This window comes from Globicephala melas, chromosome 13 (genome assembly GCF_963455315.2).
Source record: "Globicephala melas chromosome 13, mGloMel1.2, whole genome shotgun sequence".
Lineage (NCBI taxonomy): Eukaryota > Metazoa > Chordata > Mammalia > Artiodactyla > Delphinidae > Globicephala > Globicephala melas.
The window spans coordinates 35,865,637-36,153,994 of NC_083326.1; positions in this window are offsets into that span (position 1 = coordinate 35,865,637).

Consider the following 288,358-nt stretch of genomic DNA (forward strand, 5'->3'; position numbering starts at 1 on the left):
TGGTAAAAGCTCTACATTTTTATCTTCTCTGTTCAAAATAGAGTCACATGAAGATGAGTCTCACAGAACAATTTCAAATTCTCTTAGAAGAGAGTGATTACATTAGCTGTAGACAGATGTTCATTCCTGAGCCAATCAATCATATCCATGGGAATAAATTCATAAGTTATAAAGAGAGCCACAAAGAGTTCTTCTTCCGTTAACTATGTGGATTGAGGTTGATAAATGAAGTCCCAAGAAAATAAAGCCTGTGAAAACAAATATTCTCTTGTGAAATTAACTTACACAAGGTTAACAAAATACAGACCCTTCCCTACTGCATTCGCTGTTTACCTACCTCACCCCTCCTGTGTTCTAGCAAAATAAGACAGTAATTGGGAACGTCATGAAGCCAGAGTGTGAGGGGTGAATTAAAACCTCCAGACTCTGCCTAGGAATGAGGCTAACTCTTACACCTACCTATGACTAGAAACTGCAGCTAACTGCATTCTAGAACAGTGATTCTGAACTTGAGTCCCAGGACAGGCAGCAACATCTTGTATCATCTACAATGTAAATTCTCAGACCCTAACCTCAAGTTACTGAATGAGAACTTCTGGGTCTTGGCCCAGCAAACTGTACTTTAACAAGACCTCAGGAGATTCTAATGTATGCCAAACTTTGTTCACCACTCTTCTAGACTCTAGGATCTAGAATGCTGTTTGGTCCTGAAAAGCAAGTCAACTAAAGAAATTTTAATATTTTCAAGAAAATAACAGGATTAAGTGGACGTCCTGAACTTGTTGAAAGAGGGTAACTTTCATCACAGTACATTTGCAAATGCATTATTCTTTACTGGTGTAAGAAAAATTTTCAAATAATACTGAATTTCATCATTTCTTTATGAAAATTTTGGTTCTACTGCACACCAGGAGCTCAGAGTGGCTGAAGCTACAGAGATGAAATGTTGAGCCTTAGCCTCAAATAACTCTTAGCTTGGTGTTGTGAGACAAAATACTGGAGAAAGGAGGTAACAAACATATAGAATATTGATTAAATTACAGCATAATGTCATCAATAATAGAAATGTGTATATAGGATTGTGGGGAACAGTTCAAAGAGGCTTCCCAGACATGTTGGCATCTGTGCAGCAGAGAACAGTGAGTAGAAGTCAAACTGATTCAAGGGGAGGGCTTCATTTCAGGAAGCAGGAACAGGGTGAGTAAAGGAATACAATTTTTAAATGGCATTTGAGAGCTAGGGTAATGTTTCTAGAGAGGAAGTTGCTAACAACATTCATGGGCTCAAATGACAAAGGTCTTGCCCGTCTTTCTTAGAAGATTCTGCTAAACACACTTTTTACTTTTCAACAGGATGCCCTGCTGTCCATACTCTTGTCCTGGTTATACTTCCTAACACTCAAAACTACCCTTACCAGAGATTAGTTGTGCAGCTGTAGGTGTAGGGGCTGTTCTTGGCCTTGAGGATCTTCAGGGTCTTTAGAACTCAATGAAACTGAAGAGTGAATGGGTGCTTCTACTTAGCATCAGCTCAGTAACTTCTGTTCCCTTGGATTAATCTTGATTTAAGAGACACTAAGCAAGGGCTTAACTCTATTTTCCATATTTTTGGAAACTCCTTCTATAGGGATCCCCTACAGGCAGTATTGTGGATAGAGTCTGAAAGTGGAGGTGAACTCAAGGCAACCTTAACCTTGTCTTTATAGAGAGAGATGAGTGAAGAAAAGATAGATATAGGGGTAAAAATCTGAACCGTCACCATGGGCTAATAGAGTGTGTGTGTGTGTGTGTGTGTGTGTGTGTGTTTTCCTTCAGGTAGCTAGCTTTCCAATTTTACTTTTGGCATAATACCAAATCACAACCTTGAGGAAAGGTAACAGAATATTTCACAAATTAGATTCCCTCAAACTACCAAAGCAGACAAAGAAGAAATGACATGAAAATGATACATAGTATCAATAAGAATTGATGGGGAAAAATTGAATGGAGAAAAGAGAGAACATTGTTCTCTTTCTCTCTCTTTCTCTCTCTCTCTCTCTCTGTCTCTGTCTCACACACACACACACACACACACACACACCCCTCATACATACTTGAAAGTATATAGTTAAAAATAAATGCAGGACTTCCCTGGTGGCACAATGGTTAAGAATCTGCCTGCCAGTGCAGGGGATACTGGTTCGACCCCTGGTCCGGGAAGATCCCACATGTCATGGAGCAACTAAGCCCGTGCACCACAACTACTGAGCCTACACTCTAGAGCCCATGAGCCACAACTACTGAGCCCATGTGCCACAACTACTGAAGCCCATGCACCTAGAGCCCGTGCTCTTCAACAAGAGAAGCCTCCACTCCCTGCAACTAGAGAAAGCCCACACATAGCAATGAAGACACAATGAAGTCAAAAAGAAATAAATAAATTTTAAAAATAAATAAATACATGCAAGTTAACCTAGAGAGAAAAATGAACTTGCTACATAAAAGTAATTGACTTAACTTTTATTTCTCTATTAAAATATTCATTAATAGCAATTGCAGACAATTGATTTATTGCTTTGCATACACAATTATCTGATCACCCATATAAATTAATTTTAATTGTGAATTTCACAATTCTCCCCTTTATAAGATACTGTGGGCCCCCATGGTATCATTGTGTATGTACTCACAGTGCATTTCTCCACTCTTATCCACTTCCAGCTAAAGATTGAAAAAAAGAAGGGGAGAGTGGGCTCTATAAAAGGTCCTGGAAGAATAGAAACTATCCTGCCCTTTCCCTGACCTTGGAGAGAAAAATCTGGATTTATAGCAAACTTAGGGTTACTCCTCCCTCCCTCCTTGTGCCCCCGCATCCACCCCAGAAGGGCAATTCAGTTTACTTACTTTCTGAGATTTAACAACGCCTGGTGAGGTTCAAAATGTTTATGCTCCAAGCGAGATAACCTTTTTCATTGTTTGCCAATCTATGTCAGATTTAATCTAGGTCTGTAAACACCAGTACATTTTCGATTCTGATGCACTTTCCTTAAATTTACCCTACTGAGGAGGCAATTTTTTCTTTTTTTTGATGTCGTTGTTTTCTCTCTTTCCTTTTTTTTTCTTTTTGGTAATCTAAGAGTAAAAAAAAAAAATCCCTGAACCAATTGGTCAATTGATTAACAAATTAACTGCTAAAAAATGGATTGGGCTCTGTCGACACAGTGATAAGATGCCCAGAATAAAATGTGTCTCTACAATTCTTCTTTGAACACGTGCCTAACAAAGCAACACTTGCTTTTCCTAACTAGTTTACACAAATACTTAGAAACCAAACAGAATAAACATGGGCTGATAATATTTTATCATTCATACAAGCTGAACAGAAATGGGCATTACATTGAGAAATGAACAAAACTCGTTTTCTTTCGAATTAAATTTTAATGTAGCAGAACTTTACATGATCCTTTGAACATAAATAAATGCAGGAATACAAAAAAATATTTTCCACTGCTAATTATACCATTTTTACTGCTAATTTACACCATTTTCCATGGTGTAAAAGTACACAAGAAATAATGTTACTAAGTAGACAAAAAATTAGAGTGAAAGGGATTGGAGAAGGGAGGGGAGGACAACAGATCCATATAATGAAGTTTGTGTTATGTAAGAATTATCCTCCACAATGTTTCAAGTCTTGGTTATTAAAGGCTTTTAGTCTGGAATAATGATGATATGAATAATCATCAGAATCCAAGGCTGTAGCTTAGAAACCCAGTCAGAAAGGATGTAATATGGAAAAAAGAAGGAGCTGGCTATTAAAAGGAGGACATTTAGGACTGTTCTTTACTGATAATATTCACACAAGCTCTGCAGAGAACATCACAGAGAAGAATAGCACTCTCTGGCCCAACCCACATTCGCCATTCATTTGGGGTTGTTCAGACTGATGGTTTTGAGGGATGCCTATGGATTTAGGTTGGAAGAAATTTTCAAATCACCAGTTGGACAGTTTCCTTAAACTCTGGATTTTCAAGCAGTGTTCACACAATACAAAAATCAGTTGACTATTGGAGAATTAGGTTGTGAAGCAGATGCTTGGCTTGAATAACCAGAAATAACCTTAAAAATATTCCCCTCTTTATTAAGTTTGACCCATTTTTATTCAATAAGGATTATTGATAGTCTATGCACAGCTTGGAGCTCTGCTTCTGTCTTTGGGACTGTGGGGAGGAGTTTGGGTGTGGCCCAAGAGAATAAGGCTTACATCACCCATAGAAGCACAAGGAATATATTGGGAGATAAGATAAATAGATATAAAATAATGAGAAAAAATATCAACCAGAATATGATAGGAATTTGATTTTGGTATTGATTTTATCTTGGTTGTTATAGGGTAGAAAGTGAACAAGTTTTGGAATGAACTGACTTAGAATTAAATATTAGTTCTTAAAAACTATTCTTCCATTGAGAATACTAGATTGCCTTAACAACATTTCTTTAGTGCACTCAAAAGTACAGGGGTGCTAATAAGAAATTGCAGAATTACCAGTCAGAATCTAGGGGAGGGCTGAATCTGGCATTTAGGGTCTCGCTTCCATTAAAGGCATTTACCAGGTCCCGAAGGAATGACTAAAATGTTTGGAGGTGGAGCTAAACTTTTGACAGCCCCTCAGGACAGCAAAAAGCAGTGTGTGTATGTGTGTGTGTGTGTGTATGTGTGTGTGTGTGTGTTAGAGACAAAACTAACAGAGCAATCAATAAATACCTTGAGAATCTGATCAAAATAAAAAGAGAGAAGACACCAATAATCAATATCAGGAATAAGAGAACATCAATACAGATTCCAGAAACATTAAAATAATCATATGAAAATATTCCAAGTACGTTTATGCCAATACATTTTAAAATTTAGATAAAATGGAAAATATCATTGAAAAACACCACTCATCCAAATGGACACAAGAAGTATTTTAAGAAACCTCAAAACCCAGATGGTTTCATGACTTAATTCTATCAAACAGTTAATGAAGAAATAATGTCTGAATTCTTAATGGGAGTCAAAAAACACTACTCTAGAGGAAAAAATTGATAAATTTGACCAAATAACATTATTAGAAGATTTAAAAAAGCAAGCCACTGCACGGAAGATGACAGTTGAAGAAGATCTTGATTTTAGAATATATTTAAAAATCCAGAGTTTATTTTACAAATCAATAAGAACGATACTAACCATCGAAAAGAAAGGTTAGCTAAGGATTTAAATTGGTATTTTAGAAAAGATAATGTAGAAGGTAGGAAAAAAAGTGTTCAACATCACTACTTTCAGGGAAGGATGAAAGTTAAAATCAAAATGAGATATTACTATGCTCTTATGTAATACATAAAATTGAAAATAATAAAAATATTAGCAAGGATCTGTTGCATTAGGAACTCTTCTACAGTGCTAGCGGGAGTGTAAATTAGTGCAAATTTTTTGTCAAACTGTTTGGCATCATCTAGTAAAATTGGAAATACATATTCCCTTTATCTTGCCAACTCCACTGCTAAGCATACACCCAGCAGAAATCACTGCATATTTGCATCAAAACACATGTACCAAAAATGTTTGGAGCAACATTTTCACCATAGTTGAAAACAGGAAAAAAATCCAAACATCCTTTAATGGTAGAATGGAATAATACCTTGTGATAAAGTCACACAAAGGAGTAACAGGAAGCACAGAAAATAAATGAACTACAATTATGTCTAAGAACATGGATGAACCTCACAAACAAAATGTTAAGGCAAAGACGCCAGACACAAAATAGTTCATGTTGCAAGATATGATCCATGTAAATGTCAAAGCATATAGCTCTTAACTGTAATGTTTACTGATCTATGCTTACATGATAAAATGATAAAGAAAAATAAAGTAACTTTGTAACATTTGGCTAATGACAACCTTGGAAGAGGAAAAGTGCAGTAACTGAAAGGGATATAAGGGCTTTTAGGGTATGAGTACTGTTCTATTTCTTGACTTGACCTTTGTAGTGGTTACATAGGTGTTTACACTGTGATACATCTATCAAGTTTTGATAAAATTATCCATGTTTTGTAATGGCTTTCTGCATGCATTATAATTCACACATACACACACAACATTTAAAGCAAATATTTTTTAAAAAGCTCTATATGGTGGATGACTCTATAAGCCTTGGATTCTTCCTATATAATAGGGTGATAATAAGGTCTACCACTAAATGCTTCTAGGACATGTAAATGAGATAACTACCTGACACAGACCAAACACTCAAATGCTTATAAAAGTAGGTCTTCGTAAAAGTGAAGAATTCTTCATATTTGTGAAAATCAAAGGGGAGAAGAAGTGAGTTAGGTTACATGATAAAAGATAGATAAGACCTAGTTTTTTTCTGTTCAATTTTAAAATCTGGTTAATTCAGTCAAGCACATGTTTGGATGAACATCTATCAAGAGTGTGTGAGTGAGAATTCCTGTGTTGGGTAGAAATATATCCAAAAGATTATCAAAATATTTCACAAGAAAACTAATGCTCACATGGAACATGAACAGTTATCTGCATGTCAGTTCTAATACAACTGCCTAAAAGGACAAAGCTTTGATGCAAATTCTTTATTATTTAGCAATTGGGTCATCAAAAAAAAAAAAAAAGGCAAAATTTTGGAGTTATCCAATTACCCTTGTCTTCATTCTTTATCTCACATCCCACATCCAATCTATCAGAAAATCCTTTGACATTACCTTTAAAATATATCAAGGATTCAGCCATTCTCCCTACCTCCACCCTTCCCCAATACCAATATTTTATTTTAATCCTTTCTGTAATTGCTCTCTGCATGTTTTTCCTTTTGCTCCTACAGTCCAATCTTTACACAATAGGCAAAGTGATCCTTCAAAAATAAAACTCAGAACCGAGGGCTTCCCTGGTGGCACAGTGGTTGAGAGTTTGCCTGCCGATGCAGGGGACACGGGTTCGTGCCCCGATCCGGGAAGATCCCACATGCCGCAGAGCGGGTGGCCCCGTGAGCCATGGCCGCTGAGCCTGCGTGTCCGGAGCCTGTGCTCCGCAACGGGAGAGGCCACAACAGTGAGAGGCCCGCGTAACCCCCCCCCCCACAAAAAAAAACACCTCAGAACCGTGTCCATTCTCCTCTTAAAACTGTCTATAAGGACAATGCCAAGGTCCTTCCAGAGGCCTAGAAGTACCTGGGTGATCCCTCCCACAGCCTTTCAGCCTCCCATCTTTCTCTACCACAGGCTGGGCCTTTTTGCTCTTCCTTGAAGAGCCTAACCCGCTTTTCCCTTAGGTCCTTCTCGTTTACTGCTTTCCCTCCTGGATTTTGTTCCTCCAATATCTGTATCACACGTTCCCTCACTTTCTTTGGTCTCTGGTCAAATTTTCCTTTATCTGAGATGCTTATCCTGACAACCCTGTCTAAAGTACCTGAGTCACCTTTGTCTCATCCTCTCTCCCTTGCCCCAACATGTTCTAACCACCAGGAACTTTCTGCATTTATTTGCTCAACTGTTTATTTTCTGCCTCTAAGACATCAGGGATTTATTTTTTTTTCTCTTTTGTCCTCTGCATGATTGTGCCAATGCCTAAAACAATAACTGGAATGTGCTGTGTGTCCCCCAAAATGTGTTGAATGGATGAATACGTAGTGGACTTCAAGTTCTGCACAAGAGCCCTATTAACGATTCATTTGAAAACCCATCTTACTCTCAATTCAAACTCTTCTACATTATTACATCAGATGGATTATTCCAGATTTGTTTAATTTAGTTCAAGTCACCCCATGTCAACTCTCTACACTCAAACACAGACACAGACAGGCACACAGGAACAACCTGCCTTTACCTAACCATGATGCAGATTTCTACTCAAAAGCAATAAACACCTAGGTAAGGTCTCAAAATGTTAATAGCTGTTCAAGCAGATATTGCTGTCTTAAGGAGTGACCACTTAATGAATCACCACTACCAAAGAGGTCATGAGTCCAGTCCCAGATGTGCCATGTTTTTTCAAACTCATCTGCAAAGGAGCATATTAATATTAACTGGCAGATTGCACACTTTTATATTTATGTAAAACTGTCTTGGGGAAACTACACGACAGGGAGGTGTTATGAAAGTTTCTACAGTCTGGCCTCCTGCAAACCAAGCCATTTTGGGGTCATTACTTACATGGTATTAGAGAATCTGATTTTCAACTTTTCTCTCTCCAATATTTCTTTTTATAATAAAATAATATTGTTGTTAAGCTTCAGAAAATTTAGTTGATAAGCAGCTACCAGGCCTAATTCAAAATCATTTCAGTAAACGGAAGGGATGTTTCTAGGAAACAATCATTCCAGTCACTAAATCTTTGGTGTTTCTTAAACTTTGCCTTGTCTAGAATTAGAAGATATTGTATTTCTTGATTGGAGTGGTTCTTATGGAGACATCTTAGCATGCCTATTCAATAAAAATTATGAAAAATTGTGTTGACAACTTCACAGCTTAGAACATGAAGAGTCCTCTGACTCCATATTCTGATTCTCATCCATGAAGCTCCCCTCGCTTTTGCCAAAAATGACTTGTTCCTTTCCTTTCCCAAACAGATGTGTTTCCAAATGCATTGTAGCACCAGGATCAGAAGAGTTCCTCTTTGAATGAGTCTGCCTATCTATTTCTTCTTGACACTTGCCTTCTAGCTTTCCTATCTTCCTTTTCTCTCTCCTCCTTTCTCCCCATTTCAATACATCTTTTCTCCCCTTCATTCATTGCCCTTACACCTTTCTCTTTTTCCTTTTCTCTCCCATATTTTCCACTAAGGCAATAAAGAAATATGTAGTAAAATGTACATTTGAAATAGTAATACACTATATTACCAATAAAAAAAAAAATCAGCCTCCAGGAAAGAGAAAAGACAAGATATGAAACCAAACTTATCTATATAGTGGTCATGACCAAGGTCAAATTTGACTTTGAGATATCTTAGAACTAAGGTAAATATATTTTTTTAAAAAAATTGATCATCATCTTAACATCAATGAAACACATTTAAATATATAAGTATATGTTTTTCAAGTATATATTACTTAACTATGTATAGTAGACAGTATAATAGCTAAAGATATACATAATGTTTTGTAACCTAGATTTGAATTTTAAAGAATTTTCACTGTGGCTTTATGGAGTGAAGTGACAGATAATGTCAAAGGCAACAAATTTTTGAAGAATTGAGTCATGTTAATCATCTTTTCTTTATGGAACAATAAAAGACCCAGAATTGCTAGAGCAATCCTGAGGGGGAAAAAAAACAAAACAAAATAGGAGGCATAACTCCCCCAGACTTCAGATAATACTACAAAGCTACAGTAATCAAACAGTGTGGTATTTGTACAAAAACAGGTATACAGATCAATGGAACAGAATAGAGAGCCCAGAAAGAAACCCACACACCTATAGTCAATTAATCTTTGACAAAGGAGGCAAGAATATAAAATGGGAAAAAGATAGTCTCTTCAGCAAGTGGTGCTGGGAAAGTTAGACAACTGTATGTAAATCAATGAAGTTAGAACACACCCTCACATCATGCACAAAAGTAAATTCAAAATAGCTTAAAGACTTAAACATAAGACATGATGCCATAAAACTCCTAGAAGAGATCATAGGCAAAACATTCTCTGACAAAAATTGTACCAATGTTTTCTTAGGTCAGTCTCCCAAGGCAATAGAAATAAAAAAACAAAAATAAACAAATGGGACCTAATCAAACTTACAAGCTTTTGCACAGCAAAGGAAACCAAAAACAAAAACAAAAAGACAGCCTACGCAATGGGAGAAAATATTTGCAAATTATGCAACAGACAAGGGCTTAATCTCCAAAATATACACACAGCTCATACAACTCAACAACAACAACAGAAAACAACCCAATTGAAAAATGGGTAGAAGACCTTAATAGACATTTCTCCAGAGAAGACATATGGATGGTCAGTAGACACATGAAAAGATGCTCAACATCACTAATTATTAGCAAAACGCAAATCTTAACTACAATGAGGTAACACCTCACACTGATCAGAATGGCCATCATTAAAAAGTTTACAAATAACAAATGCTGGAGAGGGTGTGTAGTAAAGGGAACACTCCTACACTGTTGGTGGGAAGGTAAGTGGGTACAGCCACTATGGAAAATAGTATGAAGGTTCCTCAGAAAACTAAAAATAGAATTACCATATGATCCAGCAATCTAACTCCTGGGCATATATCTGGTCAAAAGTGTAATTCAAAAGGATACATGCACCCCTATGTTCAAAGCAGCACTGTTCACAATAGCCAAAACATGGAAACAACCTAAATGTCCATTGACAGATGAATGGATAAAGAAGAAGTGGTACATATATACAATGGAATACTACTCAGCCATAAAAAGAATGAAATAATGTCATTTACAGCAACATGGGTGCAACTAGAGATTATCATACTAAGTGAAGTAAGTCAGAAAGAGAAGACAAATACCATATAAAATCACTTATATGTGGAATCTAAAATATGGCCCAAATGAACCTATCTACAAAAGAGAAACAGACTCAGACATAGAGAACAGAGTTGTGGTTGCCAAGGGGGAGGAGCAGAAGGAAATGTGTGAACTGGGAGTTTGGGGTTTGTGGATGCAAACTACTACTTTTAGAGTGGATAAACAACAAAGCCCTAATGTATAAAACAGGGAACTATATTCAATATCTTGTGATAAACCAAGAAAAACGAATATAAAAAAAGAGTATATATATGTGTAAAAAAAAAGAAATACAACAGATATTTTTCATTAAAAAAATCATCTTTCCTTTAGGGCTTGTATTCTCATCTGGGGAACTCAAAAGAATTGCATGGGGAAATCTTTATAAACAGATTTCAGGCTCCAATTTAGACTTTACTGAATCACAACCTTCAGGTAGGTCATGTGTAAGCAGTTTCAAATATCTTTCTGGAGGCTTTTGAAGATCCCCTCTCCAATAGGGTAGTTATAAAAAGACATATTTCTCTCCAGCTGCCTTAGAGTTTGAGCATATAAAAGACCCATCACATTTATGTTAAGTTATGTGATATTCTATTTATTTATCAAAGGCCTTGGTCTCCAACAGTTTTGTGGGCACCCCTTTCAAAAAAAAACAACTTGGCGTGCATGACCCTATTATATGTATGCCACAGCCTCAGTGGCCCTCTCTTAATGTGGCAATGATGGTATGTGTGGAGAGGGAGACATACATGATCCCTGACCCAATCTCTGTCATGAACTGTGTTTGCTCTGAGAAGCATCCTATCCTCACCCCTAACTCTCATTTCACAATTGAGAAAACTCGGCTCCTAGATAGACCATGACATGGCCAAAGGCAAAAGATTCAATAGTAGCAGAGACAGGACGAAACCCCAGGAAATCAAATTCTCAGAACAGCATCCTTGGCACTGCTCCACACTGTGCCTATGAGCACCAGAGCACCCTTCCTATACCCAGGGCCTTTTTCTCAGGTTTCACCAGGAGTTCCGCTGGCTCTGCAAGTGCAGTGTTAGCTGTTTTCTGTGACCATCTCCCTGTGTTTCTTTTATTCTCCTGCTCTCTGAACACCCTGAAAGAAAATATGTATTTGTTCTCCTCATTTTGCATTTGTTTCTTGACTTCCTTCAACTCTGCCAATGTGATTCCTGCTGCCATCTGTAAGGGGTCTTCTTCTTCCCAACATTTACAATATCTTTGTGAAACTCAGAGATCCATGTAAAATATGTCTACTGAAATTCAAAACCCAACCAGGCTGACCTCATTTCAAAATAAGACCAAATCTCAAGCTATGGAGGAGCTTTTATTCAAACCATCATTTTACATATTTTTATTTATTTATATGAAAATAGTTTTTCCTGTGGACATTTTGTAGCTGCATGAGAGATTTTAGAGTGTTCATGAGAAAGGGGCTTGGAAATGCCCTATATTTGCACATACACTTATGCATATGCAAATTCACACACACTCACAGTAAGTATTTACAATGAAACGCAGACACCCAGTATAACATTATGAATCTTGGGCTGATCACATATCCAGCTAGCTTTCCATGACTCTCAGTCCACCTAAGGAATTCACCAAGTATTACCTTGGTGTTAAGTCCAAGCAGGAGAAAAGTTAATGGCAGAATAACATGGTAAGGAGTATTAGATTTTAAGCTGCCTGTTCTAACAGAATTCTAATGCTATATTTACCCACCATTTCCTCAAACGATGAAGGGGAAAGAAACCTCATTCTCCTTCCAGGAACATATTCTGACTTGTCCACCAATCATGGTGTTTGGCATAGTAACTGGCATTTTCATATCCGTGGTTGTGTTAAAAATGTGCTTCGGGGGCTTCCCTGGTGGCGCAGTGGTTGAGAGTCCGCCTGCCGATGCAGGGGACACAGGTTCGTGCCCCAGTCCGGGAGGATCCCACGTGCCGCAGAACGGCTGGGCCCGTGAGCCATGGCCGCTGAGCCTGCGCATCCGGAGCCTGTGCTCCGCGATGGGAGAGGCCACAGCAGTGAGAGGCCCGCGTACCGCAAAAAAAAAAAAAAAAAAAAAAAAAAAAATGTGCTTCGGACCCACCTCAGGTCAATGAGACATGAGAGGAAATCTGGTGGGCTGTTTTTGGGAAAGCTGTCCTTGTCCCTAAAAATGTTACACAAATGAGATGATCTCTCACTTTCTGGTTGTTGGTTTTAGATGTAAAGCTTGGAATAGATTAAGTCATTTTGCTACTTGCCTGAAGGCACAGGTAATCTGCCACTAGTCTTTCTGTAACTTTCAGTCCAAGCACCTAATTTATTGGTGTTAATTCTTCCACTCTTTTCAGGGAGAATTCCTGTCCAGAGTTCTCCTGCCATCATGATCTGTGGTCGATATATATGTTTATATATATATATATATATATCAGTGTCAATATCTATATTTATATATGTATATCATCATACTTGGGGCCCATGAACAGAATTTTAAAAAAAATTGTGCTTTTGCAATCAAATGTCCCGACAGGAATTTAGAATTGGGAAAATCAGCATGCTTATTTCTGAGATGCAGCTGAAATGTTATGTAAATTTGGGGCTAGGAGATCCAAGATAGACTGTCCCTGTTCATACTAGAGCTATGTAAAATTGCAGCCTTCAAAAAATCAATGATGACAGGTCAGAAGAGAAAGAAAGAGAAATGGCAGAGCTAGTGCACAGGGAAAGAAACATAAGAGATAGAGAAATTGCCTGGCACATAGTAGGTACTCGATAAATATGTTGATTTTTAATAGTAAATGACAGTTGTTTATTCCTTTTTCACAGTGTGTTTTATGTATACTGGATCCTAAGACAGCTCTTTCAAAACTGTGTTTCCTACTTTGCTTTACTAAATATTTCTAAAGGTGTTCTCTAGATTAACAAGATTTCTTCCTGATCCTGATGGCCAGGATCAAGCTGAGTGGGCGAGCTGAAGGGCTGTGTTTCTGTCCACCCAGGCTCTACTTCAGGGAACACACAAACAATTCTGGAAAGCCAGTCATTATACATTATTTTTTAAAGTATACTGAAAGAACATAATAAAAAATGTATTCTCACAATACAAAAAAATAGACTAAAAATGAATTTTATATACAGGCAATGACTATCAAAAATATATGGTGACTAAAGATAGATTATAAAATAGCATCAAATGAAGACATAAATGGGGTATTTTGTGATAATATCAGACTTGTTAAGGAGGAAATATCACACTCATTATAAAATAGATTAAAACATTGGAATATAAAGTAAAAATTGTATCTGAAATTCCAAGTTGATGTGTATTTTGGGTTTAAATTACTCCACTATCTGTATGAAAGCATTACCTCTGTCCCTACATATGCAGCAATAATTATATCTTTATATTGCTCTTAAAGGGTATCAGAAGCAAGGACAAATAGAAAAAGAGCTATAAAAATAGCATGACAATGTCTTTTTAAATTATGTAAACCTCGTTCATGTAATAGTGTCACTGAACAAATAATCGGTTGAGGATGATTAGTGGCTGTAATTATTTATTCATTTTAATATTTGTTATTAAGCCTTCCTTTTGCTATTTGTGGTCATTATATGATGAAAGATCAATACAAAGAAGATGAGAAAGTATGGAGATGATGGTTAATTATCAGAAAAGAGAAAGTTAGGCAGATGCCTGGCTTCCTGCCGATAATCCTGCTCTTCATCTCACAAATGTTGCTCTAGTTAACATTTTCCTTGGCTTGAAACAATACAGAAAGATAAGCAGCTGTCCCGTTCCCTTCCCTGTTGACCGAGCATCATTCTTACCACCAGAGTGGGGTTTATGAGGCCGTCTGTCTGTCCTGTTTCCTGCTGTACTCCAAAGCACAGAGTGGCACCTAACATGAAATAGGCACACAACAATATTTGCTGAATGAATAATAAATGAACAAGAAGCACATTGGGAAGAGTCATATCCCATCTAACAAACATGAAATCACATTAGCCTTTTAAATGCACTGAGAAGAGCTGCAGTAAAGAAGCCTGCTTAGTTTGTCTAAACTTGATATCACCAAGTGATTTTTTCCTGCTGTTTATTGGTTGCACTTCAGGGAAGCATATTGGTAAATACTTTTGAGACTATTTTTCCAGTTGTGGTATGATATTATCATTTTAAAGAAATGTGTTATAATCAGTTGGAAATATATACATATATATTTTTTCCCCCAATAAGAGAAATTACAGTCGAAACTAGTATGTTTAGGATATCACCAGTCATCTGGCTGCTGATGCTACAAAATTAGGCCTTTTCCAAGGGCTTTAGATGTTGCCTTCACTACTCATATGACTTCTTCCCTCTATTGACACTAGAACAGTTCTTGGTACAGCCTTGTTCCTAGAAAAGGGTATACCTGGGGGACAGGTTTTCAAAGTTTGAAATTGTCTTTGCATGCATGTGCACACGCACATGCATGCATGGATGCACATACAAACAAAAACAAAAAAGAAACTAACTTACCTTTCTTTACAGTCAATTGAAATACAATGCTTGTATCAACCATAAAGTCAAAGTGTTTATTCTACTCATAGGTGTTTATTCATGTAGCTCTTGTATCAGACCCAGGTGTCTCTTTCTGAAAGTATTCGCCTTATCCATCCTTGTTGCCTACAACTCAATACGGATTATCTCCGCACATCTGGTTTATGGAGGAAGTTTATTTTCTTTTACATGTTTTTGCTCTGTGCTCCACAGTTAGCATTCACTGTTTTAAATCATTAAAAAAGAAATGAATATTTTATATCTTTATCTATATAATAAATTAAAGCTGTAGATTTAGGGTTGTCTATACCCACACACATTATACAGGACTAAAGAGGGCAGAATGACCTCATCCTAGAAGGAGGGTGCTTCATGTTTTTTTCCTGCTCTTTCCATTTATCCCTCCTGAATAACCCTGCTCAAAATCTCTAACACTAATATAAAGAGAAACTAGCACATTTTGAAACTGATTGCTCCTTCAGGAAAAAACTGGTTGGAGCTTCTCAAGTTCTGGGGAAAAACGTTTTGAAGAACTTTAAAAATCATGTGTCAATTTTAAAAATTGTTATCTTTAAAAAGGATTTAAATTATTTTAAAATGTCTCAATAAGTATTTTGGCAGCCTTGAGGGCCTAGATGAGGTTCTGTAACCACACATTTGTAGTGTTCTCAAACTGCTTTGATGTGTGATGATTTTACTCAACAGCATCAGCTGCCTCAGGATTAAGGAAGAGAAACAAGGCATCCGTCGTGAGCAAGGTCCAAAGACGTAACCTTAGGAAAAAGCAAAATAACATTTCCATCTTAATGATCTTCTCTTAAACAATGGAATTCAAAACGGTGCATTCAATTAGACAACAAAATGAGTAAACCTATTATACATACTATGGCTGTGATCTTGATGAGTCACTAAAAGTTTCCGGAACCCAGTTTCCTCATCTATGATATGGGAATAATAATGCCCATCCCATATAATTTTTGTGAGTATTAGATAATATAATCTATGACAAGGACTTAATGCAGTATCTGTCACATTAAAATATTTATATACAGATCACTGGTCATTTTATATATCAGTGATATGATTATTATAAAACTAGTTAAATACTAAGAGATGAGAGTGTCAGTCTAAATAATTGGTCAGAACCTTGTTCAAAATACTCATTTCATTGTAGTAGGAATAAAAAGATTAAATATCTGATGTACTGATTTGTAACATTTGTTTTCTTGCTGGACTCAGTTCAGTCAGTCTTTTAAGTTTCCATTTCATATTTCACTCTAACTGTATAGTGACATCACTTTGACCATCTCTTACTTTATCTAATAAGCCTTACTGCCTAATACACCCCAGTTAGTTTTTAGAGTACATATGCATTTTGTTTCTTGTGTTTTGTAATGTGTGTTTTGATTTGAAAAATGGGACTAAACTTTTATTTGGAGTTTTCTCCTTACACTTTTGGGGTATCCTACTGGAACTCCTCACTGTATAGATCTCTGATACAGATGAACCAATGTGATGTAACCCCCAAGACTTCCTTTTCCCCAGGCCCTGTGGGTCTGCTGACAGCATTTTGCTGTTGGAATCCCCTTGGCCAATGGTCTGCTGTTTTGGGTCATGTACTGGCAAGATGGCTTAAACATGATTACCTTTTATACATCCACTTTAGCCAACGGAAACTCATACATTTTTGCCAAGCCAAATAGTAAGACTAGCAGCTGTTCACTGAGACCCCTTCTTTCCATTCTGTCCTCTCCAATTTTATTTTTCCCTGTATAAATAGTCAAAGAAGACCCAGCTCACACTTATGTCTAACAATGTAAAAAGAAAAAGAAAGTATCCTTTTCTTGTTTATGTGTTGTTGTAAGCAATTTCCTTTGACCCTTTGAGCACCATATTAGTTTCAGTGGGGTAGATGCATGCCATCCCCTTTCTCTTGACCTAAAATAGAGACAGAAAGATCACTGTACTCTCTTCCTTACTCACATGGTAGACAATCCACATGTCCTCCCTTGCTCATAGGCTTGAGCAAGGAGAGGTGAGGAAGTGTGATGGGGTTAGTTGACCTGGTTTCATATATAAATAAGACCTAGGGAAGTTTCCAAATTCTTAATTGTTACATGATAATTCTTTCAGTCCTTTTAAAGCCACTAGCCAATTCCAGGACAATGAAAGAAAGTCCCACTCAACGTGTTGATGATAACTAACTAAATAAACAGCAGACACAACATTCTATATAACAATAGACATATATAAGTATACCTATATGTATGTGTATGTATATATACATTTATTTTTTACAGAGGAGAGTTCTCTTTTGAACCCTTATAACTGTTGAACTCTCCTTATACTTTTCAAATGGAAGAGTGAAGAAAATCAAAAGCATAGGTTAGTATTTAACATTTATATAACATTTGTATTTGCAAAGTACTTTAGAATAATTCAATCCTTAATTCCCATAACAGCCCTAGGAGGGAGGCCCAGTTATCATCCCCTTCATAAATGAGGAAACAGAGACCTGGAAAGGTTGCATGACACATTATGCAGCTGATCAGTGGCTGCCACTGATTAAAGCACAAGGGTCTTGTCTTGAAGGGATGTTGTTCATCCTTTGGGTCCTAAAGAATAAGATTTCTTAATAAACCTGTGAGAGAAGGCTCAGACTGACTGTGATTTTACTAGGTTGTTTTCACTGCATCTCATTGATGGCGTAAATCATCTTAGTGCCACTGAACCCTTTTCAGCAATAAAATAAAAACTGTATTAAGTGTTAAATTCTGCCCAGAACTGGTACTTCTCATTGACTGAAAGTTTATGGAAGTTGTCAACTTCAGAGACCAACTCATATGAAAGCAATCCAGCCTCTGTAAGTAGATGAATTGATGTAGTCAGAAATGATGAGGGTAAAATTAACAAATTTACCAATCTTTTGGAGCTGAGGCTACATTTGCCAGTTTTATACGTCAGCACCATCTCCCTACAAAACTCCAGAGTTAAAGCATTTATCATTCTCACCTTCAGACACTGTTACCTAGAAACCTCAGTTTTAGTTACAAGCTTGAGATCACCATAGAAACCAATTAGTATATATGTTGCTAAGACAGGATGCAGAGAAAGGGGAAAGCAGGATGTGCTTACTCATTTTTATGTGATTGCAGTGGAGAAAGGGTAAAATGCTGAGTCCAGTGTCCAAATTCCCATCAACTTCTCTCATTCTAATTTATATTCACATTCATCTTTTCCATGAGTAAACCACTTGATAGCAAATCACTTGCAGTGATTTGCTAATAGTGCCCCCAAAAAAGTGAGAAGAAGGAGTGAAATAATTATATTTTCTGGCATTCTGACCTGTTATAAGATCTGGGTTTCAAAATCTATTCCTTCAACTCACACTTTCTCAAGCTCTTCAGCATCAAATCACATACCTTCCTCTTGCTCTTTAAAAGACCATAAGCAGTTCCATGAGCTATTGTTATTTGTATTTTGGTTGCTTTTTAACCTCCTTACTTTACTTGTAAGGAATCTGAGAAACATAGGAAGGGTATGAGTCAGGTAGGTCCAAACGTCAGCTCCAATACTAACTAGTAAAGGAGCCTCATGCAAGTTGCTACCCTCCCTGACTCAGTCTCTAAAACAAGTTAGTATTTTGGGATCAAGACAGGGTAAGTGCTCATTTATACTTAGATCTCTTTTGCCAACTCCTTTAAAAGCACATAGAGTCATTTCAAATAAAGTATCTTTTATATATATATATGTGTGTGTGTGTGTGTGTGTGTGTGTGTGTGTGTGTTCTACACTGATTACTTTGTTTTATTTCAAAACTCTAATTCTTGGAAAACTTTCCATACTAAAGGAATATCTAAACCCTTCTTAGCATGACTACATGTAACAAAGACACTAGAGCCCTTGCCACTAAGCACCTTGGATTGCATGGTCGTGTGGATATCTGTAATATCACTGATCACCAGTGTGGTTTGGCCCTTCTTGTGCATGTTGTTTACAAGAACAACAGAAAATCCCCATTAGCAGCACAACTTCTCCCCAGGTTCATCCTGAAATAGTTCAGTACCCTTTGGCATTAATGAAATAGACTAAGAAACTATTACTCTGAAAAGCTTAGTGTCTATGTAGCTTGGATAAATTGGGTAAAGAGCTAAAATTCCCCTTCTGTCCAATTTGTTGTAGATGGTTTTAATGACAAAGAAATGGTAAAAGTTTGGTTCATAGACCATATAGGAGATGGAGCAAATTTTTGGTCTGGTATGTTTGATTTTAGTCTCTTGACAAATCAAGTAAGAGAATTAGTCAAACAAGTTGATGAATTATTTAAATGAAGCTCAGTTCATGCCCTAGCTGTTCCAAGTAGACATTCCCAACAAATCATCTCTCGCGTGATCCCCACCAGCACTGTCTCTTTGTCAATCAAGAGCATACGTGGCTCTGTCTCCAAAGTCCCATCCTCAGTTTGACTGTAAACTCGGAGGTCAGCTCCATGTTCCATGCCTCTTACCTCCACTCTCTGCCCTGCTTCACCTCACTGTCTATAATAGGATTATTATAGATATCGACAAAGGGGAATATTTGTTAAATGATTGCCAATGCCAAACAATACCAGTAATAAAAATAATCAAATAAAACTAGCTTATTTGAGCTTAACTGATAGAGATAAGCAGTCTGCCCTGTTATTTTGCTGGACAATTTCTTTCTCTGTTTTTCTTCTTTATATAGACAAAGCCTCAAGACTTAACCATTCAATACATGAACACAATGATGTGTTTTTTTCTCCAGAATAGTTGATTTCAAAAGTGAAATTGTGGACAAAGCACAGATACTTACTTCTGCCAACAACTTTATATGAGTTTCTAAAAGGCTTCAAAATTACTGTTCTTAACATTATCTTAGACTATTTTAGATTAAAAAAAATAAAGATACTTAAATGTTAGATTTTTCTGAGGGTATTTTTTCTTTTAGTAATAAGTTATCTATATTAAATAGTGCATTCCTCTTCTAAAGGCCAACTCGTTTGATTCTACAACAATTCACTCCCTATAAATCTCCAGTGGGAAAAACGTGATGGAATTGTGTAATTTTACTCACAGAAAAATGGAAGGCATTACCTGCCGATGAAAATCCTCCAAGACCTATTATACAGTCAAATCTAGGTGAATTAATTAAATCAAAAATAACAAATACATATTTTAGTGCCTACAACGTGCAGCATTATGCACTGTAAAATATGAATATAACACAGTCCCTTCCCTTGGGAAAGAATAAATCATTTGGGAGAGAAGACCTAAATAGGTGAACAGTTAAGAGTACTAAGAGATTAAAATACTTATAAAAGAAATATTATAAAGCTCCATTTGACTCTAAGGCTTAAAGAGCAAGACACTATGGGCATTAAATTCATACAAGTTCAGAGGTGGGAAAAATCATTTCCGATGGAGAGTGTTCAATTCATCCACCCTTTACAAGTGTCTCTGAAAATTGTACCACATACTCTCTTGGGGAGAACTTTGTGGAAGACAGAGGATTAGTGCCCAGCTTACTGGAGCATGTACTGTACACACCACTAACTTGAAATTTATCATAGAATATCTTGTACTACTGCTTATATTTTTAGAAGTATAGATAATACAACAATGCCAATAATATTAGCTACAGTTTTCAAAAGCCAAATGTTATGCAAAAAGGGTTCTATATACATCATCTCATTTAATTTTTGTATCAACAATTTGTGGTTAGTATTGCTAAATCCTGTTTAAGTAAGAGGAATTTTGACTTAATACAAAAAGAAATGGTGTCAACATAGCTTGCTGGTAATAGGTCCATGAGCTGAAAGCATGCATGTGTTATGTCAAAGTCTGTGCTCTTAACTACCGAGCTCTGGAGTTCCAGAGCTAGATTATGAATTCTATGATGGCAGAGGCAATACCTCTTGTGTCCTGGTAAGCATCAGAGTGACTGAGTTTGAATATGACAGTTGAGTCTTATACTGAGTAACTCTATCATTAGTCCACCCAGAAATAATTGGGACTTTAAGAAACCACACTTCAAACATATCTGAGTTTGGTTAGTGGCTTCTCAAATTAAAGATATTCTTTTAGAAGAATGAATTAGAGTTTTCTGGCTCTAGAAACTGACAACCTGAGTCCTGACCCAAGTTCTAACCTATCTTTTTTATGAGACTTTGGGAAAGGGATTTACATGCTCCATGTCTTAGGTTTTCATCTGTATAATGAAGGGGATAATAATACCTGCCAGTTGTTTATATTGTTGTGAGAATTAAATGAGAAAATCTATGTCAGGCAGCTAGAACTGTGCCTGACGAGTAAGTGATCAAAATATTAACCATCATCATTATTCCCTGGACTTTGGAGACATTCACGTAATTTCTGCAATGGATGAACTTAATAGTCAGTCATCACTAAGTGTTTTATGTAAAAGAAATGTCCTGAAGTGGCAAGGCAGCATTTGATGAAGAACCCAGGAGTGAAATTGTCAGACAGCAAACAAAACAGCATTTACAAAACAGTGCTGAACTACACCTCAGAGCGTATGCCTGGGGTCAGCTCCCACTCTTAGTGAATCTGACATAAAGACTGGAGATGAAAATGGATCTTCCCTTTTGTTGAACTTCCCCAAAGCATTTGAGATTGGAGTGCATTTTAAAGTTTTTTGTATAAGTTTTAGAAAGGATATGTATGTGTATATACGTGTGTATGTATTCATGTGTATTTAGCATTCCTTTTCCTTCCTAAAATCTTAAAAATTTGCTTAGAGTGTTTTCTCCCTTTTTGTCTTACTTGTTTTGAATTGTTTCTGAATCATTCTGTGCTACTCAATATGCAATGGGAGGAAGTCTGAGTTGGCTTCTGTTTCAGTGGCCTTGTCATTCAATCTGCAGACAGAGACATGTTTGATGTGGAAATCTCCAAATGAAAATCAAGATCTATTCAGCCTTCCTTATTTACCAAGACTATATTTTTTTACCCATCCCAAAAGTGCAGTTTACTGAAAGTACTAAAATAAATCATCAAACTGCTTTGATACTAAATAACCAATGAAAATAGCAGGTTGAGAAAAATTATCATTTTTTTCAGTCCATAGAAATACAGATTCACTTCTGTCTCTAAATCAACCAATCAATCATATGTCAAAATGTTTTATTGACTGAATATTAGATTCTTAAGCTCGAGCTTTGCTTTGTGAGGTGAAGAGTGAGAGGAAAGAAGCTAACCATTATTGATTATCTGTGCCAGAAAAGTGACTTATGGATCACTGTGCTCCATGGGTCATTCTAGAAGAGGGTTAAGATAAGGCCATGACAACAAGAATCAATTTTCTATGGCTCTGCCTCAATGCACAATTAGAAGAACTTCAAATATTCTCCCTTAAATCCACACCAGTTGTTTTTGTGAATTCCTGGTGAGTGACCAACGTGTGCTGGCCTGCCCTGTCTTCTGGACGAGAATTTTGACCTTCACCCATCATCCCACTTTGCATCCTCAGGCTCTGCTGGAGAGGGTCACAGCTTCTGTCTTCTCAGTTTCCTTCTCTGCTTCTGACAACCTCTTCACAACAAGACTTCTGATTATTTTAAGCCCTTTATCTCCACCAGGCCTACAATCTCCCTTTTATCATTACTTTCCCTCCTGATCTGGTTATTCCATCATCCCACCTCTTATTTTCTCAGTATCCTTATCTAAGAGGTTGATTCCAATTTTCAGCCTCTTCTTTGACTCCTAGCTTTCCCTCATACCCTACATCCAACTAATCAACTAATCTTACCAATGGTGACTTTAAATACATCCATATCACAATTATTCCCCTAAACCATCTTCACCACGATTCTAACCCAAGTTACCATTTTCTGTTTCCAGCCACCACAATAGCCTCTTAAATGGACATCTCTCAATTTGATGACTGAAACAGTCCCCAATGTATAGTTTTCTAATCTATTTTACCTACATGGCATTGATGTTATTTTTTTAAAATGCAAATGTGATTATGCCATGCTTTCTCTTAAAGCCTTTTAGTGATGCCCTGTTTTACTGAGGATAGAGTTTAAATGTTTTTCCCCTTTCCTTCCAGCCTTGTCTCTCATCATGCCCTCATCACACAGATCACTCATTAACCGTACTAAACTTTCTTATGTTGCCTACAGATACTATGTTCTCTCTTCATTTTGTACCAGTGTACATTTTCTTTCTCCTTCTAGAATACCCTTCACTGTAGATTGTCTCCTACCATCCTTAGATTTCACCTTAAACTAAGTTACTCAGGAAAGTGTCCCACCCTCACTGTTCACCCACAAACCTGCATTAGATGTGCTTCCTATATATCCCCACGGCACCCTGTACATCCATTACTATTATCTACATGGCACTATTCTCAAATGTTTATGTGGCTCTTGCCTACATTACCCCAATACCATAAAATAATGAAGCAGGGGTAATCAACAATATCTTTCAAATACCTGGACTAGGAAGGATGCTTAGTTGATATCAGAAGAATAAGTGAGCAATGGAAAGTGATGGCATCTGTTGCTCAGGCTGCCAATACCTCTATCAATGGCAATGATGCTCCGTGTAGGATGATGATGCCACCGATGTCAGCACTGGGGTCACAGATGCCCAGGGCTGAATGTGAAACACCTGCAGAGTAGCTGGTGCCCCTAACAATTGCAATGGACCCTGATCTGGGAATCTGCTCATGTTGTCTGGTACACGCAAGACCCTCTTCAGAAGACTTTAGTTAAACAGAACTTTTAAGTTTTATCCCCCAGTTTGCCTATCTCTGTATAATTCAGACATAAGCCAATGGGACCTGGAATAGAGAACAGCAGTTGGCAGATGCAAAATAATTAATTTACAGATTGCTTCTCCTCTTGGTGATCCTTGTACCTCTCTTGAAGCCCCCATGTTTGTTTTCTTAAAGTGAGTCTTTACTAGGATGATACCAGGTCTCAAATGGAAATAAATTCTGACTCCTTTTTAAGCAGCTATGTCCCTCTCTAATCCTCTAGAAAAATCTAAGGATGAACATAGATTAGCTCAAACTAAGCTTGTGGTATATACATTACAAATCTTATGAGCCATGTACTATAGTCTACTTCTCACAGACAGGGATAATGAAGTCTCTGAATGTAGCTCCATACCTTAAGATCATTCCTATACTTCATACTGCCTTCCTTCTAAAGTTAAACAGAAAAGGTTCAGGATACAAACGAATATTTTTCAGTAGAAAGTACCCACTAGGGAAGGTTTTGGGGTACCTGTGTATTAGTTTCCTATCTGCCCCTAACTAGCTCTGTGGCATTCAGCAAAGAAAACACTTCAGTGATCCTGTGTTCGTCATTTGTAAAACACTCTGTTTCTATTATATGATTGCTGAATTCCCTTTATTATTTTGTAAAATCCCATGAATTAATGATCTCTCTCCTCAAAGATGTAATGATGTACTGAGAGAGGTAAGGCTTAGCAAAAAAACAATAACAGTATATCATATAATTAAGGGCTGATAACAGCTCATAAATTAACCTACAAATAAATCTAAGATAAGTGGAGTTATTAGAAAAATAAAAATTAGGACAGATGAGTCTTGAGTCAGCCTCAAATGAAAGCTAAAATAGAAAGGGACAAAACCTGCAGTTATTTAGTAAATGTCTACAACAAAGCTACATATTAGCCATTGGGGTCTAATTTGGCCCGGTCCCAAAGAAAACTGATTAACATAAATACCAATGAAGTAGTCTTGCAATCTATTAAAAGATTCAGTTTAAAGATCTAATAGAAAGTCTCAGTCCTTAGATTGGCAAGCCTTCATTTATCAGGAAACTCAGCTATACAGAATGACTTACATCTGTGGACTTTGAATAGTGACAACTTTACTGTAATAATAATAACCACAGTGCAGGCAAAGGAAAAGACAGATGGACCCAACACCTAGGCCTTACCATCACTCCTCCTGATTACTCGTGCTTATTTTGAGCATCGACAAAACTGTGTGGCTGTTATCATAGATCTTTGCATAGCATTGATTCAAGCGTGTGTTGAAACAAGACCGCTCCTGTGTAATTCATTTATATCACTGGCTCATACCTGCCTTTTCTTCTCTTCCTTCGATCTTGCATATCTCCAAGATGAGCATTTATCTTACTTTGCTCTCCTGTCCTTCTTCTGTTGTCAGTCTAGCAGGTGTTCTTTTCAGATTGCTTTCATTCTTCATTATTCATTTTGGGTCCTTTCTACTTTTCTGTCCATTTTTATCCTTCTCTTCACTTTTTATACATCTCAGGTGCCGGAGCCATCCATTTGTCAGAAATGTTTGCTGTTATTTGTTTGTGGTTATTTCCCTCTTAAACTAGGGCTTAGCAAATCCACCTGGTGAGCTGTTTCTTCTTTCAAAGGGAAGAAAGGCTCTCTAAGCTTAAGAGAAGTTAGAAATCAGGCCTGTCATTTTTCTTCACACCTGCTCCAAGCCTGATCCATCCATTCTTCTTCAGGGGTTCTGTTTGGTTCTGAATAACATCATCATTTATTTTTTCCAGCAATAAATTTAGTTGACCCCAGTTTACCTGTTCCCAAAGTTCATAGGTTTAGATCACTGCAGGCTTATTGAGCATCTGGCAACTTGTTAGCATTAAGAATTGCAGAAAAGTATTTAAATATGTGTGCAAATACATTTCTTTATGCATTTTCCAGGGCTACTCATGGAGAGACTGTCCCAGAGAATCACCCCTAACCTTTCCCCTTTCAAAGTGATTCAGAGCCCACAGATGGCTCTGGCTTATTAGATGATCTCACAAAGCATGCTGTTTCAGCATCTTTGGCAGGAAGACATGTCCTGTCAGCATCGGAGAGTGATCAGTGACAGCATCCAGGCATGATGGGGGTACAAAATCTTCAGAATCAGGAAAGAGCTTCTGATTCAACTCTCATCAATATAATAAAAAACATATCATCCACATTTTAGGGACTGCTGATATATCATACTGCCAAGGAGATGTAGAAAGTCCTATTTAAGAAAAATAAAAGGGTACATATAGGCATATATATATATATATATATTCTTATTTATAAGAATGTGTGTGTATATGTGTGTGTGTATGATTTGTATATATTTCAAAATAGCCAAAAAATTATTTTACATGCCATGGAATTTAGAAGAACCAAAACTCTGTAATAAGAAACAGAAAGTGTGTCAGTAAATATTCATTCGTATTGGAGCTGCACAGGGAGCCTTAAAATAGTGACAGCCTGGACCAAGGACTAATAATGGTCTGTATGCTGAAGCATTTCTGAAATCTGTCCTTACATCAAATTCTAATTGAGCACTTTATTTTTCAGTTTAGTCAAATACTGTAAAAGTGTTCCCATCTCGTAGACATTTTTTGCCTCCTGATCTGGATATGTGCTGCAGCATGAACTGACTGACAACAAAATTCTTTCCATTTGAAAGTAAAGGCTTCCAATTTATTTTCTTCTGTAGTTGTAAGTAAACATTCTGAGGGGATAAAAAGATTTTATACGTTGTCTTATTCAGAACTTGGCTTTTTATTATTCAGGGATTTCTGGAGGGTCCTTATAATGTTATCTACCACTCTGGACACTTTTCATTTCTTCATACTTCTGTTAACAATCAATTCTGTATATTTAAAAAAAAAAGTGTTCAAAAGACATCACTTCATCCTATACAATATTTCTGTAGTTTCAACTTCACTATCCTGTACTATGTTTTTATTTTCTGTCTTCTTCTTTAAAGCAACAGCTTCAGTCTGGATACTTTGCTTTTTAACTTTTCTGAAATTCTTTGAAAAGGCATCTAATGATATCATGAGGAAGTATATGTAAACAGTTTTTTTTTTTGGAATAGCACAAAGATATTTATCTAATACTGTCTAAAAGATTTCTCTCATGCTTCTTTCACTGAGTTAGTCAAAAAAAACAACTGTTTTATCACCATCACTAGTCAATAAAACATCAGATATTTTTGCAAAACTACATCAGATATTTGAAAAAAATTTTATTCAAACATTATGTATAAATGATTAATTTTGCTGTACAGCAGAAACTAACACATGGTAAAGCAAGTATACTCAAATAAAAATTAATTAAAAATATAGAATGTTCATCCTCTCCTGAGCTAATTTTTCTGTTACAATTTTGTGGGGTGTTTATCCGAGTTTTTATTTATTTTTTCTGCACATTTGTCCATCCATCTTTAAAGACTGTAGAACATAGCACTTCACTGAGTTTCTTTCCCCAGATTCCTTTATTGATTCATATTTTGTATCTAAAAAAGCATGACCTACAGAATGCTTGCTGGAAAATGATAAGAAAGTTTGTAGTGTTGTAGAAACATCTGTTTAGTTTATATTTCAGTTATTAATAATGACGTTCCCAAACCTATAATGCTGCAAGAGCTAGATGAGATTTTTTTTTTCCATTTCATCTTCAGGTGTCATATTTTCCACATGCAAAAATAATGAGAGATCCTCCAACAGTGAACTGGATAATATCTGAGAATTGAAGAGTTTAATGAGATGGATATATGGACTGCTACACTTACAAAAGCAGCTCTAGGAGGAGGCATTTGGATCTAAGAACAGTAGAGTTAGTTACTTGGATATTTTTCACAGTAGTTTGTGCATCCCTGAAAAAAGAAACTTTAATAGTAGATTTTTAATTATAAATACAAGATGGACTCAATAAAGCAGTCAAAGAATAGAGAAACACAGAAATCTCCATTGACACTTTTTTTGAAGGGACAGGTACTAGGAGTACCTTCTATGGTTTTTCAGGTATGTTTATTCACTTATGCTCTTCTAAAATGAATAGTTCATATTATTCATACTGTTAAGAAAATTGTCTTTTCAATTTTCAGAATTATCAGAATGTAATGAAAATCTTTCACTACAACACACAGAATTCTCCTTTTGGTAAATGGCTCCAGACCATCTCCGGTGGTGATGTGCTATAATGCAGGTTTCCTTTCCAATATTGATGGCCACGTAGGTTGTCTCCAATTGTGCTGTTTCAAAGAGTGCAGAATCGAACACTTCTGCCCATTTGTGTAGATATTTATATATGGTAGATATCTAAAAGTAGCATTATATGACAAATTTTCACCTATAAATTTAAGATTTTTATAGACACTACCAATCATTTTCCAAAAAAGATGATAATTTACAGGCCTGCCAGTAATGTAGAAGATGTGTATTTGATAAAGTTCAATATTGTTGTTCTTTTAATTTTTGGCAGCCTATAAAGTGTTATGATGTTTGTTTTGTATCTTAGACATATATTTAATGCACATTAGTATTTATTTTTCTTTGAAATACCCGCTTTATATTATTTGTTGTTATCCCTTGAGCTTTTCTATTTGGAAGTTATTTGTGTAAGCTCTTTGCATATCATGGATATTTATTGTTTGCCTATTAAAACTATTGTATGCATTTCCTCGAAATATGTCATTTGTCCTTGAACTTTGAAGTAATCTTCGGATTAGATTAAAATATATATTTTAACATACAGAATTATGAAAACTGTTTTTTTTTTCTTTCACAATAACTTGAAGTCTGTAAGAACGTATTTCTATTCACTAAAAATTGAAAATAGTTTGTAACTGAAACCTTGCTTGACACAGCAACAAGTCCTCTATTTTGCTGACAGGAGGTGGGGCAGGGGGAGAGAAATATCATTTAGTGACTGACTTGAATATAAATATTAAGCAACAGGATAAAGGCGTATAGTGACATCCTCCCCTCAGGGTTAATTGTGCACAACACTGCATCCAGGCAGGCAACTGATTTTGTCACAAAATCTTACATTAGTAGGAATTCAATTATAGTTTACAAAGTTTATATGAATAAAATGTGAATGTAGCTAAATTGTTTTATATCCTCAATTCAGATAAATATAAATGTAACAAGGGGCCCAATAACCTTACAACCAAGAAGTGTGCATTTTGACATCTATTTGTGAATATCAAAGTCATAGGGCCATGAGGAAGTGGCACCAAATTGCTCTTCAAATTCTGAATTGTTGAGTCTTATTCACTTTTAGTCCTCAATTATTAGGTAAGTAGGTCAATACTCCTTCTTGTTTTATTTCTTTTTTGTTTTCTTCTTTCCCGGTTCTGTGGGTTGTCTTTTTTTTTTTTTCTAACAGTTTTATTGGAGTATAATTGCTTTACAATGTTGTGATAGTTTCTGCTGTATAACAAAGTAAATCAGCTATACATATACATATATCCCCATATACCCTCCCTCTTGCGTCTCCCTCCCATTCTCCATATCCCACACCTCTAGGTGGTCACAAAGCACATACATGATCTCCCTGTGCTATGCGGCTTATTCCCAATAGCTATCTATTTTACATTTGGTAGTGTATATATGTCAATGCAACTCTCTCACTTCGTCTTGCACTTACCCCTCTCTGTGTCCTCAAGTACATTCTCTATGTCTGTGTCTTTATTCCTGTCCTGCCCTATGTTCATCAGAACCATTTCTTTTTTTAGATTCCATATATATATGTGTTAGCATGTAATATTTCTTTTTTTATTTCTAACTTACTTCACTTGTATGACAGACTCTAAATCCATCCACCTCACTACAAAAAACCTAATTTTAATTCCTGTTATGGCTGAGTAATATTCCATTGTATATATGTACCACATCTTCTTTATCCATTCTTCTGTTGAAGTACACTTACATTGCTTCCATGTCATGGCTACTGTAAAGAGTGCTGAAATAAACATTGTGGTACAGTTCTCTTTTGGGTTATGATTTTCTCAGGGAATATGCCCAGTATTGGGATTGCTGGGTCATAGGGTAGTTATATTTTTTAGTTTTATAAGGACCCTCCATACTGTCCTCCATAGTGGCTGTATCAAATTATGTTCCCACCAACAGTGCAAGAGGGTTCCCCTTTATCCACACCCTCTCCAGCACTTATTGTCTGTAGATTTTTGATGATGGCCATTCTAACTGGTGTGAGGTGATACCTCATGGTAGTTTTGATTTACATTATCTAATGTTTAGTGTTGTTGAGCATCCTTTCATGTGTTTGATGGCAATCTGTATATCTTCTTTGAAAAAAATGTCTTTTTAGGTCTTCTGCCCATTTTTGGATTGGGTTCTTTGTTTTTTTGATATTGACCTTCATGAGCTGCTTGTATATTTTGGAGATTAATCCTTTGTCAGTTGTTTTGTTTGCAAATATTTTCTCCCATTCTGAGGGGTGTCTTTTTGTCTTGTTTATGGTTTCCTTTGCTGTTCAAAAGCTTTTAAGTTTCATTAGGTCCCATTAGTTTATTTTTGCTTTCATTTCCATCTCTCAAGGAGGTGGGTCAAAAATTATCTTGCTGTGATTTATGTCATAGAGTGTTCTTCCTATGTTTTCCTCTAAGAATGTTACAGTGTCCAGTCTTACACTTAGGCCGTTAATCCATTTTGAGTGTTTGTTTTTATTTTTGTATGGTGTTAGGTGGTGTTCTAATTGCATTCTTTTACAGGTAGCTGTGCAGTTTTCCCAGCAACACTTATTGAAGGGGCTGTCTTTTCTCCATTGTATATTCTTGCCTCCTTTAGCAAAGAAAAGGTGACCGTATGTGCATGGATTTATCTCTGGGCTTTCTATCCTGTTCCATTGATCTATATTATGTTTTTGTGCCAGTACCATACTGTCTTGATTACTGTAGCTATGCAGCAGAGTCTGAAGTCCGGGCGCCTGATTCCTCCATCTCCGTTTTTCTTTCTCAGGATTGCTTTGGCTGTTTGGGTTCTTTTGTGTTTCCATACAAAATGTGAAATTGTTTGTTCTAATTCTGTGAAAAATGCCATTGGTAGTTTGATGGGGATTGCATTGAATCTGTAGATTGATTTGGGTAGTAGAGTTATTTTCATAGTGTTGATTCTTCCAATCCAATAACAAGGTATATCTCTACAAATGTTTGTATCATATTTAGTTTCTTTCATCAGTGTCTTATAGTTTTCTGCATACAAGTTTTTTTGTCTCCTCAGGTAGGTTTATTCTTAGGTATTTTATTCTTTTTGTTGCAATGGTAATGGGAGTGTTTCCTTAATATCACTTTCAGAATTTTCATCATTAGCATATAGGAATGCAATAGATTTGTGTGCATTAATTTTATATCCTGCTACTTTACCAAATTCATTAATTAGATCTAGTAGTTTTCTGGAAGCATCTTTAGGATTCTCTATGTATAGTATCACGTCACCCGCAAACCGTGACAGTTTCACTTCTTCTTTTCCAATTTCCATTCCATTTATTTCTTTTTCTTCTCTGATGGCTGTGGCAAAAACTTCCAAAATTATGTTGAATTATAGTGGTGAGAGTGGATAAACTTGTCTTGTTCCTGTTCATAAAGGAAATGGTTTCAGTTTTTCCCCATTGAGATTGATGTTTGCTGTCAGTTTGTCATATATTGCCTTAATTATGTTGAGTTAACTTCCCTCTATGCTTAGCTTCTGGAAAATTTTTATCATAGATGGGTGTTGAAATTTGTCAAAAGATTTTTCTGCATCTATTGACATGATCATATGGTTTTTCGCCTTCAATTCGTTAATATGGTGTATTACATTGATTGATTTACATATGTTGAAGCATCCATGCATTCCTGGGTTAAACCTAACTTGACCACGGTGTATCATCCTTTTAATGTGCTGTTGGATTCTGCTGGCTAGTATCTTGTTGAGGAAATTTGCATCTATGTTCCTCAGAGATATTGCCCTATAGTTTTCTTTTTTTGTGACATCTTTGTCTCAATTTGGTATCAGGGTGATGGTGGACTCGTAGAATGAGTTTGGAAGTGTTCCTCCCTTTGCTATATTTTGGAAGAGTTTGAGAAGGATAGGTGTAATTTCTTCTCTAAATGTTTGATAGAATTCGCCTGTGAAGCCATCTGGTCCTGAGCTTTTGTTCATTGGAAGTATTTTTTTTTTTTTTACATCTTTATTGGAGTATAATTGCTTTACAATGCTGTGTTAGATTCTGCTTTACAACAAAATGAATCAGTTTTATATATATATATAATACTGTTTTATATATATAAATATATATATATTTATATATATATAAACTGTTATATATATATATAAAATATATATATATATAAACTGTTTTATATATATATATAAAACTTCCCTCTTGCATCTCCCTCCCTCCCACCCTCCCTATCCCACCCCTCCAGGCAGTCACAAAGCACCAAGCTGATCTCCCTGTGCTACGTGGCTGCTTCGCAGTAGCTATCTACCTTACGTTTGGTAGTTTATATACGTCCATTCCTCTCTCTCGCTTTGTCACAGCTTACTCTTCCCCCTCTCCATATCCTCAAGTCCATTCTCTAGTAGGTCTGTGTCTTTATTCCTGTTTTCCCCTAGGTTCTTCATGACATTTTTTTTTCTTATATTCCATATATATGTGTTAGCAAACGGTATTTGTCTTTCTCTTTCTGACTTACTTCACTCTGTATGACAGACTCTAGGTCTATTCACCTCATTACAAAAAGTTCAATTTTGTTTCTTTCTTTGGCTGAGTAATATTCTATTGTATATATGTGCCACATCTTCTTTATCCATTCATCTGATGATGGACACTGAGGTTGTTTCCATCTCTGGGCTATTTTAAATATAGCTGCAATGAATACTCTGGCACATGACTCTTTTTGAATTATGGTTTTTTCAGGGTATGTGCCCAGTAGTGGGATTGCTGGATCATATGGTAGTTCTATTTGTAGTTTTTTTAAGGAACCGTCATACTGTTCTCCACAGTGGCTGTATCAATTCACATTCCCACCAACAGTGCAAGAGGGTTCCCTTTTCTCCACACCCTCTACAGAATTTATTGTTTCTAGATTTTTTGATGATGGCCATTCTGACTGGTGTGAGATGATATCTCATTGTAGTTTTGATTTTCATTTCTCTAATGAAAAGTGATGTTGAGCATTCTTTCATGTGTTTGTTGGGAGTCTGTATATCTTCTTTGGAGAAATGTCTATTTAGGTCGTCTGCCCACTTTTGGATTGGGTTGTTTGTTTTTTTGTTGTTAAGCTGCATGAGCTGCTTGTAAATTTTGGAGATTAATCCTTTGTCGGTTGCTTCATTTGCAAATATTTTCTCCCATTCTGAGGGGTGTCTTTTGGTCTTGTTTATGATTTCCCTTGCTGCGAAAAAGCTTTGAAGTTTCATTAGGTCCAATTTGTTTATTTTTGTTTTTATTTCCATTTCTCTAGGAGGTGGGTCAAAAAGGATCTTGCTGTGATTTATGTCATAGAGTGTCCTGCCTATGTTTTCCTGTAAGAGTTTTATAGTTTCTGGCCTTACATTTAGGTCTTTAATCCATTTTGAGCTTATTTTTGTGTATGGTGTTAGGGAGTGATCTAATCTCATACTTTTACATGTACCTGTCCAGTTTTCCCAGCACCACTTATTGAAGAGGCTGTCCTTTCTCCACTGTACATTCCTGCCTCCTTTATCAAAGATAAGGTGACCATATGTGCGTGGGTTTATCTCTGGGCTTTCTATCCTGTTCCATTGATCTATCTTTCCATTTTTGTGCCAATACCATAATGTCCTGATTACTGTAGCTTTGTAATATAGTCGAAGTCAGGGAGCCTGATTACTCCAGCTCCGTTTTTCCTTCTCAAGATTGCTTTGGCTATAAGGGGTCTTTTGTGTTTCCATACAAATTGTGCAATTTTTTGTTCTAGTTCTGTGAAAAATGCCAGTGGTAGTTTGATAGGGATTGCATTGAATCTGTAGATTGCTTTGGGTAGTAGAGTCATTTTCACAATGTTGATTCTTCCAATCCAAGAACATGGTATACCTCTCTATCTATTTATATCATCTTTAATTTCTTTCATCAGTGTCTTATAATTTTCTGCATACAGATCTTTGGTCTCCTTAGGTAGGCTTATTCCAAGATATTTTATTCCTTTTGTTGCAATGGTAAATGGGAGTGTTTTCTTGATTTCACTTTCAGATATTTTATCATTAGTGTATAGGAATGTCAGAGATTTCTGTGCATTAATTTTGTATCCTTCTACTTTACCAAATTCATTGATTAGCTCTAGTAGTTTTCTGGTAGCATCTTTAGGATTCTCTATGTATAGTATCATGTCATCTGCAAATAGTGACACCTTTACTTCTTCTTTTCTGATTTGGATTCCTTTTATTTCCTTTTCTTCTCTGATTGCTGTGGCTAAATCATCCAAAACTATGTTGTATAAGAGTGGTGAGAGTGGGCAACCTTGTATTGTTCCTGATTTTAGTGGAAATGCTTTCAGTTTTTCACCATTGAGGATGATGTTGGCTGTGCTTTTGTCATATATGGGATTTATTATGTTGAGGAAAGTTCCCTGTATGCCTACATTCTGCAGGGTTTTTATCATAAATGGGTGTTGAATTTTGTTGAAAGCTTTTTCTGCATCTATTGAGATGATCATATTTTTTTCTCCTTCAATTTGTTAATATGGTGTGTCACATTGATTGATTTGCATATATTGAAGAATCCTTGCATTCCTGGAATAAACCTCACTTGATCATGGTGTCTGATCCGTTTAATGTGCTGTTGGATTCTGTTTGCTAGTATTTTGTTGAGGATTTTTGCATCTATGTTCATCAGTGATATTGGCCAGTAGTTTTCTTTCTTTGTGACATCCTTGTCTGGTTTTGGTATCACGGTGATTGTGGCCTCGTAGAATAAGTTTGGGAGTGTTCCTCCCTCTGCTATATTTTAGAAGATTTTGAGAAGGATAGGTGTTAGCTCTTCTCTAAATGTTTGATAGAATTCGCCTGTGAAGGCTTCAGGTCCTGGGCTTTTGTTTGTTGGAAGATTTTTAATCACAGTTTCAATTTCAGTGCTTGTGATTGGTCTGTTCATATTTTCTATTTCTTCCTGATTCAGTTTTGGCAGGTTGTGCCTTTCTAAGAATTTGTTCATTTCTTCCAGGTTGTCCATTTTATTGGCATAGAGTTGCTTGTGGTAATCTCTCATGATCTTTTGTATTTCTGCAGTGTCAGTTGTTACTTCTTTTTCATTTCTAATTCTATTGATTTGAGTCTTCTCCCTTTTTGTCTTGATGAGTCTGGTTAATGGTTTATCAATTTTGTTTATTGTCTCAGACAACCAGCTTTTAGTTTTTGTTATCGTTTCCTTCATTTCTTTTTCATTTATTTCTGATCTGATTTTTATGATTCTTTCCTTCTGATATCTTTGGGGTTTTTTTTTTGTTCTTCTTTCTCTAATTACGTTAGGTGCAAGGTTAGGTTGTTTATTCGAGATGTTTCCTGTTTTTAAAGGTAGGATTTATTGCTATAAAATTCCCTCTTAAAACTGCTTTTGCTGCATCCCATAGATTTCGGGTTCTCGTGTCTCCATTGTCATTTGTTTCTAGGTATTTTTTTACTTCTTCTTTGATTTCTTCAGTGATCACTTCGTTATTAATTAGTGTATTTTTTATCCACCATATGTTTGTATTTTTTTACAGATCTTTTCCTGTAATTGATATCTAGTGTCATAGCATTGTGGTCGGAAAAGATACTTGATACAATTTCAATTTTCTTAAATTTACCAAGGCTTGATTTGTGACCCAAGATATGATCTATCCTGGAGAATGTTCTATGAACACTAGAGAAAAATGTGTATTCTGTTGTTTTTGGATGGAGGGTCCTATAAATATCAATTAAGTCCATCTTGTTTAATGTATCATTTAAAGCTTGTGTTTCCTTATTTATTTTCATTTTGGATGATCTGTCCATTTGTGAAAGTGGGGTGTTAAAGTCCCCTAGTATGAATGTGTTACTGTCGATTTCCCCTTTTATGGCTGTTAATCTTTGCCTTATGTATTGAGGTGCTCCTATGTTGGGTGCATAAATATTTACAATTGTTATATATTCTTCTTGGATTGATCCCTTGACCATTATGTAGTGTCTTTCTTTGTCTCTTCTAATAGTCTTTATTTTAAGGTCTATTTTGTCTGATATGAGAATTGCTACTCCAGCTTTCTTTTGGTTTCCATTTGCATGAAATATCATTTTCCATCCCCTTACTTTCAGTCTGTATGTGTCTCTAGGTCTGAAGTGGGTCTCTTGTAGACAGCACATATATGGGTCTTGTTTTTGTATCCATTCAGCCAATCTGTGTCTTTTGGTGGGAGCATTTAGTCCATTTACATTTAAGGTAATTATTGATATGTATGTTCCTATTCCCATATTCTTAACTGTTTTGGTTTCGTTATTGTACGTCTTTTCCTTCTCTTGTGTTTCTTGCCTAGAGAAGTTCATTTAGCAGTTGTTGTAGAGCTCGTTTTGTGGTGCTGAACTCTCTCAGCTTTTGCTTATCTGTAAAACTTTTAATTTCTCCATCAAATCTGAATGAGATCCCTGCTGTGTAGAGTAATTTTGGTTGCAGGTTTTTCTCCTTCATCACTTTAAATATGACTTGCCAGTCCCTGCTGGCTTGCAGAGTTTCTGCTGAAAGATCAGCTGTTAACCTTATGGGGATTCTTTTGTGTGTTATTTGTTGTTTTTCCCTTGCTGCTTTTAATATGTTTCCTTTGTATTTAATTTTTGACAGTTTGATTAATATGTGTCTTGGCATACTTCCCCTTGGATTTATCCTGTATGGAACTCTCTGTGCTTCCTGGACTTGATTAACTATTTCCTTTCCCATATTAGGGAAGTTTTCAACTATAACATCTTCAAATATTTTCTCAGTCCCTTTCTTTTTCTCTTCTTCTTCTGGAACCCCTATAATTCGAATGTTCGTGCATTTAATGTTGTCCCAGAGGTCTCTGAGACTGTCCTCATTTCTTTTCATTCTTTTTTCTTTATTCTGCTCTGCAATAGTTATTTCCACTATTTTATCTTCCAGATCACTTATCCATTCTTCTGCCTCAGTTTTTCTGCTATTGATCCCATCTAGAGTATTTTTCATTTCATTTATTGTGTTGTTCATCATTGTTTGTTTCATCTTGAGTTCTTCTAGGTCCTTGTTAAATGTTTCTTGCATTTTGGCTATTCTATTTCCAAGATTTTGGATCATCTTTACTATCATTATTCTGAATTATTGTTCAGGTAGACTGCCTATTTCCTCTTCATTTGTTAGGTCTGGTGGGTTTTTATCTTGCTCCTTCATCTGCTGTGTGTTTTTTCTGTCTCTCATTTTGCTTGTCTTACTGTGTTTGGGGTCTCCTTTTTGTAGACTGCAGGTTCATAGTTCGTCTTGTTTTTGGTGTCTGTCCCCAGTGGCTAAGGTTCGTTCAGTGGGTTGTGTAGGCTTCCTGGTGGAGGGGACTAGTGTCTGTGTTCTCGTGGATCATGCTTGATCTTGTCTTTCTGGTGGGCAGGTCCACGTCTGGTGGTGTGTTTTGGGGTGTCTGTGGCCTTCTTATGATTTCAGGCAGCCTCTCTGCTAATGGATGGAGTTGTGTTCCTGTCTTGCTAGTTGTTTATCATAGGATGTCCAACACTGTAGCTTGTTGGTCGTTGAGTGAAGCTGGGTGCTGGTGTTGAGATGGAGATCTCTGGGAGATTTTCGCAGTTTAATATTATGTGGAGTTGGGAGATCTCTTGTGGACCAGTGTCCTGAAGTTGGCTCTCCCACCTCAGAGGCACAGCACTAACTCCTGGCTGCAGCACCAAGAGCCTTTCATCCACACGGAAAAAGAGGAAAAGGGGAAAAAAATCATAGATCTTGCTCTCAAAGTCCACCTCCTCAATTTGGGATGATTTGTTGTCTATTCATGTATTCCACAGATGCAGGGTACATCAAGTTGATTGTGGAGCTTTAATCCGCTGCTTCTGAGGCTGCTGGGAGAGATTTCCCTTCTGTTCTTTGTTCTCACATCTCCCAGGGGCTCAGCTTTGGATTTGGCCCTGCCTCTGCATGTAGGTCGCTGGAGGGCGTCTGTTCTTCTCTCATTCTGGACGGGGTTAAAGGAGCCACTGTTTTAGGGGCTCTGGCTCACTCAGGCCCGGGGTAGCGAGGGGCATGGAGTGCAGGGAGAGCCTGCGGCGGCAGAGGCTGGCGTGACGTTGCACCAGCCTGAGGCGTGCCGTGCGTTCTCCTGGGGGAGTTGTCCCTGGATCACGTTACCCTGGCAGTGGCGGGCTGCACAGGCTCCCTGGAAGGGGGTGTGGATAGTGACTTGTGCTCGCACACAGGCCTCCTGGTGGTGGCAGCAGCAGCCTTAGCATCCCATGCCTCTCTTTGGGGTCCGCGCTTTTAGCCGTGGCTCGCATCTGTCTCTGGAGCTCCTTTAAGCAGAGTTCTTAATCCCCTCTCCTCGTGCACCAGGAAACAAAGAGGGAAGAAAGTCTCTTTCCTCTTCGGCAGGTCCAGACTTTTCCCTGGACTTCCTCCCGGCCAGCCGTGGTGCACTAGCCCCTTCTGGCTGTGTTCACGCCGCCAACCCCAGTCCTCTCCCTGCTCTCCGACCAAAGTCGAGGCCTCAGCTTGCAGCCCCGCCCACTCCGGCGGGGGAGCAGACAAGCCTTTCAGGCTGGTGAGTGCCGGTTTGCACTGATCCTCTGTGTGGGAATCTCTCTGTTTTGCCCCCTGCAACCCTGTTGATGTGCTCTCCTCTGGGGCTCCGAAGCTTTCCCCCTCCACCACCTGCAGTCTCCGCCTGTGAAGGGGCTTCCTAGTGTGTGGAAAACTTTCCTCCTTCACAGCTCCCTCCCACTGGTGTAGGTCCCATCCCTATTCTTTTGGCTCTGTTTTTTCTTTTGCCCTACCAATGTACGTGGTGGGGTTCTTGCCTTTTGGGAGACCTGAGGTCTTCTGCCAGCATTCAGTAGGTGTTCTGTAGGAGTTGTTCCACGTGTAGATGTATTTCTGGTGTATCTGTGAGGAGGAAGGTGATCTCCGTGTTTACTCTTCAGCCATCTTCCCAGAAGTCCTATTGGAAGTGTTTTAATCACAGTTTCAATTTCAATGACTGTGATTGGTCTGTTTATATTTTCTATTTCTTCCTGGTTCAGTCTCAGAAGGTTGTGCTTTTCTAAGAATTTGTCCATTTTTTCCAGGTTGTCCATGTTATTGGCATATAGTTGCTTGTAGTAATCTCTCCTGATTCTATTTCTGCAGTGTCAGTAGTTACTTCTTTTTTATTTCTAATTCTGTTGATTTGAGTCTTCTCCCTTTCTTTCTTAATGAGTCTGGCTAATGGTTTATCAAATTTTTAATCTTCTCAAAGTAGCAGTTTTTAGTTTTTTGTTTTTTGTTTTTTTTTTTTTTGGATATTTGCTATTGCTTCCTTCATTTCTTTTTCATTTATTTCTGATCTGATTTTTATGATTTCTTTCCTTCCACTAACTTTGGGGTTATTTTGTTCTCCTTTTTCTAATTGTTTTAGGTGTAAGTTTAGCTTTTGTATTTGATATTTTTTTTGTTCCTTGAGGTGAGATTGAATTGCTATAAACTTCCCTCTTAGAACTGCTTTTACTGCTTCCCCGAGGTATTGTGTCATCATGTTTTCATTGTCATTTGTTTCTACTTTTCAATTTCTTCTTTGATTTCTTCAGTGATCTCTTGGTTATTTAATAGCATATTGTTTAGACTTCATGTGTTTGCATTTTTTACAGTTTTTTTTTCCTGTAATTAATATCTCTTCTCATAGCATTGTGGTCAGAACAGACACTTGATATGATTTCAATTTTCTTAAGTTTACCAAGGCTTGATATGTGACCCAAGAAATGATTTTTTCCTGGAGAATGTTCCATGAGTGCTTGAGAAGAAATTGTATTCTGTTGTTTTGGAATGGAATGTCATATAAATGTCAATTAAGTCCATCATGTTCAATGTGTCATTTAAAGCTTGTTTTAACTTATTTATTTTCATTTTGGATGATCTGTCCTTTGGTGAAAGTGGGGTGTTAAGGTCCCCTACTATTACTGTGTTACTGTCTATTTCCCATTTTATGGCTGTTAGCATTTGCCTTATGTATTGAGGTACTCCTATGTTGGGTGCATAAATATTTATAATTGTTGTGCCTTCTTCTTGGATTGATCCCTTGATCAGTATGTAGTGTCCTTCTTTGTCTCTTATAATAATCTTTATCTTAAAGTCTATTTTATCTCATATGAGTATTGTTACTCCAGCTTTCTTTTGATTTCCATTGGCATGGAATATCTTTTTCCATCCCCTCACTTTCAGTCTGTATGTGTCTCTAGGTCTGAAGTGGGTCTCTTGTAGACAGCATATATATGGGTCTTATTTCTGTATCCATTCAGCTAGTCTATGTCTTTTGCTTGGACCATTTAATCCATTTACATTTTAGGTAAATATCAATGTGTATGTTCCTATTACCATTTTCTTAATTGTTTTGGGTTTGTTTTTGTAGGTCTTTTCCTTCTCTCATGTTTCTTGCCTAGAGAGGTTCCTTTATCGTTTGTTGTAAAGCTGGTTTGGTGGTATTGATTTCTCTTAGCTTTTACTGGTCTGTAAAGTTTTTAATTTCTCTGTGGAATCTGAATGAGATCCTTGCTGGATACAGTAATCTTGGTTGTAGGTGTTTTTCCTTTCATCACTTTAAATATGTCTTGCCACTCCCTTCTGGCTTGTGTAGTGTCTGCTGAGAGATCGGCTGTTAACCTTATATGGATTCTCTTGTATGTTATTTGTTGCTTTTCCCTTGCTGCATTTATTTATTTATTTTTATTTAATTTTTGATAGTTTGATATGTATCTTTGCATTTTTCTCCTTGGATTTATGCTGTATGGGACTCTCTGCCCTTCCTGAACTTTTTGACTATTTCCTTCCCCATGTTAGGCAAGTTTTCATCTATAGCCTCTTCAAATATTTTCTCAGTCCCTTTCTTTTTCTCTTCTTCTGGGACCTCTGTAATTCAAATGTTGATACAGTTAATATTGTCCCAGAATTCTCTGAGACTCTCCTCAGTTATTTTCATTCTTTTTTCCTTTATTCTGTTCTGCAATAGTTATTTCCATTATTTTATCTTCCATGTCACTTATCCGTTCTTCTGCTTCTGTTATCCTGCTATTGATTCCTTCTAGAGAATTTTTAATTTCATTTATTGTTTTGTTCATCATTTTTTGTTTGCTCTTTAATTCTTCTAGGTCCTTGTTAAACCTGTCTTTTATTTGCTCTATTCTGTTTCCAAGATTGTAGATCATCTTTACTATCAGTATTCTGAATTATTTTTCAGGTGGACTGCCTATTTCCTCTTCATTTCTTTGGTCTAGTGGGTTTTTATCTTGCTCCTTTATCTACTGTATATATCTCTGTCTTCTCATTTTGTTTAACTTACTGTGTTTGTGGTCTCCTTTTCACAGGCTACAGGATCGTAGTTCCCATTGTTTTTGGTGTCTCCCCCAGTGGGGAATGTTGGTTCAGGGGCTTGTGTATGTTTCCTGGTAGAGGGTACTGGTGCCTGTGTTCTGGTGTGTTGGGCTAGATCTTGTCTTTCTGACGGGCAGGGCTGCATCTCATGGTGTGGTTTGAAGTATTTGTGAACTTCGTATGATTTTGGGCAGTCTCTCTGCTAATAGGTGGGGTTTTGTCCATCTCTTGCTAGTTGTTTGGCATGGGGTATCCAGCACTAGAACTTGCTGACCATTTAGCAGATCTGGGTCTTAGCATTGAGATGGAGATATCAGGGAGAGCTCTCACCAATTGACATTATGTGTGCTGGGAGATCTCTGGTGGTCCAGTGTCCTGAACTCAGCTCTCCCATCTCAGAGGCTGAGACCTGACACCAAGCTGGAGCACCAAGTCCCTGTCAGCCACACAGCTCAGAAGAAGAAGAAGCAAAAAATAAAGAAATCTAAATAAATCAATAAATAAAAATAAAATAATTTAAAAAAATTAAAATAAAAAATTTTAAGGTGTTATAAAAAGTAAGAGTGCAACCAAACCAATAAACATATCCACCAATGATATCAAATGCTAAAAACTATACTAATATAAACACAAAAATCAGAAATAAGGCAGTCATATACAGCAAACCCCAAGTCTACACTTGGTCCCAAAGTCCACGGCCCCAATATTGGGATGATTTGTTCAGGTATTCCACAGATGCAGGGTGCATCAAGCTGACTGTGGGGATTTAATACACTGCTCCTGAGGCTGCACAGAGAATTTTCCCTTTCTCTTTGTGACCCCGACTCCTGTGGTTCAGCTTTGGTTTTGGCCCCACCTCTGCATGTAGGTCACCTGAGGATGTCTATTCCCCACCCAGACATGATGGGGTTAAAGTAGTGGCCTATAAATGGTCTGGAAGGGAGGGGTATGGAATCTGGGGTGAGCCTGTAGTGGCAGAGTCCATCATGATGCTGCAACAGCCTGAGGTGTGCCTTGTGTTCTCCCTGGGAAGTTGTCCCTGGATCACAGGACCCTGGCAGTTGTGGGCTGCGCAGACTCCCGGTGCGAAAGAGTTGTGGATAGTGACCTGTGCTTGCACACAGGATTCTTGGTGGCTGCAGCAGCAGAGTTAGCATTTCATGACAGTCTCTGGCGTCTGCTCTGATATCCATGGCTTATGCCCCTCTCTGAAGCTCGTTTAGGCAGTGCTCTGAATCCTCTCTCCTCACACACCCTGAAACCCTTGCCTCTTAGGCAGGTCCAGACTTTTTCCTGGACTCCCTCCTGGCTAGTTGTGGTGCACTAACACCCCTCAGGCTGTGTTCACACAGCCAATCCCAGTCCTCTTCCTGGGATCTGACCTCTGAAGCCTGAGCCTCAGCTCCAAGCCCCCACCTGACCCAGTGTTTGAGCAGACAAGCCTCTCAGGCTCGTGAGTGCTGTTCAGCACCAATCCTCTGTGCGGGAATCTCTCTGATTTGCCCTCTGCACCCCTGTTTCTGAGCACTCCTCCATGGCTCCAAGGTTTCCCCCGGCACATACCCCATCTCCACCAGTTAAGAGGCTTCCTAGTATGTAGAAACTTTTCCTCCTTCACAGCTCCCTCCCAAAGGCGCAGGTCTCATCCCTATTCTTTTGTCTGTTTTTCCTTTTTTCTTTTTCCCTCCCAGGTATTTGGGGAGTTTCTTGCCTTTTAGGAAGTCTGTGGTCTTAGGCCAGTGTTCAGAAGGTGTTTTGTAGGAGTTGTTCCACATGTAGATATATTTTTTATGTACTTGTGGGGAGGAAGGTGATCTCCATGTCTTACTCCTCCACCGTCTTGAAGCACCTTCTCTCCCACTTGTTTTTAATCTCTCCTGGAATAAGTTGTTTTCCTTGACAGAGCCTTTCCAATCCCAAGTCCTTAAAGCTTGGTTAGAAGGAGAAGAGTATATCAAAAGTCAAGAACAGGAAGCTCACTAGCAAGGAAAGTACTGAAACACATGATCTCATTTTTGTACAAAAAAAAGAAAAAAGTTATAGTTCTCCCTGAAGGCCAAAATATACCTGATTTTGTGTTAAAGAATTGTACGTGACTAAAATACTTTTAGCAAGCCTTTTTGGTCAACTAATATTTTTGTTGTGTATATCTATGGAATTTAAATAATTATAATGAATTGATCTCCAAGATAGTTACACTTATAATCTAATTTTCAGAGGGTAAAACTAGGTAGTAAATTTATAATATTTTATGCATTACAAAATTTTAGGAAATGAAAAGTAAAACAAATAATACAAGAAATCAAAAAATATCTTATTTATTTAATTACTAATGTACTTATTTATTGGTGTTTTGGAGTTCTCTGACTGGAATAAGGGTATCATGTCCTTAGAAACATTTTTTTTTTAAGTACATAGATTTTTTCCCTCAATACAAACATTTCTAGTACAAACTCATGAAATGTTTGCTAACTAAATATTGTGCATTGTGCTTCTGTTTTAACTCCCATATTGTACCAATTTTGCTGTACATTGATTTCTTTATAGGTATGGCCTCAATTCTTCTTTGAATAAAATGTGAAAACCAAGAAAGGACACCCACATGCTCTTTCTTTGAACTTTTCAGGTGTTAGAAGCAGGTGAACTGCAGGCTTATATATATTAGTTGGAACTCAGGTCAGCGGCCTTTATTCTAGGGGAAAAGAAATCAACTTAGAACATTCTAGATGGAAACTTTGCCCCTTCACTGCTGCCTTTCCTCTTAGAAAACAAGTTAAAATGGCCAGGTTAATTGACTTACAAGTGTGTCTTTTTAATAAGTGTCATAAAGTGTGTCAGGCTGCTGAAACTTGCTTTCAGTGCATTTTTTAAAAAACTGTTGTCAACCAGTTTAAAGTTTATTGTTCACACTTGCATTCAGTTTTCAGGTGGTAATGAAAGACACTGAATTGATTTGCCATGCGTAAAGAGGAAAGCATTGTGTCCTTTGCTTTCTCTCAATGTGCATTTCCTTATGGTGTCTCCTCTGAACTGTGTTACCAACAGAACTTGTCTGGCTCTGGACTCTTCCCTCACAGACCAGCTCTCATGGGCTTTTTTGTGTCTATAGGGAGACTTTCTGGAAGACAGAGAGAGTAACTATCTGAGGAGTCTTATCTCATAGTGTCTATTAATTTTAAAATTGAGTTTTTGAATGAAATGACTCCTAAATGAATCCCATTCTCCCCAAGGACTTAAATCATTTTAGAAAGAATTTTTTTTTCTTTCAGTTAGTAGCTGTTTGGTGTTCATGTAAAGCCAGCCCATACCCCTTGTCCCTCAGGTCCTAACCTGACCTTTATAGCTACACATTTCCCTGCATGACTGCTTCACAGAAGTACCTAGAACAAGATTTTTGTAAACAGACTCAAAATGTTTGATTTGCCAAGCATCCTGTTATCCTCCAAATTTCAGAAACATGAGAAGGACATAAAGAGAAATCTCTAAGTGGTCATGGAGAGACCAGCTTTACCATTTACCTGTTCTACGTACAGTCATTCTGGAATTCACTATCTTCAAACGTTATTACTGTGTTCTACATATACATTTTAAGCTGAAGCTTTTGCCTTCCCCTCAGGGCTCAATTTGACATAAAATACATCTACAAACGAGGAACCAGCAGAACTGTCTGATGAACAGGAAGATGATGGGGTAGCTTAAGTGTTCAATCTTAGAAAAATTTCTGGCCCAATAATCAATAATCCTTTCACTTCCTCACTCAACTTTGACAATATGAAGAATGTCATCACCAAAAAAACAAAAACAAACACAAAAGCAAAAAACAACTTCTATCCAAGGTAAAAATGCTTGATTTCCACCCTGACGTCAGAAACACCATCACTTGAGATTTGATGGATGTGCCATTTTAGTGTCTGTCTTCCCTCTCTAGAATCTAAAGACCATGACAATGTGAGCTTTGTGCCATTTCTGTGTCTCTGGCACCTGGCATAATTTAGCCTTCAATAAATATTGGCAGTAAAAATGAAGTTTTGTAATATGATAATTATCCCTGAATAACACTTCTGTGTATCAAATACTTTAATGTGAAGAGGTTAGTTCCATCCCTTTCATGTCTGCAGGTGAGATCTGGGCTGCTGCCACAGGATGTAGTGGGACATTGGGAAAGTGTTATAAGTCACACACAAGTGGCATAGTGCAGCAGTCAAGTCACTGAAAGGGTAAGTGTTAAAAATCAGGTTGCCAAATTGAAATTCTATACAGGGGAAATAACAGAGAAAGTATAACCATAAACTAAGGCGGGGAAGAAAGAGAGGAATCAAATGCAAAAAAAACGGAGAGAATACAAGACTTGGCAGTGTTAGTAGAAACAACTCCCTCTGAGTGGTTGCTCTATAGAAGAGCCAGATGACAACATGTGCAGTTTCAAGGGAATTTAAGAAGGCTGAAAATCATCACTTTACTGAGCATTGAAAATATCTAGGTTTTTTTTCTTTACATCTTTATTGGAGTATAATTGCTTTACAATACTGTGTTAGTTTCTGCTTTATAACAAAGTGAATCAGTTATACATATACATATGTTCCCATATCTCTTCCCTCTTGTGTCTCCCTCCCTCCCACCCTCCCTATCCCACCCTTCTAGGTGGTCACAAAGCACCGAGCTGATCTCCCTGTGCTATGCGGCTGCTTCCCACTAGCTATCTATTTTATGTTTAGTAGTGTATATGTGTCCGTGCCACTCTCTTGCTTTGTCACAGCTTACCCTTCCCCCCTCCCCGTATCCTCAAGTTCATTCTCTAGTAGGTCTGTGTCTTTATTCCTGTCTTAACCCTAGGTTCTTCATGACATTTTTTTTTCTTGAATTCCATATATATGTGTTAGCATACAGTGTTTGTCTTTCTCTTTCTGACTTACTTCACTCTGTATGACAGACTCTAGGTCCATCCACCTCTTTAAAAATAGCTCAATTTTGTTTCTTTTTATGGCTGAGTAATATTCCATTGTATATATATGCCATGAGGAAACCATAAACAAGATCAAAAGACAACCCTCAGAATGGGAGAAAATATTTGCAACTGAAGCAACTGACAAAGGATTAATCTCCAAAATTTATAAGCAGCTCATGCAGCTCAATAACAAAAAAACAAACAACCCAATCCAAAAATGGGCAGAAGACCTAAATAGACATTTCTCTAAAGAAGATATACAGATTGCCAACAAACACATGAAAGGATGCTCAACATCATTAATCATTATAGAAATGCAAATCAAAACTACAATGAGATATCATCTCACACCAGTCAGAATGGCCATCATCAAAAATTCTGGAAACAATAAATGCTGGAGAGGGTGTGGAGAAAAGGGAACACTCTTGCACTGCTGGTGGGAATGTGAATTGGTACAGCCATTATGGAGAACAGTATGGAGGTTCCTTAAAAAACTACAAATAGAACTACCATATGACCCAGCAATCCCACTACTGGGCATATACCCTGAGAAAACCATAATTCAAAAAGAGTCATGTACCATAATGGTCACTGCAGCTCTATTTACAATAGCTCGGAGATGGAAACTACCTAAGTGTCCATCATTGGATAAATGGATAAAGAATATCTTGTATTTTTAAACTGACTCTGTTCTCCAAAGCCCTCATGTCTCCAAGTTTTCTTTGACTCTGTGGAGCTGACCCTGATGAGTATGTGTGTGTGTGTGGGGGGGGGTGTGGGTGTGTCTCAGGAACGTCAGGTTGAACACACTCAGGTAAAGTGTCTCTCTTGTGCCTGATCATTATAGAACTGCGGTGATGGAGGGTCTAGCTCTGCCCCTACGGTCTTTCTTCAGCTCTTCAGCCCATGCATTATAAATTTGCCCCATCTCTACAGCTTTGCTCCCATCTATAACCAAGCCACCTCCTGGGTTGGCACAATATTCAGGGAGCCCTAAAAATTCTAATACAAAGCATCTAAATATTCAGCATCAAGTCAGCCTTCCCTTTTTTATGCTGATAGTCTTAGTAATGGGATATCTCCTAGTCCCCAGCCTAAGGGCTCTCTGGGCTTATCCTACCTAGTCCTAGTCCCCTGTTTCGTAGTTTATCACTCAAATATTGCCCTCAAAAGTTTCTCCTAAGTGTCAGCTGCAGCTTCCCAACATCCTTGACTCTCATCAGCTGCTTCCTGTTACAGCCAGTCTTTAGATAAAAAGCCATGCTCCCTTCTGCCTCTGGTGCCTCACTCATGGCCTCCTCCCTCCTGGAATCCCTCCCACATCCCTTCACCAGGCCAAAGCCAACAGGAGTATCAAAGCCTTCTCTGACAAAATCAACTGTTCTTGATCTCTCTGTTATTTATTTTCTATTTCTCATAGCAAGGGTCACAATTGTATAAAATGTACATAATTGTGTGCTTGTCGTATAGTCTTTTCTTGATGTATGGTCTCATTTGTCACTAATAACAGCCTTGTGAAACTGACTGGGCAGGGCTGGTGTTCCCATTCATGGATTAGAGCTTCCTGGTGGGGAAGTGACTTGATCAGCTTTAGCAGGTAGGTTTTCTGACACTGGGTGCCACCCACATTCTCCTCTACTCTAGTCCTTCTGATTCAGGAAGGGCTGCAGCATAGGGTGGGGTTGTCTAGGGAAGGAGCCTGAAAGAGGTGACTTTCAATCCAGGCCTTGAAGGAATCAGTAGATCAGCCTGGGTGAAGGACTGCATAGACTAAGGAAAGGGAATTACCAGCAGGCTGCCTGGTCTGAGAATAACAGGCGTGGGGGAGGGGCAGCATTCGGGAGTTTGGGATTCTTGGGTAAGTGGTAAGAGAGAAGGGTGATAAATTTAACCTATAAGTTTGTGTGTGCCTGTGTGTGTGTGTGTGTGTGTGTGCTCATATGTGCAAAATGGGGGAGAATTTGGTGAGTGATGGCAGTGAGAATTGTCTCAGAACAGCATTCCTTCCACAAACTCTTCACATGGCAACAAATAGGAGAGCAGACCTATCATGGGAACAGTGACAGCCTTGGGACCAAAAGATCCACTTGCTTTTCAGAGAGGCCATGTGTGAGAGACACCCTACTTGGTAACACTGCCCTCCTGACACACAACCTCACTACCATGAAATTAACATGTTAAAATAGCTGTTCCAGCAGCTGGTACAATTATAGGGGGTTCAAAATAAAAATGAGATAGTATGTTTGAAAACACACTAGAAAGCTAGAAAGAGCTCTATAAAAACAATATTTTATTCTTATATTCAGAGTCACTAGCAGAAAACCACAGTGGAATAATTAAGACACACAAGTGTTCATGAACACACATGTGGACACGTCTCCAGAGGACACTGTTAAAGTCCATTGTCCCTTTCCCTTGAGTTACGTTGTTCCAACAATTCCACTGACCACCATGAGGTCTCCTCCCTTGCCTACCCATGAAACCCTTGGTGTGATGCCCTTCAGGATACCCATACCCTTCTTGCCTCCCCATACAACCTCCTCTCAAAGACTGCTTGGAAAACAACGAGTCCTCTAGTTCTTTTCAGAACACAATCAACATAGTCAATTGGAAGCTGTATGAATAATTTAACCTCCCAGCAGAGACTGGACAGGATCAGAAGATGCAGCAGCTTCCCAAAATTAATAAAGGCTTTTATAGAGTCATAAAAAGCCATACTTCAATCATTTTAAAAAGGGCAGTGCACACAATGCTTATTAAAGGCTGGGTGCTGCTGAGGTGTGTGCAGGGAGGCTAAGAACATTCGCTCAGCAGCCGTGGCCCCAGTGCACACTCACTCCCTCTGCTTGACAGGCAGATAACCTGACCCAAGCATTTAATAAGCAATATTTACTGATGATTCTTCCCTGACTGGCTCAGTCAAGGGAAAGGACTAATAAAGAGGATGACTGAAACAGGGAGGAATGTTTTTTTGCTACTACCAGTAAGTGATCGTGCTTGGAGTGGGAAAGCCACCAATTTCTAGACACAAATTATGTTTTTTTCTTTAGTCTAACCAAACATTTTGGGGGTGAATTTGTTCAGGTCACCCTATTCCTCTTTCAGTAACTTAAATGGGCCGATTATAGCACTTGCTTTCTCTAAGACTCTGTCCCTCACTCTGCAGGCATGGCACCAAGTGTTTCCTTCTGGATGAAATGTCCCACAGTTTCAAGATACTGTGCTTCCATAGTCACCATCCCCAGTGGTTCAGCAAGCCAGCCTGTTCATTTGGATGGCCTGTCTATGACTCAAATTCCCCAGGATAAGACTGGGTCAGTCACACTCTGCTCAGAACTCAGGAACAAGGTTGCATAGTTTGTGCAATGCAAAAAGGTGGTACCTTTTGACAGAACCTCCACATGGAGGAAGAGGGTTTTCTTTTTGTAATTCACACAGTGGTGCCATTGGTGCTGGCCGTGGCCCTGAGCTGGTCAGTCACAGAGCTCTATTCTGCTCCTGTTCCTTCGGACTTAGCATTCTCATGTGTGAAGTGTTTCATCTCTCCAGCCCCTTGTGGCAAGGCTGACTTTCTTAGGGACTGGGAGGGGGGTGAGGGGCACGTTAGACCATGTCCCTTCTACCGAAGGGAATAAAAGTCTCATACCTCAAGGATCTCAGCAGCTTTGGTCCGATCATGCTTCTCTCTGCCCCATTTCTGATTTAGTTATTTACTGGGACAAGTGTCCCAGGGTTGCCAGAGCAGATGCATTTTTAGCAAACAGAACATAAATAAATAACTAGCTTCGTAGCCAGGATGGGCTCTCAGTGACTTGTCTGACCCACATAGCTTCTGTGCGCTTTGCACTTCTAGCCACCTTCCCATAGCAAGAGGGGTTGTGTGGTTTGGGCACCACAAGTACTAAGCGATCTTCCCATTTGCCTAAACTCAAGTGACAAAGTGCTGGTCCTCATATATCACAGTCTTTCCCAGCAATGATTAGGTCACACTGGGTCGATGTTTTACTAATGAGATCATGCATAATCAATAAGGGTCAGCTGACATCTTGTCAACTCCATCACTGTCACCGGGGTGGGGGGGGGCTGAGGTAAAGCAATAAAGAGAGAAGACCCATCAGCTACCCAGAATCTGAACAGAAGGGCAGCATTAGATGGAGCTGCTGCCCTTCAAAACAGGCCCAAGTCTTGTTAGCAGGGGATATATAGGTCTTTCACTCGTTTGTTTATTCATCCCTTCCTTTGTCCATTCCACAGATAGTAATTTGTCAGGTTTTATCAGTACTGTTCTTTCCATAGAGGATGACACAGAAAAGGGCCCCACATTTTGAAGCTTCCCCTGAAGCACCCCCATTCTACTAGGGATGACAAGAAAGAGAAAAGGAGAGCAAGAACGAGCAAGGGAGAGAAAAAGAAACAAAGAGAAAAGACATGGAAGAGAAGGGAAAATGCATAGATAACCTTCTGGCAATGTTAATTTATAGACAGAGAATCAATATAGGGCAACATGCAGTAGAAGACCCAAAACTTAAGCTTCATAGGTCAGAAATATACAGGATCATCTCTCTCTTTAACCAGACACATGCTCTGTTCGGGGCTCTTATCAGGTCTAGTCCAAGTTTTTGTGATTCTGAACAATGGGATAAAGTCCAGCTTGCTCACATTAATGGTCTAGTTTATTTTTCACTAGGTCCATAAAGTTTGTAATGGACAACAACATCTTTCTTAATACAAAATTTAATTCTGACTCTCATTAACTACATAGAATTCCCAAAGTATTTTATTGGGTCATTGAAGTATTATATTCATGAAAAAACAAATATATATATATATATATATATATATATATATATATATATATATATACACACATACACACACACACATATATATGTATATATACACACATATATATAACTACTGTGTTAACATTCAGTAATTTTGAGTACAAAAGAAAGTCACATTTTTTAGTAAGTCTTAAATTATAAAATCAAATACTAATTTTGCTTATTAAAAAAAATACCTATTTTTTTTTCTCCCCCAAGCCAGCTTCATTTGCCTTCTTATATTCAAGTGACTCATTCTATCCAAATTATAAGGATCTTATGCAAAGAATTCCAATGCAGGAGAGACAAGACCAGAGATGTTTCTTTCCCAGTGTTAGCACCTGATGCTTGTAGGCTTGAGCTCCTAGTATTATCATTCATTCAGGTAATTGCAGGATTAAATTACTAATTACTAATAGGTAGGACTGAGGTCTTTGTTTTCACACTGACTCTTGGCTAAGGCTTACTCTCAGCTCCTAGAAAACATCCTCAGAACTAGGCATACAGCTCTCTCACAGTATGGCAGCTACTTCTTCAAAGTCAGCAGGAGAATCTGTCTCAAATCTGCTATAACACAGTCTTATATAAAGAAACATAATCTTAGGCATAACTGCCCCATCACCTTTGTCAGGTAACTGAACCCAGTCGAATGATTGGGAAGGCTGACAGGAGTCTCATCTTATTCACATGTCCCACCTGCATTTATAGGGAAATAATTATACACAGCACGTGTAATGGGAGCCTGGAATCTTGGGGGACATCTTAGAATTCTTTTTGTCACAAACACACATATCGTATTTTGCATATATCATAAGGGCACAAATTAATAAATTTTTACAGACTAAGCGTATATATGTACTTCTACCCAGATCTAAAAAGAGAATATTAACAGCACCCCAGAAACTCATCTCTGTTCCTTTTGCTCTCTATCATTACCACTATCCCCAGGGAAAGTAAGTGCCATTCTGTCCCTAACAAAATGAATCAGCTTTACCTTTGTCTTTGTTTGTTAGTTTACACACGTACATATATGATAAATTGAATCACACAATACGAACTTTTGGTCTCGGGCTCCTTTGCCTCAAAATAAGCTCATTATTGTAGAGTATTCCATTGTGTGAATATTTCCACTCTACTGTTGATAGATATTTGAGTCACCAGCTTGGCATTCTTACAAATACTGTCACTATAAACATTCTAGAACATGTATGCTGGCAAACCTATAAGTACAAGTTCTAAATTGTACTTCCCTGGATTCAATCTCAATTTTCCCTTTGTGAGCTGAGGCCAGTTATTTATCTTCTAGGTCATCTTTCCTAGTCTGTAAAAAACAGGCTATACCACCTTCTCATAATGTTGAGTGTCTGTGTTTGCGTATGTGTGTGAGTGGGGCTGGGCCTAACCAACTCAATAAATATGCATTGATCTAGGCATTGGGGGTATAGCAGTCAACATAGTAGATAAGTGTCTGTCAATATGAAGCTGAATTCTAGTAGCACAAAGGAGAGGGAGCAGGTAGGAAAAGATAAGCAAAGAGAATAAACAGAAAATAAAATATGATTATATATAAAAAACATATGGAATGTTAAGTAAGTGCTGCAGAGAGAGATGAAGCAAGAAAGAGGGGTCTGGAGTGTTGAGAGTAAGATTATGTTAAATTAGTTTGTCAGGGATGCTTTCACCAAGAGGGTGACATTTGAGCAAATACCTAAAGAAGAGAAGAACACTTGTAAATATCTGGGAGAAGAGTGTTCCAGGCAGAGGCCCTGAGACAAGGACATGTATGGGGTGTTTGAGAAATACAAATAAGGACAGAGTAGGAGACAGGAAGAGATCAGGAAGATAAGGGGGGTGCAGAGTGCTAAATGCAGAGATTGAATTGAGTCTTATGAGTCACTGGAAGAGCCTTCCTCTGAGTGAAATGAGAAACCACTGGAGGGTTTTTTCAGAAAGAATTATGTTTTAATAGCTTCAACAGAAGCTCTCATAAGAATACAACATGGGGCATGAAAAATGAATGGAAATAGAATGATGGGGATGAAAAGATATAAGGAGTAGGCATATGCATGCTCATTAATATGTGTGGATGTGTTGTGTGTGTGCATGTGTGTAAGTGAGCTTATCTTATGAACATGTACCACAATAGTTAATATTGAAAAGGCTTTTCAGAAGAGGTAGGGCTTTGAGTGTGTATCTTGAATTATAATTTGGATAAAAAGATACCTAGAGCAAGATAATGGATTAAACATGAGCTTTCATGTCCTTTTCTTTCTTTTCCACAGAGATTTAGTCATTCCATGCTTTCATGTTGTGATTCCTCCATAAGTGACCAAATTTCTATCAAAGAGAAACATATTTAGTTAGTAACCATAATCTACCTGTGTTACCATTGAAACCATCCTCTTCATTGTCAACTTCTTCATCATCACATGACTTTCAATTGTGTTAAAACATCAAGCAGCGTGATGGATGGAAGAATTTTTTGATGGAATTTCATTTTCATTCAGTTTATTTCTGCAAGTGTTAGTTCTCCTTCTTCTATTGCTAGTTACCCAGTTAACATGTCTTTTGAACTTTTCAAATACTCGAGAGTGCACCTTAGTATTTGCATTCCATCACCTCCAATCTTTGGCTGTCTGGTTTTGAATCACGGGATTCTATTAGGATGACTATAGTTAGCAATCATTCCTTACAACTTCAAATTAAATACAATACTTTCTGTTTTTTCATAGTAGTAGGTTTTTATGACTATTGTTGAAAACACTTTACGAGCCTCAATTTATTGCACAGATTTTTAAGAAGCATGTTAACTTCTTGAGATGCTATTTCCCCACATATACCCTGAGGGATATTTCTTATCTGAATACATTCTGATCAATCAACTCTAGATGTTTGTTAGTTTCTTTCTTATATGTAAGATTTAGCTCTATCCTCAACAAGGTCTGGAATAACTTCTGTCTTCCTTGCTTACTAAGAGCAAGATGTAAAGGAAACTGTTCTCTCACAACACATGTGTACTGTGATTCAGTGACTCCAGATTTGGTTCCCTGTCCTTATAAAGGCAATTTACATTTCTTTTTTAATTAAAGGTCTCTCCTTTGATTCGTTCATCATAGCTGGGGAAAAATTAAAAAGCTTTTCATCTCATCTACATCTGGGACACATAGCCTCATGCCAGTAGTGTGAGATCACTTATCATTTCCACATCTATCATTTATTTTAATCTAGGCCATCTTCGTGGAGGGGATAGAACTGCATACCCTTACTTTTTCAGACATCATGCCCTTTCTCATCCATTTGATTTAATCAATCAGTGCCCATGTGTACTGTATATATCTTTCCTGTAGTTTCACAGACTGTCAGTCACTTGTCATAAGCAAACTGGCCATCAACCTCCAAAGGTCTGGATGATGAGTGGCTCCTTTGACAGTGTCTGGATTTCCCTGAGGGCCTTCACTCCTCATAATTCTTAAAATATCTACACTGACCCCACCAGGCTCTCCTGTAACCTCATATAGATACTGCTTTGTTGAAGCACGCTAGGCATGAGCATAGCACACTACAATGAGGAGCAGAGAGAACTGGTATCCATACATGAATTGGTATTTATATAGCAAGGTCTTCCTCCTCATAAAGTCGGAGGTAAAATATTTATAGCAAATAGGCTTCAATCAGCATCTGAATGGCAATTAAACTACTTCTGAAAATCACAGTAGTAATTTTGTGGAACTAATACACAGTGGATTCAAAAATTTATTAACAATTTAAATTTCTAATCTTAGTGTTCTTAGTGTAGCCTGTGATTGATTTAAGGCAGATCAGCCACAATCTGATGAGTTCTGGAATGGTTATGTTACACATGGAGTATTCAGGGTGAAGAATCACATTCTGAGAAGGTTATGGAAATCTAGAGTGACTCTTAAGATAAGAGGCCCTGAAAACCACATCATGTGAAGAATGGTTATGACAGAGGGCTTAGGTAGAGAATGAGGAGTCTATGAAGTCTTCTTCAGAATCTACAAGGCTGTAGATTTATTTCAAAGGAAGAACACAATCGCTTATTCATTCATTCATCTGAAATTTATGATCACCTAATATGCACCAAGAAATGATCTAAGCACTTAGATTGTATCAGGAAAAAAAAAAAAAAAGAAGAAGGAAATCCCTGTCTAGGTGGCACTCACCTTTTAGCATAAGGGAAATATCTAATGACAATAAACATGTTGAATAAATAAATTATGTAGTATTTGAGAAAGTGGCAAGTGCAAACAAACAAACAAACAAAAAAAAAAAACAAAGATTCAAAGCCAGGGAAGGAGGATACAGGATTCTTGGAGGGCTAGGGTATGTGATACAATTTTAAGTAGAGTCTTCAGGGTAGGCTTCATTGAGAAGGTGAGATGTGAACAAAGTCCAAAGGAGGTAAGGAGTTAGATACATGGATACCTGGGGATGAGAAATCCAGGCAGAAGGAAGAGGCAGTGCAATGCCATGGAGCAGGGCTGTGCCTGGTGTGTTTAGGAACAGAGGTGGGCTGGTGTGCCTGGAGTAGACTAAGTGAGGGAAAGAGTAGAAAGAGAGGCTGGGAAGGGGGCAAATGGTGTCAGGCCTTCTAAGCCATTGTACAGACTTTCACCTTGAGTGCCTTGAGGAGCCACTGAAGGGTTTTGAGCAGAGGGGTGCCATGATCTACTATATTTCATTTGGATAATTCTTGATGTTGACTTGAGACTTGACTCAGAGAAAAAGAGAGAACAGTTTGGAAGTGTTGGCCAGTAATCAGAAGAAAGATGGTGGTAACTTGCACTGGAAGGTCCCAGTGGCCATAATGGATTGGGTGTGGTGTGTAAGACTGAGGAGAGTAAGGACAACTATAAATGGTTAAACAGACATTGCAGGGCAGAAGTTTTAGAATAAGGACAAATTTGGAAGGAAACTCAAAGGCCTCCTAGAGCATTACTAAAACATGTTTTTGGAAAAAACAAAATGCTACACTATATTCTAAATAAATGAATAACAGTAAAACATAAAGAGTTTCCTCCAGGAGATCACATGTATTAGGAGAGAAAAATGAATCAATAACTTTAATGCAATGTGATAGTGGAATGAAAAAGGATGCCAAGTAGCCCCAAATGAGGAAGTACTACTATTTATTCACTCTGAGAGCTTGGACTTGTTAATAAACATATAAGTCTCAGTTTTCTCATTTGTAAAGTATAAAACTAACATGTTTTACCTTATATGCTTATTGTGAGAACTAAATGATACAATGGATATACAATATCTAGCACTCACCATCTCCCAGATGCCTCTTCTCAGATGCACTGTTTTGTCTACCTCTCCCCACCTCTTCTATCTCCCACATCTATGCCTTACCCACTTGTTTTCAATTTCTTCATGCAGTTTCTCTTTCTACCTCCTTGCTTCATGTGAAACCTGGCTGACTCCTGATAATGTCACTTCTCTGAACCATTATATAATTGACACTGCTCTTTGCCTCATTTCCTCAAACAGAGATGGTTCAGTCAGCTTATCATGTACTCTGAAGTGAGACTGAAAAAAAATTCAAAACTCAAGAACTTACTTTAGGTTTTCTCCCATTCCCAGTGGTCTGTGTTGATGGCCAGTAACCTTCAGAAGACACTACTACTTTCATTAATACCTTTAGCACATGATTCTTTACCCATAGGTTGAGAGCCCCTAGATGGTATCAATGGTACCTTTCTTCATTTTTCTCCCATGGGGCTTTGCATTTAGCAGCTTGTCTCCACACATTTGTTGAGTAAATGGGTCTTCACATTCAGAAACTTTGGATTTATCTTGGATGGTATCAGAATTTTTTTTAGGGACTCTTCTTGACTCCTTAGCTGTATTATTTGACTTAACTGGCTTTAAAGGGCATCATTTCCAGTCTAGTTCTACTTCACATGTCAAATTTTATTGGTACAACATGAACATTCTGAATTTTAAAATTCTCTGAAAGTATGTAACATTTATCCTAAAGTTTAGGGAAAAATAAAGCAAAATTAAACTGAAATGAATGTTCCCCACCATCCCATGTGCCTCCAGTCTAAGACCACCTGGTTGCATGTTAGACTCTACCAAAGGGAATGAGTATGGGGAGAACTGTCTAGGACATGGTCCTGTTTTCCAACTGACTGGTTAAGAATGAGTTGCTCTTGACTGTGGTAAAATGATATTCACAGATTGTCACAACTCACAAAACCAACAAAATGAGAACAATAAACAAGGATGATTTTCAATGCTGAGACTAAATTTTTCTGATGTTAATTATTACCCTTCACAGTAAAGCTTTCCTTAATTGCTCTTCTCTCTGAATTCTGGCACTCCATTCTCTCTCTAAATTTTAAGTTTCTGGTACTGCTTTGCTCATGCCTATCTCTGTTTGTGTGGTAAGACTCGTTTGTTTGAGTTAGGCACAGGAACTGTGAAAGTGAGCAGTGCGTTCACTGCTTGGACACCTCCTTGGTCCTGACAGCACATTCATCTCCTTAGGAATTACCCTCCTGCTTTTTCATGAGGGCTCAGCACATCTTTCCATCCAATAGCTGCTTTTCTGCTTTAAAGTCTGGATTCTTACTGGCCCCTTCCACCAGACTCCTCTGTTCATTGCCCAGTTTCAGATAAGGGGTGAAGACATTGAAACTTTCAGTCAGTCTCTCTTTCTCATGATCTTACCTTTTAAATATCGTGTCACAAAAATGGAGGCCATGGTTGTGATGTGTTCAATCCAACAGTTGGATCTGGGTGCAAATGGAGAGAATTTCTACTGCCATGCTTCTAGAATTCCATCTGTTCTGAGTGCATTCTGTATCTTCTCTAAAGTCTTGAGCTTCCTCATAGCCTTTTAGAAAATTCCAGAGCTTTCCTATAGTCTAACAGCAAGTTCTCTTTCTGTGTAAGTTAGCTGAATGGCTTTCTTTCTTATTCTCTCTGTTTGCTTGCGACCAAAGAACTCTAACTGATACAGAGCAATAAGTCTGCCTTTTTAATTATGACTTTCACAGGTCTTGGGCTTATGGGGCATTGTGTAAATGTTTATTTAATAAGTGAGTGAATAAAAGTTATTTTAGTATAAGAGGAAAGATGAGAAAACATAAATGAGCATTCAGATTGAGCTGAAAATGGACACTGCCTTGTACTTGTTTCCTGTGAAAACATTTTCCTCCCTGTCAGTTTTTTCCTGCCCTGGTTTCCAGTTTTCAGCTGTAATTTGCTTTAAATATAATACTGTTGTGTTTCTTTGAACTGAAGCTATCTGGCAATTTATGGTCAGATTTAAGTTTGGCATAACAGGTTTAATGTTCAGCTTTCCATCTGTAGTCTGTGCTTGGCAAAAACCCAGGGAAACTTGGGATTCTATGCTCCTGAGTTTTATAAACCAGTAAACACAAAGGTATTGGAATTGTATATCTTAGCATGAAACATTTTATCTTTTGCATAATAAATATCAAATTGGACTGTGGTGTAGGCAGCTAAGGGATTTGTGCTGTTTCTCCCATTAGAAATGTTCTTATTTAAGAACAAATGTCTGTGAAAAGTGATGATAAAACAAAAACAGCGATTTACTTTGTTCAGTGTTCCCAGATTGTCAAGGTATTTTCACATGGATTCTGCGATGTTATATTCCCAGTGGCTCAAGGTGGTCAATGTTTGTGTTATAATGCCATTTTATAGAGAGGTACAAGAGAACCTCACAGAAATGAAGTGATGCTGAAGGTCATACAGCTTGTTAATGCAAAACCAGAATGACCAAAATTTAGGTTTCCTTTGTGCTGGTCACCAGATATAAAGTTGATTCGTTCTTTGATTCTTTCATACATTATCCGACAGAGATTTGTTTTGTTTTATACTTTTTTTACCTACCATGTGTCAGATGTGTTATAGGCTCTGGGAATGTGCTATGAACAAAATACATGGAATCCCTGCCCTTAGCCTCAATGTGGAGACATTTAAGCATGGGACCGAGTAATTCCGAATACCTGAGAATTTGTTCAGTTTTTTGGAGTCCTTGGCTAGACCTATCCTGAATATGGATGGCATTGGCCTTGATTGTGATGTCAGTGTTGATACTGATAATGAAATTCATGATAGAGGTCAATCTCTCATTTAGTACATTTCTTTATTAAACATTATCTTTATCCTCTGAAATAATCCTCTCTAATCTCCAGGACTCTAAATACATGTTGACTCCCTGAGCATTGTTTCAGTGATATTGTCAGTAATATCACTCCTCTCCATCAACTCTCCTACCAAGTCAAGCTCATACCATGGCATACCCTCCATCTATGATCCGAGAGGCAACCTTACATTTGCTTCACCTCTGATACCTGTTATCACAGTCCAATGTGGGGTTAAGAGACAACCTCAAGTAGAGACATATTGAATCATTAGCAAGCTGTAATAAATATGCAAATCTCTTTTTTCAGGAGCCTTATTCCAAGCCATCTAATAATGCCTCCATATTTCTTCATGTTATTATTCTCTCTGCTGAAGTGGGGAGGAGGCTGCTTCTACAGCAGTGCTGTTCTACCTTCCCACCTGTTTACATTTACTATATGGCTGCCTAGGGAACCCTGCAGAAAATAATGCTGTGTGAGCCATTTCTTTGACTACATGTCAAAAAGTAATTTGAATTAAAGAGTCACTAACTTAATTGATGGTGATGGCTCCATCCAAAAACAACCAAATAAATTGATGTTGTGCAAATTGCACATATATTGCTCTTGAATTTGTGAGCATATTCTTGTTTGCCTTGACAGGATTCAAATTGTCTTTCAGACAGCTCGACACATTACTTAAGGTGTGCCTGTATGTGAATTTTAGCTGCTAAAGGGGGCAATAACAACCTTCCTGTGAAGTTAATTCCCATGACTTCAACTTCATCTTACTCTTTCTTTTACTCATTCCCTGCACATACCCCTTCTATTCCTTTACAACTGTGTTTTAGCCTCTAAGTCATTCTAGTCACTATGGAATACAGAGCTATTGCCTTTGAAGACCCCATAGAGACCTAAGGTGTTAAGAAGCAAAATATGATGCCTCAATGACATAATTTTTAATTCTGTGGACACATTCCCTTCAATGCCACCAGGCTCTATTTTGACTTGTCATTGGGTGTTTTTTGATGGGTAGAGATCCTGAAAAGTACAGAATAAGTTAATTTCCAAGTCAGCCTATATCCCAGAGAGAACTGGTTTTTAGATCCTGGCCTGAGGAGGCCAACCCAGCAGCCATGCCCCCAGAGTTGTGGTGGCATGGGTCAGAGGACTGGGTCAACATAAGAACCAGTAAGTTTGCAACACTTGAGTTGTCTGCATGAGGATATATAACTCTCAAAAATAACTCGCATCAGTGGTGCTGTCCTAGGCATTCCCAATAGGTGCCAACTCCAGCAGACAGTAGAGTGAAGTGTAGAGAGCACTGCATAAAGGGAAGAAACACATCAGGCTTACCTCTGACACTAAGGAACTGTCAGACATGAGCCACAGTCTCCTTAGCTTCAAACAAGTTGGTAATTAGAGAAGATTAGAGGTTTTCTAGCACTAGGAGCAGGAATTATTGTAAGATCACGAGGAAGGAAGATTAAGCAGAAACCCACCTGCTTGGCTTACTCCTCTGGTCATGGTGATTATCCCATGGAGTTCTAGATGTCTGTGAATACAGTCTGAAAAATCAAAGTTGTACATTGTGTTCAAGTGGTCTGTGATGGTTAATTTTATATGTCAACTTGATTGGACTAAAGGATGCCCAGATAGCTGATAAAACATATGTGTGTGTGTCTGTGGGTGTGTCTGTGAAGGAAGAGATTAGCATTTGATTCAGTAGACTGAGTAAAGAGATCTGCCTTCACCAATGTGGAGGTGCATCATCCAATCTGTTGAGAACCCAAATGGAACAAAAAGGCAGATGAAGGGTCTATTCTCTCCTTTTTCTGGAGCTGGGATGCCCATTTTTCCTGCCTTTAGATCTTGGAGCTCTTGGTTCTTGGGCTTTTGGACTCGGACTGAATTATACCATTGGATTTCCCAGTACTCCAGATTGCAGATTGTGGAATATCTAGACCTCCAAAACCACATGAGCCAAATCCTATAATAAATCTCTCTCTCTCTCTCTTTCTTTCCTTAGAAGGGCCCAGTTGCCTTCCTATAAACTTTCCTCTCTCAGCTCACTCTTGGCCTCATCAACTTCTACTTCCCCATCCATGAAGAGTTCTCAACTCCTTTCTACTCTTCTGTTCACCACAACCTTGACATTCTGCTTTGTTTGTTTGTGTTCCTGTTGTCTTTGGTATAGACTCTGAGACCTACCCATGGTTTACTATGTAAACTTTTACTGTAATGAATTCCACCTCAAAATTCTTATCCTGGAATAAACAATTTGATCTCCATTCTAATTTTCTACCACAGAATTTATAGCATAGTCTTTAGAGTCAACCCTATTCTCAAAACTGGACAATATTATTTGTTGACCCAAATCACAAATATTTCTTATTATCTTATTAACTACAGCATAGCTTTCATAGTTGAGATCAAGGCAACTGTCTGGTGATTTTGGTTCTTCTTGGTCTTGTTTTAGAGCCACTACTTTCCCAGTGAATATCTCATCTTGTGTCTGGGTTTCAAAGCTGTGGATAGTGAAGTAGACTTGACTTCATGCCAATTCTATGATGCTCCTGAATTATTAACTCTTCAACAATAACACTTACTTCAGTTTTGGGCCCTCCATCTGAGACTGTGGTTTGCTTAGTACTACTGGTCGCCTGTCTAGAATCCTTTTTTTTTTTTTTTTTTGATACTGTGATTGTTTATCATGTTGTTATAGACAGTCTTTCAAACAATTCCTCCCCAAAGTGATCACTACCTCAATTCCCAGTGAGATTGCCTGTTCTTTACATGGTATCCAAGGGAGAGCTGTACACAGCTCTCTGACATCAGGGACATGATCCAGTTAGAACTGAGTCATGATAAAACCATCTTATTAAAAAGATAAGGTAACTTTATCATTTCAGCACTTCTTTGATTCATTTGGTCATTTAAACAAGTACTTTTCAAGTTTTAATATGTGTGTGAATCATCTGGAAGCTTATTAAAATGCAGATTCCTATTCAGTGAGCCTGAGATGGGGCCAAAGATTCTAACAAGTTCCCAAATGATGTCAGTGTTGTTGGTCCATGGCCCATAAGTTCTATAAACTGCTATTTATTTCAAGTTTCCTTGGCTGTGTCTCCCTTATTATTCTATTCTCAGTTCACAAGACACTTTAATTACCCAGATATTTTAATTGTGAATAATCCAAAATAAATGGTATATTTCTTTTAAATAAAAGTTGCTTAGACATGTATTTGTTAATCAAGTTTTTGTTTCTATCCAATTGTGCCTACATAGAGATTAAAACCATGTGTCCATCTCATTGCATAATACAACATACTTCATGTAATATACTAAGGAAAATACTTTAAAACTTTTTATTTAACAAAGATGTTTTCTTATGTATTGAATGACATTTAAATGTATAAAAACAAGTTAATGAAGAAAGCACCTTGTAGTCTAGGTGAAAACTCACATGTATGCAAACATCTGAATCAACTATGCAACATTTAATTTTGTACCACACACAGGCCCACCCCTGCCTGCATCAGTCAAGCAGCACTGCCTGTTCTCTGCTGTAAAGCAGATAAGTAGAACCCCCCATCAGCTTCATCTCCAACAAGGTACTGGGGTGCTGCTCTTGGCTGACATCTTATTTGCCTGCTCTGACCAGAGGTGTGTGGGACATCCTGGTCCCTGGCTCAGTACTCAGACTTTTTCTGCCCCATTTGCTGAAACAACATTCTCCATCTTGCCTGCCTGTCCTCCTTCTTCAGCCCCTCAATCTGCTGTGCACCTGTTCAGAGTGGAATGGGTTAGGTTAGTGTTGGGGAGAGATGATTACAGAGCAAACGGACTTAGGGAGAAATGACCCAACATCCAATAAGTACCAAGCCATACACTTTGGTGACTTTACACTAAGCAGCCTCACAGCTACACAAACAAAAATTCTCTGCCTCTAAAAAGTCGTCTTTCATTTCCAAGGAAATATTGATGGAAAAAAATGAAACCCATTGTGCCTTTTCTCTTTCAAGTGACATCTCCCAAGCATGATCTGCTGTTTTGCTGGTTTTGCTGGCAGTGAAAAATGCCAAGTACAGATCTAGTTTGTGCACTTTGAGGCCTAAGACCTTTTGCTAGGCTGGAACAACACCACCACAAAGCAAAACTCATTTTTTTCTGCTGCTGTCAGCAGGCAAGTGCCGCAAAAACAGGAAAGGTTTGCATAAGAAAGCTCTCAAATGTTAATCCATTTTTATAACTATACTTGACCCTAAATTTTGTATAAGCTCCTGAAATACTGAGATAACTCTTTGCTTACTTGCTCTACCTTCTTAACAAAATGAAGGTAGCCTAAAAGCAGGGAATTAGCTGAATTCACAATGAAAGTGACACTCCTTTTCCTCTACAGGTCGCTTTCTACAGGGCAGGAAGGTGATGGTGGAGAATGGAGGTCCAGGAGTCTGGAGGAAGGAGACCAGGTTACAATGTCATGTGACTTGGGGAAGATCTTCGGGGTCTCAGACTCATCACTTTTGAAATTAACTCTAAGGTGCCTTCTAGTGTGACAATCCTTTCCTTATAGGAATTAAGTTAGAAAATTTGTCTTTTAGCTGAGGCCAGAATAAAAGTACACAAATAAATACAGAAACATACATTCCTCAGAAACACCTCCCAAATTATGATCAAATCAATCCTGAGTCCTTGTTTATCACTGCTTAATAGAAATGAGGATTTTTTTTTTCTTGGCCTCCTGAAAGTCTTTCTAAACTTGTACACTAATGGAAAGGGTCCATTTATAACAGAGCCTCTAATTCATAAGTGGATCTTAAAAATAATTAAGGGTTTGCGAACTACAAAATTTAAAGCCACTTTTTATTTCATAACAGCAATGTATAGAAAGAAAAAAAATTAAAAAATAGAGGTTCTCTATTACTCTCTAATATCTTAGTATTTTGTGGTTTTTAAGTAGCATTAATTCTTAACTAAGACAAGTGAAGTTTCAAGATGAGCATGGGTGTGTACTCATGGGAATATCAGAAGCTCTGGTGTTAGAGGTTGGGGAAAAATATCTTTTAAAATGTATCCCCTCTGAAACTCTGAAATATGCCCTCTACCCTGATGTGATGATACAGAGAAAGACAAGAAATGTTCCGCAGGAGAGTGAATTAAGCATTCTTGAGGAGTAAAGTCTGATTTAAAAAAGTATGAGAGGGGAAGAACTCAGAGTACACTTATTAAAAAATAAGAAAATAGATCCATATGGTACATTCACAAGTCTTAGAGGTTGCAAATAACCACAAGGACAAAGGAGAAAACTGTCAAAGATTTTTATTTTTCAAATTATCATTATCAGGATTCCATAGAGCATGCTTTTTAATATCACAAATTATATTTGGTCATAGGTGAGGAAGTTGTCAAGTCTTGAAGTGAGTCCAAATCCAATATCATTTAACCAGGACAGGAGGTTTAGAGCAGTTGAGAGCTCTCCATGGTCCTGACTCAGGATGCCATAAAGCAAATGTTTCACTTCTCACATCCTGGGGGAGCCTGCGAAGCTTGACGCCACTGAGGTCCAGGGAACTTCTTTAATCTGCAAATGGGCAGGTGTATGCATTAGATTAGAACTTGTATGTTTGCTCCAGTAATATTATGTGCAGTGCCCTTTGGATAGAATGAAATAAAGACAGAGAGGGACAAAAAAAAAAAAAAAAAAAAAAGATAAAGGGTGGGAATCAAAAGTGGAAATGTAAAATATCCGGAAAGGGACAGAAGAGTAATCACAGGCTTGCTCAAAATATCTCCAATACTGGGTCTTAGAGAAACCTTTTGAAATGTGAAAGAGGAAGTTTTTTTTTTTTGTTAAATCACGGGAAGATCTATGTTAAAAACTCAACATAAACTAAACTACCCTGGGGATGAGGAAGCAAAGAAAAATACATTTAGTTTCTAGAAAGATTTACAAAAATTCAGTCATGTTGGCTACTCTACGTTGATAATGGAAGATGCTCCTTCAGAGGTTTTGGCCCTAATCAGTTTATGCTGATATCTGGGAGGACAAAGTTGCAAAAGCCGATTGCATCCATTTGTAAACAAGTTCTGAGGTAGATTGAACATGAGAATGACTCTGGAAGGCTTTGTCTTATATTGTTAATTTTTTTTATCAGAGTTGAAAAGCCCCTCTTACACTGCTGAAACAAATCCTTGGAACAGTCAAAACAGATCAGCTAGGAAACATGCATTCTTGAAAAATGCAACATCTATGGCATTCCCCAAGCTCTTTGATGTTAAACATTCATTTTTAAATCCTCCAAATACCATCACTATGGACCTTAGGAATCACCATACATAAGATGTCCTTTTCAGGCAGATGTGAGTTTGTGCTGAGTTGTTTATTCATTCGAGATGAGTCAAGATCACTCAGGCAATATAATGATTCTGAGGCAGGGGATGAAATAGTGGTTTTATATTCTCTTTTGGGAGACAAACACAGAGCCAAACACTTCCTTTTGGGTCCAGCTATGCCCAATATACTGTGTTCAGTCCTGGACATAATATTTTGAAAGATAAACAGGGATTAAAGTCCCTTCAAAATTGAATGGTAGAGACTGTGAAAGGTCTTAGAACTACATTAACCCAAGGATGGGCAGAGGTGGAAGCAAAGCAGTTAAAACCAAATATAAGCTGAATTTTACCATGAACACTTTCTGCAACCTTCTTGGGCATATTGCTGAGACATTTTTAGGTCATTCTTTCAATCTTCTATGGGATACATTTATGGAGCACCGCAAAATTTCAGGCTCTGTTCTCGCTGCTTCCTTTATAAACTTGTTATCTTGGAATTAGGAGGGGACAAACATGCGAGTTAATTACATTTACAAACTTCAAGGCAAAAACAGCTAGAAAAAATAATAATTGGGGCTTGATAGCTGCTAAGGTTTCATCTGATGGTAAACTATGAGTCTAAAATATTGATAGTTTTCCCAGACAAAGCAATCTTGATAAGAACTGGGAGAATAATTTGTGACATATACTTAAATTTAACTAGGTGGGAGTAAGGAATGAAATAATTTATAAACTCTTCTGACAATATCATAATATATTAGTTTGGCATTGTTGCATCTGTTATGACATTCTGGGTTTCCACAGTTCCCCATCTGTGCTGTACTATACCAGAAAGATATCAGAACATGAACCATTGCAATCATGAAGGCAGTTGTGAGACTTCAATGCGGATTCCACATGTTCAAACTCCACACCAAATTTCTGAGCAAAGTGACTCTCAGGTTTTTTCCTTCCAGACATCTCAGCATATAATGACATGTGTTTATATGATTTAAAGATGTCTCCTCCTTCAGCAAGAACCTCTTCGTACCCATACATTCTATTATTTTCATGCACAAGGAGCATCATTTTTTTCAATGATACCAGGCATCATTTTGTCCAAAAGAAAAATTTTAAATCTATAATAATATGTGTTGTAAGTAGGTAACTATTTTATAGTTTATCAGCTGATTGATGTTGAATGTATAGAAGACTTATGATCCTAAATGAAAACTTGAAAGCCAAAGCAGTGAACTCTGATTTAGTGATAGTTAGGTCTCCAGATGTGTAGCACATACTAGGAATTAAAGTGTAAGTTTTATGGTTTTTCTGATGATATTATTATTTGAGGCCCAGAAATGCCTATATCCTGATTTTTCAATTACAATTCCTCCAGTAGGGTTTCCTGAGGAATGAGCTGAACATCTGAGGCTCAGAAGAAAGGGAATAAGAATACTGTCCCAAGCACTGGTCTCTATGGAAGAAGGCTGGTCTGGAGCTCGAGATTTAGATTTAAGAACTAAGGTGGATCTTTTCCACCTCACATTTCTTACACCCCCCAAAACTGAGGCAAAATTAATTTGAGATCAGTACACTCAAGAATACTAGCCAAGAAGAATACTGTTGTTTATACCCACTAACTGTTAATTATTCCCCAAACCTTTTCCCTCAATTCTTCTATAGTTATACAGTCCCTATTTTTGTATTCATGTCATGGCCACCTAAATAAAGACTATATTTTGCAAACTTGCAACTATATATAATCATGTACTAAGGAGTTATATGCATATTTGCCTTGTTAAACTTCTGAGAACTGAAGTGAAGAAACGGTTGTGCATGACTATTGCTCCTTCTGTGTTTACTGCCTTCACGCTGCTGAATGAAATGAAGATGATTCTAGGAGATCAAGCTGCCATCTTGAACCATGAGGCCACACGATAGGGAGGTCAAACAGCAAACTGGAAGAACTTAGACCCTTGAGGATGTTGTGGAAGAGAGACACTGTACCCTCCTTCAACTGCAAACTTATTAAATTTTATGTGAGAGAAAAAAATAAACTTATATCTTGTTTAAACTCACTCTTTATTACTCACTTTAATCACTGACCCTGATCCTAATTGACAAATTGACCCAAACCCCTGTGATCAGGAAAAGAAAAAAAGTGGCCAGACCCCAAGAAGTGTTCTAAATCCAGCAGCTCAATTTTCCATTTGATATCAAAGAAGAGAGAGAGAGAAAGAGAGGCAGAGAAAGAATTAAGTCTCCACCTGTTAAGGCAGAAAGACTCCCTCTCAGAAGTACATGTCACTTAATCTTATCAGAAACTCCCCCTCTTCTGGGAGAGAGCAGAACTTGGCATGGTGAGAACTTGCTGAAATGTCTTCCCCATACAGTATATCCTTACTATTTGAGTTTACTTTAATGAGCTATTCTCCTATATATATATTTTAAGATCCTCTCTCTGTACTGTGGTGACTGAGACCAACATCTGCTTCTGTGTCTGTAGAGAACTCTGAAAAGTGACAGATTTCTATTTGATCTTTAATGTCAGACATATTAACTAAAGACTCTAAGGAAGAATCAATGATGTTCTTCATGATATATGTTATTAAAGTTCCTCATTGGAGCATGGAGACTGCAACAAAGAGTCAAGTCAATGTTACTATATCCTAGAATTCCATTTCCAATTTCCATCTATAGGTATTTATGAAAGAGGATATTGAAGTCTTCTCTAATATAACCCCATAAGTAGACTAGGACATCGCTCTTAGAAGGTTTTCAGGACATTTAAATTTGTAAAAGTATACATATTATTAAACCTATCCCATGGTTTCTGTTAAGTAGAACTTCATTATTGGTGTCCTGAATTTGAACTAATTCTTTTTCCTTTCCTAACTCTCATCATCTCCTTCCTTCCTTCCTTCCTTCCTTCCTATCATTTTCTTGTCATGTCTTTCTACATTTCCCTTGATTATTTCCTGCTTTTATCTTCCTTCTTTCACCCCTCTTGTCTTTTCTTCTATTTTCCCTTTGTCCCTTCTATATCTCTTCTCTTCTCACATTTATTTTATTCCTCTTTTTATTGCCTTTTTTCCTTCCTCTTGTTTTTAAAACTTTTTTCTTCCTTTCTTCCTTCCTCTCTGTTCCTCTCACTTTCCTTTTCTTTCTTCTTTTTCTTTGTTTCTTCCTTCCTAATATTTCTTTTTCAACTCTTCCTTCCTTTCTTTTCATCCTCCTTTCTGTACTTTTGTTTCCTCTTTATTCCTTTACATCTTCTTTCTTTTTGTTTTCTTCCTTTTTTCATTCCTAACTTCTTTACTTTCTTTCCTGTTAGCCATCCTATTTCTCTTCCTTCTCACATTACTGTCTTTTCTACCATCTTTCTTTATATCTTTATTTTATTTCTATGAGAATTTAGTAAGCACATATTGACATTATTTAGGTAACAGAAAGCTACTTAAAACAAAGTTACTACTTTAAGAAGACTCTAGCATATAAATACTTAATTCAATGCAGTAATTTCTACATTAAATTATGTGCAAAATGGTATAGGACAAAAAATGAGGAAAAATATATTACTAGTTAGAATGGGGCTAAGTGTTATGTTAGCCTCCACATGTATGATATTAAGTATGAGTCATGAATACCTGTTTGTCAGATGACATATGAGATGAACCCACAAAGGCAAAGAGTTATACTAGAGCAACTGGTGTATGGAAAATTCTGAAAATTTTAGTATGAAGGTAGTACAAAGAGTGTTGGTAAAAGATAGCTGCTTTTGAAGAGGAAAAGTTTGTGAAAGGTCCTGTAAACTATGATGAGAAAACTAAACTTTATTATGTAAATATTTAACAGAATGAGAGTGATATTTAACAAGTCCGTATTTTAAAAATATTACTCTAGAAACCATGGAGATGATTAAGTTGAGAAGAAATTGCATACAAGGCTAACATGAGATCATTACAGTAACCAACAGCAAAGATGGTCTCAGACAGGGATCAGCAAGCTTTTTTCTGTAAAGAACCAGATAATATTTTTCACTGTCTTTACTCAACTCTGCTTTTGTGGTAGCACAAAAAATAGTTATATGCAATATGTAATGAATCATCATGACTATGTTTTAATGAAACTATATGAACACTGAAAGTTGAACTTTATGTCATTTTCATGTGACATGAAATATCCTTTTAATTTTTTTCTACCATTTAAAATATTAAAACTAGTTTTAGCTTATGGGTTGTACAAGAATGGCTGGCAGGCAGATTTGGCCCAGGAAGTGACATTTTCTCACCCCTTGGAGATCTCCATCAAATTAGTATGTATAGGGATAAAGAGGATAAGAGATTTTAGACTGATTTTGGAAGGTACACTTGGCAGATTCAGTGAACATTGTTCAGTGAACAATGGGGGTTATACTAAAAGGGTGTCCAAGATGATGTCAAATTCTTCATTAGGTGACTGGTAGATAGTAACAGTAAATGAGATACAAGTACAAGAGATGAATACCAATTTATGAAACATGGAGGGGAGAAGCTGAGTTTTAGCTTTGTTCATCTTGTTTTTGCAGTATTATGTAGTGATTTTACTTTATTTACCTAAAATAAATTTTACTTATTTAGAATGAACAATCTGCTGAGTTTTGATGTATGTATACATCTATGAAACTATCATCACAATCAAGATAATAATCACAGCTATCATCCCTCTTTGCAATCCTTTCCTCATACCCCTCCCCACTCTCAGCCTGCTCCCCCTTTCACAGGTAGCCACTGATATATTTTGCATCTTCTAGAATTTTATATAAATGGAATCATAAAATACGTATATATTTATTTAGTTTCTTTTACTCAGTATAATTATTTTGAGACTCAGCCATGTCATTGTATGTATCAATATTTGATTAATTTTCATTGCTGAGTAGTATTCCATTGCATGCATATGGCATAAATTGTCTATCCATTTACCTGCTGATGGACAATGAGTTATCTCCAGTTGTGGCTATTAAGAAATATGGCTGCTATGGATATATATGTAGAAATCTTTTGTGGACTTATGTTTTATTTTCTCTTAGGAAAAAAATATTGTACCATTTAACATTCTTGCCAGCAGTGTATGAAAGTTCCAGTACCTCCACATAGTTGTCAATATGACAATAGCTGATATAGGCTTTACTGTCAGTTGTTTTTTGTTTTTTTTTTTTTTTTTTTTAATTTGATTGGTTTTATTTTCCATTTCTTTTCTAGCCAGTGCAATTAAGAGCAGTTACTGGGCCACTTTGTTTATTTATTTATTTTTGACTGTGTTGGTCTTTGTTTCTATGCGAGGGCTTTCTCTAGTTGTGGCAAGTGGGGGCCACTTTTCATTGTGGTGCACGGGCCTCTCACTATCGTGGCCTCTCCTGTTGCGGAGCACAGCCTCCAGATGCGCAGGCTCAGTAGTTGTGTCTCACGGGCCCAGTTGCTCTGCAGCATGTGGGATCCTCCCAGACCACGGCTCGAACCCGTGTGCCCTGCATTAGCAGATGGATTATCAACCACTGCACCACCAGGGAAGCCCCTGCTGTCAGTTTTTGATGTTGTTTTAATTTTATTTGGTGGGTGTGTAGTGTTATCTCTTTGTGGTTTTAATTTATATTCCCCTAGCTATGACAACCTTGAGTTTTCTGTGCATCATCTGAATAAAAGTGTGTGGCAGTTAACTTGGAATGTAGGACTGAAGTGCAGGGGAAAAGTTGCATTTGAATATAGAGATTTTTCTGGCTATTAATAGACAATCAATTTAATTTTGACTTTTGGAAATTTGATGAAATGGCTAAGATTCAGTTATCCAAGCTTGTTTGATATTTATGAATTTGTGATATTTATAAAATTATTGCCATCTTATAGAATATGTAATTCTTTAATATTTTTTATTAGTATTTTCTTACCTATTTCATTCCTTTATTTTCTTTCTATTTTGTGCAGGCAGAGTCTATGGCCATTTATTGAGAGAACTGACAATTTTATACTGAGACCTGGAACTTTTAGCACTAAAGAGCAAGAGTCAGTGGGAAAATGTTTTTAGCTTTATCACATTTATATTCTTAGTTCAAAAAAATAATTGATGTATCCTTAGGAGAAAAACATCAAGGAGATATGTTGTACTAAACATGGTTTCTTTATATGAACAAGATTTAAATTTCTGTAACATAAAAATAGCCGAAAGCAAGTGGAACAGTTTTTCTTTGGTCTTACTACTCAAATGACTGAAATACACATATTTCTATGTAAATGGAATTCCATTTTTTTATCATATTTATGTGAAAAAGTATAGAAAAAATGAATAACTGCAAGTTAAAAAATCTATATAATTAAGGGGCTCTGTTTGCAGAGAAAGTCGAAAACTATCATAAAATTTTGAGATCATTTTGTTGGTTAGATCTAGTCATTCAATGCTATATTCCAAGTACTGTGTACACATTCTTTACTTTTTACCAGTAAATCACAACTGAACACATCATTGCCAGGCAGAAACCCAGCAAGTGACTGATTGAGTCTAAAAAGATCTTTTAAGATTCTTAATGATTTTAATTTATGTCTGGATTTATTAAATTTTGGATTCATTATTAAACTGTAAAAATGTATGATAAAATGTAATTCCTTCCAAGATCTTAAAATATCAGGTACTAAAGAGAAGTTCCAGATCAAAATATAAACTTTTACAAATGTAGACCAGAGCCAGTTAGATGGATCATAAACTTCTCACACCTGTCAACGTTTTAAATGTGTCTGGGTTTGGAGACTGAAGGAAATTTGCTTTTTCCAAAAAAATAATAATAATTTCAAACTTACAGATATTTGCAAGTGGAGTATTGAGAAGTTTTTCCTGAACTGTTTCAAAATGAGTTTCCAAACAGATGCTACTTTGGCCCTGGATATATTACTATTTATTTCCTACAAGGAAATTTGCCTATATAACCCAAATACAGTAATTATAATAAAATCAGAAAATTAACATTGGTATAATGCTTCTCATACTCAGACCTCATTCAACTTTCATCAGTTGTATTAATAATGTATTTTATAGCAAAAATATCCGGTTCAGAATCATACATTGCATTAATTTTAATGTCTACTTAGTCTACTTGTATCTAAAATAGTTTCTTCCTCTGAATTTGACATTCATAAACTCAACACTTTGAAGACTACAAAGCAGATATTTTGCAGAATATTCTTCAGAGTATATCTTAAGTTTGTCATGATCAGATCAGGTTATCCATCATTGACTGGATATCACACAGTGATGCTGTGCTTTCACTTCATTGTATCAGGTATAGCACACCATTTCAATTTGCACCATTAATGATGATATTCATATTGACCCATTAATTAGAGTGTCTGCCAAGCTTCTCCTCTATAAGTATATTATTTTCCCTTTGTAAATAAAATGATTTTGAGGAGAGGTTATTTGAAAAGGTGTTAATAGTCTTCCTCACAGCAAACTTTCTATTGATTAATTAATTTGTTTATATTACTATAGACTCATGTTTACCTCTTTGAGAGTTAATTACTTACTATCACTTACTTTGATACTCAAATTGCCCCAGATTGCCCATAGGTGGCTCACTAGATTTGACTTCCTTTTTTTTTTTTTTTTTTTTTTTTTTTTTGCGGTACGCGGGCCTCTCACTGCTGTGGCCTCTCCCGTTGCAGAGCACAGGCTCCGGACGCGCAGGCTCAGCGGCCATGGCTCACGGGACCAGCCGCTCCGTGGCATGTGGGATCTTCCCGGACCAGAGCACGAGCCCGTGACCCCTGCATCGGCAGGAGAACTCTCAACCACTGCGCCACCAGGGAAGTCCCGTATCTTTTTTTCCCCCCTTTATATTATTTTTAAACACCTTTATTGGAGTATAATTGCTTTACAATGGTGTGTTAGTTTCTGCTTAATAACACATATATATGGAATCTAAGAAAAAAAAAAGATCATGAAGAACCTAGGGGTAAGACAGGGATAAAGACACAGACCTACTAGAGAACGGACTTGAGGATATAGGGAGGGGGAAGGGTAAGCTGTGACAAAGTGAGAGAGTGGCATATATATACACTATCAAACGTAAAATAGATAGCTAGTGGGAAGCAGCCGCATAGCACAGGGAGATCAGCTCAGTGGTTTGTGGACACCTAGAGGGGTAGGAGGGAGGGAGATGCAAGAAGGAAGGGATATGGGAACATATGTATATGTATAACTGACTTCCATATCTTTATGACCTGCTCCCAGCCTACTTTGAGCACGTCTTTGCATTGTGACAGAAGCCTCCTTCCATACTTCCCTTATCCAAGTCCTAGAATCAGGCATTTCTATAAACATTCCTGGTTCTTCTAGTAGGAGAATAGTAGTTAGAATCCAAGATATTGGCTCTAGGAGTTCTCAACGCTACTGCATTATTGCTTTTCCCAGACCTTTTCAGTGGACAGAGCTAGAGAATTTACACACACACACACACACACACACACACACAGGCACACACATTATCTATCTATCTGTCTATCTCTCTATCATCTATCTATCCATCCTCCAATAATTTGCACTGATACCTCCAAGTCTAATAACTAGAGTACATACAAGTTTGTTTGATTTTTTTCCATTTCCATAATTATTACTTCAACAATAAGAAACTTGGCTTCCATTTGTTCCATTATATTTATTTGACCAAACCAACTTCCATTCCCACAATATTCCATTGTCTGGATGTACTACAGTTTATTTATTCATTCATCTACTGAAGGACATTTTGGTTGTTTAATTTATGTTTAATATTATGCCATGTTTAATATTTCAGAAAGGAGCATTTCTTAAAATTATGATTTCTTGGCATCATCAATTACAAGTTTGTACACTTTGAGGTTTTTTTAATCTTAATTGTGAATGTGCTATACTCCCTCTTTCTTAGGGAAATTACATGGCATGATAAATAAAAGTCATGGATATGTAGAGTCAGATTGACTTGTATTTCAATTCTTCTCTGTCACCTACTAGCTCTGGGGCTTTGAAAACTCACTTAACCTTCTCAGCTGTAACTTTGAACCAATCTTGATCTGGGGGCAACAAATTTACTGACACTTGCTACAAAATTTTGAAAGTCATCATAACACCATTCCTGATGATTCCTGGGATTAACCTTAATTCCAATTCTAATTTCATCTTTATGTCCAGCATTTTTTCCAGTTCTCTTAAGTTAGAATTGTCTCTAACCATCCATCAATCCATTAATCCTTCCATCCATATATCCATGCATCTTATTCTTCAAACATTGAGTAATACTGTGTGCAAGACACTGTGCCAAGTCCTGAGATACAGAGGAGGGAGACACAGGCTAGTAAGAAAGACAATATAAAAATGGTATGTTTAAAAGATGCTATGAGGTCACAGAATAGAAGCATTGAATCAGTCTGGCAGATGCTCTGAGAGGCTTCTTGAAAAATGAGTTGGGCAGAGTAGCAGTGGGAGGTGAGTAACAGTGTGGTAGACAGAGAAAATAGCATCAGAAAAGGCACAGAATGAGACTTGAACCTAAGTGTCGAGTAATTTACTACACCTTGTGCCTTGACATGGGTCCAGAAAAATGGTCTGATACCTTGGTCCTTCTAACATTTAGGCTCTGCCTTGCCTGATGGAGCTTCCTAATGATAGACACATGCTATACCCACTGTACCAGCGTACTATCCTATTTGACTCTAAATATTGAGATAAATCTGCCAGATTGTCCACTATGGTGCTCTGCTGACCTATTTTGACATGCTCACCTCCTCTAACTGACCTTGCAGATGCTGACTATAGAACATCCTATTTTGGCAAAGTCTCCTTAACCTCTGGGGCACATTTATTTCAGATCTTGATCTTTCCCTGTCTATCCCATAATGCTGGAGTTCATTCTATGGCATGATCCAAAGTCTGACAGTAATATTTGTTAGCATATTTTATAAAACTCAAAACTATATTTAAGATTTTAAGTTCTAGGGCTTCCCTGGTGGCGCAGTGGTTGAGAGTCCGCCTGCCGATGCAGGGGACGCGGGTTCGTGCCCCGGTCAGGGAGGATCCCACGTGCCGCGGAGCGGCTGGGCCCGTGAGCCATGGCCGCTGAGCCTGTGCGTCCGGAGCCTGTGCTCCGCAACGGGAGAGGCCACAACAGTGAGAGGCCCGCATACCGCAAAAAAAAAAAAAAAAAAAAGATTTTAGGTTCTAAAGAAGGGTTTTTATAATGTTCATTTATTATTAGAATAATTCACATTGACTGGATAATTGTCAGTGCAAAGACTCCTGGTAATAAAAAGAAGGAAGGAGACTGAGAAAAATATAGTTGGAATTTAAGTAAATGCTAAGCGAAGTTAAAAGAAAAGTAGAGATATCTGATTAGAGGCAGGAAAAAAAAGAAGTTAAAATGTGAACATCTTATAGTTTTCACCCTTCTGGTCAATCTTAGATCAACTGTCTTATTTAATGTAATTATTTCCCTCTCTTTGAAAACTGGAGGCCAAATGATGCTTGGTTCATCATTAGCATTTCTTTAGCACATAACACTAAACTGAGTCAGACAAAGATATTTGGTAATTTTTTCTGATACTTAAGATTCATCACCATCATCTTGGTTAAATATATCATTCTGAGACAATTTTGTGATATACATTACAATTTAAAATATCTTTCTTCCTCCACTTTATTGCAGCAGTAACCATTTGCATCTTCAATAATTCTTCCTAAACAATGTTGTTTCTAAAAATCCTTTATTACTAACACTTCTCAGCTTGTGCAATCCTCAGCTTAGGTCCTCAGTATTTATTATAATAGCCACAAATAAGGCCTCTTATTTTCATATTATGTTAATAATTCATAAAGTATTCATCTATTAAATAATACATATCAATCCTATGTGTTTGTCAAAAAGGCTAATATCATGTCTGTTTTAAAACTGAGGAAACTGAGGCTCAGAGAAGGTAAACGGTTTTCCCAATGCCTCCAAGTAAGTTCAAATCAGAACGTGATTTAGACTCTTGATCCTAGAACATAGATATGTGGGTTCCCAACCCAGTTACCTGTAAAATTTGTCTCATACTTCTGTATTTCTATTGACAGTTTTTTTTTTAATATAGGAAACTTTTTCCCTCTGAATCTTCCTCCATCCTTACTGTCTAGCATATAGCTCTACATATATAGTATCCACGACATACGTTGGTCTACTGAATATATCAACAGCATAATAAAAAATTAGGTAATTCATGTAAAAGTTTAAAAATATACTAACCAAAAGAAGAGAAAAATTCAGTGTTTTTAGCCATATCTTTTCTCCACTCTTTTCTCATATTCTGTTACAGAATACAAACAACAGCATACTTTCCTATCAGTATGGAGACCACTAAGACACTCCTACATTATTCAATCTAATTACAGTGGCTTCCCAGGGGAAAATAAATACCTTGGCTGATGCTTCACTGGTCTGCATCGCACGCAAAAGCATGATGGGTTTCTTTTCTGCCAAGCTTTCCGTTGGGAGCAAAATTCCCCTGCTGAGCCCTGTTGCTTACTACAAAACTTAAGATATGATTTGGCACATGGAGACTTAGGCGTCTCTGAGCTGGTACCTCTTCTTCCATGTACCTAAAGCACAGGCAGGCACAAGGAATAAGATTATTGACTATCAGTTGGTAACAGATGTGGCAGGTCCTGAGAGCTGACCACCTGTCAGCACATCCAAAGATGCAATCATTTCCCTGCCACCAGTGGGCCACACATTTGCAATGATGTTCTGGGAATATGTCTCACTGAATCATGAGATATAAGAGTGTGGGGTTGGAGAGTGAAAATCAAATATTTTCTTGAGACCTTGTTAAATGAACAAAATTTTTCTGAGAGTTGAAGTTAAAAAAAAGAAAATTTGTGAAGCAGAATCCCCAAGGCAGGTTCTTACAGTCTAGTTGGGGTACCATAATTCAGAATTTTAAAGATACATGGTAGTGAAAGATAAAGTGTGTGAAATGTGCCACATCAGCTGTGCAAATATAAATCCTAAAGGAGTTCTAAGGGAAAGTGATCACAAAGTGCTGGAAATTGGAAGTAGGGAAGATCTAACAGAGAATAACGATGAGTTAAAAATGAAATTTTAAGAAAGTTTACGATTTTAAACAAGAATGGGAAAGGGCACATTTGAGCACAAAGAAAAGACTAGTAATATTGCATTAGAAGCATTGTGTGGACAAATTGTATGGTTAATATTGTAGTTTGAGTCATAAACTCTCCTAAAGAGATTGGACTATATTCTGTAGGCAATAAGGAACCATTGATGTTTATGGGAAATCATATGAGAAGTAAAATGTTGGGCTTTGTGAAGATCAGGTTCAGGGTGGATAGTTTGAAAAGAGGAAGAAGTTGAGTAGGGAAAATTTCTAGCAAATTATCAAGACATCCAGATATGAAATAATGAAATGCTGTGCATAGCTTAGAGCACTGGAAAGGAATAGGGGAACACAGATGTCAATAAAGGAGAACTTATAGATACTGTAAGATATCATCTTCAGCTGAAAACATTTATGATTTCATGTATGCTTGGTGTTGGCAAAATCATAAAGTGGGGGAAGCTTGTCTTCAGAGCTTTCCTCTTTTCCTTCTGGTTCATTCACTCAACAAATGTTTATTGAGTGTCCACACCATGTGCCAATCCCAGTATCAGGCACCACTCTCATTATTTTTGTCAATGCAGTGGCTCTCTTGACCAAGCTTCAAAATTGTACACATCTTTCTTTCATCAAGTTCTTTATTATCAATGCCTACTGACTGCTAGATCAGAAATTCATGCAGAGGTTTTAGTTTGATAAAAATTGCTATTCTCAGGTAAAGCCCTTTCCACTGTGGTTAAAAATATACTCCATAAGGTCCATACCAAGAAGTAATGAGGATAGAAGATTTGCTCCTTGTCATCAGCTGGCAAGGTGAAGGGAGGGAGATGTTTCCATTTACCTTCTCTGTTTATTTGTGGGCATGTGCTATAGGCATAGACTCCGGGTCACCCTGCTCTAAACTTTGCCGAATAGCTATAGTACCAAACAGCACAAAGTGTTCACAGCTCCCACTGGCCCCCTGCTTCACACGCTTTGTGGGACTCCTTTGTATTACTCTGTAACAATGCAGTGCCATAGCACTGCACAGACTATGTTATCACTCACTCTTCATTATTTGTGTGACTCAAAGATGAGAAGGTACAATGCATTGTTGTCCTATATTCTCTGCAAATTGTTCATGTTTATTCAAGTTTATTATGAAAATTCTAGGCAAGCAATAGCTCAGAGAAAATAAAGTTGCTCTTAACAAAAGAAAAGCTCAGATGAATTGATAGGAGAGATACATGATGTACACAATACCCAGAGCAGACTCAAGAGTGGCAGAGATGACTGTTAAGTCTCATTCTTGAAGATGTCTACATGGCATCTGTGTGTCGTACTGCTTGGAGAGCAGGAACAGTCCCGCCGCCTTCAATGTGACCAGCAGCTGAAGATGCATCTGCAGATTCTGGCATGTGTCTTACAGTGTTCTCTGGTAAGCAAAGTATGCTCCATTTCTTAGAGTAAAAACCCTAAATAATCTTTTGTTTTCTGTAGGGTTTTCAAGGACTAGCAAGCCTCGAGTATATCTGCTCTAGAATTCCCAGACTGGAGGGATGGATTTGTGAACAAAAGGAGACCTCTGTGCAAAGAAGCTAGAGAGAGTGAGTTTAAATGACTCATCTTCCAGGATGCTTCGGGTCAAGCTAAAGCTCTGAAAGGGTGTTTATGAACAACTGGGGGAAGAGAGAACTCTTGGAATATTATAGCAGGAATAAATAATTTATAAGGCATAAGCTGGAATAAAATAAAAATTATTACTTTTTAAATCCAGCTTTTGCCTCAATTCTAAGTTCTGCTAGCACATAGAATATTACTTTATAGAATCAGTAAAAGAGAGAGTAAGAACAAAAATCAGGGAGAGAGAGAAAGAGAAAAGGAAGGCAAAGAAGTCTGTACATCAAATGATTATTGAAAGAAATGCTGCTTTCGCATAAACACACATGTATCTCTCCCTTCTCTGTGAAGAACTATCATGGAAACAACACTGATTAGGTACGTGGACTCACATAGTCCAGCCTCAAAACAGAGGTTGTGTTTAGGAGACTAAATAACTTGGCTAAACACACCTTATTTTGTTTTCTGTGCCCTGAACATGCACACATTTTTACTTCTCAATATACCATGGTCTCCATGCCACAGAAACATTGCATAGGAGATGTCTTCTGCCCCAGGAATGCCAGATAAAATGTAGAAGACCTAGTCAAATTTTAATTTTAGACAAGTTTTTTGATTGTTTGTTTGTTTTTGTTTTTGTTTTTGCGGTACATGGGCCTCTCACTGTTGTGGCCTCTCCCGTTGCGGAGCACAGGCTCCGGATGCGCAAGCTCAGCGGCCATGGCTCATGGACCCAGCCGCTCCGCGGCATGTGGGATCCTCCCGGACCGGGGCACGAACCCGCGTCCCCTGCATCGGCAGGCGGACTCTCAACCACTGCGCCACCAGGGAAGCCCAATAAATGTTTTTTATTGTATGTCCCATGAAATATACAAATTAAATTGGACATCTTATATTTTTATTTAATTTTTATTTTACTTTGGAGTATAGTTGATTTACAATGTTGTGTTAGTTTCAGGTGTATAGCCGAGTGATTCAGTTATACATATACATATATCCATTCTTTTTCAAATTCTTTTCCTATATAGGTTATCACAGAATATTGAGGAGAGTTCCCTGTGCTATACAGTAGGTCATTGTTGATTATCTATTTTATATATAATAGTGTGTATATGTTAATCCCAAACTCCTATGCTTTTAATTAAATATTTTATTTCGAGATAATTTTAGTTATATTGGAAAGTGTAAGAAATAAAACAGCAAGGTTCCTTGCACTCTTTATTCAGTTTCCTCCAGTGATCATATCTTTCAGAATTATAATATCACAACCAGGATTTTGACAATACAGTCAAAGTATAGAATATTCCCATCATCACAAGGATCCATTATGGTGCTCTTTTATAGCCACAATTACTTTCTTCCTACCACAAACCCTCCTTAACTCCAAGCAGCCAATCACCTGTTCTCTACTTCCATAAATTTGTAATTTCATGAATGTTATATAAATTGAATCATACAGCATGTAGCATTTTGTAACTGGCTTTTTCCACACAGTATAATCTTCTGGAGATTTATACAGGTTGTTCATGAATGAACAGTTCATTGTATGTGTGTATGAATAGTTCATCCCTTTCTATTGCTGGAGTGTTCCATAATATGGATATATCACATTTTAATTATTCATGCTTTGGAAGACATCTGGGTTGTTTCCAGTGTGGAGCCATTACAAATAAGAACAAAACAAACATTTGTGTATGGAGTTTTGTGTGCATATAGGTCTTCATTTCTGAGATAAATGACTAAGAATGTAATTGTAATTGCTGAGTCTTACGGTAGTTGCTTGTCAGTTTTTTAAGAAACTGCCAAATTGTTTTAAAGAGTGGCTGCACCATTTTACATTCCCACCAGGTACATACAAATGACCCAGTGTCTCCGCTACTTTCCAGCACTTGGTGTCACTTTATTTATTTATATATCTATTTGCCATTCTTTTTTTTTTTTTTTTTTTTTGTGGTATGCGGGCCTCTCACTGTTGTGGCTTCTCCCGTTGCGGAGCACAAGCTCCAGATGTGCAGGCTCAGTGGCCATGGCTCACAGGCCCAGCTGCTCCGCGGCATGAGGGATCTTCCCAGACCGGGGCATGAACCCGTGTCCCCTGAATCAGCAGGTGGACTCTCAACCACTGCACCACCAGGGAAGCCCTATTTGCCATTCTGATAGGTATGTAGTGATATCTCACTGTGGTTTTAATGTTATCGAACTTTTCATGTGTTTATTTGCCATTTTCATGACCTCTTGGATAAAATATCTGTTTCTTTGCCCATTTTCTGATAAGATTGTTTATTTACTTTTGAATTTTGAGTTTTCTTTATATAGTCTAGACAGTAGTCCTTTGTCAGATATTTGGTTTGCACCTACTTTCTCCCACTCTACAGATTGTCTTTTTATCCTCTTAACAGGACATTTCACAGAATTAAGGATTTTAATTTTGATGAAGCCAAATTTATCAATGTTTTCTTTTATAGATCATGCTTTTAGCTTAAAATCTGAAAACTTTTTATCTAGCACTATATACCAAAGAATATTTTTATTCCTATTTTTTAATAAAAGTTTTAAGTTTCTATGATTTGTGTTTAAGTCTGTGATCTGTTTTCAGTTAGCTTTTGTAAAAAGTATGAGACTAGATCAAGGTGTTTTTTTGTTTTTTGCCTATGAATGCCTAATTTCTCCAGCATTATTTCCTTGTATGACTATTTTCCTTTAGTCATACATATTGAATTGCATATGTAAATGATATATTGCATATGTTTATTGAATTGCATATGTAAATGATATATACCATATATTACATATTTTTGATGTATGTCAGTTGGGCATATATGTTTGGGTCTATTTCCGGGTTCTGTATTCTGTCCCATTGATCTATGTGTTTATCTCTCCAATATCACACAATATTGATTACTGTAGCTATGTAAGTCTTGTAGTTGAGTACATGGATTCTTCCTACTTTTTTCTTCTTTTTCAAAACTTTTTAGCTATTCTAGTTTCTTTATCTTTCCATAGAAATTTTAGAATAATCTTCTGCATATCTACAAAAATCTTGCTGTAATTTGGTAAAAATTTTGTTAAACCTATATATCAATTAAAGAAGAATTGTAACCTTTACTACATTGAGTCTTCCAATCCATAAACACAGTACATCTTCCTCTTTGTTTAGGTCTTTGATTCATTTTTTTAGCATTGTATCATTCTCAGCATACAAGTCCTGTACACATTTTGTTAGACTGATACTTTAAAATTTCATCTTTTCAAAAATTGTAAATAACATTGAATATTTAATTTTTGTGGTTTCATGATTATTGCTAGTATATAGAAATTTAATTACTTTCAATATATTTATCTTATTGATACATCTTGTGACTTTGTTGAACTCACTTAATAGTTCTAGAATTCTTTTCTTTTCTTTTTTTCATTTTTTTTTTCTCTTTTTTTTTGGTAGAATTCTTGGCATTTTCTACATAAATGGTCATGTTCTCTGGAAATATGGACAGTTTTTTTGTCTTCTTTCTTATCTTTTATTTATATATTTGTATATTTGCCTCATTGCACTCCCTAGAATTTCCAGCATTATGTTGAGTAAGAGTGGTGAGACCAAATAACCCTGTCTCATTCATGATCTTAGGGAGAAAGTATTCAGTCTTTTACTATAAATGTTAGCTACAGCTATTTTGTAGGTTTTCTTTACCAAGTTATGGAAATTTCCCCTTATTCCTACTTTTCTGTGAGTTTTTATCATAAATGGATGTTGAATTTTGTCAAATGCTTCTCATGAATCAATTGATATGATCATAAATATTTCTTCTTCAGCCCACCACTGTGGTGGATTACATTTATTTATTTTTGAACATTGAATCAGCCTTGTATCTATGGAATAATCTTGATCACACTAAAGATTTTATACATTGTTTAATTTGCTAAATTTTTGATTATTTTTGCATCAATGCTCATGGGAGATATTAATCTGTAGTTTTCCCTTCCTCTAATGACATTATCTGCTTTTTGTGTCAGAGTAATGCTGACCTTATAAAGTGAGTTAGAAGTATTCCTTCAACTTCTATTTTCTGTAAGAGATAGTAGAATGTTCATATCATTTCATCCTTAAACATTTGTTAGAATACTCCAGTGAAACCATGTAGGTCAGGAGAGTTCTCTTTGGGGAATTGAAAAGTTATGAAGTCAATTTCATTAGTAGGACTATTCAAATGATCTATTTCATATTGAGATGTGGTAGTTTGTGTTTTTCAAAGTAAAGTTCTATTTACTTAAGTTTTAAAATGTATGTGTATAGAATTGTTTGTAGTTATCCTTATTATTTTTTGATGTCTGCATTATCTGCAATGATATACCAGTTCACTCTTGGCATTAGTATTTTTTTCCTCTCTTTATTATCAGTTTGGCTAAAAATTTGTTAAGTTTTTTGAAACAACTGACTCTTTGTTTCACTGATTTTCTCTACTATTTTCCTTTATTGATTTCATTTATTTTTGTCTTATATTTATTGTTTATCTATTTATTTTCCTTGCTTTGTTTATTCTGATCTTCTAACTCTTGAAGCAGGATCTTAAATTATTGGTATGATGTTTTTCCTCTTTCCTAATGTCTACATTTAGTGCTATACATTTTCCTTGGAAGGCTGTTTTAGCTGTATTCTAGAAATTTTGATGTAGTGTTTTCATTTTCTTTTATTTCAATATTACTTTTTCACTTCCCTTTAGGATTCTTTGATCCACAGGCTATTCATTTTCCAAGTGTTCAGAGATTTTTCCAGTTATCTTTTTCTTATTGGCTTCTCTTTTGATTCCATTGTAGTCCATCACATTTCAATTATTTTACATATATCGAGGTTTGTTTTATGAACCAAGGTATGATCTAACCTGGTATATGCTCTGTGGACACTTGAAAAGAATATATATTCTGCTGTTGTTGAGTGTTCAATAAATACCCTGTGATTGATGTTATTTTTGAGTTTTCTACATCCTTGCTAATTTTTTGTCCAGTTGTTCTATCAATTGTTCAGTGAGCTTTTGTTGAAGTTCCCAAGTATATTATGGATTTGTCTATTTCTTCTTTCAATTCAATTAGTTTTTTTATTTTTCATATTTGGCATCACTGTTTTTTGGTGCATACAAATTTAGAATTGCTATACTTTATTGGTAGATTGATCTTTTCATCATTATATCATGTTCCTCTGCCTCTAGATAATTTTGTTAGCTCTGAATTTTACTTAATCTTTTATGAAAATAGCCACTCCTACTTTTTTGATTAAACTTTTCAGGACATATATTTGTCCATCCTTTTACATTCAATCTGCCTGTATCATTATGTTACAAGTAATGTTTTTATAGACAGCATATAGTTGGATCATATTTTTTTATTGAATGAAAGATTCTTTAAACTCTATAGTAGTTATAATTTTCAAAAATTTCACACAGATGATTTCATATAATCAGCATTCCATAAGAATGCTGTTTTCATATTTTTTAATTGACTGCCAATCTTTACCTTTTACTTGAGGTATTTTTAGTCCATTTACATTTAATATAATTTTGCTGTGTGAAGACTGAAGTCTGACAGTCTATTTTTGCTGTTGTTTCCTTTGTTCTCTCTGTTTCTTGTTTCTTTGCTTTCTTTTTTTCTGCCTTTTTTGAGGGTTAAGTGAACACTTTTGAATTCCACTTTATCTGAAGGGTTTTTAAGTGTATCTATTTACATCACTCTTTTAGTGTTTGCTCTAATTATCAAGTAATAAAAATACAACTAATGATAGTTTTTTGATGTTGTTATTTTCCCAGTTTGATGAAGTATATCAATCTTACCTCCATTTTTACTCCTTTCCCTTCACTTTATATGTTAAAGTCACCTTAAATATTTTCTCTACACATATTTAGAACATCACACAATGTTATATTTTTTGTTTCAATCATCAAACATAGTTTAGAAAACTTAAGAGAAGAAAGAAAGCCTATTGTATTTGTCCATATTTTTCCTTACCATAATCTTTTTTATTCCAGATATTCAAGTTATACTTCCTGTACTGTTTCTTTTCTCTTTAGAAACTTCCTTTATACATTCCCTAGATTATGTCTGCTGGCAATCACTTCTCTTAGTTTTCCTTCATCTGAGAACATCTTGAATTTCCCATAATTTCCAAAGGATAGTTTTCTTGGTTGACAGTTCTTTCTTTTCTGATGAGAGATAGAGTTGTTCCAATTATTCTTACCCAATAAGTAAGGTGGCATTTTTATCAGGGTACTTTCAATATATTTTTTCCTTTAGTTTTCATTTTAATTATAATGTGTCTTGACATGAGTTTCTTTGTTGTTCACATTGGGTAATTTTTATTGTTTTATATTCCACTTTACTATATTTTCCCCTCTGTCTCCTCCATTCTACTGTTGAGTCCATCCATTGAGCATTATATGTCAGTTATTGTATTCATTTCTAAAATTTCCATTTGTTTTTTTCTTATATATTCTCTTTTTTGATGAGCAATTTTTTATTGAGTTCTATTTTTCCATTTGCTTCATGTGTGTGTGTTCGTAATTAATCATTAAAACATTTTTATCATAGTCTTTCTAAAATCTTTTTTGGGTAACTATAACTTTATCTTCTAGATGTTTGCATCTATTGATTTTTCTTTTTTTCACTTTGAGATCTTTCTGGTTCATAGTATGAAAATGATTTTTGAATGCATCTTGAACATTTGTTTTGTTTTGTTTTGTTTTTTAAATGAGACTCAAGATTGTATTTAAGCCTTTTGTTTTAGCTGACTTCCTGTGACACTGCATTAGCAAGGGAAGGAGAGTTGACATCTAATTGCTGCCAATACAGGTAAAAGTCCCAATTTCCCACTCTCTCTTCATTGTCATTCAAGATGGATGGATTAAGGAAAAGGTGTCTCCTTATTAATGCTGAGTGGGAAAGGCAATTATTGTTCCCCACATGGTTTCTACTGACACCACAGTAAAGAGTGGCCTTGATTCTGCTGAGTGATGGTGAAAGTCCTGACTTTCCACTAGGCCACATCTGACACTACCTCAGTGGAGATGTGGAGTGGTGCTTTGTTACCTGTGTGTCAGGATGAATGTCTAGGTTTCTCACATCATCTTTTATTACCAGACATCAGGGATGGAAGTCTGAAACCCTATTTGACCATCCCTGAAACTACCTTGGCAGAAATGAGAAGGTATCTCACTATAGCCTCATGCAATTACAACTCAAGTGGAGGTGCAACCAAGATGTCAGAGGAATAAGAGGACATGGAATTCATCTCTCCCCACAAATTCATTAAGAATACATCTACAAATACATCTACAATTCTCACAGAGCAACTGCTGAACACTAGCAGAGGACCTTGGACACAAAGATCCCCACAAAACCAGGTAGGACAAAAAAAAGAAGAAAGTAGGGCTTCCCTGGTAGTGCAGTGGTTGTGAGTCTGCCTGCCGATGTGGGGGGCATGGGTTGTGCCCCGGTCTGAGAGGATCCCATGTGCCGTGGTGTGGCTGGTCCCATGAGCTGTGGCCACTGGGCCTGCGCATCCGGAGACTGTGCTCCATGGCAGGAGAGGCCACAGTGGTGGGAGGCCTGCATACCACAAAAAAAAAAAAAAAAAAAAGGAAGAAAGAAAGAAGGGAAAAGGAAGAAGAGAGGAGGCAGGATAGGACCTGCACCCCTGGCAGGCAGCTGAAGGTGAGGAGAGGTTCCCGCATCTGGGGATGCCCCCTCACTGGCAGGGAGATCAGCTGGGACAGAACAGGAGTCTTGTGGGGCTCAGAGAGAGCCCAGCAAACAGTCTGTGGCAGCAGGACAGAGTGAGATCTACAATGATGGTCTGTGCCACAACCTTGTGCACCCCAGCCTGAAATGGGTGTCTGCCAGTGCACATGGGGGCTGGGTGCTGGAACATGGGATTTAGAGAGTAGACCCAGGGAAGGAACTGCTGTGGCTGTGAGGAGACAGCCTGAGGGGATGGGAGTGAGGAACTCCACAACTGGGAATGCTCGTGGAGTAAGCCCAGAGAAACAAGAATTGAAGGGCCATTGTTGAGTGATGCACAAAGGTGGGGCCACCACTGCAGCCACTCTCCTCATGAGCCAGGCCCTACCTCCATGGGCACTAAAGAGGGCTCCGGCTGGAGCCAGCTCATGGCTCACTGCCATTGCCTCCTCCCCCAACAAACTTGGGCTACATGCTCGTCCTTATTGCTGCTTGATGGGCTCATGAATTCCAATCCTTACCCCAGCACACGCCTGCCTGGGCAGCCCGCACATCCTGATTGCAGCCTCAACTCCTTCCTGCCTGATGGACTTGTGTGCTCTGGCAAACTCTGGAGCAGACTCCAGTGGGAGGAACACATGCAGAGGAGGGGTGGAAACAACACTTGAGCCCCAGGGGCCATGTGACTAAGGAAGAAGAGCTGAAATCACTCCTCATGGCTGCATGAACCATGGAGTTACGCCTCTGCTGATGGCTTCCTAAACTCATCACCTGCGAAACATCCGAAAGGACAAGTGCTCCTGCAGCTGTGATGGATCTGGCTTTAGCAGCTGTGGGCTTTGTGGACATGTGCATGTGGGGGTTCGGCCAGGCCAGAGTCTGAGCTGCCTCCATAGCTCAAGTAGCTGGTCCAGGTGCATGAGTACTGCACTCTTGGGATCTGACTTCAGTGTATCTGTGCCCATTGCCTGGTGAAAACAACAGGCCTGAGAGTCACCAAGGCCAATTGCCAGCACACCCACAGTTAAGGTGGGACCAAGAGCAGTGCCAAAAAGAGTGTTCTTTGTGAACCCACACAAAAGTGGTGAAAGTGGATACAGCAGAGCACATTCATAGATGAACAGCTCCAGAGGAGGAATACTCAGTGGCTCCTTTCCCAGTGGGATTGTTCCAATCCCACCTACCTCACACTGCATGTCAGAAAAAACAGGTAAGAAATAGATCTGGGGGCCACTACTTCAACAGCTAAGGAGCAGACCCCACCCCTGACAGGGCAGTGACAACCCCAGAAAAAGGAAGGCCCTGCTAAATATCCAAGTCAGGCTCTGGTCATAACAACAGCAATCAAATTCCCTATCAAGGGGGTAATGGCACAAGCCTCTGGACCAACCTCACCCAACAGGGGGCAGACACCAGATGCGAGAGGAGCCACAATCCTGCAGTCTGCAGAAAGAAGACCACAAACACGGAAAATTTGAAAAAAATGAGAAGACAAAGAAATATCTTGCAGATGAAGAAGTAAGATAAAAACTTAAAAGAAAAACTAAATGAAGAGGAGATAGGCAATCTACTTGAAAAATAATTGACAGTAATGATAATAAAGATGATCCAAGATCTCAGAAAAAGAATGGAGGCATGGATAAAAAAAATACAAGAAATATATAATGAAGACCTAGAAAAACTAAAGAACAAACACAGAGAAATGAACAATACAATAACTGAAATGAAATATACACTAGAAGGAATCAATAGTACAATAACTGAGGCAGAAGAATGAATAAGTGATCTGAGAGACAGAATAGTGGAAATCTCTGCTGTGGAACAGAATACAGAAAAAAGAATGAAAAGAAATCAGGACAGTCTCAGAGACTTCTGGAACAACATTAAACACAACAACATGCAAATTATAGGTTTCCCTATAATTTCCCTATAGAAGAAGAAGAGAAAGGGCCTGAGAAAATATTTGAAGAGATTATAGTTGAAAACTTTTCTAACATGGGAAAGGAAATAATCACCCAAGTCCAGGAAGGGCAAAGAGTCTCATACAGGATAAACCCAAGGAGGAATACATGGAGACACATATTAATCAACCTAACAAAAATTAAATACAAAGAAAAAATATTAAAATAAACAAGGGAAAAGCAACAAATAACATACAAGGGAATCTCCATAAGTTTATCAGCTGATTTTTCAGCAGAAACTCTGCAGACCAGAGGGCATGGCAGGATATTTAAAGTGATGAAAGGAAAGAACCTATAACTAAGATTACTCTACCCAGAAAGGATCTCATTCAGATTTCACAGAGAAATGAAAAGCTTTACAGACAAGCAAAAGCTAAGAGAATCCAGCACCACCAAACCAGCTTTACAACAAATGCTAATGGAACGTGCTAGGCAGGAAACACAAGAGAAGAAAAAAAAGAGGAAAGGAAGAAAAAGGACCTACAAAAACAAACTCAAAACAATTAAGAAAATGGCAATAGGAACATACATATCAATAATTACCTTAAATGTAAATGGACCTGGCTGATTGAATGGATACAAACACAAGACCCATATATATGCTATCTACAAGAGACCCACTTTAGACCTAGGGACACATACAGACTGAAAGTGAGGGGATGGAAAAAGATATTCCATGCAAATGGAAATCAAAAGAAAGCTGGAGTAGTAATATTCATATCATAAAAAATAGACTTTAAAATAAAGACTGTTACAAGAGACAAGGAGGTACTCTACATAATGATCAAGGTATCAGTCCAAGAGGAAAATATAACAACTGTAAATATTTATGCACCCAACATAGGAGCACCTCTTTATAAAAGGCAAATGCTAACAGCCATAAAAGGGGAAATTGACAATAACACAATAATAGTGGGGGACCTTGGAGAAAACAGAACCCTCCTACACTTTTGGTGGGAATGCAAATTGGTACAGCCACTATGGAAAACAGTATGGAGGTTCCTTAAACAACTAAAAATAGAGCTACCAGATGATTCAGCAATCCCACTCCTGGGCATTATCTGGAGAAAACCATAATTCAAAAAGATACCTCATCCCAATCTTTATTGCAACACTATTTACAATAGCCAGAACATGAAAGCAACATAAATGTCTATCAACAGAGGAATGGATAAAAAAGATGCAGTACCATATATATTATACAATGGAATATTACTCAGCCATAAAAAAGAATGAAATAATGCCATTTGCAGCAACATGGATAGACCTAGATATCATCATACTGAGTGAAGTAAGTCAGACAGTCAGACAGAGAAAGACAAATATCATATGATATTACTTATATGTGGAATCTAGAAAGGGTTACAAATAAACATATCTACAAAACAGAAATAGAGTTACAGATGTAGAAAACAAACTTATGGTTACCAGGGTGTAAGGGGGGAGGAGGGATAAATTGGAAGATTGAGATTAACATATACACACGATTATATATAAAATAAATAAATAATAAGAACCTACTATATAACACAGGGAACTCTACTAAATACTCTGTAATGGCTTATATGGGAAAATAATCTAAAAAAGAGTGGATATTTGTATATGTATAACTGACTTACATTGCTGTACACCTGAAACTAACACAACATTGTAAGTCAACTATACTCCATAATTTTTTTATTTTAAAGAATGCTAAAAAAAAAAAAATGAAGAATCTAGACTCCTTGATCAGTGTTTTCTGACTAGAATGAGTGGGGATGGGGCCACACATTTTTCTGTGGTATTTGGGAGCAGTAGAGTAGTTATTTTCTATTCTTTCTTTTTTCTTTTTTTTTTTTTTTTTTTGCGGTACGCGGGCCTCTCACTGCTGTGGCCTCTCCCGTTGCAGAGCACAGGTTCCGGATGCACAGGCTCAGCGGCCATGGCTCACAGGACCAGCCGCTCCGCGGCATGTGGGATCTTCCCGGACCAGGGCACAAACTCGTGTCCCCTGCATCGGCAGGCGGACTCTCAACCACTGCGCTACCAGGGAAGCGCGAGTAGTTATTTTCTAAAGGTTTATCTCTTGCTAGTCAACACCTTTCCTGGTCTTTTGGTTAGAGAGAGCAGGCTTTTGTTTGGGCCATTTGCATTTCCAGATTTCTGGGCTCTTCAGCTCCAAATACAGGATGGCTGAGATAAAAAAGTAAACTCAGGAAACTCAGCACCGTGTTAGTCTTTGGGTTCTGTGGTCCCTATCCACTCTGACTTCTCTCTACCTTTCAGTCTTCTGATATTCATTTTATATGTAATAACCAAGGTCTTTAGTTGTATTTAGCAGAAAGAATAGGGAAGAGTATGTCTATTCGATTTTTCCAGAGGCAGAAGTATATCCTACATTTTTATTTGATAAATCTGGCTACCCTACTCTTTCTGAAACATGTTTTTCTTCTCTACCACCCTCACCTGGATTTCATAAGTATCCTTTACTCTTCGTATTAGTTCTCAGTTTAATAACTTCCTCATGTAAAGCATATTGCACATTGGTGAAATGTAATGTTCTGTACAATGCATTTTTGAAGCACTAAAGATATAATATGTGAGAGTCGGAGTCAAGATGGTGGTGTGAGGAAGACACGGAGTTTGCATTTCCCCACAACTAGGGCACCTGCCAGACACTGGTAGGGGAGCTCAATGCCCAAGGAGATGGGAGGAACACCCAAGTGAATGGTAAGATGTGGGGTGACTGAGGGGGGAAGAGAAGTGGAGGTAGGACAGGACTGGTGCCCTTGATGGGTGGCTGAGAGGTGGAAGGGGTTCCCATGCCTGGAGGGACCCTCAGGAGCTTGGATAAGAGGGGAGTGCACCCAGCGTTTCCCATGCCCAATCTGCCAGGGAAGTCTGCCCATCTCTCAGGCTGGGTCCTATGCCCTCAGAGGTCCCTCTGGGCTGTGTTGGTCCTGGGGCCATAGGAGGGAGGCTGGTGGAGAACAGGAGAGGCAGGTGGGAGGAATCCTCATGACTAGAGGAGTGGGAGAGGAGCAGAGGGTGTTTGCCTTGCCCACTCGGGCCCAGGAAGCCTGCTGGGCTCCCAGGTGGGGTCCCCTGTCCTCTGAGACAAGAGTCACGAGGAACGCCTTGGTTCCTTCTGTTCTGTTGAGCCTAAGCCCCACCCTGCACAGCCCCCAGGGATTTTTCCAGCCCTGTGAGTCCTAAGAATAGGCTCCACCCACCACCCAAGCCCCACCCATGCCTAGGCCCCACCCTCCACAGCCAAGCCTACTTCCACCTTTTCTTTTTCCTTCTCTTTTTTTTTACTATTGTGCTTCTGTTTTACCTTCCAATTGTTTCATCTACAGTTTTCTTTTTATATTATTTCTAACATATCTGGAAGTTTCCTAGTCTAATTTTATTTTTTACTCATTGTTATTCTCCTTTTTTTTTTTCCACCCCACATGGCTTGTGGGATCTTTGTTCACAAACCAGGGGTTGGGCAAATCTCCTGCAGTGGGAGCTCTGAGTCCAAACCACTGGACTAACAGAGAACTTCAGACCCCAGAGAATATTAATCAGAGTGAGGTCTACTGGAGGTCCTCATCTCGGCACCAGGACCCAGCTCCATCCAACAGTTGATGAACTCCAGTTATGGGAGTCTCAAGCCAAACAACCAGTAAGACAGGAACACAATCTCACCCATCGAAAAAAAAAAAATGAAATGACAAAAAAATATATCACAGATGAAGGAACAAGGTAAAAACTTATAAACCCAAATAAATGAAAAGGAAATTGGCAATCTACCTGAAAAAGAATTCAGAGTAAAATAGTAAAGATGATTCAGAATCACAGAAATTGAATGGAGGCATAGATTGAGAAAATACAAGAATTTTTTAACAAAGATCTAGAAGAACTAAGGAACAAACAAACAGAGATGAACAGCACAATAACTGAAATGAAAAATACACTAGAAGGAATCAATAACAGAATAACTGAGATAGAAGAATGAATAAGGGAGCTGGAAGACAAAAAGGTGGAAATAACTGCAGAGGAGCAGAATAAAGAAAAAAAGATTAAAAGAAATAAAGACAATCTTAAAGACCTTGGGAACAACACTAAATGCACTAACATTCAAATTATAGGGGTCCAAGAAGAAAAAGAGAAAAAGAAAGGGTCTGAGAAAATATTTGAAGAGATTATAGTGGAAAACTTCCCTAACAGGGGAAAGGAAATAGTCACCCAAGTCCAGGAAACACAGAGAGTCCCATACAGGATAAACGTTAGGAGATACACACCAAGAAACATATTAATCAAACTAACAAAAATTAAATACAAAAATATATATTAAAAGCAGCAAGGGAAAAACAAAAAATAATATACAAAGGAATCCCTATAAGGTGATCAGCTGATTTTTTGGCAGAAAATCTGCAAGCCAGAAAGGAGAGGCAGGATATACTTTAAGTGATGAAAGAGAAAAACCTACAACCAACATTATTCTACCTAGCAAGGATCTCATTCAGATTCGATGGAGAAGTCAAAAGATTTACAAACAAGCAAAAGCTAAGAGAATTCAGCACCACAAAACCAGCTTTATAGCAAATGTTGAAGAAACTTCTCTGGGGGGGAAAACAAGAAGAGAAAAACACCCACAAAAACAAATGCAAAACATTTAAGAAAAAGGTAATAGGAGCAAACATATTGAAAATCACTTTGAATGTAAATGGATTAAAAGCTCCAACCAAAAGACACAGACTGGCTGAATGGATACGAAAACAAGACCTATATATATATATGTTGTCTACAAGAGATCCACTTAAGACCTAGGGACACATACAGACTGAAAGTGAAGGAATGGAAAAAGATATTCCATGCAAATGGAAATCAAAAGAAAACTGGAGTAACAATACTCATATGAGATAAAACAGACTTTAATATAAAGACTGTTACAAAAGATAGGGAAAGACACTACATAATGATAAAGGGATCAATCCAAGAAGAAGATAAAACAATAGTAAATGTTTATGTACCCAACATAGAAGCACCTTAATACATAAAGCAAATGTTAACAACCATGAAAGGAGAAATTGACAGTCACACAATAATAGTAGGGAAATTTAACACCCTACTTACACCAACAGACAGATCATCCAGACAGAAAATAAATAAAGAAACATGAGTTTTAAATGACACAATAGACCAGATAGATTTAACTGGTATTTATAGAACATTCCACCTGAAAGTGGCAGAATACACTTTCTTCCCAAGTGCACAGAGAACATTCTCCAGGATAGATCCCACCTTGGGTCACAAATCAAGTCTCGGAAAAATCTCAAATAAACAATCTAACCTTACACCTAAAGCATCTAGAAAGAGAAGAACAAAGAAAACCCAAACTCAGTAGAAGGAAAGAAATCATAAAGATCAGAGCAGAAATAAATGAAATAGAAATGAAAAAGCAACAGCAAAGGTCAGTAAAACTAAAAGGTGGATCTTTGAAAAGATAAATAAAATTGACATACCCTTAGCCAGACTCATCAAAAAAAAAAAAAAAAAAAAAGGGAGAGCATGCAAATCAATAAAATTAGAAATGAAAAAAGAGAAAGCACAACTGACACTGAAGAAATTCAAAGGATTTTAAGAGACTACTGAAAACAACTATATGCCAATAGAATGGATAGCCATGAAGAAATGAACAAATTCTTGGAAAGGTACAATTTTCCAAGACTGAACCAGGAAGAATTAGAAAATATAAACAGACCTATCACAAGTAATGAAATTGAAACTGTAATTAGAAATCTTCCATGAAACAAAATCCAGGACCAGATGGCTTCACAGGCAAATTCTATCAAACATTTAGAGAAAAGCTAACACTGATCCTTCTCAAACTCTTCCAAAAATTTTCAGAGGGAGGAACACTCCCAAATTCATTCTATGAAGCCACCATCACCCTGAAACCAAAATCAGAAAAAGACATCATAAAAAAAGAGAAAATTATGGACCAATATCACTGATTAACATAGATGCAAAAACCCTGAACAAAATACTAGCAAATAGAACCCAACAACATATTAAAAGGATCATATACCATGATTAAGTGGGATTTATCCCAGGGATGCAACGATTCTTCAGTATATGCAAATCAAACAATGTAATACACCATATTAATGAATTGAAGAATAAAAACCATATGATCATCTCAATAGATGCAGAAAAAGCTTTTGACAAATTTCAATACCCACTTACAATAAAAACTCTCCAGAAAGTGGGCATAGAGGGAACCTATATCAAGATAATAAAGGTCATATTCAACAAATCCACATCAAACATCATACTCAATGGTGAAAAACTGAAAGCATTTCCACTAAGGTCAGCAACAAAGCAAGGTTGTCCACTCTCACCACTATTATTCAACATAGTTTTGGAAGTCCTAGCCATGGCCATCAGAGGAGAAACAGAAATAAAAGGAATACAAACTGGAAAAGAAGAAGTAAAGTGTCACTGTTTGCAGATGACATGATAATATACATAGAAAATCCTAAAGATGACACCAGAAAATTACTAGAACTAAACAATGAATTTGGTAAAGTTGCAGGTTACAAAATTAATGCACAGAAATCTCTGGTATTCCTAAACACTAACAATGAAAAATCAGAGAGCGAAATTAAGGAAACAACCCCATTTACTCTCACAAAAAAAGAATAAAATACCTAGGAATAAACCTACCTAAGGAGGCAAAACACTTGTACTCAAGAAACTATAAAACACTGATGAAAGAAATCAAAGAGGACACAAAAAGTTGGAGAAATATACCAAGTCCTTGTATTAGAAGAATCAATATTGTGAAAATGACTATACTACCCAAAGCAATCTACAGATTAAATGCAATACATACCAAACTACCAATGGCATTCTTAAAAGATTTAGAACAAAAAAATTTACAATTTGTATGGAAACACAAAAGACCCCAAATAGCCAAAACAATCCTGAGAAAGAAAAATGGAGTTGGAGGAATCAGGCTCCCTGACTTCAAACAATACTACAAAGCTACAGTAATTAAGATGGGATGGTACTGGTACAAAAACTGAACTACAGATCAATGGTACAGGATAGAAAAACCAGAGATAAACACAAGCACACATAGTCACCTAATTTTTGACAAAGCAGGCAAGAACATACAATGGAGAAAAGACAGCCTCTTCAATAAGTGGTGCTGGGAAAACTGGACAGCTACATGTAAAATAATGAAATTAGAACACTACCTAACACCTTACACAAAAACAAACTCAAAATGGATTAAAGACCTATATGTAAGACCAGACACTATAAAACTTTTAGATGAAAACAAAGGAAAAACACTCTTTGACATAAACCACAACAAGATCATTTTTTACCAACATCCTAGAGTAATGGAAATAAAAACAAAAATAAACAAATGGGACCTAATGAAACTTCAAAGCTTTTGCACAACAAAGGAAACCATAAACAAGATGAAAAGGCAACCCTCAGAATGGGAGAAAATATTTGCAGATGAAGCAACTGACAAAGGATTAATCTCCAAAATTTACAAGCAGCTCATGCAGCTCAATATCAAAAAAACAAGCAACCCAATTAAAAAATGGGTAGAAGACCTTAATAGACACTTCATCAAAGAAGACATACAAATGGGCAAGAGGCACATGAAAAGATGTTCAATGTCACTAATTATTAAAGAAATGCAAATCAAAATGACAATGATGTATCACCTGACACAGGTCAGAATAGCCATTATCAAAAAATCTAGAAACAATAAATGCTGTGGATGTGGTGAAAAGGGAACACTCCTACACTGTTTGTGGGAATGTAAATTGATACCACCACCATGGAGAGCAGTATGGAGGTTCCATAAAAAACTAAAAATAGGGGCTTCCCTGGTGGCGCAGTGGTTGAGAGTCCGCCTGCCGATGCAGGGGACGCGGGTTCGTGTCCCGGTTCGGGAAGATCCCACATGCCGTGGAGCGGCTGGGCGCGTGAGCCGTGGCCTCTGAGCCTGCGCGTCCGGAGCCTGTGCTCCGCAACGGGAGAGGCCACAACAGCGAGAGGCCCGTGTACCACAAAAAAAACAAACAAACAAAAAAAAAAACTAAAAATAGAACTACCATATGACCCAGCAATCCCACTACTGGGCATATACCCTGAGAAAACCATAATTCTAAAGGAGTCATGTACCACAATATTCATTGCAGCTCTATTTACAATAGCCAAGACATGGAAGCAACCTAAGTGTCCACGGACAGATAAATGGATAAAGAAGATGTGACACATATGTACAATGGAATATTACTCAGCCATAAAAAGAAAAGTAATTTAGTTATTTATAATGAGATAGATAGACCTAGAGTCTATCATACAAAGTTAAGTAAGTCAGAAAAAGAAAAACAAATACCGTATGCTAATGCCTATATATTGAATCTAAAAAAAAAAAAAAAATGACAGGGCAGGAATAAAGACCCAGACATAGAGAATGGACTTGAGGTCATGGGGGTGGGGAGGGGGAAAGTGAGGCAAAACTAGTGGGAAGCAGCAGCATAGCACAGGGAGATCAGCTCGATGCTTTGTGACAACCTAGAGGGGTGGTATCGGGACGGTGGGAGGGAGGCTCAAAAGGGAGGGGATAAGGGGACATACATATGCATATGGCTGATTCACTTTGCTGTACAACAGAAACTAACACACTGTTGTGAAGCATTTATACTCCAATAAAGATGTATTTTAAAAAAAGATATAATATATGAGATTTGTTAAGTTCTCTCTTGCACACTTAACTGTAAGTACTGTGAGGGTAGGGATATGATTCCTTTTTTGCCCACCGTTATATCTCTAGTGTCTTTCTCGGTGCTTAGCATAGAGTCAGCAGTCAGTGAAGACTGTTGAATGAACAAGTAAATGTTAGTAATATAAAATATCAACAGGAGGGATTTGGAATAGTAATGAAAATACAGGTGATTGGGAACTTCCTAAAGTGACTGCAGTTGGATTAAAAAAATATTTCCATAGACCATTGTAGAACAGGGAAAGGCCTTGTTCAATAATATGATGTAGAAACTCTTACCAGAGGACAATGTTATATAGTAGAAGATCATTCCACTTTTAAAATTTCAATATTTATTCCTTAAAGTATTCACACTTATACATGATACCTGGATTGGTAAAAGGTTATGAGATCAGTGGGTTGAGAAATCCGTGGTTGAATTGGTTCTTATCCTCTCAGTCTTCCCGTTAGCAAGAGAGATAGATAAACATTGGTATTCCCAGGCAAACAGCAGACTTATACTGTGAGAAAGGAAAGGTAAGAAAAGGGGAAGTATCATCCTACGTAGAGGAAAGAAAGAACAATCATAGCAAACCACTGCATTTGCTGAAGAGCCACTTAGTCAAGGCACTGCTTGGCTGCAGCTCTCTGTGGACTCAGCACAGCTGTACCTCTTAAAGCAAGGTCAGATAAATTAACCAAAGTTAATTTCTTAAAATTACTTTGTCATCAAACTTTTATGTCTCTTCCCCTGTCATGAGTAAACCTTCAGGGTGATTGTGCCTATTTCTCCATGTGTAAGCTGAAGGGGAAGATGGACATAATGCTCACTGTCATTTTTGTAAATGGCACCTTCACTCTTCTTCAAAACTCTGAAAGGAGATGGTAAAGGTAGGAAGTTAATATTGTAGCACAAGCCAACACGTTAAAATAGTAGAATTTATGTTTAATTGTTGGGATCAGCAGCATAGATCATTTAACAGAAAAAATAATACAAGTTTGCTTTACATTTTTTTTTCTTTTTTTTTTTTTTGAATGGGAAGTTGTTGTTTAGTAAGTACAAAGTTTCTGTTTCAGAGGATAAAAAGTTATAGAAATGGATAGTGGAGATGGTTGCACAACTCTGTAAATGTATTTAAAGCCACAGATTTGCAAACATAAAATGGTTAAACTGGTAACTTTTAAGTGACTAATATTTTACCACAATTAAAAAAAAATGTAGAGAGACTCCCCAAGGCTCCTTGTCACCGGCTGGAACAATTTTTCCCAAGCCATTCAGCCATTTATCAATAAAGGATAAGCATCATTTGAGAGTTACTGAATATTTTTTTAATGTTTAGCAGGTAGGTATATATGACTAGATCATAAGCTCCTTTTGTGTTACAAAGTCGTGCTTCTTTATATCTGCTTCAGTGTAACACATAGATGTTGAAAATTATTTATTAAAGTAATGCCTTTGGCCATCTATTTCTTTTTCAGTCAGTACAAATTAGCTTATGTTAGGAGCTTTCTATACATTGAACATTTTTACCAATGATTCATTATGAATTCTGAGTGGCTATTATGGATCACATTTTACTATTTGAACAGATTTTAAGACATTACATTAAACGAGTTTCATGTAGTCCATATCACACATAAAATCCCAAGCCCTTATGAACCTGTTGGCTGCTATCACAGTGGTTAGTTTACAGAGCAATAAATAATTTATACATCAAATGCTTAAGAGATGGATGCTTAGCAAAAGGACTTAAGAACTTTGAACCTGGGAAATAATACATACAACATCCTTGAAAACATTGATCTTTTTTTATCTTTTTCATTTTTTTATTTAATTTTTTATAACATCTTTATTGGAGTATAATTGCTTTACAATGCTGTGTTAGTTTCTGATTTATAACAAGTGAATCAGCTATACATATACATATATAACCATTTATCCTCCCTCTTGAATCTCCCTCCCACCCACCCTATCACACCCCTCTAGGTGGTCAAAAAGCACCGAGCTGATATCCCTGTGCTATGTGGTTGGTTGTCACTAGTTATTTATTTTACATTTGGAAGTGTATATATGTCCATGCCACTCTCTCACTTCGTCCCAGCTTACCCTTCCCACTCCCTGTGTCCTCAACTCCATTCTCTATGTCTGGCTCTTTATTCCTGTCCTGCCCCTAGGTTCTTCAGAACCTTCTTTTGTTTTTTGTTTTTTTTTTTAGATTCCAAATATATAGGTTAGCATGTGGTATTTGTTTTTCTCTTTCTGACTTACTTCACTCTGTATGACAGACTCTAGGTCCATCCACCTCACTACAAAAAACTCAGTTTCATTTTTTATTCTAGCTGAGTAGTATTCCATTGTGTATATGTGCCACATCTTCTTTAACCATTCATCTGTCCATGGACACTGAGGTTGCTTCTGTGTCCTGGATTTTGTAAATAGAGCTGCAATGAACACTGTGGTACATGACTTTTTGAATTATATTTTGTGCAGGTTATATGCCCAGTAGTGGGCATATGGGTATATGCTGGATCATATGGTAGTTCTATATTTAGTTTTTTAAGGAACCTCCATACTGTTCTCCATAGTGGCTCTATCCATTTACATTCCCACCAACAGTGCAGAACAGTTCCCTTTTCTCGACACCCTCACCAGCATTTATTGTTTGTAGATTTTTTGATGATGGCAATCCTGACTGGCGTGAGGTGATACCTCATTGTAGTTTTGTTTCGTATTTCTCTAATGATTAGTGATATTGAACATCCTTTCATGTGTTTGTTGGCAATCTGCATATCTTCTTTGGAGAAATGTCTACTTAGTTCTTCTGCACATTTTTAGATTGGGTTGTTTATTTTTTTGTTGATTCTTCCAATCCAAGAACATGGTCTATCTCTCCATCTGTTTGTATCATCTTTAATTTCTTTCATCACTGTCATAGTTTTCTGCATACAGGTCTTTTGTCTCCCTAGGTAGGTTTAGTCCTAGGTATTTTATTATTTTGTTGCAATGGTAAATGGCAGTGTTTCTTTAATCTCTCATTCAAATTTTTCAACATTAGTGTATAGGAATGCAAGGGAGCTCTGTCCATTAATTTTGTATACTGCTACTCTACCAAATTCATTGATTAGCTCTAGTAGTTTTCTGGTAGCATCTTTAGGATTCTCTATGTATACTATCATGTCATCTGCAAACAGTGACAGATTTACTTCTTCTTTTCTGATTTGGATTCCTTTTATTTCTTTTTCTTCTCTGATTGCTGTCACTAAACCTTCTAAAACTATGTTAAATAATAGTGGTGTGAGTGGACAACCTTGTCTTGTTCCGGATTTTAGAGGAAATGGTTTCAGTTTTTCACCATTGAAAACGATGTTGGCTGTGGGTTTGTGATATACGGCTTTTATTATGTTCAGGTAAGTTCCCTCTACGCCTACTTTCCGGAGGGTTTTTATCATAAATTGGTGTTGAATTTTGTCGAAAGCTTTTTCTGCATCTATTGAGATGATCATATGATTTTTCTCCTTTAATTTGTTAATATGGCTTATCACTTTGATTGATTTGCTTATATTGAAGAATCCTCTCATTACTGGGATAAAACTCACTTGATCATAGTATAGTGTTGGATTAAATGTAGTGTTGGATTCTGTTTGCTAGTATTTTGTTGAGGAGTTTTACATCAATGTTCATCAGTGTTATTGGCCTGTAGGTTTCTTTCTTTGTGACATCTTTGTCTGGTTTTGGTATCAGTGTGATGGTGGCCTCATAGAATGAGTTTGGGAGGGTTTCTCTCTCTGCTGTGTTTTCGAAGAATTTGAGAAAGATAGGTGTTAGCTCTTCTCTAATGTTTGGTAGATTTTGCTTCTGAAGCCATCTGGTCCTGGGCTTTTGTTTATTGGAAGATTTTTAATCACAGTCTCAGTTTCAGTGCTTGTGACTGGTCTGTTTATATTTCCTATTTCTTCCTGGTTCAGTCTCAGAAGGTTGTGCTTTCCTAAGAATTTGTCCATTTCTTCCAGGTTGTCTATTCTATTGGCATATAGTTGCTTGCAGTAATGTCTCATGATCATTTGCATTCCTGTTATGTCAGTTGTTACTTCTTTTTTGTTTCTAATTCTATTGGTTTGAGTCGTCTCCCTTTTTTTCTTGATGAATATGGCAAATGTTTTATCAATTTTATCTTCTTAAAGAACCAGTTTTTAATTTTATTGATCTTGGCTATTGTTTCCTTCATTTCTTATTCATTTATTTCTGATCTGATCTTCATGATTTCTTTCCTTCTGCTAACTTTGGGTTATTTTTTGTTTTTCTTTCTCTAATTGCATTAGGTGTAATGTTAGGTTGTTTATTTTAGATTTTTCTTCTTCCTTGAGGTGAGATTGAATTGCTATAAACTTCCCTCTTAAAATTGCTTTTGCTGCATCCCATAAGTTTTGGGTCATCGTGTTTTCATTGTCATTTGTTTCTAGGTATTTTTTGATTTCCTCTTTGATTTCTTTAGTGATGTCTTGGAAATTTTGTAGCTTATTGTTTAGCTTCCATGTGTTTGTATTTTTTTACAGATTATTTCTTGTAATTGATATCTAGTCTTATAGCATTGTGGTTGGAAAAGATACTTGGTACAATTTCAAATTTCTTAAATCTACCAAAGCTTGATTTGTGAACCAAGATATGATCTATCCTGGAGAATGTTCCATGAGCAGTTGAGAAGAAAGTATATTCTGTTTTCTTTGGATCAAATATCCTATAAATATAAATTAAGTCCATTTTGTTAAATGTATCATTTAAAACTTGTGTTTCCTTATTTATTTTCATTTTGGATGCTCTGTCCATTGGAGAAAGTGGGGTGTTAAAGTTCCCTACCATGATTGTGTTACTTTCGATGTCCCCTTTAATGGCTAGCATTTGACTTATGTATTGAGGTGGTCCTAGGTTGGGTGCATAAATATTTACCATTCTAATATCTTCTTCCTGGATTGATCCCTTGATCATTATGTAGTGTCTTTCTTTGTCTCTTGTAATAGTCTTTATTTTTAAATCTACTTTGATATGAGAATTGCTACTCCAGCTTTCTTTTGGTTTACACTTGCATAGAATATCTTTTTCCATCCCCTTACTTTCAGTCTGTATGTGTCTCTAGGTCTGAAGTGGTCTCTTGTAGACAACATATATATGGGTCTTGTTTTTGTATCCATTAAGCCACTCTGTGTCTTTTGGTTGGAGCATTTAATCCATTTACATTTAAGGAAATTATCAATATGTATGTTCCTATTACCATTTTCTTAATTGTTGTGGATTTGTTATTGTAGGTCTTTTCCTTCTCTTGTGTTTCCTGACTACAGAAGTTCCTTTAGCATTGTTGTAAAACTGGTTTGGTGGTGCTGAATTGTCCTAACTTTTGCTTGTCTGTAAAAGATTTATTTCTCCATCAAATCTGAAAGGGATACTTTGTGGGTAGAGTAATCTTGGTTGTAGGTTTTTCCTTTTCATCACTTTAAATATTTCCTTCCTCTCCCTTCTGCCTTGCAGCGTTTCTGCTGAAAGTCAGCTGTTAACCTTATGGGGATTCCCTTATATGTTATTTGTTGTTTTTCCCTTGCTGCTTTTAATATCTTTTTTCTTTGTATTTAATTTTTGATGGCTTGATTAATATGTGTATTGGTGTGTTTCTTCTTGGATGTATCCTGTATGGGACTCTGCACTTCCTTGGCTTGATTGACTATTTCCTTTCCCATTTTAGGGAAGTTTTCAACTATAATTTCTTCAAATATTTACTCAGTCTCTCTCTTTTTCCCTTCTTCTTTTGGGACCCCTATAACTCGAATGTTGGTGAGTTTAATTTTGTCCCAGAGGTCTCTGAAACTGTCCTCAATTCTTTTCATTCTTTTTTCTTTATTCTGTTGTGTGGTAGTTATTTTCACTATTTTCTCTCCCAGGTCACTTATCCGTTCTTCTGACTCAGTTATTCTGCTATTGTTTCCTTTTAGAGAATTTTTAATTTCATTCATTGTGTTGTTCATCATTGTTTGGGTGCTCTTTATTTCTTCTAGGTCCTTTCTAAACATTTCTTGTATTTTCTCCATTCTATTTCCAAGATTTTGGATCATCTTTACTATCATTACTCTCAATTTTTTTTTTTTTTTTCTGGTAGACTGCCTATTTGTTCTTCATACTTTTTTTTGGTTTGATGTGTTTTTACCTTGCTCCTTCATCTGTTGTGTGTTTCTTTGTCTTCTCATTTTGCTTAACTCACTGTGTCTGGAGTCTCCTGTTCACAGGCTGCTGGTTCATAGTTCCCATTGGTTTTGGTGTCTGCCCCCAGGGCTAAGCTTTGTTCAGTGGGCTGTGTAGGCTTTCTGTTGGATAGGACTCATGCCTGTGTTCTGGTGGATGAGGCTGGATCTTGTCTTTCTGGTGGGCAGGACCATGTCCGGTAGTGTGTTTGGAGGTTCCTTTTACCTTATTATGATTTTATCTGGCCTCTCTGCTAATGGGTGAGTTTGTGTTCCTGTCTTGCTAGTTGTTTGGTGTAGGATGTCCATCACTGTATCTTGCTGGTCATTGAGTGCAGCTGATTCTTAGCATTGCGATTGAGATCTCTGGGAGAGCCTTCACCATTTGATGTTATGTGGATCTGGGAGGTCTCTTGTGGACCAATGTCCTGAACTTGGCTCTCCCACCTCAGAGGCACAGGCCTGACACCTGTATAGTGCACAAAGACCCTGTCAGCCACATGGCTCAGAAGAATAGGGGGGAAAAAAAAAGAAGGAAAGAAAGAATAAATAAAATAAAGTTATTAAAATAAAAAAATTAAAAAGTAATAAAAAGATAATAAAAAAAGGATTTAAAGAAAGAAAGAAGAGAGCAACCAAAGCAAAACACAAATCCACCAATGATAACAAGTGCTAAAATTGTACTAAAAAAAAAAAAAGAGAAAGCGCAGATAATACCCTAGGACAAATGGTAAAAGCAAACCTAGACAGGCAAAATGACCCAAAGAAGCATACACATACACACTCACAAAAAGAGAAAAAGGAAATATATATATTTCTCTCTCTCTCTCTCTCTCTCTCTCTCTCTCTATATATATATATATATAAAGTAAGAGAGCTACCAAATCAATAAACAAATCTACCAATTAAACTCTAAATACTAAACTAAATAAACATGAAACCAGAAACAAATTAGATGCAGAAAGCAAACCCTAAGTCTACAGTTGCTCCCAAAGAAGTCCACTGCCTCAATTTTGGGATGATTCATTGTCTATTCAGGTATTCCAGTGATATAGGGTACATCAAGTTGATTGTGGATATTTAATCCACTGTTCCTGAGGCTCCTGGAAGTAATTTCCCTTTCTCTTCTTTGTTGGCACAGCTCCTTGAGTTCAGCTTTGGATTTGGCCCTGCCTCTGCATGTAGGTCACCTGAGGGCATCTGTTCTTCACTCAGACAGGGCAGGGTTAAAGTAGCAGCTGATTAGTTGTCTCTCGCTCACTGAGGCCAGTGGGAGGGGAGGATATGGGATGTGGGGTGATCCTGCTGCAGCAGAGGCCAGCATGAGGTTGCAACAGCCTGAGGTGTTCCGTGTGTTCTCCTTGGGAAGCTGTCCCTGGATCATGGGACCCTGGCAGTGGTGAACTGCACAGGCTCTCGGGAGGGGATGTGTGGATAGTGACCTGTGCTTGCATATAAGCTTCTTGGTGGCTGCAGCAACAGCCTTAGCATTTCATGCCTGTCTCTGGTGTCTCCACTGATAACTGGGATTAGCGCCCCTCTCTGGAGCTCATTTAAGTAGTGCTATAAATCCCCTTTCCTCATGCACACCAAAACAATGGTCTCTTGCCTCTTAGGCAGTTCCAGACTTTTTCCCAGACTCCCTCCCATCTAGCTGTGATATACTAGACCCCTTCAGGCTGTGTTCACACAGCCAACCCCAGTCCTCTCCATGGGATCTGACCTCCGAAGCTGGAGTCTCAGCTCCCAGCCCCCACCCAACCCAGCGGGTGAGCAGATAAGCTTCTCAGACTGTGGGTGCTGGTCAACACCTATCCTCTGTGTGGGAATCTCTCCCCTTTGCCCTCTGCACCTCTGTTGCTGCACTCTCCTCCATGGCTCTGAAGCTTCCCCCCCCCACCTCCCGTCTCCACCAGTGAAGGGGCTTCCTAGTGTGTGGAAAATTTTCTCCTTCACAACTCCCTCCCAGAGGTGCAGGTTCTGTCCCTATTTTTTTGTCTCTGTTTTTCCTTTTTTCTTTTGCCCTACCCAGGTACGTGGGGAGTTTCCTGCCTTTTGGGAAGTCTGAGGTCTTCTACCAGAGTTCAGTAGGTGTTCTGTAGGAGTTGTTCCACATGTAGATGTATTTCTGATGTATTTGTGGGGAGGAAGATGATCTCCACATCTTTCTCCTCCACCATCTTGAAGGTCCCTGATCTTTTAAATATTCAATAATTCCTCACTCTCCTGTGAACCTGACACCAGATGAAGGCTTGTGTCCTGGGGGCCCCCAAAGTCCTCTTTCAGTATGTGGAGCTGTCTTTTCAAAGGACAGAACCTCCAATCTCTGGAACTCCACACTGCAAACCCTCCTTTCAAAGTGCTTGCTGCCTCTCCCCTTCTCTACTTTGATTTTCTCCAATATTTTTTCATTTTTACTTACACATTCATTTAACTCTTTCATTAAGTTTGAATAATAGAAATGTACTATTAGCTTGTGTTAGAAAAGACACATTGAATGCCAGGTTCAGGGAAAGGAGCCTAACATACAATAGTTAGAGGTGGAAATGTTTTGGGACTTGTTTTCTGAAGATGTTCTACAAGGGTATAAAATAGCTCCAAGAGAGGTCAAGTTGATAAGATATTATTAAGAGTTTTATTCTTGGTGGAGTACACCAACCATTTTCCCTGTTCAACTGTTCATTTATTTTCTAAGATAAAACTGAAGTTATAGAATATTTGAGGAATTTGAATCTCTGCCATAGCACTCACCCTATCTCCTCCCTCAATCCTGTTCCTGTGATACTCCCTACAACCTCAGCAGGATCAGGAGCTACTGAGAATGAGAGATGGAGGAGGATATGATTTATCAAGCTCAAACTACTCATCAATGTGGTAGATTTGAAGTTTCAAAGCAAAACTAAACCTTTCATGTTTGGCATTTGGTTAATAATTTGGAGGATTTAAGTAAGATTCCTGGTAGTTCAAAGAATTTTATTTCTGTATTTTTCCTGAAATTAATGAAAGAGGAAAAGAGCAGAAATTGTCGTCCTCATTCATAGGGCAGAAAACTTGGTGCCATTTTCCCAATGGCAGTGGGTTGGAGGAAGATGTTCACTGCAATTTATGCATGGACTAGTGTGTCTCAGGGATCATGTCAAGATGATTTCAATTCCTAAAAGCTGGAATGGACAGTTCATATATCTGAATGAGTATAACTGATTATTAACATGAAAAATAGCTTTGCTATGTGCAGACTTCAGTTAAAGAAGAGAAAGAAAAGATTAAGGCTCAGGTACCTCTCTAAAGGCCCATGGGAACTATTTATGAAGCAGAATATAATTCAGAATTTTGAGCAGAATAGACTCAGGAATTCAGAGGTGGTGTTTTTAGAGGAGGGATTTATAATTGTCAGATAAAATATTCAGTGGATGCTCTGTACAAGAGGAAGGGTTGAGTTGAGCTTTAAAAGAGAAAGATAATTTCATAATCATGAAGGTTTGGAAACTGCATTTGAATGTCTGTTTGTTCTTTAGGTTTAGATGATCTGAGTAGGCTGTAAGAAGTCCAGCTACAAATGATAAGACATTTTTTTTTTTTAGTTAGAACTAAAGCAATCATTGTGAAAGCAGAGGTTTGGCCTCAGCCCTTTCACCCAGCCTTATTTGGGTGAATGTGTAGGGTATTAGTTGATTGCTGTCAATAGTTGAGTCTATGTATGACAGTGTACTGGAAACAAGATACAAAAGAGAGCATATTCTGTAATTCTGAACATGGGAGTGTTACTTCCATCTTGAAGAAGACACACTATATGGAGGAGGGGAAGAGGGAGCACTGGGGACAGAAAGGAAGTTGAAGATATAAAGTGCTTAGAGGCAAATTAGCTCCCAGCCAGAAAAAGGAAATGGCTCTAATGGCATATTTATACACCCGTTTCCAGATCTTTTACTTTAAAAAGGGACAGTTATGTAGATCTACTCTGTAGGATTTATGGATCTCCATCACCTGATGCAAATCTACACATTTCACTAAATCTCTCTAAATATATCTGCTCTTTTATTATCTTATTTAATGACCCCTCCCTACCTTCAATATTGATCCATTTTCTGTATATCCTTTAACATGTAGTCCAACTCTAGCCTCCCAAACATGTCCATAGATGAACCAAACACATACAGTTCCATCCCACTATTTATTTTTATTAACAACTACAACATTTATACTATATCATCCAATGTAACATGTTTTCTAGACAAATATATTCATGGACAACACCATTCACATATCTGCTGTCTGCCACCAAGACTTCTCCTAAGATAAATGCCCATGCTTGCAATTTCTAGACTCAATTTGCTGAAATTATTATCTTTCTAGAAAGACACATCTAAAACAGATTATCCTTCAAATGGTCTTCCCAGATTCATTGCTAATCTTCGATACTTTCCCTCACACTGAAGTTCTTCTCTTCTTCATCACTGAATTAAATTCCCTTACCTTTTCGCTTGCACATAATTTAAACACATAAGTAATGTAAGGTCTCTAATGCATTCCCAGAAGATATATTTCTGCATCATAATGTTCTACTTAGATCATAAATTACTCAAGGTCAGTGTGAGTGCCTGTTTAACTCTCTTCATGTTCTTCTTACAGCAGCATATACCAAGAGATCCTGAATCATTGCCTTCATGAAAAAGTAGTTGAAGGTGTTTTTTTCCTTAACATTGGAAAGAAAATCAAGGTTAAGTTGAAAATGTATAAAAAACCATTTAAGTTTAATCAGAAAACACTAAATTGTGTGTAGGTATTTATATTTCTTTACCTCTTCACTCAAGATGAACTTTCTTTAAACACAATGTTAGTAAAGGCTAATGACTACTAAGTAGTCAGATTTATGCCATAATGTTAGGGAAGAAGTAAATTTTAATAAAAACTTAGGTTTCAAGGTATGGATGGGGTCCTTGGCTTGGAATTTTATAGGACCATAAAAACTAAGGCACTGAGTTCACAGGTATATCCCTGGGGACTGAGCACTGCAGCATTGACACCTCATCTTTGCCATCAGATGTTTGGAGGCATAAAGGCCACCATAGCACATGTTTTTTTCAGAGTAAGTGCACAATTAGCCTTGACATACCAAAGCCAGTAAGTCCTCATGTATTCTCCCAGCAGTTGGCAATGTGAATCCCAAAAGCTGGCAGTTCAGCTGAATTTTGACACTGGGATTGATTGATTAAGCTGTGCAGTGTCCCCCAACCCAAGTCATGTTATTCCAGATTGTATCATTTGAGGCCTTCCTGAAATAATTCATCCAGTATTTATACTAGTTCTTTACTCCTCAAGTACAGATGACACACAAGATAAGATATTGTGTTTCTCAATGTTGCTTTCCTTTAGAATATTCAAGGGCATGCTCAGACTTAGCAATAACATAATCATGATTTCAAAGGAAAGGTCTGAAACCAAATGAAACATGAGTATGCATTCACTTAAGAAGCTTCTTGTCAAAGATTACATGGATTAGCCTGGGTTCACAAGGTAAGCTTATTCTATATCATCCTTTTGTGTCTGCCGGGTCTCATTCACAAAAGTAACCTTCCTGGGACTTGAGTACTGAAGCAGAGAAGAGAAAACACACACACACACACACACACACACATACACACACAATGTTGACGTTGGCCTTAACAACTTTCTTGGAGGATAATTATTCCTTTTAATAAATCTGATCAAGTTGAATATGTCCAATGATTCCTTATGGAAATTAGAATATGTAGAATATGGCCTTCAAGGCCACAATTCCTTCTTTATGATCTAAATTACTGTCACTCTCATCTTTGCTCCAGGAAATCTTAGCCACAGGATCTTTCTTTCACTTCTGGAAAATACCACATTCATTTCCAGCCCACAGCATTTATCCCTGATGATCCTCTGCCTAGAATATACCCTGTTTGGCTCCTACTCAGCTCATGAATCTCTGCATGGAGGTCACTTTCTCACCTATGCCTTTGCTTTTGCTGACCAACCTAATCCCATAGATATTCCCTAGTTATACATGCTAAAATTCCACAATTGATTGTTACAGACTAGGAGGATTTGGGGATACTTCGTTTAATATTAATAATGTGAACATTTCTTTAATCTATCATTTCTTTGATTCTATGGCACACATTTCTGCTTTTTTTTTTTACATTGTAACTGTTTTTTAAAAATCAGTGTGCTTCTTACAATACATATCACAACACACATGCCAGCTGCTGGATGGGGAACAAGTTCAGATAAATTCATCATTGCCTGGGAATTTGCCAATTTAGCTTTGCTTAATCTCATTCACCCATCTATTGCAAGGTTGCTACTTAAAGGTAGCTACTTCAAGTTAAATGCTTAAATCTCTATTGTCTTCAGAAGACACATAGTGGATGTAGCTTTTAAACAAAAATTTATTATGTTAGTATGTAGCAGAACAGAACATAATCTCTCACACAGCAGGCAAAACAATTCAGGGGTAGAAACTGACAAATCTCAGGAATATATCATGTTTCCGTTAGGCTAGAGGGGTTGGTATGCCTAATCAATACTTCATGGAGGGGTAGCACTTAGACACCAAACATCTCATGAGGTTTTGGTTAATGTTTCAGATATTTTTCTTTTTACTTCCATTGGTAGGGTTTCAGTTATTGGGGGGAAAAAAGGACTAGACTATAAGTTTAACCAAAAAACAGAAATGCAAATAAAGCACCAGTGTTCTATGTGCCTCAAAATTACCTCTATCCTAAAGCTGTCAAACACGAGTCTTGTGGGTTATGAGAAGCTGTGTGGCCCTGTGATACTGCCTGTAAATATCAACTTCCCAAGACACTTTAGTCTTTGGATGTCAAGAGGTTTCTACCAGAATTTAGACTATCAGATGGAACTCATATGCTATTTTATGGATAAATTTGTACTGGAGCTTCTTTAAAAGTATGGAAAAAATATTTAAAACTCAAATTTATTTAGCTTTCATGCAACCCATAAAAATATAAATTCGTAATGTTGATGAAATATAGTGAGTGTGTATGTTTGTGTGTGTGTTTGTAGGACTTCCTGTTATGTTATATGTAATTGTCACAAATTGTGGGGGTCAAACTTACAGCTAAGGTCTTAGCAGTGTATGGTCAGGCTTGTGATACAAGAAAGATAAGAGTGTCTCCTTCCTATGGGGGCAGTCTGGATAATGTCAACAAAGGTCAAACTCAGCAGCAAAAGCCTTGAAGTTAAGACTTAGCACAAGAACTGCCAAGACGAAAAATGTTCTGGGATTTGGGGTCTGCAAAGGGGTGCATGGGGATAAGTGTTTGTGGAGACCATGTGGGAAAAAATCCTTCAGGCCTTGGATCACAACAGAACCCGAGATTCAGGGAAACTTTTGGGCTGGTTTGGCAGCTGTGGCTCTAGTGAATTCTTCCCATTGAAATAGCACAAAATTTCCCTCAATGATGATTTATGCCTTCAAGAATCCAGGGGGTCCTCATCAATTAAAATCTTCCCTCTTCTTTCAACCATGGGACTCTGTAGCTTTGGACTATGTCAGTAATATTTTCTCAGCCAATTAACCCAATAATTGGTTAATTTATTCATTCAGTTAACGAGCATATATTACAGGGCTGTTTAGAATGACTATGTAAATAAAACAAAGTCCCTGGCCTCAAGGATCTTAGAGTTTAGTGAGAAAGGCCCTAAGTAATACTCCAGAAGCCAGCCAGGTGAGAATGGGTTTTGGTTGCTTAGTTATAAGCAATGTTTCTTTGTTTTGGTTTTCTAAAGTTTACAGTATTTTCTGTACTACATTATTCCCCCAGAGCTAAGTGAGAGCCTAAAAATGTGTGTGTGTGTGTGTGTGTGTGTGTGTGTGTGTGTGTGACTCAAATAATAGAATATGTGTATTCTATTTGTTTGACTCTACTCCACTTGTTCAACTTAACTGGAGTTTGGTGGAAAGAGATTAAAGATGCATGGAAGGGCTTCCCTGGTGGCGCAGTGGTTGAGAGTCCGCCTACCGATGCGGGGACGCATGTTCATGCCCCGGTCTGGGAGGATCCCACATGCCGCGGAGCGGCTGGGCCCGTGGGCCATGGCTGCTGGGCCTGTGCGTCCAGAGCCTGTTTTCTGCAACGGGGGAGGCCACAGCAGTGAGAGGCCAGCGTACCGAAAAAAAAAAAAAAAACCAAGATGCATGGAATAAGAGAGGAGCAAGTCCTGACAGAGGTAAAAGGGGTCTGATCCTCTCGATATCATTGAAGCCTGTTGTACCATGAATATACAAGGAAGCCTGATAAGAAATATCTTCACAGATGTGGAAGCCAAGATCCTGAGCCTAGGACAATGCCTAGGCCCATGATCTGTCACTCAGGCTAAGAGGATAATTACTGACCTCCATGTGAGAAGCTGCTTCTAACTACAGCTGGATGGCCAGTTCTCTTAAATGACCAGGCCAAGATGACCATGACTTTCTATTGTTTCCATGGAACCGTTAAAGTCCTGCCTTAGATTAAGATTCCTGTTCAGTGAATGTGCACTGGAAATGCTATTATCCTTCTTGACATACGGATGTCCTGGAAAGTCTAATTGCATTCCCAAAAGGCAGAAACCCTTTAAAAAATTAAATTAAATTAAATTGAATTAAAAATAAAAAGGCCATGTTTCAGTCAAGGGTCAAGCTCCTAAAGAGTGAAGATAAAAAGAGGTATGGAATTCTATAAGCCAAGTAGAAACTAGGGAATGGTTATAAATAAATGTATAGTTTTCTCTATTCCATCTCACCTTCTACTTCAGTGGCTTCTGTCTTTCCGAAAGAAAATTAGGATGTTAGAGCTTCTAATCCTGTTGTACTGCTACCTTTTATGGTCTATATGAATATTCCTCCTCCATGAAATCTTCACTTAAATTTCAGATGTACAATAATCTCTATGGGAAAAAAGAAAACAAAAAACAAAACTATAGGCTAGTTCTAAAAGACAATTTATCCTTTCCTTGGTTCATGAAAAATGGTGCATATTTAACTTAATTGAATAAGATGTATCCTTACACATCTTTATATTTCCTTATACAATATCCTTCAAAGGTAAGCAGCCAGATATGGCTTGAGTGAAAAGAATTCCTTGTTCTGGGAAGCCTTAGGAAATGTATTGAAAGCTAGAAAGAATTCAGTCACGAGGAGAGGAAGAAAGAGTAAATTTCAGGGTAGTAACTGAAGCCTGAGCAATGATCCAAATATGGTAACATTCCAAACATCCTTAAGAGACCACAAACAGACAGGCCCAGTGGTGCATGGTAATGTTTTAAAAAGAACAATCTGCAGTTCATTGAATACCCATTCCTCTTCTGAACCCTGCAACCTGATGTTCTGTTTTACTGGAGCTAAATGTAGAAGCACAAGGGAAAATGATTCCAAATACAGAATGATAGCTATCAAGTTAAACTTCTTCCTTGTAATAACTGTAGGTCAACTAGAACGGCATGTGGCAAAGTTCAAATAATTCATGGCCACATAAAAGTAAAGCTAGTGCTCAGAATCAGTCAAGAATTTTCTTGGTTGTCAGTGAGCGAATCAAACACAAACCCATTCAAGCAAAAACGAAAATTAGTTGCCCCATTTAACCAAACCACATATGCGCACACACACACACACACACACACACACACACACACACACACACACAGAATGGGAGAGCCCACAGCAAGATCAACCAAATAAGATTCACCAGTTGTGTGTGTGCATGTGTGTGTGGTGTGTATGTGTGTGCATGCACACGCAAAAAGAGACAGAGAGAGGGAGAGGGAGATACCTGATATAGACTATATGCCCTTTTCTGCCTATATTCTGATTGTATGTTGGCCTCAGTTTTTTTGGGCTCTGCCCATGGCTGGGAACATAGTCACTGACAGCTCTGAGTTCACAGCTTTACAGCTTTCTATTCAAGGGAAAAATACCTTCTCTCTTGGAGGGACCATATTAAAAATTCCCAGGAGATGTTTAATTGACCTGGTGTATATCCTTTGCCCTCCCTGAGCCAAACTGTGTGGCCACAAAGATGGGCTATTCTGATTGGCTTGCCTGTTTCTCAAATTTATTCTTATGGCCAAAGGAGAATGTCACTGAGATTGGAAGCCCCAGCAGCCACATTTGGGTCAAGAGGTCTACTTCAAAGATAATAAATTTAGTTAATTGCCAAAGAAAGGGAGACTTCTAAGTGATAGCACCAGGCCACTATGAATGGCCCTGATGTGTCCAGTCTTTATGTACATGTCTGACTATGTAGATTCCTTTAACTCTTATACTCAACTTGAATTCTCTCCTAATTCCTTTCTTCCTGGTCTCATCTTGTCACTTCTCCTGTTACCTATCTTCCATGATTTTGACCTGTAATATTCCCCTCTATCAGCCCAGTGTCTTTGAAAAATAGACATAGATGTTCATTACTGTTGGCCAATTTCTTTATCTTTCAACAGGACCAGTTAGTTACATTTTCCTTTCTACTAACTGACCTCCCCTGAATTTTAATATATGTTATAAAATAGTCTTTCAGACTCAGTAAATTATGCAATTTTGCATAACATTTATTTTGAATAGTATCCTGTGTCCATAGCATGTGGCTTTAATTATCAAGATTAAAGGGTTCCTCCACTATCAAGGAACAATAGTTTTAAATTTGTAAGTAAAACTCATGCTTTGTTTATTTATTTTTACCTAACAAAATGGATATGGCATTATGAGATCATTCTAAGATTTGGTTAAAGGAAAACACATGTGATTATATTTATATACACACACATGTAAATTAAGACTGTTAAGAAAATGTTAAAGAATTTCTTTAAAATGCTAAAGAGTTTTATAAAAAATAGAGATGTAGAGATGGTTCCTAGAGGGCAACTATAACATGGCCTTCTCTTCAGCAGAGGGTTTATTAAGGTTTCAGGTTCAATTGTAGAGAAACTGTCCAGGGAAGAGATCTCAGCCTGTTCAGTTTGGTTTATGGGTGTGGGATGTGTTTAAATTGAGCTAATTAGCTGGTTTTAGTCACATTAAATTAGTGATCCATCACTCTGAGTAAGTCCCCCAAAATTTATGGAGTTTTTTTGGGTTTTTGTTTTGTTGTTTTTGTGGTATGCAGGGATCTCACTGTTGTGGCCTCTCCCATTGTGGAGCACAGGACGTGCAGGCTCAGCAGCCATGGCTCACGGGCCCAGCCGCTCCGCGGCATGTGGGATCTTCCCGGACAGGGGCACGTACCCGTGTCCCCTGCATCGGCAGGCGGACTCTCAACCACTGCCCCACCAGGGAAGCCCAATTGATGTATTTTTTAAAGCTCCCATGTTTAGAAACCATTGAGTGATAGATGGCAGTTAGATCTTCCGTATCTAATTAAATTGTCATTTCTATATACTTAAAATGATTATGGGCTGAAATATTTGCTACAGTATAAACAGTGGGGAAAATTGTTGAAAATTTCCATTGGAGTCTTCTCACATTGATTTCTCTGGCCTCAATGCACTTCCACTCCCACCGAAATAATTTTTTTAGTTTTGTTTTCTAGTTCACATGGTACCTCCTCTGTGAAGCCTTTTCCATAGATTTTGTTGCCAGATTTAACAAATAAAATATAGGATATTCATTTAAATTTTAATTTAATATAAACAGTTTTTGTTGTTGTTGTGGTTGTTGTATAAGATTGTCCTAAATATTGCATGGGACATTCTCATACTTAAAACAAAGTAACAAACAAACAAAAAGCTTTGTGTAATATGCAAATTTAGTTGGACAGTCTGTATTTTTTCTGGTAACTCTAATTTAGGTATTATGTTAGTTTGTTAAGGATTCCATAACAAAATACCACAGGTTGGATGGCTTAAACAGCAGAGATTTATCTTCCCACAGTTCTGGAGGCTAGAAGTGCAAGATCAAGGTGTCAGCAGGTTTGGTTTCTCCTGAAAAACCAACTCAGTTCTGCTGTTTTCCTCCTCAACATATATACTATGTCTTAGCAAAACATGGTCTATATATGCACAAGAGTAAACATTAACTTCAAATGTATGTCTCTGGAAATAGGTGCCAAGAGTACTTAACTTCCAAATTTATTGTATGACATTCTCCTCCATCTTTTCTGCACACTCTACTAGGTTCCTTTATGAATGCAACTGCAGTTGCAAGGTAATCTCAATAACAGACTCTGACTTCTGCTCCATGTCATTGTAAAATACTTTATTTTTTAACACCTGAAAAATCAGGCTCCTCCAGGAAGGAAGGGAAATGGGTAACAAGTATTTCTGGGGCCAGATTGGCAAGGATACTCAATCTTTTGTCAAAAATTTACAATATTTTTTTTTGAATAATAACGTAATTCTGACTGAAGGAAATCAAGATTAGGAATAATATGATGAAAGCATTTTGGGGGCTAGGACAAAGATTTGATTACAGGAAGTGAAAATCAAGTTTTACAAAACAACATTGCAAAGTGTTGCTGTATGTGGTATTCAGAGCTCATCTATTAATGGGCAGGAGGTCAGGGATTTTAATAAAGGTGGATTCCTCTACATTTCAGCTTTGTGTTTGGAGAGGTCCTCTTCACATTTACAATCAGTGGGTGGCTATTAATTTTATGAGGGATTTTGTTGCTGCTGTTACTGTTTTCTCTTTTCCTTTAGCAGCTTTCAGTCACCAGGAACTGCAAGTGAATTTAAAGTAAGAGATATTTCTCTAAAATGCTTGCAATTTTCTGGTTCCTCGGCCCCTAGCAAATGTCTCATTGTGTTCAACTAATATTTACAACATTTTGCAATACAGCTATTTTATATTATTTTCAAGGTTACATTCCCCTGCCTTGCTTTGGAAACTCCTTAAATATATAGATAGATTATCTAGATGTATACAAATGAGACATTTCTTAGGTTCAAAGACACTCATAAATAAGAAAAATGGGGTGGTTTCCTATTCTACTGCAGTCCTCCAAATCTCAGAAGCTTGAGATAAATCTCTGACATTCCTACCACATAAAGGCCCATATTTAGAAGACAGAGGATCTTTGCTTATTCACATAAAGTGACACTATAAGGTGAACTTTCAACCTTCAGTAGGAAGGTGATGGAGCAGTGATGCAAGATTTGTGAACTATGCACTAACTATAATATGTCTCTGACTGGTGTTGCTACAACAATTTCACTGCTTTGAATATCTGAGTGTATTAAGGTCATAGACTCAAGTTCCAGCAGTGAAACTATTGAGCAAAATTGAGCATACACAGGAAGGTATTCTGAAAAAAGGCTTGTGGCTGGGGAGACTGGGCACTGGAGAAAGGCCAGCTGAGAAGGAGACAGGCAGTTTCATTAATTCATTGCTAACATGGCTTCTGGTGAATGGTTCCATTTCTAGGGAGATTTGAACTAATTTAGAAAGATGACAATAACAGTTTGTGACATGAGAAAACTTCGATCACATTATGTTGGGAGACTCTTGAGACACATCTGTAGGTAAGACATAGTAATCAGGAACAGACTGTTTTCAGACACATAAAGACAGAAGCAAAGATATATGAAGTTATCTTAAAAGTGCCCAGCTGAGTTTGTCCTTGTATGTGGGCTGTTTACTGTAATGTAGGTAAACTTGAAAGAAGTAATGAATAATAGCACATTGCCTCTCTCCTTATGTCGTATGCTGAACATAATCATAAACTGTAACAGGTCGATAATCTTGTGTGTCCTATCTAGGGCCTGATGAACAATAGATATCACTTTATAATAGTTACTAAAACAACAAACAAGTATTACAACTTCCTTAGGGCCAGAAAAATCCTACAGAAACAAAGGGGTGAAACAACTGTAACAGCAGGAAGAATTATAGATATAATACACTGGTAAAATATATTTTTTACAATTAATCACCCAAAATTGATATATTAATATCTAAAGTCCATACTTCTTTTCAGAATATCTTAGTTTTTACCTAATATCTTTTCCTTTCCCAGGATCCCATCCAGGATACCACATTCCATTTACTTACATGGCTTCTTAAGATCCTCTTGGCTGTGGACAATTTCTCAGAATTTCTACATTTTCAAGATTTTGATAGTTTTGAAACATATTGACCAGGTATTTCTTAGGATGACATTCATTTAACATTTTTCTGTTTTTCTCATAACTAGACTGAGATTATGTGTTTTATTCAAAGAAAGGACATAGATGTCAAGTGCCATTTTCATCACATAATAGCAAAGTACATACTATCAACATTAGTTATCACTGTCGATATTGATCTTAATCACATGGCTGGTGTGGTGTTTATCAGATTTTTCCACTGTAAACTCTTTTTTTTTTTTTTTTTTTAATCTTTCCATACCTTTATCTTTGGAAAGAAGTCACTAGGAAGAGCCCACACTTAAGGAGTGAGGATTTATGTTCCCTTCATTAAGGTCATAGTATCTGCATAAATTATTTGGAATTCTTCTGCAAGGGAGATTTATATCTTCTCTCCTGTTAATACTTTATTCATTCAGTCATTTATGTTATAACTATGGATTGTGGGTATTTATTTTTTACTTTGCGTTATAATCAAATACTATCATTTTATTTGTTTCTCAAATTTTTCCTGCTGTGCCTATTAGGAGCTCTTTCAATTTGGCCCTGTATCCCTTAGACATAATGCTATCTTCTTTTTTTTTTTTAATAACACTTCCTTACTTCCTAGTACTACAAGATGTTATAGTACATTTATTGCCCTATTCCTAGAATAAACTATTTCTCTAAGGAGCCCTGGTTCCTTTTATTGGAAAATGGTATTAGAAACCAAGATCTGAACTCTATGTTTGCTGATTGATACCAGAGTGCTGTTGCATCGAGGACCTTCCATCTGACAGAGGAAGAAAAGTGTACATGTGTATACAAAACTACATTTATAAACATTTCTATAAATGTATCTATATGTAACCACCTGTATTTATAGATAGGAGTATTTATACAGGTGGTTACATATAGATACATGTAGATACATCTGATATCTCCAAGTCTAATCCATTACCAGAGGCTTTTTTGTATTAATCTATATGATCATATGATTTTTCTGCTTTTGCCTGTTGATAAGGTATATAATACTATTTCATATTCAAATAGTGTCCATGCCTAGAATAAATCCAACTTAGTTGTGTTATATAATTTTAAATGAATTATTAAATTCAATTTGCGATATTTTTGAGGATTTTTTTTTCATTTAGATTCTTGAGAGATAATGGTCTATAATTTCCTTGTCTTGTAATATCTTTGTCTGGTTTTGGTGTTAAGGTAATGCTGACCTCATAAAATGACTTAAGAAGCATTCCTTCTGCTCCTAGTTTCTGGGAAATATTATTAATAATTGGTATTATTTCTTCCCTAAATATTTGTTAGAATTAACTAGTGAAACAATCTGGGCATGGTGCTTTCTTATTTGGATGGTTACTGATTATTGATTCAATATCTTTAATATAAGTATGGGGCTACTAAAATTCTCTCTCCTTGTTTGAGTTTTGGTAGCTATGCCTTACAAAGAATTGGTCCATTTCCTATATATTATCAAATTTGTAGGCCTAGAATAGTTCCAAATATTACTTTATTATCCTTTGTGCCCATGACATCAGTAGGGACCATACCTCTTTCATTTCTTCCATTACAAATCTGTGATTTTTCTGTCTAATTTTATTAGCCTGGTTAGGGATTTACTAAATATTTTATCTTTCCAAAGAATCAGGTTGGTTTCATTAATTTCCAGTATTGTTTTCCTGATTTCAATTACACTGCTTTCTGCTCTACTTTGTATTATTTCTTTTCCTATGCTTCTTAAATCATTCTGCTTTCTCCAGATTCCTAAGGTGGAATCTGGGGCCAAGGAGAGATTTATTAAGTAAGAAGAAAGTGGATGAAAACATGGTCATTGACAAGACCCTGGATATGAAGGAAATGATTCTCAATGCCGAGAGAGTCAGAGGTCTCTAGGCGGGGGCCGGAATCCGTGGGACCCCTGCGAGAGGACTTCAGTCTGAACAGCAGCACCCTCATGGGTCTGCTGGCCATTGCAGTGGCCATTTCCACAGTCATTGTCATCAGCTTCGTGATGCTGAGCAACAGGCAGTACAGCACCATCAGCCATGGGATCGTGGAGGTTGACCCAATGCTCACTTCAGGAGAGCGTCACCTGAACAAGATGCAGAATCATGGTTACGAAAACCCGATCTACAAATACCTGGAGCCGGTGCAGATTTAAGCATGTGAAGCGCGACACCTGGCTGGAGTGGAGAGTGAGGCGGGCAGCAGACGTCCAGAGGTTTGGATCGACAACTGACAGACAGTTACTTCCAGAGGATTTCATCTTACACTCAGACCTCCTGGATCATTAAAACTATAAAGTACTACTGTAGAATCACAATTTCCATTCTTTTTAAATGGGTGAAAAAATGTTAATATAACAATATATGACATATAAACCTTAAATGAAGTGAAAAAAATGCTTATTACAGATATTTGACTGATGCAGTTTTCTTTTAAAAATTAATCAGGAATCCCACTTCTATTGTATTGTCTCACGCATGCTCTCTGTAGAAATGGAAAATGTTGATTTTCAATGATAGACTGTATATGCTAATTGCAGGCCGTTTGTTCCAGCTGCATTGTGTCAATCAGCTCTTTATGGCTCACTGTCCTGGTTTTTGTTTTAAAAAAAAGAAAATGCAGTATTCACTTTAAATGAGCTTTCAGAAAGTTGCTGAGAAACTAACTGAAATAGGAGCCGCAGTTGATCCTTAAAATACATCATGATCCCCCTCTCAAGATTCCTTTGAAGGACCAGTTTCTTGGAAGTCTGGTGCTCCCACCACTGGCAACCTGGGTGTCTCTACACAAGTCCTGTCACCAAAGAGACACTCAAAACAAGCATTTGAGTTCCAGTATCTTTCAGTGAGCCTTGTGTGTACAGATTAGGGACACAATTGCGTTTCTTCTGAATCCAGTTCTTCCACAGAAACTAACCTGTAATTTGTACATGATGTTCTTCCACTGTCTGCCATTGACTCACCGTAGCTTTTGACTGCTCACTTCCCTCCCGAGTAATGTCCAGATGTGCTGTTTTCCTCTTTGGGCATTTCCCACCTCCTCTGAAGGCACTGGTCTCCACTGTCCCTTCCATTCACTGAGAGAAGATAGAAGGGGGAGGTGGCCAGCATCCTGGGGAAGATGAGGGACGCTTGCTTTTCTCTGGAAGATGGATGCTCCAAGCTGTGCACAAAATGATCTGTAGACCCCATGGAAAGGTTTGAAGATTTTGTTTCCTTCACATGTGTCTTTGTGATGCTTGTATAGTTGATATTGATGCTCACAGCTGCTTATTTTCCTTTTTCTTTTTTTTTTTTAATTCTGAAGGTTCTGTTAACCTGTGATTTTTGTTTTGTTTTGTTTTGTTTTGTTTTGCGGTATTCGGGCGTCTCACTGTTGTGGCCTTTCCCGTTGCGGAGCACAGGCTCCGGACGCGCAGGCTCAGCAGCCATGGCTCATGGGCCTAGCCGCTCCGCGACACGTGGGATCTTCCCGGACTGGGGCACGAACCCGTGTCCCCTGCATCAGCAGGCGGACTCTCAACCACTGTGCCACCAGGGAAGCCCCTGTGATGTATTTTTTTTTTCTATTTCCCTGTGACTTTTTTTTTTCTTCTTCATCTCCTTTACCCCATCCATGACTCTTCCCACTATGCACAGGTAAACTTCACCTACAAACTCCTTAATCTGATCTGTGGAGAACATACAGAGTTTAAACACATCAATACTTCCAAGAAAGAAAACCTTGAGAAGCACAAAAATACATGGAGGAAACTTAAAAAAAAAAGAGGGACTTCCCTGGTGGCACAGTGGTTAAGAATCTGTCTGCCAACGTAGAGGACAAGGGTTCGAACTCTGGTCGGGGAAGATCCCACATGCCACAGAGCAACTAAGCCCATGTGCCACAACTACTGAGCCCGTGTGCCACAACTACGGAAGCCTGCACACCTAGAACCCACGCTCCGCAGCAAGAGAAGCCACTGCAATGAGAAGCCCAGGCACCGCAATGAAGACCCAGGGCAGCCAAAAAATAATAATAAATAAATAACTTTATTTAAAAAAATAACTAAATAAAATAAAAAAGATTAGTGAATTGAAGTTTTTCTTCTTTTCTGATATGTGTGTTTATTATTGTAAATTTCCCTCTAAGCACTACTCTCTCTGAATTCCATAAATTTTCGTAAGTTGTATCTTCATTTCACTTAGTTAAAAATATCTTCTAATTTTTCTAAAGACTCCTTTATCCATGTGTGTTGTTTAGAAGAGTGTTGGTCAATCTTCAAATATTTGGAAACTTCCCAGCTGTCTTTCTGTTATTGAATTATATTTCCATCATGGTATGAGAACATACTTTGTATAACCTATTCTTTTTAAGATTAAAGTGTGTTTTACAGAACACTAGGTGCTCTCCATTGGTGAACGTTCTATGTGAGTTTAAAAAGAATGTTTCATTGTTGTCATATGGAGTATTCTATAAGTGTCAATTAGATACATCAATTAAGCTCTTCAGATAAACTATATTCTTACTGATTTTCTTCCTACTTGATTTATCAATTACTGAAACAGAAGTATAGATATATCCAGATAAAGTGGTAGGTTTATTTATTTTTCTTTTCACCAATATAAATTTTTGCCTCAAGTAATTTGAAGCTATTTTGTTACATGCATACACATTAAGGATTTTTTATATCTTCCTAGGCACCTAGCTCCTTTATCAATTTGTAATGCCCATCCTTATCCCTGATAATTCCCCTTGTTCTGAAGTTTGCTTTGTCTGACTTCTCTTCTGTACCATTCTAGCTTTTTCTTAGATAGTAATCTGTGTCTTTATATTTAAAGTGAGTCTCTTATAGACAATATGTAGTTGAGTCTTGTTTTTTTAGTCCACTCTGATAGTTTCCATTTTTTTAATTGGTGGATTTAGACCACTCACAATGAAAGTGGTTATTGATATTGTTGGATTTAAAGCTACCATATTTGTAACTGTTTTTCTTCATTGCACTTGTTCCTTTATTTTCCTTTTCCTTTTTTCTCTTTTCTGCTTTTAACTGAGAAATTTATATATATTTTTCATTTTCTCTCCCCTCTAGCATATCAGTTGTGCTGATTTTATGCAACTTTTGTAGTGGATTCCCTGGAGTTTGAAATATACATTTGTAACCAATCTAAATGTACTCTCATATAATACTATACTGATCATGGGTAGGGCTGATACTTTAGAATAGAGAATTCTTATCCCATATAAAGTTGTTGTCATTAATTTCACTTATATTTATGCTATAGTAATAAAATACATTAATACTATTATTACTTTAAACAAGGATTCTTTGGTAGAGAGTAGAACTCAAATTTTCTCACACACACAAAATTATAAATATGTGAGGTGATGGATGTGTTAATTAATAACCCAACATTTTTCCCTATTAGATCATTCAAGAGTAGAAGCAATAATTTGTTTTTTAATTTTGCCTTCATTTATTCCTTTTCCAATGCTTTTCTTTTTGTATGTAAATCCAAGTGTCTAATCTATAGAATTTTCCATATCTCTGAAGATCTTCTTTTTAATACTCCTTACAGGGCATATCTGCTGGCAATTAATCCTCTCAGCTTTTGCTTGTCTGCAAAAAATCTTTATTTCTTCTTCACTTTTGAAGGATACTTTTCTGGATATAGAATTCTAGATTGGCATTTTTAACACTTTAAATATTTCACTTGACTCCCTTCTTGTTTGCATGATTTCTGAGAAAAGCCCTCTGTAAACTTTATCCATTTTCCTCTGTAGGTTAGGAGATTTTTCCCTCTGACCTCCTTCAATATTTTCTTTTTGTCTTCAGTTTGAAGTTTCATATAAGTATTATATGCCTAGGAGTCCTTTTTTTCTGCTATTTATTTTGCTTGATGTTCTGTGCATATCCTGAATCTATGGTTAGGTTTTTATTCTTAACTTCAGAAAGTTCTCAGCAATTAGTTTTCCTGCTTTGTTCCTTCTTTATTCTCTTTTTAATATATCAATTAAAGTTATGTTATGCTTTTTGAAATTGTCTCACAGTTATTATATGTGCTATTATGTTTTTTTCATTCTTTTTAAACAATTTTATTTCAATTTGGGAAGTTTCTATTGACATATCTTCAAGTTCTTTGATTCTTTACTTAGCCATACTAAGGCTATTGATAAGTCCATCAACAGTATTACTTATTTCTGTGGCAGTGTTTTTGAGTTTTAGAATTTTTTAAATTTTTTTTTAGAATTTCCACCTTTCTGCTTATAGTACCCATTTTTCCCAGGTTATTTACTTTTCCAATTAGAGCTCTTAACAAATCAATCAGCGCCATTTAAAATTATCTGTCTGATAATTCCAACATCTCTGCCATATCTGAGATTTGTTCTAATCTTTGTCCCTTCAGATGGTACTTCTTTACTACCTATAGCATGCCTTCTAAATTTTTGTTGGAAGATAGACAAGATATATTGGATAGTGGAAACTAAGTAAAATAGGTCTTTAATGTGAACTTGTATGTTAATCTGGCTAGAAATTAAGCTTTGTTTAATGTTAACTATAGTTGTAGGTGTCAGGGATCTTAAATCCCTTTAGAATTCTTGCTTTTGTCTCCCTTGTCTATATATATTCATAAGAACTCCATTTTTGTTGAGTCTGAGCCTTACAGCCATATTAGCAGTAATTCATTCTTACTGAAGTCATGTTAATATGGTAATAAGAAATGGGGGAGGGAGGAATTCTATAATCTTATGATTAATCTCTAGTGCACCTGTGTTCCTTGGATGCAATTTCCAGAACAGTTTTTTTTTTTTTCCTTTTCTTATGTGAGACAGGAAGGTTATATGGGGCTCTAGTTGGGTAATTGGACTTTCCAGATAAGTCTCCAGTAAAGTATTTCTCACTAAAAATTATGTGTTTGTTAGGAGAATATATTGGGTTTATTTCAAAATGATTACTTTTTCTCTTCCCTTACCTCCCCCTAAAAAATAGGTGATTTTTTTATTCTTCACCATGGTAACCTTGTGAGATACTTGGAAGTAAAATCCACAGAAGTGTGGGACCCTTCTGTATCTGCAGCTCCCAGGAGTTTTTCCACTCTTAAACTTGTATACACTCAGCCTTCAATAGTTCCTCAATATTACCTTTTAAGTGTTTCTACTAGTTTGTTTCAGTGGTTTCTGCATTCAGGTAAGTTGATTTCAACTATTCCTCTGTATTCACCTGTCTCTTTATGTTTTGGTGTGGCAGTTTGCCTTGCAACCTCAATTCTCTGAAGGATCCAAGAAAAGTCATTGGTTTTTGGTTAATTCAGCTGTTTTTTTTTTGTTGTTGTTGTTTTGTGGTAAGGGTTACTTCCAAACTCTTTTTGTGTCAGAGCTGAAATAATACACAGAGTTTCAATCTTGCCTCTTAGCAGAATGTGATTTTAGGCCAAAAGGTTTGCTTTACAAATAATGTGGACTAAACAAATATTCCAAATTAACCATGATTCTTAAGAAAACAAAACAGATATAGACATACAACTAGTTGGTTTAATGTCATTACTGACTTTTATCATATTAGAATTCAGTATGGGTAGAAATTTTGTGTGAATATTTTTCTCTGGACCTCAACCAAATTAAGGTTAAGGATAATTGTTAAATTTAGGATACTTGTTTTTTATGGAAGACTCTTTTGGAGTTAAGTCTACTCTAAATCTTGTATAAAACTTCAGATAAAGATAAAAATATATCTGAAATACTGGACAAAATACATAAGGGAAGGGTGGCTATAATTTAATGATTACCACATATGCATTGATTTCTTTCTAGTTTATAAATTGGCTCTAGTAGAAACGCACAAGTTCTAGAAATCTCTTGATGAATTAGAATCATTGGAATAAATAATAAATTCCCAGAGAGACTGACCTGCTTACTTGAATAGAGAGGTCTCCTTTATACATAAATCTTCCTCTGTTCATGGAATAAAAACAAAATCACCTGAGAAGTAAAGAGCTTTATTTACTCCTTGTCAGTTTTTATTTAGTCCCAAGTAGCTCTTTTAGTTATTAATTTTACTATTTTTTTTTCTTTAGGCATCAGCAGTGCTGTTTAAAACAACAATTACTTGGGTGCCATTTTAAAAATTTCTTCTACAAATGAACTAAGCCTAAATTTAATGATTGCTTCCTGTTATCAATCATTTCAATTATTCAACAAATACACTGATGCAAAAAACCTACCCCTACCCTAAAAGACACAAATTATCTATGTTCTGATCTTTCATCAAAGATCAGAAGTTACAGCAATTCATTATATGCTCCCACTTTGCATGATATCCTCCCAAAATCTGTGCAAAGTCCAGTCTTGCACCCTACCTCTTTGGGTATATTTTATAAAGGATAATATGATCTTTCTTGAAAATTGAGCCTGACACACTGAAATAAGTATAAAATGAGTGAAATTCTTCCAAAATACTCTCTTAGGAACACCAAATTTTTCCAAACTAGCTATAACAAAACGCAAAACAATCAAACCCAATAGTAGGGAGAATTGTCAAGGGAAGGTTACTTAACCCAATTTCCTTTCTCCATCATGTGGAAAATTTGATCCTTTGCTTATATTTTGGAGTATCTGAGCTTGATTTTATTAATACAGATTAAATGTATTTCTATAGGTATACTCACAAAAGACAGCATTAAACTAATTTTACTTTATACAGCAGTTCTTACTAATCATCAATTTTATACACATCAGTGTATAAGTGTCATTCTCAATCACCCAATTCATCACACCACCATCCCCAACCCCCCACCGCTTTCTCCCTTTGATGTCCATATGTTTGTTCTCTACATTTGTGTCTCAATATCTGCCCTGCAAACCGGTTCATCTGTACCATTTTTCTAGGTTCCACATATATGTGTTAATATACGATATTTGTTTTTCTCTTTCTGACTTACGTCACTCTGTATAACAGTATCTAGATCCATCCACATCTCAACAAATGACCCAATTTCGTTCCTTTTTATGGCTGAGTAATATTCCATTGTATATATGTACTACATCTTCTTTATCCATTGGTCTGTCAATGGGCATTTAGGTTGCTTCCATGACCTGGCTATTGTAAATAGTGCTGCAATGAACACTGGGGTGCATGTGTCTTTTTGAATTATGGTTTTATCTGGGTATATGTCTAGTAGTGGGATTGCTTGGTCATATGGTAATTCTATTTTCAGTTTTGTAAGGAACCTCCATACTGTTTTCCATAGTGGCTGTATCAATTTGCATTCCCAACAACAGTGCAAGAGGGTTCCCTTTTCCCCACACCGTCTCCAGCATTTTTGTTTGTAGATTTTCTGATGATGCCCATTCTAACTGGTGTGAGGTGATAACTCATTGCAGCTTTGATTGACATTTCTCTAATGATTAGTGATGTTGAGCAGCTTTTCATGTGCTTCTTGGCCAACTGCATGTCTTCTTTGTAGAAATGTCTATTTAGGTCTTCTGCCCATTTTTGGATTGGGTTGTTTGTTTCTTTAATATTGAGCTGCATGAGATGTTTATATATTTTGGAGATTAATCCTTTGTCCACTGATTCATTTGCAAATATTTTCTCCCATTCTGAGGGTTGTCTTTTCATCTTGTTTATGGTTTCCTTTGCTGTGCAAAAGCTTTGAAGTTTCAATAGGTCCCATTTGTTTATTTTTGTTTTTATTTCCATTACTCTAGGAGGTGAATCAAAAACAATCTTGCTGTGATTTATGTCAAAGAGTGTTCTTCCTATGTTTTCCTCTAAGAGTTTTAGAGTGTCTGGTCTTAGTTTAGGTCTCTAATCCATTTTGAGTTTATTTCTGGGTATGGTGTTAGGGAGTATTCTAATTTTATTCTTTTATGTGTAGCTGTCCAGTTTTCCCAGCACCACTTATTAAAGAGGCTGTCTTTTCTCCATTGTATACCCTTGCCTCCTTTGTCATAGATTAGTTGACCATATGTGCGTGGGTTTATCTCTGGGCTTTCTATCTTGTTCCATTGATCTATATTTCTGTTTTTGTGCCAGTACTATGTTGTCTTGATTACTGTAGCTTTGAAGTATAGTCTGAAGTCAGGGAGTCTGATTCCTCCAGCTCTGCTTTTTTCTCTCAAGACTGCTTTGTCTATTCAGGGTCTTTTGTGTCTCCATACAAATTTTAAGATTTTTTTGTTCTAGTTCTGTAAAAAATGCCACTGGTAATTTGATAGTGATTGCATTGAATCTGAAGATTGCTTTGGGTAGTATAGTTGTTTTCACAATATTTTTCTTTCAATCCAAGAGCATGGTATATCTCTCCATCTATTTTTATCATCTTTAATTTCTTTCATCAGTGTCTTATAATTTTCTGCATACAGGTCTTTTGTCTCCTTAGGTAGGTTTATTCCTAGATATTTTATTCTTTTGCTGCAATGGTAAATGGGAGTGTTTTCTTGATTTCACTTTCAGATTTTTCAACATTAGTGTATAGGAATGCCAGAGATTTCTGTGCATTAATTTTCTATCCTGCAACTTTACCAAATTCATTGATTAGCTCTAGTAGTTTTCTGGTGGCATCTTTAGGATTCTCTATGTAGACTATCATGTCATCAACAGGCAGTAACAGTTTTACTTCTTCTTTTCCAATTTGCATTCCTTTTATTTCTTTTTCTTCTCTGATTGCCATGGCTAGGACTTCCAAAACTATGTTGAGTAATAGTGGTGAGAGGGGACGTCCTTGTCTTGCTCCTGATCTTAGAGGAAATGCTTTCAGTTTTTCACCATTGAGAATGATGTTTGCTGTGGGTTTGTTGTATATGGTCTTTATTATGTTGAGATAAGTTCCCTCTGTGCCCACTTTCTGTAGAATTTTTATCATAAATGGGTGTTGAATTTTCTCAAAGGCTTTTTCTGCATTTATTGAGATGGTCATATCGTTTTTCTTCTTCAATTTGTTAATATGGTGTATCACATTGATTGATTTGTGTATATTGAACAATACTTGCATCCCTGGTATAAATCTCACTTGATCATGGTGTGTGATCCTTTTAATGTGTTGTTGGATTCCGTTTGCTAGTATTTTGTTGAGGAATTTTGCATCTATATTCATCAGTGACATTGGTCTGTAATTTTCTTTTTCTGTATTATCTTTTTCTGGTTTTGGTATCAGGGTGATGGTTTCCTCATAGAATGAGTTTGGAAGCACCCCTTCCTCTGCAATGTTTTTGAAGAGTTTGAGAAGGATGGGTGTTAGCTCTTCTCTAAACCTTTGGTAGAATTCACCTGTGAAGCCGTCTGGTCCTGGACTTTTGTTTGTTGGAAGATTTTTAATCACAGTTTCAATTTCTTTACTTGTGATTGGTCTGTTCATATTTTCTATTTCTTCCTGGTTCAGTCTTGGAAGGTTATACCATTCTAAGAATTTGTCCATTTCTTCCAGGTTGTCCATTTTATTGGCATAGAATTGCTTGTAGTAGTCTCTTAGGATGATTTGTATTTCTGCAGTGTCTGTTGTAACTTCTCCTTTTTCATTTCTAATTTTACTGATTTGAGTCCTCTCCCTCTTTTTCTTGATATGTCTGGCTAATGGTTTATCAATTTTGTTTATCTTTTCAAGAACCACGTTTTAGTTCTTTTGATCTTTACTATTGTTTTCTTTGTTTCTATTTCATTTATTTCTGCTCTGATATTTATATTTCTTTCCTTCTGCTAACCTTGGGTTTTGCTTGTTCTCCTTTCTCTAGTTCCTTTAGGTGTAAAGTTAGATTGTTTATTTGAGATTTTTCTTGTTTCTTGAGGTAGGCTTTTATAGCTATAAACTTTCTTCTTAGAACTCCTTTTGCTGCATCCCATAGGTTTTGGATCATCATGTTTTCATTGTCCTTGTCTCTAGGTAATTTTTGATTGCCTCTCTGATTTCTTCAGTGATCTCTTGGTTATTTAGTAACATATTGTTTAGCATCCATATGTTTTTGCTCTTCACGTTTTTTTCCCTGTAATTCATTTAGAATCTCATAGCGTTGTGGTCAGAAAAGATGCTGGATATGATTTCAATTTTCTTAAATTTACTGAGGCTCGATTTGTGACCCAAGATATGATCTATCCTGGAGAATGCTCCATGTGCATTTGAGAAGAAAGTGTAATCTGCTGTTTTTTGATAGAACGCCCAATAAATATCAATTAAATCTATCTGGTCTATTGTGTCATTGAAAGCTGTGTTTCCATATTTTCTGTTTGGATTATCTGTCCATTGGTGTAAGTGAGATGCTAAATTCCCCCATTATTTTTGTGTTACTGTCAATTTCCTCTTTTATAGCTGTTAGCAGTTGCCTTATGTATTGTGGTGCTCCTATATTGGGTGCATATATAATTGTTAAATCATCTTCTTGGATTGATCCCTTGATCATTACATAGTGTCCTTCCTTGTTTCTTGTAACATTCTTTATTTTAAAGCCTATTTTATCTGATATGAGTATTGTTACTTCAGCTTTCTTTCAATTTCCATTTGCATGGAATATCTTTTTCCATCCCCTCACTTTCAGTCTGTATGTGTCCCTAGGTCTGAAGTTGGTCTCTTGTAGACAGGATATATGTGGGTCTTGTTTCTGTATCCATTCAGCAAGCCTGTGTCTTTTGGTGGAAGCATTTAATCCATTGACCTTTAAGGTAATTATCAATATGTATGTTTCTATGACAATTTTCTTAATTCTTTTCAGCTTGTTTTTGTAGATCCTTTTCTTCTCTTGTGTTTCCTACTTAGAGAAGTTCCTTTATCATTTGTTGTAGAGCTGGTTTGATGATGCTGAGTTCTCTTAGCTTTTGCTTCTCTGTAAAGGTTTTGATTTCTCCATCGAATCTGAATGAGATCTTTGCCAGGTAGAGTAATCTTGGTTGTAGGTTCTTCCCTTTCATCACTTTAAGTATATCATGCCACTCCCTTCTGGCTTGTAGAGTTTCTGCTGAGAAATCAGCTGTTAACCTTATGGGAGTACCCTTGTATGTTATTTGTCGTTTTTCCCTTAATGCTGTCAATAATTTTTCTTTGTTTTTAATTTTTGCCAATTTGATTATTGTGTGTCTTGGCATGTTTCTCCTTGGGTTTATCCTGTATGGGACTCTCTACACTTCCTGGACTTGGGTGAGTATTTCCTTTCCCTCATTAGGGCAGTTTTCATCTATAATCTCTTCAAATATTTTTTTGGCAGTCCTTTCTCTCTCTCTCCTCCTTCTGGGACCCTTATAACACAAATGTTGTTGTGTTTAATCTTGTCCCAGAGGTCTTTTAGGCTGTCTTCATTTCTTTTCATTCTTTTTTTCTTTATTCTGTTCCACAGCAGTGAATTCCACCATTCTGTCTTCCAGCTCACTTATCCGTTCTTCTGCCTCAGTTATTCTGCTATTGATTCCTTCTAGTGTATTTTTCATTTCAGTTATTGTATTGTTTGTCTCTGTTTTTTGGTCTTTAATTCTTCTATGTCTTTGTTAAACATTTCTTTTGTCTTCTCAATCTTTGCCTCCACTCTTTTTCCAAGGTCCTGGATCATCTTCACTATCATTATTGTGAATGTTTTTTTTTTCTGGAAGGTTGCCTATATCCACTTCATTTCATTGTTTTTCTCGGGTTTTATCTTGTTCCTTCATCTGGTACATAGCCCTCTGCCTTTTCATCTTGTCTATCTTCCTGTGAATGTGTTTTTTGTTCCAGAGGCTGCAGGATTGAGGTTCTTCTTCCTTCTGCTGTCTGCTCTCTGGTGGATGAGACTATCTAAGTGGCTTGTGCAAGTTTCCTGATGGGAGGTACTGCCAAACTATTTTTTTAATTACATAATTATGCTCAAATTTCAAGCAAAAAAGCTAAAACCTACTATACAAACGTCATCCTGTAGGACATGTACCTGCTCTACTCAACATGGGATACCTCTGTCACTCCCGTAAATATCTAATTAAGTCACTTTTCTTGTCTGAAGTTGCTGAGTTGACTAGTTTTTCTTCTATCAAGGTTTAGAAAATCAGATCCTTTAGAAGCACATTGATGGCCCTCTACTAGCAAAATTTTAATGGTGAATTTCCCAAGATTCAAGTAAATTATGAGAGTTCTTGGTGTCTATTTTTTTCACCATTAATACCTACTTTGGTTGCTTTGACAGAGTAACACATGTAAACAGCTGCAAATGTCATATGTACAAGATTTTACACAGATACTGTAGCAATGTTGTATGTTACACATATTGCACTTTTCCAGAAACAATATAGATTTGGCCTGAAACAATCACCCAATGAAGATGGAGTGATTTGGGCACCGAAATTTTATGTAAAAAGATGACAAGTGAAGGACAAATTCAGGTAATTGCATTCAACTCCCCACTATCTAAAAGACCATCTAGGCATCCTAAAATCACACAGGAGTGAAGGAGCACAAAGAGATGGGGAGAATACAGCCTCACAGACTGAATAAACTTTAACGTGTTCCTCACACTTTCACCCATTTAACTCCATATCTACCAATGACTTGGAATTATTTTTGTTTAAATGATGAGAAGTATTTGGCACAGATATAATGTAATTTTTAGTATATATTTTGGAAAAAAGTTGACTTTATTTTTCAAGAAATTTTTTACACAAGCAATACCTGAATATATACTTTTGAAAAATTCAGGCAATGTAGAGGCATAGAATCTCTTGTTATCTTCTATCTTCTCTTCCTAAAATTCTCATCAGAGATAAAAACTGTTAACCCTTGATAGATTTAAATTTATGTATAAGTAATTACACACATCTATAATTTAATAAACATATTTAGAAAAATACTCTTTCAGTTTTGTCTTTAGATTTGTCTTTTTTTTCCTCTTAACAGTAAATATTGATTAGAATTGGCTAAGTTGTACTGCAGTAACAAATTAAATGGCTTAACCAAATAAAAATCTATTTTTCATTTATATTTCAGAGATTGGTAGAGGGGGCCATCTCTGTTCCAGAGTTACTCAGGGACTTTTCCTCTTACTGTACCACCCTTAGTTACTATCATAGAAATGCAACTGGAGAGCTAGAAATGAGCTTTATTCTGTCTCAGTCCAGAAGTGATATGTCATTTTTCCTCTGAGCTCATTGGCCAGAATAAATCATGTGGACTCACCTAACTGCAAAGTGTATTAGAAACAGGAGTAAATGTAATATTTGGAGAGTACAGTAAGTCCCCTACATATGAACCTTCAAGTTATGAACTTTCAAAGATGTGAACATGTATTCACATGTCCATTTATGTTAGTTCATATGTCTGGTATACATTGTCACATGTATGCAACCTCTACCAGTGGTTGTGCTTTTGTGTACTTTACTGTGCAGTACTGTGTAGTGTATAGTAGTAAAGTATCTTTATTTCAAGCCCACGATTTCTGGAAGCAAGTATAAAAGCAGCCATGGTGTAGCTGATACAGCTAAGAAGAACAAAGTGATAACAATGGAAACAAAAGTGAAAATAATTGAGAGAGTGGAGCGAGGCAAAAAGATCGTAGCCATTGTTCATTCTTATAACGTGAATCGTTTAACCACTGGCATGATTCTAAAGAACAAGATCATGGAACATGTGAAGTCTGCTGTGCCAATTGTATCGACAATAATATTGAAGAAGCATGGAAAATGATGGAAGAGATGGAGAAACTTCTCAGTGTGTGGATGCAGGATCAGCGTCAAGTCCCATTCAAAATAATGCTGACTCGAGAGAAAGCTAAAAGCCTTTATGAAGACTTGAAGAAACATGGTGAAGAATCAGAGGGCACATCTTTTTATGCCAGCTATGGCTGGTTTCTTCGGTTGAAGTCTAGAGCCACACTTCACAACGTAAAATTAAGTGAAAAGTACATATACGGTAGCTGCCCGGGAATTTCCTGAAACACTTTGAGAAATTATTGATGAAGGCACTTATTTACAAGAGCAGGTTTTTAATATGGATGAGACAGAACTGTACTGGAAGAGGATGTCAGACTGAACTTACATCAGTAAGAGGGAAAAGTTGATGCCAGGCTATAAAGCAGCAAAGGATAGGCTAACTCTGTTGTTTGGTGACATTGCTTCCAGCAATATGAAACCTCTCTTAGTTTATCATTCAGAGAACCCAAGAGCCCTTAAAAACATAGCCAAGGGCTCTCTTCCTGTTGTGTGGAAGAGTAACCCCAAAACCTTGGTTACACAGACCATTTTCCAGGACTGGTTTTTCCACCACTTTTTCCTGGAGGTAGAGAAATATTGCTTGGAGAAGGACGTCCCATTCAACATTCTTCTGCTGCTCAACAATGCTCCAGGTCACCCTCCATTCATGGATGACTTTCATCCCAACTTCAAAGTAGTGCTCCTACCACCGAATACTATGTAGCTCATCCAACTTATGGACCAGGGAGTTATAGCAACTTTCAAGAAATATTACTCACATCATACTTTTTGTCAGACAGTAAAGGCAAGTGATGAATCGAGAACAACCTTGCAACAGTTTTGGAAGGACTATATCATCTACAAGACCATAAAATACATTGACTTTGCCTAGCATGAGGCTATGGCCATCACCATGAATTGGATTTGGAAGAATCTTTGCCCACAGTTTGTTCATGATTTCCATGGATTTGAGAAGGTGGGTGAGGAGTTCAAAGAGGTCTTAAGCAACTTAGTGACCCTCAGAGAGAAGCTGCAGCTAGGTCTGCAAGAGGATGACTTCATTGAACTCCTTGCTGTACAACACGAGGAGCTTACTAATGAAAATATGATGGAATTGGAGGCCCAGAGAAAGGACAAGGAGAGACAAGATGAAAAAGAAGTAACTGAATAACCAAAGAGATTCACAATGCAGGAAATAGCAAGGGGATTTTCTTTATCTGAGGAGGCACTGTTAGTTTTTGAGGCACAGAACCCAAACTTATAGCGAAGGTTGCAATGGCCATTCCGAATACAATCCAGTGCAACCATGTCATCTATGACAAGAAAAGAAGAGCTACTACCCAGACATCTCTGGATCATTTTGTTTCAAGATTGTAGATAGAATTGAATCTAGCAAGGAACTGGAACCTGTGACATCAATGTCAGGCATGAGTGAAAATGCAGTTTGCCCTCCATCTCCTATTGCTGTGGATCCTTCTGCTCTACCATCTCCCACCTCCTCTCCCTTTTCCAGTCAGTAACCCTCCTTGCCTGTTCACTCAATGCCAGCCCCTGTTTACCAGCTGTTGTACCATACTACTGTACTTTTCAAGGTACTGTACTGTAAGATTGAAAATGTTTTCTTTATTTTCTGTGTTTGTTTTTTATGTATTATTTGTGTGAAAAGTATAAACCTATTCAGTACAGTACTATATAGCCGATTGTGTTAGTTGGATAACTAAGCTAACTTGCTTGGACTTATGAACAAACTGGACTTAAGAACATGCTCTTGGAATGGAACTTGTTCATATGTAGGGAACTTACTGTATTACTATCTCTGACAATATCTTATAGCTATTTCAATATCAGTATATCATATATAATAACTGCAGAGTAATCCATAGACTGATTGTAATATAATTCAGTAGACCATCCTTATGCATAGAGACTAGAGTCATTCTTACACTGTTGCAGTGAGCATCTTTGCATATATATCTTTGTTTATTTTTAATTCAGATAGAGTTTTTTTACAATATTATATTAACTTCATGTGTACAACAAAGTGAATCAATGTTTTTATAAATTATACTATATTTAAAGTTATTAAAAAATATTGGCTATATTTCCTGTGCTGTACAATATATGGTTTTAGCTTATTTATTTTATACATAGTAGTTTGTACTGCTTAATCACCTATCCTTATCTTGCACTTTGCCCCCTTTCCTCTCCTCACTGGTAACCATTACTTTGTTCTCTGTATCTGTGAGTCTGTTTCTTTTTTGTTATATTCACTAGGTTTTTTTTGTTTTTTGGTTATTTTTATGTTTTAGATAAACACATATAAGTGATAAACACATATCCACATATAAGTGATATCATATAGTATTTGTCTTCCTCTGTCTGAATTATTTCACTAAGCATAATACTATTCAAGTCCAACCACCACTTTTGTAAATGGCAAAATTCCATTTTTTTTTAAGGCTGAGTAGTATTTCATTTTATGTGTATATAAAGCACATCTTCTTTATCCATTCTTCTATTGATGGACACTTAGATTGTTTCTATATCTTAGCTATAGTAAATAATGTTGCTATGAACATTGAGGTATATATATCTTTTTGAATTAATTTTTTGTTTTCTTTGGGCATATAACAAGGAGTGGAATTACTGGATCATATGGTAGTTCTATTTTTAGTTTTTTGAACAATGTCCATAATGTTTCCAGTGGTGGCTGCACTGGAAACATCCCCACCAAGAGTGTAGTATGGTTCAATTTTCTCTGCATTCTTGCCAACATTTGTTATTTTTGGTGTTTTTGATGATAGCTATTCTGACTGGTGTGAGGTGATATGTCATTGTGGTTTTGATTTGCATTTCTCTGATGATTAGCAACGGTGAGCATCTTTTCATGTGTCTGTTGACCATCTGTATGTCTTCTTTGAAAAAAATGTTTATTCAGGTCTCCTGCTGATTTTTTAAATCATATTGTTTGTTTTTTGATGTTGAGCTGTATGAGCTGTTTATATATTTTGGATATTAAACACATAAATATTGGAGAGTGTGTGAAGAAAGGGGAACCCTCTTGCACTGTTGGTGGGAATGCAAACTGATGCAGTCACTATGCAGAACGGTATGGCGTTTCCTTAAAAAACTGAAAATAGAACTACCATATGACCCAGCAATCCCACACCTGGGCATATACCCTGAGAAAACGCTGTGGTCCAGTGTCTAAGACTCTGTGCTCCCAATGCAGCAGACCCAGGTTCAGCCCCTGGTCAGGGAACTAGATCTTACACGCCACAACTAAGAGTTCACATGCCACAACTAAAGATCTCACACGTAGCAACTAAAATTCCCACATGCCACAATTAAAAGATCCTGCATGCCACAACGAAGATCCCATGTGCCAGAGCTAAGACCCAATGCAACCAAATAAATAAATATTTTTAAAAAACCACACATGCACTCCAATGTTCATTGCAGCACTGTTTACAATAGTCAGGACATGGAAGCAACCTAAGTGTCTATCAACAGATGAATGGATAAAGAAGATGTGGTACATACATACAGTGGAATATTACTCAGCCATAAAAAGGAACAAAACTTGGTCATTTGTAGAGATGTAGGTAGATCTAGAGCCTGCCATACAGAGTGAAGTCAGAAAGAGAAAAACAAACATCATATATTAACGCATATATGTGGAATCTAGAAAAATGTTACAGATGAACCTTTCTTCAGGGCATGAATAGAGATGCAGACATAGAGAATGAACATGTGGACACAGGTAGGCAAGAGGGGGTCAGATGAATTGGGAGATTGGGACTGACATATATATACTACCATGTGTAAAACAGATAGCTAGTGAGAACCTGCTGTACAGCGCAAGGAACTCAGCTCAGTGCTCTCTGGTGACCTAGATGGGTGGGGTGGGGGTGGGGTGTGGGAGGGAGGTCCAAGAGGGGTGGGATATATGTATGCATATAGCTGATTCACTTTTTTGTAAAGCAGAAACAAACACAGCATTGTAAAACAACTATACCCCAATCAAAAATTAAAAAAAAAAACCTTATCAGTCATATCATTTGTAAATATTTTATCCCATTCAGTAGTTTTTCTTTTCATTTTGTCAATGATATCCTTTGCTGTGCAAAAGATTGAAGTTATACTAGGTCGCAGTTGCTTATATTTGCTTTTATATTCTTTGCTTTGAGAGACAGATCAAAAATAAATATTGCCACAATTTACATCAAAGAGTGTTCTGCCTATGTTTTCTTCAAGAGGTTTTATGGTATCTGTTCTTACATTTAGGTTTCTAATACATTTTGAGTTTATTTTTTGCATGGTGTGAGAAAATGTCCTAATTACATGTTTTTAGAAAGTGTTCTAATTTCATTTTCATTTTTTTACATATGTAGTTGTCCAGTTTTCCCAGCACCACTTATTGAATAGACTGCCTTTTCTCTTTTGTACAGTCTTGCCTCCTTTGCCATTGATTAATTTACCATAAGAGCATGGGCTTATTTCTGGGCTCTCTATTTTGTTCCATTGATCTATGTGTCTGTATTTGTGCCAGCACTACACACTGAACTGATTTGACTGCTGTAGCTTTGTAGTATAGTCTGAAGTCAGGGAGCCTGATACCTCCAGCTCTGTTCTTTCTCAAGATTATTTAGGCTATTTTGGGTCTTTTGTGTTTCCATACAAATTTTGGAATTATTTGTTCTAGTTCTTTGAAAAATGTCATTGGTGTTTTGGAGGGATTGCACTGAATATGAAGATTGCCTTGGGTTATATAGTCATTTTAACAATATTAATTCTTCCAATCCAGGAATGTTATATTTTTCCATCAGTTTGTGTCATCTTCAACTGCTTTCATCAGTGTCATAGTTTTCTGACTACAGATCTTTTGCATCATTAGGTAGGTTATTTCTAGGTATTTTATCTTTTTCATGCAATTGTAAGTAGAATTGTTTCCTTAATTTCTCTTTCTGATAATTTGTTCTTAGTGTATAGAAATGCAACATATTTCTGTAGAGTAATTTAGTATCCTTCAACTTTACCAAGTTCATTGATGAGCTCTGGTAGTTTTATGATGGCATCTTTCAGATTTTCTCTGTATAGTATCCTGTCATTTGCAAATAATGACCATTTAACATTTTCCTTTCCAACTTGGATTCCTTTTATTTCTTTTTTCCTGTCTGATTTCTGTGGCTAGGACTTCCAAAACTGTATTGAATAAAAATGGCAAGAATGGGAATCCTTGTCTTGTTCCTTATTTTAGAGGAAATGTTTTCAACTTTTCAACATTGAGAATGATGTTAGCTGTGGGCTTATTATATATGATCTTTATTATTTTGAGGAATCTTCCCTCTATATCCATTTTCTAGAGTGTTTTATCATAAATATATGTTGCATTTTGTCACAAGCTTTTTCTGCATCTATTGAGATGATCATATGCTTTATATTCCTCAATTTGTTAATGTGGTATATCACATCAATTGAATATATATATATTCTCCATCTTGTTTAAAGTGTCATTTAAGGCTAGTGTTTCCTTATTGACTTTCTGTATGGAAGATCTGTCCATTGATGTAAGTGGGGTGTTGCAGTACCCTACTATTATTGTGTTGCTGTGAGTTTCACCCTTTATGTCTGTAATATTTGCTTTATGTATTTAAGTGTTCCTATGTTGGGTACTTATATATTTATAATTGTTATATCTTCTTTTATTGATCCCTTAATCATTATGTAATATCCTTCTTTGTCTCTTATAACAGTCTTTTTTTTAAGACTATTTTGTCTGATATAAGTATTTTTACACCAGTTTTCCTTTGATTTCCATTTGCACAGAATACCTTTCTCCATCTCCTCCCTTTCAGTCTGCATGTGTCTTTAGGTCTGAAGTAATTCTATTATAGGCAGCATATAAACAGGTCTTGTTTTTATATCCGTTCAGCCACTCTATATCTTTTGTTTGGCTCATTACTCCACTTACATAAAAAGGAATTGTTGATATTTATATTCTTGTTGCTATTTTATATATTGTTTTTGGTTCCTTTTGTAATTCTTTTTTATTATTTTCTTCTTTTGTTCTCTTTCCTTGAGATTTGATGACTGTCTTTAGTGTTATATCTAGACCTCCTTCTCTTTCTTTGTGTGTGTAACTATTACAGATTTTTGGCTTGTGGTTACCATGAGGTTTATATATATCTATATCCATAATCTCTATATCGATATACCAATATCCATATATATATATATATATACATCATTGCTTTAAGTTGCTGATCTATTAATTTCAAATGCATTTTAACATTCCTACATTTGTACTCTCATCCCCTCATGACTACTCTTTTCACAATCATATTATATATCTAAATGTTTTATGTATCCCTAAACTTCTTATTATTGATAAAGATAATTGTACTGCTTTTGTCCTTTTTTCATATTTATAAACTTTTATTAATCCAGTATATATATATATATATATATATATATATATATAGTTATTAGTTTCTGCTTTATAAAAAAGTGACTCAGTTATACATATACATATGTTCTCATATTGCTTCCCTCTTGCATCTCCCTCACTCCCACTCTCTCTATCCCACCGCTCTAGGTGGTCACAAACCACTGAGCTGATCTCCCTGTGCTATGTGGCTGCTTCCCACTAGCTATCTATTTTATGTTTGGTAGTGTATATATGCCCATGCCAATCTCTCACTTCATCACAGCTTACTTTCCCCCTCCCCATATCCTCAAGTCCATTCTCCAGTAGGTCTGTGTCTTTATTCCCGTCTTACCCCTAGGTTCCTCATGAATTCTTTTTTCCTTAGATTACATATATATGTGTTAGCATACAGTATTTGTCCTTCTCTTTCTGACTTACTTCACTCTGTATGACACACTCTAGGTCCATCCACCTCACTACAAATTACTCAATGTCATTTCTTTTCATGGCTGAGTAATATTCCATTGTATATATGTGCCATATCTTCTTTATCCATTCATCCTATGATGGACACTTTGGTTGCTTCCATGTCCTGGCTATTGTAAACAAAGCTGCAATGAACATTTTGGTATATGACTCTTTTTGAATTATGGTTTTCTCAGGTTATATGCCCAGAAATAGGATTGCTGGGTCATATTGTAGTTCTATTTTTAGTTTTTTTAAGGAACCTCCAGACTGTTCTCCATAGTGGCTGTATCAATTTACATTCCTACCAACAGTGTAAGAAAGTTCCCTTTTCTCCACACCCTCTTCAGCATTTATTGTTTCTAGATTTTTTGATGATGGCCATTCTGACCGGTGTGAGATGATATCTCATTGCAGTTTTGATTTGCATTTCTCTAATGACTAATGATGTTGAACATTCTTTCATGTGTTTGTTGGCAATCTGTATATCTTCTTTGGAGAAATGTCTATTTAGGCCTTCTGCCCATTTTTGGATTGGGTTCTTTGTTTTTTTTGTTATTGAGCTGCATGAGCCGCTTGTAAATTTTGGAGATTAATCCTTGGTCAGTTGCTTCATTTGCAAATATTTTCTCCCATTCTGAGGGTTGTCTTTTGGTCTTGTTTATGGTTTCCTTTGCTGTGCAAAAGTGTTTAAGTTTCATTAGGTCCCATTTATTTATTTTTGTTTTTATTTCCATTCCTCTAGGTGGTGGGTCAAAAAGGATCTTGCTGTGATTTATGTCATAGACGGTTCTGACTATGTTTTCCTCTAAGAGTTTGACAGTTTCTGGCATTACATTTAGGTATTTAATCCATTTTGAGCGTATTTTTGTGTATGGTGTTAGGGAGTGTCCTAATCTCATACATTTACATGTACCTGTCCAGTTTCTACAGCACCACTTATTGAAGAGGCTACCCTTTCTCCACTGTACATTCCTGCCTCCTTTATCAAAAATAAGTTGACCATATGTGCGTGGGTTTTTCTCTGGACTTTCTATCCTGTTTCATTGATCTATCTTTCTGTTTTTCTGCCAGTACCATACTGTCCTGATTACTGTAGCTTTGTAATATAGTCTGAAGTCAGGGAGCCTGATTCCTCCAGCTCCATTTTTCATTCTCAAGATTGCTTTGCCTATTTGGGGTCTTTTGTGTTTCCATACAAATTGTGGAATTTTTGTTCTAGTTCTGTGAAAAATGCCAGTGGTAGTTTGATAGGGATTGCATTGAATCTGTAGATTGCTTTGGGTAGTAGAGTCATTTTCACAATGTTGATTCTTCCAATCCAAGAACATGGTATATCTCTCCATCTATTTTTATCATCTTTAATTTCTTTCATCAGTGTCTTATAATTTTCTGCATACAGGTCTTTTGTCTCCTTTGGTAGGTTTATTCCTAGATATTTTATTCTTTTTGTTGCAATGGTAAATGGGAGTGTTTTCTTGATTTCACTTTCAGATTTTTCATCATTAGTGTATAGGAATGCCAGAGATTTCTGTGCATTAATTTTGTATCCTGCTACTTTACCAAATTCATTGATTAGCTCTAGTAGTTTTCTGGTAGCATCTTTAGGATTCTCTATGTATAGTATCATGTCATCTGCAAACAGTGATAGCTTTACTTCTTCTTTTCCGATTTGGATCTTTTATTTCGTTTTCTTCTCTGAGTGCTGTGGCTACAACTTCCAAAACTATGTTGAATAAGAGTGGTGAGAGTGGGCAACCTTGTCTTGTTCCTTATCTTAGTGGAAATGATTTCAGTTTTTCACCATTGAGGACGATGTTGGCTGTGGGTTTGCCATATATGGCCTTTATTGTGTTGAAGAAAGTTCCCTCTATGTCTACTTTCTGCAGGGTTTTTACCATAAACAGGTGATGAATATTGTCTAAGCTTTCTCTGCATCTATTGAGATGATCATATGGTTTTTCTCCTTCAATTTTTTAATATGGTGTATCACATTGATTGATTTGCATATATTGAGGAATCCTTTCATTCCTGGAATAAACCCCACTTGATCATGGTGTATTATCCTTTTAATGTGCTGTTGGATTCTGTTTGCTAGTATTTTGTTGAGGATTTTTGCTTCTATGTTCATCAGTGATATTGGCCTGTAGTTTTCTTTCTTTGTGACATCCTTGTCTGGTTTCAGTATCAGGATGATGGTGGCTTTGTAGAATGAGTTTGGGAGTGTTCCTTCCTCTGCTATATTTTGGAAGAGTTTGAGAAGGATAGGTGTTATCTCTTCTCTAAATATTTGATAGAATTAGACTGTGAAGCCATCTGGTCCTGGGCTTTTATTTGTTGGAGGATTTTTAATCACAATTTCAATTTCAGTGCTTGTGATTTTTCTGTTCATATTTTCTATTTCTTCCTGATTCAGTCTTGGTAGGTTGTGCCTTTCTAAGAATTTGTCCATTTCTTCCAGGTTGTCCATTTTATTGGCAAAGCATTGCTTGTACTAATCTCTCATGATCTTTTGTATTTCTGCAGTGTCAGTTGTTATTTCTCCTTTTTCATTTCTAATTGTATTGATTTGAGTCTTCTCCTTTTTTTTCTTCATGAGTCTGGGTAATGGTTTATCAATTTTGTTTATCTTCTCAAATTACCAGCTTTTATTATCATTGACTTTTCCTATTTTTTCCTTCATTTCTTTTTCATTTATTTCTGATATGATCTTTATGATTTCTTTCCTTCTGCTCACTTTGGAGGATTTTTTCTTCTTCTTTCCCTAATTAAGTGCAAGGTTAGGTTGTTTATTTGAGATGTTTTCTGTTTCTTAAGGTAGGATTGTGTTGCTGTAAACTTCCCTCTTAGAACTGCTTTTGCTGCATCCCTTAGCTTTTGTGTCGTCCTGTCTTCATTGTCATTTCTTTCTAGGTATTTTTTGATTTCCTCTTTGATTCTTCAGTGATCAATTCGTTATTAAGTAGTGTACTGTATAGCCTCCGTATGTATGTATATTTTACAGAGCTTTTCCTGTAATTGATATCTTGTCTTGTAGCATTGTGGTCAGAAAGGATACTTGATACAATTTTAATTTTCATAAATTTACCAAGGCTTGATTTTTGACCCAAGATATGAACTATCCTGGAGAATGTTCCATGAGCACTTGAGAAAAATGTGTATTCTGTTTTTTTTTGGTTAAAATGTCCTATAAATATCAATTAAGCCCATCTTCTTTAATGTATCATTTAAAGCTTGTGTTTCCTTATTTATTTTCATTTTGGATGATCTGTCCATCCCTGAATGTGGGGTTTTAAAGTCCCCTACTATGAATGTATTACTGTCAATTTCCCCTTTTATAGCTGTTAGGATGTGCCTTATGTATTGGGGTGATCCTATGTTGGGTGCATAAATATTTACAATTGTTATATCTTCTTCTTGGATCGATCCCTTGATCACTATGTAGTGTACATTTTTGTCTCTTATAGTCTTTATTTTAAAGTCTATTTTGTCTGATATGAGAATTGCTATTCCAGCTTTCTTTTGGTTTCCATTTACATGGAATATCTTTTTCCATTCCGTCACTTTCAGTCTGTATATGTCCCTAGGTCTGAAGTGGGTTTCTTGTAGATAGCATATATATGGGCCTTGTTTTTTTTTTTTTGTTTGTTTGTTTGTTTGTTTGCTTGTTTTTCTCCATATGCGGGCCTCTCACTATTGTGGCCTCTCCTATCGTGGAGCACAGGCTCTGGACGCGCAGGCTCAGTGGCCATGTCTCACGGGCATAGCTGCCCTGCGGCATGTGGGATATTCCCAGACCAGAGCATGAACCCGTGTCCCGTGCCTTGGCAGGCAGACTCTCAACCACTTCGCAACCAGGAAAGCCCTGGGTCTTGTTTTCGTATCCATTCATCGAGTCTGTGTCTTTTGGTGGGAGCATTTAATTCATTTACATTTAAGGTATTTATCAATATGTATGTTCCTATTCCCATTTTCTTAATTGTTTTGGGTTTTTTATTGTAGGTCTTTTCCTTCTTTTCTGTTTCTTGCCTCGAGAAGTTCCTTTAGCATTTGTTATAAAGCTGGTTTGGTGGTGCTGAACTCTCTCAGCTTTTGCTTGTCTGTAAAGATTTTAATTTTTCCGTCACATCTGAATGAGATCCTTGCTGGGTAGAATTATCTTGGTTGTAGGTTTTTCTCCTTCATCACTTTAAATATGTCCTGCCACTCCCTTCTGGCTTGCAGAGTTTCTGCTGAAAGATCAGCTGTTAACCTTATGGGGATTCCCTTGTGTTTTATTTGTTGTTTTCCCTTGCTGCTTTTAACATGTTTTCTTTGTATTTAATTTTTGACAGTTTGATTAATATATGTCTTGGCATGTTTCTCCTTGGATTTATCCTGTATGGGACTCTCTGTGCCTCCTGGACTTGATTAAGTATTTCCTTTCCCATATTAGGGAAGTTTTCAACTATAATCTCTTCAAATATTTTCTCAGTCCCTTTCTTTTTCTCTTCTTCTTCTGGGACTGCTATAATTCGAATGTTGGTGTGTTTAATGTTGCCCCAGAGGTCTCTGAGAGTGTCCTCAGTTCTTTTTATTCTTTTTTCTTTATTCTGCTCTGCAGTAGTTATTTCCATTATTTTATCTTCCAGGTCACTTATCCGTTCTTCTGCCTCAGTTATTCTACTGGTGATCCTTTCTAGAGTATTCTTAATTTCATTTATTGTGTTGTTCATCATTGCTTGTTTCCTCTTTAGTTCTTTTAGTTCCTTGTAAAATGTTTCTTGCATTTTCTCTATTCTATTTCCAAGATTTTGGATCATCTTTACCATCATTATTCTGAATTATTTTTCAAGTAGACTGCCTATTTTCTCTTCATTTGTTAGTTCTGGTGGGTTTTTATCTTGCTCTTTCAACTGCTGTGTGTTTTTCTGTCTTCTCATTTTACTTATCTTACTGTTCATGTGGTCTCCTTTTTGCAGGCTGCTGGTTCATAGTATCTGTTGTTTTTGGTGTCTGTCCCCAGTGGCTAAAGTTGGTTCAGTGGTTTGTGGAGGCTTCCAGGTGGAGGGGACTAGTGCCTGTGTTGTGATGGATGAGGCTGCATCTTGTCTTTCTGGTGGGCAGGTCCACGTCTGGTGGTGTGTTTTTTGCGGGTCTGTGGCCTTATTATGATTTTAGGCAGCCTCTCTGCTAATGGGTGGATTTGTGTTCCTATCTTGCTAGTTCTTTGGCATAGGGTGTCCATCACTGTATCTTGCTGGTTGTTGAGTTAAGCTCGGTGTTGGTGTTGAGATGGAGATCCCTGTGGAATTTTCGCTGTTTTATAGTACATGCAGCTGGGAGGTCTCTTGCGGACCAGTGTCCTGAAGTTGACTCTCCAACCTCAGAAGCACAGCACTGACTCCTGGCTGCAGCATCAAGAGCCTTTCATCCACATGGCTCAGAATAAAAGGGAGAAAAAGGAAAGAAAGAAAGAAAGAAAGAAAGAAAGAAAGAAAGAAAGAAAGAAAGAAAGAAAGAAAGAAAGAAAGAAAGAAAGGGAAAGAAAAGAAAGAAAGAAAGAAAGAAAGAAAGAAAGGAAGGAAGAAAGAAAGAGATAAAATAAAGTTATTAAAATAAAAAATAATTATTAAGAAAAAAAAATTTTTTTAAGTAAAAAAAAAAGAAAACAGATGGAGAGGACCCTAGGATAAATGGCGAAAGCAAACTATACAGACAAAATCTCACACAGAAGCATACACATATACACTCACAAAAAGAGGAAAAGGGGAAAAAATAATAAATCTTGCTCTCAAAGTCCACCTCCTCAATTTGGAGTGATTCATTGTTTATTCAGGTATTCCACAGATGCAGGGTACATCAGGTTGATTGTGGAAACTTAATCCGCTGCTCCTGAGGCTGCTGGGAGTGGTTTCCCTTTCCCTTCTTTGTTTTCACAGCTGCTGGGTTCAGCTTTGGATTTGGCCCCGCCTCTGCGTGTAGGTTGCCGGAGGGCGTCTTTTCTTAGCTCAGACAGAACGGGGTTAAAGGAGCAGCTGATTCTGGGGCTCTGACTCATTCAGGCCAGGGGGAGGGAGGGCCACAGAGTGCATGGCGAGCCTGCAGCGGCTGAGGCCAGTGTGACGTTTCAGCAGCCTGCGTCGCACCGTGCGGCTCACGCCTGTCTCTGGAGCTCCTTTAAGCAGCTCTCTTAATCCCCTCTCCTCACACACCAGGAAACAAAGAGGGAAGAAAAAGTCTCTTGCCTCTTTGACAGGTCCAGACTTTTCCCTGGACTCCCTCTTAGCTAGCCATGGTGCACTAACCTCTTCAAGCTGTGTTCGTTCCACCAGTCCTCTCCCTGAACTCCGACTGAAGCCCGAGCCTCAGCTCCCAGCCCCCACCCGCCCTGGCGGGTGAGCAGACAAGCCTCTCGGGCTGGTGAGTGCTGGTCGGCACTGATCCTCTGTGCCGGAATCTCTCCACTTTGCCCTCCGTACCCCTGTTGCTGTGCTCTCCTCCTCGGTTCCGAAGCTGCCCCCCTCCACCACCCACAGTCTCCGCCCAAGAAGGGGCTTCCTAGTGTGTGGAAACCTTTCCTCCTTCACAGCTCCCTCCCACTGGTGCAGGTTCCATCCCTATCCTTTATGTCTCTGTTTATTCTTTTTTCTTTTGCCCTACCCAGGTACGTGGGGAGTTTCTTGCCTTTTGGGAGGTCTGAGGTCTTCTGCCAGCGTTCAGTGGGTGTTTGGTAGGAGTTATTCCACGTGTAGATGTATTTCTGATGTATCTTTGGGGAAGAAGGTGATCTCCATGTCTCACTCTTCCGCCATCTTCCTAGTTCTCTGCTTTTGTCTTTTAACCTTTCTACTAGCTTTGTAGCATGTATAATTTGCTATGTTTACTATATATTTTCCTTTACTGATGAAATTCTTCCTTTCACAACTTTCATATTTTTAGCTGTGGCTTTTTATTTTTTGCTTTGATAAGTCCCTTTCACATTTCTTATAATGTTGTTTGGTGGTGCTGAACCCTTTTAGCTTTTGCCTATCTGTAATACTTTTGTGTGTGTTTTTTTAACATCTTTATTGGATTATAACTGCTTTACAATGTTGCATTAGTTTCTGCTGTATAACAAAATGAATCAGCTATATGTATGCATATATCCCCATATCCCCTCCTTCTTGCACCTCCCTGCCACCCTGCCTATCCCATCCCTTTAGTGTGGTCACAAAGCACTGAGCTGATCTCCCTGTGCTATGCAGCTGCTTCCCACTAGCTTTCTATTTTACATTTGGTAGTCTATGTCAGTGCTACTCTCTTACTTCTTCCCAGCTTACCATTCCCCCTCCCTGTGTCCTCAAGTCCATTCTCTATGTCTGCATCTTTATTCCTGTCCTGCTGTTAGGTTCATTGGAACCATTGTTTTCTTAGATTCCATACATATATGTTAGGATACAGTATTTGTTTTTCTCTTTCTGACTTCCTTCACTCTGTATGACCGACTCTAGGTCATCCAACCTCACTACCATAACTCAGTTTCATTTGTTTTTATGGCTGAGTAATATTCCATTGTATGTATGTGCCACTGTAATACATTTTTTTTTTTTTCCGATACATGGGCCTCTCACTGTTGTGGTCTCTCGCATTGTGGAGCACAGGCTCCGAACGTGCAGGCTCAACAGCCTTGGCTCACGGGCCTAGCCGCTCCACGGCATATGGGATCTTCCTGGACTGGGGCACAAACCCATGTCTCCTGCATCGGCAGGTGGACTCTCAACCACTGTACTACCAGGGAAGTCCCCACCTTTTTTTTTTTTTGTAATACTTTTGATCTCTCTATCATATCTGAATGGGAGCTTTGCCAGGTAGAGTATTCTTGGTTGTACGTTTTTCCCTTTCATCACTCTAAATATATCATTCCACTACCTTCTGACCTGTAGAGTTTCTGCTGAAAAGTCAACTAATAACCTTATGGGACTTTCCTTATATGTATCTTGTTGCCTTTTTCCTTGCTGTTTTTAACATTATCTCTTTAGCTTTAATTTTTTTGTCAATTAAATTACAATGTAATCTTTAGATTAATCCTATTTGATATGCTCTGTGCTTCTTGGACTTAGATGTAAGTTTCTTTTCCCAGGTTATGGAGATTTTCATAAATTATGCCTTCAAATATCTTCTCAGCCCCTCTGTGTCTCTTTTATCTTTCTGGGACCCCTATAATGCAAATATTAACACATTCAATGTTGTCCCAGAGGTCTCTTAAACTGTCTTCATTTCTTTCTGTTCTTTTTTTCTTTTCAGCATCAGTGATTTCCATTACTTTATCTTCTAGCTCACTGATCCACTTCTCTGTATCATTTACGTTACTGTTTATTCCTTCTAGTGTATTTTTTCATTTCAGTTATTATATTTTTTCATCTCTTTGTTGTTCTTTACATTTTCTAACTCTGTTAAAATTGTCTAACTTCTCACTCTGTGCATCCATTCTTCTCCTGAGTTCTTTAATCGCCTGTATGATCATTACCCTGAACTCTTTCTTGGGTAGATTGACTATCTCCACTTCAATTAGTTCTTCTTCTGGGGTTTTATCTTGTTCCTTCATTTGGAACATACTTCTCTGTTGCCTCATTTTGCCTAACTTGCCTTTTATTTCTATGTATCTGGTAGGTTGGTTACATTTCATGGCCTTGGAAAAATGACCTTTTGTAGGAGATGTCCTATGCATCACAGAGGCACACTCCCCTCCTGTCAACACAGCTGTATGCACTAGGGGTGCCCCCTGTGTAAGCTGCATGGGTCTTACTGTTATGGCAACTTACTACTGTTGTGGTCTGGGCTTGGTTAGCCCCTAGTCCAGTTGGATGCCAGGCCCTGCCTTGTGCCGAGGCTGCTAGCCTCTGGTTGAGGCAGCCAGGTCATGTGGCAACTAGCTGCAGAACCCTGGATGGGGCACGCAGGGGGCTGGGGTTACTGTTGACTCACTTTTGGGCAGAATCAGAGTCCAGGAGACTCCTGGGCTTGTGTCCACCCACTGGCAGGTGAAGCCAGATCCTGGGGCTATTGCCAGACCACTGGTGACCAGCGCTGGGTCCTAGGGTCTGGCTGCAGGACTCAGGGGTCCAAGAGCTGTGTCAGACCACTGATGAATGGGGCTGGTTCCAGACACAGCTGGCTGAAGTGTCGAGGGTGTCCTGAAGATTTTGTTGGCTTGTTATTGGGTAGGGCTAGTGCCAGCCAGTCCCAGAGAAATTATTGGCCTGCTGGTAGGTGGGTTGGGTTCACTGGCTGTGGGACTATGTTTGTACTGCACTGGTGTCTACCTGCTGCTGGATGAGCCTGGTCCTAAGGCTAGACCAGACTGTCTGGTAAGTGGGGCCAGGGTCCAGCAGGTGCCAGGGCAGATGCTGGCCTGTTGATCAGTGGGCTGGTTCCACAGGCTATGGGGCTGTGGTTGTCCTGTGATTGGTGTCCATTTGCTGGTGGGTCAGGCTGGTCCCAGACTAGAGCAGGCCCACTGGTGAACAGGGCCAGGGATTCTTGGGCTGGTATCTTCCCACTAGTGGGTGGATCTGGGTCCTGGGGTCTCTGACTGCAGGGACCTAGGGGTCCTGAATCTAGTGTCTGTGCACTAGTGTGTGGGATCAGGTTATGTGCCCTCTTGTGGGCAGGGTCATGTCCAGGGGAAGAACATGTGTCCACATGTTACAATGAGCTCCCAAAAGTGACTTCTGCCAGTGTCTATGTCACCAGGGTGAGCTGCAGTTTCCTCCTGCTTCTCCAGAAGACTCTCCAGATCAGCAGGTAGGTCCAACCCAAGCTCCCTTCAAATTGCTGATTCTGCCTTGGTTCCTGGAGCATGTGAGATTTTGTATGTATCTTTTAAGATTGGAATCTTTGTTTTCCCCAGCCCTCTGATACTCCTGAAACTAAGCCCCACTGGCCTTCAAAGGCACACATTCTCGGGGCTTATCTTCCTGGTGCAGGAACCCTGGGATGGGGAGCCTGATGTGTGTCTCAGACTCCTTGCTTCTTTGGCAGAACCTCTACAATTATAATTATTCTCCTGTTTTGGTGTCCCCCACCTGGGGGTATGGAACTTGACTATATCACCACTCCTCCACTTCTTCCAGTAGTATTTATATTGAAAAGAAAAATCTACATATAAGTGGACCTGTGCAGTTCAAAACCATGATGCTCAGAAGTCAACTGTATTTCCTTTCTCTTAGGAGAAATGCCTGGGAAGTAAGGTTCTCTCTCTCTTACAATATGTGCTTTTGGTGGCAACCTTGAAAGTGATTGAAGACTAAGTGAATACACAGAATGAGGCATTGCTGAGACAAATTCACAGAGAAACAGAGTTAGAGTCCTGATTATATGAGGTCTGAAGATTCTCCACTTCTAGATGTGTTACATAATTATGTAATATTTCTCACACCTTAAGCCCATTTTAAATAAGTTTCTATAACTTGTATTTAAAAACCTTTCTGGAGGTTCAGAGAAAGTATGCTGGTTGATAAAATGTATATTATATCAGAAAGATTTTTTAATACAAGTTACAGAACCTGATATAATAATACAGTGTTTTGTTTCTAAGAGTTTATCTCCAACTTTACAGAGCACAAAGGGATGTTTGATTAAATGCAAACACATTTTATCAACCAACATAATTTCTCTGAACCTTCAGGCTTTTACCAGCCTTTTACAGTTTATTATTTCCTTCCCACCAAATCATATCCATTGCCGCTGATATTTAAAATTCTTCATTTATGGGAAAAATTTCCATACCAACATATTAATCCCACTTTGGATATTCTAAAAATACCAGAATATACTCATATTCCAAAAGACAGTTCTTTCACAATTACATATAGCTGTCAGCAGTTATGTATTTATTTATCAGTGTTTTTAATCTGTGTTGGTGTTTCCTCTTCCACTACATTGTAAGCTCCAGTGAAAAGTTAGGCTTGAGGTTTCCTTTTCATTTCCCATGGCACCTAGCACCAGACTCTAAGTGCAAGGGGTTTTTAATCAATTTCTCCTGATGATAGATGATATAAAACATTCCCCTAGTTACCTAGGTGAATTGGTTATGAAGTTCTTTGGTTTTCTGCTTCATAGTTTCAATTCACTCATTATCATAAAATCTGAATGAAACAGGTGTGACTGTTTGTCATAAATTTATGTCTCAATTTAATTTTATATCACATGTATTTTTGCTAGTATAACTCCAATTCCTGCTCAGGCTGGTCCAGTTTCATTTTTGTGTCCTTGGGACTGATGTCTCTCCTGAAAGACAGTTCAGCTTTGCTATCCAATTTGAGACCATCATCTTCTGACATAATGATGTCCTATGAAAGCTCACCTTGTCCCTTTGGGGCCACATCCTGTTAATCATCACCAACCTAATAACAGTGATGTTAATACTGCAGCCGTAATACTCTCATCTTCCTCTGCAGGTCTTCTGGGCTGCTCAGATGGCTAATGTTTTGTTAAAACTTTTTTACTTATTATGTGTGACAGAGCCTGATTAGGCTCTGAATTACTCCATGCCTATTTTTAGTCTGCCATGCTTCTATCCTTCACAGACAGTTTAATCCCAAAGTATTAATTTGTCTCTATATAATGCTGACTTGTCTTTCTACAGGTATCCTAAATCTTCCTGTTTTCACTCAAGGTCCATCCACACTGCTTTAACTTGTATTCCTTGCTCACTCCTTTCAATGATTCACCTCTCTCAGGAGGGAGACAACTCCTTGTTTGGAAGCCATGAGAAATATTAAGGCCCATCACTAAACTATTCTCAATGCATCCAAGAAAATATATGAGATTTTAAATATCTGTAATCAACAAGGACACTAACCTTGTTATCATCTAACCTTACCATTCTGTAAGAGACTTGAGATATTTTTTCTGTACTTTAATGCTCATAAATCGTGTTGTAGAGGAAAACTAATATACCTGCATCCAATTGAAACCAAAGCAAGATCGTTTGAAATGAACAGCCTTTGGAATAAACTGACAATAACAAAGAAACAAAATGGGTGGTCGAAATACTCAGTGCTGTGTGTGGAAAGAAAGAAAACAGAGGGACATGGTGGTTATAGAGCTAGTAGAAAGCATCAACAGAGAGTTCAGACCAGTGTATGCTTCGAATAATAGCTAGGATACTGAAAAGAAACAAACAGTGACGAAGGTAATCAGGATGGGGAGAACATTATAAGAAAGCAATTTGAGAATATAATTAAAATATCATGAGCTTGGTTTGAGAAAGAAAATGAAAGAAGATAACCAGTTGAATAGAGGCGTAGAGTAAAAGTTACATATGTTTTTCAGTTGCACTGAATTTCAAGTTAAGAGTGTGAATATATTCTAACAGGACAGAGACATTGGAAGGACAGGAGAATTGTAGGTTGAAGTCAAAATCAGTTAGACATAAATATTGTACATCCAAATCATTCAGATACTATTATGAAGTCCCATGGAATCTTCTCTATCCAAGACTTGATCCAGAAGTGTATGGAAGTCTATATATAAAAAGTGGCTACTAAGAAGACATACAAATGGGCAAGAGGTACATGGAAAGCTGCTCAACATCACTAATTATTAAAGAAATGCAAATCAAAATTACAATGAAGTATCACTTCACACTGGTTAGAATGGGCATCATTAGAAAATCTACAAACAACAAACCCTGGAGAGGGTGTGGAGAAAAGGGAACGCTCTTGCACTGTTGGTGGGAATGTAAATTGATACAGCCACTATGGAAAACAGTATGGAGGTTCCTTAAAATTAAAAATAGAATTACCATATGACCCAGCAATCCCACTACTGGGCATATACCCAGAGAAAACCATAATTCAAAAAGAAACATGCACTCCAATATTCATTGCAGCACTGTTTACAATAGTCAGGTCATGGTAACCACCTAAATGCCCATTGACAGACAAATGGATAAAGAAGATGTGATACATGTATACAATGGAATATTACTCAGCCATAAAGAGGAACAAAACTGGGTCATTTTTAGATATGGATGGACCCAGAGACTGTCATACAGAGTGGGAAGTAAGTCAGAAAGAGAAAAACAAATATCATATATTAACACATATATGTGGAATCTAGAAAAATGGTACAGGTGAACTGGTTTGTACAGCAGAAATAGAGACACAGATGTAGAGAACAAATGTATGTACACCAAAGGGGGAAAATGGGTGGTGGGTAGTGGGATGAATTGGGAGATTGGGATTGACATATATATAGCAATATGTATAAAGTAGATAACTAATAAGAATCTGCTGTATATAGAAATAATAATAAAATAAAATTCAGAAAAAAGGAAGTTTATCAACAATGTATTAGCATAAAAAAACACTTAAAAAGTTTGATCACATCAAAAGATGCTTTTTAATTTCTATTTTTTAGAAACAAACTTAATAAGCTTAAAAAATAAAATTAAAAAAATTTTTTTTTAAAATTAAAAAAAATAAGTGCATACTATCTCTTTACCAGCATTTGTAGATTTAATTTCATGAGTTTTTCAATCAATTCCATTCTGTAAAACTTGCTTTATTGTTTTCATTCTGACTAATAACCTAATTTCTCCATTACTAATCCATTTCCACTTACTACTTCATCCTGATTCTAGATATAACCTTGATACGCCTGGCCTCATTTCTGTCACCTGATGACTGGATACCTTTATGTACACACCTCAGGGAAGTCTTCAACTTGACTCTTCTTGGTCTCTGGGATCTCCAGCCCCTCGTTCTATGAGCTGCTTCTGAGGATAGCCTTCTATCCTTTCTGAAATACATACACAGACAGGATTTGACATGCAATAGACAATACTTGGTGAGTATAAAATGTCATTTCTATTCTAGAATCAGGACCAGAAACAAGCCTCTTAAAAGCAGGGTTAGTTCCCTATTCATCTTTGCACACCCAGAATCTCTGCAGTGACTGGCATGGAGTACATACTCAACATATTTATTTCAGAATTTGGTTTGTTTAATAAATATGATCACAATTATAATTGTGGTGATGGCTTCACAGGTGCATACATATACATCGGAACTCATTGAAGTGTACATTTTCTGTGCAATTCATCATGTATCAATTATTCCTCAATAAAACAGTTAAATATATGTATTGATCACCTGCTATGTGGCATGAACTTTACAATGAGCTTTGCAAGCATATAATGATGAAAAGACATATTTCCTGTGCTAAAGGATCATACAGTTGAGGAATATTGACAATGGCAGGAGGATAAAGTCACACATTTGGCTTGTATGAGTCTGGGGAGGATTCACAGAACTAAGACTTAAAATAAATAGAAAATTTCCAAGTGGTCAGATAGCTGGAGAGCATTTCAAACCAGGCAGAGGGACTTGTGTAAAATCACTGAGATATGAGAATGCTAGGTGTTTTCAATATGGGTAGCATACAAAGAATGAAAGATGACCAGTTCAAACTAGTAAATAATACTATAAATTATAGGACATTGATCTTGAGAGTCCAGACAAACATAAAGCAGTGGAACTGAAGCTCCTTTTTTTGGCTGTGATATTGTTAATAATTACTGTAACTTAATCCTTAATCATTTCCATGTAAATTCCATGCAACTTTTATACTTGTCCAAATAGTTAATTATATTCATCATTTTATGCTACAAGGTAGAGTTTGGCATAGATTGTCATCTCTATTTGACAGAAAATGAAACTGAGGGTCAAATGAAATGACTTGTTCAGAGTGACAAAATTAATCAGAGACAAGAATGAAACCCTATCCTATTGACCGTTTTTCCTGTGTCATGTTCAGCCTCAGCTCAAAAACACTGAAGCATTCCAAGAATCCAGGGTCTCTTGTTTTTTGCTCTTCAAAGAATTATGATTAACTGTTTACTCTTTCCAAAATCTCTAGCTATAACAAAAAAAGAGAGAGGAGTATTTTAATAAAAAATGATTGTTACAATCACACATCTACTGGAGTATGATAAGCTCCATAATTAGCATGATGCACAGCACACTTATGGGGCCTCTCAACAGTTTCATCACACTATCTCTTGAAACATTCTTGTAACACATGAAGAAAATAATAAATATGAAAGTTTGTTTGGGTTTCTACTTAGTGTTTGTTGTATTGCTCCTGATAACTTAAATTATCCTGTAAGTTGCATTCAACCAAGGAGATGACTGAAGAATCATGATACAGTGATCTAAGGAAGTGGACACTTGGAGAAGTAAGTCTAGGAGAGTTTAATTCAGCCTTGGCCAATGCAGTCTTGATTAAACTTCCTCTTATTTAATCCTCCTATCTTTACTCTTCCATATTAGTAAAATGGGTGATTCTGTTCAACCATCATCAATTCTACATTTATCTTTGTCATTTGTTTTGTATCCTAACTTTTAAAAGCCTTGACTGATTTCGCACTTAATCTAAAGAATTCCAAGGAAAGGGTAGATTTCACTTGGTGCTCATTCCCCAAATGCCTCACAATTCTATCTTTCACCATCATTTGTTCACCTATTGATGAATGTGCCATCAAGTTCCTGAGCCATCTAGGACAATCATCCAGTGCCATTCCCTCACTTCCTACCCGATTTAGTCTTAAACTTTGGGGTTCTACATATGAAAAATGTTTTTATTCTGTTTTTTTTTTTAATAGTGAGTAGGTGTTGAATTTTGTCAAATGCTGTTTCTATCTCTGTTGATATGATTATATGAGCTTTCTACTTTAGTATGTTGATGTGGTGAACTACACTGATTTTTAAATGTTGAACCATATTTGCATAGTAGGGGAAAATATAACATGGTTGTGGAATATAAATTTTTTTTACACGTTGTTGCATGTGATTTGGTAGTATTTTGTTGAGGATATTTGTGTCTATGTTCATGAGAAATATTGGTCTGTAGTTTTCCTTTCTTCTACTATATTTATCTAGCTTAGGTATTAGAGTATTAATGACCTCATAGAATGAGTTAGGAAGTGTTTCTCTGATTTTATTTTTTTTTAATGAGAAATGGAATATTTCCTGACATATCAGTAAACAAAGGATGTCAGTCATCAGCGATTGCAGCCACTGCCAACAGTGAGCTGGTGAGCCCTGAGGAAATTCAGGAAGGAAAGAATATCTGCCATCTAGCAGCCATCAGAGTGCAGCCACTCCCTATGGTGAACCCTGAGGAAACTCAGGATGTGAAAACACAGGATACTGGCCCCAGATAGCTGAGATTCATATCAAAGGAATGATTTCAGTGAGCCCAGACTCTTGCATCTTCCTATACATAGAAAAGCACTAAATTCCTTAACTTGGGATATCTGGTTTTCTTTCATTAACAATAATATTTTGATATTCTCAACTACCTGTGCTTTGTCTCAAAACTCCTATAAATCCTAGCTATCCCCTCGCCTCCTTGGAGCAATTCTCTCAGGGTTACTTGAGACGCTGTCTCTCAGGCTTGAAGTCCTAAAAATTCCTGCAAAATAAACAAAATTCTCAACTTTTAGGTTGTGCACATTTCTTTGGTCAACAAGAAGTTGAAAATTGGTATCATTTCTTCCTTAAACATAGATATAATTCTTCCACAAAACCATCTAGGCCTGGAGCTTTCCTTTTGAACATTTACTAAGTAATTGATCCAGTTTCTTTGACAGATATAGATCTATACAAATGATCTCTTCCTCCTTGTGTAAGTTTTGATAATTTTTGCTTTCAAATAATTGATCCATTTCCTCTAAGTCATCAAATATGTGAACATAAATAGTTTTTCATAGCATTCCTTATTTTTCTTTTAATACTCAAGAGATCAGCAGTGATGTTCCCTCTTTAATTTCTGATTCTGATAATTTACATCTTCTCTCATATTTTGCCTTCTTTAGGCAGGATAGAGGTTTACAATGACCTAGTTTTGAGCATTGTTGTTTTTATCTATGGTTTCCACCTTTTAAATGTCCTTGATTTCACCTCTAATTTTTATTTCTTTTCTTCTGCTTACTTTATGCCTAAATTGTTCTTCTTTCTCTATTTACCTATGGTGGAATCTTATACTACTGATTTCAGATCTTTCTTATCTTCTAATATGTGCTTCTAATGCCATAAATTTTCCTTTAAATGCTATTTCACTATACCCCCAAACTTTGATAAGTTGTATTTTTATTTAGTTCAACTATTTTAAAAATTTTGTTGTCTTCTTCTTTGACTCATGTATTATTTAGAAATGTATGTTTAATCTCTAAATACTTGGGAATTTTCTATCTATCTTTCTATTATTTTAATAGAAATAGATTAATTTCAATTAAATTAATTTAATAGTTTAATTCTGTTGTGGTCTGGCAACATATCTTGTATTCTTTCTCTTATTTCAAATTTGTTAAGTGTATTTTATGAGTGAATATTCCATATCAGCTTAAGAAGAATTTTTATTTTGCTGTTTCACATAGGAATACTGTATTCTATAAATGATAATCTCATCAAGTTGATTGATGATGCAGTTTGAGTTAACAATACTCTTAGTTATAGACTAACTAAGGATAGACATTGTCTGTTTGATCAATCAAAAACTGAAAGAGGGATGTTGAAGTTTTTAACTTTATAGGTGCACTTTAAAACTTTTTTCCTTTACAATGCTATCATTTCTTGTCTCATGTTATTTCAACACTGTTGTTGGGTGCGTACACATTAAGAATGTTTATATTTTCTCAGTAAGCTGACTTTTTCATTATGCAATGGATGTCTTTATCTCTAATAAATTTCCTTGTTCTGAAGTTTGCTTTGTCTGAAATTAATATAACTATACCAGTTTTATTTTGATTAGTTTTAGCAGGGTGTATCTTTCTGCATTCTTTGTTTTAACTTACCTGAGTCTTTAAAGAACTGTTTTATCTTTTCTGTAGATAAAATATAGTCAGTTGTTGTGGGTTTTTTAATCCTTTTTGATAATCTCTGTTTTATTTTTTTTGGGGGGTGGTTATTTAGACCACTCACATGGAAAGTGATTATTGATATAGCTGGGTTAATATCTACCATATTTGTAACTGATTTTTTTTTTTTATTTCTTGGACTTGTTCTTTCTACTTTCTTCCCTTTTTCTTCCTTCTCTGGTTTAACGGAGTATTAAATATGATTCCAGATTATATCCTCTCTAAGATATCAATATATTTATTTTTTAAATTCTTTGTCTTTTCCCTAGAGTTTATAATATATATTTTTAACTAATCCACATTTGCTTCAAATAACTACTGCTTCATGTGGAGTGCAGATATTTTAGATCAGAGTATTTCACATTCCCAAGTCCTTTTTTTCCCCACCCCTAATGACATTTCTGTTACCAATTTCACTTACCCATATACTACAATCACTCCACACATTTTTACTATTGTTAATTTAAGCAAACATTTATCATTTCCATAAATTAAGAATAAGAAAAATAAAAGATTATAACTTTTAAAATTACTTCTCTGTTGCTCCTCCTTTTTTATATATATATAAAACATGTATTTTTATACATGTTTCTGATCTATATGATTTTCCTCTCCTTATAAAACGTTTTTGACATTTCTTGCAGAGCAGGTCTGCTGTCAATGTGTTCCCTCAATTTTTGTTTGCCCAAGAAGGTCTTTATTTCTCCTTCTATCTTAAGTGTTAATTTTGTTGGATAAAATAGTCTACACTCATGTTGTTTTTTTTATTTGTTTGTTTTATAAAACTTCAATATTCCATTTTATTGACTTCTTGCTTGCATAGTTTCTGATGAGAAATGTTTTATAATTTTATCCTTCTTCCTATATAGAAAAGATGGTCTCCATTCCCCAAATTTTTCAAGATTTTTGTCTTTGTTTTTCTGCAGTTTGATATGACATGCTCAGGTGTAGATTTTTTTTATATTAATTCTCCTTGATGTTCTCTGAAATTCCTGGATTTATAACTTGATGTTTTGTCATTAATTTTGGGACATTTTGACCATTCAAACATTTCTTCTGCTCTAGTCTTTTTATTTTTCTGGTATTTTAATTATTCTTATGTTACACTTTTTGAAATTGCTGCCCTCACCAAGTCTTGAATGCTCTGTTCTGTCATTGTCATTCTTTTTTTGCCCTTTGTATTTCAATTTGGCAAGTTTCTATTGATGTAATTTCAAGCTCCTTGATTCTTTCTTCAGCTATATTCGTTTTACTTTTGAGACCATGAAGGCATGCTTCATTTATGTTTACATTCTTTTTTAATTTCTTGTATTTCTTTTTCATTCTCTAATCTTAGAGTTTCTATCTCTGCTTATATAACTCATCTATTCTTGCATTTTGTCTACTTTATCCATTAGTGATCTTACTATATTAATCATAGTTCAAATTTGCTATCAAGTTGGATTAATTCCAGGGTCACAAGGATGGATCAACATATGTAAATCAATCAATGTGATTGATATGCCACATCAACAAAAGGAAAGACAAAACCCACATGATCATCTCAATAAAGGCAAAAAAAGCATTTGATAAAATTCAACATTCATTCATGATAAAAATTCTCACCAAAGTGGGTATAGAAGGAATATATCTCAACATAATAAAGCTATTTATGACAAACCAACAGCCAACATAATACTAAATGGTGAAAAGCTGAAAGCCTTCCCATTAAATTCTGGAACAAGACAAGAATGCCCAGTCTCACCACTTCTATTCATCATAGTATTGGAAGTCCTAGTCACAGCAATAAAAATAAATAAAAGTAAAAAAAATAAATAAATAAAAGGTATCCAAATCAGAAAGGAAGTGGTAAAATTGTTATATTCAGATAACATGATACTCTATGTGGGAAATCCTAAGGACTCCACACAAGGACTTATAAATGAATTCAGCAAGGTAGCAGGATACAAGATTAGTAAACAGAAATCTGTTGTATTTCTTTACACTAACAATGAAATATCAGAAATGGAAAATAAAAATAAAATTTAAAGTCACATCAAAACAAACAAACAAATGAACAAAAAAACACCCCTAGGAATAAACCTAACCAAGCAAGTGAAAGACTTACACACTGAGAACTATAGAACATTGAAAAAGGAAATTGAAGATAATTCAAAGAAATGGAAAGATATCACATGCTCTTGGATTGGAAGTATTAATGTTGATAAATGGCAATTTTAACAAACAATCTGATAGGGATTTATGGTGATCCCTATCATATTACCCACGACATTTACCAATATCATAAATAAATGAGAGAATGTCATCACGTAACTCACATATATTTAAGAGACAATAGGAAACACTATAAAAAACTTGTCCATAAATTTGACAATTTACATAAAATGGATGAATCTCTTAAGAGACACAACTACTAATAATCATCCAAGATTACCTAATAGTCCTATATTTATTTAAAAAGCTGATTTCATAGTTTAGAATTACAAATAATTTAGATTTTCCAATCTGTTAATAAGAAAGGAAACAAAAAATAGTACAGATGTACACAAATTGATACTTCATTTTGCCAAGGTCTTCCATAAGAACACAAAGTTAGAGATGAGTTATTTCAAAATAAATTACTTAGTAATGAGAAATTTGACATACTGAAATAGAAGGGAATGAGGCAGGGCACAACCTTTAAAAGAATGACAGAACCATAGGACATGGCAAAAACTGGTTAGAACTAACTAGGTCCAAGATGGCAGAAGATTCGACTTCCAGTAGACCTTGAGCCTCATTATACACTCATTGTAACACATTTGTATGCTAAATGACACACCCACCAGGGCCTTGACCGTTCTGAGGCTGACTATAAAAGGCCAAAATGCGTTCAGTGACCCAATTCCTGGAAATCTCCACTCCTTCCCTGAAGTATTTGGAATAATCCTTCCACTCGTTAGCCTATGAAATTACCCAGTCCATAAAAATTAACCACATCATATTTCAGGACTCTGTTGCCTTTTGAGATGGCCCACACTCTGTCTGTGGAGTGTGTTTCTCTCTAAATAAATCCACTTCTTACTTATCACGTTGTCTCCAAATTCTTTCGTGAGGAAGCAAGAACCTTAATTCACTGGGAACAATACTGAGATTTTTCTATTTGCCACAAGAAGAAATTGACATGGATGACTATATAAAAGAAACATTCAACTCTAAAAAGGGTGATAGCAGCAGCATTTTCCATTAGAGAATGACCTCCCACTTTCCCATACAATTAACATTGCTGTCCATTGTTCTGTTAAACATATGCAAACTGCAGAATTCCTTAGTCCTTAGATATAGTATCTGCTCTATGTCTTAAAGCCAGGCTGAGTCCTAGCTGTGACTCTTCTCCTCAGGGTTGAGCTGAGAGCTAAGCATCAAATCTGGAATTTCACCATAAGAGTAACCCCAGTGGCCTTTGGACACGTAATAGACAACATATATAGGGGAAAATCCCCACAGAAACACCAGGATGTCAAAGGTCAGGACAGGAGCAGCCCAACCTTTTCTGTCTCTCTTTTGCTAACATAGCCCATCAACAGGAGGGAGCCTTAATGAGAAAGGTGCCAATCAAAAAATGCACTGTAGCAAGCACAGTGGCCTTATTAATGGGTGAAGGCATCTCAACACACTACAACAGCTACAGTTGGAGTGCGAGCTGCAAGGACAGCAGGCTCAAGGACGGCAGCAGAGATGCCCAAGGCCTCAAGGCACATCTCAACTAACTGCTGCCAGCTCCTACTAGCTCTTCTACATACCTAAATTTGACACTGGAAGTGGCTGTGACCAAGAGGGTATTTTTTTTTAATGATTTCAAAGTAGTATTTATCTTCAAAGGGGAAAAAAAAATCTCATTCTGTGTATTAAAAACAAAAAATTAAAGTTATCATCCATTTTAAACTGAATATCTTGAATGTAGAGACAAAGACATTTTATAAATATATAAATTTATGAGCACTTGCTATGTTCCAAGTACTGTGCTAAGCTCTTATTTTATGCATTATGTTCACTTCTAGTCTCAGCAATATTTTACACATATAGAGACAGAAACTAGATGTAGAGAGGCTACCTGACTGAACCCCGTACATGAGTTCATTGACAGAGCCAAGACTTATCCCATTTGTTAGATTGCAAACCCTAAGTTGTGATCCATTTCACTATACAAATCTCTTTCTGGAATCACAGAAGACCTATACTTATATAGGGTGTAGATTCGGGTTAAGAATACCAGAAGCATACTTTCAACACATTTGAATACGTTTTTGATACCCTTCATAGTCAGTGTTGCTTCTCATTTACATATCTTCATGGCCATAGCTGTTTATCTCTAAAGGAACCCTACAAACTGAAATACACAAACGAAATGAATTTTAAATCATGAAGCAGAGGTAACATCCATGGATTATTTTTCTCAGAAAATTAATGATTTTATTCAAGTCTGTGATTTCAGGAAATTGTTATATTTGTGTTTGGTTTGATATAACTGTAGATTTTTCACCTGCTGTATCATGAAGTCTGGACCAGAGAAGAAAAACCACAAACATTTCATCAAAGTGACAAGACAATGATCCACCATGTATCTCGGCTGCAAAAATATGTTATTAGATTCAATTTATCATGAAAAATTGCTAGATTGTGAGGAGGCTGAAATGGCAGCATGGCAAGAGTGCAGCTGTTTGGTACTAATTATCTTAAGCGTTGACCTTCCAAGTCACCCCAAACCCTGTATTAATTCAGGAGGAGAGCTTAGATGGACAACTCAGAGACATCAGAAAATTCAAACAGAAGTGTTCAGCTTAACTCTTGCAACACTGCATGAGCAGACACACATTACAGTGATATCTAAAGTTTTGACAATCCTATCCCAACCTATCTTTTCAGCCTTGCTTGTCATTCCTCTCTGCACAAATTCCCTTGTGTCAAATTAATATACTCACCTTTCTTGGAAAAAGTCACCCTTTCTTTCTGCCTCTTGCCTTCACTGATGCTGTTCCAGACCACTGAAGGACCCTCTACTTCCTAACTCCTTGCTGAGTTAATAATAATTCTTTCCATGTCAACCTCATCCTAACATCTTTCTCTATAAGATATCCCTAAGGTTGAATTCATCCATTTTTTCCATATAATCAATTAATTAATAATTTGATTTATCTCTCTGCCTAAGGTAGCAAATTTTACATGGAAGGAAGTATGAGTGAAGTAATTGCTGATTCTTTCATTCCTTGTGTCACAAATGCCTTTTTGCCTTACCATCTTTGCTGCCTTTATGCCACATTCCTTCCTACTGAAGTCATAGGATGGGGCTTTTAACCAAAAGGGGACATAGTTAATATTGGTTTTATAAGTTGAATTGTGTTCCCCAGAATTCATATGTTGAATCACAGTACCCTAGAATGTAACTGTATTTGGAGAAAAGGTATTCAAAGTGGTGAGTAAATTAATGAGACTTTTAGGGTGGATCTTAATATAAACTGACTGATGTTCTTATAAGAAGAGGAAATTTGGACAGAAAAAGAGACACCAGGGATATGTGTGCACAGAGGAAAGACAATGTGAGGACACATCAAGAAGGCAGCCATCTACAAGCTAAGGAGAGAGGCTTCAGAAGAAACCAATTCTACCAACACTTTGATCATGGACCTTCAGAACTGTAAGATAACTAATTTCTGTTGGTTAAGCCATATAGTGTGTGACTTTTTTTTATGGCAGCCATAGCAAACTAAGACATTAGAGTGTCTATTTTCTAAGATAAAGTGATAATCTTTGTCCTTGATACTAAAGTGACACATAAGATATCCAAGGGCAACCCTTGTCATTTGTTTGGTTTATTGTGTTTGAAATTATAAAAATCAAGAAACAGATGAAAATAAAGTTTGGGAAAAGAGAGAGAGGAGAGAGAAGTGAAGTAGGTGTTTAGGAAGAAGCAGAAATGGGAGAGCATGCCATGTGGCATGTGAAAAGAAGCTCCTTTGTTCCAAATCTTATTGAATTCAAGCCAAACTTCCTTATCCTGGGTTCCAATGGCAGATCACTGGTAGACTCAGAAAATCTTCTTCTCAAGAAAACTAATTTAAGAATTTTGGGTTTTGTACTTATAACCAATAATTTGGGCTAAGAAATTTATTGAGGGTAGAGGTGGCAAAGAAGTTAACCCTGATATGTGCTATGAACCTTCAGTACCTGTTTAATCTGCACCCTTCAATATGTTTTAACCCTAAATCCTAATTGTTAGTTGAAGGCATAGTGCTCTATTGACCTCTGGATTATCCTCAAGGTATATACATCACTATTTGAAGTGTTTTAAATTTTTGAGATTTGTTTATCTCACATTATAGGAAGTTGAGTGGGAGGTGGCTACTGGTTCTGGTTTGGTAGCTCATGGTCAAGGTGGGTTTGTTTTGGCATTTCTTTTATATCTACTACCTCATCGTTGCAACATGTTTGCCCTCCGTATCAGACATCATGTTTGTATTTAAGAGAGATGGAGAGTAAATAAGAAAATCCATACAAGCTCCAGCTGTTCCCTTTTTATCAGGAAAATAAACCCTTTCCAGATGTCTCTTCCCCTCTAGAACAGATATCTGCTATGCCTTATGGGCCAGACTGGGTCACAGAGTCACTGCTATCTTCAAAAGAGTCTGGAAAAACATTCTAATGTTTATAGTGGGAGGAAAACAAAGGAGAACAATAATGGAAATAGGTTTTAGGTGGCTAATCAATAGTATTTTCTTAATATAAATGTTACTACACTGTGGACATATAAATAACAGAAATATTTAAACATGTGTTGTGTGTGTGTTTCCAATTATTGCAAAAATTTCAATTACCAAAAATGTCCAACACTTAATGAGATCACAAAGGACCAAATTTCTGGCATGAAATATCATTTCTTCCCTCCCTTTCCCCACCCTATGGTCTCCACTGCTCTCTGGAATCATCATTTATCTCGGGACAGTTTTTTGTTTTTTTTTAATTTCCAGCTTGAGTCCTTCTCTGAAAGCATTATTGACTCTTAGTCAGACATAGGGTGACAGTGATTGTGCCATGTAACTGCATCATGTGTGATTCTCTCTCTCACTCTCAATCTCTCTCTTTTTTCACTCTCATTAGAGTTGAAAACAGCAACATCAACACACCCAAAACCTGTACCATCTCCAAACATAAATAGAAGTTAGTCTCCATTTCAGATTATGTTAAAATGAGTCATGTAGATGAAGTGGGCTTGCTCTTTTTTGCTCAAAAATTAAATACGTTTGAATCATGTATCATAATGTTATCTGTGATGAAGTCTTTTGTGTATTACAGGTGTAATTAAAAATATTATTATCCTTAAACTCCAAGTACTTGTTGTGGAAGAGTAACTTTCACATACTTCATATCACTGAACCATCTCAGGACAGGCAAATATCATAGTAAGTTCTATCTTTTTGTTGCTGCCCATAGGTTTCATACTATCTCACGTCACATTCTTTGTACATATTTTCTCTATTGGAGAAACAGTCCTTGCCATCACCTTCATGTGGACTGCTCAATAGTTACCTCCATGGATTCAAAGATTTTCCTCATCCCCAATGGTGTAATAAAGTGAATCCACACTAGCTCATTATAGCCAGTTTTTACATCTTTAGAAATATATGAGCCTGTTAAACCATTGTTAAGCACAGCTATTGTTAAAAACAAACAAACAAAAAACTTGAAATTAAAACTACATTTAAGCCACAGTAATAAATATATAAACTCATAACTTTCTAAATATTTTACATTATATTGCTATCTATGTTCTTACGGTTAGGGGAGGGGTGTGGTTGGAGGCCAGTTATTGGAGGTAGCAAGGAAAAGGTAACAAGGAAAAGTACAGTAAACAAGGGTAAGGTTGTTATGCAGATTTAAGTCATTGACTTCTCCATTAATGAGAGATTCTTTTGATTTAGACATCCTTCTCTTAGTACAGAGAGGGAGACACCCTTACAAATGAAGATTTCCCTTAGAAATGTAAATACCCTTTACAAAAGGGAAGAGCTGCTTGGTGGTTTTCAGAGCTTCTCCCATGTCTGGAGTTTCTTTCACTTTTTTTTTTTTTTTTTAATTAAAGTATAGTTGATTTACATTATATTAGTTTCGGGGGTACAGCAGAGTGATTCAGTATTGTTACAATTTATAATCCATTAAAAGTCCTTATAAGATAATGACTATAATTCTCTGTGCTATACAATATATCCTTGTTGTTTATACATAATTTTATACATAGCAGTTTGTATCTCTTAATGACATACCACCAGTGTGCCTCTTTCCCCTCCCCTCTACCCACTGGTAAACACTCGTTTGTTTTCAATATTTGTGAGTCTGTTTTTGTTTTGCTATATACTTTCATTATTTTTTTAGATTCCACATATAAGTGATATCATACAGTATTTGTCTTTCTATGATATTTCACTAAGCATAATATTCTCTAGGTCCAGCCACATTCCTGCAAATGGCTGAATTTTATTCTTTTTATGGCTGAATAATATTTCTTTGTACATATATACCACATCTTTTTAGATAATTCATCTATTGATGGATACTTGGGTTGCTTCCATGTTTTGGCTGTTGTAATCAGTGCTAGTATGAACATTTTTGTGCGTGTATCTTTTTGAATTAGTATTTTCATTTTTTTCTGGATATATACCCAGAGTGGAATTGCTGGATCATATGGTATTCTACTTTTAATTTTGGGGGGAATCTCCATACTGTTCTCCATTGTGTCTGCACCAATTTACATTCCCACCAACAGTGTACAAGTGTCCCCTTTTCTCAAATTTCTCACCAACAATTGTTATTTGTGGTCTTTTTGATGATAGTTATTACAACAGGTGTGAGGTGATATCTCTATGTTGCTTTGATTTGCATTTCTCTGTTGATTAGCGATGCAGAGCATCTTTTCATGTGCCTGTTAGCCATCTGTATATCTTCTTTGGAAAAAATGTCTATTCATGTCTTCAGCCAATTTTTTGATTGGGTTGTTTGTTTTTGGGTCTTTTTTAATATCGAATTGTGTGATCTGTTTATGTATTTCAAATTTCAACTCCTTGTTAGTCATATAATTTGCAAATATTTTCTCCCATTCCATAGGCCATCTTTTCATTTTGCCTATGGTTGCCTTTTCTATGCAAAACCTTCTAGATTTAATTAGATCCTATTTATCTTTTCTTTTGCCCTTTTTTGTATTTACTAGTTTATTCACAGTAAAGATAAAGTACAAATGTTTACCATGCATAGATGCTGATCTGAAGTGTTTGAATGCTCCCTCATCTCTGGTACTGTGCCCACTGTGCTCACTGCACATCATGTGTGGCTCTGTCCTTGCTGAGGGGACAGCACCCTAGGCTGAGCAGTGCAGCAGCCCACTCATTTCTTTCTGCAGCTCAGGAGAGAGAAAACCTAATCCATAAGATGTCCATTTTGTTACAGGCAGAGATTTATAAATTAACATTATTTTTGACAGATTACAAAGACAGACTGTTCTGATTAGGATAAAAAAAATAAAGACATCTAATTTTTAGTTTATTTCTCCAATTCTGTCAGAACTGAGACCTAACTTCTTTGACAGTGCTCTAATACCTGTACTGAGACTTATACTATTCAATGAGTCAAAATTTTGAAATATTCATTTATAGGGTCATAACTGCCTTTGAAATTAGTCAGCTTACTGAGCAATTAGTTTGTCCATACACATTCACATTTAACTACTGCTACAAATAAGATATCCCGAATTTCTCCAGTGTCAATCTGAGTTTATATATATATATATATATATATGGATACAATTTATGACAAAGAGTGTTCTGCCTATGTTCTCTTCTAGGAATTTTAGGGTTTCAGGTCCTACATTTAAGTCCTTAATCCACTTTGAGTATATTTTGTATACTGTGTGAGAAAATATTCTCATCTATTGTTTTACCTGTAGCTGTCCAGTATTCTCAGCACCACTTATTAAACAGAGTGTCTTCTCTCCATTATATATTCTTACCTCCTGTGTTGTATATTAACTGGCCATAGATGTGTGGGTTTATTTCTGGGCTCTCTCTTTTGTTTCATTGATCTATTTGCCTGTTTTTGTGCCAGTACCATGCTGTTTTGATTACTGTAGCTTTGCAGTATATTCTGAAGCCTGAGAGAGTGATACCTCTAGCTTTGCTATTTTTTCTCTAGATTGTTTTGACAATTTGAGGGTATTTTGTGGTTCCATATGAATTTTAGGATTATTTGTTCTAGCTCTGTGAAAAATGGCACAGGTATTTTGATAGATATTGCATTAAATCTGTATATTCTTAGGGTAGTATGCATGCTTTAAAAAATATTACTTCTTCCAATCCATGAACCTAGGATAGTTTTCCATTTATTTATCAATTTCCTCCATCAAGGCTTTATAGTTTTCAGAGTATAGATCTTTTGCTACCTTGGTTAAGTTTATTTCTAGGTATTTTATCCTTTTTGATGCAATTCTAAACAAGATTGTTTTGTTTTGTTTTTACTTCTCTTGCTGATATTTCATTATTAATGTATGGAAAAGCACCTAATTTCTCTATATTAATCTTGTATCCTATAACTTTGATAAGTTCATTATTAGTTCTAGTACTTTTGGTGTGGAAACCTTAGGGTTTTCTATATAAAGTATCAGGTCATTTGCAAACAGTGACAGTTTTCATTGTTCCCTTCTAATTTGTATTCCTTTTATTTCTTTTTATTGTCCAACTGCTAAGGCTACAACTTCCAATACTAAGTTAAATAGAAGTATTTAGAGTGGGCATCCTTGTGTTGTTCCTGAATTTAGAAGAAAGTCTTCCAGATTGTCATTATTGAGTATGATGTTAGGTGTGGGTTTGTCATAAATGGCCTTCATTATGTTGATGTATGTTTTCTCTGTACCAAATTTGATGAGAGTTTTTATCATAAATGGATGTTGAATTTTTCAAAAGCTTTTTCTGAATCTATTGAGATAATCATGTGGTTTTTATCCTTCCTTTTGTTAATGTGGTGTACCACACTGATTGATTTGTAAATTTTGAACTATCTTTGTGTCCCTTGGAATAAATCCAACTTATTGTGTATGATCCTTCTTATATATTGTTGGATATAATTTGCTAATATTTTGTTGAGGATTTTTGCATCTATTTTCATCAGCGATATTGGCTTGGAATTTTCTTTCATTTTCTTTTTTTTTTTTTTTAGAGTGTATTTTTCTGGTTTTGTTATCAAGGAAATGGTGGCCTCATAGAATGAAATTGGGAATGTTACATTGAATTAAATCTTTTGGAACAGTTTGAGAAGGCTAGTTATTAGTTTTTCTTTATATGTTTGGTAGAATTCCCTACAAAGCCATCCAGTCCTAGACTTTTGTTTCTGTGAGTTTCTTTTATTACAAATTCAACTTCACTTGAGGTAAAATTGTCTGTTTCTTCTTAGGTCTTGGCATGTATGTTTCTAGAAGTTTGTCCATTTCTTCTCGATTGTCCTTTAAATATTCATTGTAGTTATTGTTGCTTTTACAATTTTTTTTTTGTCTTTTAATCTTTGTAATGGCTTATTTAAGTGGTTGATCTTCAGTCCTCACCATACATTTACCTTTCCCAGTGTGAGTTTCCCTTTCTTATAGATTCTTATTTCTTTTCCACATAGAGAAGGCTTTTTAACATTTATTTTAGAGTAGGCTTATTATTGATGAAGTCTTTTAGTTTTTGCTTGTCTAAGAAATTCTTTGTCTCTCCTTCTATTTTAAAGGATAATTGTTCTGGGCAGAGTATCCTAGGTTGCAGGTTTTTCCCTTTCAGAACTTTGCATATATCATGCCATTCCTTTTGGGCCTGCAAAGTTTCCCCAGAGAAATCAGCTGATAGCTTCCTAGTGATCCACTTGTATATGACTTTATTTTTATCTTTCTGCTTTTAGAATTCTCTGTTTATCAACTTTTGCCATTTTAATTATGATATGTCTTGGTGTGGGTCTACATTCACCTGGCAGCTGCTAGAGGAGACCTCTCTCTACCTTGCCTTAAGGCCAAGACTGTGCATGAGTTCCTCATGAGTGGAATTCAGGCTTCCCACAGCCGTTCAAACTGTCCAAACAGTCCTCTAACAAGCCGAGGATGCTCGTCTTCCCCACATAGGACCCCAGGACTGAAGCATCCTATTTGTGTCTCTCACTGTTTACTCCTCAGAACAGATGTCTGCCCATGCAATCTCCCTTTTTCTCTGGGTTCCCTCTCACAGGCACATGTCCCTACCCTATTGCTTTCTTCCCTTTCTACCTGATTACTTGTGTATCTTTCTTAGAATCTTGGTTGTACAGGATTCCTTTTGCCAGTTTCCAGTTATTTTTCTGTGAAGAACTATTCCACATTTGTATGTACTTTTGATGTCTTCATGGAGGGGAGAGTTCCACATTCTTTTACTCCACCATCTTGTTCCAAACCTGCAGTTTCTTAATAAACATCTCAAGGTAATCCTTATGACAAAGAGGTATATTTTGGGGAGGGCGGGGCAAGTTCTGCTCTCCTTAGAATCAATGGATTCTTTGGAATTTTTGTTAAATATTTTATATTGTATTATTTTCTTATGGTTTGGCTGTACAATTTTGTATCAGGGAGATTCATAATAAATGAATGTTTGTATATAAATGTATGCACTACTTGCCCACATGGTTAATTGTTAAATATCTATCATCATATCATTCCCTCACCTCCTAGTTCAGTTCAGAGTTCCCTCCTCTGAGCTTCTGTAGAACTCAGCAGTTTACTGAACCATATTTTGATGTGTTTATTTATTTGTCATTTCCACCAAATTGTGAGCCCCTGAAAAGGAGAAATTGTGTACTTTATTTTTGTACTGTCACATCTAAGGCAGAGCTTTAAATAAATGTCATGATCAAATGAAACCCTGCTTCCAGTTTGCAAGTGGAAAAATTGAATATCAGAAAATCAGGATATCTGCCTACTATCATCATACAGTTAGTAAATTACAGAGCTAGGATTTGAACTAGATTGTGGGTCTTAGTTGCTCAGATCTTTACAGAGAGCCAAAAGTTCCAGTACCAAAATCCCATTTTTCCATAACAGTTGTGGAAGCAAAGGCACTGTCACTCACTACCAGAATTCCTACTAATGACCAGCAAGTTGTGGAACAGAGGTGAGAATTTTGATTGTGTTTTAGTATTTTTTATGATGCCTCTGCAATTGAACCAAGAAGATAAATACATAAAACCAAATTCAAGTGCTTGAGAAAAAAAAAAAAAGAGTATATCTTTTTATAAATGTCAAATATCAGGAGGCTTCTATTTTGTTAAGAGTGTGATGAGGAATGAGTGTCCTTTAGTAATTCTGTAGACACAGAACCAGTAACCTGACCTCACAACTACTTTTTGGAGTAATCTGAATCAAAGGAAAGGGAAAAATCTTATGAGGCTGAGGTTGATTTTTTTTTTCTATTTCTTTGTCCCCACCTCTTCCTAAGATGAGAGTAATCAGCAGCCTTATTTAGCCACCAGGACACATTTTGCTAAACAATAGATTCAAGGGAGAAACTTTAGGTAATACAAAGGCAGATGAGCTGCACATTTTCCTTCTTTGATAATCAAATAATTATTTTTGTCATCTTAAGGACTATCTGCTTACAGTGGAATTCAACATAGGGTTTCATTTTCTTATCTGATCTTCCTTTCAGTCCACTAGTTTCCATCTCCTGCCCTATTTGAAATTCCCTTATAATTCATGTGGCAGAAGACTGGTTTCAAAAGCTGATTATATTGACAACTCAGGAGGAGGAGAGGTTTTGGTTTCCTAAAATGTCCTCTCACCCCTCACTACCACACCTCCTGCAGTTTTAGTCTGGATCTCAAGTAGGCACTTTCCTTCTGCATCTTAATTCTGAAGGAGTTATTTTTATGTGTGCACCACCTGATCAGCGAACTCTCTGTTGCCCTCCTTTAATTAATTACTGTTTTGTAAAGAACTCAGAAGATGAATAGTGTTATATAAGTGCCAAGTATCATGATTTCATTGTCTTATTTCAGTTCTTATTAGAATGAAGTATCATCATAATAATCAGCTTGTTGCATTTATAACTCAGGATGGGGAGATCCATAGTAGTAATATCTTTACTAGTTCCATTTCTAAGTTTCTGAAGAAGCTACTGAAACTTGCAGTGTTCCCCTGGGATAATTCTCAGGCTTTCTATATTGATTGTCCCTTAGAAAACCAACTCCTTAAACATAAATCAGGTATGATAGGAGGGGCTTCACTGGTAAATTAAAATGTACATGGAATTTTTACTCAAATGGCTTAGGTTTTAGCTTTAATTCAATGATTGTGTGAATTGGATAATCATGTAATTCTATAAAACCAATGTTTTCACCTATAAAATGAGAATAAAGGCAACATCTAGTTCACAAGATCATTATGAGGATCATGTTAGGTAATGCCCCTGAAAGCATTTTGTGGGGAGGAAAAAAAAGAAAAAAAATACTGTTTAATTAATTAATGTATTTATATTTTATTTTTGCAGTTTAAAAGAATAAATTCAGTTTTTAGAAGAAGAATGTGTAGTGGGGACCCTAAGAAATATAAAATATGTTACCTGGGATTTATTTTTCTAGCAATAAGATGACCATAGAGATTGGCATGTAATTGTTGACTTGAAGAACAGAGGTCACCTCTGATTGATATTATGAGAAAGAATTGCTAATAAGTTATTGAAACAAATGAAGAAGATGGTGAAGAATAGAAATAAATGATTAGTCAAAATCCAAACTAAGGGAAGTGGAGAAGAAAAGTGGCACAGACAAAGATGATGAGGTGGGAGAAGTGTTAATTCTGGAGGAAAGAGGATAAATGCAGTGTTAAAGTCTTACAGCCAATGATGATAGTCATCATCTTTCTTTCCTTCATCAGTAAGTTCCATATTTGTTTGACTTTGGCTGAAATAAAGGCATAATAGCACTGAAGTTTTAAGCGAGGACTTTGAACTCAGACTTCCTCTATTCAAATCATTGCATTTATCAGATGTTTGAGAGTTATATTCCCCCAGTACCTCCTTCTCCTGTTTTATTGCTTTTCTTTGGTGGTGATAGGAAGTCACTTACCACTCTTGCTTCTCTGAAAGTAATCATAGTCTCTTTCTCCATCACTCTCACTCTCTGCTCTTCTCTTCATCTTCATGTTCTGTAGTTTAATGAGACAATATCTAGGAGGGGATTTCTTATTATACATTGTGTTTGATGCATTAAGGATATAAACAGACAGTTCAATAGATACATGCATACATGGATGGATAGATAGATAGATAGATAGATAGATAGATAGTTATGTAGATCAACCCCAAGAGTTTTAGTTGTTTTGGCTAGCTGCCTTATTACTATGAACTTTGAAGCTATCATATTCTATGTCCAAGCTGAATATTATCACCATTGCCATTCCATGTTATAAACAGGAATTCCTAGTTGACAGATGGCTGTGATGATCTTTCTGACTTCATGTTTTTTCGCCTTTTCCTCAGACCTCTCTGACAGGAATCAATTCAGAAGACTTTGGAGAAATCAAAAATAATTTCTCTTTAAGAAGAAAAACTTAACTTATCCAACTGTTCAAGAAATGACATTAAGTTTTACCACCTGAAGACTGAAAAAGCTCCTTCAACCCTGTTGAGCAGACTTGCACCAACATTTTATGTGTCTTTCAATACATAATTTCTCCTTCTTGAATTTTTAATTTCCTATCTATATTATAGTGGGAAAGGGCTAAAAATCATAAAGGCTTCACCATACTTTGCAATTTATGAATGCTAATTATTAAGATAAAGTCTTTAGAGAAATATCACACACTCAACCTCACTTAGGAGATACTCTTCTATTGAAAAGACCACGTGAACAAACTTAAGTTGAGAGGACACCTTCAGAGAAGCCAATGTGAAAGGGTAGTACTGTTGTTCATCCACTAACTACTGGTCTAATTTTGAGATGCCAGGACAAGTGTTCCAAGCTCTGCCCCAGGGTCAGTGTTGCATCCAGATATTTCTAAATCAAGTAGAAACAAGTTATGGTACAAAAGACACTGGGGCCATGGTGTGCCAAATGTTCACATGAAAGGAGTCACAGTTGATGTTGTTTCAGATGAAATTCTAGACTCAAAATTTTATTTGGAGCATGTATTCCACAACAATATTTTTCCTGTCTCAGAAATATACTAACATGATGTCAGTTAGCAACAGTTTTTAATGATTTATAATATAGGGTTAAAATCATCTCAGAAATGGTTATGAAGGGCTAATAGAGTGCTAGTTTATGTTAAGTGGAAGTCAGACTCTATATAGATTATAAATAAGTTCACAACCCCAGACACTCATCTCTCCTATTAATGAGAATATAAACCATACAGAAACTTCCATGCTGACTTTCAGACCTATTTTCCTTTTTGCAATCTTTTGTTTCTATCAGCTTTGTTTTCTGCACTGTTTTAACTATTGAACATGTCCAATTTTATTATTGTACTATGGCCTTTTTGGTAAGTCACTATTTGGAATTTTAGAAGCACCTAAATCCCCTAAAATACCATCTGACAACCCCTGCCCCAAACCCCAGAGCAAGTGACACCCTTGAGACGTGACACCCTTGAGACAAGGCACCCTCGGAGTTTCTTCTAAGAGAACAGACACTAAAGTATAATTATGTTGCCTCTCACACCCTATCAGTTCAAAGTTCACCTAGACAGCGGAGTAGGATTTCTTCAATTTTCAGAATTGCAGGCAGGAGCAAACAGAAAGTTTACATATATGACTCTCAAATTCATACTGGGTAGAGGAAGGCAAGAGACGGGAATGGATGTCTATTGTCTGTAGCCTCAAGCTTTGGATGGAAACTAAATTTCCTGGACTCCATGTGACCATATGTTTGCATTTATCCAGTGTTCAGTATGCTGTCTACAGGTCAATGTTCTCAATCTCACCTAACCTCAGTTACCTCATTAAAAAATAATAATAATAATAACACATCTCATTGGTGAGTTATGATGTACATACATATGAGAGTTAAATAAAATACATATATTCACACGTATTTATCATCAGATGTGATCCAGAGCCACTTACTTAAAAATTGTCTCAGTTTTCTAATTTAAAAAAGTTTTTTTAGCTATGAGTTTTAAAATACACAAACACACAAATATATACATACCAGGAAGAGTTCCTGGCTTATCATAGGTTTTTCATGCATAGCAGTAACAACATTAATCATCATTATTACATAGTAAAAATATTGATAATACTAGAGAAAACACAGAGAAAATCCAAATAATTGGGATGAGAGAGAAAGTAAAAAGATGACAGTAAAGAGAAAGAAAGCAGGCTTTATAAGTGTTCTTTAAAAGAGGAAGAGGAAGAAGAGAAGATCAGCATATGTATTATAAATATCTCTGGCAGGGGGAGGAATCATTTTGTGGGAAGATTTGTGGAAAACAGTAAAACCAGTGATAAGGGCAGAGGCCTGGCGAGAGATCACACGGTGGAGACCCTGATTATTAATTCTATTGGATATACCAAGGGACATACTTGCTGTAATTCAAAATCTAGGACACAAGAAATTTGATATGAGCATTAGATGAGAAGATAAATTGAATTTATTATAGAGATGGCATCAGATGTAAAATGGACCAATACTGTTCAGAGAACTTTGTGATGATTCTACTAATAGGCTAAGGCTAAAGACCCTGTTCACTCGCTTGAGGATGAAGCAGTGTCTATGGGCATTTTTTGTTTAAGAACTGAGTTGAATTATAGCTGCATAGAGCACATCTAACTTTCAGCTATTGATGAAGCTCAGGAAACCATTTAAGTAAAAGGCACAATCAGGTAAAATATTTTAGGTCCAGAGAATAAGTACCATTTTTAAAGGTAACTCTTGATAGTTTCTGGGGACAAAAAGGACACATCTATCCAAACTGCACAAGAAAGTGAAATAATAAGAAAGAACCCAGGATGACAGATAGACTCTAGGACTCTTCATGGGAGAGAAAGAGTCTTGGTGTTCGTAGTATCTGCGGAAATTAATGCAGGAAAATTTCTCAAAGTCTTGTTAACACAGTCACTCATTTGTTTTTCCTTTTAATGGGTGCCACTGAGCTCCTAGCAGGTGTTGGGTTCTCTAGGGATGCAAACTTTCCCCCCTAAATAACAAAGAAGTAAGTATATAAGATAGTCCCTGCATTTAAAGACCTCACCATTTAGTAATAACATGCTATTAAAAATAGTTGATGAGAGTTTCAGAAAATAGAAGGAAGGGTAATGAGGATGAAGTTGTAAAGTGAAAGATGGGAGAAAAGGCAGAGTACTCAGAGACAAACAAATGTAAGGATCTGGAAAGAGCTGGTAATGGAGAGAGGACCCCCTCCAATTTTCCTCCCAAAGAGATAGTTGGCCTGAACTTTAAGAATAAGGAAGTAAGGGAAATATTCATAGATATTAACGTATAGAAGTGACAAAGAAAATAACAACAATTGTACAAAAGTATATGGAACTGGGTAACAGAAGGAGGAATAGTAGAGGAATGGGTGAGTAGCAGACAGTGCACATAACAGAAAGAGGTAGGAAGACAGAATTTAAGATGGCTCATTTATACAAGCTACATTAGGGAATATAATTTCCAATAGACAAATTAATTAGTTAAGGGGTGTAGATTAGGACAACCGATGTCTGCAACAGACTGAAGAACCATTGTGTTAAGGAGCTTTCACTTAGAAGAAGAATGTTAGACGACAATGTTTTAAAAAGGTCAGGCACAATTATCTCACATACTACAAAGTCTAGAGCAGATGACTCCTGGATTGATGAGAAAGTATAACTTAATGGTACGAATATAAATGATGGATCCAACCTGTCAGTGCTCAGATTCCAGCTGTGCCACTGACTAGCTCTGTGACCATGGGCAAGCTACTTAATGCCTTTGTTCTTTACTTTCCTCTGATGTAAAATTTGGAAAATAGATCTTAAAAGCACTTAGGGTTATGTATAGAATTAGATAATATGTGTAAAGAGTATAAAATGCTTGGCATTTAATAAACCCTCCAAAAATCGTCAGCCATTATTACCAACATCATAAGTATCACCATAAATTATTTGTTCTGAGGCATAACAATGTCACTAAGAACCAAGTTTTTTCACACCACTGTATCCTGCTTGTCTGGAGCACAAAATCTCCCTGTGGCCAAAGAATCACTAGTCCCAAGCATCATTGTTTCATAAGATAATGCCCAAGATTAAGAGAACAGTGACTGTGAGAAGGGGTTCCTCAAAATCTCTCTCTTGTTTTTATAAAAGATGGTCTTTTCCAGAATCTTCTAAGCTGACTCCCTCATATCCATTTTTGGCTAGAAATGACTTATGAAACATCCTTAGCTGTAATGAAGATCTGAAGATTGGGACAGCAAGCATTTGGCATTTTCTGTACTATTTTGGAAGACAGATTCTATCATTAAGCGGGGAAAAGATGGGAATGATTTTTGAGTTAACAAGAAACAATGCCTATAATATTATATAATTTAAAACAAAAGCTATGCTATTTTATAATAGATTTTTTTCCTTTTTTTCAGGAATTCAGAAGATGCTTAAATAAATTTGTGTTGAATGTAGAAGAAACGTGCAAAGGTGAGGGATTAAAACAGAGGTTTTAATGAACAAAGTAAATATTCCAAAATATAGAACTATTACACAGAAAGTACAAATAAAACATAGATGAGGGGAAAAAACAGGAAAGAATGAGGGAAATTTGTGTAGATAGGGTAAAGATTAAAAAAGAAGGAAAAAGCAGGAAAAGAAAAAGCAAAGCCACTAAAGGCTCAGAGAATGCAATCATAATAGAATAGAGGATTGTTGGTTTTGAGATAAGAAATTCTTAGTTTAAGGTATTGTTGAAAGGGTGTATTTATAGAAGGAAGAAAAGTCTTTATGGAAAATGATAAAATTATGCATTCATACTAGAAAACCTATCTGAGAAATTTTAAAAATCATCCCTGGAAATCAAATATTATGTTGTTAAAAAAAAATATATATATATATAAATATTATGTTGTTGGTCAAGGGAAAGTGCTGCTGATTTGATGACATTTTTAAAATTTTTGAAACATCGAGAAAAATTTTGAATTCTTCTTTGCAGCTGTACATGGGAAAAAATTAAATGACCAGGACATTAAAATAAATAGATTAACAATTTTATTTTACAGTGAAGAAAGTGTAAGAGATTGGAGACCAAAAACACTAATAAAAATTCTGGAACTCCTGAGAAGACCCAATGGTAAGTCAAAAAGAAGTGAAAAATTTCTATTGGTCCCAAGATAAATCATGGGGGACTGTAAAAGAGGGAAGGGATGTGGATATTTATTTGAAAAAAGACAAGATTTTATTTGGCTATATAATTTTCCCATTAAAACCTTGTAAATATATGATGTGTCAGGTGAGCTCATGTAAAATGTCCCACACCATAATCAGTAGTTTACTGGGAAAGAGATTAAGTCACAAGAGGAATGAGTCAGAGATGATTATGGTATGTTATTTTAAACATTTATTCAGATTTATTACTGTAAAGTCCTACTGAGTCAGAGGATGAAAAGATAAATGAGATCTAGGGCTCAAAGCCATCTTACAGTTAGGGAGAAAGACAGGTTTATCCCCCCAAAATACCAGCATGTGAGCTTCCATAAATCAAGGGCAAAGGCAGTGCATCAGAGGTTAAGAATGAATTTTCTAAAATATTCATTTTACTTTTGCACATTTATTTTATCACGTGACAGGCCTCTTTTATGTCCCATGCCAACAATCAGTAGCTTGATCACCATTAGAAATCAGTATCTGAATAGGTTTAGGACAACAGATATGATATTTAAATATAAAACCTCTATACCAAGTTGAATGTTGTATGGAAACTTTTATTTTATATGTTGTCTGTAGAAACACTCAGCAAATAAATGCTACATTTGAGAAAACTACAGTGAAAATGTTTATAAAGGAACAGTGTGGTATAGGTAGAAACAGCTGTGGTTTATGGATAGGGCACTAAAACGGTGGTAAGAGTAAAGATGTATTTCTCAATCTCAGCATTACTGACATTTTGAACTGGATCATTCTTTGTTGTGGGCACTCCCTTGTCTTATACATTGGATTCCAGTAGCACCCCTTTTCTAGTTGTGACAGCCAAAAGTATCACTAGACATCACCAAATGTCATTGAGGGCAAAACTGTTCCCAGTTGAGAATCACTGGTGTAGAGGAAAAGAAATCACCATGTAACAATGATAAAGTGATAAAGAAAGTAAAGAGGAGGGGGAATAAAGGCAGAGTCTCATAATAGAAAAAATAACAGAAAAGAGGGGAAAATGAAGAGAAGAAGGAAGAGGAATAGGAAGAAGAAAGAAGAGAAGAGAATAGAATATATGTGTAGGACTTAAGGCAAAATAGTGTATGTATGGTGAATCAGAACGTCTTGGATATATTTTCAAATATAAAATTGTAAAGAAAAATTGAAAAATTAAGCTTAAAGAATAAATCATAAATAGAAAACCATATAGAGATATTATGTAATAATATTGTATGTGGTGTCAATGGAATTTATGCATATCATGACTCAATTTGTTTTAGTGTAGTTCATATAAGGTACATCTAATATGTATGACTCCATGGAACACTGGGATACATTTAGAAAACATCATATGGATCACCTACAGGAAAAAAGGACAAAGCATAAGATTCAGAGTTATTTAATATTTAATATTTTGTGTTTTAACTGAAGATGGAAAAGGATAATACCTAGGAATCACTCTATCCCTGATAGAATGGTTATGTTCTCACCAGGAGAAAAGATATTGAAAAACAAAGTTCTTTAAGGTTGATGGAAGCAAAAGAAATTAAACACAGCAGAGATACTGTATCTAGCTAAAGAAATTTCCATGTCAGGAAAGACTGTGCCTGTCCATTGGAAAATAAATCTATACTTAGTCTCCACATAGCACTTTTTATTAAGCTTACAATTAACTAGCAAAAATTATTTTTAAAAAATAGAAAGTTTTCAAGTTACAAGTAGGAAGAAAATCTTTACATTTCTCACTAAAAGAGAAAAGGGAAAAGCATCATCTTTGGACAGATTATCTGAGAATTACTGATGCATATACATGAGTAAGAGTCAAGGGAGGATCTGGAATGGTGAACTATTATTACAGAACTGTAGATGAGGTAGGTGAGGGGAAGCAATGATTTTTACAGTATTGGGCTATAAGAAATTGATATACAATGCCTGTGGAAGTTTTGTTGGTTTCCTTTGATGAGAGAAGAACTGTAAATATGAATAAAATGTAAATATACTTTATGACAAAATAAACTTATGAGGATCAAATGGGAGAAAGGATGTGGAAGTATGCTGAATAAGTTAAATGCATCATTTAAAAAGGGGATTACTGTGATCTGAAACCCTAAATGCTTTCCTGTAAACTATTTTTTTAAATAAATTTATTTATTTATTTATTTAATTTTTGGCTCTTTTGGGTCTTTGCTGCTGCGTGTGGACCCTCTCCAGTTGTGGTGAATGGGGGCCACCCCTCATTGCGGTGTGCAGACCTCTCATTGCAGTGGCTTCTCTTGTTGTGGAGCATGGGCTCTAGGCACACAGGCTTCAGTAGTTGTGGCATGCAGGTTCAGTAGTTGTGGCTCACAGGCTAAGTAGTTGTGGCTCATGGGCTCTAGAGTGCAGGCTCAGCAGTTGTGGCACATGGGCTTAGCTGCTCCACGGCATGTGGGATCCTCCCAGACCAGGGCTAGAGCCTGTGTCCCCTGAATTGGCAGGTGGACTCTCAACCACTGCTCCACCAGGGAAGCCCTCCTGTAAACTATTGAAACACCCTTTTCCACACCCGTGAGTCATACAGACACATGCATGTGTCCCAAGATGCAGGTGGGAAAAAGAACAAGGCCTAGAAATGTCCAGTGACCCTCTATTCACAAGGCCACCCAAGTAGGCACAAACAAAGTGAAATATGTGAAAATGTTTTCTAATCCATAAATCCCTACATGCACTAAAGAAACATTGTTATTATTAATGATAGAAATAACAAGAAGTATTAATTTCATGATCCTCCACAAAACAGGTGAAATGCATTCTGGAGATCACAAGTTGATTACTGACTCTGCTATCCTGACTTCTGTGTCTGAGGGAAGCTCTCCAAGCAAACACTAATAGAGACAGACTTTTTCAAGGCAACTAGATTGTAAGCATCAACTGAATAGAAATCATCCATTTTACTTCAGCATCACTATTGCAGCTTACTACAATGCTAAGCATTCAGTGGTGTTGAATAAAAAGATTGAATTGAAGTCAATGGATTTAAACAGCTGAGAGACAAATACACATAATGAAAGTTGAAACTGTGTGTTCAGCCACAAGAATTAAAATAATTAAACAAACGCTTAATATTCTCAGCAACGTAGAGGAAATTAAACAAAGTACAGTAAAATGACAGTGACAAAGAGGTGTGGCTAATATAGAAGAGTAGGAAAACCCTGAGCTTACCTCTTCCCATGGGCACAGCAAAATTATAACTATTCACAGAATTACTATTTATGAGGATGACCTGAAGACTGGCAGAAAATATTACCCACAATAAAAGATATAAAGAAGGAACCACAAGGAAATATGTTGGAGGTTGAGATGCAGTATAGTCAAGATCCACACTCCTATGTAGCTGATCTAAAAATGGGAGAATAATCATAATAGTAGAGGTTCTCCGTGAGGAGTGAAAGGTCTGAACACCACCTTGGGGTGCTTCAGTGGGAAGAGAAGCTACTAGAATACTTTGCTTTGAAGGCTAATGGGGCTTGCATATGGGAAAGCTGGAGGGTTGTAGGAAAGAAAGACTAATTTTAAAGAGTGTGCACAAACTCTCACACACTCCAAGTCCTAGCACAAAGTCAGTAATTTGAAAGGAGCCTGGGTAAGACTCATTTGCTGATCTTGGATAGCCTCCTGAAGAAGTTAAAGGTCACTGGGACTCCTCTGGGGACATAAATGTTGGTGGCAGCCATTTAGGAGCTCATTCTACCACAAGGACACTGGTGTCCTCCTGTCAAGAACCATTTTGGAGTGCTTTCTCTAGCCAATTAGTATTTGGGGCTTCTCTGCCCACCAGTGGGCTAGCATCAGCCCCAGGAACCCCTGAGGCCTGCTGTCAGACACAATGGACCCAGCCCAGCCACCAGTGTGCCAGCAGTCAACTCACGAGGCATGATTTGGCAGCCAATGAGGTCAGTGGCCAGACCTTCCTTCCTGCACACACAAAGTAGTCAGACCCACCACAACATAAGGGTCCATGCAGCCCACAGGAGTGCCCCTAGAGCATATAGCTCTGATGATCAAAGGGGAATGAACTTCTGTGCACCACAGGACATCTCTAGCATAAGGCCCCTTCTCTAAGATCAGGAAATGTAATTGACCTATCTAATACATAGAAATACACAGAGAATTAGGCAAAATGAGGAAACAGAGGAGTATGTTCTTAATGAAAGAATAAGACAGAACCCCATGAAAAGAACTAAACAAAATGGAGATAAGCAATCTACTCGAAAAAGAGTTCAAGGCAATGATTATAAAGATGCTTAACACACTTAGGAGAAGAATGGCTGCACACAGTGAGAAGTTTAAAAAGGGTTAGAAAATATAGGGAAGAACCAAACAGAGCTGAAAAATAAAGTAACTGAAATTAAAACACACACACATGCACACACACTAGAAGGAATCAACAGTATATTAGATGATACAGAGGAATGGATCAGCAAACTGGAAGACAAGCAGAGTAGTGAAAATCACCTAAATTGAACAGAAAAAAGGAAGAATATATATATATATATATATATATATATATATATATATATATATATATATATAAATGAGGATAGTTTAAGAAATCACTGAGGTAGAATCAAGCATAGTAACATTTTTATTATAGGGTTTCCAGAAGGAAGAGAGAAAGGCAGAGAAAATGTATTTGAAGAACTTCTCTAACCTGAGGAAGGAAACAGACACCCAGGTCCAGGAAACATAGAGATTTCCAAACAAGATAAACCCAAAGTGGTCCACACCAAAGTAAATTATAATTAAAATGGAAAAATTCAAGATAAAGAGTTAATCTTAAAAGGAGCAAGAGAAAAAAATACAACTACCTACATACAAGGGAACTGCCACTGGACCATCAGCTGACTTTTTATCAAAAACTGCAGGCCAGATGGGAGTGACACAATATATTCAAAGTGATGAAAGAAAAAAACCTACAACTATGAATAATCTACTTGGCAAGGCTTTCATTCAGATTTGAAGTAGAGATAAATAGTCTTATAAACAAGCAAAAGCTAAGAGAGTTCAGCACCACTAAACCAGCATTATAAGAAATGTTAAAGGGACTTCTCTAAGTGGAAAAGAAAAGACCACAACTAGAAATATAAAAAAAAAAAAAAATGACAAAAGGAAAATCTCATTGGTAAAGAAAATATACAGTAAAGGTAGAAGAGTAACCACATATAAAACTAGTAGGAAATTTAAAAAAAAAAAGGAGTAAATCATCTATATTCACAATAAGAATTTAAGGGATATGCAAAACAAAAAAGATGTAAAATATGGTGTCAAAAACATTAAACATGGGAGGAGAAGAATAAACATGCAGAGTTGTTAGAATGTGTTCAAACTTAAGATATCATCAGCTTAAAATAATCATAAATAAAATATGTAGGAACATCATATTAACCATAAACAAAAAACCTATAATGGATACACACACACACAAAATAGAAAGAAATTCAAACATAACACTAAAGACAGTCATCAAATCAGAAAAGAAGAGAGCAAGAACAAAAAAGAACTAAAAACAAATAGAAAACAATTAACAAAATGATAATAAGTGCATACCTATCAATAATTAAATGTACATGAGCTAAATACTTCAATCAAAAGACATACATAGATGGCTGAATGGATAAAGCAAAACAAAACTCATATATGTGCCACCTATAAAAAGACTCAGTTCACATCTAAAGACACCCATAGACTAAAAGTGAGGAACTGGGGGGAAAAAAGGTATTTCATGCAAACGGAAATGAAAAAAAAAGCTGTGGTAGCAAAACTTACATCAGAGAAATTTGACTTTAAAACAAAAACTGTTACAAAGTTATGGGAGTAGCAATGAAATATTAAGAAAAAAACCCTGCAAAATATACAATCATGTGGAGGCTAAACAATATTCTACTCAACAACCAATGGGTCACTAAAGAAATCAAAGAGGAAATAAATAATATCTGGAGACCAATGAAAATGGAAACACAATGGCTTACAATCTATGGGACTTACTAAAAGTAGTTAGTTGTAAGAACAGAGTTTATAGCTGTACAAACCTGTCTCAGAAAACAAGAAAAATCTCAAATAATCTAATCTTACACCTAAAGGAACTAGAAAAAGAAGAACAAAACCCAAAGTTAGTAGAAGGAAATAAATAATAAAATAAGAGCAGAAATACATGAAATAGACTAAAAAAAAGTAAAGAAAAGAAAAGATCAATGAAACTAAAATGATTCATTGAAATGATAAGCAAAGTAGATAAGCCTTTAGACAGACTCATTAAGAAAAAAAGAGAGAGGGCCTAAGTCAGAAATGAAAAAGAAGAAGTTGTAACTGACACCACAGAAATACAAAGGATCATAAGAGATTACTATGAATAACTATGTGCTAATAAAATGGGCAATCTAGAAGAAATGGACGAATTCCAAGAGATGTGCAATCTCCCAAGACTGAACAAGAAAGACATAGAAAATAGAAACAGACCATTACCAGTAATGGGAAAAGAAAAACAAAAAAACCTCGCAGCATTCTAATGTCCAGGATCAGACGATTTCACAAGTGAATTCTGCCAACCATTTAAAGAAAGTTTAACACGTTTTTCCAAACTATTCCAAAAACTTGAAGAGGAAGGAACATTTCCAACCTCATTATATGAAGCTAGGATAAGCTTGATACCAAAACCAGACAAAGATATCACAAAAAAGAAAAATGTCCAATATCACTGATGATCACATTTGCAAAAATCTTCAACAAAATATTAGCAAACTGAATCCAACAATATACACCACGATCAAATGGGATTTATCCTAAGGATGCATAGATGCTTTAATATCTACAAATCAGCCAATGTGATACACCACATTGACAAACTGAAAAATAAAAATTTAAAAATATCTCAATAGGTACAGGAGAAGCTTTTGACAAAATTCTACATTCGTTTATGATAAAACTCTCAACAAAGTGGGTATAGAGGGAACATACCTCTATTTTAATAAAGACCATGTATGAGAAACCTATAGCAAACATTGTACTCAACAGTGAAAACCTGAAAGCTTTTGCTCTAAGATCAGGAACAAGACAATGTTGCCCATTCTTGCCACTTTTATTCAACATAGTATTAAAAGTGCTAGCCACAGCAATCAAACAAGAAACAGTTATATAAGGAGTAAGCTGGAAAGAAAGATGTAAAAGTGTCACTGTTTGCAGATGACATGATACTATATATATAGAAAATCTTAAAGATGCCAACAAAAAAATTTAGAATAAATTAATTTGGTAAATTTGCAGGATATAATATTCATATGTAAGAATCTGTTTTATTTCCATATAATAATAAGAAACTATCAGAAAGATAAATTAAGGAACAATTTCATTTACCATTGCATCAAAAAGACTACAATATCTAGAAAAAAATTTAACCAAGGAGTACAAGAAAACTTGTACTCAGAAAACTGACACTGATGAAAGACACTGAAGACAACAGAAACAAATGGAAATATATAACATATTTATTGGTTGGAAGATTAATATTGTTAAAATGACCATACTTCCCAAGGGAATCTTCACATTCAATGCAATCTCTATCAAACTACCAACGGCATTTCTCACAGGACTAGAACAAATAATCCTAAAATTTGTATGGAACCAAAAAAGACCCCAAATTGTCAAAGAAACCTGGAGAAAGAAGAACAGAGCTGGATGTATCATGCTTTCTGATTATAAATTACAATGCAAAGCTACAGTAATCAAAACAGTATGGAACTGTTACAAAAACAGACACATAGATGAATGGAACAGATTAGTGAGCCCAGAAGTAAACTCACACTTATGTGGTCAATTAAACTACAACAAAAGAGGCAAGATTCTACAATGGGGAAAAGACCACCTCTTTAACAAATGATGTTGGGAACACTAGACAGTTACATGCAAATTAATCAAAGGAGACTACTGTCTCACACCATATACAAAAATAGACTCAAAATAGTTTAGAAACTTAAATGTGGGGAGGAGCTCCAAGATGGTGGAAGAGCAAGATGCAGAGATCACCTTCCTCCCCACAAATACATCAGAAATACATCTACATGTGGAACTGCTCTTACAGAACACCTACTGAATGCTGGCAGAAGACCTCCCAAAAGGCAAGAAACTCCTCACGTACCTGGGTAGGGCAAAAGAAAAGAGAAAAAAACAGAGACAAAAGAATAGGGATGGGACCTGCACCAGTGGGAGGGAGCTGTGAAGGAGGAAAGATTTCCACACCCTAGGAAGCCGCTTCGCAGGTAGAGACCATGGGTGGTGGAGGGGGGGAGCTTCGGAGCCATGGTGGAAAGCACAGCAACAGGGGTGCAGATGGCAAAGCGGACAGATTTCCACACAGAAGGTCAGTGCTGACCAGCATGCACCAGCCCAAGAAGCTTGTCTACTCACCCGCCGGGACACGTGGGGGCTGGGAGTTGAGACTCGGGATTCATAGGTCAGATCCCAGAGAGAGGACTGGGGTTGGCTGCATGAACACAGCCTGAAGGGAGCAAGTGCACCAGAGCTAGCTGGGAGGGAGTCTGGGAAAAGGTCTGGAGCTACCAAAGAGGCAAGAGACTGTTTCTTGCCTCTTTGTTTCCTGGTGCATGAGGAGAGGGAATTAAGAGCACTGCTTAAAGGAGCTCCAGAGATGGGTGTGAGCCACAGCTATCAGCGTGGACCACAGAGACGGGCATGGGATGCTTAGGCTGCAGCTGCAGCTACCAAGAAGCCTGTGTGCAAGTACAGGTCACTATCCACACCTCCCCTCCTGGGAGCCTGTGCAGCCCACCACTGCCAGGGTCCCATGATACAGGGACAACTTGCCTGGGAGAACACATGGCACGCCTCAGGCTGATGCAATGTCATGACAGACTCTGCCTCTGCAGGCTTGCCGTGCATCCATACCCCTCTCTCCCCCCGACTTGAGTGAGCCAGAGCCCCTGAATCAGCTGCTCCTTTAATCCTGTCCTTTCTGAGTGAAGAACAGATGCCCCAGGTGACCTACACACAGAGGCGGGTCCAAATCCAAAGCTGACCCTGTGAGCTGTGCAAAAAAAGAAGAGAAAGGGAAATTTCTCCCAGCGGTCTCAGGAGCGGTGGATTAAATCTCCACAGTATACTTAATGTACCCTGCATCTGTGGAATACCTGAATAGAAAATGAGTCATCCCAAATTGAGGAGGTGGACTTTGGGAGCAAAGATATATTTATTTTCACTTTTTCTCTTTGTGTTAGTGTATGCTTCTGTGTGTGATCTTCTCTGTACAGCTTTGATTTTACCATTTGTCCTAGGGTTCTGTCTGTCCGTATTTTTGTTGTTTTTTTTTTTTAAATTTTTACTTTAACAATTTTCTTTCTTAATAATTATTTTTTTATTCTAATAACATTATTTTATTTTATTTTATTTTATCTTCGTTATTTCTTTCTATTTTTTTCCCATTTATTCTGAGTGGTGTGCATGAAAGGCTCTTGGTGCTCCAGCCAGGGGTCAGGGCTGTGCCACTGAGGTGGGAGAACCAAGTTCAGGACACTGGTCCACAAGAGACCTCCCAGCTCCACGTAATATCAAATGGGGAAAATCTCCCAGAGATCTCCATCTCAATGCCAACACCCAGGTTCACTCAACAACCAGCAAGCTACAGTGCTGGACACCCTATGGCAAACAACTAACAAGACAGGAACACTAACCCACCCATTAGCAGAAAGGCTGCCTAAAATCATAATAAGGCCACAGACACCCCAAAACACACCATAAGACATGGACCTGCCAACCAGAAAAACAAGATCCAGCCTCATCCACCAGAACACAGGCAATAGTCTCCACCAACAGGAAGGCTACACAAGCAACTGAACCAACCTTAGCCACTGGGGACAGACACAAAGGACAATGGGAGCTACGAACTTGCAGCCTGTGAAAAGGAGACCCAAAACACAGTAAATTAAGCAAAATGAGAAGAGAGAAAAACACATCACAGATGAAGGAGCAAGGCAAAAACCCACCAGACCTAACAAATGAAGAGGAAATAGGCAGTCTACCTGAAAAATAATTCAGAATAATGAGAGTAAAGATGATGTAAAATCTTGGAAATATAATAGAGAAAAAAAAAGAAACATTTAACAAGGACATAGAAGAACTAAAGAGCAAACAAACAGCAATGAACAAAACAATAAATGAAATTTAAAATTCTCTAGAAGGGAACAATAGCAGAATAACTGAGGCAGAAGAACAGATAAGTGACCTGGAAGATAAAATAGTGGAAATAACTACTGCAGAGCAGAATAAGGAAAAAAAGAATGAAAAGAACTGAGGACAGTCTCAGAGACCTCTGAGACAACATTAAACCCACCAACATTCGAATTATAGGGGTCACAGCAAAAGAGAAAAAGAAAGGGACTGAGAAAATATTTGAAGAGATTATAGTTAAAAACATCTCTAGTATGGGAAAGGAAATTGTTAATCAAGCCCAGGAAGCACAGAGAGTCGCATAGAGGATAAATCCAAAGAGAACCATGCCAAAACACATATTAATCAAACTATCAAAATTAAAACAAAAAAAAATATTAAAAGCAGCAAGGGAAAAACAACAGAAAACACACAAGGGAATCCCCATAAGATTAACAGTTAATCTTTCAGCAGAAACTCTGCAAGCCAGAATGGAGTGGCAGGACATATTTAAAGTGATGACAGAGAAAAACCTACAACTAAGATTTCTCTACCCAGCAAGGATCTCATTCAGATTTGATGGAGAAACTAAAACGTTAACAGACAAGCAAAAGCTGAGAGAGTTCAGCACCACCAAACCAGCTTTACAACAAAGGCTACAGGAACTTCTCTAGGCAGGAAACACAAGAGAAGGAAAAGACGTACTATAACAAACCCAAAACAATTAAGAAAATGGTAATAGGAACATACATATTGATAATTCCCTTAAATGTAAATGGATTAAATGATCCAACCAAATGATATAGACTGGCTGAATGGGTACAAAAACAAGACCCATATATATGCTGTCTACAAGAGACAAACTTCAGACATAGGGACGCATACAGACTGAAAGTGAGGGAATTGAAAAACATATTCCATGCAAATGGAAATCAAAAGAAAGCTGGAATAGCAATTCTCATATCAGACAAAATAGACTTTAAAATAAAGACTATTACAAGAGACAAAGAAGGACACTACATAATGATCAAGGGATCGATGCAAGAAGAAGATATAACAATTGTAAATATTTATGCACCCAACATAAAAGCATGTCAAAACATAAGGAAAATACTAACAGCCATAAAAGGGGAAATCGACAGTAAGAAAGTCATAGTAGGGGACTTTAACACCCCACTTTCAAAAATGCACAGATCATCCAAAATGAAAATAAATAAGGAAACACAAGCTTTAAATGATACATTAAACAAGATGGACTTAATTGATATTTATAGGACATTCTATTCAAAAACAACAGAATACACTTTCTTCACAAGTGCTCATGGAACATTCTCCTGGATAGATCATATCTTGAGTCACAAATCAAGCCTTGGTAAATTGAAGAAAACTGAAACTGTATCAAGTATCTTTTCTTACCACAATGAGACTAGATATCAACTACAGGAAAAAGACTGTAAAAAATACAAACACATGGCCACTAAACAATACACTACTTAATAACCAAGAGATGACTGAAGAAATAAAAGAGGAAATCAAAAAATACCTAGAAACAAATGACAATGAAAACATGATGACCAAAAACCTATGGGATGCAGAAAAAGCAGTTCTAAGAGGAAAGTTAATAGCAATACAATCGTACATTAAGAAACAAGAAACATCTCAAATAAACAACCTAACCTCACATCTAAAGCAATTAGAGAAAGAAGAACAAACAACCGCAAACTTATCAGAAGGAAGGAAATCCTAAGATCAGATCAGAAATAATTGAAAAAGATATGAAGGAAATGATAGCAAAGATCAATAAAACTAAAAGCTGGTTTTTTTAGAAGCTAAACAACATTGATAAACCATTAGCCAGACTCAGACTCAGCAAGAAAAAAAAAGCAGAAGACTCAAATCAATACAATTAGAAATGAAAAAGGATAAGTAACAACTGACACTGCAGAAATACAAAGGATCATGAGAGATTACTACAAGCAACTCTATGTCAAGAAAATGGATAATCTGGAAGAAATGGATAAATTCTTAGAAATACACTACATTCTGAGGTTGAACTGGAAAGAAATATAAAATATGAACAGACCAATCACAAGCACTGAAGTTGAAACTGTAATTAAAAATCTTCCAACAAAATAAAGTCTAGGACCAGATGGCTTCACAGGCGAATTCTACCAAACATTTAGAGAAGAGCGAACACCTATCCTTCTCAAACTCTTCAAAAATATAGCAGAGGAAGGAACACTCCCAAACTCATTCTACAAAGCCACCATCACCCTGATACCAAATCCAGACAAAGATGTCACAAAGAAAGAAAACTATAGGTCAATATCAATAATGAACATAGATGCAATATTCCTCAACAAAATACTAGCAAACAGAATCCAACAGCACATTAAAAGGATCATACACCATGATCAAGTGGGGTTTATCCCTGGAATCCAAGGATTCTTCAATATACACAAATCAATCAGTGTGATACACCATATTAACAAATTGACGGAGAAAAAACATGATCATCTCAATAGATGCAGAGAAAGCTTTTGACAAAATTCAACACTGATTTATGATAAAAACCCTGCAGAAGGCAGGCATAGAGGGAACTTTCCTCAACATTTTAAGGCCATATATGACAAACCCATAGCCAATATTGTCCTCAATGGTGAAAAACTGAAACCATTTCCACTAAGATCAGGAACAAGACAAGGTTGCCCACTCTCACCACTCTTATTCAACATAGTTTTGGAAGTTTTAGCCACAGCAATCAGAGAAGAAAAAGAAATAAAAGGAATCCAAATCAGAAAAGAAGAAGTAAAGCTGTCACTGTTTGCAGATGACATGATACTATAGAGAGAGAATCATAAAGATGCAACAAGAAAACTACTAGAGCTAATCAATAAATTTGGCAAAGTAGCGGGATACAAAATTAATGCACAGAAATCTGTAGAATTCCTATACACTAATGATGAAAAATCTGAAAGAGAAAGTAAGGAAACACTCCCATTTACCACTGCAACAAAAAGAATAAAATACCTAGGAATATACCTCCTTAAGGGGAGAAAAGACCTGTATGCAGAAAATTATAAGACACTGATGAAAGAAGTTAAATATGATACAAATAGATGGAGAGATATACCATGTTATTGCATTGGAAGAATCAACCTTGTGAAAATGACTCTACTACCCAGAGCAATCGACAGATTCAATGCAATCCCTGTCAAGCTACTATTGGTATTTTTCACAGAACTAGAACAAAAAATTTCACAATTTGTATGGAAACACAAAAGATCCCGAATAGCCAAAGCAATCTTCAGAAAGAAAAACAGAGCTGGAGGAATCATGCTCCCTGACTTCAGACTATACTACATAGCTATAGAAATCAAGGCAGTATGGTATTGGCACAAAAAAAGAAATATAGATCAATGGAACAGGATAGAAAGCCGAGAGATAAACCCACACACATATGGTCCCCTTATCTTTGATAAAGGAAGCAAGCATATGCAGTGGAGAAAAGACAGCCTCTTCAATATGTGGTTTTGGGAAAACTGGACAGGTACATGTAACAGTATGAACTTAGAACACCCCCTAACACCATACGCAAAAAAAAGCTCAAAATGGATTAAAGACCTAAATGTAAGGTTAGACACTATCAAACTCTTAGTGAAAAACATAGGCAGAACACCCTATGACATAAATCACGGCAAGATCCTTTTTGACCCACCTCCTAGAGAAATGGAAATAAAAACAAAAATAAGGAAATGGGACCTAATGAAACTTAAAAGCTTTTGCACAACAAAGGAAAACATAAGCAAGACGAAAAGACAACTCTCAGAATGGGAGAAAATGTTTGCAAATGGAGCAACTGACAAAGGATTAATCTCCAAAATTTGCAAGGAGCTCATGAAGCTCAATATGAGAAAAACAAACAACCCAGTCCAAAAATGGGCAAAAGATCTAAATAGACATTTCTCCAAAGAAAATATACAGACTGCCAACAAACACATGAAAGAGCGCTCAACATCACTAATCATTAGAGAAATGCAAATCAAAAGTACAGTGAGATATCATCTCACACCAGTCAGAATGGCCATCATCAGAAAATCTACAAACAATAAATGCTGGAGAGGGTGTGGAGAAAAGGGAACACTCTTGCACCGTTGGTGAGAATGTAAGTTGATACAGCCACTATGGAAAGCAGTATGGAAGTTCCTTAAAAATCTAAAAATAGAAATACCATATGACCCAGCAATCCGACTACTGGGCATATACCCTGAGAAAACCATAATTCAAAAAGAGTCATGTACCACAGTGTTCACTGCAGCTCCATTTACAATAGCCAGGACATGGAAGCAACCTAAGTGTCCATCATAGGATGAATGGATAAAGAAGATGTGGCACATATATACAATGGAATATTACTCAGCCATAGAAAGAGACAAAATTGAGTTATTTGTCATGAGGTGGATGGACCTAGAGTCTGTCATACAGAGTGAAGTAAGTCAGAAAGAGAAATGCAAATAACGTATGCTAGCACATATATATGGAATCGAAGAAGAAAAAAAAAAGGTCATGAAGAAACTGGGCCAAGATGGGAATAAACACACAGACCTACTAGAGAATGGACTTGAGGATATGGGGAGGGGAAAAGGTAAGCTATGACAAAGTGAGAGATTGTCATGGACATATATACACTACTAAATGTAAAATAGATAGCTAGTGGGAAGCAGCCGCATAGCACAGGGACATCAGCTCGGTGCTTTATGACCACCTAGCAGGGTGGGATAAGGAAGGTGGGAAGAAGGGAGACACAAGAGGGAAGAGATATGGGAACATATGTATATTTATAACTGATTCACTTTGTTATAAAGCAGAAACTAACACACCATTGTAAAGTAATTATACTCCAATAAAAATGTTAAAAAAAAAACAAAACCTTAAATGTAAGACCTGGAACCATAAAACTCCTAGATGAAAACATAGGCAATACACACTTTGATATCAATCTTAACAATATTTTTTAAATATGTCTCCTCAGACAAGAAAAACAAATTCAAGTATAAGCAAATGGGACTACTTCAAATTAAAAAGCTTCTGGACAGTGAAGAATACTATCAACAAAATGAAAAACATCCTATTGTATGTGAGAAATTATTTACAAATTATGCATTCAATAAAGGATTAATATCCAAACTATCCAAAGAACTTATACACTCAATAGCAAAAAAATACCCAAATAACCCAACCAAGAAATGGACAGAAGACATGAATAGATATTGTTTTTCAAAAGAAAACATGCAAATAGCCAGCAGACTCATGAAAAGATGCTTAACATGACTAATCATCAGGGTAATGCAAATCAAAACCACATACAATATTAAACCTGTCAGAATGGCTATCATCTAAAAGAAAATAAATAAGTGTTGGGGAGAATGTGGGAAAAGGAGAACCCCCATGTGCTGCTGGTATGATTGTAATTGGTACAGCCACTATGGAAAGCAGTATGGAGCTTCTTCAAAAAATTAAAAAGTACCGTACAATCCTCTCATTTTACTTCTGTGTATTTATCTAAAGAAAACAAAATGCTAATTCAAAAAGATATATGCACTCAAATGTTCATTGCAGCATTATCTACAATAGGCAAGATATGGAAGACAATTAAGTGTACATTGATTTATGAATGGATAAAGAAGATGTGGTATATACTACATACAATGTAATATTACTCAACCATAAAAGCAAAATTAAGTCTTGCCATTTGCAGCAACATGGATGGATCTAGGTTTTATGTTAAGTGATATATCAGAGAAAGACAAATATCTCATGATCCCACTTATATGTGGAATCTATAAATGAAAACAAACAAAACAAAATGAAAACAGACTCACAGATACAGAAACGAATGGGTGGTTGCCAGATAAGAGGGGGTTAGGGGAGGAAGGTGAAATAGGTATAAGGGATTAAGAGGTACAAACCTCCAGTTACACAATAAATCAGTCATGGTGAGTAATACACAGCATAAAAATATGGTCAATGACTTTGTAATAACTTTGTATGGAGATGTTTGGTTACCAAACTTACCATGGATGTCATTTCATAATGTATGCAAATGTCAAATCACTATGCAATACACCTAAAACCAGCATACTATTGTACATCAACTTTAATACAATAAAGCAAAGGGCACAGCTAACCTCTTTTTTCTATCGTTCAATGCTCCCTACAGGGAGGTTCCAAATTTTCTTTTCAGTATTGTCTATTTCACAACTGTAATAGTTCCCGTCAACAAAAATTCCCTCTCCCCAGACACAACTTGCATGAATTTTTACTCACACTAGCTCTTTCCTGAAATGTCTTTCTGAGTACACATTTGCAAATCTACTTGTGTTTTTAGGGCAGTCACCAACACCATTATCCTCCTCTACATTTTCTTTTTAACCCCATATACTTCTTAGATGTCTATAGCATACATAGGCACCTATTCATCAAACAGTGTTTTCCTCTTGTATTTGCTATATTTCAGTGTAGCCTTCCCTACATAATTGTAACATTTTGAGGATAATATACTCTTTGCTGTAGCACAAGAGTACTGACTGCTTAATAAAAATGTATTGGTTGACTGATTACTAGGTCCAAATAATAAAAAGTACAATTAATCACAACACTTATTCCACAGATTAAATCTACCTTCATTTATCCAGGTAATTTAATCTTAGTATGTGTATTTGTGGAAATTTTGACTCATATATTTTGGTCATGTATATTTGGGAAAATTCTAGTTTCGTAACATAAGAAAAATAGAAGAAAGCATAGGGATTGGAATGGTGTTTTGGATCAATGCACATTTCCTCACATGGAAATAGTTGGGTGGCCATATTCAGAAACTTAGAGTCTGAGTATGATGTGAATGTAAACTAAAGACCACCCAAATGTTTTTGTATGTTAAAATAGAGAGTGGGTATTTAAAAAGATACAAACAAACAAACAAAACCCAAACCAAAAAAAACACTGTGCTTCCATAGTCTTCTGTGAATCCTTAGTGTAACTTGCCAGAGAAGTTGATTAGACATTGACATCAGTCAGTCCTAGAATGAAATAGGGAATTTGAAACAGGGAGCAAAAACAAAACATGAGGCAAGTAGAGTTGAATTTGAATCCACTAGTGTTGGTGAACATGGCTTACACATCCTAGTTGATACAAAATCAACTCTTTCTATGTATCTATCTATGGATTTACATATCTATCTATCTATCTACTTTTGTTAAAGTAATAAATACAACTCTAATTTGAATGTCAAAATATAATTCCAGTCCTGCCAAGAACTCGGCATATGGGTGGACACAAATACAACATTGTATTAATGGGAAAAGTCAAAGAAAGAAGTGTCAGTTTACTTCTGTTTCCTGTCTCCTATTCCAATTTAGTAGTTCATCACCAGTTTTCTTTACATTTACTCTGAATGAATTGTAAAGCCCAATGCTAGCCTTAATATTCTCTCTGTCTCTTCTTCCTGGGGAAATCTAAGGAAAAATTTGCTTCTGGGCCAGAAGTATAGCACTTTGTCATATTGTCACTTTGGTCTTGCTCCAGATTCTGCATAGAATCTGCATATGTCCCAAACTGCATAGAAAGACGTTTCCAACTCACCACTCTTTGCTTGCAGGGGATGGTGTATACTTTTCATGTCCAAATTGAAGTTTTATTTCTTGCATTATTGGTAGTTTTGAAGTATGGTTTGGACAGAGCACAGCATCCCTGGCTGTCTTCAACGCACCACCAGGGAATCACACCATTGCTCAGTAGGCTAAATTTAAAACCTTTCAAAAAATAGCTTTTCTCCTGTCTGCATGTTTTCCTAGGAACAATCTCCATAAAAATGACTCCTAATTTAAAGAAAACTAAGGCATTCCTCACCACTGACAAGGAAAATGGCTGTTTTTGGCCAAATCATAGAAATGAGCTTCCTTAAGTACATTGTACCTTTAAAAGCTAACATTATTGCCGTGAAGCCCGAATGGTACCTTGTCAGCATGGAATAACCAGACTGGGCCAAGTTGTCATTTCTGACAGGTCAGTGTAATGAGCAAAAAAACGCTGAGTTTGTCTAAAAGTTTTCACTGGAATCAGCAAGGTAGAGCTGTTTGGGCCTATAACAGCTCTACGTATGTGACTGGTTAAATGTGTCACATTATCAAACATTGTGGCCCACACTATCACAGTCACCACATTTATGCTTTGTTTCCTCCCCCAAGTACCCCCCAAAATTCTTTATATTTCTAATTTAAAAAGACGACAGATTGCAGAGCTTTGAGGCATTGGATGTTAGCTATGAGTGATTAGATGAATGCCAAATGTCCAGTTACTCCTTTCAGAATACTGTGCAGAAATAAATACTAATCTAATGAACTTGCCTCTGGGCCTCTCCTTCCCCATTCCCTGGGATTTCTCTGATAACATCTTTGTCATCATGAAAAGAGAGATATAGAATACATAAAGGAGACAAACAAAAACTGAGTAAAATTGACATTAGAGGGCCCAACTGAATTACTAGATGACATCCATTGTCCAGCATCCTCCCTTACCTGTGCTGAGGAGCCTGCACACAGATTTGCCATTTTGATACAAAACACAAATGTTGTGACAGGAGATCACCTGGATCCATATTTCTCAGTAAATAGATAGCAAAGCTTGAAGGTTCTGCCCCTTCCAGCTTTACCAGCCAGCTGTGGTGCCCTCTTTTTAATCAGATGCATCAAACAACAGAAAACATTTTTCCCCCGTTTCAGAAAAATTCACTTAATGTTCGTTACTAATTCTCACTCTAGCCATGATTAATATAACAAATAATTACAGCTTAGATCTCATATAGATACAACTAATTGTTCTGCTCACAGTTCATTGTGACTAACAATTAAACACAGCTTTTAAAGCAAAGGTAAGATCTGGGGAGTGACCTTCACCTGGCTTTGCTCTTGCCGCTGCAGGAAATGCCTATAGCTTGTTTTCCTTTTCTTTGATGGTGACAAAATGTTTACTTGTTTGTTTGTTTACATTTCTCTTTCATTAGGTGATAAGCTCTATTCCTTTACAAGTCTTGTTTCTCCAATCAGTGGTGTGTTGAAGGTCTTGAGCAGAGCACTAGAGAGAAATAGAGGGAAGTTGCACCAACTGAATTTTCTCCAAAGATCAAGTGCAAAATTGTCCTCCACATTGTCAAAGTGAAAGATGATGGGGGACTGACACCTCTGATCTGACTGTGAGGTGATGGGTCTGGCCTTTGTGTCTGTCTGCCCTGGTATCTATGAACCCCACCCCAGGAGATAATCTTTTATTCTGTAGTCCTGAAGCAGAGTGGACTGCTGATGAATTTAGGAAGGTATATAGGAGTGGTCTCTGGAAATACATTCCCCAAAGTGCAAACTTTCACAAAACTTCTTGGGAATTCTCACAGCCGTGAATGAAAAATGTTCCTAGTTTTATTAAATGATGAGATAGATCATTGATAACTTACCCATATGCCTCATCTGCCTTGGCAAATAAGAGACACATTGAACTCTCTGCTGAAGAATTTGCTTCCACAATTAGTGCATAGAGTTAAGTCTCTATCAACCACTTTGCCTTCTCCCAAAATAACAAAATATTCTATTTTTATCGGAGCAGAGTTAAGCATAAGTTATCTACATGAACTAAAACTAAAATCATTAGAATGCCCAAGGAGTGAGACTTCTGGCTAGCTTAATATTCAAATATAACTATGCTTCAAACCAGAAAATTTTCTTTGCTCTTTCAAATATTTCTAAAATATTTAAGGCCATTTCCCTGACTTTGTACAGTCTAGTAGACAAACAGAATATTAGTTTACCCTTTAAGGAGTTCATAACATTTTGACTAGATTTGGGGGTCAGAACTGGAAAATTTTGTTTGCACATCTTACATAATTAGTCTGATATAATTCCTCTAAATAAATTCACAACTGTGTGATACTACTTTATATTGATTGAACATTTATCAAGTGACCAGATTTGGGCTAGGGATAGTGAATCAATCTTCTACTTTTTCTACCTTCATTGGATAAAGTATATGCAGTTCTTGAGAACACTTAGTTAAACTAAATTCCAGCTCAGGCCATGCAGGGTGAAGTTACTCAACCATAGCACGAAGCTTATACTGCTGACCTCTCCTCTGTCACATTTGCCTGGTGTTCTGTCTACCATATCAAACTTCGCATGATGTGTTTTTTTGTTTAGTCAATAATTTTAGGTTTAGTTCTATTCCAGGTTCTAGAAAAATGCCATCCACAATAATAAATAGTTTTAGAACAACAGACCAAAATTAAAAGTCTAAGCACTGTCAGAAATACTACTAGTTCAAGAAAGATATGTTGTATGAGTTCTCAGATCTGAAAATTCTTGGTTCATTCTTTCTGATGAATCCCACCTTTGTTAATCTTTGTGTGTGTTACTTCTCCAATTCACTTTCTAGTCTCTCATTTCCTTTAGGACTCAAATTCTGCTTTGTTCTAGTTAATTTTACCATCCTAAAACTCCAGTAATTTATGTCAGCAAGATTTGAATAGTGCGATATGTGAACTAAATGAACAACATCAGACTTCCTAGAGGCTGTGAACTCAAGGACAGCCAATGTGTGTTGCAATTTTGTACCCCTGGGAGCAAAGCAGAATAACTATGATCTAGAAGAGCCTGAAAGTTGTTCATAATGAATGAATGGACAGGTGACTGAGTATGACCTAACAGAGTTTTGTGCTAGGGATTTCCTGTGGTTCCCATGGTATCCCTGGGTATCATCTATTGTGAATTTCCTATGATTCATTTTTCTGGGACCAACATATAATACCTCAGAAGCCCTCATTTTTAGGAACTTTAGTATGTATCCTCAGATTTGATTCTCAGATTTTCAGATTTGAAAGGGTCATTGCATGGTCATAAAGCCATCTCACAATTTCCAAAGAGGCTTGAATTTAAAACTAGAGTCAAATTTAGTTTTTATAGTTCAACCATTTACATACAAGAATTTACAAACAACTATGCATAGTTATAACCATTATCCAGGCTTTTTAACCACCAAAGACACCCTTCCTTATTTTATTTCCCTGTGACCCCACACATCTGAGATGGCATCAACAAATAACCAGAACTAGGTAACTTAAAAACATAAAAAATATCCAAATGGATTATCTGGACAATGAAATGATAAAATTCCAGCCTAAGCAAAAGTAACTAAAGTGAGCTAATTCTGTGTAACTCCATCATGGGGAAATGTATGATTTGTTAGACTTTTTTTTTTTTTATTTTTAAAATATTTAGTTATTTATTTATTGTGGCCATGCTGGGTTTTAGTTGTGGCATGCAGGATCTTTTCAGTTATGGCACGTGGGATCTAGTTCCCCTATCAGGGATGGAGCACAGGCCCCCTGCATTGGGAGTGTGGAGTCTTCCCCACTGGACCATTAGGGAAGTCCCATCTGTTACACTTTTAAAAAGTAGATTTATCAGAAGAAATCCATGAATAAGATCCTCTCCCTGTCCATTATGATGGTACTATCTTGAACGTTCCAACGTCTCTAGGGTAGAAAGAATATCTATAGGTGCTTTGAACAATATGAGTGAATTTTTAATGTCAAATCATATATAATTTTATTTTTCATTCTTTGGAAGCTTCTTTAGAGTACTGAAACTCATAGCAAAAAAAATAGATTTACTCTAATTTTAGAAATTACTGAAGAAATTCTGTAATTTTCACTTCATTTGAACAGAAAAAAAATAATGTTTATGTCTTGACATATTTATCAGCTGCATGTTCCTTTCAAGCCAGTTTTCTGGAAGAGTTTAATTTATAGCTCCTATTATTTTGTTTTTCTTTTTAGATCTCAAAATGAATGTCATGCCTATGAAAAGTGCCAGACAGGAAACTAAAGTCCTGTGTTTATTCCAAGTCCCTAAATCACCATGGGACTGGAAGAAAGTCATCCGCAGGCACCTGGCTCTGTAAAAAACATTGGAAGAAAATGGAAATCAGAGCTTCCAATGGAAGAACAGTTGCTCTACAAGAATTTCATAGCACAGGTTTTTGAAGAGAGTGGTATTATGGCTGTAATTTTAAAATGCTGTTTAAAAAATGCCACTCCTATCTACTGTTCAAAGCCTGTGTTTCTTCCCTGTGCTATTGCTCTCCTTTTGTCAAAACCACTGGCTTTATCCTTCAAATGAACATTGTGTTGCCAGATCTGTTCCTTGGTTCAGAAAGCTCTTTCCAGACTACCTCTTCTTTCTTTCCCGGTCTCTCTGCAAACTATTGACTTTGAAGCTCAGGTTGCTGTTCCTGGAGTCTGGGATGCCTTCCTCAACTATGTCCGTTCATATTCCTGAGAGTTCCATGGCATCTGCTAGGAGTCTCCATCCAAGACTGCCCATGAGAATCGCCTGAGGAATGTGTGTAACAATGCTTAGGCCAACCCAGACCAAGTATGTTGACCTGGCATATCGTTTTCCATATGTTTTAAGTGTGCCAGTGGTGAGCATAATGGCTGAGGCTGAAACCCATTGTTCCATACTAAATTTTCACACCTATGTATGAGATAATTGCAATAATGTATACATATATATTTAATATGCACACACATACACATATTCATAAATATATATATATATTTTTTCTTGACAAGGAAAAACAAAATCAGATCTCAGCAAGGATGGCCCACATCACCTAGGGCAAAGGATATCTCATCTAAGCAAAATAGGGTAAAGGACCCAGAGTCTCATTGTCTTGTCTCTTTTCCTTTGCTTTCTTTTCCCCCCTGCCTCTTTTCTTCTCCTACAGCCACTGATGCACCAACAAGGCCTTCTAACCTTACCCAAATACTACAGAATAAAATTTTGAATCCAATAGTCTATAAAATGCTTTTTGATTTGGAAAGCCTGTGATTTAGAGTTTCAATTTCTCCACATCCTCTCAAATATATATATATATATATATATATTATAGCCATCTAAGTGGGTGTGAAGTGGGAGTTCATTGTGATTTTGTTTTGCATTACCCAAATGTCTAATGATGTTGACATTTTTTCAAGTGCTTATTGGCCTTTGTGTGTCTTTTTTGGATAAAGAGGTCTTTGGCCCTTCAGGTTTTTTGCTCATTTTAAATTAGGTTGTTTATCATTTTGTTATTGAGTTATTGAGTCAATTGGTCATAGATGTATGGATTTACTTCTGGACTCTTAATTTTATTCCACTGGTCTTTTCTATATATCTACCCTAATGCCAGTACTGTGCACACTGTTTATTACTATAGATTTGTGATGTTTTGAAATCAGGAAGTGTGATTTTCATTCTTTTTTCAATTTTGTTGGCTATTTAGGACAAATTAAAATTCTATATGTATTTGAGGATTAGATTTTCCAATTCTGAAAAAAGGTCACTGGAATTTTGGTAAGAATTGTTTTCAATCAGTAGATCACTTTGGGTAGTTTTGACTTCTTAATATTAAGTCTTCCATGAACACTAGATATCTTTCCATTGATTTAGATCTTCTTTTATTACTGCCAGTATAATTTTTGTTATACTGTCAGTTTTGTAGTTTTCATTGCACAGATTTTTACCTCCTTGGTTAAATTTATTCTTAGGTATCTTATTCTTTTGAATGTTATTATAAATGTAATTGTTTTCTTAAATTCCTTTTTGGATTGTTCATTACTGGTATATGGAAACATAACAAGTTTTTTAAGTGTGTTGATCTTGTGCCATGAAACTTTGCTGAATTTGTATATTATAACTTTATAACAGATTTTGATATGTGTATTCTTTGGGATTTTCTATACGTGGAATCATGGCATCTAAGAGGAGAGATAGATTTACTTCTTTCTTTCCAATCTGGATACATTTTATTTCTTTATGTTGCCTAATTACTCTGAGTAGAATTTCAGTATAATGTTGAATGGTAATAATGAAATGGGCATCCCTGTCTTGCTCCTGATCTTAGTGGGAAATCTTTCCATCTTTCACCATTGAGAATGATGTTAGCTGTGGGTTTTTTCATCAATGGACTTTATCATGTTGGGAAAGTATGTTTGCATTTTATATTTTTAAGTGTTCGAAAAATTAAAAGAAAAATAATGTTTTATAACACATGAAGATTATATGAAACTAAGATGCAATGTTCGTAACTATCTTTTTATTGGAACCCAACCACACTCATTCTTTCCCACATTTTCTAAGGCTGTTTTGGCACTACAAGGGTAGGGCTAACTATTTGCAATAGAGACCATATGGCCCACAAAGCCAAAAACATTTGTTATCTGTTTTTTTGCAGAAAATATTCGCCAGTTCCCAGTCCAACCCTTCCAGACCAGAAGCTCTATGAGGACAGGTGTTTTGCTTTTATTTCAAGATTGAATCTTCAGCACTTCCCACTATTAGCTGCCTAGTAAATGGTGCACACTAAATAAGAATTTGTTGAAGAATGTGTTGATTACATAATCCTAAAATCTACCACTCCAAGAGCTCTTTCAGCCTTTGTTTACCTACTAATCCAAATGGTTATCGAAGGAAACAAGAAAAGTCAAAACATCTAATTATCTTTCTATATTGAATCAGTACAAAAGTTTAAGATGAAAAGATGACTAACATTACATACATTAAAAGAAAGATATGTGTACATATATGTCTGCATATGAAGAGATATACTCACACATTCAGTGGTTCATACACAATAGGGATTTAGTTTTATCAATTCCCTTTCTTTCTTGGAGTCAGAAGAATTGAATACAGATTCTATCTTGTGTACTACATCATAATTTTATCAAGTGGCCTTATTTGTTTCTTGGTTTCTTAGTGTGTAAAATGGTCATAATCAGATCTCTTATGGGACTTTTGTGGTGATGACTTGAATATTAATTCACGGCACCTAGCACCAAGCCTGGACAAAGTAGCTGGTAGTAGTCTATAAGGTTATTATAAGTGAAAGAGTGTAATGACAACTCAAACATTACAACAAAAAACTAGGTTTATCTATAAACTAGCATGAGCATCTGAGATAATCTAGGGTGGTATACAAGATAAATTCACAAACAATGATAAAAACTATCATCACAAAATATCTTGGGTTGGGCTTTGCATGTTTTTAAGTACATTTGCCCTATAGGACCCCCAGGAGATAAGAACTAAAATTTACTACATCCACTGTGGTCAGACTGAGTGGTGAACCTTCATACTGGGGCCATGCTTGCAAGAATTATTGCCCAGCTAGTGTATAAAAGGCCTCTAGGATATGTGTGTTTGTGTGTGTGTGTGTTTGTGTGTGTGTGAGGGATGGAAGTAGGGAGAGAGAGAGAAAGAAAGAGAGAGTGTGAGCTAGCTACTTGGTTCTTGAATAAAAGGGACAGTGAAACAGTGCTCTTGGCACTACATGTCCAATGCAAAAATAATATACATTTTGTCTCCATTTGGACTGTACTTCCTAGTAAATGTTGTGCTCAATGAGAATCAAGTTGAAAATGTTTCTCTGGTCCCATTTAAAAGGTTATACATAATGAGATTTTTGCTGTGGTGGGAAAGTTAAGAATTCTGGGTGACTTGCCAAATCTTTATCCCAAAGAGTGCTTTTAATACACATTGCAAAGCATTTGCCTCTGCAAGGTGTAAAATGCCAGAGCTCAGCTTCCTTTTTCAGGGTCTGTTACTCTCCATAGCATAATTTATCTTGAATTCCCCAGCAGTGTTAACTCTTTACCCGCAGGAGCATAGGAGCTGTGTGTTGATGTGTATAGTTACTGACCCCTGAGAGTCTGGGGTCAGTATTGTCACCTATATGGTTTTACCCATCCTTGGACTTCTACAATCCTGACAAACACAGAAACAATTTATCTTTTCAATTAATCAATACATATATTTTGAGCACCGTGTATGTGCTTGGGTCATTTCTAAGGAATATGGTACATGGTGCTCTCAAGAGACATTAAACAGACTATGATAGTCATAGCATTTCTCTAGAAGAACACGTAAGAAACTGTTAATAGTAGATGCTTCTGAGGAGGTAAAGGGAAAGAACGGAAGGATTACTCTTCACTACCTTTTGATACCATTTAGAACTGTGTAATGTGCTTTAGTTACTAAAAATAAAACTAAAAGTCACAATTTAAATATGGTTTGAGTATGAAGTTATATAGGCAGAAACAAATGGAGAAGGGTCTTAGAGAGCATGCCAAACAACATTACTGATACAATTTCTAAGCACTACTCAAGGGAAGGAAGAATGAGGACTGGAATTACTGGGAAAAATCTGGTCCTCTTGAACTGCCTGTGGATTACCAATCAGGTCATGAATTCATGGTCCAACACAATCAAAATATTCCCCAGTCATTTTGGGGAGTTCACAGAGGTGCCTCAAATACATTCACAAACTTCCCTATCAAATATCTCCCTTTGCCCCTTACCTATGCATCTGCTGGCCCTCAGTTGGGGATGGAGCCTCAGCAGGGTTGCCTCTGCCCATCCTGCTCCTGCTTATGGTGCATTTCTGCCCCCCAAACTGCAAAGTGCTTAAACTATGCCAACACTGCTACAATTCACCCACTACTCATCCTTCAGGCATCACACCACGGAATGGAATGGGTGTGGGGGGCAGCATAGCTTTCTAGAACCCCAGCTCTATGCTAAACTTTGTCACCTGGAGTCTCCCTGGTCTTACAAGACACATCATGAAAACAATTTTTCTGCCCATTACTTACAGTTAATTATAGCTGGCTTGTTCTCTACATAAGGTTGGTCATAGAATGGGTACCAAGCTACCCTCACCACTGTTCACACCTTCCTGACCCTCCTTTCAGAGTCTCACGGATAATTTAGTGCCATGTGTATTATCTTATCTACAGAGATAATTGAATAGACAACTCCAACACATATGCATAACACACATATATAAACTATAAATATCAATATTTTTAGAAGATGTGCATATATTTTCATTCCCATAGGAAATATATTCCCACATGCAATATCAGATGCTTATTAAATACCTATGGTTACAGTTGATTTTTAAAGTTTTATAATAAATACAGCCCTGGAGGATCCAAACCTGGAACAAGGATATATCCCATGATGTTTATCAAATGGATTTAATTTTCTCCAACTTATAAGGATATAAAAATTAATTTCCTCAAGGAGATTGGAAAACAGGTTTTAATACGCCTACTCCAATTATTTCATATCCTTTTCTTTGACTCTTCTGAGTGAAAAGGTCTGATGTCTTGAGTCTGGCCTCTCATATTTGGATAATGGAAGAAATATTTATTTTTTAGCTTTGCAGAAATTCTTAAGTGGATTTGAGTCCTAAACAGCTTTATAAATTATATGGTAAATGCTCTGTCCTGAAGTCCATGCAAGGACTGAGTCAGAAAGTGTTGGGTATGAATGGGCAGAGGTTGCCATGAGAGATGTAAGCTGAAGATTTACAGAGAGAATGAAAATTTACACCCCTAGCGGGTGTTTTGTTGATGGCTTGTAATAGTCTCCTAGGAGGTTTACCTTGCATGTCTGGTATCTTCAGAACAAATAGCCTCAGCTTGCACTGACCTTGATATCATTATGAATTATTTTAACAGGGAGAAACTTGGGAAGACATCTCTAATGTATTAGATACCACCCTGCTAAATGCAGCATCTGTAATAAAGGTCTTCTGTATCCGTCTGTTTACTGTGTGCTGGAGACATGCCAGGCTATCAAAGCCAGCATGAATATGTAGATTGTTTTATCTTCAAACAAGTCGGTACCCAAGTTTGGAATTCTTTTCCATTAATATTTGCAATAACCTGTAAATTTTAGAAGGATAAGAAGCAGAAAGGTATTCAAATATTTGAGGTAAGATTATATATAGAATCATTAAAGGCAACTTCTTAAAGAAAACATGCTTAAAAAGAAAATGATATCGAGTAATTGTACTGGACCCAGCACTCTATTCACTAGTTTGCATCCTGATTTATTTATTTGGCTAGCAGCTGATTAACAGACCACTTAATATGTCTGCTATTTTAGTTTATGAAAGGAGGAAGTTGAACTAAATGATCTATACGTTCCTACCAGCCTTAAAATTTCATGAGTCAATGAATGCGAGTAGAAGTTAGACACATGAAATACTAAAAGGACAACAATTATAAATTGTGATTTATTTCAAAAAATAGTAAATTAGGAATGTATTAGTAGCAGTTTTCACTAAGGAATACAGAGTGGACAACTGCAGTACTTAGTGAGGGGCAGGGCAATGACTAATTGACATGGCAAAAAAATTTTTATAACTTTATAAATATCTTCTTTAACAACTTGCAGAAAAACAATAAATTTATTTCCCTCTGTACATATAAATATTGAGGACATGTAATTGCTTGAGAATGTAACTTCTCTGCTGCCTGACTTAGACTAGGTCTGAGCTGTAGTTTCCCTTCTATTCCATCCATAACAGGACAGATCCATGGACTGCTGGATGAAGTGGGACCTGAGGACAAAGAGAATTAGCTCCTTATCCAAAATGATTCTCCCTGAAGTCCACCTTTGTGTGAATACACTGGAGACTCCTACAATACATTGCAAGCATCATTGCAGTAATAATCAGAATCATTTACAAGACTACGTTTATTACATTAGCTAGCCAAGGGAGGTAGGTGAACCGGGTTGCAGGGGAGGGACATGATGAAGAGTAAAAAAAGAAGAATATTTTCCACCTCTGAGATACTTACTGACAGATGCCCATTTAACTACTAAACAACAAGTTCACCAAAGGTACTGAGAATATTAGTTATAGCAGGAGCACTGGGGGCAGTCAGGATTGGGTTGATATGGAACAAGCAGTATCAAAAAGAAAGAGGAAAGTGAACACCACATGATACAAAATTCATGAAATAAATGCACTCAACTAAACCCAGGGAGAGGTCCATGTATCTTCACTTCAAGTCTTAGAATTCTCATTTACTCTTTTTTATGCACTAAAAAAGCTCAACTATCTTGTTTCTACCCAAACTGTCCAAGTGAATGATGATACTAGAGCAAGTTTACAATAACAACTTCAAGAAGTGGTTACTAGTAGAAATACTGAAAGATAAAAGACAACATACTGGTAAAGCCAGATTTGAAAACTTGGAAAGTCAAGTGGTCTAGTCCATTTGTGGGGCTAAAAGGAGATGAGTCACCTTAAGAATGTGACAGGCAATGTTTTCCTCCATTTGGATAAAGTTCTATGAACCAGGACTGAGCCTTCACTTCTCTTTTCCACTTTCCTTCTGAGGCTGCAGTAGAGGATCAAAGCTTTCCCTCTGCTCACTACCCTCTTGGGATTAAAGGGAAGCCCTCTGAAAGGAAGACATGTCTTACCTTCTGATGGAAAAGGAAGACATGTCTTACTTTCTGATGAAAAGGAATCTGATTAGAACTAACTCTAAGTTTACAATTCCTGCTTACCTGTGAGAACCCAAATGTATTATGAGAACATAAGGAACAGTAACCAATAAAAAAGGCTTTGGCATGACCAAATCTTTACAGTACCCAAAGAGTCACATCAGTAGAAAAGACCTATGACATTGTGTAAGCAAAATATTTGTTTACTTAACGAGCAGAAATTAATCTAACATTTTCTTTCTACGTAGACAGGCAAGAGATATTTATTGAGTGCCTATTGCATTCATGTAAGACTGCTTAGGGATGTAAGCCATTCTATCTTCTATGCTAAGGTTCCTATGAAAGGAGCATAACCTGGCTAGATAAGCAGTGCAATTAAATGTCAGGTAAGGAATAAATAAGCAAGTGTGATTGCATTTTTAAGGACAGAGAAGTCATTTCCAGGTGAGGTCAAGAGGAAATTCTTCTGGATATGCAGACATTTGAACTCGGCCTTGAAAGATTGGTAGTTATGAGGATCAGGATGTACAGTTTTTTAATTGTAACATACAAATTACTGGATTTTGACACTTAACTTCATCTGAATCCACATGTGCATGACTATTGAAAGTGTACATTTAACTTAGTAAATGTATTTCTAACTCCCATTAGCCTTAAAAAAACTACATTTTAATTTATTGAACATTTAAACATCAATGATGCTTTAGAATTGAGGAAAAATATGTTTGTAGTGTGTCAGGGAAGAGACATTGTGGAGTAAAGACAGGAGTAGTAAAAATGTAAAAATGTAAAGGAAGGTTTGTTGGAGAGATGGATGGATGACATAGATACTTTGCTGTGTGATGTAAGCTCAGTCACCAAACCTCTCTGTGCTTTGGGTTTATTACCCATGAGAATATGCTGGAAAACAGGAAAAATATGATTATAAGCAGTTTGCTTGACATAATTCAATGTAAATGAGTAACTAGTATAAGAAGATATGTTTAGTTAGATACTGATTGTTATAGAGCCTTTATCTGATCTTATAGAAGCTGTGTATTTTTATTTGCAGTTGATTCCAATTTGCCTTGTGAACATACATATAGTTGTACCAGTAAATACAAGAGGTCTTACCAAGAAGGTGAAGAATGGATTAGGTGGAAAGCCAAGGTAAAAGGCATGAAGGCTCAGCCAAATAACAAAGAATAACAGTTTCAACTTTAATTGTAATAGAGATAGTTACACAATGAATATGATGGCTATTTTATCCTGGAGCCAGGCAGCAGTTGGCAGAGCCACACTGTGGTAAAATGTCTGTGGATACCTCTAGATAATGAGTCTATCTTGGGCCTTATGAGAGAGAAGAAATAAAGGTGCTGGCTGTGATTAATGGGCATGCAGTTGCCTCCAGCCAATGTCAGTCATGGCTGCATGTATGAATCACACAAAGGAAATGACACACCGGGGTCAGGAAAGGTATGAACCAAGGTGGGCCATAATCTGAGATCCCTTTTCTTTTTTTTTTTCTTTTAACGTCTTTATTGGAGTATAATTGCTTTCCAATAGTGTGTTAGTTTCTTCTGTATAACAAAGTGAATCAGCTATATGCATACGTATAACCACATATCCCCTCCTTCTTGCATCTGCCTCCCACCCTCCTTATCCCACATCTCTAGGTGGTTATAAAAAACCGAGCTGATCTCCCTGTGCCATGCAGCTGCTTCCCACCAGCTATCTATTTTACATTTGGTAGTGTATATATGTCAATGCTACTCAGCTTACACTTTCTCCTCCCTGTGCCCTCAAGTCCATTCTCTACGTCCATGTCTTTATTCTTGTCCTGCCCCTAGGTTCATCAGAACCATTTTTATTTTTAGATTCCATATGTCTGTGTTAGCATACAGTATTCGTTTTTCTCTTTCTGACTTACTTCACTCTAGGTCCATCCACCTCACTACAAATAACTCAATTTTGTTTCTTTTTTATGGCTGAGTAATATTCCATTGTATATATGGGCCATATCTTCTTTAACCATTCATCTGTTGATGGACATTTAGGTTGCTTCCATGTCTGGGCTGTTGTAAATAGTGCTGCAATGAACATCGTGGTGCATGACTCTTTTTGAGTTATGGTTTTCTCAGGGTATATGCCTAGTAGTGGGATTGCTGGGTCATATGGTAGTACTATTTTTAGCTTTTTAAGGGAACTCCATAGTGGCTATACTGATTTACATTCCAACCAACAGTTCAAGAGGGTTCCCTTTTCTCCACACCCTCTCAAGCATTTAATGTTTGTAGATATTTTGATGAGGGCCATTCTGACCAGTGTGAGGTGATACTTCATTTTAGTTTTGATTTGCGTTACTCTAATGATTACTGAGGTTAAGCATCTTTTCATGTGTTTGTTGGCAATCTGTATACCTTCTTTGGAGAAGTATCTGTTTAGGTCTTCTGCCCATTTTTGGATTGGGTTTTTTATTTTTCTGATATTGAGCTACATGAGCTGCTTGTATATTTTGGATATTAATCCTTTGTCAGTTGCTTCATTTGCAAATATATTCTCACATTCTGAGGATTGTCTTTTCATCTTGTTTTTGATTTCTTTTGTTGTGCAAAAGCTTTTAAGTTTCATTAGGTCCCATTTGTTTACTTTTGTTTTTATTTCCATTTCTCTTGGAGGTGGGTCAAAAAGGATCTTGCGGCAATTTTTGTCATACAGTGTTCTGCGTATGCTTTCCTTTAAGAGTTTTATGATGTCTGGCCTTACATTTAGGTCTTTAATCCACTTTGAGTTTATTTTTGTGTATGGTGTTAGGAGGTGTTCTAATTTCATTCTTTTATATGTAGCTGTCCAGTTTTCCCAGCATCATTAATTTAAGAGGCAGTCTTTTCTCCATTGTATACTCCTGCCTCTTTTATCGAATATAAGGTGACCATATGTGCGTGGGTTTAGCTCTGGGCTTTCTATCCTGTTCCATTGATCTATATGTCTGTTTTTCTGCCAGTACCATGCTGTCTTGATTACTGTAGCTTTGTATTATAGTACGAGGTCCAGGATCCTGATTCCTCCTGCTCTGTATTTTTTTTTTTTTTTCTCAAGATTGTTTTGGCTATTTGGAGTCTTTTGTGTTTCCATACAAGTCATGAAATATTTTGTTCTAGTTCTGTGAAAACTGCCATTGGTAGTTTGATAGGGGTTGCATTGAATCTGTACATTGCTTTGGAAAGTATAGTCATTTTCACAGTGTTGACTCTTCCAATCCAAGGACATAGTATATCTCTCCATCTGTCTGTATCATCTTTAATTACTTTCATCAGTGTCTTATAGCTCTCTGCACACAGTACTTTTGTCTCCTTAGGTAGGTTTATTCCTAGGTGTTTTATTCTTTTTTTGAGATGGTAAATGGAGTGTTTCCTTAATTTCTCTTTCAGATTTTTCATCAATAGTATATAGAAATGCAAGACATTTCTGTGCATTAATTTTGTATCCTGCTACTCTACCAAATTCATTGATTAGCTCCAGTAGTTTTCTGGTAGCATCTGTAGGATTCTCTATGTATAGTATCATGTCACCTGCAAATAGTGACAGTTTTACTTCTTCTCCAATTTGGATTCCTTTTATTTCTTTTTTTCTTCTCTGATTGCTGTGGCTAAAACTTCCAACACCATGTTGAATAATAGAGGTGAGAAAGGGCCACCTTGTCTTGTTCCTGATCTTAGAGGAAATGCTTTCAGTTTTTCACCATTGAGGATGGTGTAGGCTGTGGGTTTGTCATATATGGCCTTTATTATGTTGAGGTAGGTTCCCTCTATGCCTACTTTCTGGAGAGTTTTTATCATAAATGAGTGTGGAATTTTGTCAAAAGCTTTTTCTGCACGTATTGAGATTATTATATGGTTTTTATCCTTCAGTTTGTTAATATGGGGTATCACATTGACTGATTTGCATATATTGAAGAATCTTTGCATGCCTGGAATAATCCCCACTTGATCATGATGTATGATCCTTTTAATGTGATGTTGAGTTCTGTTTGCTAGTATTTTCTTGAGGATTTTTGCATCTATCTTCATCAGAGGTATTGGCCTGTAGTTTTCTTTCTTTGTGAAATCTTTGTCCGGTTTTGGTATCAGGGTGAAGGTGGCCTTGTAGAATGAGTTTGGCAGGGTTTCTCCATCTGCTATATTTTGGAAGAGTTTGAGAGGGTAGGAGTTAACTCTTCTCTAAATGTTTGATAGAATTCTCCTGTGAATCCATCTGGTCATGGGCTTTTGTTATTTAGGAGATTTTTAATCACAGTTTCAATTTTAGTGCTCGTGGTTGGTCTGTTTATATTTTCTATTTTTTCATGGTTCGGTCTCGGAAGGTTGTGATTTTCTAAGAATTTGTCCATTTCTTCAGGTTGCCCATTTTATTGGCATATAGTTGCTTGTAGTAATCTCTCATGATCCTTTGTATTTCTGCAGTGTCAGTTGTAACTTATCCTTTTTCATTTCTAATTCTGTTGATTTGAGTCTTTTCCCTTTTATTCTTGATTAGTTTGTCTAATGGTTTATCAATTTTATTTATCTTCTCAAAGAACCAGCTTTTAATGTTATTGATCTTTGCTATTGTTTCTTTCATTTCTTTTTCATTTATTTCTGACCTTATCTTTATGATTTCTTTCCTTTTGCTAACTTTGTGTTTTTTTGTTCTTCTTTCCCTAATTGCTTTAGGTGTAAATTTAAGTTGTTTATATGAGATTTTTCATGTTTTTTGAGGTAAGATTGTATTGCTATAAACATCCTTATTAGAACTGCTTTTGCTGCATCCCATAGGTTTTGGATCATCATGTTTTCATTGTCATTTGTTTCTTGGTATTTTTTGATTTCCTCTTTGATTTCTTCAGTGATCTCTTGGTTATTTAGTAGTATATTGTTTAGCCTCCATGTGTTTTTAATTTTTACAGATTTTTTTTCCTGTAATTATTTTCTAGTCTCATAGCATTGTGGTCCAAAAAGATACTTGATACAATTTCAATTTTCTTAAATTTACCAAGGTTTGATTTGTGACCCATGATATGGTCTATCCTGGAGAATGATCCATGAGCACTTGAGAAGAAAGTGTATTCTGTTGTTTTTGGATGGAATGTCCTATAAATATCAATTCAGTCCATCTTGTTTAATGTATCATTTAAAGCTTGTGTTTCCTTATTTATTTTCATGTTGGTTGTTCTGTCCTTTGGTGAAAGTGGGGTGTTAAAGTCACCTACTATGATTGTGTTACTGTCTATTTCCCATTTTATGTCTGTTAGCATTTGCCTTATGTATTGAGGTGCTCCTATTTGGGTGCATAAATATTTACAATTGTTATATCTTCTTCTTGGATTGATCCCTTGATCATTATGTAGTGTACTTCTTTGTCTCTTGTTATAGTCCTTATTTTAAAGTCTATTTTGTCTGATATGAGAATTGTTACTCCAGCTTTCTTTTGATTTCTATTTGCATGGAATATCTTTTTCCATCTCCTCACTTTCAGTCGGTAGTGGGTCTCTTTTAGACAGCATATGTATGGGTATTATTTTATATCTATTCAGCCAGTCTACATCTTTTGGTTGGAGCATTTAAGCCATTTACATTTAAGGTAGTTATCAATATGTATGTTTCTTTTACCATTTTCTTAAATGTTTTGGGTTTGTTATTGTAGGTCTTTTCCTTCTCTTGTGTTTCCTGACTATAAAATTTCCTTTAGGACTCGTAATTTTTTGTAAAGCTGGTTTAGTGGTGCTGAATTTTCTTAATTTTTGCTTATCTGTAAAGGTTTTAATTTCTCTGTAGTATCTGAATGAGATCCTTGCTGGGTAGAGTAATCTTGGTTGTAGGTTTCTCCCTTTCATCAGTTTAAATATGTCCTGCCACTCCCTTCTGGCTTGCAGAGTTTCTGCTGAAAGATCAGCTGTTAATCTTATGGGGATTCCCTGATATTTTATTTGTTGCTTTTCCCTTGCTTATTTTAATATTTTTTCTCTGTATTTAATTTTTGATAGTTAATATGTGTCTCAGCCTGTTTCTCTTTGGTTTATCCTGTATGGTACTCTCTGTGCTTCCTGGACTTGATTGACTATTTCCTTTCCCATGTTAGGGAAGTTTTCAACTATAATCTCTTCAAATATTTTCAGTCCCTTTCTTTTTCTCTTCTTCTTCTGGGACCCCTATAATTCAAATGTTGGTGTGTTTAATGTTGTCCCAGAAGTCTCTGAGACTGCCCTCAATTCCTTTCATTCTTTTTTCTTTATTCTGTTCCCTGGCAATTACTTCCACTATTTTATCTTCTAGCTCACTTATCCATTTTTCTGCCTCAGTTATTTTGTTATTGATTCCTTCTAGAGTATTTTTAATTTCAGTAAGTATGTTGTTCATCACTGTTTGTTTGCTCTTTTGCTCCTCTACATCCTTATTAAATGTTTCTTGTATATTCTCCATTCTCTTTCCAAGATTTTGTATCATCTTTATTATCATTACTCTAAATTTTTTTTCAGGTAGATTGCCTATTTTGTCTTCATTTATTTGGTGTTGTAGGTTTTTACTTTTCTCCTTTGTCTGTAACAAATATTTTTGTTGTTTCTTTTTTTTTTTTTTTTTTTTTTTGATGAGTTGTGCTGTATTCCTGTCTTAATGATCATTTGGCCTGAATTGTCCAGCCCTGGAGTTTGCAGGCAGTTGGATAGAGCTTGCTTTTTGTGCTGAGATGAGGGCCTCTGGGAGGCCTCACTCTGATTGATATTCCCTGTGGTCTGAGGGTCTCTGTTTGTCCAGTGGTTTGGACTCATATCTCCCATCACAGGAGCTTGGGCCCAATCTCCAGCCTGGGAACTTAAATCCCACAAGCTTCATGTCATGGTAAAAAAAAAAAATAAGAAGAAGAAGAAGGAAAAAAAGAGCAATGCATTATCAAAGAACCAATAACAAAATAAAATTAGAAAGATAAAATATATATTAGGAAAAATAAAACTATAATTGAAACAACTGTAACAAGGTAATATAAAACCAAAACAGAAAAAATTTTAAAAATGGGGGGTTTGGAGGATAAGCCAGAAGTAGAGATCACCAGTCGCTGGGGGTTCCTCCCATCCCCTTAGGTGTCCATAGTACCCTACCGGTGCCTGGTGGGTGCCTTAGTTGCGAAAAGATGTGAATTCCACATCCTCCTAGTACGCTATCTTGACTCCACACTAAGATCCCTTCTCTTATAGAAGACAGCCCCTTAACTATTACATTTGCTGCTCCTCTCTCTCTCTCTCTCTCTTTTTTTTTTAATTCCACCTCCCACCAATCTGATGTTACATGTGCATTTCTTCTCTCACCTGAATCCACCCAGGCAACACCATAGCAGAGGGAGACAGAATCTGTACTGACTTGTCTCACACTGCACTATTCTCTTTATTTCCTCAACCTAATAGTAAACAGTTTATATACACTTAGTTTGTCCTGCACTATCTTGTGAAATTTTTATATTATTTTCTTGTATTGTTAATTAAGTCATTAACATGCCAGGAGCTTATAATCATAGGGGATGTAAAAGACTCCTAGAGGGAATAGCACATATATTTATTTTTATACTTTCTACTAGACACAAGGGAAAAGGGATATTTTACAAATATATCTTCAAAGAGTGGAAGAATGAATGAAGAAATGAACGTATTTTATTATTTACCTTGTGGCAGTACCATAAATTTCTATGTGTGGTCAACTCCTGAGATGGGTTGCATGGAGGGGGGATATACTCCCAAATCTGGCCAGCATCCAAATTTCTGGACACTGACTAAGAACTTCATGTTGTAGATCTTTTAGTTATATCTCCATAAAGAAATTAGAATTTAAACAGCATCAATATCAACTTTTAATTGAATTCCACTTATGAGATTGATGATTGGGTATTCAATCCTCAAAATGTGCCCAGAAAAAGAGGTCTTCTTTGGTTTTATTGGCTCTGTGACTCTTTATTTGAATTATTTTTACATTGTTTTAAAGTAGCTTTTATTGTGTAAGTTTTGTTTTTTTCTAGTAAGACATATTGTTTATATATAGACACACACACACAACACACACGTACACACACACACACATACACACATACTCACCACATATAGACAATGTTACCTTTTGTCTGAACCCTGTGATCCTGGAAAACAGAGAAGATTAAGAAATACCCCCATCCTTCTGTGTTGCAGAAAAATGGCAACATACAACTCTTCCTTATGTGAATTGATAAGACTAATGGATGCCGCCTTGTTTACCTATGACAAGGCCAGGTAGAGACCTTCCAAATTGCCATTATTTGATTCATAAAAGATTGATTGAACTGCTTGTTCCCCAATCAATCTGAACACATGCTTCTTAACCAAACTCTGGTTAAAACTTTCTCCTTCCCCGTGTCCCTGAATTTAACCCACTCTCAAAGTGAGCAGCAAATACAACCCCTTCAGAGAATGGACTGGCCTCAGGGTTAGTGCCCAATCACTTCACTCATTTATTCTGCTTCCCTACATCCAGTTCTTTCTAGCCTTGTTTACACTTATTTAAAAAAGAAAAACTCTCTTTTTGGTGACCGCTTGGGACACTTTCAGATCTCATGGTCAGAGCTCTCCCCATTGCAATAGTCTCCATCCCCCATGACAACAGCCTTCCTCCCATAATCCTTTCCAATAAAGTCTTTCCTTAATAAGTCCAGGTTTGATTGTTATAATTACAAACACACACACACACACACACATCATGCATACATATACACAGATGTACATACATACTATAAAAGTAAAATAATAAAAAAGAGGAACTAAATAACAGTAAATGTCCTAAAAATACTCACCAAATATGTGGAGGGAGGAAGAAATGAAGGAGACAAGAGAGACAAAGACAAAGAAGGAGAAAGACATGGAGAGAATGGATGAGAGAGTGCTGGTTTCATTAAGTACATGAAAATTTAAAAATGAAAAGTATTCAATCTCCTTTCACATGAATTTAGCAGAAGGAAAACACATATAGTTGAAACTGCAACCATGGCTAAGTAAGAAAAATATTTGATGAAAGAGATACTGATTTTCTAAAAAATGCTGTTAAGTTTAAGAAAAACAGTGATTTTTAAAGTACATGTTTCAAATTATGTTAGTACTGATTTGCTCCACATCAAGAAAAAAAGGGCAGTAACATTCTCACTTATCATACTTCCCCTCTCCAGCTTCTATGTATTAATGTGATATTTTAATTTTGATTATTTTATATTTACTGAGATTTAGGGTAATTACTTTCTAACTTTTTTAGATTTTTTCAATTCAAAAAAGCTTCTAGTATAAAAACTTTAATGAAACCATGATATTTTTAAAATTATGCTTTCTCTAATTACTGAAATCTTTACTTTGATTAATCTTTCAACATGCTGGAATTAATATTTAGGACATTTTCTTTTTGTTGCTGTCATTGTTTTTGTTTTCAGGAAGGGATAATTCCTATTAAACTTTCTGAATTCCTTCACGTTTGAAAAACTGCCTGTTGCTTTCCTACCTGAACTAAATCTTGGTGTATAATATTACTTCTTTTCTTTCAAAATTTGGCAGCATTTTTTCACTGGTTTCTCATCGCAAATATTTACTATCATGGTGAGTGAGGCCAGTCCAGAATTGTCTTCTTTGCCTGTAATTTGCTTCTTCTCTCTGGAGAGTTAAAATACTTTTACCTTTACCTTTGAATTTCAAGAATTACCAATCCAAGGTATTTCACATTGTTGAATATTGTTTTAATTATTTCTAACTCTGCATATTTTTATTTAAAGATTCATTTATTTCTTATGTTAAGGAAATGATTTTATATTATTTTTGAGTGTCCTTTGTTTTGTTTGTTAAGCACCTACTTCAAGGATACCCAGTATCCTCATCTCTCTCACCTGTAAGTCAGATAGCCCTGCTCTCCATCTGCTTTAATCTTGTGTTTTGTTTTTCTAACTTGTCATCACTAGGAATTTCTCAAGCTTTCTTTCCATGTTTGTAATCTGAACTTTTAAAATGTGTATTCATCTCCTTCCTGCTTTTATATTATTTCTTAATCCCACAATCTCCCCTTTCTTTTCCCTCTGTTCTTTTGTAATGTCTTACTTGGGCAGCTTGTCAATACTTTCTGTTTTCTCTCATATAGTATATGTGTGTGTGTGTGTGTGTGTGTGTGAGAGAGAGAGAGAGAGAGAGACAGAGAGACAGAGAGAGACAGAGACAGACAGAGACAGAGAGAGAGAGAGATAAAGATTTACCACTTCCCAAAATATCTGAAGTGGTTGCTTTCTCGTCTGAGCTATAACTTGAGATTTGGGTATTTATTTTACCTATCATTTTTATACCTTGAGGACATACCTGGGATGGGCATGAGTTCAGATAAAATGATGTTTAGTATACTCTTTAAAAGACCAGGTTCTGATTCCTATAAGTGGGGAAAAAAATGTTTGCAAATACCAGCAAGAGTGAGCTAGCTAAAAAACTGTTTAGGATTATTATTCTAGCCCTGGCCCCATTCCAGTCTGCTGGGCCCAGTGGGTTTATCAGCATTCCATCATTCATCTCCTCCTCTGCTTTTGAGATGCTATAGGTTCTATAGGTAGGTTCACTTCATCTAGTTGGTGGGTACTCACACTTTCTGTAGACTGAGTTGTTTCTCCCACTGAATGTTTGGATCCAGAGCATTCATTTCCATCAGAGACACACACCTGTCATTCATATTCCCTGTTTTCTACAACATATCAGATAAAAAAGGGAAACAGCATATAGTCAGTTTGCTCCATATTGAAGGACATTTGTGAGAATTCTCAAAGTTACTGCTTCTACCCTATTCCAGAAAGTTCTATTTTTTTTTTTTTGGCTTCACCTTGGGAATTGCATGGCATTTAGCTGTGTGCCTTATTTAGGGTTGCTGTGAGGGAATTTCTTTGCTGATTTTGACAATGTTTTTGGTCAGTGGTTTTTTACCATTATTACCTGCAAGAGTGTCCTCAATTGTCTCTAGATTCCCAGCTGTGTCATGCATGTCCACACGGAAACTTCTTCCATGCATTCATCATTTCAGCCTCAGGTGATGCCTATTTCGTGAAGGCCTCATGGGGGTAACACCTTATTGCTGCCACTGCTACAAGCCTTTGCCTGTCAACATAGCTCCCATTTCCTGGGGTCTGCCTTTCTCACAGTTCCCTCAACATTTCTAAAACCTCAAGCTGTGTAAAAGCATCACTATGCTATATTCAATCCTCACATATGATCTCAAAGCTTTTTGAACTTTGTCTCTAGGGACCTAAAGCAGTGCAGTTTGTAGTCAGGGTCTCATAAAATCCTTCTTCAAATCAATGTCTTGACATTTTCTTACAGCCTTCTTTCTCCAAGCACTCAGACCTGTTCTGTGGAGGCCTACCTCTAACCTTATTGAGGCAGAAGAACGGATAAGTGACCTGGAAGATAAAATAGTGGAAATAACTACTGCAGAGCAGAATAAAGAAAAAAAGAATGAAAAGAACTGAGGACAGTCTCAGAGACCTCTGGGACAACATTAAACACACCAACATTCGAATTATAGGGGTTCCAGAAGAAGAAGAGAAAAAGAAAGGGACTGAGAAAATAGTTGAAGAGATTTTAGTTGAAAACTTCTCTAATATGGGAAAGGAAATACTTAATCAATTCCAGGAAGCACAGAGAGTCCCATACACGATAAATCCAAGGAGAAATACGCCAAGACACATATTAATCAAACTGTCAAAAATTAAATACAAAGAAAACATATTAAAAGCAGCAAGGGAAAAACAACAAATAACACACAAGGGAATCCCCATAAGGTTAACAGCTGATCTTTCTGCAGAAACTCTGCCACTCAGCAGGGACTGGCAGGACATATTTAAAGTGATAAAGGAGAAAAACCTGTAACCAAGATTACTCTACCCAGAAAGGACCTCATTCAGATTTGATGGAGAAATTAAAACATTTACAGACAAGCAAAAACTGAGAGAGCTCAGTACCACCAAACCAGCTTTACAACAAATGCTAAAGAAACTTCTTTAGGCAAGAAACACAAGAGAAGGAAAAGATCTACAATAACAAACCCAAAACAATTAAGAAAAAGGGAATAGGAGCATATATATCGATAATTACCTTAAATGTAAATGGACTAAATGCTCCCACTAAAATACACAGATTGGTTGAATAGATACAAAAACAAGACCAATATATATGCTGTCTACAAGAGACCCACTTCAGACCTAGAGACACATACAGACTGAAAGTAAGGGGATGAAAACAGGTATTCCATGCAAATGGAAACCAAAAGAAAGATGGAGTAGCAATTCTCATGTCAGACAAAATAGACCTTAAAATAAAGACTATTACAAGAGACAAAGAAGGACACTACAAGGGATCGATCCAAGAAGAAGATATAACAATTGTAAATATTTATGCACCCAACGTATGAGCACCTCAATACATAAGGCAAATACTAACAGCCATAAAAGGGGAAATCGACAGTAACACATTCATAGTAGGGGACTTTAACACCTTACTTTCACCAATGGACAGATCATCCAAAATGAAAATAAATAAGGAAACAGAAGCTTTAAATGATACATTAAACAAGATGGACTTAATTGATATTTATAGGACATTCCATCCAAAAACAACAGAATATACATTTTTCTCAAGTGTTTATGGAACATTCTCCAGGATAGATCATATCTTGGGTCAAAAATCAAGCCTTGGTAAATTTAAGAAAATTGAAATTGTATCAAGTATCTTTTCTGACCGCAACACTATGAAACTAGGTATCAATTACAGGAAAAGATCTGTAAAAAATACAAACACATGGAGGCTAAACAATACACTACTTAATAACGAAGTGATCACTGAAGAAATCAAAGAGGACATAAAAAAATACCTAGAAAAAAATGACAATGGAGACACGATGACCTAAAACCTATGGGATGCAGCAAAAGCAGTTCTAAGAGGGAAGTTTATAGCAATACAATCCTACCTTAAGAAACAGGAAACATCTCAAATAAACAACCTAACCTTGCACCTAAATCAATTAGAGAAAGAATAACAAAAAACTCCTAATGTTAGCAGAAGGAAAGGAATCATAAAAATCAGATCAGAAATAAATGAAAAAGAAATGAAGAAAACGATAGCAAAGATCAATAAAACTAAAAGCTGGTTCTTTGAGAAGATAAACAAAATTGATAAGCCAGACTCATCAAGAAAAAAAGGGAGAAGACTCAAATCAATAGAATTAGAAATGAAAAAGGAGAAGTAACAACTGACACTGCAGAAACACAAAAGATCATGAGAGATTACTACAAGCAACTCTATGCCAATAAAATGGACAACCTGGAAGAAATGGACAAATTCTTAGAAATGCACAACCTGCCAAGACTGAATCAGGAAGAAATAGAAAATATGAACAGACCAATTCATGTACTTTAAAACCTGCAAAGAAGATGAAGAGGACTAGAAGCAGATGTCACTTCACCAATTCCCTGGAAAGAGACAAATCTCAGTTTAGGCTTCCCTGAAAGACTCTGCTAAATATATGTGAATGGTTGATATGTTAGGGTATGTTTAGGCATATATGTTAAAATTAATGTGTACAGTTAAATCTTTGCACAAGTACACTATTTTTTACATAGAATGAATTTCTTGAACTAGTTAATAGGAATACAAAATTCTTACGCTTTTTCTCCTAAAATATCCTGAAGCAGAATAGTATTAAAAGAAAGAGTGCCTATATCATCACAGTCTTGCTGTGGTGGTGTGTCTTTATAGACCATTAGCCAATTTTATGGATTACAGGTTAGCTTAGTTTATTTAGGATTTCTTTTCTTACTAGTGAGACTGAATATTGTTATGTATGGTTATTGGTTAGCTGTATGTCTTAACCTGTCCTTTGTCAATTAATTTTATTGGTATGCTTTTCTTACTGATTTATGTTTAAAAATTTTATATTTATATTTCTTCTTCTTCATCATCATCATCAATTATCTACCTATATCTATCCATCTTTTGCTAATGATATTATTTACGCAAAATGAAAATACATGTTTGGGTAACTTATAAAATGCAGACTAGTCTTTCTATAACCCTTTACATCATGCCTATCCCAATGGCCTTGGCCTTTTTTTTTGTCTTGATCTCCACTCTTGAATCTGTGACAGAAGCCTTCATATCTGTCTTGATATCTCTGTTCTAAATGATGGGTTTGTTCTTCTCTCAGTTGTTTTTCCCTGGTAAGATAACCTCTCTATTTGTGTCCTCTTCCACCTATGTAATTTCATCCAGTATTAAACCTCATTGCAGTCTATTTCCTCTCTTCATTCTCTTATTTTCTAAACAGACTGTGACATATAACATTTACATAAGCAAGTACCTTGGTTTAATGTATTTTCTTCCCTTTTTATATGCATGAAATTTATAAAAACAATGAGGTTGCACTTTTCAAGCATTTTCAGGAACTACAGAACTATGGATGTGTGTGAGTCAATGCTTATAGACCTACAATACCACAATTTTTAAAAAGTGAGTTAAATGTTTTCTAAGATAAACAGGTATTTCCTCTTGATGTGGTCACTTTTGACAATTTGAGCATGCTGGAAAGCCCAGAGTCAACCCTTAAAAAAATATTCATTGTAGGAGATAACACTGCCTTTTATTGAATGTAATTACAATGAATTATTCCATATTATAACATTGGAAAATGATAAAAATGTCATATGGCCCCTGTCCCTGGTGCACTGCCCTATCCACATCCACATTGCCTTATAATAAAATGGCAAATGGCCTATTTGCTTTTTGGTTTGTGTAGGTGCTGGCTAAGTTGACATACTCTTGAATTTCCTCTATTTTCAATCAAATGCTCTTCATAAACTTGGCTTCTCTCAGCTGCCTGAGCCCATTACTAAGTTATATATTCCCTTTTCATTGCTCTATCACACTGCTATAGATTTGAATGACACAAGTCATCTGTGGTTTCTCTTATGAAAGGCTCTATAGTAACTTAAGATATTGTTTTCAGATTGGACTGTATTGTGCAACTCATATTCTAGTTCTGCCTTGACTCCCAACAGGGCTCTTTAGGTAGATAATAAAATATTTGAATAGGAAACATGCAATCCAAAATATTTGCACACATAGTAATTGAATGACTGCAAGTGGAAGATAATTTTCTTATTATTAATCCTGAACAGTTTAGCTCTATAGAATACCTGTACATTTACAATATGTGCTTAGTTTCATTGAATTTTTTTCCTCCCTGACATCTGGTTATTTAATCTTCTGCCAACATTGTGTCTGTGAAGCATATTTTTTCCAGCTATGCCCACTCAGCTTTTAGACTATTGATGTTTTCATAGAGAACGGTGCATGTATGTCAAATTATAGCTATTGATCTATGTTTGTTCATTAATGCACACAGTTGTTTAGATAGTGTTATGGCATGTCTGATTGTGGATATATATATATAAAAGGAGGAAAATTTTTTAAAAAATGCACTTTTTTATATGAATTTCACTGTTAAGAGAAGATGGGTAATTTGAATTGAAAATGCATTGGAATAAGTGTTTCTTTAGATATGAGTTATCTTTTTTCTATTTTTCAGTATCAAATGGAAGTAATAGGATGTAGAGCTATAATATAGAGAGAATTCTATTTTTCAACAAAAATAAATCTTTTAAAACTATATTGTATCAAATTTCCTGTCTTTAAAAAATGACTTTTTTACATACTCCAACATATTTTTCTGTATTAAATGGATACTGTCAAAACAAGATTTAATCTTTTTCAGTTCCTACCTATTAAGGATCTTTTGCTAAAAGTTTTCAAATAAAACATCTTGCCTGACTAATTTGTTTCTTGCCATTTTCTAGTATTGATTGTCTCTACTAACTCTGTGCAGTGTTTAAGGTGGAGATGTAATTTAAATGGTTTTAATAATATTAATAGTAGTCTTCCTTTATTTTCATCCAAACTGTCAAGAAGTAATAATATATGAACATAACATTATCTTTGTGCAATTGAAGTATGTAGCAGGCTAGAAGGCAAATGTTGAGAGAGAGAAAGTATGACTCGTTTGGAAGAATGTAAGCATGAAGGCCCATATTTAAGAAAATCCATTTTCAAAGATCTAAGTATAGATCAGGTTGCAATTAAAACTCACCACATCATCTTATGTGCTTTGGATTCACAGAACTTTCATACTCATTATATCAAGTAGCATGCCACTGACAATACATGGGTGCCTGTGATGGAGAAAAGTGGCCCTCAGAACCAGGGAGAAGCCCTGTAAAAGAAAAACAAAATGATCTGCTGAAAATGATACAGCTGGCTGTTGTCAGATTAAAACTAGGCCTGAGGTATCCTACCCCCAGGCCTCTTTGGTAAAGGCTTATTGCTTGAGCATCCAGTGTGTCCCAGTATGGTGTAGGAAAAACCATAGGATCCCAATGGCCTGGATTTGAAGCTGATCTTATCAGTTATTAAAGGTTTGATCTCATGTAAGTCACTAATTTTCTCTGAGCTTCAGGCTCTTTGTGTAGTAAAGAATCCTTCCTTCTCAAGATAATTTTGAAGATTAAATAAGAAACTATTAGGAGCTTAAGCATTATACTAAGAACTGAGAATACATCAATTAATAAAACATAGTTCTCACCTTTCAGAAGATCACATTTTTGGGGAAGAGGAAGAAAAATATACTAACATCAGGTGAGTGCATTCCTTGATAAAAGAAACACATGTGTTATAAGAGCCAAGGAGGGACACCTGCTAGTGTCAGGGCCAAGTGAGGTTGAGGGTGAGAAAGGGCTTCCTCGAGAGATGATGTTTGTATTGAACCTGACAGATACAAATATGCCACTCAGGAAGGAGAGAAGTCATTCCAGGTAGAAGGATGAGCAAGTGCAAGGAAATAAACAGAGAAATCAGTGATTTTCAGAAGTCACAAGGAATTCCATACAAAAGGTAGTCACTGGCTGATGAGATGGAAAGAGAGAGATGACCCATGAACTTTTATAATCATAAATTGTTTTTTTTTTAAATCATGTTGATGAGTTTAGATTTATCCCCAAACAGTGTACCAGCAGGAATTTTGAGTAGGGGATTTTCTTTGAAAGATTAGTTTGGCAGAACCTTAGAGTATTTATAATATTAAAACCATGGTTTTACCTGAGGCATGTCTTATAGAATAAATGCATTCCATTATTTTATAATTAAATTTTAAAAAATATTTTTAGATTGTTAATTGCCTATTTTTAACAGTCCTCAAATCTTCCTCCATCTGTTTTTATTTATTTATTTTGAACGATCACATAATTCAGTTGCCTCTTGGGAAAGGGTGCATGGGAAATAAATTACTTGAGGCCCTTCACTTTTGAATCTTCATTCAATCCTCAGTTTTGATGGATTGCTTGGCCAAGAGTAAATTCCAATTATTCATAGTTTTCCCTCAGACTTTTGAAAGCTTATCTCCTTGTCTTCCTAATTCTGATGTTGCAAATGCAAAATCTCATACCTTCTAATCCCTGATCCTTTGTGTGGGACAAATCACCAGTATTCAGAAAATTCATTAAGATGTGCCCTGGCTTGGATTTAATGACTCCTTCCAATCTGGAAACATGTCCCTCCACTCTGGTATGTTTTAATTTATTATCATTTTGATAACTCCTCTTTCACACCTACTATTTCTTTACTCTTTTCTCTCTTTCTGTATTTCCACCGAATATTGGGCTTTCTGGTTTAAGTACTTAATTATTTTATATTTTCTTCTATATTTTCTATCTCTTTATAATTTTAAGTGTCTAAGAAATTATTTTAAATTTCAATTCCAACTCTTCTATTTATTTTTATTGTATAATAACCTATGCATTTTTTAAAACGTTTAAACATTTTCTAAATAATTCTGTTTATAATATTCTATTCAGGTTTTCATGGATGAAATATTGTTTCTCATCCACCAAATATAAGGTACAAAAAGGCAAGAGCTATTCTACACATATACCAAGTACCAAGAACAGTGACCAGCATAGATGTTTTATGCTCTGCTTAATAAATATTTGTTGAATGCATAAATAAATGATGCTTCCTGGAAGACTCAGTTATAGTTTTATTGAAGTTTTCAGCTTATTCCTACTTTGTCTCTATCTCATTTAGTTTGTCACGTTGTTTGTTTTCTCTTTTTGTCCTCATATTTCATGTAAGATATTTTACTTATAAACAAAATAAAACAAGTAAATGGTGAAACTTGGATATCTATACTCAAGAGTGAGGCAAAAATAAGCTGACCAGAACTATCTGTGACATGAGCAGGACTTGTTGCATAGTGGACATCACCACAGTGTGACATGATGGGGAGCTTGTTGTCTCATTCTCTTTGTCTTTATCAGTATCTGTAAATGTTTTCTCCTGGGCTGGAGAGTCTCTTTATAATAATATTCCTTTAGAATAACATTCTTTTTTAAGAATAACATTCCAGTTTTCTGTCAATGGGCTAGAAGCCTGGCTTAGACAATTTGGGAAGATTGTTAAGGGAAGAGAGCTGTAGAAGTGGGAAATACCACAGTACTTCTGAGATTAAAAAAAAAAATTCATTTTCAGGATAGACTGCTATCATATCTTTCAGATTTGTGATCTCTGGGTCAAGGATATTGTTGTGCATCTTTATTCTTCTGGGTGGATGAAGGGAATTTTCTTGACAGCATGGATTTTGAAATGGAAACTTGGTTCTAACTATTCATTTTATAAATTACAAAAAATCCACTCGATTTTCAAATCCAGCCTGAAACCCTCAACCTCAAAAGTATCTGGTACCCCCAGTTTCTAACTGGCTTTGCAGAGTGAATCAAACTTCTTTCTATGTTTTTTTCCCTATACGAAAAATCAGGCTTACTCATTCTCTAATCTATTAAATCAGCTATTATCCGTCAATCTGTTTATTCAAAAATTTTGTTGACAGTTCTAGTCTGATGTTTTCTCCCATCTAATTTTCTTTGTTTTTGTGGGTTTGTTCTTTATTCTTGAATTGTCATTTTAATGGGGTTTCAACAAAGAGGAGAAATAAATGTTTGTGTTTTAGTTACCAACTTTACAGAGAAATTCTTATAAACAGAAAGAGACAGAGAGAGAGGGAGAGGGAGAGGGAGAGAGAGAATCTGAAACACGACCATTGCTTAGAACACTACTATTGCAAGCAATGAACACACCTGTAAATTGTTGTTCTGTAGCAGAGTCATTTACTATTGCACTCTATTTAAGGTTACTTCAGTACTATAAATGGGACTCTAGTGAGTAGGAACAATGATCACAGCAGCCAGAGGGAATCTTTTCCTCTTTGTAAAACTTTACATTCACTGTGTCCACTTGAAACTTTCTGCTGCTTTTCTGTTGTTGTTTTTAACTTGAGGGACTTTTCCTTTATACCTTAAATATAGAAAACATCATTATATTACAAAAATGCACTGCTTATAGAATTGTTTAGGTAGTATAGAAACCTACATCTAACTTCTGCAAAAGTCTTCTCCAATCACCCAAATCATTCTTTCTACTTCAATTCATTTTCTAAACTCTGAACCACTAATTCCTTTACTCATATTTTTGCACATTTCAGGAATTAACACTGCTTTTTACATTTATTAAATTTATGAAGTTTGAGTGATGAAAAGAATCTGAAATCAGACAGACCTAGATTTGAATTCAGCATACCCTACTAGCTAATATGACCTTGAACCTATTACCTAATCTCCCTGAGCTTCAGTTCCGTAATCCTTAAAATGGGAGTAAAATAGAATCTACCTCATGAAGTAATCATGAGCCATAACATTTGATAAACTGAAATAGTTAGTAGTCTGTTTCCTAGGAATCATTTTGCAAGGGTAGATAGACAGAAGGTATCTATCAAAAGGTAGAAAATATATCTATCTTTTGATGAACCTTGAGGTTCAATCTTTTTTTTTTTTTTATTTATTTAACTGATAAAGCTGAGAAATCCCTAAGGAGAAAGACAAGATAATCAGCAGAGAAACAGAATGGAAAGGAAGTCTGAACTTGTTAGGCCTGGTTGGAGACAAATCATTTAACAAGTATCCTTATTAACTCTTGTCTTTGTTTGTTTCTTTTTTTTTTTTTTTTCGTGGTTCAGGACAAACATCACCTAATCTGAATCTGGTTGCTTTTCCTAATCATGTTAAGCCCCCTGAGAAGTGTAATAAAAAATACCAGTAACAATTTTGTCAATATCTATCCAGTGCCTTAATGTGCCATGTATTATTAGAAGCATGGAGGGAAAACACAAATACAACTATTAAAGAATAACATCATGTGGCCTCTAGGGCTTAACTACTTGGACTAATGCATTGCTCTATGGTTTCAGAGGAGGAAGGGAAATGCAGACTTGAAGGGATGGTGAGGCTGCAGTTAGGGAGTGGCCTTAAGTCATGCCCAGAAAGATGTCCAGGTTTTGATAGACTGAGAGGGAAGCATTTGAGACAGAGAATATTTTGAGTGAAGATCCAGAGAGGAACATGAACTTGGAAATGCAGGAGACTGACTGGCTGTTAATGCTGGAGGAAACCACCAACCATGGTGGACACCTGAAGTGGGCCTAAGAATGTGCAATGATTTGAGGATATAAAAGAACTTCAGCTATGTTCAAGATCACAGAGCCAATTACTAGCAAAATCATAAACCCATCCTTTAGTCCAGGCCTCTTTCTAATTCTTTCTTTTTTAATTAACTTTTATAATTAACTTTTATTGGAGTATAGTTGCTTTACAATGTGTGTTAGTTTCTACTGTACAGCAAAATGAATCAGCTATACATATATATATCCCCATTCTTTTGGATTTCCTTCCCATTCAGGTAACCACAGTGCATTAAGTAGAGTTCCCTGTGCTCTACAGTATGTTCTCATTAGTTGTCTATTTTATACATAGTATCAATAGTGTATATGTGTCAATCCCAATCTCCCAATTCCTCCCACACCCCCCTTCTCCCTTGGTATCCATATATTTGTTCTCTATGTCTGTGTCTTTAATTCTTTATGCTATGAATGATTTCAAGGTCCCCACAGGGTCTGGGTCAGCATTCTATCAGTGCAGATACATAGAAGCCCTCAAACTTAATCAATAGAAATAGGAAATTCAGAAACCCATGCACGGTCAACATGGGTACCTATGACATTGTCCTGATATAACAGCCAGGGTCATTTCTGCAGCCTGAAGATGGGTCTGCTTCAGATCTGCAGTTTTCCATTCACAGAGCTTATGCATCAGCCCCCCATGCAATATACTTGGAAGGTGCATATGGAAGACTGAACACTGGTTCCGACATTCCTCATGGCATTACACTGGCCACCTCTCAGGCACACAATAGGTCCCCAGGATGTTTTTCTCCTTACTGCGGTCTACACCTTCTTCCCTTTTACTCATGAAAATGTGAAATACCCCAGTACATTTGTCTTCTATTTATCTCTGTTTCTTGACTCCATTTATTGGTTATAATCCATGTTAAGATAAAGACTAGAAAAGGAAACATCCCCAAATTGTGGGTAGAGACTTGATATCAGGTCTGCACTCCATAACCAATTGCTCACAAATCACTAACCACCTTCTCTTCAGTTTTCCTGAAATGAGTGACTCTTCCCACCTCACATGTAAGCTCCTTGTGCACAGAGGCTGTGATTTATGCCTGATACCCACCCTAGGGAAACACAGAGTGTCTGGCCTGGAATTTGGGGTATGCAGGGTCTAATAAGTGTTGACTGATGGATGGATCCTTTGAAAGCAAAATGATTATTACTGGCCAACTGATTATGCTGATGGATGAAGGGAAAGAATGTAAAACTCATCAATACAAGCATGATTGCAGCCTTCTCTGCAGCAATTTCCCCAATTTTGTGTACCCCCACTTCCTCTGGAATGTCTTGCTTGGTTATCCAAGAGAAACTTCACAGCCTTCTCCCCCATGTTGACTCTCATCCCTCTTCCTTCCACTGGTACCTCCTGTAGTTTCTTGGGGTTTGAATTCTTAAAAGAGAGCATGTAAACATTCTCCTGCAGCCTGCTGCCTGCCAGTGCCGAAGGCCTCGTCAGTGATGAGCCAGCAGCGGCAGCGTTGTGCTGGGCTGTGTTTTTGCAAGTACAAGACAGAAAATCCATGTAATTACCTCTGAAGCCCAAGAAGCTGTGCCGCCTGACAGAGCAGCATGTGTAGGAAGTACTTTGTCAGGCCTCTGCTGACTAATTCCCTGCTCCACCTGGGGTTGTGTGTGTGAGTGTATGTGTGTGTGTGTGTGTGTGTGTGTTTAGGTGTGAGTGAGTGTGGGCACACCTGTGTCTGTAAATCCCGCCAGCAGTCTCATGGGTATTCAGCTCCAAGGCTCCCACCCCTCCCTGATTTACTAGCAATCCTCATTCTGCTTCACCTCAATTCAGAGAAAATCTGGGCTTTGGAAGGTCCTCAAGAAAGCCTTACAAAGGGGCAGGACAGTTTTCCCTTTCCCTGGTATGGCAGTCATGCAGGATACATACAGTTCTGCTGATCAGAAGCAGAGGAAAATACAGTCTCTGCAGCACATCAGCCATAATGAAGTTCAAGGCTGGGGCATCCTTTGAGTTGGGGAAACCAGACCCTTCCAAAGCAGAGTCCTCTCATCAGCCCCAAAAAACTGTAGGACCTGGACCATCAACATATGCTTTTTGACCTTGCAGCCCCCTGCACTTAAGGTGTTACAAGTTAGCCTGAATATCTAGAACTATCATCTTCCAGAGGAAACCCAGGCTGAAGGAAAGAGACCTACAGAGCCAGAGAAAACAGATGGATGTAGTTCCTCCTCATCCTGCATTACTAGAATTATGGACCTTTGGGCCATTTTTGTAGAAAGACCCTGAGCCTTTATAGTAAATGAACTTCCTGACTTAACCTCGCTGATTGGTAACCGTATATAATGAGAAAACATGGGGTACAGAACTGTGCTGAAAGCATATCTCTGCCACCAACTGTAATTGGAGGCTTTCTCCATGATATTGCAAGCTGCTTATAACACAGAATTTAATATTTTTCTTTTTATTTTTTTTCCCCACTGGTGTATCCCCATCACATTTAACAGTGCCTGGGACTTAGTAAGGACACAATAAATGTTTGTCTAATGAATGCATAAATGGACCATTAAACTTTCTGAGTCTCTGTTTCTTCTGATGGGGTTTAGGATATGTTACCTCAAAATATGGCTCCTGGCATATTGAAGCTGAAAACTTTTGAGAAAACAGCAGATGCAAGAACACCACTCTGATTATCTCCCTGTCCTTCACTCTCCCACCCAATTGCTGTTCTCCCGTGGAACAAGTCATAGAACCCTCCTGTGGGAGGTGTCTTCTCTGTACCCAGAGGAAAGAGCATCCTTATCTCTGAAAACAAAGAGACACCAAGGAGAATTCTAACAAACAGGGCTTGCTATAAGTTTACTACAGTTTACTACAATTACCTCATACTCCTTAACTTGTCACGTTCTTCCACGACTGCCCACTCTTCATAAAATATTCAGGTCTGTTTATTTGGGTCTTCATTTCCTTCTAAAATCAGCTGTGTTATGTAAAACTTACATTAAATACCATTGCATCTTTTCTCCTGTTAAATTGTTTTCATCAGTTTCATTTTCAGACTCAGCCATGGACCCTAAGAGGGTCCAAAAAACTTTTACCTCCCATACACTTCACATAGAAAAACAGTTCAATAATATTCTCTTTACAAGGTTGTTGTGTGGTTGAAAGGGATAAAATAGACATGAAGTTCTATAAATAGGTATAACCTTCTTTCTCCATCTTCTAAAACAGAAGGCCTGAGGGACAATTTCTCCCATTTAATAGTACCCTGGAAATAGTTCTTCCTAGAGTTTTGGCATGTGCTGATGGCAGAGAAAGAAATAACCATAAGGTTAAGTTTACATTATTGTGTAGAAACTAGCTTCTCTCCGTAGCCTGACAGATCAGCTCCAAAATCTATAAGAATCCCAGTAGGACTCCTGGAGATGGGAACATAGAGCAGTGAGTGGCTAGCATCACACTTGCAGCCAGGCCAGTTCTTCTGGATCCCTTGGCTGTCAATTCCTTTATTCCCAAGCTATGCTCTCAATCCATTCCCTTTCCAGTTGATTTGGAGGAAATAATCTGATGAACACTTACAATAAGGGGCCAGAGGCTGGAATGTAACCTCTTACTTAAATATTTGTATTTTTTATGAAGATAGGGCTAATTCAACCAATGGATCAGTATCAATGACATTTAGGATATCAAAGGAAGAGATGATTTTATACCATAAATAGCTGACTGCTTGAGATGTCATAAGAAAAAAGAAATGGGCTACCATCCTACTATACATTGGCCACCACCCCTGTCTCCACTGCACTACAGGCTCGATGAAGGGTGGGTATTGTTGCTGCTTATGAAGCTGGCCCTGCCCATATATCAGTCTTCGAGAGAGAGCACTCATCATCTTCAAGCTATTTCTTTGATACTCTTCACTGTTTTGGAAACTTTTGTTTTTTTAATTGCAGAGTTATTATACATAAAATCACTGGAAGTAGAATTGGAGGCAGCCAAATCAGTCAAACCAGGTCCCCAAAATTCCCCATGGTATGCCTACTAGTTTTGTCAGCTGAGTTTTATATGACTTAAGCCAAAAAAAAGAGCCACATGAGCAGTGTGCCTGGAATTATGAGAGCTAATAATGATAACAATGAATAATACATAAATTATAAATCTGCGTTGTTCCTTCATAGCGCTTTCTCTAAAGAACTTGAGCTAAGAGACGAGCAATGGAGCTCAGTTCCTAAGTGTGAAAGGGTTAATGAAGGCAGAGGGAGACTGACATGGCCTCTCCCCGCTGCTGGCCCAGGATTTAATGACGTGAGAAAGGGGCTTTGCTATACCTCCTAATCTAATCTTGACTCCTAGTTGATCATCTTGATTAGTGAACCAATCATTCTGACTTGCTTGTGCTATTGCGCATGCTATCAACTACCCATTTTGAAAACTTAACCTAAACAAACCTTCCATTTCCTCATGGTAAATATTTTGGAAGACATTCCGAAATTCCAGATAAAGATAAAAGTTATTTAGTAGGAGGACCAAAACTGGGTGGACAAAAATTTCCAGTTTTTTTTTTTCCTCATAATAACCTCTACAAACTTAATTTCCATTATCCTTGTTTTGATTAGAATTGTTCAGTGTATTTATTCCCTTCTTATCCCTTTCTTATAGATATCAGTTTAACCTTATTACCAGAAATTATTTCATCCTGCTCTTATTTTTGTGAGTTTCCTTTAAATTTCTAATTTAAAAAAATGGAACATGAGATAAAAATTAAACTTACAACTGAAAATATTAATTATTTTGTGTGAAGAGTAAGTAGAAGCTTGGGAATTTATAGGGCAGGAATGAGGCAAGGAAAAAATGGAAGAATATAAAAAAGGTTCATGAAATATCTGCATAGAAACTAAAAAAAATCAGTGTCCACATCAACAAAAATTATTTGCTTATATATTAAAAGTAAACAAATGCATTGAGGCCCATTGACATATTTTGCAGGGAAGCAAACCAACATATCCACTATCTCTATGTTCAAGGAATGTAAAACTGAGTTGATGATGTAGGGCATTAAAAAATCAAAACAAACAAAAGGAGTAACATAATCATAAAAGTGGTGACATGAGATGCATCGGGGGAAATAGATAATTCATTGTTAAATGAAAAGCATTGACAAGAGCTATAAGTTTAGAGGCCTGGGGAGATCTGAGGAAATTCAAGCCAGATGCCATCTCTTAACAAACCCTAGATATTTGACTTGGTACAAATATCATGAAAATATGCAGCAGCAAAAAAGACAAATTCTGTTAAAGTTAGGTAGCATATGCAATTTGGAATTAATCTGATGTAGTTTGCTAATCTTCCCAAACTGTACAGAAAGACGGATGTGAGAAAAGACCAGTAACACCAGCTCACTGGACTGGGTTTTCTGAGGGCACTTCAGGCCAAAACCGGACTAGAAACATAATGGTGAACACCAGAGGTCAGGATGTGAGGATCTTTCTCTGTCTGGTACTTGCAGGCTATGTGGTCTTTGTCAACTAATACCATTCTGACTTTGTTTCCTTTTTTGTAAAGCCAAAATAATAGTAACAATTCTAAATGCTATCAAAAGTCCATGAAATGATTAGATAAGATACTGTATATGAAAGCACTTTTGAATAATTAAGTAAAAAGTCACATTCAGGTATTATTTTTAACAGTTTATTGAATTATAATTGACATAAAATCAACTGTATTTTAAAAGTACAATTTGATATGTTTTGACATATACACCCATGAATCCATCAACTCTATCAAGGTAGTGAACATATTTATCACATCCCAAGGTCTCCTTGTGCCCCTTTGTAATTCCTCTTTCTTGTCTTTCCCTCCACACACCTCCCCAGGCAGCCACTAATCTGCATTCTGTCACCATAGATTAGTTTGTATTTTCTAGAGTTTTCTATAAATGGAAGCACACAGAATGCACTCTTGGTTTTTTTTGGTCTGGCTTATTTCATTCAGGGTAATTATTTTAAGATTCTTCCATGTTACTGTGTTCATTCATTTTTAGTTCATTCATTTTTTTTGCTAAGTAGTATTCTATGTACTCCACAAATTGTTTATTCATTCTTTTGTTGAAGGTCATTTGGGTTGTTTCCAGGTTTTAGATATTATAAAGAAAACTGTTCTGAGTGCTAGTGTACAAATGTTTGTGTACAGGGTAGCGCATAAGCTTTATTTTCTCTTAGGTAAATACTTGGGAGTGGAATGTCAGGATCATATAATAGATATATGTTTTACTTTTTAAGAAACTGCTAAACTGCTTTCTAAAAAAGTAATGCCATCTACATCCACACGAGTCAATTATTTTTAAAGACTTAAATAAAAGGAAAATTATGATTAATATGTAGTTGTTATTTCAGGTGCTTTTTATTTTTTGTACAGATCTATATTTCCTTGTAGTATTATTTTCAGCCTTCTTGAAGGACTTCCTTTAACATGTTTTGTAATATGGGTCTCGTGTTGATGAATTGTTTAAGCATTTGCATATCTTAAAAAGTCTTTATTTCACCTTCAGTTTTGGAAGATATTTTTCACTTGGTATAGAATTCAAGGTTGATTTATTTTTTCTTTTCATGATTTAATGTTTTTCTCCAAGGTCTCTTCCACTGTATTGGTTTTTTTTGGGGTTTTTTTTTTTTTTTTTTTTTGTGGTACGCGGGCCTCTCACTGCCGTGGCCTCTCCCGCCGTGGAGCACAGGCTCCGGACGCTGAGGCCCAGCGGCCACGGCTCACGGGCCCAGCCGCTCCGCGTCACGCGGGACCCTCCCGGACCAGGGCACGAACCCGCGTCCCCTGCACCGGCAGGCGGACCCCCAACCACTGCGCCACCAGGGAAGCCCCACTGTATTGTTTTTGATGAGACATCTGTGTCACCCTTATATTTACTATTCCATATGCAACATGTCTTCTTCTTCCGGCTAAAGATTTTATCTTCATTCCTGATTTTGAACAATTTGATTATAATGTGCTTTGGTGTCATTTTCTTCATGCTTCTTTTGCTTGGGATTTTTTGAGCTTTTTGGATCTTTGGGTTAATACTTTTTATCAGCTCTGGAAATTTTTTACTATTATTTTCTCAGAAACTGCTTTTTCTGTTCCCTCTATTTTTCCTCTTCTTTGAGGACTTCTATTAGACATGATAAACTGTCTGCATTTTTTAAATTATTTTTTATGATTCATTTTGGATATTTTCCACAGCTGTTCACAATGTTTTTCCTATGTAATAGCCCGTAAGACCCATCCAATGCAGTTTCCATCTCAGATATTGAAGTTTTAATGTACAGAAATTTTATTTGGAACATTTTGTAATATCATCCATGTCTTTAACTTTTGAATATAATTATCTTAATGTCTGCTAATTATTACATTTATGTCAGTTCTGGGTTGATTTTAGTTGATTGATTTTTCTCATCATATGTTCTATAGTCATGCCCCTCTGCATGCCTGGGTAGTTTTGGTTGTCTACCAGACATTGTGAATCTTAACTTGTTAGGTGCTGGACATTATATATTTCTATAAATACTTGAATTTTGATCTGGGATTAAATTATATCACTCAAAACATTTTGATCCCTTCAGTTCTTGTTTCAGTGGGTTTTTAGGTGAGTCTAGAGTAGTGAGCCAAGCACATTATGAGTATTTTCCTTAATATATCCAATGAATTAAGAGTTTTTCAGTTTAATCACTGGAGATAGACTATTCTCTGTCCTACGTAAGTGCTAGCTAGGCTCTCTGATTCTTTCGGATGATTATTCCCTTTGTCTTAAGCAGTTTCCCCACATGCATTTACTTGTCAGTACTTAGCGGGCAATCCCTTACAGACCTCTAGGATTCTCTCTGAACTATGTCCTTTCCAGCACTCTCTTCTATGAATTTTAGCTACATTGGCCTCCCCAGGTTCTCAATTCTCTCTGCATATCTCAGAATTGTTTCTGGGATCTGCTTCATTACTCTTTCCCTAGTGTCATGGCTTGAAAACTCTCTAAAGTCAGTAAGGTAGGACGATTATAGGGCTCACTTCTTTGTTTCCAGTGTTCAGGGATCACTATTCTTTGTTGCCTAACGTCCAGTGGCTTGAACACTGTTGTTGCATATATTTTGTCTTTTCTTTTCTTTTTTTTTTTTGGTTGTTTATGTATTAGGCTAAATCTAGTCCCTTTTTCTGCATCTGCACAGAGGGAAAATTTGCCAATGTTAAGCATTATTATTAGAAAATTATCATTGTTTAAAAGTATAAAGACCTTTCAAAAAACATAATAATAGAAAGGTGAATGGACAGACAGAAAGATAAACCTATATATAAATGGGTGTAAATCTGTTATTCTTAAAACATGCTAATACTTCTACAGCAGCCATGAGGCAGGGAACACAGGGATGAGTAGAGAAGGGTCTTCTTATACTTCTCCAGCCTAAGCCCTGTTATGTTTTCCATTATCTCTTTTATTCACTGGAACTCATCAAATAATTATTCTGAAATGGTTTGAAAATAACTGGCTTTTTTAGTGTGATATTAACTGCCTTTAATTATCTGCTTCGACTTAATTTTGTAAGTTGGAGCACAACACAGAGCTCAGCCATCCTGATCACTTGCATTGTTCCCAGTACATTTTTTCTGTTTCAGGCTTCTTTGCCTCTGTTCATGATATATCCTTATGTGAGATTTATTTTGTAGTCCTTTTCTCCTACCTTCTCCCATTCTGTTGAAAGCCCACTCATTTGAACACCCTAAAGTTTCTAGGACCTGCACATTCATTAACTTCCTGTAAACTGTAGTAGGATGTGTCACTGTTTTCTTCAAGCTCTTTCTGTATCCCTGTATCCATGACTTTCTTAGATCTTAAAAAATGCACTGCAGTTATAATCTCTTTGTTACATAATATCTCTGCCAGATTTATTTTTATATTCCAAATATATCTGAACATTAGCTAATGCATAGTCAATATTCAATAAAATTTTCTTGAATGAATGATAGCACATATGCATGAGTAAATAGTAGCAAGTATGTGAGAGTTTGTATGCACTGCAATCTGTCAGATACAAAACCATGCTCCATCTTCTTTCCAACAAGAGTTTTATTTCCACCTGTAACTATGATCAAAACCTAAAAAAAAATAATTAGGATAAACTTAATTTCACAGTCTACTCCATGGTTTCTGTTCTTTTATTTGTCTGTTTATTGTTTGTTTGTTTTCATGATTTGTTTGTTTATTCTTAGCTCAGGGCTTCAATGATACCCTGACTTATTTCCTGCCCTTTGAGTTTTTATTTTCTCCTTCTCTATTAATGCACAATTCAAGGAAGCATTGATTGATTTTGACAAGTGGTAGAATTGGGTGGGTGGGTCAAGGAGAAAGATTATTCCTGCGTCTCTTTCTCAAGAAAGAAAGAGATGAAGGAATGGATGCAATGCCACCTTCTAATGTTCCTGCACATTTTTGCCTGAGGGCTTTTTAAATCTCAGACTGCCAGGTAGTTGTATCAATTAATCGAGATTTCAGAAGCTAAAAATCAATTTCTTTTTTCTTAAGTTCACATTAAGGGTCAAGATTATTTTATTATTACATAGAACGAATTCAGCAAACAGAAACCTGTTCACTCACCTAGAAAAAGGAGGAGTTGAAGTAAGAACAAGGAGAAAGTAATGGAGATATGATTTAATTATGGCAGTGCCATCAGTCAGAAGTAGGTGGTACAGGTTCACTCATGCTTTCCTGCCAGCTTGCATTGACTTTCCTTTCTCCTTTGTGTAACTAAATTCCACCCATCTTTCATGGACACTCTCCTCCAGGAGGACTTCCTTTTATCTTCCTTTGTGCTTGTGCAAACTAACTTAGCACTTTAAATATGAAACATTCAGCCTGGTTCTAAATTACAATGCCCTATATTGTTTTATAGCATCCTGTCATATACTGTGATATCTCCTCTTTGATAGGATTTTGTATCTTTCTTCAATTGTTTACACAGAGACTGGCAAAAAATGGAGCAAACAGCAGGTGTGTTGGTAAAGGCTCATTACTTATGCTTTATAGCTTGGCTGATGGACATTTGTGGGCTCATTGTTTTAGCATCTCTCTCTCTACCCATGCTTCCTACAGATGTACATGTAGAAGCTAGAAAAGGGAACTCTGAAAACATATTTCCCTAATTTTAAGGAATGCACCAATAATCACCTAGGGAGAGTACAGGATGGTTACCCTCACTGTCTTACCAATAATAGATTCCATATTAAGCCACTGAGCATGCCCTCATCCAGTTTCTCAAAACAGCAAGCAATCAAGCTTGCTGTTTATTAAGCTAGTACAAAACCTTTATCTTAATGTGAACCTCTAGGCAATCAAATATAGTTTGAGGGCTTCCCTGGTGGCCTAGTGGTTGAGAGTCCGCCTGCTGATGCAGGGGAATTGGGTTCGTGCCCCGGTCCAGGAAGATCCCACATGCCACGGAGCGGCTGGGCCCGTGAGCCATGGCCGCTGAGCCTGCGCATCCAGAGCCTGTGCTCTGCCACGGGAGAGGCCACAACAGTGAGAGCCCCGCGTACCACTATATATATATATATATATATTAGTTTGAGAAAATATCACACGTAATAACTTCTGTTGCCCTTTTTATGTTCCTGAATTTTACTGAGCAATTTATAAGAGAAAGAAAAAAATCTATCAGAACTGCTAAAGAACACTTCTATCCACAAGCAAGCTATTTATCCAGAATATTGAAGTAATAACAAAAATATGTAGGAAGCAATAGGTCAACTAATTGGGAGGAAGAAGTGAGTAAGCAATTCATATCAGGAAATAATTACAGTCCAACACTGTGTTGTAAACGAAAATCATCAGCATTAATAACAGCAATCTAGTTCCAAGGGAAGCTGCTCCTTGAAGTAGAAGTTTGTAGCTAACATTTCCTCTTCCCCAGTCATTCTCATGAGGATTTGGGCATGGAGAGCACTACACATTTAGAGTCAAGAAAATTCATATGAGGCATCATTTTATGGGGAAAAAAATATATAGAATTTTTTTTTTCTGTTTCTGGGGACTGAAGTAAATTTTTCTATAGCTCTACCTGTGTTAACCCTTTATGCAAATGGGCATTACAAGGAAACTTTTGCTTTATGGTCCGCCTACTCTGATAACTGGTTGACATTTCATGCCAGACGTTTCTGCTCTAACACTGGGTTCCATACTGCTGGCTCCCTAAGCACTGACAGTCGTATGCTGATCCTTGCACTCTTGCTGCCACTGCTCCCACTGTCACAAATTCTGTCATAAGACACCGTGGGAAACACGGTGCATGCCCACAGAGAAATGTGAAGAGTGGGCACCGTGACAGGATTCACACACATACCTTTTGACATAGAGACTCACCATCTAAAGATGCTGCTGCTGACGCACTCGCCCTTCCTGTGGGTGGGTAACACGCCACACCTGCGCAACCTTGCCATGGTCATGTGCACCCGCTACGACCCCATCCCCGTGTCCACAGCCCTCCTCGGAGGCACGTCTGACACGACGTCCACCGGCCTCACCCAGCGCTTAGCCAGGAAGACCAGCAAGCAGGTGTTTGTCAGCTATAGCCTTCCAAACACCGACAAGCAGCTTCGCGTCACTGGTAGAAAACAGGATCAAGGACGAAATGGAGGCTTTTCCGGAGAAGTTCTAGCCCAGGCGGCGGCGAGGACGTGAAACTCGCGCACAGCAGACTTTTGAAGAAATGGATGGGATCTCGCTGGCTGTCAGCATGTTAAATATAAATAAATAAATAAATAAATGATGAAGTAGTCATTCCACAATAAGATGAGATTTTAAAAAGTTTCTTCCATGATGAAGAGTGCGTATATATCCATCCATGTTCTTATGCTCCCTTCTCTTTGGGAGGTAATTATCGGGGTTTTCCCAATAAGAACCAGAATTAAGGAACAAGGTGTGGACCTCAAGTTGACACACTTTATAGAGTACGATTGGGATATCTCTTCCTTAAGCTGGAGAGAAATAACACCTATGCTCTCTTAACTGGAAGGCTTAGAGTCACGTTTGGAAATTTACCCCGTTAGTGTAGTTGCTGCCACATTCGGTTCCTATAAAGTACACAGTGTGGTTTGATGTCCACTCACTATTCTAAGAGGGGAGACAGGTTACCAAATCACCCCTGATAGACCTGCCAATAAACTGGGCTTCAGTTTGATAAGGAGTGATTAAGGGAAATGTTCTCTGCTCCTTATGCACAGTGCGCTGTTGCATCCAGAAGTTGGTGGCTGGGGAACTGAGTGTCTCATTCGTGTCTCAGTGAGTTGGATCTGGGGAAGGAGCCTCTTACCTCTAACTTGTCAGAAGTTGCTTCTCCCCAACCCCCTTGCGGGAGGCAACCAGACTGGAGACAAATTAATGAAGAGACCTCCTCCATTTCTAAGTGTTAGAGAAAGCTGAAGGACAAGACTGCAAACATTAAATTACAATTGTATTCTCCTTTTATTAAGTAACTCTTTTTTTGAACATCTTATTGCAGTATAATTGCTTTACAATTGTGTGTTAGTTTCTTCTGTATAACAAAGTGGATCAGCTATATATATGCATATATCCCCATATCTCTGCCCTTTTGTGTCTCCCTCCCACCCTCCCTATCCCACTCCTCTAGGTGGCCACAAAGCACTGAGCTGATCTCCCTGTGTTATGTGGCTGCTCTTCTCAACATTTTTGTTTCTTCAAATCACATTTGATTCCTCACGTTGTTCTCTTGTTGTCTAATTTCCAGTTAGTGTTACATGAAGGCAGAAGATGTAGCTGTCTCTATGATGTGATTTCATAATACCAGACAACCTCTCCTAAATACTGTGTCTAATCCAGAAACTTGTTTGTTCCCTTAGAAATTCATTAGAAATCCATGTAATTCAGAGTGAAGACATAACATAGCAAAAAACTGGATGTAAATGATGCATAAGAAGTTACAGAGCTTGATGTGGTTAAATAAAGGCAAGTTTTCCTATAGCTACAGTTAAACACAAATGGAATTGTCAGTGATCTAATACAGACATTTTAACAAAATTGTAGCCCTAGAGGTTTCCCTGAGATACAACATTCCAGGCTATAGAAATGTTGGATGACCTACTGAGGTTCCTGATTCATTTTTCCACCTCAAATGAGCAACCATGATTTTGTCTTAAAAACTCGACTTCTATTTTCATTTTCACTTGGTGAAATGATTCTACTGCTAAATACTATTTGGAAGAAAAAAAAAAAGCTTTTTTCCTAGTGCATTCTATACTGCTATGTCCTTATGAAGGAAGTGTTTAATTTTCTGGTGATTTATTATAGTTGTTACTAGAGCAAAGTCAATGTAGCGGGGTTTCTATTTGTTGCTTCAATTTTGTTATCCTTAATGTCAAATAAGGTTGAAGTTTTTTCAGGGCAGAACAATTCTATGAACCCAATTATTTCACTACCTCCCCAATGAAATTAAAGTTATAAAATATATTCTTTGCTTGTTCAAACACCTTGGCAAGGAGAGAGGTGAAGTTAAATTTCATTGTTTCAAAGATGTATGTTTATATTATCTATGCATGCTCAATCCTAACAGAATATTATTTGACTGAGATTAATAAAAAATCTTGGAGAAAGCAAAAGACTTGACTGGTTTCTGCAAGAGCACATTATTACATAAATTCTACCCATGGATGCCACAAGTATGGGTTTCTGAATGTCTTAACCACCCTGGAAAGCCCAATACTGGACATGATACAAGACTTTTAACACTCATTCCTTATATACGTGTTGATGAATGGATGCTTATTGCTGCTGAGTTACTGATTTCCAGTCCTGATTAAGTACTCTGTGGATGCACAGAGTGTCAGCAACGTGATCGTTTTTTCCATCTGGAACTCTGCTCTCATTAATGACTTCTTTGTGAAAGATGGTTTAAAAGCAACCTTTGTTAAATAATAATAATATGGTGTTAAACTACATTGGTACTGGCCACATGGATGTTCACTGTACTTTTTTTTTGAAACATATAAATCATTATGTAAAATCATTTGTATAAATGATATATTTTGTAAACATGAACACACACACATAGATTCTATATTTCCTAAAACAGAAATGAGCTGGCATGTAATGGTCAGCCTGGGTCTAGTTTGTGTTAAATGGAGACATCTGTCATAAATAAGATGATTAAGAGTGTCCTTTTATCACAATTGTCCTTTTGTTTGGACTTACTAGGTAGTCATTGCTGTGGGGTGAATGGAAAAGGAAAGAGGATCCTAATTTTTTTTTTGGTAGTTCAGATAAACAACTAATACTTTATTCTAATATAAGTATTCCTTTTGTTCTTTAACATCTTTACTAGCGTATAATTGCCTTACAATGGTGTATTAGTTTCTGCTTTACAACAAAGTGAATCAGTTATACATATACATATGTCCCCATGTCTCTTCGCTCTTGCATCTCCCTCCCTCCCACCCTCCCTATCCCACCCCTCTAGATGATCACAAAGCACTGAGCTGATCTCCCTCTTCTATCCAGCTGTTTCCCACTAGCTAGCTATTTTATATTTTGTAGTGTATATATGTCCATGCCACTCTCTCACTTTATCCCAGCTTACCCTTCCCCCTCCCCGTATCCTCAAGTCCTTTCTCTAGTAGGTCTGTATCTTTATTCATATCTTGCCCCTAGATTCTTCTGACCATTTATCTTCTTTTTTTTTTTTTTAGATGTCATATATATGTGTTAGCATACTGTATTTGTTTTTCTCTTTCTGACTTACTTCACTCTGTATGACAGTCTCTAGGTCAATCCACCTCACTACAAATAACTCAGTTTTGTTCCTTTTTATGGCTGAGTAATATTCCATTGAATATATGTGCCATAACTTCTTTATCCTTTAATCTGTTGATGGACACATAGGTTGCTTCCATGTCCTGGCTATTGTAAATAGAGCTGTAATGAATATTTTGGTACATGACTATTTTTGAATTATGGTTTTCTAAGGGTATATGCCCAATAGTGGGATTGCTGGGTCATATGGTAGTTCTATTTTTAGATTTTTAAGGAACCTCCATACTGTTCTCCATAGTGGCTGTACCAATTCACATTCCCACCAGCAGTGAAAGAGGGTTCCCTTTTCTCCACACCCTCTCCAGCATTTATTGTTTCTAGATATTTTGATGATGGCCATTCTGACTTGTGTGAGATGAAGTCTCATTTTAGTTTTGATTTGCATTTCTCTAATGATTAATGATGTTAAACATTCGTTCATGTGTTTGTTAGCAATTGGTATATCTTCTTTGGAGAAATGTCTATTTAGGTCTTCTGCCCATTTTTGGATTGGGTTGTTTGTTTTTTTGATATTGAGCTTCATGAGCTGCTTGTATGTTTTATAGATTAATCCTTTGTCTGTTGCTTAATTTGTAAATATTTTCTCCCATTCTAAGGGTTGTCTTTTCATCTTGTTTATGGTTTCCTTTGCTGTGCAAAAGCTTTCAAGTTTCCTTAGGTTCCATTTGTTTATTTTTGTTTTTATTTCCATTTCTCTAGGAAGTGGGTCAAAAAGGATCTTGCTGTGATTTATGTCATAGAATGTTCTGTTTTTGTTTTTCTCTAAGAGTTTGATGGTGCCTGGACTTACATTTAGGTCTTTAATCCAATTTGAGTTTATTTTTGTGTATGGTGTTACAGAGTGTTCTAATTTCATTCTTTTACAGGTAGCTTTCCAGTTTTCCAAGCACCACTTATTGAAGAGGCTGTCTTTTCTCCACTGTATATTCTTGCCTCCTTTATCAAAGATAAGGTGACCATATGTGCATGGGTATTTCTCTGGGCTTTCTATCCTGTTCCATTGAGCTATATTTCTGTTTTTGTGTGAGTACCATACTGTCTTGATTACTGTAGCTTAGTAGTATAGTCTGAAGTCAGGGAGCCTGATTCTCCTAGCTCCATTTTTCTTTCTCAAGATTGCTTTGGCTATTCGGGGTCTTATGTGTTTCCATATAAATTGTGAATTTTTTTGTTCTATTTCTGTGAAAAATGCCGGTGGTAGTTTGATAGGGATTGTATTGAAACTGTAGATTGCTTTCAGTAGTACAGTCATTTTCACAAGGTTGAATCTTCGAATCCAAGAACATGGTATATCTCTCCATCTATTTGTGTCATCTTTAATTTCTTTCATCAATGTCTTATTTTTAGATACTTTATTCTTTTTGTTACAATGGTTAATGGGAGTGTGTTATTAGTTTCACTCTCAGAAATTTCATCATTAGTGTATAGGAATGCAAGAAATTTCTGTGAATTAATTTTGTATCTTTCTACTTTGCCAAATTCATTGATTAGCTCTAGCAGTTTTCTGGTTGCATCTTTAGGATTCTCTATGTATAGTATCATGTCATCTGCAAACAGTGATAGCTTTACTTCTTCTTTTCCTATTTGGATCCTATTATTTCTTTCTCTTCTCTGATTGCTGTGGCTAAAACTTCCAAAACTATGTTGAAGAATAGTGGTGAGAGTGGGCAACCTTGTCTTATTCTTGATCTTAGTGGAAATGGTTTCAGTTTTTCACCATTGAGGATGATGTTGGCTGTGGGTTTGTCATATATGGTCTTTATTATGTTGAGGAAAGTTCCCTCTATGCCTGCCTTCTGCAGGGTTTTGATCATAAGTGGGTGTTGAATTTTGTGAAAAGCTTTCTCTGCATCTATTGGGATGATCTTATGGTTTTCCTCCTTTAATTTGTTAATAGGGTGTATCACATTGATTGATTTGCATATATTGAAGAATCCTTGCATTCCTGGGGTAAACCCAAATTGATCATGGTGTATGATCCTTTTAATGTGCTGTTGGATTCTGCTTGCTAGTATTTTGTTGATGATTTTTGCATCTATGTTCATCAGACATATTGGTCTGTAGTTTTCTTTCTTTGTTACATGTTTGTCTGGTTTTGGTATCAGGGTGATGGTGGTTACATAGAATGAGTTTGGGAGTGTTCCTTCCTCTGCTATATATATATATATATAACATCTTTATTGGAGTATACTTGCTTTAAAATGGTGTGTTAGATTCTGCTTCAAAACAAAGTGATTCAGTTATACGTATACATATATTCCCATATCTCTTCCCTCTTGGGTCTCCCTACCTCCAACCCTCCCTAACCCACCCCTCCAGGCGGACACAAAGCACTGATCTGATCTCCCTCTGCTATGCGGCTGCTTCCCACTAGCTATCTACCTTACGTTTGGTAGTGTATATATGCCCATGCCTCTCTCTCGCTTTGTCACAGCTTACACTTCCCCCTCTGCATATCCTCAAGTCCATTCTCTAGTAGGTCTGTCTCTTTATTCCTCTCTTACCCCTAGGTTCTTCATGACATTTTTTTTCTTATTTTCCATATATATGTGTTAGCACATGGTATTTGTCTTTCTCTTTCTGACTTAGTTCACTCTGTATGACAGACTCTAGGTCCATCCACCTCACTACAAATATCTCAACTTCTTTTCTTTTTATGGCTGAGTAATATTCCATTGTATATATGTGCCACATCTTCCTTATCCATTCATCTGATGATGGGCACTTATGTTGTTTCCATGTATGGGCTATTGTAAATAGAGCTGCAATGAACATTTTGGTACATGACTGTTTCTGAATTATGGTTTTCTCAGGGTATATGACCAGTAGTGGGATTGCTGGGTCATATGGTAGTTCTATTTTTAGATTTTTAAGGAACCTCCATACTGTTCTCCATAGTGGCTGTACCAATTCACATTCCCACCAGCAGTGCAAGAGGGTTCCCTTTTCTCCACACCCTCTCCAGCATTTATTGTTTCTAGATATTTTGATGATGGCTATTCTGACTTGTGTGAGATGAAATCTCATTGTAGTTTTGATTTGCATTTCTCTAATGATTAATGATGTTGAGAATTCTTTCATGCATTTGTTGGCAGTCTGTATATCTTCTTTGGTCTATTTAGGTCTTCTGCCCATTTTGGGATTTATTTATTTATTTATTTATTTTTGTTATTGAGCTGCATGAGATGCTTGTATGTTTTACAGATTAATCCTTTGTCTGTTGCTTAATTTGTAAATATTTTCTCCCATTCTAAGGGTTGTCTTTTCATCTTGTTTATGGTTTCCTTTGCTGTGCAAAAGCTTTGAAGTTTCATTAGGTCCCATTTTTTTATTTTAGTTTTTATTTCCATTTCTCTAGGACATGGGGCAAAAAAGATCTTGCTGTGATTTATGTCATAGAGTGTTCTGCCTATATTTTCCTCTAAGAGTTTTATAGTTTCTGGCCTTACATTTAGGTCTTTAATCCATTTTGAGTTTATTTTTGTGTATGGTGTTAGGGAGTGATCTAATCTCATACTTTTACATGTACCTGTCCAGTTTTCCCAGCACCACTTATTGAAGAGGCTGTCCTTTCTCCACTGTATATTCCTGCCCCCTTTATCAAAGATAAGGTGACCATATGTGCGTGGGTTTATCTCTGGGCTTTCTATCCTGTTCCATTGATCTATCTTTCTGTTTTTGTGCCAGTACCATACTGTCTTAATTACTGTAGCTTTGTAGTACAGTCTGAAGTCAGGGAGCCTGATTCCTCCAGCTCCGTTTTTCATTCTGAAGATTGCTTTGGCTATTTGGGATCCTTCATGTTTCCAAACAAATTGTGAATATTTTTGTTCTAGTTCTATGAAAAATGCCATTGATAGTTTAATAGGGATTGCATTGAATCTGTAGATTGCTTTGGGTAGTAGAGTCATTTTCACAATGTTGATTCTTCTAATCCAAGAACATGATATATCTCTCCATCTATTAGTATCATCTTTAATTTCTTTCATCAGTGTCATAATTTTCTGCATATAGGTTTTTTGTCTCCTTAGGTAGGTTTATTCCTAGATATTTTATTCTTTTTGTTGAAATGATAAATGAGAAAGTTTTCTTGATTTCACTTTCAGATTTCTCAACATTAGTGTGTAGGAATGCCAGAGATTTCTGTGCATTAATTTTCTATCCTGTTACTTTACCAAATTCATTGATTAGCTCTAATAGTTTTCTGGTGGCATCTTTAGGATTCTCTATGTATAGTATCATGTTATCTGCAAAGAGTGACAGCTTTACTTCTTCTCTTTGGAATCGGATTCCTTTTAATTCCTTTTCTTCTCTGATTTTTGTGGCTAAAACTTCCAAAACTATGTTGAATGTGAGTGGTGAGAGTGGGCAACCTTGTCTTGTTCCTGATCTTAGTGGAAATGCTTTCAGGTTTTCACCATTGAGGACGATGTTGGCTGTGCATTGTCATATATGGCCTTTATTATGTTGAGGAAAGTTCCCTCTATGCCTGCCTTCTGCAGGGTTTTTATCATATATGGGTGTTGAATTTTGGCGAAAGTTTCTCTGCATCTATTGAGAAGATCATATGGTTTCTCTCCTTCAGTTTGTTAATATGGTGTATCATGTTGATTGATTTGCGAATATTGAAGAATCCTTGCATTCCTGGAATAAACCCCACTTGATCATGGTGTATGATCCTTTTAATGTGCTGTTGGATTCTGTTTGCTATTATTTTGTTAAGGATTTTTGCACCTATGCTCATCATTGATGTTGGCCTGTAGTTTTCTTTCTTTGTTGCATCCTTGTCTGGTTTTGGTATCAGGGTGATGTTGGCCTCATAGAATGAGTTTGGGAGTGTTCCTTCCTCTCCTATATTTTGGAAGAGTTTGAGAAGGATGGGTGTTGGCTCTTCTCTAAATGTTTGGTAGAATTTGCCTGTGAAGTCATCAGGGCCTAGGCTTTTGTTTGTTGGAAGACTTTTAATCATAGTTTCAATTTCAGTGCTTGTGATTTTTCTGTTCATATTTTCCATTTATTCCTGATTCAGTCTTGGCAGGTTGTGCATTTCTAAGAATTTGTCCATTTCTTCCAGGTTGTCCATTTTATTGGCATAGAGTTGCTTGTAGTAATCTCTCATGATCTTTTGTATTTCTGCAGTGTCACTTGTTACTTCTCCTTTTTCATTTCTAATTCTATTGATTTGAGTCTTCTCTCTTATTTTCTTGATGAGTCTGGCTAATGGTTTATCAATTTCGTTTATCTTCTCAAAGAACCAGCTTTTAGTTATATTGATCTTTGTTATCATTTCTTTCATTTATTTTTCATTTATTTCTGTTCTGATCTTTATGATTTCTTTCATTCTGCTAACTTTGGGTTTTTTTGTTTGTTTGTTTGTTTTCTTTCTCTAATTGGTTTAGGTGCAAGCTTAGGTTGTTTATTAGAGATGTTTTATGTTTCTTAAGGTAAGATTGTATTGCTATAAACTTACCTCTTAGAACTGCTTTCGCTGCATCCCATAGGTTTTGGGTCATCGTGTCTCCATTGTCATTTGTTTCTAGGTACTTTTTGATTTCGTCTTTGATTTCTTCAGTGATTCCTTCATTATTACGTAGTGTATTGTTTAGTCTCCATGTGTTTGTATTTTTTACACATCTTTTCCAGTAATTGATATCTAGTCTCATAGTATTGTGCTCCAAAAAGATCCTTGAGAAAATTTCAATTTTTTTTAAAGTTTACCAAGGCTTTACTTGTGACCCAAGATATGATCTATCCTGGAGAATGTTCCATGAGCACCTGAGAATAATGTATATTCTGTTGTTTTTGATGGACTGTCCTATAAATATCAATTAAATCCATCTTGTTTAATGTATCATTTAAAGCTTGCGTTTCCTTATTTATTTTCATTTTGGATGCTCTGTCCATTGGTGAAAGGGGGTGCTGAAGTCCCCTACTATGAGTGTGTTACTGTATATTTCCCTTTTATGGATGTTAGTCTTTGCCTTACATATTGAGGTGCTCCTATGTTAGGTGCATAAATATTTACAATTATTATATCTTCTTCTTGGATTGATCCCTTGATCTTTATGTAGTGTCCTTATTTGGCTCTTCTAATAGTCTTTATTTTAAAGTCTATTTTATCTGATATGAGAATTGCTATTCCAGCTTTCTTTTGGTTTCCATTTGCATGGAATATATATTTTCCATCCCCTTACTTTCAGTCTGTATGTGTCCCTAGGTCTGAAGTGGGTCTCTTGTAGACAGCATACATATGGGTTTTGTTTGTGTATCCATTCAGAGAATCTGTGTCTTTTGGTGGGAGCATTTAGTCCATTTACATTTAAGGTAATTATCGATATGTATGTTCCTATTCTCATTTTCTTAATTGTTTTGGGTTCATTATTGTAGGTCTTTTCCTTCTCTTGTGTTTCTTACCTAGAGAAGTTCCTTTAGTATTTGTTTTAATGCTGGTTTGGTAGTGCTGAACTCTCTCAGCTTTTGCTTGTCTGTAAAAGTTTTAATTTCTCCATCAACTCTGAATGAGATCCTTGCTGAGTAGAGTAATTTTTATTGCAGGTTTTTCTCCTTCATCACTTTAAATATGTCCTGCTAGTCCTGTTTGGCTTGCAGAGTTTCTGCTGAAAGATCAGCAGTTAACCTTATTAGGATTCCCTTGTGTGTTATTTGTTGTTTTTCCCTTGCTGCTTTTAATATGTTTTCTTTGTATTTAATTTTTGACAGGCTAATTAATATGTGTCTTGGCGTATTTCTCCTTGGATTTATCCTGTATGGGACTCTCTGTGTCTCCTGAACTTAAGTATTTCCTTTCCCATATTAGGGAAGTTTTCAACTATAATCTCTTCAAATATTTTCTCAGTCCCTTTCTTTTTCTCTTCTTCTTCTGGAACACCTATAATTCGACTGTTGGTATGTTTAATGTTGTTGCAGAGTACTCTGAGACTGTCCTCAGTTCTCTTCATTCTTTTTCCTTTATTCTGCTCTGAAGTAGTTATTTCCACTATTTTATCTTCCAGGTCACTTATCTGTTCTTCTGCCTCAGTTATTCTGCTATTGATCCCATCTAGAGTATTTTTAATTTCATTTATTGTGTTGTTCATCATTGCTTGTTTCATCTTGAGTTCTTCTAGGTCCTTGGTAAATGTTTCTTGCATTTTGTCTCTTCTATTTCCAAGATTTTGGATCATCTTTACTATCATTATTCTGTATTCTTTTTCAGGTTGACTGCCTATTTCTTCCTTCTGGCTTGTTAAGTCTGGTGGGTTTTTATCTTGCTCCTTCAACTGCTGTGTGTTTTTCTGTCTTCTCATTTTGCTTATCTTACTGTGTATGTGGTCTCCGTTTTGCAGGCTGCTGGTTCATAGTTCCCGTTGTTTTTGGTGTCTGTCCCCAGTGGCTAAGGTTGGTTCAGTGAGTTGTGTGGGCTTCCTGGTGGAGAGGACTAGTGCCTGTGTTCTGGTGGATGAGGCTGGATCTTATCTTTCAGGTGGGCAGGTCCACATCTTTTGGTGTGTTTTGGCGTGTCTGTGGACTTATTATGATTTTAGGCAGCCTCTCTGCTAATGCATGGGGTTGTGTTCCTGTCTTGCTAGTTGTTTGACATAGGATGTCCAGCACTGTAGCTTGCTGGTCATTGAGTGAAGTTGGGTGCTTGTGTTGAGATGGAGATCTCTTAGGAGATTTTTGCCGTTTGATATTATGTGGAGGTGGGAGGTCTCTTGTGGACCAGTGTCCTGAAGTTGAATCTCCCACCTCAGAGGCACAGCGCAGACTCCTGGCTGCAGCAGCAAGAGCCTTTCATCCACACAGCTCAGAATAAAGGGGAGAAAAAATAGAAAGACAGAATTGGTAGAAGTAGAAAGAAAGAAAGAAAGAAAGAAAGAAAGAAAGAAAGAAAGAAAGAAAGAAAGAAATAAGGGGGGGAGGGAAGGAGTCAGGGAGGAAGGAAGGAAGGAGGGAAGGAAGGAAGAAAAGAAAGAAAGAAAAAGATAAAGTAAAATAAAATAAAGTAAGGCAAAATAAACTTATTTAAATAACAAATAATTATTAAGGGAAAAAAAAATGGACGGATAGAACCCTAGGACAAATTGTGGAAGCAAAGCTATACAGACAAAATCTCACACAGAAGCATACACATACTCACAAAAAGGGGAAAAGGGGAAAAAATAATCAATCTTGCTCTCAAAGTCCACCTCCTAAATTTGGGATGACTCGCTGTCTATTCATGTATTCCACAGATGCAGGGTACTTCGAGTTGATTGTGGAGCTTTAATCCACTGTTTCTGAGGCTGCTGGGAGAGATTTCCCTTTCTCTTCTTTGTTCTCTCAGCTCCCGGGGCTCAGCTTTGGATTTGGCCCCGCCTCTGCGTGTAGGTGGCTGGAGGGTGTCTGTTCTTCGTTCAGATAGGACGGGGTTAAAGGAGCAGTTGCTTCGGGTACTCTGGCTCACTCAGGTCGGGGGGAGGGAGGGACACAGAGTGCAGGGCGAGCCTGCAGTGGCAGAGGCTGGTGGGACATTGCACCAGCCTGAGGCACGCTGTGTGTTCTTCCACGGAAGTTGTCCCCGGATCCCGGGACCCTGGCAGTGGCGGGCTGCACAGTCTCCCCTGAATGAGGGTGTGGAGAGTGACCTGTGTTGACACACAGGCTTCTTGGTGGAGGCAGCAACAGCCTTAGAGTCTTATTCTCATCTCTGTGGTCAGTGCTTTTAGCCGCGGCTCACGCCCGTCTCTGGAGTTCCTTTAAGTAGCACTCTTAATCCCCTCTCCTCACGCACCAGGAAACAAAGTGGGAAGAAAAAGTCTCTTGCCTCTTCGGCAGGTCCAGGCTTTTCCCCGGACTCCCTCCCAGCTAGCTGTGGTGCGCTAACCCCCTGCAGGCTGTGTTCACACCGCCAACCCCAGTCCTCTCCCTGTGCTCCAACCAAAGCCTGAGCTTCAGCTCCCAGACCCGCCCGCCCTGGTGGGTGAGCAGACAAGCCTCTCGGGCTGGTGAGTGCCGGTCAGCACCAATCTTTTGTGTGGGAATCTCTCTGCTTTGCCCTCTGCACCCTTGTTGCTGCGTTCTCCTCCACGGCCCTGAAGCTTCCCCCTCCACTACACGCAATCTCCGCCCATGAAGGGGCTTCCTAGTGTGTGGAAACCTTTCCTCCTTCATGGCTCCCTCCCACTGGTGGAGGTCCCATCCCTATCCTTTTGTCTCTGTTTATTCTTTTTTCTTTTGCCCTACCCAGGTACGTTTGGAGTTTCTTGCCTTTTGGGAGGTCTGAGGTCTTCTGCCAGCGTTCAGTAGGTGTTTGGTAGGAGTTGTTCCACGTGTAGATGTACTTCTGGTGTATCTGTGGTGAGGAAGTTGATCTCCACGTGTTACTCTCCTGCCATCTTCCCAGAAGCACCCTGCTAGTGTTGGAAGATCTCCTGCAGAGTCTGGGGGTGGCTCTGTCTCACCGTGAGGACAAGGACACTGGCAGCAGAAGTTCTAGGAAGTATTCCTTGGCCTGAGCCTTTCCAGAGCCTCTGCTATATTGTGGAAGAGTTTGAGAATGATAGGTGTTAGCTCTTATCTAAATGTTTGATAGAATTTGCCTGTGAAGCCATATGGTCCTGACCTTTTTTGTGTGTGTGTGTGTGTGGAAGATTTTTAATCACAGTTTCAATTTCACAGTTTGTAATTGGTCTGTTCATATTTTCTATTTCTTCCTGGTTCAGTGTCAAAAAGTTGTGCTTTCCTAAGAATTTGTCCATTTCTTCCAGATTGTCCATTTTCTTGGCATAGAGTTGCTTGTAGTAATCTCTCATGATCCTTTGTACTTCTGCAGTGCCAGTTGTTACTTCTCCTTTTTCATTTCTAATTCTATTGATTTGTGCCTTCTCCCTTTTTTCTTGATAAGTCTGGCTAATGGTTTATCAATTTCATTTATATTCTAAAAGAAACAGATTTTAGTTTAATTGATCTTTGCTATTGTTTCCTTCCTTTATTTTTGATCTGATCTTTATGATTTCTTTCCTTCTGCTAACTTTGGATTTTTTTGTTCTTCTTACTCTAATTCCTTTAAATGTAAGGTTAGGTTGTTTATTTGAGATATTTCTTGTTTCTTAAGGTAGGACTGTATTGCTATAAACCACCCTCTTAGAACTGCTTTTGCTGCATCCCATAGGTTTTGGGTCATCGTGTTTTCTTTTTCATTTGTTTCTAGGTATTTTTTGATTTCCTCTTTGATTTCTTCAGTGATCTCTTGGTTATTAAGTAGTGTGCTGTTTAGCTTCCACATGTTTGTATTTCTTATAGATTTTTTCCTGTAATTGATATTTAGTCTCATAGTGTTGTGGTTGGAAAAGACAGTTGATACAATTTCAATTTTCTTCAATTTACCAAGGCTTGATCTGTGACCCAAGATATGATCTCCCCCGGAGAATGTTCCATGCGCAGTTGAAAAGAATATGTATTCTGTTTTTCTTTTTGATTGATAGTCCTTTAAGTATCTATTGAGTCCATCTTGTTTAATGTATCATTTAACGCTCATGTTTCCTTATTTATTTTCATTTTGGATGCTCTGTCCATTGGTGAAAGTGTGGTGTTAAAGTCCCCTACTATGTGTTTGTGTCAGTTTTTCTTTTGATAGCTGTTAGTATTTTCCTTATGTATTTAGGTTCTCCTATGTTATGTGCATAAATATTTACAATTGTTATATCTTCTTCTTGGATTGATCCCTTGATCATTATGTAGTGTTCTTCTTTGTCGCTTTTAATACTCTTTGTTTTAAAGTGTATTTTGTCTGATATGAGAATTGCTACTCCAGCTTTCTTTTGGTTTCCATTTGCATGGAATATCTTTTTCCATCCCCTTACTTTCAGTCTGTATGTGTCCCTAGGCCTGAAGTGGGTCTCTTGTAGACAGCATATATATGGGTCCTGTTTTTGTATCCATTCAGCCAGTCTATGTCTTTTGGTTGGAGCATTTAATCCATTTATATTTAAGGTAATTATCGATATGTATGTTTCTATGACCATTTTTTTAATTGTTTTGGGTTTATTATTGCAGCTCTTTTCCTTTTCTTGTGTTTCCTGCCTAAAGAAGTTCCTTTACCATTTGTTGTAAAGCTGGTTTTGTGGTGCAGAATTCTCTTAGCTTTTGCTTGTCTGTAAAGCTTTTAATTTCTCCATCAAATCTGAATGAGATCCTTGCTGGGTAGAGTAATCTTGGTTGTAGGTTTTTCTCCTTCATCACTTTAAATATGTCCTGCCACTCCCTTCTGGCTTGCAGAGTTTCTGCTGATAGATCAGCTGTTAACCTTATGGGGATTCCCATATGTGTTACTCATTGTTTTTCCCTTGTTGCTTTTAATATTTTTTTTTCTTTCTATTTAACTTTTGATAGTTTGATTAATATGTGTTATGGCATGTTTCTCCTTGGGTTTATCCTGTATGGGACTCTCTGTGCTTCCTGGACTTGATTAACTATTTCCTTTCCCATATTAGGGATGTTTTTAACTATAATCTCTTCAAATATTTTCTCAGTCCCTTTCTTTTCCTCTTCTTTTTCTGGGACCCGTATAATTCTTATGTTGGTGCATATAATGTTGTCCCAGAGATCTCTGAGACTGTCCTCAATTCTTTTCATTCTTTTTTCTTTTTTTTTTTGCTCTGCAGTCATTATTTTCACTATTTTATCTTCCAGGTCACTTATCCATTCTTCTGTCTCAGTTATTCTGATTTTGATCCCTTCTAGATAATTTTTAATTTCATTTATTGTGTTGTTCATCTCTGTTTGCTTGCTCTTTAGTTCTTCTAGGTCCTTGTAAACATTTCTTTTACTTTCTCCATTCTATTTCCAGAATTTTGGATCATCTTTACTATCATTATTCTGAATTATTTTTTAGGTATACTGCCTATTTCTTCTTCATTTGTTAGGTCTGTTAGGTTTTTGCCCTGCTCCTTCATCTGCTGTGTGTTTCTCTGTCTTCTCATTTTGCTTAACTTACTGTGTTTGGGGTCTTCTTTTACAGGCTGCAGATTCTTAGTTCCAGTTGTTTATAGTGTCTTCCCCCAGTGGCTAAAGTTGGTACAGTGGATTTGTATGCTTCCTGATGGAGGGAACTGGTGCCTGTGTTCTGGTGGATGAGGTGGGATCTTGCCTTTCTGGTGGGCAGGTCCATGTATGGTGGTGTGTTTTGGTGTGTCTGTGGCCTTATTATGATTTTAGGTAACCTCTGTAGTAATGGATGGAGTTGTGTTCCTGTCTTGCTAGTTGTTTGGTATAGGGTATCCTGCACTGTAGCTTGCTGGTCATTGAGTGGATCTGGGTCTTGGCGTTGAGATGGAGATCTCTGGGTGATTTTCTCCATTTGATAGTACGTGGAGCTGGGATGTCTCTCATGGATCACTGTCCTGAACTTGGTTCTCCCACCTCAGTGGCACAGCCCTGGCGCCTGGCTGGAGCACCAAGAGCCTTTCATCCACACAGCTCAGAATAAAAGGGTTGCATAAAAGAAAAAGAAAGAAAGAAAGAAAGAAAGAAAGAAAGAAAGAAAGAAAGAAAGAAAGAAAGAAAGAAAGAAAGAAAGAAAGAAAGAAAGAAAGAATCAAATAAATTTATTAAAATAAAAAATAATTATTAAGAAAAAAAATTAAGTAATTAAAAAGCAAAACAAAACAGACAGACAGAACCCTAGGACAGATGGTAAAAGCATAGCTATACAGACAAAATCGCACACAGAAGCATACACATACACACTCACACAAAGAGAAAAGGGGAAACAATATATATATCATTGCTCCCAAAATCCACCTCCTCAATTTGGGATGATTCGTTGTCTATTCAGGTATTCCACAGATGCAGGGTACATGAAGTTGATTGTGGAGATTTAATCCACTGCTCCTGAGGCTGCTGGGAGAAATTTCCCTGTTTCTCCTTTTTTCGCACAGCTCCCAGGCTTCAGCTTTGGATTTGGACCTGCCTCTGCGTGTAGATCGCCTGAGGGTGTCTGTTCTTCTCTCAGACCGGACGGGGTTAAAGGAGCAGCTGATTAGGGGGCTCTGATTCACTCAGGCCGGGGGGAGGGAGGGGTATGGGTGTATGGTGTGTCTGCGATGGCAGAGGCCGGCATGATGTTGCACCAGCCTGAGGCATGCCGTGCGTTCTCCCGGGGAAGTTGTCCCTGGGTATGGGACCCTGGCAGTGGTGGGCTGCACAGGCTCCTGGGAGGGGAGGTGTGGAGAGTGACCTGTGTTTGCACAGAGGCTTCTTGGTGGCTGCAGCAGTAGCCTCAGTGTCTCATGCCCATCTCTGGGGTCCACGCAGATAGACACAGCTCATGCCCATCCCTGCACTTCTTTAAGTCGCACTCTTAGTCCCCTCTCTTCGCGCAAAAGGAAACAAAGAGGTAAGAAAAAGTCTCTTGTCTCTTTGGCAGTTCCAGACCTTTCCCCGGAGTCCTTCCCGGCTAGCTGTGATGCACTAGCCCCTTTCAGGCTGTGTTCACGCAGCCAAACATAGTGCTGTCCCTGGGATCCTACCAAACCCCGAGCCTCAGCTCTCAGCCTCAACCCGTCCCAGCGGCTGAGCAGACAAGTCTCTTGGGCTGGTGAGTGCTGGTCAGAACCGATCCTCTGTGCGGGAATCTCTCTGCTTTTTATTTATATTTTTTTGTGTGTGGTATGTGGGCCTCTCACTGTTGTGGCCTCTCCCGTTGTGGAGCACAAGCTCCGGATGTGCAGGCTCAGCGGCCATGGCTCACGGGCCCAGCCGCTCTGAGGCATGTGGGAACTTCCTGGACTGGGGCATGAACCCATGTCCCCTGCATTGGCAGGCGGACTCTCAAACACTGTGCCACCAGGGAAGCCCGGAATCTCTCTGCTTTGCTCTCCACACCCCTGTTGCTGTGCTCTCCTCCGTGGCTCCGAAATTGCCCCCTCCACCACCCACAGTCTCCACCCTCGAAGGGGCTTCCTAGTGTGTAGAAACTTTCCTCCTTCACAGTTCCCTCCCACTGGTGCAGGTCCATCCCTATTATTTTGTCTCTGTTTTTCTTTCTTTCTTTCATTTTTTTTTTTTTTCCCTACCCAGGTACGTGGGGAGTTTCTTGCCTTTGGGGAGGTCTGAGGTCTTCTGCAAGCATTCAGTAAGTGTTCTGTAGGAGTTGTTCCACATGTAGATGTATTTCTGATGTATTTGTGGGGAGGAAGATGATCTCCGCGTCTTAGTCTTCTGCTATCTTGAAGCTCCTCTGGGGATCCTAATTTGAATGCTTTGCTGCAAGGATTTTCTGCTCATTGCTTCATGATAACCTATCACAAGTACCTGTTCAAAACAAATGTGTGCCCTAAGTAGAGTCCTTCAATCTCATTTTCTGCCCTTGTATCTACTATAATTTTGTTCTAGCAATGCCAAACCACCTGTTCTCCTAGATCATGATATTTTCCCTCTTGCTTCTCTACACCCGACATTTCCTCCTTTGGGGACTCTTTTCTCTACTTGTACCCCTAGTAAAACTCTGCTGTTCCAGGAGTTGGTCCAAGTGTGACTTCTGGGAATCTTTACCTAATTTCCCACCTAAGGATCTGCTTCCTCCTGGGTGCCACTAAAGGTCTCATCACCTGGCACCATCCTACAGTATGATGCCCTGTGCCACATTCATGTCTCCACTGCACTGTCATTTCCTAAAGGATGAAGCTCAGGATCTTCTCATGCTGCTGCCACAGTGACCAGTTCCATATAGCACCTTGCTCAAAGTAGATGGTCAAGTTATGATTACAGAAGAGAGGAAACAAATAAAGGAAAAGGGAGGGAAAAGAAGAAGAAAAATTTAAATAGCGAAAGAGAGACCAATGATAGAAGAAAAATGGGAAGGAGGGAGGAAGGAATCTTTCACAGAAAAATGTATTTAACTGCTGCCTTTGTGCTGTGCATGAGTCATACAAATGAACATTTCCAAATACTCCAGAGAGGGGTGGGGCTGTTTCTGATGTACAGGAAGGTGAAGACAGAGATCCAAAATATAGCATATTGTCTGAAAGAATGATCCTGAATAACTAAGGACATTCTGATTGGAAGTGGTTGTATGATGGATTTATAAATGTCAAAAATGGGGGGTGGTAGCAGGGCATTGGAAAATGCGGCTGTAGTAGGGGATAACTCTCCTCCTCCACAGTACTGTCAGAGCCTCCCAAAGTTGTAGAGAGTGTGATCCTCTATCCCTGTATCCCTTACCACTCTCTTAATTCCACATCTAACCTAAAGTGGAATGAGAATCATCAAATTCAGCAGCAGCACGGGCAGTGTGAGAGAGGAGAGAAATATCTACAATTGGTGAATGATTCATTGTTTTGATAGACACAACTACAAATATCAAAGATTTTAAGAATGTGAATTCTAGTTGAATGTTCCATTTTTTCAGATTTGGGGTGTCAGATAGATGTAGCTGCAGGAAACCTGGGCTGTTAGTAGAACTACAAACACATCAGAGGTAACCTATGAGCATGTATGCACAGAATATTGTCAGGAGCCAAGAGGGAAGGACCCATCCCAAAGCACAGAAAGACACCCTTATATGAGTGCCTCTCACAGCTTCCTTATACCTAGAATCACCACAAAATTAAATTAATTTTTTTTTTCTCATTACACTGAGGGAGTAAAAAAGGCAGAGAACCCAGTGGGAAGGAACAAGGTGCCCAAGAGCCGTCTCAGGTGGAATGATTGGATGTCACATACTTTCCTGAATCCAGAAGCTGAAGTGAGGGCTCTGTATTCAAGATATGGAAAGAGACATATGACTGAAGAAGGGATGCAATGAGAAACCAGAGGCAGAGAATGTCAAGGTTGAGCACCACAAACTCAGCAATTCTGCTGACCATTCATTATGTCAGTCTGAAGAACTGGGATGAGACCACAAATACAGCATAGTAAAAGCTGGAAAGAGTTCCAGACCCAAAGCCCTTCTTGGTACAGTTAGGGAATTTGAGGCCAAGAGAAGAAATGGGGAATGGTTTGCCCTGGCTATACTTACTTGATTGGTGACCCCTAAATCTAGATTTCTTGTCTTTGACTTCTGCTTCATTGCTCTTTGCTTTAATCATGATTGCTTCCTTAAAAGTGCTCATGATCTTAGATTGAACCTTGGGTGATAAAAATAAAAGTTCTGAAAAAAATTTTTATTACTGTTTTCCTCTTTTAAAAATTAAATAAATTCCCATATACTTCATGAGATTACAGTTTTGTTTTGTTTTGTTTTTTCAAGCAGCTTTTAGCTCACAGCCCATAGGAATGAGAAAAATGAAAGAGAAAAATCCTATACGATCACCTAAAACTGAAAAGTTTCCACTCATCTTTTTGATTTTTTCTTGTTTCTGGGTCACTTTTCCTGGTTTGGAAGTTTTCCTGCCTTCCTAGCACAGAACCTCGCTATTTATGTAAGTTAATCCTTTTAAAAAATCATTTTCTTTTTCCTTAAGAAGGTTGAATGGGTAAGAGGCAGGAGGAGGGAGGTGAAAAGCATGACCTGTTCCTAGATGACCTGCAAAGAATATCAGATTATCTTCATTCAACAAACTGCACAGCACTGGAAGACATACATTTGTATGTGGTAGAACCAACTAAAAAACTAATCAGAATTCAATTCTACAAACAAGAGGAGACAATTTCTTTTTGTCTGACTCGATTATTGGGAGGGAAAAGACAAAGTGTGGGAGTGGAGTGGGGATAATATATTAGTGCAGATTAATAGATTAAGACCAATGTCCCACTTGAGTCACATGATTTCCCTCTTCTTTACCCCTCAGATATAGAAAAATGAAGCATAAATTGAAAGAGTTCTTATTAAAAGTCTAAATCAGGCTTTTATCTAACATAGAAATCAGAAGCCTGGTCAAGTGGCCCAAGCAATCTGGTAAATATCACAGTTCCACTTGATACATAGCAATAGTATTGTCTCAATAAGCCAATCTGGATTCAAATCCCTAAAAAAAGGGCAACTTTTGGCTACTCTATGGATTTGCTGTGGAGCAAATGAGGTTTGATCTCCAAGTTAAAATTACTGGCTCCACTTTGACTTGATACAAAGACAGGCTGTTTGTAAATGTCTCCAGCTGTGCTGAAGGTTGGTATTTGGGACTTAGTTCATAAAATCTGGGTTCCCAACTTCTTATATTAATCACACGGCTCTAACAACATGATCTATTTTGTAAAGATTTTCATGATCCTGCAGCAGCCAGCGCTATTTAAAATATTTCCCAGGTCAGAAGAGACCAAGAGTCAGAGGCAATACCTCCAACTAGAACAAGTATTTGTTATATTTAAAGAGGACTAGAAATATCTTCTCTGTTATTAGTCAATGGGAGGGAGATATTGGCAGTGAAAAAAAAATGCTGGGTGAGATGGGAAAATCTTGGCCATAAGGAAAAGAACAGTCATTGATTCAAACTAACTGATGATTTCTAGGTTACAGATGGGATGGTAAACGGGGTATATTTGAAACATTAGGGGTTCTTCCAATAACAGTGATGCTCTCTTGCCCTTACTTTGGTTTCTCAATGGAACACAAAAGAAAAGATTTTTTTTTTGGTTTCTGTCATACTAAATCATATGTAAAAAAGATTCTGGAAGTACTTTCTAAATGCTATATTTTTAATCAAATATTTACTATTACTTCATATTTCATAAGAAAGTAAAATCAGTGTATCCCATAGAGATTTGGATTTGATATTAAAGAAGTCTAGAGGTGTAAAATCTCACATCTTCCAGGCACCATAGCCTATGGAAGGTCACCTGAGATTACATAACTTCACTGGGAGATTCATCACAACAGGGGACTGTTGTTGAATGTCTAATGCCATCGATTGTGTAAACATTACTGCAGTATTTATAGTGTATTAATTGGTTTGTAGAACATAAATACATGGATTGTTAATGTAAATAATGCACAATATGGGAATGTATCTTCTGTTCACATATGCCCATTATAATTACCTCTCCCTGAAAACTACATCTGACTTTGGTCATTTAATGAGAGTATAGCACCTCATGAGCTACAGCAGAGTTTAATAAGCCCTGTGGACACAAGCAAAACCATGTATTGAAATGTCACTATATTTCAGCACTCTGAAAGTTGTTGTGGGGGAGAAAAACAAGAAAAAGCTCAGAGACTCTGCTCTAAGGAGTTATAGTCCGTACCACAGGCAACTTAAGATAAAGTGAAATAATACCAATACCAGTTCTAATAGGATTCAGAGTTGATATGATAAGAAGTTATCCTGGAGATAGGAAACATAACATATGGGATATTAACTGGTCCTTGAAAGATGGAGATGCAGTTCACAGTTCTACCTGTGAGCTAGAGGAAGAGTCAAAGGAGGATGCTTTAAGCTGAGGGAATATTGTGAGAAAAGCAAGAAGGACAGGAGGAGGTGGAGCCAAAAGCATTTTGATGAGAGTGAGTTAAGCAGGATGCTGGAATGGAGAATAAATCTAAAGGGACCAGTCCACAAAACCCTTTGCATGCCATATGATTTTGCATGTTACAGCTCCTAGGTCAGATTCTCCAGGAAACAGACTCTGAGATAGAAACTTGTGTGCAGACAATGTATGTAGTTCTCTGACAGAATGAACGAAGCTGGACAAGTGAGAGCTGGATGATGATGATGTTCTTTGTTATCAACCATTCAAACTTTAAGTGTGCTCATTGGCACATGGGATTCTGTATTTGTTTTTCATAACCTCCTCAAATGAATCAGTGTTATACCACACTCGCACAACAATACCAAAAGAAAAATAAATAAGATACAAAATTTTATCAGGAGAATTTATTTCTGTTCCCGTACATGAAACAGGAAAAAACATTTTGTCCTTGTTAAAAATATCTCAAATTCTAGTTTTCTTTAAATGTTCATGCAGGGACAAGAACAAAAATAATGCATTTGCAAAGAGCTTAACTTAAAAAAAAAGAAATTTTAAAAACATCCTTCACTGCACCAAGTCAAAACGAGGCATACAGCAAATGCTGCACAGTTAATGTTGCTCATGGACCCCCGTGGAGTGGAAGGATTTTACCAGAACTGTATGAAATGCCTTGAAATTAATTTTCCTATAATAGAAACTACTTAAAAGAATTATCTTGCTGTGCAGCAAATCAGTTCATGTGGCAGATTTATGCTTTCATCTGGAATTTTCTTAAAGGGGGCAAAGGCAACAAAGAGATGGTTTGGATGAACTTAAAATCAGAGTCTGTCCAAGCCCCGAGCTTTGTTCTTGGGTTAAAAAGACTTCAGAAAATGTTAAGACATGAATAAATGCAAGACTGTTTTGGATAAGCATCGGGCAATCTTCCAAAGAAATTTCAAGCTAAAGAAACTTCTAACCCCACCCTTATCTTAGAGATGAAGATACTGAGGCTGTGGGAAGGGGTCAAAGTGTAGGTCAGTAGTGTGTAAGCACACACATACACACACATAGACACACATATATTCATCTATACATAGACAACATCTCATGTTTTAGAAACATTTCCCAGTTTCCAACCATTCATTTAAAATCTGTATTAGTGAGGCTGGGCTAGGCTTTGCTGTGATAACAAATCAACACACATTTAACACAGAAAAAGCTTATTTCTCACTTACTTCATAGGTAAATGGTAAATGTTGGTTTAGAGGCCGTCCTGAGTGGTTTCTCCCCAAATATAGACTCTGAGAAGCAGCATGAGATGCTACTGTCTCAGAGTCCCATGCTTCCAGTATACTAATGAGGGAGAGAGACTCTACTAAACTGTCCTGTTCGTGCTTTTTTTTTTTTTTTTTTTGACAAATATTTCCAGAATTCCACTTTGCCTGGTGAATGGAGAAGCAATTAACTATCAACAGCAAGTTCTGGGAAAGCTTCTAGACTAGTGCTCTCAGGTCTCCTGAATGGCAGGCACCACTGTCTCCTTCTTTAGAGCCAAGATGAGTTCAAGGAAGATTAACTTTTGCAACACGTATTTGGGAGGTAACTGCACTGATCCATGCTCTGGATTAAAATAATAAAACTGTTAGAGAATTTGGGAAGGGTCTTAAAATAGTCATGGGAATGAAATTCAAGAAGTGATTGTATCCAACCATGGAATACGGGAATCCAGAAAAGAGAAAAGTTGAAAGAATATGTAGGAATAAATAATACATTAGTTTTGGCAGAGCAATATAAGAAGAGAAAGACAGAGATTTAGGAAGAAATACCTTTGAGGTAATGAGTAAAAATTATAGAAAACCATGTCTTTCAACCTTTCAGACTATGTTTTATGAGAATATATGAATAATAATGCTGATAAGCAACAGCTTATAAGCAAACAGCCTATGAATCTGGGAGTCTCAGGGGAGAGACATGGATTAACAGAAATTGTTCCTTCTTTGTCCCAACACATTAATAAAGACCGAATTTACTCAAGATCCCTGACTGCACTTATAAAGGAAATGAGGTGTTTTTTTGTGTCAGTTACGAGGCATGATCTTCAGGTGTTGACAAAGCAGCATGTGTGAGAAGCAAATGGACAAACAGCTTCTTTCTTTGTTTTTGTTTTTGTTTTTTTTTTTCAATTGTGCTTATTTATTTATTTATTTATTTATTTATTTTGAAATTCGTAAATCAAAATCTTAGACAACTTTCTCTGGTCAAGTACAAAGTTGAGCTGAAATTTCATAAGAAGTGGAGAAATTTATTACAATTCTGCTTAAGCGGACCAGGAGAACAAATAAGCAACAGCAAAGGAAGCAGAAGAGAAACATTCCTCAGATTTAAGCTCAGTGTGCATCAACCAACCCAGTTTATCATCTGTCATCATCCCCTCAATCACTTTATGGTTGAGAGGAAGTGCTACTAGGAGTTTTGCTTTCTAGCTTATTCCTTCTTCTTTAATGAATCAGTTCAAGGAAAGTTTTAAAAAGCAATGAGGTAATCAAAATATACAATAATGTTTCTGCTTTCTTTGTTTTAATTACAACCTTCACAATGTGAGAATATTCAGTATCAGATTGTCGTATATTAAGACTGACCATTAGTGCTAAATTTTGCCTGTAACACCTTGCCTTTGCTGAAAAAGTAGCCCTCATTTTTATTCAGCCTTCTTCCAGGCAGACCCTCTCTCTCTCTGGTTTATATAAGCAGGATATTTTAGCTCATTCTGGAAACTAACCCTGGAAAATTCATCTCACTCCCCTGATCAAGGGTAAAATATATCTTGCTAGTTCTGGTAGCCAATTTCTTCTTGACTCTGTAGAAAGATATGCTCCAAGGGGCTGAGTAACAAGACTTTAACTCCTATGTGCCTGAATTTCTAGCTATAATTCCTTTGCAGAGCCTCTGTTCCTAAAAACATGTTCTAAACCCTCCCTATTCTATATATATGCATTCTATTTGCAATTTATATTTTTAATCAAAAATATTTTAATATGGGTCACTCATGAATAACATAAAGGGCTGATAACTTTAGAGAAATTACTATGATATGTTAAGAAGGTTAAAAGGAGATAGAGATTATATTTTCATGAAATTATCCCCCTAAATGTAGGTGATATGCATATTCTACAGTTAGCAACCTAATGCTGGGCCCTTATAAATTCCAGTGAAGAACAATTATAAAGTCTATTACTTAGTTTCTGTTCAAATCTCTATTCTCTAAGCTTATTGTATTTCTAGGCCACTAAAACCTTCTGCCTGATTTGAGGAGTTAGGTTGTGAAAATATTTACTGAACCTGATTCCCTGATGGGAAATAAAATCCACTAAAATCAAATGTATTTGTGAAACACAAACACATTTTCACTATCTGTAGCTTATAATCAAAGCAAAGTTTCTTGCTTTGACAAACATGCTAGTCACTTTGGAAATAGAAGTGATGCACAGTTTTTGCATTTATTAATTGTGTATCCCTGCTGTAAACATTAGCTAACCATTTGCTGCTGAATCTTAAGTAAATCTCTACACTAAAAGGCACTGCTGATCTTCCAAACTCTTAGGCTCCACATTCTGAGTGGGGAGGAATTTGTCAAAGGAGGAATTTGTAAAGTCACCATATTCACAGAGGCCCTGGAGAATGAATTTAGCTGATGTGTGTAAAGACCTCCAAAGGTGAAAAATAGGGCAGGATAGTCACTGATGCCAGAGGGACTTTCTAGGAAGTTTTGTGGAATATTCCATGAATTAAACAGGAGCATTTCTTACATGACCAAGAGAGGAAGAGGCTTTCTAAGATAGTTACTTGGCAACATATGTGATGTCAAGCAGTTGTTCATATAAGATACTTCTGCAATGGCCCATATTTACTCATTTAAAATTTTAAAATATTTTAAAGCTAGAAGAAAATCAGAAACCTTGAAACAAACAAACTAAAATAATTAAAAGTCCCATTAGAAGATATTGCAAGCCTTTGAAATATCTGTATATTTACTCAATTCTGGAGAGAGGAAAGGAATGTTAGAAGTCCTAAAGTAGATGACCCCAACTATAAAAAGCTTTTTCAGAGATAGAAACCTTGCTCTGCTACATAGATTACTTTGGTAAATTGGTATCTATCTATCTATCTATCTATATGAGTGTATATATACACACTCACACATACAGGGCATTTTCAATGACTATGCTCAGTTATTAGTCAATAGGAAAACTATAAGATTTGGTGTGGAAGTATTCATATTTTTAGCCTCATATATTGGCCACATGATATATTCTAACTGGAAAAACTATGTTAATAAACCAGTAATTAATAAAAATGTAAATAAATATTGTCCAATTATTTTCCTTTGAGTATCAATTTGGGACTTTTGGTGCCTTGACCCATCAGAACTTCTTAGGTCTCTAAGCCCAGTAGGTTCCTCCTTCTGTGTAATGCACTGGTTCTTTCTTTTGGCTTTGCCACAAATTCACCTCGGACCTCACCATCCCATTCAGTGCTACAGCAGTAGTCTTGCATCTCCTTTCCTTCCATCTCTTCCTTATCAAGTTAATTACATCTGCAGCAAGCTAAGTCTTTTGAGTATAACACTTTAATTCTGGTTGCAAAACTATCAATTTCTTTTCGTGTCCTAGAAGATAAACTCTAGCACGTTATTCAGACCTTCTACAATCAACGAACCCATCTTCCCTTTATTTGTCTTGTGCCCTTTGCAGCTAGCAAGCCAATCTAGATTTGGTGCCCCAACAATCACTGCATTATTTTACTGCCCCTCCTTTCTTCAAACTTACCTTTCTTGCCTAAATGCATTTGTTCTCATTTCAACTAATCCTTAAGGCCCAGGCAAATAACTCCCTTCTTCTAAGCAGCTCTCTCAGTTCACTCTCGATAACTGTAATCTCTTCCACCAATGGAACTATATGAACCATTGTCCTTACCAATGGAACACACCTTGCCTTGTGGAATCATATACAGATATCTTCTATTATTATTTAATTAACCTTATGTTTATAACTTATCCCTCCAATAAGATTATGATTAACTTAAAACTAAGAATGACTACTTCTCCTTTTCCTCCTTTCCCTCCTCCTTCTTTATTCACAACTACAAACAAAGAACTTTGTACATAATGGACACTCGGGAAATAACTGACAATTGATTAAGAAGTGATATGGGATCAAGTTCCCATCCTGATTTCATCTGGGCCATTTCCATATGAATTTGAAGGAGAATCGCAGTTTTTGAGTGATCCTGATTTGATAATTTTTTTGTGGCTGTGGTTGTTTTAATTTATGTGGACATTTTAAACTATGCCTTTGAAAGTGGTAGTTCTCCCTACTTATAATGAGAATGTGATTTTGAATAAAGCAAATTATCTAGGGTCATTTGAGCTCCAAAGAGAAAGCATAATGTAAATGCCATATTTGCACTGTTATTATGTATGTATATTCCATTGCTTATCAAGTCAAGGGTTAGATTATGATGGTTGTAAACTCGCTTTTTGCTACAACAGTTATTTTATAACATGCCACCACAATTTGACAGCTCTCACTAGATGACAGTTTCTAACTCGTTATATTTTATTTGGCTTAATTTTATTCGATTAAACCTCTCCGTACTATTTTTCTCTTTTGGTGTCTAACCCCTTCAACTGCCAATAGTAAAAGTTTGCAGGATCATGGTCCTACAAAATCTCACATGAAATTTCTGCATGTATCATGGCAACTTTACACTGAATCCATGGAACATCTTTTTATTCTCAATCGGGGGACCAGTAGTTACATTTAGTTACGTTTTCAGCTTATTGGTGCAATGCCAGTGAAGTAAGTACCCTGAGAGAGACACAATGTTGCTGCAACAGAGTTCCTTCCAAACTTAATTTTACAGGTTGAAGACGTATAACTAGTAGACATGCAACACCTCACTACATTGACCTAATAGTAAACAAGTATAATAAAGCACATAAATGTTTGATATTCAGTCCTAAATGAAAAAAAAATATGTATTCTATAATGAATACTTAATTAGCACTGCAAACTGGATATAAGGAATGGAGCCCCTACTGCTTCTGAGACAAAGTAGAGTAAAATGAATTACTACCATGCAGGGAATGATATTAATAGTGTCCAGCTTTATAAATGAATCCAATTTTAAGCCACTTTAGTTGCTATCATACTGAGAATGAATGCAACATGCCTAACATATCATTTCTTTTCTGGCAAATGATAAGACTTAAGCAGAAAACAATTTTAACTTGCTGATGTTTGCCTGCATTAAATATTTCTAATTATTGAGCACTCACAGTCAGACAACATTCAGAAGACAAACGTCAGTGCTCTTTTCAGCAACAGCATGTTGAGAGGAACCATCTTTTTTCTCTCTCTTACAAAAGGAACAAAGTAGTTGAAGGATTGTTTGGGTGACTTTATAGCATCAGTAATTGTTGGTTCACTCCCTTGAGTCTATCCTGCAGAGTACAGTTGGCATTTTACTATATGTGGTAGCTTAGGCTTATGTGCTGTATTTGTTATTCAGAATGTTTGCAGGTGGATGAAGTCACAAGGAAGTGATTTAGTAATCTCCAGGAAAGGCACTGGCAGATTCCACCACAGAGTACCATTTCCACATGCTAGGAGGAGAGGCTGTTGTGCTGATTATTTTGGGAATGAGAATCATAATTACACCATATAAATTGGACCTAGGATAAAGAATCAGTAAGCTTTTCCAACTTTTAAAAATTTCTGATTTCAACATTTAATCTATTCACCTACCATTGAGTAAATCTCTATTGTATACTCAGTCTGTGCTAGTCATTTGATTAAACAGAAAATTAGGAAGAAGTAGTATTCCAACCTTGGGATTTACAGTTACTGCCAGGCAGAGAAGACCACTATAGCTGAAGAGTATTGTTCCATTCAGAGTGGTATAGAAATCATAAATATTGTGATTTAGAACATTGTATAAAGAAAGAAGGACCAGAGTCATCTAAGATGTGTCTGTCCCACTGCCGAGAGAGGATGATACCTTATCTTCAGAAAGTCTCATTGTGGCAAACCAGAGAGGAGAGGGGACTCAAGGACTTTGTTCACTTAGAGCCCCCCCAAGAAGTCTTACATGGTTGTTTCTGGGCAACAGCCATATTGTCAAAGGCTTTGTTTGACAAAGGGACAGTGGAGAGGAGACAGTGTCAAACTTTCTGAGACCTTTGCAGGAAACTTAGGGTAGTGTTCAAGGTGCTCTTTCTGAAACCTGGCATGGCTGGAGAAGAGATGCCCTTCTGTCCTGAACTACCCTTCAAACACTTTGATATCCACATGATTATATTCTTCCTGGGTGAAAGCAAGACCCATACAGGCTGTAATTATATTATGTATGTATAAAATTATACTATATATATATATATATATATATATATATATATATATATACACACACACACACACACACATGTATGTATAATATAGTAAAGGTCAGATGAAACACAAGTTCAGGCCAGATGCCCACTCAGCACTTAGGCTGCTCATTCACAAGTTATACCTTTGGGAACAAGCCAGCCTTGCCTTTGCACTTAAGCCTTGACCATGAGGAAGAAGCAAATCTATTATTAGGTCAACAAAACAGGATGACCTAAAACACATTCAATTAAACTCCAAGGCAGTAAGATAATTGGTAGATGGATGGATGGCTATATGGATAGATGGATGGATGGATGGATGGGAAAAAGGACTAAATGGATTAACTTCTTCATGGATTGTCTCTTTCAGAACTTCACTCTCTCTTCTCCAATTAATATGGAAATGGGAGTCCTGAAGTATCTCTTGCTTAAAAAGCTCTTTAGTTACCTAAAGGATAATTCTTCAACTTTATGCCTTTACTGAAGATATCTTAGACCAAGTCCTAAGGAAGAAATTACGATAATGACAATTACCATGTATTGATGGCAATGTAATTTCCATGCTCTAGACTAGGGTTTCATTTGTATGTATTCACTTATTCTTCCCAATAATTACACGAGGTAAGTAATATTTTCATCTAATCCCCATGTTTACAGTAAGGAAACTAAAGCAAAGAAGTGTTCAGTAACTTGCCTGAGTCACACACCCAAGTGGTTGATCAGGGATTTGAACCCAGAGAAGAATGACTTTTGAGGACTTGCTTTTAATTGCTACATTCCTTTGCACATAAAAACTAGGCCATTTGGGTTGCTAACAAGAAGCTGAAAGTGATGCACACAGGAGGCCCTTCTATATCCTCTCTTTCATTGTTTCCCAAAGCATGTCCCCTAAAACTTATCTCCACCAACTGCTGACTGACTCTGCTCCTCACTGCAGATGAGCTCTGGAGAGGGAAAGCCAGCCTGGATAAGATTATAATCGCACAGATATGTCTTGTTTGGGGAAAAGGCACAGTGTCAGGAGAGGAGAATGGATGCTCTCCGTCCATGGGTGACACCCCTTCCACTCCATGATATACGAACACCAAAGACACCGTACATCATGGTGACATGCACTTAAACTTAAAGCTGGTCCAAGCACTTTTGTGCTCCCTGGGGGAGCTGCCATAAGCTGTGATCTATGGAGAGGGACCAGGGCTGCTCTCTGCTTGGATTTGTCCTGTTTAGAGTAATCCTCCAAATACAACTATTGCCTTCACTGCAAAGAGGCATTTCTTGGAAAAAAAGTAAGTGATATGCATCAAAAGAGCGTGAGATAGAAAAAAAAAAAAAGAAAGAAAGAAAGAAAAAGAAAGCTGGTGTTTGTAGAAGTGATTTTCTAAAATAAAGCAACATATTTTAATAGACGAGTGTTAGATTGGGAATCAAAAATGCATGGCTTCTAGCACTGGGTTTTCCTAAAACAACCTCTGAGACCCTGAGCAAGTCATTTCACACTCTGGATCTCTGCTCTTCCATATGTAAAGTAAGGTAATAAAATTAGACATGTTTTTTAAGGTCCTTAAATTTGTTTAGGGATAGAAATTCACTGTTCCTAAAATTTACAGTCCATAACTTCTCCACTTTGATGTCTTCCTTATCTAGTATAAGCCAGACAGAGAGGTGTTCAAGAAATTTTTGTTGAATTAGTGGATGAGGAAGTTTCATAGAAAATAAGAGCCATAGTATCCTGACCCTCAGTCTGAAATACACATTTGATGAATCTGCCCCAATTTTTCATTAGGCTTACTGGAGTTATTTTTATGAAAAGCTGACAAACAAACAAAACCTCCTACATTGTGTTTAAACATAGTTATAAAAATGAGGTTCTTGCCATTCCCCAGTAACGGCCTGGAGCCATTGTTATATTCATCAGGGATTGATCATTATTGCTCTGCCCAAGATATTTCTGCAAACAGCCAAAACATCATGTTTCACTAGTCAGACCAATAAAAATGCTAGAGCTATGCCTTTAAAAAAAAAGAAAAAATATATATATATTTAAGTCCTGGATTTCACTGGAGCAGAATGCAATTAAAATAGCTGTTTATCTTACCAGTTCTATTTTAGAAAGTAAAAATAATGATGCAATTTAAAATATAATTTTAACTTCTATTATAAAAAAAGAGTGTTTCAATTCTCCAAGGCAAGCACACTTATTTTTTTATAAAATTTAAAATTTCACCCTATATGTAAAAGTGTCCTCCATCATACTATATCTCATGACGAAGTGGCTTTTTGAAATGGCTCTTTTAGTAGTTTTGCAGTTTTTCTTTACTACTAAACTACCTTTATTCTTCAAGACCCCAGCTCTGCCTGTAAGGTTTTTAAAGCAGCTAGTGATTTGAGGTCACATCTCTGATCTTTGTATCTTACTTGTAATAAGAAGGTCATTTGTACTATTAGAGCTTTGAAGGTCATATTTAGGATGTTTTAGATCAGCTCTGCTCAATAGTAATATAAAGTCAGCCCTATATGTAATTTCACGTTTTCTCATAGCCACATTTAAAAAGTAACAAAAGGTAAAATTAATTTTAATATATCTTATTCAGTTCAGTATATATAAAATATTTTAATGTCAATGTGTAATTAGTAAAAAAAAAATCAGTGAAAGGTATTACATTCTTTTTAATACAACGTCTTCAAAATCAAGTGTTCTTTTACACTTATACTTACAGCAAGGTCAGCTGGGACCTTCTTCATTCCATGTGGTCCACAGCCTCTTGGGGTCCATTGCTACTCTACTGGACAGCACAGTTTCAGATGATAGCTTCTAATGGAAGAAAGGCTGGAGTCTGATTTGTTTGCTTATTTGTTGTATTTTTTTTTTTTAATTTGCTTTGTTTAACCTACTTGTTTTACATATTGAACCTATTCTGAGGTTTCATCAGCACATCACTGGTTCAGTCATTTTTCCTTTAGTGTGAATATCTCTGTAACTGTCCCTTTTATATTCTTTCCCATCCCCACTTTAACCAAGGACTGGAACAATAGCAGATATCAAATGTTTCCAGAATAGAAGAAAAGCAAATAAAAATGTATCTTCTACTATATTGAACAATAAACCTCTCTCTCTCTCTGTCACACATGTGCACACACACACATCAGATTTTCCCATGAATGGCAGAGAGGTTTAAAAGTATTACCAAATCCTTAGAGGTCTCTCAGTTCATGAGGCATCAACAAATGTTTTTTTTTTTGAATGTGCAAACAGGAAGCAATTGCAAGAAGTGAAGTTACGTAGATGCTTTTAGATAGTCCATTGGGAGACAGAATTTTTTACAGGATCCTTGGTAAGAAAATAATAACATTCAGTGCTTGCCTATGAATCTAAACACAGGAGCTGTATATTCATTGGGAATTGCGGAATTTCAGGCAACTAAGAGGGATGATCAAATACTTTGTAATCATACATACTTTCAGCTTTGTGTGGCGCTACCAATTAAATAAGAAGCTGGATACCACTAACATTCCTTTTATATAAACACGGTGGGACCCATTACACCTATTGACAAATAAGGAAACGAGTTCAAAGAAGTTTAGCAACTTACTCAAGGGAGTACATGGGACTAGAAGGTCCCTGGGGACATTGTTTCCAGCCTTTCGATTTTTTTATACTGCATCTTTGTAATCATATTTGAAATATTTGTGGATTGGGGAAAGACAGAGAAATTTAATAGGATTTAATTAGTCAATAGATTGAAGAAAACCACAATTTGTTTCATCTGCCCCGTCTCTTAACTTGCCCATTGAAAGTGTCCCTTCTCTAGGCAGGACTTTCCATGAACCCCTTCCCCATTAGAGAGGCTCTAATGAAATTTTTCCCAGGCACTCATGCATGTAGACTTCCCACATGTCAGGGAACAGTGGGCTTCCTTCTCCTCCACTGGTTGGACAGGAAGTGCTGAGAACAAGACTCTTTTCTCCACAGCGATGCTCACAGTGCGCCTCACACAGGAAAGTTCAATCCTGGTGTGGTTTGACTGACACTGATTAGGAGTCTAGGGAAATGAGACTTCCACTTTCCAGTGACCTTCCAGTGGACTCAGCATGAACTCCCCTGGTCACTGTCAGTTCCTTCACTACCCCAATGTGCTTGTATTCGGTTCCTAGAGGGGTGTTTCAGGGAACTTCCTGACTCTCTTATTCTCGATGCTACAGAAACATGTACATTACGCTTGGTTTCAGCTTCATATCCTCCCATGCCTCTCCAACTTCCCTGTCATTTTGCCTTTGCCATGAAAATCCTATTCTAGCCTGAAATACTGCCCTGTGATGTGGTTTTGTACATAGATACTAGATAGGTATATCAAAAGGGGGATGCTTTAAACACACAGTACCTGGATTTCAACTCAGTATTTGGCTAGACTTCTTAGATTATTTTGTATAAATGTGAACTGGCTTGTAGCCAGCTAAATGACCACACACAATGGCAGCTAATCAACATATCAGCATTAACCTGAAGGTATATCTCTAGTGGCCTGACAATGAGTTCTGCCCTTGGCCTTGACCTGTTCAACATCCTCATCACTTTATAATTTGCAGATTGAATTGTTATTTGAAGTGTGTTTCAAAAAGGTCATAGCCCGAAGTGCCAGTGTTACTGGGAGTTATATAGTAGCAGTTAGGAGTAGAAATGGTATCAGAAGCACATTTTCTGAATGAGGGAATGGACATTTCAATGATTACTAACTGAATGAGACTGTCCCTGCTGAGTATATCAGCTCAGACATAAGAAAGTAAACAGACTGCCCAACTGGCAGATGAACTTGAATATTCTTCAGGTGGACACTACCAAATGCTTTCATACATGTATCCTGGAGCTGGCTTCCTCTTTAGCTTTCCATATCTCAGTCACTGGCATTATCTTTCATATAACTCCCCAATCAGACACCTGAGTGTCACCGTCATTTCTCTCTCTCCCTTTTACCTATGTTCCCCTGACCACCTGTCCTGGTGATCAGACCTTCTCAATGTCTTACAAATCTATTATCTACCACAAAAAAGGGGAAATGAAGGCATCAGGGCAAGAAATAAAGTTTGAAGAAGCTCCACGTATGTTTCTAATAACGTACCCAACGTGGTCAGCTGGGTTCAGATTCAAAACATTATAGAATGTTGTCTCTACAAAGACCATTCTTGCTTGGGTGAACCAGCCTTGATAAACACATTAGGCTTCTGAAATAATACAAGAAAAACAGAGACTTGAAGATCAATTAAAAATTGATCAAACATTTCTGTTGCCTCTAAGATTTGTAAAAATGTTTGTAAACAGGAAATTATATAAGGGATTTTGAACCCTCAACCCAATTAAAGGTTAGTGTGAGCCCCTTGTATCTCAGAGGTGATGGAGTTTGGGAGTTCATATCACAATAAGAAACACCAAGTGGAGCTTTTCTTCCTCTTTGGTTATTATTTGCTTGCTGAGTTCCAATGTAGCACTTGAGGTTGAGGAGAATGCAAAACAACACAGGTAGCCCGTGAGGCAAACAACAGTTGAACTGTATAGACTGCAACCACTCAGATATTCAAAGAATGGAAAAAGAGAATGGCTGAAAGAGGTGATGTTAGAACACCTGAGCTCAGGGCTGAGGGATGCTAGCAGAGACTAGGAAGAGGCTCTGATGCTGTATTTGCAAACACTCACCCCAGGCTTAAGCCTTACCTTGGACCTGCTCTTCTGGCTCCTGAAAGACAGGTGAACTTGACACATAGCCAGTTTCCCTCCACAAACGTAGTTAGTTATACAATGAGACGAGAGTCTACAGTCCATGGAAGAATCTACCACCAGGAGGAAGCAGAAGTCCCTGTCTCTAGAGGTCAGCACAGTCAAGCAATGACAAGACACCGTTTTACTTCTGAGAAAGGCCCCTTAATAATCAGAATTACAGCTGATTCTTTGGATGCCTTGTATAACCCAGCTCACAGTCCAGCCACCAGGGTTTTTCCAACACAGGGATTCATCAGCTTCACTGGGGCAGAAGCAAAGTCCCCTACACCTTGCACCGCATGACCTCATGCAGCAGCTTCCATGGAAAAGCTGTCCAGCAGACCCCAAACCAGGAAGGCCCATGTCGAGTCTCAACATTCATCCTCTGGCAGTCTGTGACCTCTTCTCAAAATAATGCCTCAAAATGCCTGAAATAAATATATAGAATTACGAAGGAAATCTGTTATTTTTGAAATTTAGTTCTATCCATGAACACCTTGGGAGCTTCAGAATTACTGGGAGCTCCATGACAAAGAAGAGTTGCAATGGCTGAGGTCTCTAGCGTATGAAGTGGAAAACTTACATATATGGTTAGACATACCTTAGGACTCACCTCTACCTGAGTTGACCATAGATGACCCTGTCAGTTTTGGGTAAAGGAAGGAATTTATTCAGCTACTCATATTCTCTGTGTTCTAATGTCACCAAGAGTTGGGGTAGGAAGACAGTTGTATCTCTATGTAGCCAGTCAAGTCCTATTTTGGGTAGAATCTCAGGCTGTAAGAGGTCAAGCTAATCACTGGGGGACCACTGAGCTGACTATGAGGAGGGAAGAGGAGGAGGGACAACCAGATCTTACCTTTAATGCAGTGGCCTACTGCATCTAAGCCAGAAATAAGAAAAAGAGGAGTTTTGGCAGCTTTGGGAAAGTAAGATTCCATAGCTGATCCTGAGTATCAAGCAGATGTTTATTTAGAACAAGTCAAGAGTCAGGAGGTCCAGCTCACCACTCAACCTTTCTTATCCCTATGTGGGTGAATGGACCCACATGCAGGAGCCAGTAACCAATAACATCACCCATCTTGAGATTTGTACAGAGGACCATGCTAAATTGTTGATATTATATATTACTCTCTGAAAACTGCATCCTTGGTTTCCAATTGCTTGGGACCTGTGACCTTCCTATTGTTTGTAAAACCATAAATTCCTCTTCAAATGAAAAACAAATAAAAAACAAAACAAAACACAAAAACCTGATGACCCTTTTTATTTTGTTTGACTGTTTGTTTAATTTCCTGATGTAGTTTTAAAGTCACTCAGAGCAAATAGAAATCATAAAATCTTCTTTTACGTTAGCAGTAGTAACTTCATTTCCCTAAAATAAAAGTCAGTCCCTTTACAGTAGAGCCCAGCACACACATATTCCTGAATTTGGGCTTTGTTGTGTGTTGGAATGCTCTAAGGGAGCAGTCATCTACAAAGCCATAAAGAAACTCGCTCTGAACACTGAAGATAAGCTTTTTGTTATTCTCCTTTTTTTCTATGGGTTTGGCTATTGAATTGCAATGACCACTGTTTCTTTTTTAATGCACTTTATGCTGCTTCCCATTACTGCTCATTTTTATCATCTCTTTTCATTGATGGAAGTTTCTAAGTTTCACTGCTTCAGCCCTTCCCTCAATTCTCTCTCCCACAGTAAAGCCTGGTGATTTCTCACAGTACCTGGTCAGAGACTTAGAATAAGGAGCTATTATAGTTTCAGTTGGAAACTGTGGAAAAATCAGAAGTCATTCTCAGATAGTTAACGGCATTTGGTCTGAGATTAAATGGCATGAAATGGAGCAATTGGGTCATTGGATAGACATGGCAAATAGCAAAATATAATAAACAGACTCCAGTCTTCACATCCAAGGCCCTCCAAACAAAAGAAGTGCTTCTTTGCATGGCTGCTGCAGACACCTAGATAAGCTTTTTATTTCTAAATATCCTGATTCCAGGGCTTAGGGGTGCCCCAAAACTTCACAGCCCAGTGAACTTCTGTAAACTTGCATCTTCTTTAGGGGCAATATAATTTATTCATCATAGATTCATTTACCCTTAACCCATCAAATTGTTGTTTGGTGGGAGTTGTTTAGGGCTCCTGAAGCCCTGAGCTATTTTAATGAGTCATTTCAAGCTTCTGTTTCTCTGTGCAAACAAAAGAATGTATTTGACTATAGGATATGCTCTTAACTGCCAACTAATCTGGGCCATGCTTTGGATGCAGATAGCACATAAAACAAGTCATAGGCATACTCTTTCATTGTTTTTCTATATTACTCCACACCTGAACAAAAGCAATAAGACACCACTTCCATACACTGTACCAAGTAGTAGAGGGTGACACAAGCTTTGCTCTCAGGACCTAGCCCCAATTATACCTATACTCTAGACTGACCCCCTCAATGTGGGAATTTGAGTGCCCAGGACTCTCTGGTACTCAACTTCTACATCCCTTCCTATCCCTGTGAGGTCAGAGGTTTCCTTTGCTGCAATGCCTCCCCCTTGTCTCTCTCTAACAATTAGTTATGAAGGGTTCTTTTTGCTCCATCAGGAAATTTTTTAGGATGACCTTCAAGTCCTTGCTGATATCTCCTTCTGTAAACTTATCAAGCCCATAGAAAACCTAGGAGTTCTTTTACCACTACCAACAAAATAATTGGCACTTAATATAAATCTTGAGGCCAGGTTCTGGTGTGCTTGACCAGGAGCTGTGTCCTCTCAGGAAATACCAGCTGCACAGCTGCACCGGGATCAGGGACAGGTCTGTGGGTCTTGCCCAAGTCCAGCCTGGAAGACACCAGCCTCCACCCTGCAGGACCCCCACCTCCACCCCATTCTTCAATGAAGGAGAAAATAAGCCATGCAAGTCGCTTTATCCACAGAGACGAGGAGAGAAAATGCTATGAAAATGAACTTCATTAACTATTTTTTCCCAAAATTATTTTTTAGCTATTTTTCTAAAATTTCTGAGGGCAAATCAACTAAACCCATTTGGCTACATTCTAATCTCTTTGTGGCTCCTGAGGTCTGAAGTTACTGATACTTTGATACATAACCAGTGCCATCTTGCTTGACAGAAAAGTTGCTTGCACAGCCTAGAACATTCTCCAAGCTGGAAAGGCTCTGAGGTCGTCACCATGACCCAAATTTAAAACCAAAAACAGGGGGAAGAAAAAGTGCAGTTTCCCACTAATGAACACCCATTGTCTCCTGTGGGCAGAACAAAGATCTGCAGAGAAAATCCTGAGTATTTAAGGAGATGAAAAGTAATATGTGCAAGAGACAGCTATAGATGAGACATACCTTCTGGAGATTCTGCTGGACCTGCTAAGGCTATGTCGGAATAAAACCAACCAGATGGTAGAAACCATGTCTGGTATCCCCATCTCTTCCATTTCTGGACCTGGAACTGCCCAGAGTCTTTCATCTGGGCTCCACTTCCTGGCTATGACCTCTCTTCAGCCTCTGCTTTCACAGTTGGCCCATGTTGAGCAGGTTAAGAGTGCCCACTATACTATGCCCACAGAATGAACTCTTGGTTATACCAACATAGGCATTTAAGTGAGTAAAACGTCAGGACAGAGTCCTTGCTCCATCACACTCCAGCTGTGACACTGGGCAGTTACTGAACCACAAGAAGAAAATTCCCATTTCCTTATCTGTAAAATAGGATGATAGTATTACCTACCTCATTCAGCTATTGTAAGGATTAAAGGAGACAGTGCTAATGCTTAGTAGAGTTTCTTGCACATCTTAAGCCCTCAATAAATATTAGCTATCATTATTATTTTTATTAAATGATACTGGTGTAAAATGTGGCATCGTTCAAGGGAAGTTAAAAGGATTTCAGTTCTTGGACCCCCAAATACTGTATTTTAATAGTGGAATTCCAAACACCTTAAAAAGCTTGGGGGGCTGGAGATTGAAGTTTTTGTTTTTGTTTTTTGAGTTTTTCTTTTTCTGGGGGGAGGGGTCACCAAATTATAACATATTCTGTTGGTATTTAAGTTTACTAATGGATCCAGTATCTAAGATTGATTTATTTTTAATCCCTACTTGAAAGCAGTTTTAAGTTTTCAGTGTGATTTGAGAATGTGGTTGTTCAGAAATCATAGCCTCGCCCCAGCTTTGAGCAGCGTTAGACTATATAAAAGGCATATTACAGGAGGCAGGCTCTACATCTCAGGACAGAGCACTAATTCATTCTTATGCAAGGAAGCCTTTTTCCCAATATTAATGAATATGTTTAATCCTGAGAATATCGCTCAGATTTAGTCACACATGACTGCACCCATTTTGTTTCAAAATTTAAAGAAACAATTTTGACTGAGGTTAATCCTGGCTTTTTAGCTTTTTTTCTGGAACAAAGAAAGTATAGTGTTCTTAACAGAGGAAACTATCAAACTTTTCACCATATATCTTAAAAAATTACCACAGATAAATGTCAGTGTCCTGGTTTTAGTCCCTACGTCTCCATGGATCCCCTACCATGTTTTCTGTAGTGCATTCATTCCTTCCTTTATTAATTCATTCATTCTCAGCACACATTTGGTCTGGTAACAGCTACTAAAAGAGGTAAACACTACAAAGTAGAAAAGGAAAGTCTCACAAAAGTACTTAACAACTTAAATAATTCCAAATTTTAATAGAGAAAAGGTCATTATAAAAGTAATATCTAGATGGATTAAAACTCTTTGACACAGAAAGTGAACCCAAAACTATAAGGAAGAAGAATAACACATTGGACTAAATAACAACTAAAATTTTTGTGTATTCCAATATACCATAAATGACAGCAAAATACAAATATCAGTTTAGGAAAAACACAGACGGCAAACAGGTTAATATGCTAAATATTCATGGAGCTCCTATAAATCTATGAGAAAGAAAAAAAGAATCTCTATTCAAAGGACTGCCCTAATGCTGTTTTCAAAATATTTGAAACCACATGATAAGATGGTTCTGTCATTTGTAGCCATTGGCCAGGATGCTTGCAATGACAAAGTTAGCGTGGGGTGAGGTGAGGGGGAGAAAACATAATCCAGCTAAGGGCTCCAGAGCCCATATCTGTTGGTTTGTTTTCAAAATGGCTGGTTTCTCCATTTTAAGGAATATATTTCTGATTTCTTCAACCTCCACCAAATCAGGAATTCCATCCACTGGGACTGTTCATCATTTTTTACATGCATATTGTAACATCATCCCTCCAGCACATGGAGGGAAATAGGTGCCTGCCTTCATGATGTCAAATACACTCCCTCATGGGAACATTTCCTTCTTCTTAAAAGCATACATTTCACTCTTTCTACCTGCATGAAATGTGAATTAGAGATGTATTTGTTTTACTAGGCTGACTTTTAAATCATTAACCTTTGTAGGCTGACGCAGGGCATCCATTAGTCACTGTAATCATACTGTGAATTCACCTGATCACCTGTTTGTTAAATACCAGGGAAGCAATTAGTGCATTGCTGGTGGAATCAGGAAAGAGAATTTACTTTGACTACTTCGACACTTCTGGATGCCACCCAGGTATGCCAGGGTGAAGTCCATGGACAGAGCTTTCCTGCAGGCCAAGAGAACTTAGCATCAAAGAACTGAAGGGTGTGTGGTGGGGAAATGTTGGCTTATAAGAGGAGAATTAAAAATGAGATAGGGCTTCCCTGGTGGCGCAGTGGTTAAGAGTCCGCCTGCCGATGCAGGGTACACGGGTTCGTGCCCCGATCCGCGAAGATCCCACATGCCGTGGAGCGGCTGGGCCCGTGAGCCATGGCCGCTGAGCCTGCGCGTCCGGAGCCTGTGCTCCGCAACGGGAGAGGCCACAACAGTGAGAGGCCCGCGTACCGCAAAAAAAAGAGATAAGGAGAGGCAAAAGAAATTGCATCACTTTGGTCTGCCCTGTAAGACTTGCCCTACCCAAATCTGATGACTCTTACCCCCATCAGAAAGTTCTAATAGCTCTCTTATGGCCAAGGAGAAAATAACTGTCAATGCCATCTGGGTTTTGGAAAACATAAAAATTCTCTTTGTATTTTTGTAGTCATCATTTTCCAATTTCCTCCGATCCAAGTTATTTATGAGCTTTTTAGTGTGGCTGGCACGGAGCTGAGTACAGCCCCTAGAAAACTGTGATTATAGACCTTGATGCCTGCTGGTTAAAAATACATGGGACTCTTATCAATACACAGACACTGCCTCTGGTCACTCACAGGGCTATTATCTAGACGTGTCCCTGCCTTAACTTGAGGATATTGTTCTCAGATTACAGACTTTACTGTTCTTTCTCTGACTGCATAGGAAATATAAGAAAAAGCCAGAAGGAAATAAAACGTAGGAGACCTACCATTAGCCTCACACAGCTTACGACAGGCAAAGGAAGAATCACATTCATGAGGAGTAGAAGGTGGGTCAAGAGTGGCAAGGTGAGGGAGGAGTCAGAGGCAGAAGAGGAGACAATGAAGGCAAATGGATAGCTCTGGTGATACATATGACAATGTAAGAGGATTTGGGGACAGAGGAGAGCGAACCAGTCTCAGTAAAGGTGACTACATGTGAAACACTGCCACTTCCCACCTTACTTTTTGAAATATATTTGAATTGTTTTTTCTTTCCCATTTTACACTCACATTCATTTTGAAGAGTCAGTTTCAAGGTGAGTTAATGGAAAACTGATTTTCTTCAGGATTGTGGAGATTAAGGTTGTAGCATTTATAGGAAGTGACAGTCCCAGGTCTGGGAGTTGTACACATGGAGCTGGGATGCTAGGACACCAGCTTTTACCCAGCACGACCAGAAGCATGGCACTGCCCCACTTAGGCAATGCTTGCTTCTCTTGAAAAGGGTGATTTTCAAGGGAGTAAATATTACTTGTGGAAGAAGGAAGCACCAGAAGTTCATAATTAAGTGCTTACTGTATTCTGGATCTTGTTTCAGACACTGAAGATGAACAACAAGCGGACACAGAATTGCCCTCTTGTGTTGTGTCTGCTAGTGGGAGACGGTTGATAGTAAGTGCTACAAGGAAACCACAGCAGGGTGAGTAGATAAGAACTGGTGAGGGTGGTCAGAGATGCCTCCTCAGAGAAAGCGACATTTGTGCAAAGAACTGAGTAAAATGGGGGCACCAATTTCTGGTATTCAAGAGAGCCTAGCATACACGAATTTTCACCCCATCCAAATTCAGAACCAGTTAAGAGATGTGAAGTTATATGTGTCATTATCCTGGCAGGAAGAACATGACATCCTTAAAAGTGTACTGAGAGCTGTTTCAATGAAGACACTGTTAGTAAATGTGTAGAATAGATTAATGACAGTCAACAAGGCATTGACTATCACAGGATAGGTAACAGCAGAAGCCACACCACCCTCAGATCTGCAGGGTCTAGGAAGGGAAGAAATTATTGAAACTGGGAAAGAAAGGGGACTGCTGTTTAAGGGGTCATGGGCTTCGGTACAAGGATGGAACTATTGCCAGCTAGTAACACAGCAAGAAGGGAGCCAGGGAACAAACAGACATCCCGTCCTATTTTTTTTTATGCTCTGATCTTTTGCTGGTGCCTCCCACTGGTATAACCCACTAGAAACCAGTAGGCAAGGGGGCCCTGGACAGAGAAAAGTGAAAGAGAGTAGATAAGAAGGATAAATGGAAAATATCCAGTGCAAATAAGGGGTAAAGCATGTAGCATTCAAAACACTACCTCTGATACTTACAATGCAGATGTTATCCTGTGTGTAATAGGAAGGATGTGGATTCTGATGGAGAGGAGGAAACTGAATCTACGATCACTGGGAAGAAGGGAGCTAGGGGCTGAAAGGTGGCATTGAGGAATATGAAAGAATGGAAAGAGAAACCAAAAGCAAACATAATTTTCTCTGCTCGCAATGTTTTCTAGAGCTGGCTGACGTTAGGCCAGGGGAAAGTGGATAGAGACCGTGACACTATAAGCTGTGTTATTCCAGCTGCCTCTGAAGCCTTGGGTTTTATCTCTGATTGGCAGCTGCTGTCATGTTCTGCAATTGTAATAATAGCAGCAGAGATAAGCACTTTTGAAAGAGATCGCTGTGGAGATGAATAGATCGGATGGTTTCATAGCACCTTTCCCAGTTACAATTTTCATGTTAACTGTTTTTTCTCATGCAAAATTTGCTTTATTTAAAACACATTGAGATATTAAAGATAAGAGAAAATTGTTCTTAGCTGGCCTTTGATTAAAGTAATGAGCACCTTTCATCTATTTCCACTGGCTAAGACAGTTAAATGTAAAAAAGAAACTTAGTTACCCTGAATTTGATGACTATCTCTAATTGAAACATATGGACACTGTTCAAGTTAGCCCCATAGCAGTGACCTCAAAGAGCACTCTTAATCCTTTCTCCTATTGACTCACAGAAAAACGTTGTCAACTAAGAGGTAACATAACTGGACCTAACCTAGAAAGCCCGTGTATTTAGTGTATGAAGAGAGATCCATATGAGTCAGGCAGGCCCCAGACTCTCACTTTGCCAGATGGGATAGTAACTCAATCCTAGACATTTATTAAATACATACTGTGTATCAGAAGAAGAAAGTAAAGCTCGAGGAGTTTAACCTAAATTGACTCAATTAATAGAAACCTGGGACAAGAACTTGGAGTCTATGCTTAGACTCTTTGTACTGAACCACCTTCAGATTTCTCAATTCACTTCCATCCCTAACAGGTTACTGGAGTACAAGCCTCAGCCAACAGGGCCAGCCAAGTGATGTAAATGTGCTTCTCAAAATATAAAAGGCAGGGGATGGAGTGAAGAGTGGGAGCCCCTCATTTTAGTATACACAGTCCATTATAAACACAAAAACAAATCAAAATGACATTTTGTTGGTCGTGGGCCAGATTTGCCCTGGGATCTGACAGTGTGCACACCTTGGAATTCAGTCCTCTTAGGAAATAGTTCTCTTCCCATAGTTGGGCGTGGTCCTGACTGAAAGCTTCCTTTGTTTCCTCCCTCTCTTCTATTCTCTCTCCCTTTTCATTGAAATGACTTTGTGTTTCTCATCACAGAAATTCTTGTTGATATTAGCATCTTTTAAGGATAATTCATTACCAAAATGTATATGGCCATGTACTGACAGAAAAAGTAGAATTGATTACAAGTTTTGTTATGGGGTTTCCATGTTCCTAAAGTTTACAGTAAATTTGAGTCTGTAGAAGGGTTCAGCCCAGGGGAATATGTACTACTTAGTGTCCCTCCTGAAGCATAAAATTCAGCAAAAATACAATTGTGCTGTCAAGAGCCAAATACACAAGTTGCTGTGTGAAATAGGAAGTAGTAGCAACTTCAGGAAAAAAAAACAAGCCAAGCCTTCTGGCCATGCTGAGATATAAACCCTCATGATTTTGCACCTCTATGCTTAGCCTGTATGCAGAGTGTTATGTCTGAGAAATACAGCTAAAGTATGTTCCGACTAGATTGAAGTTTTTGAAATAATCAAATCTGTATACAACAACTACAGCCTAACTCTCCTGAAAGTTTTGGCCGCTTTATAAGTGAAATGGAGTGATTGACAAAGCACAGAAAGAATCAAATATTCCTTAGACATTTCCTATCACAAGAATAAATTGAAGAAATGAGCAACTTAGGCATACAGATGGTATCTAAGGGACTAGTCTTCAAGTCATACATAAACACACACACACACATACATACACACTACTATTCCTCAATTCCTCTGGAAATACTTAATCTTTAATTTATACTAACTTTAAATTGAAGTAGGGAATTAAAAAAAAAAACTAGCAATCTATGAAATTCCATCCTTGAACATTTTAGGCAAAGATTTTCAATAAAAAATCCTGGAAAGTCTCAGAACAACATTCATATTTTCATATCTTGATGAATTAATGCACATACTATAGTTCAGGAAAGAAGACTTGAACATAATAAAATAACTAAATTAATCATTAAATGGACAGTATGAAAAATAAGTTGTTCATGTACTCCAAGATACCAAGAGCCTTGGAAACTAGGTTTTTCTTCATCTATTTGAGGAGAATGTATCATAATTCCATGCTCCAGGCAGTGTGTTAGGCACTGTAGTGGTAGCAATAAAAAGAGATGCAGTGCAAGTCTTCAAGAATGAAAGTGGATGTGTATACTGGGTCTTGAAAGATGGGTATCACTTGGTTAATTGGTAAGAGGATGAGGAGGGCTTTCCAGGTGAACGGAACCAAGGAAGCTGGTCACACATGTGGAAATCAATCAGTGAGATAGACTTGGAGAATTGCCTCGCAGGAGAATTCATGGTTGAGGTGAGCAAGAGGTACATTTATAAGAGGTCAGAGTCATATTGTAGAAGATCTCCTTAGATTTGGTACTTTTCCCATTGAAATCCTGCATTTATCTTATCAGAATCTTCTCTGAAGTTGACTTTGTGCTCACTTTGCCTTTACCTCAGTGATCTGAAGTGACATAATGATGGTATTAATAATAATAATTGTTGATAGTGATACATGTAGCACCTTTACTCTCTCAAAGGGTTGTCAGTGCATTATCTCATCTTGTCATTTGAATAAACCTTGGGAAAGTAACTAGCTTATTTGGATAGTGGGAGGGGAGAGAAAAAGAAAGTCACCTTTGTTTACACAGACTTGGGACCAAGTACAGATGGCCAAACTTGGAAACTAATACTCCAGTTAGAGTATTAGATTAGAGAGGAAAGAAAAATCACATGGTAAGGTAATACTCTAGACAGTCAGATTATTACCCCCATCTTAACAACAGAATTGTTCTAGACCAGAAACAGGCACAAGTGCATAGTTCATTCTGAAAATCTCCACATAATCCCACAATCCACATCATTAGTTGATAGCTGTGTCTCACAGGGTTGACACAGCATGTGTGCATAGAGGGAAGAGAAGGTTACCAATCAGAAAACTCCCTTGGTCCCTATTCTAGTTCTATCTGGCCTAAAATCTAATACAACACTTTTCAAAATAATCCAACTAAGATGGTGAAGGTGGAAATGGGAGGTAGGTTCCATAAAATGACAGTAACTAGCCCTGTCCAAACTCTGTTACAGGATTGAGGTAAGTATTACAATATAATTATATGTGTGAAATTACATTACAAATTTCAATGTAGAAAGAATAATAGCATGAACTGGGAATCGTACTCCTAGCTCTCTTCAAGGAAATGAGAGAATTTTGGTTTCTAAATAATATAAGGTAACCAAAGTGACATCACCACTCATAGAGGGAAAATAAAACTAGCTTTAAGACACAGAATCAAATTCTCCATATGATGGAGTTCTTTTTTTTCTTATCTTTCTTAATTTATTGAAAGGGGCAATAGAAAAATTATGTTAATAGGTGACTATATTTAAATCAAATATAATATATTCTGAGGAAAAAAAGCAATGGTTACATCTTGAGTAAATTAAATAACCCATTGATTTTTCTTATGTAGAGACAAAACTGACATTGTAACACCTACACCACTCTCCTGCATAAGAATCTCCAGGATACAGAGCCTAATTCCACCATCTTCCAAATTGCTCCATTAGTTTTTTACAAAAATTTGAGACCAAGTTTTTAATATACAGAGAAGTACCTAAGGACTAGCTCCCTCCTCCCCTGTGAGAAGATATGAAATTTCTCAGGAGGAGATTGTGTTGATTCAGAAAAAATGTTCATGTGAAAAAGAAAGAGAAATTGAAAGAGGGAAAGAGAAAGAGACAGATAGACAGACAGGCAGATAAAATAAAGATAAACCCATGTGGATTTCTGCAGTCTGAGATAACTGCTTAACATAAGGCAGCCTGAGGAGGGTTTGATTTCCAGATTCCATCAGCAATACCTCCCCAAGCTACCAAGGAGTTCCCCCTGAGAGAGGAGAGGAAGACCCTACCTCAATGAGCCCACATACTTAAATATAAGTTATTATTTCTATTTTTATTAACAATACTAAAGGTGAAGTTGTAATTTGAGAGTGGCACTAAGAGATTTGGTTGAAAACTGAGTCACTCTTTTTCAGTGGTCATGACTTGATAGGTCTGTATTCATGTTCCATATTCAAGAGATCCAAATCTGGATATATCCAGAGACTATCAATTTATTAGGAACAGACTATCACAAACTATTTTCACTGAAACACAAAATGGAAAGGAGAATTCTGAATTATATACTTTCAATAAAAGTTGTAAGTCTAATGGAATCAGTAAATACATTTATACATCTATTCATTCTCTTCTCAAAGGAAAGATAAAGGATTGATATACTGAAAGTCAGAGACTCTTGCTAAATAAAGTCAGAATAAACAGATTCAAGTACACTAAATCACTACCAGATTAGACTTACCAAGGGTGATAGGAATAGTAGTGAGTACTGAGTGTGCTAGACACTTGTCTAAGGTCTTTCCGTGAACTAACTCACTTATATTTCATAAACAGCCCACTTGGGAGCTCAATCGTTATCCCCATTTTACACATGAGTAAATGAGGTATAAAGAGAGAGCTCACTTGTGGAATGAGACACATCTAATAGGTGGGTGAGCCTGGATTTAAACGTAGATAGTCTGGCTACCTAAACATTCTACATGAACACTCATCTTTCTACCAACTGAGAAAATGAGCCTCTACTTGACAAAATGAAACCTGGAACTCCACATCTTCTCATATGTTCCAAGTTGAGATATTTCTTGCAGAGACAACACAATGATGTGTGTATCAGTGTCCACTGGACATGTGCCCACTCACCATTGCTGTCTTGTCAAACAGGAAGCCTGTTTCTTGTGTCTGTCTTTGTCCATCACCTAGCACAAGTAGGTCTTCAGGAAATATTTGTAGTTTCTGGAGTAGATGAATCAGTAATGCCACTGATTGAATCAAATCTTT